We start from the raw sequence: 288,358 nt of genomic DNA on the forward strand, positions 1-288,358 counted from the left end.
AAATGTTTTGCATAACATCACGGCGGCACTGTGATAACGCTTAACAGCACAGATTTTACTACATATTTAAACTGAGCAGTGTGTTTTTTACATATGTTTGACTGATTGTTTTAATCATGATAATGAACAGGCTTCATTGTCAAGGTAGAATGCTTAACTGTGTTTGTGCATGCGGCGCTGGGGCAATCACTTGATTTTTTTCCCCCCTTCTAACAGTGGAAGCAACTACTCCTTTTAGTCTTGAAGATAATCAGAATTGTAAAAGGTTTGCTTTTATTTGTGTACATTCACAATAAAAACAAATCTTTGCACTTTTGTAAAATAAGCCTTAAAACAATAGGATGCCGATTTTGTTGTTTGGTTTCCTTTTGCGCAGCACAAAAATGAACCGAAACTCTTCATAGGCTACTTGTTGCACACTTTTTCTTTCGTTTTCTTAAATTATTATTTAAGTGAAAATATATTTCTCGTATAGGCCTATTTATTTGTTATAATATATAGCTTTATTATGTTTTTCTCTGCTCGCAGAAGCGCTGCAGGTGCATGATGTGATAGCTATGATGTCCATGTGAATCCTCATGTTCTGTTGTTTGCTGCTTTTTGCTCATGTAAAATGAATCCCGGGAAAACAAATGTTAGTATTTTTAACGGGTCATAGAAACTTACTCTTTCTAATTTAATTCAGTTCTAATTTAAAATAATCTCGTCGGTTAACGGTTAAAAATCGGTTAACGAGTGTCGGTTGTCGGTTAGGAAAAATAACCAAAATGAACATCCCTAGTATATGATGGTGTTGTGTGTTCCAGGTTTACGGTCAAGTGTTCATGAGGTGGATTGCCTGAGGGAAGAAACTGTTTCTGCGCCTGGTCGTTCTGGTGCTCAGTGTACCATTGACTAGATGGCAACAGTTCAAAGAGGGAGTGTGCTGGATGTGAGGGGTCCATAGTGATTTTGCCAGCCCTTTTGCTGTTGCTTTTGCTGTTTTCAGTTCTTGGGATGTACCAGTGATTCGCCCAGCAGTCCTGACTATCCTACTATCTTCTAAGGTCAGATTTGGTAGCTGAGCTGAACCAGACAGTTATTGAAGTGCAGAGAACGGATAGAGTAGAACTGTTTAAGCAGCTCCTGTGGCACGTTGAACATCCTCAGCTGGCGAAGGAATTACAACCTCTGCTGGGATTTTTCTCCTTTTTACCAATGGAGTCGATGTGAATATCACACTTCAGGTCCTGAGAAATGGTGGTGTCCAGGAACTTTAATGACTCCACAGCAGTCACAGTGCTGTCACAGTGAGCAGGGGGGTTTATCCTGAAGGTTTCTCTCTTTCATCTCCACTGTTTTGAGCGTGTTGAGGACGAGACAGCCTCCAGACACTTTAAACTCCTGTCTGTAAGCAGACTCGTCACCATCCTGAATGAGGCCGATAGAGCTTGACAGAGGGGTCTTCAGATGTGCAGTCGTTGGTCTAGAGGGAGAAGAGCAGTGGGGAGAAAAAACAACCTTGGTCAATCCAAGTCAGTGCTGATCGTATGGGTCCTGGATGAGAATTTTCCAAGCTTTACTAGTTGCTGTCTGTCTGTCAGGAAGGTGGGGCATGGTAGCTGAGTTAGTCTGAACAGGAGGAGGTTTGGGAAGATAGTGTTAAAAGCCGAGTTGAAGTCCACAAACAGGATCCTCACATAAGTCCCTGGACTGTCTAGATGTTGCAGGACATAATGAAGTCCCATGTTGACTGCATCATCCACAGACCAGTTTGCTCTGTAGGCAAACTGAAGAGGATCCAGCAAGGGTCCAGTAATGTACTTCAGGTGGGCCAACACCAGTTTTTCAAATGCCTTCATGACCACAGACTTTAGAGCCACAGGTCTGTAGTCATTTAGTCCGGTAATTTTGGGTTTATTTGGGATGGGGATGATAGAGAAGTTTTTGAAGCATGAAGGAACTTCGCACAACTCCAGTGATCTGTTGAATATCTGTGAAAAAATGGACGAGCTCACAGAGACTGTACCATCCTATATCAGTTTCTGTGAAGATATGTGCATTCCTACCAGGACTCATTTAACTTACAACAATGACAAACCATGGTTCACTGCAAAACTCAGACAGCTCTGTCAGGCCAAAGACGACGCTTACAGGAATGGGAACAGAATCTTGTTTAAACAGGCTAAATACACACTAGAGAAAGAGATCAAAATCGGGCAAATTAGCTTTTCAGAATAATTCTTCTTTATCACTAAGGATCCAGTTCCCCTTCAGGAACTCGAACTGCATCGCAGAACGCTCCTGTGTTCCCACGCTCTGAAATGTGTGTAATCAGTCCAACGGAATGGTGAAACGTCACAGGTGGGGTGACGTAGAGACCAGAGAGCTTAAAAGTGCATCCGAAACAAGCAAAGTTAGCTTCTGTGTTTTCAGCAAGCACTCTCTGTGAAATGTGTCAGTCTTATTTACTGTTGTTTGTCTATCAGTCACAATCACCTCTATATGGCGAGTTACAGACAGCACTTTAGACCGTGTGTTCTTCTCTGCCCGATCTAAACTTGTGGCTCGATACCATAATTTTGGCTTCGGTACGATACCAGAATGTAATACCTCGGTAGAGATACTAAATCGATACCATAGGTGACAAATAACCAGCCTCAAAAGATTAGTGAATTTAAAACAATTTTAATAATAATAATAATAATAATAAAAACAGAATCATATCTTAATACCTTTGTATCAAACTAACAAAAAACATATATCAGGGAGCATAGGTAGCATTTTGATGTTGGAGAAAAAAGAAATAGGCTAACTGAAGTAATTGTCACAGAATGGCCAGAATGGCTCTTCCATCAATCAACCACCACGATCCACGTCACCTGAATTCTGATCACACGCACCTGCACCCCATCACCACTGTCATCAGGAATAACATAAGAGCACTCACCTCCAGTGTTAATTTCATTGACTAAGACGACGACGAAAAATATTCGTCAACGAACCTTTTTTTCTGTGACTAAGACGAGACGTTGACGAGCTAAAACTAATATCTGATGATAAAAACTATGACGAAATTTATGCGCGTCTTCGTTAACAAGACGAGACGGGACTAAAATGTTATTTGAGGACTACCGGACATTCAAAATACATCCTATAGGCTAAGTTAACTGACTTGTCTTTCAAAATGTGCGTCTCTGTCATTGGATAAGGGGCGTTTGCATATCTAGCCTCAGTATGGCAGCCGCAGTGGACGGATAGGCTACCAAAACGCGAACTATAGCGATCTGAAACAATGGCCTCAGCAACCGAAGGGTTAGGGAGTGGGTGACCAGACGTCCCGTTTTTCGTCCCGTTTTTTGACGTCCCGGGAGTCACAATTCATTCACTCTCTCCTCTCCACCTGTAGCTGGTGTGTGGTGAGCGCACTGGCGCCGTTGTCCTGTGGCTGCCGTCGCATCATCCAAGTGGATGCTGCACACTGGTGGTGGTTGAGGAGAGACCCCCCCACATGATTGTAAAGCGCTTTGGGTGTACAGCAATACACAATAAAGCGCTATATAAATGCATCATTCATTCATTCATTGTCGATTAACTTAAAGTCAGTGAAGGTGCGATAGGCGGAAACGCACTGATAGAAGTGCTCTCTCTCGCGCACGTGCCACTTCTTCAGTTCTCATACAGTGCGCGATCAGTTCTCAGCGCTCAAATACACACACAGCAGTCCAAATGTCTATCGTGTAGAGTATCTCACGGAAATACAGTCCGTTATGGTTTAAGTGAGCTTAAACAGGTGGGTGAAAACTGAATGTATGTCAGTAGGCTATTACATGCATACCTTCCGTCTTAAATGGACAGCATTCCTAATTATCTGTCATAAATGTTAACCACCAAAAGATGTGAAATAAATGTATACTTGTTAAGTAAACCTACTGTATCTGAAAAATGAGTTTAATTTATATTTCTACCAAAAAATGAAAATTTATTCCAGTTTTTCCAAATTCAATCCTTGATTCAAATTTCTCATAACTAAGCTTAATTGATTTGGTCTAAAGAGATGACTGTTTTTGTTTAAATACTACATATAAAATAGCTACCAAAATAAATGTTGGTAACTGCAGTTTGACTAAAAGTTGACAAAAATGCAATGACTTTTCGTCGACTAAAACTAGACTAAAACTATGAAAGACTCAAATGACTAAAACTAGACTAAAACTATGATAGACTCAAATGACTAAAATGTGACTAAGACTATTAAGCATTTTCGTCTCAAGATAAAGACTAAGACTAAATCAAAAATGCCTGCCAAAATTAACACTGCTCACCTCAGATCACCCAGTTGTCCGATCTCGTTCCTGTAACGTGGACTCTCCCTACCGTAGATCTCCAAGACGTTGAGTATTGTCTCTGAAATCCTTACCTCTTATACTTACCTCCTCTTCTCCTCCTCGTTGTTCTCTCCGTCTCCAGATCATCCAACGCTGTGGTGCGTTCTCACTCTCTTTGGTACTCCCCGCCGTTGCTCCGTCACGTTCCTGTGGACGACAAAGACTGTGGTCAAGATCCTGTCTCTCTCCTTCATATATCTCCACGTACCTCTGACCCCTTCACCTTGCTTGTAACCAGTTCCTGCAATAAACGCACTGTGATTCACACTTACCTCTGTGTCTGGCTGGTACTGTAACAGTAATAAGATGAAAATATATTCTTATCTTTTCAGTGCAAACACATACTGCAAACAAAATGTCTCAAAATGTAACAAAAACATAGGTTTCATTTTGACTGAGTTTGAAGGAGAACAATACAACTGAAGTTGAGCAATTAATGCAACAAATGTTGCTTTATTGTAAAGTGTTATTCTAACAGTCAAAGTAATATTCAAAATCACGTTATTATTTCTCTCTCTCTCAGATTGTTTTCAGATTTCAGACTCCGATTTCAGAGCCAAAGAAAAAGCATTAAATATAAATCTCGCTCTATCGGCTGCTTCATATTAGCGGTCAGCAGTGCGTCAGAAACATTTCCTTCATATCATTGATACTAAAATTAATATAGCTAAACTCTTGCACAATTCAAATCCAATTAATATTCGATTGTATGAAATGCAAGTGCATATATTACGTGACCAAAACTTCACTGGTTCTAGCGTGTCACACATGCACATTTGAGCTTAGTGCATCACATCTGTATGTGCGTGGATCAGTTGTAAATAAATGTTCAAATTAAATCTGAATTTATGAATGATGCACTCACCTGTCAATCTCTTAATTCTCTGAAAAGATCAGGATGAGTAAGCGAAAAATGCTTAAAAATATTTGATGTGTCCCTGTGGCAACATGATTTATAGCAACGCTTGCATACAGGTGCAGTAAGGTCAGTTCGTTGAGCTTTGTCATCTGTTTTGTATTCAAAGTAATGCCATATTTCACTTCTACTGTTCTATTTATTTATTAATTTTGGGTGTGTTGATAGAGTTTCATCTCTTCGATCCATCGTGTTGTTCTGTTGTCACAATTACCGTTTGGGCAACAATTTGGTTAGCACTGCCACCTACAGGTGCACTTTGCAACAGCAGCGTATGAATACAGAATTGAGCAAAATTATGATACTGTACAGTTTGAAATATAATATATACCGGTACTTTTCCAGCACTGGTATACCGCGCATCCCTAGTCTGAATACACGCGGCCATTGTGTTTTGTTTGTTTGGGAGCGGAGCACACACAGTCAGCTCTCGAGGGAGCTGATTGTGGATTGTGCTCCCACAAATGTGAACACTCCACTCCCGCCGGGCACACTTCGAGGAGTGTCTCCGTGCTTCCTCAGTCTCTGCTTCCGCTGGCGTTTCTTCTCGAGGGAAGAAAGTTTTATGCAATGTAGAATGGAGTGGCTCGCATGTTGCTGTAGACCAGTTATGGGTCTGCAGCAACATAATGCCGCGTGAGGTTCTTTCTCTCTCTTTCCCCAAACATGTGCAAATGTATAATGCATTTGTAGGCTGTTATTTGCCATTCTTTTATATTGCATCGTGTATTATAATCAGACCGTGTTCACTTGTCTGGTTGTTTGGCTGCATTTAACTATTGTTTTGTGAACAATTATTTTTATTGAGAAAAATACAAAAATAAATAAAAACAAAAATAAAATCCCCCTACACCCACCCACCAGGCAGACCCACACCATACATAAATTCTAAATAAATTATACATCAAAAAGAAGAAACAAAAGATTTAACAATGTCAAATGTGGCACTCCAGTTCTTCAAAGTTTTTGTCTTTGCTCCATGAATACGAGCTGTAGACAGTTCCATAGAAAAAATGCCCAGCAAAGATAAGCCCCATACATGTTTGGTCATTGAATGGGGAGGAACCCAGCGACTGACTAACATTTTCTTTGCAGCAGTGAGAGCAGCTAAAAGGAAGTTTCTCTGTTGTGGAGACCGAGCCAATTCAGAAAAATAATTTAAGAAGAAAAGATCTGGAGTCAAAACCACATCCTTTTCTAATAGGAATGAAATGTTATGAGCAAGCGGAGTCCAGAAAAGAGAAAGTGCAGAGCATTCCCCAACAAATTTTAAATATGTACAGAGTGCCCCCTGCGGACATAAATTGCAATTTGGGGAAGGTGACACATGCATATAGAAGTGTTTTAAAGGGGACAGATGTAGATAGATAGATCTACATACACTCACCTAAAGGATTATTAGGAACACCATACTAATACTGTGTTTGACCCCCTTTCGCCTTCAGAACTGCCTTAATTCTACGTGGCATTGATTCAACAAGGTGCTGAAAGCATTCTTTAGAAATGTTGGCCCATATTGATAGGATAGCATCTTGCAGTTGATGGAGATTTGTGGGATGCACATCCAGGGCACGAAGCTCCCGTTCCACCACATCCCAAAGATGCTCTATTGGGTTGAGATCTGGTGACTGTGGAGCCCATTTTAGTACAGTGAACTCATTGTCATGTTCAAGAAACCAATTTGAAATGATTCGAGCTTTGTGACATGGTGCATTATACTGCTGGAAGTAGCCATCAGAGGATGGGTACATGGTGGTCATAAAGGGATGGACATGGTCAGAAACAATGCTCAGGTAGGCCGTGGCATTTAAACGATGCCCAATTGGCACTAAGGGGCCTAAAGTGTGCCAAGAAAACATCCCCCACACCATTACACCACCACCACCAGCCTGCACAGTGGTAACAAGGCATGATGGATCCATGTTCTCATTCTGTTTACGCCAAATTCTGACTCTACCATCTGAATGTCTCCACAGAAATCGAGACTCATCAGACCAGGCAACATTTTTCCAGTCTTCAACCGTCCAATTTTGGTGAGCTCGTGCAAATTGTAGCCTCTTTTTCCTATTTGTAGTGGAGATGAGTGGTACCCGGTGGGGTCTTCTGCTGTTGTAGCCCATCCGCCTCCAGGTTGTGCGTGTTGTGGCTTCACAAATGCTTTGCTGCATACCTCGGTTGTAACGAGTAGTTATTTCAGTCAAAGTTGCTCTTCTATCAGCTTGAATCAGTCGGCCCATTCTCCTCTGACCTCTAGCATCAACAAGGCATTTTCGCCCACAGGACTGCCGCATACTGGATGTTTTCCCCTTTCACACCATTCTTTGTAAACCCTACAAATGGTTGTGCGTGAAAATCCCAGTAACTGAGCAGATTGTGAAATACTCAGACCGGCCCGTCTGGCACCAACAACCATGCCACGCTCAAAATTGCTTAAATCACCTTTCTTTCCCATTCTGACATTCAGTTTGGAGTTCAGGAGATTGTCTTGACCAGGACCACACCCCTAAATGCATTGAAGCAACTGCCATGTGATTGGTTGATTAGATAATTGCATTAATGAGAAATTGAACAGGTGTTCCTAATAATCCTTTAGGTGAGTGTAGATTACTATGTAGTAATTTCCAATGGATTATCTGATGATTTGGGTTTTTTGAGGTGATTTTCTCTCAAATTTGGTCAGAAAATAAAAACGTAAGTCACCACTGATATCCTTAGACCAGATAGTTGTTATGGATAATGGTTTGTATGATTGTTTGAGGAGAAAAGAGTAAATAACTGAAGCAGAAATAACAGAATTATCAGTGGGGAGAATTACTTTCCGCAGGGAATTTAATTTTGATGAATTAAAGGTGCCATAGAATGCATTGATACAGTATTTTAAATTGTTCTCTGATATCTACACAGAAGGTATGTGGCTTAGGTAAGGGCAAAAAATATCCAGAAACGATTTTACATGTCCATTTACAACCCTAGGATTTCTCCCTAGAATGAAACGGTCTGTTATTGGCTTATTTGGCAGGGTCATGAATAATAATGAGCTCTGCTCTGATTGGCTGTTTCACAGTGCTGCTCAATGTTGAGCCCTGCTCTGATTGGCTGTTTCACAGTAAGGCTCATCAGCAAGAAGGAAGCACAGGGAGGAAACTATATATTTAAATACTTTCTCTCGCAGTTATATCGTCGGGTAATTATACTGTATTATAAAACGCGGGCATCAGGGAGCCGTTATTAATATGCGAGGCATTGAAACTGCTTTTGAACGATCCATCGATCGCGTTATAGTTTCACTTTCAAGAGACGCGATCACACAAACTATGTTTACATTATGGAGCAACAGTACTTACCACACATTTCACAAGATCAGATGCTTGTCAGTGGTGCTCAGGATCTGTAAGTCATTCGCCATCATCCTCATCTCTCCTTACTGAGAGTGAAATCTTATGTACTGTAACAGGCTACCGCTAGCAAGGAGCTAACCATGTCCCTTTAGTGGCTCGCGTTATTTGCTTTCTGTGCCTTTCTGAATACAGACACCAACCCATCCCTGCACTTCACACCCCCTGCACGGCCTGGAACATAAAATTTATTTTGTTATTTCGCTTCTGATGGTTCGGCCGGCTTAGAACAAGGGCGGGTTTATGCAAATGTTGGGGGCGTAGTGATCCCGACTGTTGCGTCACAGTCGGTGTTATGTTCTGATTCGCCTGTTTTTCAGTGGTCTTTTTTAATCACGAGATTTACATATGAAGGAGGAAACTATGGTGTTTGAGGCTCACTGTATGCCATTTCCATGTACAGAACTGTTATTATTTAAATATGCCAGGGTAAAGACAGTTTTTCATTCTATGGCACCTTTAAATGATGTATATTACTCCGGCTTTGAGGAGGTTGATGTGGTCAGCACATTATTATAAGACTTATGAGGAGTTGGTGGAGGTTGTAACTAGAAAAAGCATTCCGGCGCATTCTATCACAACCTCCATGTCAGGACCTCTGGCTTTCCCTGTCTCAACACTGAGGTGTTGAGAGCATGGGTTTAACTATTTTTCATTCCAGCTCTTTTGCTCTTAATTAGGGGCCTGAATGAGGTTATAGGGCGATGTCTAAGGTGGGACAGATGCTTGCGGGCTATCTGTTCCATTGCAGTATCACCCCTACGGCCCCAGCATTTTCTAATTCTGGACACAGGCCTAGGGGCTGCTGGACGGGAGTAGCGCCAACCATGTTCCAGCTCCTCTTTCGGGGAGCATCGCTTCTCGCACTCCCCCAGAATATCTGGAGTCAGAGCGGCACTCCCGGGTTGAAGACTTATAAGCAGAACATGGATCTGTGGACCATCATTCTCGCTAGTTAGTCTTCGACTTAACACTCTGAGCCCGAGAAACGCGAATACACGTTTTGGGGCAGATTTTCCTGATAAGGCAGAAATTAGCTTGAATTACTCTGCCATTTTTGATCGTTCAGATAAGAGCAATACACCATTCGAATCTGTAAGGGGTCTTCTTTTATTTGTATACACTCATAATAACAACTAAACTTTGTGCTTTTGAAGAATAAAGAAAACAAACAGGGTACTCTCTGTCTTCTCTGTCTGCTTCAGGGCTCAACGGTCTCCAGCGAGCACTTCTCTCAGCATCCACCCAGAAACATAGCGGTCAGCTAGATCAGCTGTCCCCTGCCGGTCCTCCACTTCAGGGCTCCTAGCCGCTCTAAGCACACCAGAGGTCAGTCTTGAGAGACTGATTCCCTTAGTAGACTATCTGGCAGTGTGGAAGCTTCTGCCAAATGTGTCACAATGGGTCCTGCGCACTGTAGAAAAAGGCGAAAGACCTCTATTCAACAGGGGTATTTCCCAGCAGGCTCTGGTCATGGAACAAAAAGTAGTGGACACTCTTTTGAGGAAGGAGGCCATCGAGGTGGTCCTTCCTCACGACAGCAAGTCCGGGTTTTACAACAGGTACTTCATCGTTCCAAAGAAGGATGGGGGGGGGGGGGGGGGGGGTGTTGCATCTGATTCTGGATCTGCATCTGTTGAACTGCTCAGTCATACGACTCAAGTTCAAAATGCTCACGCTCAAACAAGTTGTGTTTCAAATCAGGTCCAAGGACTGGTTTGTCACGATAGATCTTCAAGATGCATACTTCCATATATCCATTCTTCCTCAACACGTGAAGTTCCTGAGGTTTGCTTTTGGGGGGGAAGCTTACCAATATCGGGTTCTTCCTTTCGGTCTTGTACTCTCACCCTGCACGTTTACCAAGTTTGTGGATGCTGCTCTGGCTCCTCTGTGATTCCAGGGCATCTGCATACTCAACTACATCAACAATTGGCTAATACTAGCTCATTCAGAGCAGACAGCGGTTCGGCATCAAGATGTCAGTCTCACTCACATGAAACGGTTGGGGTTAAGACTAAACGCAAGTGTGCTTTCTCCAGTACAGAGGACCACGTATCTAGGCATAGTGTGGGATTCGACCACGATGCAGGCACATCTGTCTCCTGCTCTGATTGAGTCGAACCTCATACCAGTCAAGAGAGTGAAAGAAGGCCAGTCACTCACTGTCATACAGTTTCATAGACTGTTGGGTCTGATGGCAGCTGTGTCCAACGTGATACCTTTTGGCCTGCTGTACATGAGAACCTTGCAGTGGTGGCTCAGGACCAAGGGTTTTCCCCCGAGGGGAAACCCGTTCAGCATGATCAAGGGAAGGTTCCCATCTCATGTGGCACATCAACTGCCTGGAGATGCTGGCAGTATTTAAAGCATTGAAACAATTTCTCCCAGACCTGAGAGGCCATTGTGTGCTAGTTCGCACAGACAACACATCAGTGGTCTCTTACATCAACCGCTGCAAAAATGGCGGCACGCACAATCGCAGCGGCTTCTCTCTCTCCCGACAGAACGGTGTTTTCGTGTTTTTTGTCTTGTAAGTCGCAATGTTTTTGCACATCTTCGTCTCGTCTACCTGTCTGTAAGCGCGCATACAGTCGTGAGTTTCTGCTCGATGTTGGCAGAATCACATTTTTTGAGTTAAACTCAGCACACGCCGAAGAGCTGCGGGACCTCGGTCTGTTCCGAAAGCCTACTCCATCACCGACCCCCACTACTGCATCTCGCCCACAGCGGAGGAGCTACAAGCGGCGTGAGAGGAAGCAGAAGAGGGGTAAGCGCGGAGGTATCCGAGCTAGGCTAGCGGCTAACCCACACAAGCCAGCTATCCCCACCATCGCACTGGCGAACGTACGCTCTTTGGACAATAAACTGGACTACATCCGACTACTCCGCTCCACTCAGAGGACTGTAAGAGACTGTTGTGTTTTTGTATTTACGGAAACATGGCTTAACAACAGCGTACCGGACTGCGCCATACAGCTCGACCAGCTAACATGCTTTCGAACTGACAGAGCTCTCGTCGAGGGAGGTAAGGACTTCAGGACTGTTCACTTCAGGACTGTTTTGACACCACTGACTGGAATATGTTTAAACAGGCTGCCACATACAACAACATTACAGACCTCCAAGAGTACTCGGAGACTGTCACTGCCTACATCTCCAAGTGCATTGATGATGTAACAGTCACTGTCCATCAGTCCATGGAATAAGTCCATCACTGTCCGGGCCAACCAGAAGCCATGGATGACAGGGGAAGTCTACAGACTGCTGAAGGCTCGGAACGCTGCCTTTAGAGCTGGAGATGAGGAGGGCCTGAAGACAGCTAGGGCCAACCTATCCCGCGGCATCAGAGAGGCCAAGAGACAGTACTCCAGGAGGATAGCCCATCGTTTCAGCGACAGCAGAGACACGCGGAGCCTGTGGCAGGGGATACAGACTATTACGGATTACAAGCCCCCACCACAGACCTGTGACAGCACCATCCCCCTGCTGAACGAGCTGAATGCCTTCTTTGCTCGCTTTGAGGCACAAAACAGCACCACTGCACAGAAGACTCCACCTCCTCCCGGCGACCAGGTAATGACGCTGACAGCGTGAGGAGGTCCCTCAGCAGGATCAATGCACGCAAAGCTCCGGGTCCTGACAACATTCCTGGGCGTGTACTGAGAGACTGTGCAGTGGAACTCACTGATGTCTTCACAGACATCTTCAACATCTCGCTAAATCAGGCCGTTGTCCCCACATGCTTCAAAGCTACCACCATCATTCCAGTCCCGAAGAAGTCATCTCCATCCTGTTTCAATGACTACCGTCCAATAGCACTCACTCCAATTCTCATTAAGTGCTTTGAACAGCTAGTCATGCACCACATCAAGTCTGTCCTCCCCCCTCACTTGACCCCTTCCAGTTTGCATATAGGTCCAACCGCTCGACCGATGATGCCATCGCCACTGCCCTCCACCCAGCCCTCACACATCTGGACAAAAAAGACTCATATGTCAGGATGCTGTTCATAGACTTCAGTTCAGCATTCAACACAATCATCCCTCAACAGCTCACACACAAACTGGTCCAGCTGGGGCTCAACACCTCTCTGTGCAACTGGCTGTTGGACTTCCTGACCGGGAGACCTCAAGCAGTACGGGTTGGCAATAACATCCAGCACCATCACACTGAACACTGGGGCCCCCCAAGGATGTGTGCTGAGCCCCCTCCTCTTCACTCTGCTGACCCACGACTGCACACCGTCACACAACTCTAACCTGATCATTAAGTTTGCGGATGACACAACTGTGGTGGGTCTCATCAGCAACAGAGATGAGACAAACTACAGGAGCGAGGTGAGCCGCCTGGCCGGGTGGTGCAGTGGCAACAATCTCTCTCTGAATGTGGAGAAGATGAAGGAGATTGTTGTTGACTTCAGGAGAGTACACACTCAGCATGCCCCTCTGACCATCAACGGTGCGACTGTGGAGAGAGTGAGCAGCACCAAGTTCCTGGGTGTGCACATCACAGAGGACCTCTCCTGGACTAACAACACTGTAGCACTGGCCAAGAAAGCACAGCAGCGTCTCTACTTCCTCCGCAAACTCAGAAGAGCCAGAGCCCCGACCCCCATCATGTGCACCTTCTACAGAGGCACCATTGAGAGCATCCTAACCAGCTGCATCACTGTGTGGTATGGCGCTTGCAACGCATCCTGCCGCAAGTCACTTCAGCGAATAGTGAGAGCAGCTGAGAAGATCATTGGTGTCTCTCTCCCCTCCCTCCAGGACATCTACAGCACCCGTCTCACCCGCAAAGCCCTCCGCATTGCAGGTGATCCCACCCACCCGACACACAGCTTCATCAGTCTGCTGCCATCAGGGAGGAGACTGCGGAGTCTCCAGGCGAGGACCAGCAGACTGAAGGACAGCTTCATACATCAGGCTGTCAGGAAGCTGAACTCCCTCCCGTCCCTGCCCCCCCTCCCCTCTTTTTACCCCATACAACACTGAACTCTGACACTATGAGACCCCCCCCCCCCCCCCCAACGGCTCCCCACACCCCCAGGACCAGCCACCCCCACCTACTTACAAACTGTGACCAGCACCTCTCACTTGTGCAGCATTGGACTGATCACTACCTCATCCAGCATTGACTGCAAACTACCTCCTCGGATAGTCTCAGAAAAAGACTGTTCTCCTGTCAATTTAACAGACTGACAAGCTCTTTTTGCACTACACACATATCTGCACAGTTTTTGTTTTATTTAACTGGTTTGCACTCCATCTATTCTGCCATGTGCCTTATTTCACTTTATCTATCTTTTTATTTTTCTACAATGTCCTCAGACTGACAAGCTTTTTTTGCACTACACATATATCTGCAGTTTTGGTTTATTTAACTGGTTTGCACTCCATCTATTCTGCCATGTCACTTTATCTATCTTTATTTATTTTATTTTAATTTTTCTACAATGTTCTCAAATTGATAAGCTCTTTTTGCACTACAAATATATCTGCACAGTTTTGTTTTTATTTAACTGGTTTGCACTATCTGCCATGCGCCTTATGCCACTTTATCTATTTCTTTATTTTTTTTTTCTACAATGTCCTTACTTGTATAGCTATAGAGTTGTATGTACATATGTTTAAACCGTATTATCTGTATTTGAACGTGTTTAATGTTAACTGTTTACACCAAGGGTCTGAGGGTAACGCAATTTCAATTCTCTGTATGTATGTGCTGTACATGTGGAAGAATTGACAATAAAGCAGACTTGACTTGACTTGACCGCCAGGGGGGTCTGCGCTTGCGCCCCCTGTACCGGCTGGTGCGCCAGATCCTTCTGTGGGCCAAGGGAAAACTGCTCTCCTTGAGGTCAGTGTACATCCCTGGGCACCTCAATCAGGGAGCAGACATCCTGTCGAGACAGGAGCTGAGGCCCGGGGAATGGAAGCTCCATGCCGAGGTGATGGAGCAAATTTGGAAGAAGTTTGGTTGAGCCCAGGTAGACTTGTTTGCATCTCGAGAGATCTCACAATTTCCCCTCTGGTTCTCTCTGACTCATCCAGCTCCACTGGGGCGAGGCTTCGTCTGTACGCCTTCCCCTGATTGCTCTGCTCCCAGGAGTTCTGGAGAGAGTTCGTCAGGACATGGTTCGTCTCTTGTTATTAGTCCTTTACTGGCCGGGCCATCCATGGTTTGCAGACTTGGTAGCCCTTCTAGAAGACTCTCCATGGGAGAGTCCTGTCCGGCGAGATCTCCTCTCACAGGTGGGGGGCACCATCTTTCACCCCCTCCCGGAGTTGTGGAAGCTGTGGGTGTGGCCCCTGAGGGGGCACAGCTCATAGCATCCATTCTCTCAACCGAGGTTGTTGAGACCATCCTCCAGTCTAGAGCTCCCTCAATGAGGAAACTCTTCACTCTTCACTTCATGGTGTGGAGTTAACTGCCAGCTCGACCCAGTTAACTGCCTGTTTCATTAAGCTCTGGAGTTCCTGCAGGAACGATTCTGCACATGTTGGACCCCCTCCACCTTTAGGGTGTTCGTGGCGGCCATAGCTGCTTACCACATCCCTTTGTACTTGAGGCCAGGAGAAGTATGGTACCACTACAGACTCTCAGGTGCATCTGTCTTAGCTGTGCTCACCATGATATCACACTAGACAGGCATTTGTCAGCATGGTAGCGTGGGCATTCTCGTTCCCAAAGCGTTCTGCGACGCTGCTCGAGTTCCTGAAGGGGACCTTTGTAACCATGGTTACCTGAGGGAATGAGACGCTGCGTCGCGCTGCCATACTTCCTGCATCCTTGTGAGCGACTTGCTTCAACTTTTCAGAAGCTAACGTTGCTCGTTTCGGATGAGCTTTTTAGTTCTCTGGTCTCTACATCACCCCGCCGTGAAGTTTTGCCATTCCGTTGGACTGATTACACATGTTTCAGAGCGTGGGAACACAGGGACGTTCCCAAAGCATTACATACTTAACCTGGGATGTTCTCTTTCAATGATACGGCTTCAGTGTGGAAAGGTCTGACAGACATCACCAACTACAAGACACCACCCCCCAGCACTGTGGAGAATCAACAACTGACAGACGATCTGAATGAGTTTTATTGCAGGGTTGAAAAAACACCCCACTGAACACCTCTCTACACAACCATTAACACCTCCTGCAACTCCCCTCTCCCACTCTCCTGCAATTCAGATCAGCAAAGATGATGAATGTTCAGCAGTTCATCCCTGTAAAACTGATCATGTTTGAGAAATAAAAAAAACAGGAAAAACTAACAAAAACAGTACAAACACTGGAGAGCCAAACACTGAGTGTGGCGCCATATTGGTTGATCAGGGATCAGTCAGGTCCAACATTCAGAGATGTTGTCTTCCCACCCACATTTCTGCTTACAGAGGTTTGGATGTATTTGCCTGCCAATAAGCATCACTGGCTCCAGAAATCCAAGTTGGTCATAAGTATATGTATACGTAATATAATTCAGCAGAATTCACCACTGAAAAAATGCTTTGTTTAGTGACTGACTCTCCAGTCCATTGCACTTCAAGTGTTCTTTCAATTGGTAAAAGATCTTTGTACCAATCCAGCTGCTTCACCTCCTTCCTCTCCATTTGAGGAATGATGGCCAGAACATACAGTCAGGTATGTATATATTTGGATACAGGCACAATTTTTATTATTTTAGCTGTTGACCAAAACATATTCAATTTACAGCTATATAATGAATATTGGTTTAAAGTGCACATTCTGAGCTTTAATTTGAGGGTATTTCCATCAAAATTGGTGAAAAGTGAAAAGTGTGCCATTTGAATTTGGAAGCTGTTGCTGTGAACCAACATTGTGGTCAAAGGATCTCTTCATACAAGTGAAACACACAAATGTTTGGCTTCAAAAACAAATCAAATCCATTAGAGAGACAGTAGGAACATTAGAAGTGGCCAAATCAACAGTTTGGTACATTCTGAGAAAAAGAATGCACTAGTGAGCTCAGCAACATAAAAAGGCCTGAATGTCTACTGAGGACAACAGTGGTGGATGATCAGAGAATCCTCTCCATGATAAAGAAAAACCCTTTCACAACATCCAGCCAAGAGAAGAACACTCTCCAGGAGGTAGGTGTGTCACTGTCAAAGTCTACACTCGAGAAGACTTCATGAAAGCAAATACAGAGGGTTCATCACAAGGTGCAAACAAGGCCAGATTAGACTTTGCCAAAAACATACTATGGATATACTCTCTGCCAAGATTCAGTCAAATGGAGCATAGTTGTTTGGGCAGTGCTTCGTAATACAAATAGACGATGACACACAACATACTGCAAAAGCAACCCAGGAGATTTTGAAGGTAAAAAAAGTGGAATATTCTGCAATGGCTAAGTCAGTCTCCTGATTTCAACCCGATTGAGCATGCATTTCGCTTACTGAAGACAAAACTAAAGGCCACAAACCCACAAACAAACAAAAACTGAAGTCAGCTGCAGTAAAGGCCTGGCGAAGCATCACAAAGGAGGAAACCCAGTCTTTAGTGATGTCCATGAGTCCCAGACTTAAGGCAGTCACTGCCTGCAAAGGATTCTCAACAAAATATTAAAAATTAACATTTTATTTATTATTACATTTATTTGTCCAATTACATTTATGCACCTGAAAATGGGGGAACTGTATATAAAAATGGTTGTAATTCCTAAGCATTTTGTGTTATATTTTTGTTCAACCCCTTGAATTAAAGCTTAATGTCTGCACTTCAATTTCATCTTGATTCTTTTATTTTTAATTCTGTTCTGGTGGCATACAGAGCCAAAATTATGAAAATTGTGTTAGTGTACACTTAGGGGTGACCTGGCTGTATCTGCAATTGAAGATCCATTTTGACAGTTTGAAACCTCCTTGGTCACAAAGACTTTATAAAGTGAAACTGCTCTTTGTTAATAACTGGATTATTTTCTGGGAACATCCTAGGCTTATTTTGCGCTGATGGCCTGCACCCTAGCAGAGTCGGAGCGGAACTCCTGTCGGACAACATCTCCAGGACTCTACCCTCCATATGACTAGTAAGCCAATTCTCAAACAACTGCTATGATGTCTTTTGCTCTACCCACTTAAATGATAGAAGTACTTGTGCTGTGTAATCTATAAAGACTCTGTCTGTTCCCTGAATAGTGAGGTCAAAACATAACTTTAATGCAGCATTTAATAAAAATCTGATTTTTTTTAAATGAACAAAAACTATTTTTAAAGCTTGGCCTCCTAAATATTAGACCACTAGCACCCAAAGCAGTTATTGTAAATGAAATGATCACAGATAATAGTTTTGATGTACTCTGCTTGACTGAAACCTTGCTCAAACCAAATGACTATATTGGTCTAAATGAGTCTACTCCACCAAACTACTGTTATAAGCATGAGCATGATGTCGGATTGGTCATGGCAGTGGTGTTGCAACAATATATAATGATATTCTCAATGTTACCCAGAAAACAGGATGCAGTATGCAGGTTCAACTCATTTTAAATAATTCTACTTAATGTTACACTGTCAGAAATTAAAATCTCAGAAGTCAGATCTCTTGCTCTGGATACTGTGTACAGACCACCAGGGCCTATTATTTGCGTTAGGACATGCGTTTACAGACTTAACTACTAATTAATTTATGAGTAGCTTGTCGCTGATCAAGCTGCAGTTTCAGAGTAGCTTCCTCAACACTGCTTCTATGCTGGATAGGTCATTTCACACAATGAGGAAACACCCGTTTACCTTCTCGATGGTATACAAATACCAGCATGATGAATCAAAGACATAAATGTCAATTTTGTTTTACCAGTCCATACATTACATTTATGCATATAACAGATGCTTTTATCCAAAGTGACTTACAAAAGAGGAATGAAGCAATTTGTGAAAGAGCCAACAATATCCATAATATACAGGTTGATGTTTTCAGAGTTTATTAGAAAACTGAATTAAACTAGAGAAATGCAAAAGGTGTGTGTTCAGCTGTTTTTTGAAGTATGTGATTGTCTCTGCAGTTTGGGTGGAGGTTGACAGCTCATTCCACTAGAAAAGAACAGAGGATGTGAATGTTTTGTAGAGTGACCTTTTGCATTAGTGTGAGGGAACAAGGTAAAAGGCACTGGGAAAGAGCATAGACTTGTATTTTTAAACTGAAGCAGGGAGAGTCCCAGTCCTGAAAGTCAGTGTCAAAGCCTTAAATTTAAATCTAACCAAAACAGTGGTGTGAAGTCAGGAGGGGTATGGCATGGGTTCTCTTTGGCTGATTAATGACCAGACATGCTGCTGCATTCTGGACCATCTTCAGAGGTTTATTTAAGCTGGTTGGAAGGTCAGCCGGTAGATAATTTTAGTCTAGAAGGATGGTAACCTTGGCTCTAAATGGAGTTGAGAGCAACTTAGGTTCATACTTGTCTTGGCATGAGGAGGACTTTACAGTCTTTAGGTCCAAACTCAAGACATGAAAGCACTGACTGACGACGCTGCCTGCAAGTCACACACTCACTTGACTGATGCTAACAACCAAGTTGTTTCTGCCAATGGAATGGCCAGCTTTGAGGGAATGATTCGCTGTGATAACTGGCACATAAACTTTGAGTGTGCAAGGTGTACGACGATTGTCCAGCAACTCTTGCAAGAAAGTCAGCACGTAGGACACGTCACAAGAAACCGGATCCAGGTTTCGTGCTGAACACCAGTAACAGTTGACTGACCATTAAAGGGCATAAAGATGTCTTGTAGATGTCTTGCTGGGAGCTGCATAGGCTCTTGTCGAGGTTCCAGACATGAAGGCTCCACAGCTCTGGCCGGGCAGAGGCTATAATCATGCCCAGAAAGACAACAAATGACTCTTGGGCGGGTTAATTCTCAAACCGAGGCACTCTAGGTGGCTGAGCAGCAACATCCTGTGAGCGACTAATTACCGTTCTGATCTGGCAAAAACCAGCCAGTCAGCAAGGTAGTTCAGAAAGTGAATTCCTATCTGTTTCAGAGGGGAAACAGCCACGTCTATGCACTTTGTAAAAGTGTTTTGGGCCAGGGACAGTCCGAATGGAAAGACTCTATGTTGATAGGCCACTCCCTCGAATTCGAATCTCAAGAATGTCCTATGATAGGGGCTATGTGGATGTGAAATTATGCCTCTTTCAAATCCACTGTAAATAACCAGTCCTTGGGGCAAATCTGCATGAGGATCTGCTTCAAACTCAACATCTTGAATGGCCACCTGAGCCAAGTGAGCGACTGAGATTAAGAATAGGTCTGAGCTTGCCATCTTTCTTTTGGGAATGATTAAGTAGCGGCTGAAAAAGCCTGACTCGCTGTTTGCTAGAGGTACCGTTTCCAGGACTGAAGAATGTGAGCATCGTTGTCCCGTACCGAAGTCTGAATAACCCCCCTGAGAAATGAGGCAGTCTGCGAGTGAACTGAAGCAAGTAACCTCATTTTATAGTAATTAGACTCCAACTTGAAACACCCAGGATGGCTGCCCAAGCCTTGAGCCAGGTGGCAAGAGGTTGTAATTTTGCAAATGAAAGTTTGTCGCATGGGCGTGCTGATTAGGACGGCTTCTGAGGCTCAGGGTCCAGCACTACTTTGGCGCTTTGGGTACAGATACTGTTTAGCCCTGTGGGGGTGCTGCTGAAGCGCTGGATCACTTAGGCAGGAAATGACACAGTACTTGCGATGTCTTCTGTGCCTCAGTGAAGCCCTCTGCGAATCCATCCATGGCGGGGCCAAATAATCTCTTAGTGAGACGGGTGAGTTGAGGAAGGCCATTTTCTCACTGCATAAGCCCTGTTGGCCAAGACAGATGTAGTCCTGCAGGGCTGGAGATGCAGAGCAGAGCAAGGGACACGAGGAACAAGATTAAGAACCGCTGCTTTAGAACACTGATTTTGAAACTTGTGAATCCATTAGATTCGTTAGAAGACAGAATTGTGATTCATATATGAATTTCGTGTCTAGTTTTGATGGCATAGCAACAGCTCTTAAGCCCCTTTCACACTACACGTTGGTTGCCGGCAAATTGTCAGAGTGCCTTCTGTGTGAATGCAAACACATCCCTGGATTAAATCCGGGATCGATCCCGGGTTGGGGACCTAGTAACATTGCCGGGTTCAGTCCCGGAACAAGCTCTGTGTGAACAAAAGCCAGAACCAAAGCCGTAAAGGCTGATGACACGCGTTATCATGCGACTCTTTTACCGGGTGTTTTGATCAACATTCACACAAAGAAAAATGTGTAAACTGGAATGAAGCAGCAGTCAGGGAGCTCCTCACTATCCGCGCTGAAGCTGAAATCGTTCGCCAGTTTAGTGAAATGGTACGTGGTGCATTATACACGTCAGATGATGTGTCTTTACGGGATCTTTACGGGTTGTGTGTGAGTGCACGCACTGATTCCGGAAAATCACTGGCAGCGTGAATGAACCAAAATCAAACGATCCCTGGATGATTCCCGGAGCACATGACCCATGTTTTTTCTGGAATCTCTCTGTGAAAGAGGCTTTAGTCTTCTCTAAAGCAGCGCAGCATGGCCTCGCTGCCTTTATTGCATGTTCCTGGGGGTGGGGGTTATCAGGGTTTGTGATGTCACAAACCCGGGAAGTAGCTCGTTGTAGTACCTACCAGCCGTTTTTGTAAGCATTAAACTGCCATAATTTTAAAAGACTCCGTTTGCATTGAACTTTCAGCATCATAACTTTGCAGATATTGTTTACGCTCAAACAGCAACATTACACACTAACTAACATTAAAAAAGTGAAATCACAATAAACCACACCTTTAAAGAAATTTATAATGCTTTGCAGTTGGAGGGAACCCATCCAGTAAACAGGAGTGGTATATCGATTTTGAGTGTGAGATAAGGGATATTTCATGATAGTACTGTATGTACAGCTCTATGCATAGTAGCAGTTCTTCAAAAAGAAGGTGATGTAGCTGAGACTCTCTTATCCTTTCATTATCCTTTTTCATCTTATCTAATTCTTTCCTTGTTTTTTCATCTATGAAATAAATCTTACTTTTCTTTCCTCATGTTGTCTATACCAATGTTAATTTCTCTTTGCCTCGACATTTCTGTTCCAGTGCCATGCCTTGTGTCGGTGCCTGACCAGAGTTGCCTTTTGATTTGCTCTTTTTGCTTCAATTTGTCCTCTGATTCTTTCTCCAGTGTTACCTTTTTTCCTTCTCCATATATCAAAGGAAATCTGAGGTCCTCATCCTCAATGGTTTTATAAGCCCTGTTAAGACAAAAAAGAGAAAACAAAGTAGGACTTAAGGTAAAGGTATTAAAACCATACTGGACCTGACCAAAATGTCAGCAAATGAAAATGTATTTATAGAAATCATTTAAAAACAAAAGACAAAGAAAATAAATTCAAAACTCGAAAAAACATCAAACGGGTACAAAAGGATAACTGATGTAGCAAAAATGCATCAATTATCAGACAAAGTCAATTCACCTATAAAGCAGCTTTACAGAAGGCAGTACTGTCGTCATACAGCTCTAGTTAGTCAAGTTTAGTTCATCCAATGGTGTCTAAATATAAATCGGAAAGCATGGTCATAGTGGTAAGTAATATCATGTCATTTTCATTTTATAAGTGTTTGTTTTTGACCAGGTGGCATAAATCTACCACTTAAGCATGGCACACTTTTCTTGTATCATCTACATGAATAAAATTTTTTAAAATACAGATATTCTCTAAAGTGAATTTGACATATAATGTTCCCATCTAAAAATATACAAATTTCTGATCAATCAATCACTCCAAAACTACTTAACTAAAAAGTGAGAAATATGTTAGGGAATAAATGGGGTGGCAACACTAATCTAGAATACCCCTCAGCAATTGTGCAGTTGCGCCCCTGCCCTCCTCACTACTTATCAATGCTTAGTGCTCAGAGTGTGGACAGTCAGGAGATCAGTGATGCCTTGGATGAGAACATCTTCCTAATTGCCCACTCAGCTTCCATTAAATTCTCCATTCCTGAGTCAATGAGTGCTGAGCATTGATAAGTAGTGTTGTGGAACATCAATGAGACAGGCAGGAGGGCAGGTGTGCAACTGCACATTTGCTGATTCATTGCTCCCTACTCCCCTGAGCATGGGAAATCCGTTGGATTTTACTTCACTTTGGAACATTCATTCACTGATTTGCACTATGCTATGGCCTGCAGCATCTTCACACACAGATGAAATTTACTCTGTAAAGTGTAATATAATATACCTCTGTAAATACAATTTAAATTAATATCTTGTACACTTTAATGTCCTTTGAATGGAACATAAACACTCTGTCCAAACTGGACCCAGGTAAAAATAAAATGTACTCGAATGCACTAAAAATACTAAAATACAAGCAAGTGTAACCGGTCCTTTGCTGACCGATGCTACTATCATCTGCGTTGTGTGTGAAAAGGCTCAGGACACTTTCACTTGTGTTCACCAAAAGAGGATTTATTGACAGCCACTCCCAGCATTGACTTCACTCTGTCTGTGGATTAACATGAATAAAGTTCATATCTCTCTCTCTCAGGGGCATTCCATAAAGACAATCCTCTCACCAGCATATACAATGCGAACTCATTTTAACAATTGAGTGTAACAATTGAGGAAGACACCGTTAACACTGAACCCTTATAGTATTAACATGAATATAGAAGAAAATGAACAAGAGTGAAATACCTGTGGATTAACATGAATAAAGTTCATATCTCTCTCTCTCTTCAGGGGCATTCCATAAAGACAATCCTGTATGATATAATATTTATTAGCTAATTAATGACTCAAAACCATGCCAATATCATATCATCCGGCCCACATGATATAATTTAACATTCTTAATCCAATCGCGCATAAAACTTATAACAGAACACCGCATATAGTCTCAGTAGTATTTACAATAGAATATTTAGTCGATTTATTCACTTTGCAACCCTAATTGACTCATAAAATGAAGAGCTCTGACAACCGCTTACCTCTCACCAGCATATACAGTCCAATGCGAACTGACGAGAAGCGCGCACTCACTTAAAAATGGCGTCAATAGGGCGCCAGCAGAACTTTTCAAAATAAAAGTCTCTAAACATTGAACAGCACAATCGACAAATATTGCTCAAAGGAAAACAGAAATAAATCAATAATACAATAACAAATAAACCTGTAAGACAATAAAAAGGATTTTAGTGAAAAACAATGTGTTACATTCAAATTGTATTCACTATAACTCGTTACACAAGTACATTTGTAGTGCATTCCTGTTTTTTGTGGCAAAAAAAATTGTAAAATGCATTATAAATACACTAATTAAAAGTATATTTCTACTTCAGCAGTACTTCAGTGCAATTGCAAAAATATGCTAAATACCATTGATATTTAAATAGATTTTTAGTGCATTGAAATAAAGCAGGCCTAAGTTATCCTAAGTTTAAATTAAATAGATGTTAGTTCATATTAATAATGTAATAATTGTAAGTACATTCCCCCCAAATGTGCTACTAGCAAAGTCCTCTGTACCAGGTGAAAAACAAGTGCACTACCATAATGTACTTAAAGTGCTCTATTTTCACGTACTAATTTTGTACTTCATATACAAAAAATTATCCTTTAGTATAAACTTAAGATCGTCTAATGGTTCTTTTCCACTGCGTGGTACGACTCGGCTCGACACAGTTCAGAATGGCACGACACTGCTCAGTTCGGTTCGGTTTGCATTCCGCCTCTATTATTCATGTGTCATTATAGTTGCGCCGTGACTCCTGAAAAACATTTTAATTCCACGTCGCTTCCTCAACAGACAACAACACAGCCATTTTTTGGTTGTTTAAAAAAGGTGCGCTCATTCAAAACAGTTGCGTTCGATCCTTCTCTGGCTGTATTGATTTAAATCTAGCGGGTCTCGTGCTGAAAGTTCAATGACGCAGGCAGTGACGATTTTCTCCGGCCAATCAGTGATCAGCAGAGTTTACATGTCATGTTTTGGTAATGGTACGGCTCGCTTGGAACCTCGGCCGAAGTGGTACTACAAAAAGTACCAGGTAGCAGGTACTGTTCCTAGTGGGAAATCCCCCTAAAGTAAGTTGTACTGAACCGTACCGTGCTGTACCATGCAGTGGAAAAGCGCCATAAGTGTACTAAACTGTGATATTTTGAGACACCATGAATATGAACTAAATCTAGTTAATTAGTTAATTAGATCTAGTTAATTACAGACCGATCTAAAATCTCCCTTTTCTGTCAAAGATACTAGAAAAGTCTCACTAGTACAATATCAAAAACCAGCAAGCCAGAGGCTAAGAACCACTGCTTTAGAACATTGATTTTGAAACTTGTGAATCCATTAGATTCGTTAGAAAACAGAATTGTGATTCATATATGAATAGATTTTTTCGTATCTAGTTTTGATGGCATAGCAACAGCTCTTAAGCCCCTTTCACACTTTTTCAGTTCGGTTCGGTTTGCGTTTCCACTGCAGTTTAGTACCGCTTTAGAGTGGGTGGGATAGTTCATGTGTCATTATAGTTGCGCCGCCTCTACTGCCGTGACTCCTGAAAAACATTTTAATTCTGCGTCGCTTCTTCAACAGACAACAACACAGCCATTTTTTGGTTGTTTAAAAAAGGTGCGCTCATTCAAAACAGTTGCGTTCGATCCTTCGCTGGCTGTGCTGATTTAAATCTAGCGGGTCTCGTGCTGAAATTTCATTGACGCAGGCAGTGACGATTTTCTCCGGCCAATCAGTGATCAGCAGAGTTTACATGTCATGTTTTGGTAATGGTACGGCTCGCTTGGAACCTTGGCCGAAGTGGTACTACAAAAAGTAGCAGGTACTGTTCCTAGTGGGAAATCCCCCTAAAGTAAGTTGTACTGAACCGTACCGTGCTGTACCATGCAGTGGAAAAGCGCCATAACTGTACTAAACTGTGATATTTTGAGACACCATGAATATGAACTAAATCTAGTTTGTGGTAAAGATGGTCTTAGCTGTGGCTAGACAGGCAGCAAAAAAAATAAAACTCTCCAGTTTCTTAAAGGGGATTTAATTTTCTTGTCAGGGCATGCTCCAAACAGTGTATCATCACCAAAATTCAATACAGGAAAACAAAGTACAAACAAAAATAAAGGAGAAAAAAAACATAACAAAATAATAATTACATGAGAACATCAACCACGTTGGCTACTGGCCCAACAGTCACCCTTTGTTCTCCCTCCCTCCTTTTTGTCCAAACAATTAGACTCTTTATAGTTGAGGCTCCTCCCCTCAAATTCAAACGTACCAATGGAAAGGCTATCTCCAATACAATCGACACATCTCAACATTCAAACATGAATTTTAGCATCTTCTTTATCAAGCTCCATTTTCATCATGGAAATCAACGAGAATCTTAAAAGACATGCAATCAATGTAATAATATTCAACATTATCAATACTTGAACTCCTCCTCCTTTGGGAAGGTATAAGTCAGGCTTCCTGTTCGCGAGCCCCTCCTATTAGGAAGTTCCAGGAAGAAGGTAAGACAAGAATCAAAAATCAAATCAAATCAAATCACTTTTATTGTCACATCACCACAGCACGTGTGCCTTCGTGAGTGAAATTCTTGAGAGCGTGCTCCAGACACTGCAGAAACAATTTACATATAGACAATTTACATATAAACAATTTACATATAGACATTACCATACATACGTACAGACTTATACAGATGACAATGTGTAATATACACATACATACACTCAGTACACATAGTGTACTATTAGACAGACATACAGTTACCGATACACATTATACACAGTATGCAGTACACATTCTACGTTATATACACACAGTAATATGCGAGATGCAGCAGATTATATATAAACCGGATGTGCAAATGTCATGGATGTGCATTGGATGGTATCCAGTGCTGGCAAAAAGATTGTTGTATTTGTGCAGTAGTGTAGTGGTAGTCCAGTTTGAACTGTATGGAATTAAAGTGCAGTGCGTGGTATATTGTAAAGTGGGAGTGTGCTGTAGGGTGTATTAGTTTTTACTGTTCATTAGCCTGATAGCCTGAGGAAAAAAGCTATCCCTCAGTCGGCTAGTGCGGGATCGGATGCTGCGGAGACGTCTTCCTGAGGGCAGCAGAGAGAGCAGTCTGTGGGACGGGTGGCTGGAGTCATTGATGATCCTCCGGGCTTTCTTTATACACCGCCTGGTGTAGATGTTCTGGAGGGAGGGAAGCTCACCTCCAACAATGTGACGGGCAGTTCGCACGACCCTTTGCAGAGCTTTGCGGTTGCCAGCAGTGCTGTTTCCAAACCAGGCGGTGATGCAGCCTGTCAGGATGCTCTCCACAGTGCAGGTGTAGAATGATCTGAGGATGCTGGGGCTCATTCCAAACTTCCTCAGCCGTCTCAGGAAGAAGAGGCGTTGGTGTGTCTTCTTCAGCACTGCATCTGTATGAGCGGACCATGTGAGATCCTCAGTGATGTGAACACCGAGGAATTTGAAGCTATTTACTCGCTCCACAGGTGTCATGTCGATGGTGATGGGTGTGTGTTCTCTGCTCTGTCTCCTGAAATCCACCACCAGCTCCTTGGTCTTGTCGATGTTGAGTGAGAGGTGGTTCTCTTGACACCATTTAGTCAGGGTTCTCACCTCCTCTCTGTAGGCCGTCTCATCGTTGTCAGTGATCAGGCCTATCACCGTTGTGTCGTCAGCAAATTTGACGATGACGTTGGAGCTGTGTGTTGCTGTACAGTCGTGTGTGTACAGGGAGTACAGGAGTGGGCTGAGGACGCAGCCCTGAGGAGCACCAGTGTTGAGGGTCAGCGGGGATGAAGTGTTGTTGCCCATTCTGACCACCTGACATCTGCCTGTCAGGAAGTCCAGGATCCAGCTGCACAGAGATCCGTTTAGTCCCAGAGTCTGGAGCTTCTCAACCAGTGTGGCAGGCACTATGGTATTGAATGCTGAGCTGTAGTCCACAAACAGCATTCTCACATAGGTGTTCTTATTTTCCAGGTGGGAGAGAGCAGTGTGCAGGGTGAAGGCAATAGCGTCGTCTGTGGAACGGTTTCTGCGATATGCGAATTGTAGGGGATCCAGTGAGTCAGGCAGCACAGAGCAGATGTAGTCTCTGATGAGTTTCTCAAAGCACTTGCTGAAGATGGGTGTCAGAGCAATGGGCCTTCAGTCATTCAAGCATGTGATTTTATTTTTCTTTGGTATGGGCACAATGGTGGATTTTTTGAAGCATGCGGGAACCACAGACAGAGAGAGGGAAAGGTTAAAAATGTCTGTGATGGAATGCGCATGCTCGGAGCACACGGCCTGGGATGCCATCGGGACCCACAGCCTTGCGGATGTTCACCCGTCGGAAGGATCGGGTTACATCTGCGACAGAAAAGGAAAGTGCGCTCGCCTCTTCTGCTACAGCCGCGGGAGCGCGCTCTGTGTGGGCGGTGTTGTGAGCCTCGAAACGAGCATAAAAGTGATTAAGTTCGTCCGGTACAGAGGCGGCAATGTTCACAGTAGCTGGTTTATTCCCTCTGAAATCTGTGATGTTATTGATACCCTGCCACATGCTTCTTGCGTTGTTGGTTTTGAATTGTTCTTCAACTTTGTTTTTATATTGTCGTTTGGCAGCTTTGATTGATTTCCTGAGATCGTAACTGGCTTGTTTGTGATCGTCAGAGTTTCCGGATTTAAAGGCAGATGTCTGCGCTGACAAGGCTGCTCGAACATCGCTGTTAATCCACGGTTTTTGGTTGGGGTAGATGCGGATTGTTTTTGTCGGTACTACATCCTCTACACACTTCCTGATGAAACACGTTACAGTATCTGAGTACGCCTCTATGTCGTCATCAGACGCTGCCCGGAACATGTCCCAGTCCACGTGATCAAAACAGTCCTGTAGTATAGCGTCTGATTGGTCCGACCAGCATTGAATTGTCCTGAGGGCGGGTGCTTCTCGTTTCAGTTTCTGCCTATAAGCAGGCAGGAGCAGAACGGAAGAGTGATCCGATTTGCCGAAAGGTGGGCGGGGGAGCGATTTGTAGGCGTCCCGGAATGGAGAGTAGCAGTGGTCAAGTACACGATCACCACGCGTGTTGATGGTGATGTGTTGGAAGTATTTTGGAGCTATTGTTCTGAAGTTGGCTTTGTTGAAGTCCCCCGTAACAATAAACGCTGCGTCTGGGTACGCGGTTTCCTGCTCACTTATATTCCCGTACAGTTCCTTGAGTGCCTGGTCTGTGTTGGCTTGAGGGGGAATGTAAACAGCTGTGATTATGATCGCTGTAAATTCCCTCGGTAGCCAGAATGGTCGACACAGAAGCATATGAAATTCCAGATCAGGGGAGCAGGAGGATTTAATAGAGTGTAGGTTCCGTTCATCACACCACGAGTTGTTGATAAATAAACAGACGCCCCCACCTCTGCTTTTCCCTGTGAGCTCTTTTGTTCTGTCCGAGCGGTGCACGGAGAACCCCGTAAGCTCGATGGCTGAGTCTGGAACCACTGCAGACATCCAGGTTTATGTGAGGCAAATAATGCAGCAGTCCCTTGTTTCCCGTTGGTATGAGATGCGTGCCCGCAGTTCACAGAGTTTGTTGTCCAGTGACTGAACGTTAGCCAGCAAAATAGTTGGGAGAGGAGGTCGGAGGGGACGGCGTCTGAGTCTGACAAGGACGCCGGCTCTCTTCCCCCTTTTCCGGCGGCGTTTCCTCGGTCGCGATCGTGCGGCCCAGACAAAGGGCTCTGATGCGGTGTCTGTAAACAAGGCGCCGGCGTTCAGGAACTCAAAGTCCGGTTTGCGTTGCGCGACGAAGGAACCAATGTTTAAAAGCGTGTGTCTATCGTAGACAGTTATACTGACAACATCTAACACGTGAAACAACAAAATAACAAATAAAACATAAGAAACATAAGAAAAACTGCAGAGTTTTCTTGGAGCTCGCAACACGGCTGCCATGCTCGGCGCCATCTTGTACTGTTAATAGATTCACTATTAACAGTACAAGATGATATTGTATTAACTATTAACAGTACAAGATGAAGAGATTCACTATTAACAAATAAATCATTATTGGCATAATTTACATTCACCTGTTTCTTATTTACAGGCACAAAAGGCTAGGACCGACAAACATGAGTCGCAATGGAATGTGCACCTTCCATTCTACACATGTGAGATAAAACAGTGAATAAAATTATCTTGAACACAAAACCCATTGTTTGGTTCTTTGGATTGAAAGTTACATACCTCACTTCATCACATAGTTAATTAGTTAATTAGTTAATTAGATCTAGTTAATTACAGACCGATCTAAAATCTCCCTTTTCTGTCAAAGATACTAGAAAAGTCTCACTAGTACAATATCAAAAACCAGCCAGCCAGAGGTTAAGAACCACTGCTTTAGAACATTGATTTTGAAACTTGTGAATCCATTAGTGAATCCATTAGATTCGAACCTCGGCCGAAGTGGTACTACAAAAAGTACCAGGTAGCAGGTATTGTTCCTAATGGGAAATCCCCCTAAAGTAAGCTGTACTGAACCGTACCGTGCTGTACCATGCAGTGGAAAAGCGCCATAAGTGTACTAAACTGTGATATTTTGAGACACCGTGAATATGAACTAAATCTAACGTTAGTTAATTAGATCTAGTTAATTACAGACCGATCTAAAATCTCCCTTTTCTGTCAAAGATACTAGAAAAGTCTAACTAGTACAATATCAATCAATAGTACAATATCCTCACAATTATATTCATTCTTGGAGAAAAATGGTATCTGTGAGGAATTCCAGTCAGGATTTAGACTGTACCATAGTAATGAGACTGCTCTCATTAGAGTTACAATTGACCTGCTTTTATCATCTGATCGTGGTTGTATCTCTTTATTAGTTCTACTGGATCTTAGTGCTACGTTCGACACTATCGAACACAACATTCTTTTAAATAGACTAGAATACTTTGTTGGCATTAGTGGAAGTGCCTTAGCATGGTTCAAATCTATGGAAGCAGAAGAATGCCAATAGTTTTTGAAACACAAAGCATGCTGAATTCCACAAATCGAAAAAAAAAGATGCATTGCAATTAACAGTGCTTGCATTTTAATGCCTTGTATTTCCAGGGCTTGCATTTTTAGGTCCTGAAATTGAACATAGTTGTTTATTTAAACTGTGAATATTTCAATTCTAAATATTTCACACACATTTTCATAATTAAAAATTAAATAATTCATATTCACCTTACAGAATTCACTTCCAAAATATTCAGTCTGTTTAAAAATGCGATGTATAATATTCGACAGGCAAATTTCGGTCATTTTATTTCACTTTCCGAATTTGCTGCCACAAATTCTGTGGTTAAAATTCGGCAGAAAATTCAGCGTTGCACATCCGGGACCCGCAGGAATAGCAGTAGAGAACCGATGCATGATCTCCAGCTGATGTCAGCCGCTCACCAGCAGGTGGCGCAATCGGCTGTTGATGAAGGCCATTCATTCACAAAAACTGATTTGCAGAAATGGAGCAAGCTCTAAGTAGAAGTTTTGATTATTTTTAATTCTTTGTTTCGGTTGCTTAGTTTCTGTAACTTTGTATCATGGCTTGTGTGACTGTGCTGTAATACTGGGGTTCCCCGTCACTCTCCAGCATTCCCCGATGACGCGTAAACACCTCAGTGATATAACTAATACAGTGATACAAGACCTCAGATCTCAGAACACTTTACTGATGATTATGCCAACTATATACAGACAAGCAAATGAGGTCAGAAGAACGCAACGCGCTGCATTTTCGTTGCTTTCCTTTACCACTGATCTATAGAGTCGACAGTCCTACACATATATCAATACCACGATTAGTTTTAACAATAAGCAACCACTTTATATCGACATAAAAAAGGAGTTCAAAACCACCCATAGGTGTATTGTTGCAAATGTAAACCGGAAAAAGCATTGACGAGCTTTCGCACGTAAGGGGCCGTCTGACAATTCCACTGACTGGGCTAAAACGTCCAATGTATTTAAATTAAAATGACTTAACATTTAAAATAACACGTTTTCAAACTGTAAAGCTTGTATTGCTCATAGTGATTTACTACAGATGAGATTGTGCCAATACCGCCCTTTTTATATATGTACAGTACACAATTATTTACATATAAAAAAAATCCCTGGAAAGATTTTTTTTTTTCTCATGTTCCAACAGTAGTACGTTGCTAGGTACAAAACTGACTTACTACAGGTTAGATTTTGCCAATATCTCCCTTATGGTATGAACAGTACACAAATATATTTTTTGAAAAAACTACATAAGGGTTTTTCATGTTCCACAGGTTGTAGTGGGTTGACATTTTGCTGTATGTACAATTTACAATTATTTAAAACAAAAACAAAACAAAATCAGTAAGAACCCAAAAAAGGAATTGTTCATGTTCCAAAGGTTGTAGTATAAAATATCGATACTTTTAAGCGAGGTGAGGTATTAGCAAAATTTCACCTATAGTAAGTCAGTCTAGTCACTAGGAATGTACTACAAACTTTGGAGAAAAAAAAAAAAAAGCTTTGTGAATTACAGTAATTTGTTAAGAATAATTATATACTGCATGTACAGTGAGGAAGATATTGGGAAAATTTCAACTGTAGTAAGTCAGTCTGGTTACTAGTAACATACAACATTTGGAGCAGGAAAATTACATTTTGGTGAATTACTCTAATTTTTTCTTAAATATTTGTGTAGTGTACATACTTAGGGAACGTATTGTCTAAGTTGAGATACTTGCAATATTTATTTACTCAGTTTGAGTAAATTATTAATTTACTGTAAACATGTTTGAATAAATAATAATTAGAATAAATTATTGAAATGTAATAATTACATTTAAATTAAATAAATTATTACTTCGTTTTGTACTGTGAGATAAATGTGCAGACGGTCCCTAAAGCAGCCTAGGCGAATATCAAACCTAAAACTACCGCGCTTGGTTTTCTGTGGGAGAAAAAAAGTTTGGTGAAACTTGTTGGTTGTGGGGCTTATATTCTAGGCTCATCTGCTTAAATATACATAATATACAGTAACAAATTTGATTAATTAGATGCTGAATTTAATCATCACTGAGGCAACAAACCACATTAAGTGTTTTCTTTATGGGATATTAACCCGCGGTTTTGCGCGTTCAGTAGCTTGCGTTCATATCCTCATCTGTTTGCATGATCAGTAAGATCTGAGTTTGGTCTTTTAATAGGCTTGTTTGAGATGAGCAAAATCTGCATCACCATTGATCACCGCGAGATGCATGCCAGTTAGAAAAGTGTCCGAGTTTTTTTTACTTTTATTTTTTTTTTATTATTAAACATATAACATTCACAGGGGAAATAGTCAAAGCAATAAAATACATGCACAGCCAGAATACAAAACAGTAAATACCTAAATAATAGTAATAACAAAAAAGAAATATAAAGAGAAAAACAAATAAATAATAGTTACCATAAACACATTTTAAAATAAATAAATAAAAAGTGTCAGAGTTACTCCGCTTTGTTCTGATGTCATGCTGAAGTGTGCCTCAAAACTCTCGGGACGACGATGCGGCTGTCGGATTGCTCTCCACCGACTGTGCTGTAAAGCATGATGGGAAACGACTGACTGACAACACAGCTCATTTGTTCACACAACTGTGATGCTGCGTTCCTGCTAAAATGTTTTATTTATCTTATTTTTTTATCTGATTTCTTGTGATTGTGTATTTTAAATCATTCTTGAATATTCCCAAACACGATGACAGTGCGATCTCTGTGTGAGATGTTATTGTTGTCATATTTCTATAAAAAATTGTATTAAAGTAGAAATGGATGATAAATACGCCTTTGTTTCGAATGGGATTAAATAGCAAGCACTTTGAGTGTCTTGTTCATCATATTTATATACATATAAAAACAACAGAACTGAAATTATATCACGTTTATCAGCAGCACAGCACATGAGTGAGAATAACGCAATATCCGCCTTTGATCTCAAACAAGCCTAATAATAGCTGTCATTGCTACGCGTATTCTTTAACCGATTTCTGAGGGAAACAGCGTGAAACCTTGCGTGTTAGTTCATATTCCACATCTGCTTGCCTGTATATAGTTGGCATAATCATCAGTAAAGTGTTCTGAGATCTGAGGTCTTGTATCACTGTATTAGTTATATCACTGAGGCGGTTACGCGTCATCGGGGAATGCTGGAGTGTGACGGGGAACCCCAGTATTACAGCACAGTCACACAAGCCATGATACAAAGTTACAGAAACTAAGCAACCGAAATAAAGAATTAAAAATAATCAAAACTTCTACTTAGAGCTTGCTCCATTTCTGCAAATCAGTTTTTGTGAATGAATGGCCTTCATCAACAGCCGATTGCGCCACCAGCTGGAGATCATGCATCGGTGCTCTACTGCTATTCTTGCGGGTCCCGGATGTGCAATGCCGAATTTTCTGCCGAATTTTAACCACAGAATTTGTGGCAGCGAATTCGGAAAGTGAAATAAAATGACCGAAATTTGCCTGTCGAATATTATACATCGCATTTTTAAACAGACTGAATATTTTGGAAGTGAATTCTGTAAGGTGAATATGAATTATTTAATTTTTAATTATGAAAATGTTTGTGAAATATTTAGAATTTAAATATTCACAGTTTAAATAAACAACTATGTTAAATATCAGGACCTAAAAATTCAAGCCCTGGAAATACAAGGCATTAAAATGCAAGCACTGTTAATTGCAATGCATCTTTTTTTTCGATTTGTGGAATTCAGCATGCTTTATGTTTCTACTATTGGCATTCTTCTGCTTCGATACAAATCATACTTATCTGACCGCTGTAGCAATTTATATAGCTCAAAAGGGAATTGTATATAAATAATTACAATTAATTATGATTGATTACAACTACAGGTCCTTTTCAAAAAATTAGCATATTATGATAAAGTACATTATTTTCTGTAATGTACTGATAAACATTAGACTTTCATATATTTTAGATTCATTACAACACAACTGAAGTAGTTCAAGCCTTTTATTGTTTTAATATTGATGATTTTGGCATACAGCTCATGAAAACCCAAAATTCCTATCTCAAAAAATTAGCATATCATGAAAAGGTTCTCTAAACGAGCTATTAACCTAATCATCTGAATCAACTAATTAACTCTAAACACCTGCAAAAGATTCCTGAGGCTTTTAAAAACTCCCAGCCTGGTTCATTACTCAAAACCGCAATCATGGGTAAGACTGCCGACCTGACTGCTGTCCAGAAGGCCATCATTGACACCCTCAAGCAAGAGGGTAAGACACAGAAAGAAATTTCTGAACGAATAGGCTGTTCCCAGAGTGCTGTATCAAGGCACCTCAGTGGGAAGTCTGTGGGAAGGAAAAAGTGTGGCAGTAAATGCAGCACAACGAGAAGAGGTGACCGGACCCTGAGGAAGATTGTGGAGAAGGACCGATTCCAGACCTTGGGGGACCTGCGGAAGCAGTGGACTGAGTCTGGAGTAGAAACATCCAGAGCCACCGTTTACAGGCGTGTGCAGGAAATGGGCTACAGGTGCCGCATTCCCCAGGTCAAGCCACTTTTGAACAGAGAAGCAGCACTGGACTGTTGCTCAGTGGTCCAAAGTACTTTTTTCGGATGAAAGCAAATTTTGCATGTCATTCGGAAATCAAGGTGCCAGAGTCTGGAGGAAGACTGGGGAGAGGGAAATGCCAAAATGCCTGAAGTCCAGTGTCAAGTACCCACAGTCAGTGATGTTCTGGGGTGCCATGTCAGCTGCTGGTGTTGGTCCACTGTGTTTTATCAAGGGCAGGGTCAATGCAGCTAGCTATCAGGAGATTTTGGAGCACTTCATGATTCCATCTGCTGAAAAGCTTTATGGAGATGATTTCATTTTTCAGCACGACCTGGCACCTGCTCACAGTGCCAAAACCACTGGTAAATGGTTTACTGACCATGGTATTACTGTGCTCAATTGGCCTGCCAACTCTCCTGACCTGAACCCCATAGAGAATCTGTGGGATATTGTGAAGAGAAAGTTGAGAGACGCAAGACCCAACACTCTGGATGAGCTTAAGGCCGCTATCGAAGCATCCTGGGCCTCCATAACACCTCAGCAGTGCCACAGGCTGATTGCCTCCATGTCACGCCGCATTGAAGCAGTCATTTCTGCAAAAGGATTCCCGACCAAGTATTGAGTGCATAACTGAACATAATTATTTGAAGGTTGACTTTTTTTGTATTAAAAACACTTTTCTTTTATTGGTCGGATGAAATATGCTAATTTTTTGAGATTTTCATGAGCTGTATGCCAAAATCATCAATATTAAAACAATAAAAGGCTTGAACTACTTCAGTTGTGTTGTAATGAATCTAAAATATATGAAAGTCTAATGTTTATCAGTACATTACAGAAAATAATGAACTTTATCACAATATGCAAATGTTTTGAAAAGGACCTGTATTTATATCGGCTGACAGAAATAATAGTAGCAGAATTAAATTGCCATCAACTGATCTGTCCGTCCAGCGAACATTCAGTGCAAATTCATATCAACCAAGAAAGGATATTTTCTTGGCCATAGAAAACACTTTCTTAAGTATTAATACATTAGAGCATGTAGTAAGGGTCAAAATCATAAAGGGACATTAATTTGCAAGGCAGAACCAGAAACTCATGTAATTTGTGCACACAACTTTTATTAACTAAACACTAACGCAAACTAGTCTAACAAACAAACATATATATGTACAATCACTCATGGGGAAAGGGCAAATGAGAGTTGATGGATGAGACCATCAGGAAAACCAGAGAATTCAGTTATGGAAAAAGTAATTTAACCACCTGAGTAAAACCTCAGAGCCGTTTATAACGGGGTCTATAACTTGTACTAATAACCTCTGTTTTGTTTAGTTAAATGTACAATACTTGCAATGCATTTGGTCGTGATGAGTGTCCGGAATGCAGTCTCAGATGAAAGTCTTAATGGTTTCAAGGTTTTGGATTCCCAATCACGTTCTTCCGGGAGTGATGAATGAATCAGTGATTGAAGAGTGATGAATTCCAAAGATGTTCTGAGGTAGAAATGTTCTTTCCAGGTAGAAAGTGGAAAAGAGCTAAGAAAGAGATCTGCTGAGGTCCGAGGATCCTTTGATCCTTTGAATGGAAAGTCAAGGCCGCAAGGCCTGGCACAAAACTTAAAGTGTTCGGAAGAGTTTTAGCTCACATCTTCCTTAGGATCTAACAAAACCGCCAGACTGCAGGGGCGTCACTTACGTGAGAGCTTTATCTGCTACAGAGGTCACACCTCTGGGAGTCAAAGGGCCTATTGTGACTTAAACTTTTGGAGGGAAAGTTTACAACTCTTTGTCTCCATGCATGGTAATTTGCATATGAACCGGATTGGACGTTGATATACAAACTATTAAAGATTCTTAAAACACTTATATGTTGCATATGTATCGACATATAATATACACTCTCAATTAGATCATCTGAAGATGAATTGATAGAGACCAAACATGATATACATGAGGTAATATTAACTAGTGTTCTATCATAATCATGCATAAAACAGGACAGAATACGCAAAAACATATACAAGAACAGTAATAATATACACAATGACCTGAAGATATGTGTGTTCATTCAAAGAAAGGTTTTTCTATGAATTAATTAGAGAAGAGTCCATGTCTCTTTCCTAAGGGGAAAAGAAGTTGCTGCATTCCTTTGAGCAATAAAACAAGTGTTATCAAACGGGTTGCCATGGAACCAGAGACCTGTTCTGCCTTCTTAGGTGTTAGATGCATTTCGGGGGGAAGGGTCCACAGACCCTCATAGTTGGCCTTTTGGTTAGGTGAGGGGCATAAGAGATTATTTGTTAAATATAACAAATAGTTGAATTTATATTATATTAATTTTATTGACTGAGAAATCCATCCGGAGAAGCCTTACACTGCAGACTTCCACTTCCACTCCAAGCTTCATTCGATCTCAAATGGCTTACCACAACAACCACTAACAAATCAAGGAACTAGCTTGATGTAATTTACACATGCAATTTTATCTCGGACAACATTTGGTAAAATCTCTAGACATCTCTGATCATTTCTTTATTACATTTAACCTACATATTACTGCCTGTGTGCCATCGATTCCTCTACCAGTTACTTTTAGGCAAAACCTACTCTCCCGTTCACCCTTCCATCTTTCCTCTGTAATGTCATCCTCTCTTCCCTCACCCACCCATTTCTCATCTTTGGATGTAAATACAACAACTGACACTTTATGATCCACTTTAACTTCTTGTCAAGACAATATCTGTCTAGACAGGCCAGTGCATACTACTCCTTCTAACCTAAAAAGTTGCCCATGTATCATCATCTTTACTGTATTTTTGCTGAGCAGTCTTTTGGATGGCTCACCAACATACTAGATTCAAGGATTCAAGGATTCAAGGAACTTTTATTGTCATACCAACTCACATTTCCATGTTATGGTACGAAATTAGAACTCAGATCCCGGTTTAAAAGCAAGAAGAAATTGTCCAAAGGAGATAATCCATAGTATTTCGCCTATAATAAATATTGCATTTAAGGTGGATAAAGTGTTTGTAATGCAGATCAGTGTGTGTATGTATGTATGTGTGTATGTGTATGTGCGCATGCATGCATACGCATGTTCAAAAGGAGAGATGGAATGCCTACAGAGCATGGCTAGAGTTCAACAGTCTAACAGCTTCAGGAAAGAAGCTATTTCTGAGCCTGGTGGTCCTACTCCGGATGCTCCTCAGCCGTCTGCCTGAGGGGAGGGGTTCGAAGAGTCCATGTGCAGGGTGAGTAGAGTCCTTCATGATGCGGAGGGCCCTCCCCCTACATCGTGCTGTGTAGAGGTCTGTGATGGTGGGAAGCCTGCTCCCCATAGTCCTCTGTGCAGCCCTTACAACCCTCTGCAGAGCCCTCCTCTCAGCAGCAGTACAGCTGCCATGCCACACCGTAATACAGGTGCAGAGGACACTCTCCACCGCACAGTGATAGAAACTCCTCAGGACTGAGCTCCCAAGTCCAGCTCGCCGCAACTTCCTGAGGAAATAGAGACGCTGGTGGGCCTTCCTGACCAGCCGGATGGTATTGGTGCTCCAGGTAAGGTCCTCGGTTATACACACACCCAGGTACCTGAAGCTAGAGACCACTTCCACAGCTACTCCTCCAATGTACAAAGGAGGAGGAGGGCGCCTGTCTCTTCTAAAATCCACCACCATCTCCTTGGTCTTCTTCACGTTGATGCAGAGGTTGTTTCCTCTGCACCACTGCATCAGGTGTTCCACCTCCTCTCTGTATTCCGACTCATCATTGTCAATGATGCGTCCCACTACTGCTGTGTCGTCCGCAAACTTCACTATATGGCAGCTAGGATGTCTTGCCGAGCAGTCATACGTCAGCAGAGTGAACAGGAGGGGGCTCAGCACACAGCCCTGTGGCGAGCCAGTGCTGAGAGTGATGGAGGAGGAGATGGTGTTGTGGATCCTGACAGTCTGAGGTCTATTGGTCAGGAAGTCCAGAACCCAGTTCCCCAGTGTAGGACTCAGACCAAGGGAGGAGAGCTTCTGTACCAGGGTCTGTGGGATGATGGTATTAAAAGCCGAGAAGTCCAGGAAGAGCAGACGAACATAGGAGTTTCTACTCTCCAGGTGGGTGAGGGCTGTATGAACCACTGATGAAATGGCGTCATCTGTGGAGCGGTTTTTCTTATAGGCATACTGGTGGGAGTCCACAGTGACGTCGATGGAATCTTTAATGTGGGCCATAACCAACCTCTCAAAGCACTTCATGACTACCGGGGTTAAGGCTATAGGTCGATTGTCATTCAGGCCTGTCACTGTGGAACACTTTGGGACAGGGACAATAGTGGCAGTTTTTAAGCAGGTGGGGACAGATGCCAGTGACAGTGAAGTGTTAAAGATGTCTGTAAACACCTCAGACAGCTGGTATGCACAGTCCTTCAATACCCGCCCCGGGATGTTATCGGGGCCTGCAGCTTTGCGGGGGTTGATTCCTTTAAGGGTCCTCCTCACATCAGCTATGGACACACAGATGTCTCTAATACAAAAAAATTAAGTAGGCTTGACCAAAATATTTATGGGGAGAAGAATTTACTGAAGATGGTAGTGTAGCAGTTCTTCAATAGCGATGTTAGCATGTATTCCTTCAAACAATCTTAACCCTTGTATGAATCCTAGCTTCTCCCAAAGTTCTGTCTGTGGTATAGAATTTTATACCTGAAGATAATAAGGGCTAGAAACAACAGATACTGTTTGGACCTTCCCAATGGAGATCCTGCAATCTACAAGACGTTCCTGAGGAATGCTGTTCCTTTGTTATTCTAATGGGATGGACCATTTGGTTCACACCTTTATAGACACAGCTACATTATTTCTTTCACAGAATGACCAACTGAATGTTAACCAATCAGGTTTCAGCAGCAGCCATTCAACTGAGACTACTTTGCTGTCGGTCACTGTAGCCCTGCAGTTAGTGAAAGCTGATTCCAAATCATCAGTTCTTATTCTGCTGGATCTGTCTGCCATTTTTGATACTGTGAATCATCAGATTCTCCTGTCTATCATCACAGGATCTGCACTCCACTGGTTTGAATCTCATCTCACAGGTAGTTCTTTCAGGGTTTCCTGGGGAGGAGAGGTATCCAGAGAACAACCGGTCACAGGGTTTCCTCAGGGATCAATTCTTGGACCCATTCTCTTCACTATGTACACTTCATCACTGCACTCTAAATCCGGATTTTGTGTTAATAAAACATTTTAAGTGGTCATTACTTGTGCTTTATTGTTCTTTAAAAAATGGTGTCATTACTAAATCAAATTAGCTGTTTGCACTATTCAGAAGAAAAAATTGAGTGTAATGATCATGTTAAGAAGAAACAACTCAGTAATTTACGTTTTTGTAAGGGAGGGGAGGGGCCTTAATTGCGTCAAGTCTTGACGTGAGCAGAGCGCTGCTTGACGAGTGTCTTCTGCTGGTGCACGTTTACCGCGGATTTTTGAAAGCAACGTGAAACGGTGAGTGTTTAAAGAAGTTTTTATCTGTTGATACATTTCTGACAAAAGTGATTTGTGAACTGTACCCAAAAATCCGGACCGATGTTGAACTCTAAAATGTTCATGTAGTGTTAATGTGTCGGTCAACGCTATTTTTTCCCTGTCGGTTCACAATCATATAAATTAGCTATTTCTGTCGAGTCACCGCTTATAACGTTATCTAATGTTTCTCTGTGTATTCACAGTTTAACTACAACGTGTGTTGTAGCTAAACTATTGGCATAACGTTAAGTTTTATTTCTGTCGCTTCATATCAGCACGAGTCCGTGCACGTGCTTGTGGCTAACGCTCTCTTATATTTATATCTCTTTGGTAATAGTTAAAAAAATCCTACTTAAAGTTTCACATGAGTGATAGTTTTTTTAAATATATAAATTAGTAATTATTTAATTAGTAGAAAATAAATAATATATAATTAATTAGTAGAATTATATCTGCAGCTTTTTCCTAAACGTTTTCTTATGCTCTGTTTTACAGGTTCTTGTGAAGATGCAGTGGAAATGTAAGTTTTGTGAATTTACATGTGACAAACGGGGTTACCTATTAAAACATTATAGGTTAAAACATGGAAGTTACAGTAGAACTGTTCCATTTCCTTGCCTACATCAAGATTGCTTGTGCACATTTAACTCTATTAATGCACTTAAAGTGCACCTGTCTAAGATTCACTCGAAAGCCCACGATACTCAACTGTGTGAAACTGGCCAAGTAACTATTCACTGTGAGTTATGTGATTTTTCTGTACCTTGTACAGAAGGGTATTTGTTCACTCACCTGCGAAATACACATTTAAAAGTTAATCACAGAGTCCAATGTCCATATAAAGAATGTGACTTTAGTACTAATGTGTACACCACATTTAATGCACATAGAAGCAGAAAGCACAGAACAGACAATTGGAGGATGTTCAGGCCAGAATTAGTCTGTGGTGGTGTAATTAATTCTGGTAATGAAATGGCTCAAGTAGAACATATGCCTCAAAATGACCCCCCTGATTCAGAGGACAGTGAGGATTCCACCTGTGAAGAGGTGTATGATTTAGAGATACAGTTGGAGCACAACCTTGCAGCTCTTTTTTTAAAGATGCAAACTGTTCTTCACATTCCGGAGAGTTCCATACAAGAGTTCATACAACAGCTTGTACAGATATGTGAACTGTCCCAGCCACTGCTCCATAATTCAGTCAAGGAAATTCTAAAACAATACACTGATATAGACAATTCAACTGTGAGACAGTTAGTCAAGGCTGCCTCAGACAGCAATGTCGTCATAAGATCTTTTTTCACACCCAATGCAGGTGCATCTAACCACAGTGTAGTTTAGTTTTGAAATAATAATGTTCTGTATTTTCTCTTATTTTGCAGGTGTTCATGGAGTTCAGCAGGATTGTGGGAAAGAACCTCAAGCAGGAATTCTATGAAAGCATTGATCGACACAGTCTTCATCTAATTGAGATCTTTCGATCTAAGAGAGGGAATGTCGGACAGCTTTTGACGCAGCTTTTACAACAAACCAAGGTTGGTCCATATCCATTAAACACATTTTTTTTGTTTGTTTACAGTTCAATTATTGAAAATATCACAACAAGTGATACTATATTGGTTGTCTAATACAATTGTCCAACAAAATGCATTGTTGGTTCTGCTCTCTTCTAGATCATTTCCTGTTGTTCTAGCGATTTACCTTTTTTTTTTTTAACTCCCCAACAGACTCAAGAGCCAACTGACATTAGGTCACTGGTGCTCAGAGGGCTTCCGATTCTCCTTGGTGACAACCCCACAGACTTCTTCAAAACATGCTTTGTAAGTAACTTTCTCAAAGGTTATGTTAAAGGACCATGTAAACATAATTATTTTATTAATAGTCCTTTTATTTGATAAAACGTTTACACATAGCTTAAACCATTTAAAATAGAGTAGAGTAGAGTAGCAAAAGCTCTTTCCAACCTCTCTCTAACATTATCATCATATACTCACCCTCATGTCAGTCAAAACCCATAAGACTTTTGTTTATCTTCAGAACACAATTTAAGGTATTTGTAATTAACCCTGCGACTTTCTGTCCCTATTTTAAAAGTCCAGATAACCTAAATTTAAAGGTTCATTAAATTGGCTTTATGTGACTTTGAATAGAGGGAAAGATACCTTTTTAGGTTTTTTTTTAATTTTTTTTATATCTTAATTTCTTTGTTGAAGATACACAAGTCTTATGATTTTTGAATGATGTGAGGGAAAATTACAAAATGTTAATTTTTGGATGGACTAACCCTTTTGACGAAGTGTTACTAAAGCAGTCATAACCAATTCACACATTCTTTCATGTGTCTGTCATTACAAGGCTATTTGTTTAACATTATGTTGTTGATCCCCTCTGTTGGTAGGACTCTGATGATCAGTCATTCCACCACCTTGACCTTGGAATCCTCCTTGTTGAGCAAGAAGGTGTTGTGTGCCCATCTTCTCTTCACCTCAATCCAGCCTCAGTTAAGATCATCATTGAAGGAGAAGTCGTGATGGAAGGCTTTAAAGACTTACCAAAAGCTGTGTGCATTCTCTTTGGGCTGGCATATGCACTGCATCTCAACTACCCCAAGTCGATGAAGAACACATTCCAATTCATCCAACAAGTTCTCCTCATGTTGGGCCACAATGACTTAAAACCCAAGTTACAATCATTAAAAAATCAACTTACAATTTGATTATGATAAAGGAGTTGCAGGAAACTACCATCAGAAGCCATGGCAGTTTATTGTTCTCAAGATGCACAATGAATCTTTGAAGAGATTTATCTTTTTCAGAATGTCCTGTCACTGCAGTAAGTGATCCAAAGTTTAGCTGTGTTCTATGTTAAAAGTGTGTTTAAATCTGCAAATTGTTGCTCTATTAATATGAGTTAACGTGGTCAACTTAAGTTGCCTCAGGTTTTAATGCTTATCCAGTTTTAATGCATTTCAAGTCATTCACATGGATTATAGCATATTGTTGAATACTGTGTGTTCATGTTCCTCTAAAAAAATATAATTGTTAACAAGCAAAAATGTTTGCTTATGCAAAAAAATGTTACTTGTCTTTTGGTTGAAAAGTTGAGTACAACTTTTTGTCAACAATTAAATAAAAAAAATTTTGAAATGTTATTGTTTACTTCCTCTAAAGTAATTCAAATCAAATCAAATCAAATCACTTTTATTGTCACATCACCACAGCACGTGTGCCTTCGTGAGTGAAATTCTTGAGAGCGTGCTCCAGACACTGCAAAAACAATTTACATATAGACATCACCATACATACGTACAGACTTATACAGATGACAATGTGTAATATACACATACATATACTCAGTACACACAGTGTACTATTAGACAGACATACAGTTACCGATACACATTATACACAGTATGTAGTACAGATTCTACGTTATATACACACAGTAATATGCGAAGATGCAGCAGATTATATATAAACCGGATGTGCAAATGTCATGGATGTGCATTGGATGGTATCCGGTGCTGGCAAAAAGATTGTTGTATTTGTGCAGTAGTGTACTGGTAGTCCAGTTTGAACTGTATGGGATTAAAGTGCAGTGCGTATACTGTAAAGTGGGATTATGCTGTAGGTATATTAGTTTTGACTGTTCATTAGCCTGATAGCCTGAGGAAAAAAGCTATCCCTCAGTCGGCTAGTGCGGGATCGGATGCTGCGGAGACGTCTTCCTGAGGGCAGCAGAGAGAGCAGTCTGTGGGACGGGTGGCTGGAGTCACTGATGATCCTCCGGGCTTTCTTTATACACCGCCTGGTGTAGATGTCCTGGAGGGAGGGAAGCTCACCTCCAACAATGTGACGGGCAGTTCACACGACCCTTTGCAGAGCTTTGCGGTTGCCAGCAGTGCTGTTTCCAAACCAGGCGGTGATGCAGCCTGTCAGGATGCTCTCCACAGTGCAGGTGTAGAATGATCTGAGGATGCTGGGGTTCATTCCAAACTTCCTCAGCCGTCTCAGGAAGAAGAGGCGTTGGTGTGTCTTCTTCAGCACTGCATCTGTGTGAGCGGACCATGTGAGATCCTCAGTGATGTGAACACCGAGAAATTTGAAGCTGTTTACTCGCTCCACAGGTGTCATGTCGATGGTGATGGGTGTGTGTTCTCTGCTCTGTCTCCTGAAGTCCACCACCAGCTCCTTGGTCTTGTCGATGTTGAGTGAGAGGTGGTTCTCTTGACACCATTTAGTCAGGGTTCTCACCTCCTCTCTGTAGGCCGTCTCATCGTTGTCAGTGATCAGGCCTATCACCGTTGTGTCGTCAGCAAATTTGACGATGACGTTGGAGCTGTGTGTTGCTGTACAGTCGTGTGTGTACAGGGAGTACAGGAGTGGGCTGAGGACGCAGCCCTGAGGAGCACCAGTGTTGAGGGTCAGCGGGGATGAAGTGTTGTTGCCCATTCTGACCACCTGACATCTGCCTGTCAGGAAGTCCAGGATCCAGCTGCACAGAGATCCGTTTAGTCCCAGAGTCTGGAGCTTCTCAACCAGTGTGGCAGGCACTATGGTATTGAATGCTGAGCTGTAATCCACAAACAGCATTCTCACATAGGTGTTCTTATTTTCCAGGTGGGAGAGAGCAGTGTGCAGGGTGAAGGCAATAGCATCGTCTGTGGAACGGTTTCTGCGATATGCAAATTGTAGGGGATCCAGTGAGTCAGGCAGCACAGAGCAGATGTAGTCTCTGATGAGTTTCTCAAAGCACTTGCTGAAGATGGGTGTCAGAGCAATGGGCCTCCAGTCATTCAAGCATGTGATTTTATTTTTCTTTGGTATGGGCACAATGGTGGATTTTTTGAAGCATGCGGGAACCACAGACAGAGAGAGGTGGTTAATTAATATTACAATAAGTATCATTTTTAAATTATAAGACATTACTTAAATATAACAATTATCACTACTTAAAACCATTTGTTAATATTAATATGTTTTGTTCAACTTAATAGTTATTTTATAAGACATATCCTCCAAAAAAATCAATAATGTGAACTAATGATTTTTAGTAAAGATTACTAATGCAAACTTGATTTATCTGCCACACCCACTAAAGGTTCTATGTTAATACAACTTAACCTGTTTAGTTTCACCCTGTGTAAAAACTAAAATTGTTTCGTGCAACGGGTTTCCACGCAATTTTCTAGTAAAGTCAACTAATTCGGGTTAAGAGTGTGGGACCCATTATACAAGTGCATGGTTTCTTCTACCATTGCTATGCTGCTGACACACAGCTCTATAATTCCTTTCAACCAGACAATCCAATAGTAGCTGCATGGATCTCAGGCTGTCTGGCAAACATCTCGGCATGGATGAAGGAACATCACCTGCAGCTTAACCTGTCAAAGACTGAGCTTCTTGTTTTCCCTGCCACTCCAACCCTACAGCATGATTTGATCATCCTGCTAGGTTCATCAAAAATTATTATTTGGTGACCAGCTGACCTTCAAGGACCACACTGTGAAGACAGCTCAATCATGCAAGTTTGTATTGCACTACATCAGGAGGATCAGGCCCTTCCAAACATAGCATGCTGCACAACTTAGGTCACAACCTAGGTCAAACCTAAGATGGCGCCGGTGAGATCGGCTGCCGTCACGACTGCTCCGACCAAACTTTGTCTTCTTTTGTTATTTTTTCGTATTGTTAACTATAAACACCGGTTTCTTTTTGTAAGATGGCCATTCTTACATACGACAGGGCCACTCTTATTTCTATTGGTGCACAATGCACTAACCTTTCGCCGATTTTGAACCCGGACCCATCCTGGCCAAGCGAGATCCTGAGGAGGAACAAAGGACGCGACCCGTACCGGCGTCCTCGAGGGAAACGAGCCGGCGTCAGGACCAGGCTGAGGGCACGCGCACACCGCGCTCCCTTACCAAGTGTCCTGCTCGCCAATGTCCAGTCGCTGGATAACAAACTCGATGACCTCAGGGCAAGAGTCAGGTTCCAGAGGGACATTCGGGACTGCAACCTTCTCTGCTTCACCGAGACATGGCTGAACCCAGCGGTACCAGACCACGCCATCCAGCAGGCCGAGTTCTTCTCGGTTTACCGCATGGACAGAACGCTGGACTCGGGGAAGACTAGGGGAGGTGGAGTATGTCTGATGGTGAACAAACACTGGTGCGACAGCGCGAGCATTGTAGCCCTCTCACGCTCCTGCACACCGAATCTTGAACTTCTGACCATCAAATGTCGCCCTTTTTATCTCCCTCGGGAATTTAGCTCGGTCATCGTCAGTGCCGTTTATATTCCACCTCAAGCGGACACGGACACTGCGATATGGGATTTACATGAAACACTACACCTTCACCAGACACAGCACCGGGACGCCGCATTCATTGTTTTGGGAGATTTCAACAGTGCCAACCTCAAGCGTGCACTGCCGAACTTCCATCAGCACATCAGCTGTCCCACCAGGGGCGAAAGGACATTAGATCACTGTTACACCCCATACAAGAACGGCTACAAGGCACAGTCACAACCACCGTTTGGGAAATCGGACCACGCCGCCATCTTCCTCATGCCTGTTTACAAACAGAGGCTGAAACAGGAAGCCCCGGTGCAGAGGGAGGTCCAACGCTGGACGGACCAATCGGTGGCCGCTCTGCAGGACGCACTAGATGACGCAGACTGGGACATGTTCCGGCACAGCTCTGATGACGTCAGCTTGTTTACGGAAGTGGTTGTGGGATTTATAGAGAAACTAATGGATGATACGGTGCAGAAAACCATCATCAGGACGTTTCCCAACCAGAAGCCGCGGGTGGATAAAACCATCCGCGACGCCCTGAGATCCCGCTCCGCTGCCTACAACACAGGGCTCATCACCGGGAATATGGATGATTACAAGGCTGCATCTTACAGCGTGCGCAGATCGGTGAAGGAGGCGAAGCAGCGCTACGGGAGGAAACTAGAGTCGCAATTCCAACATGGCGGCTCTAGGAGTCTGTGGCAGGGACTTAGAACCATCACGGACTATAAAACACCACCCTCCAGATCGGGGAATGCGGACGCTTCTCTGGCTGACGAGCTGAACACTTTTTATGCTCGCTTCGAGGCTGCAGCTAATCACGCTAACGGCGCTAGCAGTGCTAACTGCATGCACGCTGAGGAAGCCGGTGAGGACAACGTATTCACCATCACGGAGCATGACGTGAGGAGGGCATTCAAGAGAGTGAACATCAGGAAGGCAGCAGGACCAGATGGCATCACAGGTCGGGTTCTGAAGGCCTGCGCTGACCAGCTAGCACCGGTGTTCACCGAGATCTTCAACCTCTCCCTGGAACAGTCCATAGTCCCCTCATGCTTTAAGCAGTCCACCATTGTTCCTGTCCCCAAGAAACCGCAGCCCACCTGCCTAAACGACTATCGCCCTGTAGCCCTCACATCAGTGGTGATGAAGTGCTTTGAGAGACTGGTCAGAGACTTCATCATTGCATCACTACCAGACACACTGGATCCACTACAGTTTGCATACAGACATAACCGCTCCACGGAGGATGCCAGCTCACACCTCCTCCACACCACAACAAGTCACCTGGACTGCAGAAAAGGGAATTATGTAAAAATGCTGTTTGTGGACTACAGTTCAGCGTTTAACACCATAATTCCCTCCACACTCACCTCCAAGTTGGAGGTCCTTGGTCTCAGCACATCCTTGTGCCAATGGATCTCCAGCTTCCTGAAGGACAGACAGCAAGCCGTACGGATGGGTAAACACACCTCATCCTCCATCACCCTAAGCACTGGAGCCCCTCAAGGTTGTGTTCTGAGCCCCCTGCTGTACTCACTGTACACTTATGACTGCGTGGCCACTTCCAACTCCACCACCATCATCAAGTTTGCTGATGACACTGTTGTGTTGGGCCTGATCTCAGACAACGACGAGACGGCCTACATACAGGAGATTAAGAACCTGGAGAGTTGGTGCCAGGTGAATAGTCTACACCTGAACATCAGCAAAACTAAGGAGCTGATAGTGGACTTCAGTACGAAGCAGGAGCGGTCATACCAGCCGATCACGATCAGCGGGACTCCAGTGGAGAGAGTGGACAGCTTCAGATACCTGGGTGTTCACATCACGCAGGACTTGACTTGGTCCTGTCATACCAGCACCCTGGTGAAGAAGGCCAGGCAGCGTCTGTACCATCTGAGACGCTTAAAGGACTTTAGACTTCCCTCTCGGGTGCTTAAGACTTTTTACACCTGCACCATCGAGAGCGTCCTGACGGGCAGCATCACTTCGGGAACTGCACTATGCAGGACAGACGAGCCCTCCAGAGGGTGGTGCGTTCAGCGGAACGTACCATCCACACAGAGCTCCCTGACCTGCAGGACATCTACAGCAAGCGGTGCCTGACCAGGGCCAGGAAGATAGTGAAGGACCTCAGCCATCCCAACAATGGACTCTTTTCTCTGCTGCGTTCAGGGAGACGCTTCCGCTCCATGAAGGCGAACACAGAGAGAATGAGGAGGAGCTTCTTCCCGCAGGCCATTCGGAGTCTTAACCACTCTCCACTATAATCACATCACCCCACACTTCCACTTTGCACATTTTTCAAGTACAATCTGCACTAATTTGTAAAAGGTTACGTAAGGATAAATGAGTGGGACTTACATACCATTTGTCTTTGTCTTTAGTATTCCTTTTACTCACTTATACACTTTACTGCACTGCACAGCACACGTACACTTTATCACTGACATACACTTTACTTTTTATAGAATCTATATAGAATCATATTCTATTTTTTATTCCTCATATCTATTTTTATTCTCATATCTATTTGTTATTTTATTTTATTGCTAGTTTATTTCTGTATATATGTTTACTGTACTTTTTCTATTTGTATTTTTGTAAACTTGAGGTTTTTCTTAATTTTGTTGGACAATTTGTTGGACAGTCGTACAATACATTTCACTACATGTCGTACTACGTATGTATATGTATGTGACAAATAAAATTTGAATTTGAATTTGAATTTGAACTTCTTGCCCAGGCCCTTGTCATTTCTAGGCTGGACTATTGCAATGCTCTTCTGGCTGAACTTCCATCAAGCACAAACAAATCTCAACAAATGATTCAGAATGCAGCAGCACGACTGGTCTTCCATGGGCCCAAAAGGGCCCACTTCACTCCTCTCTTTATCTTAAAAGTTTAAGGCAACCAGCTTGAGCAGATTTTTGAGTTTTCTCAACTTCCTCTTTTAAGTTTATACAACAAAAAGTTGAGAAATTTCCTAAAAAATAAGTTGAGAAAACTTATTTTCTCAAATAAGTCGTGGCCTAATGGTTAGAGAATTGGACTCGTAATCGAAAGGTTGCGGGTTCGAGTCCCCGGCCGGCAGGGATTGTAGGTGGGGGGAGTGAATGTCCAGCGCTCTCTCCACCCTCAATACCACGACTGAGGTGCCCTTGAGCAAGGCACCGAACCCACAACTGCTCCCCGGGCGCCGCAGCATAAATGGCTGCCCACTGCTCCGGGTGTCTGTTCACGGTGTGTGTTTGTGTGTGTGTGTGCATTTGTTCACTACTCACTGCTGTGTGTGTGCACTTGGATGGGTTAAACGCAGAGCACCAATTTCGAGTATGGGTCACCATACTTGACAATACATCACTACTAAAAAATCTGCTGAAGCTGGTTTCCTTAAACTTTTAAGTTGGCTCAATTTAAAAAATTTTTTTACAGTGGGTGTGAAAGCACCCTCAGTGTACTCAGCTGTGCTATTTTGGGACACCATGGATATGAAATAAAGTGTATTTTTAACATACTTTCTCTGTAAAAAAAAAAAAAAAAGAAAGTATTTAGTTACCACTTGTAGTGCAATTGAGACCATATTTCATACACTTTTAAATATACTCATCATACATTGAAAATACAATTAATTATTTACATTTACATTTAGTAATTTAGCAGACGCTTTTATCCAAAGTGACTTACAAATGAGAACAATGGAAGCAATCAAAATCAACAAAAGAGCAATAATATGCAAGTGCTATAACAAGTCTGTTAGTTTAATGCAGTACATGTAGCAAGTTTATTTTTAAATTATATAATAAATAAAAAAGGAAACAGATAGAATAGAAAAAGAATAGAGCAAGCTAGTGTTAGAGGCTTTTTTTGCTTTTGTTAATTATGATTAAAAAGAAAACAGAATACAAAAGGATTAGAAAAGCTAGTTAGTTTTTTATACATATGTGTATATAAAGTAAACAAGCAGTAAATTAATAGAGTGCTAAAAGGGACAAGTTTTTTTAGAATATAATTAGAATAGAGAGTGCTAGAGTTAGAGGGTCAAATTATTTAAAATATAAGATTAATATGTGATAGTCCAGGTAATATGTGATACTTAGTTGCCTCACCACACATAGGCTTTTACTCCACAGGAGTACAAGATCTGTGTCAGTCTCTCTTCTCCCTAGCGTGCCAACATGCCGCAGACTGCAGACCCCTTTGCACAAGGGGAAGATGGGAACACTTGGCTGAGAGGCACGACAGACAGCCTCACCCCCAAGACCCTTGAACTGTTATTATTTCTAATAATAATCCTAAACCTGAGAAGATTCCTGACACAAGATTCAAGCCAGAACAACAACCACGAGGAGCTAGTCAAAATCTCCAGCTCTCTAAGCTATGCCTTCACAACCCAGCTGAAACTGAGCGACAAGCACGTCACCCACCTTCAAGAGGAGCTGACACGTGTTCAACGCCGCATAGACAAGCTGGAAGTGAAAGTTCAAGATCAACACAAAGCACCCAACGAAAGGGAGCAGGAATCAACGGAACAAGTTAAGGAGCTCCAAGCAGCCCTGACAGCATCTCAGCTCGACCAACAACATGCAAAGGCTGCCCAGAAAGACCTGGTAAACAGACTCCAGTATGCTGAACAGCTCCTAGAGAAAGCTAAGAATGACATCAGCGATAAGAATGCTGAAATCAGTGCCTTCAAAGACCACCTTGAAAGGTAAAGTTCTGAAATAGACACTCTGACCCAACAACTAGACGATACCAACGATCAGCTCTACATGGTCAGAAAAGAACTTAAACATGCTAATGAGCAGAAACAAGAGCCAAGGCGAGAGAAAACAGCCCTCAGCCTCAGCAGAGCAGAGTCCCACATCCAAGAACTGGTATACAGCGAAAGAAGCGAAGAGCCACAACCCAAAACCTCACCTGCCTTCACCACAGAACTCTTTCCTGTCAACGAAAGAAAACCTCCCATCCAAGCAGACCTCGGAGCTGCACATGGGATGACCATCAAAGACCTCGACAAGCTGTCTAAAAACATTAGCAAGTTCAACCCAAACTCCACAGAGGGCCACACCATCCAGGCCCATCTTCAAGATATCGACTTCTATCTGGAAATGAGACCTCATGCGACTGACAGAGACAGATTATACCTCCTTAGAGCCACGTCCAGTTCCGAGGTACGAAACTTTCTAGATCGACAGCCCAGTCGAACGAAGTCAGACTACCAGCTACTTCGTGAAGTCCTGATTAAAGAGTTTACAGACTCTGAATCTGAACATGGACTGTTAACTGCCTTAGAAACCAAACAAGGTCGACAAGAGGCTCCACAAGCTTACTACAACTCCGACAAGCCTACTTCGGTGCACACAACGAACCTGACCTTGAAGAGGATGTGAACTTCAAAAGCCTCTTCCTAAGAAATCTGCACCCTGGAGTCAGCCACCATCTAGGCGTCATGGCCTGTCCACGCTCCATGACCATCCAACAGTTGCGTGACCTAACACAGAAGGCCTACAACAAGCAGAAGATGGCCTCAAAGAAAGGTAACAAAACCTCCACACTCTTGAACTCTGTCAACAAAGACTCAAGCTTTGCACTGGACGACACCCAGTTGTATCACAACACCAGAGTCCTCCATCAAGAGCACAGAGAACATGACCCCCATGTCCACGACAACTATCACCCCAACCGCTGGAAAAATCCATGGGACCAGCCACGCTTCTCAAGAAACCACAACAACTGGAAACCTAACCAGACATCCAAAGGTAATCGCCTGACTCATCCAAGGGCGACTCGTGTGGGTAAGCGACAACGAAACCCACCTCAGCACCACTCAGACATGCACAGTGCTGAGTATGCACAAGAACAAGACAGCTTACCATCAGAAGACATGGAACAAGTCATGAAACTACTGAACGAGTTCCTTCAAGATAAGCTGAACACGGATGACTACAAAATTGAATCATGCTCGCTGTGACCAGCGATAGAACGGAAGGCCGGTGATCACATGGCTCACCACCATATCAGGGATGACAAGCACCTGTTCAACAACCACCCAGAATGAACAAGTCTCTCACGGCCAACCACTGATGAAAACTGAGGTACCAGAGAACATCACCTCAGTCACCCATCACTCACTAACAAACTGCTAAATGAACTCAAACTTCAAGAACCACATTCATGTCTGTGCAACAGCAACCACCAAAGCACAGAAGGTCAGAAGGTCTGCCACATCCAGAAGGCAGCACAAGAGGAATGCAACATAGGAGACAAAGTTTGCATCCCAGCTTCACACAGCCATGCCAAACTACCTCCGACTGTCTGCTAAAGAACTTCCTGCCTTGCTGGACTGACTCCATTAGATCATGAACACGCCCTCATCCACGCCAAGGATGCAGAGAGCCAGTCTTCACTGATATACCCGAAAAGGGGGGAGACAACACAGACTGAAACAGATCTGACCACACCTACACTACACCATTAACACACATAACATTACCTACACCCAGAGGTAACCACATCTACTGATAACACATTCCACAAACATATTCTTCTCACAAGTAGAATATACAAATTGGAGCATAACATGAAGTTACATACACCACCATGAAGAAACATGCAGCTATCCTCACAATAGGTAGAACACCTGACACTAAGTTAAGGTACATTACTTCCTAGCTGCACATGACATCCTAGCTCAACAGAAGTTGCAAACCACGCTAGGAAAACCCACAGCAGCTTTGTTTTGTTTTGTTCTTCTTTCACCTATCCTTTTCCTTCCCCTCTTTCTTTAGTAGGTGAAACACCTAGACACCCTGCAAGGGTCAAAGGTCTGATATTAGGATTGACTCGTCACACCTAATATCCGCAAGCCACTCTAAACTGAATGGAAGCCAGAGAGCTCCATGCACAATAGGTCAATTCATTTTACCACAAATGATGCCACCAGAAACTAAAGGTGGACATTCTTAAGTCCAGACAACTTAGAAGGAACAATTTTAATCACAAAACTTGATCGAAGAATCAAAGTATTCAACCGAATTAGAACAACAATTTCCAAATTGAACTGTTCAATTTACTATACCATATTGACTAATTGAATATAATCGTCTGTACCTCAAATAACCTGAGGACCTGCACCAATACAGTAACTGTCATGGAGGTGTTGTGTTGTTGTTTGCTGTGTTCTTGTCTGCTTCTTCTGCCTTTGTGTTTCCAGCGCTCGACGACGTCTTCAACTAAACACCTCGCCGATCGAAAGGGGGAGATGTAGGATATCAGAGACTGAATCAGACAATTTTAAGATGCATCAGAACACTGAAACCTGAGGAGCTGGAATGCAAAAAGGCCTCAAAGCTGTAACAGGACAACGCCATAACGCCAGAACAACAGCTTGCAACACTGAGACAAACGAACACTTATTGATAATTCCAATTCAAGAAGGAGACTGTCAAATTTGTTGCAAATAATCAAGACTGATTGTCAAAGAGATGGCCATCACGTGTTCCACGATTGTATTCACTCTCTCTTGGGCGTGTCTCCACACATAGAAGACAGTCCAAACCAACATTCCTTTGTCTAAAGAACATGCCTTCGTTCTCCTTAGAACTATACAAAGACTTTCTTCTCCATATGCACATAAAATCATCCTAAAATGACATTTTTATGTTGTACCCACATATCATGATTTAATCAAATAATATGTATGTCTTTTTAATCATTATTGAATAGCTCGAGCCTTAAAGATAAATATTGCATATTTAGTACGTATGAGCTTGAAAATCCATGCTTTAAATGTTTCTTCCAATCAATTCTTTGTCAAATGCATCATAGTTTTATTATGAAATCATGTTCAAAAAGGTTTACTTTGCAAGAGTCTGTAAAGTTCAGACCTCTGAATGAACAGATCTATTAGGGAGGTGGAGAAACAGAGCAATACCCCAAGCAAGGACAGTATCTAATTGGTCAAGACATCCAGATGGGATGTGTCCAGAAGCGAGTTTAAAACTGTTGTCCCTCCTTCTTTCTTTCTCTTTTGTTCTCTCTTAGCTCTTTACACCCTCTCACCGCGTGCTGCTCTTTGAGCGTGCTCTGGCCCACGTGCCATAATGAGAAGGAAAACAACTTAGTCTCGTTACATCATTTTATTTTTATTCTTTTACTTTAGTTTCTTTTCTTTCCGTGGAGTTTCGTCTGTTAATGTAAGTTTGATACAAAGTCCAGCTTCGACTGCACTCCTTCAAACTTCCAGCAAGCCAACGCCCAAAGACCTCACTACAAAGACTACTGAACTTCCAGCCAATCAGCCACTTCGGGGAACCGCCTTTCTGCAAGGAGACACAAAGGAAACCCCTAACAAGGCAAAGCACGCAAGCTACACCTCCAAATTCTAACTGAATCAGTTAATATAAATTTTAGCCTCATTGAGAAACTCAAAGCGAGGGTTAAATAAGTGATTGATGGTTGTTCAGGTCTATGCAATAGCACATATTGCTGTGAACTTGGGATTTCACATTTCCATTCTCTTAAACTCATCCTTTCCTTACTTTCTCTCTTTCTGCAACGTGTGAATGTGTGAATGCTTGTGTTCATGTGTTAGATTAGTTTATGTCTTAGGTTTATATAAATAAAATCTGATTTATATTGAAAAGAGAAGTATCTTGTGTTTTCTGCTCACAAGTTAATGTCTTAATCTGTCGATTTCGTTACTGTGCTATTTAATAGTGTTTTCATTATATTTGGGTTTTTAATATCCAGTGCAGAGTTTGTCATACGGCTCGTTCAGTGAATCGCCGCAACACTGATTCTGTTCAAATCCCTATAAAATCATAAATGATTCCCTTTGAGCTAAATTAAACTATTTCTTTAAATTACGTATTAATATTATATGTAATACCCTTACATATAGTCCAGGTAATATGTGAAAATAATGTTCACTTTTTCATAAAAGCATGAAACTTGGTACACTTGTATAGTTTGCGGACTTAAAAATTTTCAGATATGGAGCCACCGCAAAAACACCTCGTGGTTGCCATACCGACAATTTTACTTTCCGTCATAACCAAATTATGTATTTTGTGTCATATTTCCTGAACCAAACATGATAACACAGAAAAGGTGATGTCTACCCCTATGTTTTGATCGTCAAGGATTACAATGATACCATACACAAAACTGTTCAGGTGAAGAGTTAATGGTGAAATTAGCAATGTGAGAAGGAAATCACAGCATCTGAGTATTACAGTATCACAGCATTTACAATAGTCCATATTATGGCTATTAAGTTTAAGATAATTAAGTAATATTTTAGTCAATAATAAATTAAAAGATTGTTTTCAAGAATACAATCATATATTTCAGAGATATAAAAAAATAATCTCAGGAAAGTTTATTTTTCCTTACCTCTCAGGCAGAGTCAGGTAGGCGGAGTGCACTGTAAAACCCTTCACATTGCCTGGTCCGAACCCGAGTTCGATTCCTCCCCCCTCCCCCTGCTCCCGCTGGACTGTGATCATATTATTTTAATTGGGTCCGAACCGCGGTTCGTATGCGTCATCAAGCCAGCAGCTGTTTACCCCGTTGCTTAGTAACGATGGCATGGGAGAAGGCAGCAAAATGCATAACGCCGGTTTCACACTGCAAGCGTAAGCAGGGCGCAAGCAGGACGGAAGCAGAGCAGAAGCAGCGCGTATCCATTTTGCATTCACACCGGCAGCGTTTGCAGCGCGCACCTGAACCGCGGATTTTGTACAGATTTCTCAATAATGGGTAATAAGTTAGCTTTGTTTTATTTCTATTTAAAATACATAACAGAGGGAAAACGTGTCAAGAAGCTTATTTTTTTAATAAATTACGAAATATAAGTTTGTTTTCAATTTTCTTTTATGCTTTGTTTGCGTGTAGTGAGAGTTGTTGACAGAAGGAAGGCAATCGCGCTATATATGTTGTTAAGAAGACTACGACAAAGGATGAGACGCAGACTTTGGGTACACATGCAGTTTACACACAATGTAAGATGAAGGAAGAATAGCCTACCTTCCTCCTCAACTTGAAACTTGAAACATTTAATTGTATACGTATATCTCATATTTCTTATATATGTGTGATTATTGTGTGAAAAGTATCAATTTTTAAATAAATGTTTTTATTTCATCAGTGTTGTTTCTTTACTTATTGTAATACTTCAAAAACTGTACTGATTGGATTTGCATGGCTGAGGCCAACACAATGCTTTATCCTGAACATTACATTAGTATTGACAGTGCTTTTGAGGTTGTCATTAACCTTGCACAGTAATTGCTTTTACATATTTTATATATGTGTAGAATAATTTAAATGCTTATATTTTGGTATATGAATTATGGTATAAATTACCTATTTCATTACAAAAAAAAACATTACTAAGAAAATCATTTGTAGTTTTTATCTATCTTATAAACAGAAAATTTACATACATTACCCATCAAAAACATGTCTGTAATAAGTAACCTTAATCTTCTTAATAGACACGTTTTTTAATGATCAATTTAGCTAGAATAAAGTCTAAAATAGACATACAGTAGTCTACAGCGTAGATGTATGTAGCATGTGTGACCTTATTCTGTCTATTGTATTTAGTTAATTAGCTATTAATTTGTTCGTACGTGGGCATGCTAAAAATTGAAAACGAAAAAGTAAGAAAGGTTACTTTCTGCACCGAGTGCTGATGCAACTTCCTCCCATGCTTTTTCCTTCGCCTGCAAGTCTTTATATAGTAAATTATGAGGATCATAAATAACTGTGTTTCTCAGCCTCCACGATTAGACGAGTGTCGTCCATGATTGTCTTCTTTGCATTAGCACTAGTACCGTCATCATGATGTCAACATGACACCTGTTCTTACGGCAACTTACTATATAATTATAACACATATAGGCTAATATAATTAATACAATTAACCAGTGACTTAAGCTGAAATAACAGTATAAATTATTTAAACTAATTTTAGTGATTAGAGCAAAAACTTTATTTTATTTAGTTTTTTTGTAATATAGGCCTATAGTATTATATATATATATTTTTACTGAAGTTTATACTCTGTTTACAACATAGTAGATGTCATTAATTTACATTCTGGGGAACAATTTCACTTTTTCGTGTGTATTTTGTCCATAATCAATGCTTTGTCACTTTAATTGAGCGTAAGCAGCACAGCAAAAATAGACTCGGCGCCGAAACGATCGCGGCACTGCCGCTCCTGCTCTGCTCCTGCTACGCGCTGCCGCGCCGCTCCTGCGTGCTGTGTGAACGCTCTCATCCGTTAACATGGGCGCCGAAAAAAATACGCGCTGCTTACGCCCTGCTTACGCTTGCAGTGTGAAACCGGCGTAAGATTGCACTCTGCACTTTTATATATTTACGTTTTTGAACCGTTCGTTTTGATTACAAAGCGTCGGTACATAACGGCACTTACATCTGCCATAGGAATGTACTGCAAATGCTTTAAAGAATGCTGAATGCGAACAGAAATGAAACCTACAGCTTTCTGCTTGCAGCGTGTCAGTCACGCTAGTCAGGAAAGTGAGTGAAACACACACAGAAACACATTTTTATCAAATAATACAGTCATTAAAAGCGGTTCACTTCCGGGATTTGGCACGATTGCGTTCACATCAGCAGCGAACCGTACCAGAGTTCACTTGAACCGTACCCCAGACCAACCTTTTTAAGCGGACTCGGGTACGGTTCGCGGGTGTGCACCCGAGGTCGGAAGACAGCGTTCACATCATCCAAACGAACCGAACTATGACATCAATCGAACCCGGGTGCAAGGCAAGGCAAGGCAAGGCAAGTTTATTTATATAGCACATTTCATACACAGTGGTAATTCAAAGTGCTTTTACATAAAAGAAAGTGAAATAGACATTAAAATCAATAAAAACATGGAAATAAAAATAATAAAAACAAGGAATTTTAAAATGATATAGAAAATGATTTAAAGTAAATTTAAAGAAAATTATTATACCTAAAATTTATTGCAGTCAGTTCGGACATATAGCACAGTGCTCATTCAACAAATGCACAGTTAAACAGATGAGTTTTGAGTCTTGATTTAAATGTGGCTAATGTTTTAGCACATCTGATCTCTTCTGGAAGCTGGTTCCAACTGTGGGCGGCATAATAGCTAAAAGCAGACTCCCCTTGTTTTGTGTGAACCCTTGGTATTTCTAATTGACTCGATCCTAATGATCTGAGTGGTCTGTTCGGTTTATATTCAGTGAGCATATCAGCAATATATTTAGGTCCTAGGCCATTGAGTGACTTATAAATGAGTAAAAGTACTTTAAAATCAATCCTAAATGTAACTGGAAGCCAGTGTAAGGACCTAAGGACTGGTGTGATATGCACAGATTTTCTGGTTCTAGTCAGAATCCTGGCAGCAGCGTTCTGGATGAGCTGCAGTTGTCTAATGGTCTTCTTGGGAAGGCCGGTGAGGAGACCATTACAGTAATCCACCCTGCTGGTGATAAAGGCATGAACAAGTTTCTCCAAGTCTTGATTGGAAACAAAACATCTAATTCTTGCAATATTTTTGAGATGATAATATGCTGATTTAATTACTGCTTTGACATGACTACTAAAACTAAGGTCTGTCTCTAGAATCACCCCAAGATTTCTGACTTGATTTTTAGTTGTTTGACCCCTAGAGTCAAGGTATGCGTTCACCTTGAGAACTTCATCTTTCTTTCCAAATGCAATGATTTCAGTTTTCTCCTTGTTTAACTGAAGAAAGTTCTGGCACATCCAACTGTTAATTTCATCAATGCATTGGCAGAGGGAGTCAATGGGGCTGTAGTCATTTGGAGATAAGGCTAGGTAAATCTGGGTATCATCAGCATAGCTGTGATAGGCAATTTGGTTCTTCCTCATTATCTGACTTAGTGGGAGCATATACAGGTTAAACAAGAGCGGTGCAAGAATTGAGCCTTGTGGGACTCCACATGTCATGGCCGTCCACTTAGACTTATGCTCTCCTATACTCACATAATAACCTCTCCCTTCTAAGTATGACCTGAACCATTTGAGTGCCATCCCAGAAAGCCCGACCCAGTTTTCCAGTCTCTCTAGAAGTATGTTATGATCGACAGTGTCAAACGCAGCACTAAGATCTAGTAGTACCAGCACTGATATTTTGCCAGAATCAGAATTGACGCGAATATCATTTATTATCTTAATGAGTGCTGTCTCTGTGCTGTGATGTGCTCGGAAACCAGATTGAAAATTGTCCAGGTATCCATTTGAGTTTAAGTAGTTGTTCAGCTGATTAAAAACTGCCTTTTCAATAATCTTACCTATGAAAGGAAGATTTGATATGGGTCTATAGTTGCTCAACATGGTGTTATCAAGATTGCGCTTTTTCAGAAGGGGCTTAACAACTGCAGTTTTAAGGGAGTTTGGAAAAGTCCCAGAAAGAAGTGAGGCGTTCACCACTTCTAAGAGATCAGCTTCTAAACAGTTAAGCACATTTTTGAAAAAGGATGTGGGAAGTGTGTCAAGATAGCAGGTTGAAGATTTAAGGTGCTGTACTATTTCTTCCAAAATTTTGTTGTCAATTTCTTTAAAAACACACATAGTCACTTCTTTTTTAAATTGCGGTCGAATCTGTGTGACCTCTGCATAACTTGAGGATGTGCCAATCTCCTTTCTGATATTATTGATCTTCTCAGAAAAGAAGGAAGCAAACTCATTGCATTTGGGTGCACACCAAAAGTGCTAGTGTGATAGCACCCTTAGATGTTCTTAAGACTCTCTTAAGAAGTACTAAAGAATATTTTTTTGTATATTAAGTATATAAGTAGTGCGCGAGAGCACTTTAAGTACATAATGGAAGTGTACTAAGTGTACTGAATTAAAGTGGAGGTCTGCATTCCCGCAGCTGTTGGGACCCAACTAGACTTCTTGCGAGGCATTATTAAATTTCCGAATAAAATTCGGCAGCGGTTGGTAATTTGCTCTAATCCGCTTTTTAAAATCTGCAGGACACTGGCAGGATTGGACCCCTGGGTTACATTAACTAGTGTTTCGATCATAAGGCATGCATAAAACAAAAAACAATTATGACCCTCTGGTTGCATGATCCAAAATATCAAGTGACATGTCAGGCATGCCTTGAGTGGAGCTGAGGTGTCTGAGGTGTCCCTGTTTCATCCTGCCCCTGGTAACATATTGCCCTGGATTTCATTACTGGTCTTCATCCAGTGGCAATACTGTGGTCCTTGTCCTTGTTCACTTGATTCCCCTTCCCAAATTACTGTCTGCTAGAGACAAGGTCCAGGTGTACCAGATTTCTGACTAGGGGCCCCAGCTCATCTGTCACTTTTGGAGGGAATTCTGCCAGCAAATTGGCACTACTGCCAGTCTGTCATTCAAGTTCCATCCCAGACCAATGGCCAGACTGAGCAGATGAACCAGGATCTCAAAGGTATGCTCTGATGCCTGGTCTCCCAAAACCCCTTCTCCTGGAGCCAGCAGCTTGTGTGGGCTGAGTAATCTAACAACTTGCTGGTTTCCTCGACTGTACTTTCCTCTTTCAAGTTCTGTCAAATAAATCAATATCCTTGTGATGAGTGGGGCAGGGTCAAGAGCCGTGGGAGCAGAGAAAGGCTGGAGCAACACCTGCGGTACTCACCGGTCTTGAGTCCCACGGAGGAGGATAAAAGAAGGAGTGACGACAGTGCAAGGCGAGAGAGGACCAGGCCTGGATTTATGTTGAGCTTTTGTTTATGTAGATCCTTCTTCCTCGACCTACAAACTTTGTTACAACCTTTTTTCCTTCCCAGGGTGACAAAGTTGCCATTAAGGTGCCTGAAGAAGTGGCAGAATGGTGCTATCGCAGACACGATCAGTTACTGTTTGTGAACACAACATTCCAACTTGGCCCCTCTATGAAATTGGAACGCTGCCAAAAGTACATCTTCAGTCTACTTTGCTAATAAACAATAATTATGTGTCATCATAAAATGTGATAAAATGGCTGCTTTTCAGGGACCAGGAAGTGGATCCTTTGCTCATTTTGGTGCACCTCACAGAAAGAGGGATATGTCCAATATTTAACTGCAACAGTAATGAGGTGTAATGTGTCAGTGATCGCTACCACGCCTGTTGTTCTCATGCCTGCTCTACGCAAGACTCATGAGAAATCTGGATGCAGGAAGTGCTAAGTCAAGGTTGTCACTTCAGTAAAACCTGTTGTTTCTTGTTTTCTGAGCACACATGCTTCAGTGTGTGCGCTCAGAAAACCATATATCAGAAGTTTAAACTGATATGGCTTTAAAATATATGATTTCAACATAATAGACATGATAATGAAAACCAAAACCACAGAAAGCAGCTGTCACACAACATGTGAGTACTAAACTAAGTTTTTAAGTCAAAGCACTTAAACTGTCAAATACACGTTTATGTTAAAAACACATGGGTTTGTGTGGCAGCAGCTTAATATGCATTAAATAAATTAAACAATCACTACTCTGTTGTCGTCTCTGAGGCTGGGACACTAAATAATGTTCTGTGCTCATCTTTGCAGTCAATGACAGAACAGATAGCATGCTTTGCTCGAACTTTTGCCATGGCGTTAGAACAGGTACACCATTGCCGCTTTCAAAAACAAAATGGCGGTGCTGTGGGTGGTGTCAAGATAATTGGTTATAATAGTATGTGATTTCCTGATCAATCCCCAACTAATCAAACAAGACGATCAGAAAAAATTGAAATTGATTTTCACGATCTTTTAAACCAGGGGCTCCGACGTTACCAGAGTAAGGAGGACAAGAAGAGACAAAAAGAGGAACGACGCAAGAGGGCCAAAGGCAGAGCTGGAAAATCAAACGATCTATGTTAAACTCAAAGAGATTCTGAAGTTGATGAGAAAACAAAAATCTTTAAACAAAAGAATAATGAGGAAAATGAGAGATGATTAATTTGAGTTGCAAATGTTAACAAAAGATGTGAATGATATGAAGTGTGTGGTTTAGACACCTATATCTACAAATATATATGTGTGATATGGGGTGTTACAATTTTTCTATAGTTTAAAATAACAATAGGCATGCTTGCTATCTAAGAAATGAGGTAGTTGTTATTTTGTATTTGAACTGTTAACCTTGCTATAAGTAGTATCTGGGTGAAGGGTCACGGTCTCTGTCTGCTCCAGGAACTGAAACCAACACAAACAGTGGGGGGAGACAGACGACACATGCAAGAATAACGCAGGTGGATGGAAGACTATAAAGGGCTGAAGACAGAGATGGACGTGGCTGGCAAATTGTGTGGTGAAGACTTCTCGTTTGTTATTTTTGTTATTTGCTTATGAGTTACTGTATTTTGAAATAAAACGAAACCATTGTATTGGTGATTCGTTAAACTTTTAAATCAGTCTCAGAGTAATTAATTCTTAAATAACTAGTTAACTAAATAACTAAATAAATCCTTATTTCGAGTTTCAAGTGGTCTGAACTTGACTGAATTAGCACGGACACCAGGAGCAGAGGGTTGAAGCTTCATCTGACATCCATTCAATGGAGAGGTAATTATAGAATGATCTATTATGAACCTGTTATGAGAATTATGGATGGCTTAATGGGTTTTAATTCCCTGTACTGGTATAAAAACATTACAGTGGAAACGTGCAGATTAAGGACCAGTAATATTATAATAAGATCCCCTTCCTACATTACAGGCAAGGGCATAAATTCCATCTAACAGTAGGGGGACAATAAACAAAAAAATTCTCAAGAGCAATTTTTGAAGGGGGCACAGCCAAAATTGTACTTGTAAAGGCCCTGATATACTTCAAAACAAACTCCCCCTATTTCTGGGGGAGTTTGTTTTGGCTCCTAAACACCTTTGAACTACCATAAATCCATGGCGATTACCCGTTGAGTGTATTAGGAATGGCATCTTCTTTGATGAGCGATTTTTTTTCCTGGTTTGTTTCTCATTCCACGGAGGTCAGGCAGGAGAACATCTCCTGGGGTATCATTTATAAAATGTTGCCCACAAACATCTTAAAATTGATCTTATGATTATCTCTCAAATATGCGTACATAAAATGAACATACGAACAGAAAACGTGCATATGCATCTCTTTCAGATGTAAAATCTATGAATCACAAATGATCTTGAGCTTGCACGCAATTGAATGGTTTCAGCCCTCTGCTTGTAAACGACTCCTAATTAATGTCATTAACATATAAAATATCAGCAAACATCATAATTTAGAACAGTCAGCTGCAAGAACAGCTTACATTTAAATAAAAGCTGCAATACTCCAACAATAAAAAGTGTGTACGCCTGCTCAGACCCTGATGTGACGCTAAGCACTTTTCCACGTCAAAGACAGTTTTTATAAGTATGAGCGCTGGCATGGATTTAAGCGTACGCACACTCTAAGATCAAATCTGAGCGTTCGCACACTTTATAAATGAGGCCCCAAGTCACAAGCAACATAAATACACTGTGTCGAATAGCTGAGCTGCCACAAATATATCCGCACCTGTACAAAAAGTTTCCTCACTGTATTTACAATAGGATGAAATATGATATCAAACACCACTGCCTCTTTTTGTTTCCATTTAAACATATTAATATAGCCACGGAAATGTAGTTCAGGGAATGTACATTACAATGAAACTAAATATTATATCAAACAGCATTTACTCTTTATTTTATCTCGGTTACATAGGTAACCCTCGTTCCCTGAAGGAGGGAACGGAGACGTACGTCGGACTGACCAACGGATAGGAAACTCGCTAGAGAGGCCAATCTGCTTTGAGTGTAACTAAAACAAGCCAATGCACATTGGAATGCAATCATATGCAGCAGCTGCTCACCTCGCAGCGCCGGTATATAATGAGCAGCAGGAGCGTTGCATCTTCAGGTTTTCGCTGAGGAGCCGAACAGGTAAGGCAGCAGCATCAGCGGGGTCCAGCGACTGTGGCGACGGGACGTACGTCTCCGTTCCCTCCTTCAGGGAACGAGGGTTACCTATGTAACAGAGACGTTCCCTTTCAGTCGGTCACGTTCGACTGCTGTCGACTGTCGAGGACTGCTGCGGAAGCCACATCCTTCCCCGAAGGAGTTATGTGGAGAAGTACATATGGACTAACCCCGTAGGGCTGTACTACATATGGAAGTACTGGGGTGACTCCAACCTGATGAGAGGTGGGTTCTCCCAGAGGAAGAGATTCGGGCTTCGTTTAGGAGCAACCTGTGGAATAACACATATGGGATCCCCGTTGGGTCATACATATGGAACCCAGCCTAAATCCAGTTCTCAAGGATACAATGGAGTGAAGGCCTGGCGCCAAACGCTCCGCCACATCTGGCTGCCGAAGGGTGATCGGAGGACTCAACAGGGTCTGCCTTGTAGGGACTCTCTGGAGCAATAAGGGCATGCAACGCAGCAAGCAGACACTAAGCCGGGACCTCTCCGTGCCTCTGACCTGAGGTGAGAACACGGGAGGAAACCGGCTCGGCACGAAGGCTATAGAATCTAACGAACGTGTTAGGTGTCACCCAGCCCGCAAAATATCTGTCAGCAAGGAACCACGAGCCAGCACCCAGGAGGATGCCACGCCTCTCATAGAGTGGGCATGCAACCTGAACGGGCAGGGCACGCCTTGTGCTTGGTAAGCCAAGGTGATGGCGTCCACTATCCAGTGGGCCATCCTCTGCTTGGAGACAGCCTTTTCCTTCTGCTGGCCTCCATAACAGACAAAGAGCTGGTCTGAGGTCCTGAGGCTTTGAGTTCTGTCTATGTACAGTCGCAAAGCACAAACTGGACAGAGCAAAGCCAGGGCTGGGTCTGCCTCCTCCGGGGGCAGCACTTGCAGGCTCACTACCTGGTTCTTGAAGGGAGTGGTAGGAACCTTGGGCACATAGCCAGGCCGGGGTCTCAGTACCATGTGGCCGTCACCCAGCCCGAACTCTAGGCACGATTCGTCAACCGAAAATGTCTGCAGGTCCCCTACCCTCTTGATGGAGGCCAATACAACCAGCAACAAAGTCTTCATAGACAGAATCTTTCTGCTGACTGCAAAGGCTCAAACGGAGCAATCTGGAGTGCTCAGAGCTAGGTCCCAAGAGGGTAAAGAGGGGGGTCGAGGAGGATTTAACCGTCTTGCCCCCCTAAGGAACCTGACAACCAGGTCGTGCTTACCAACAGACTTACCATCTATGTGGTCATGGCATGCGTAAATAGCGGCAGCATGAACTTTGAGGGTGGAGGGAGACAGCCTACGCTCCAACCCTTGCTGCAAAAAAGAAAGCACGACACAGATCGAACATCTTCGGGGGTCTTCTCAGCGAGAAGAACACCACTCGACAAACAGGTTCCACTTCAAGGCGTAAGCACGTCTCGTAGAGTGTTAAGTACCTCAGGTGGTAAGTTACCTAGAACCTCCGCGTCCTGTCCAGGGACCAGACATGGAGTTTCCAGAGGTCTGGACGCGGGTGCCAAAGGGTGCTCCGTCTCTGAGAAAGAAGATCCTTCCTCATAGGAATTCGCCAGGGAGGGGCTGTCGCAAGGAGCGTGAGTTCCGGGAACCAGATCCGGCTGGACCTAGCTCCTAGCAGGACCTGCTCCTCGTCCTCCCTGACTTTGCACAAGGTCTGTGCAAGTAGGCTCACCGGGGGAAATGCATATTTGCGAAGGCCCCGGGGCCAGCTGTGCGCCAGTGCATCTGTACCGAGTGTTCCCCCGTACAGGGAGTAGAACAACTGGCAGTGAGAGGTTTCTGAAAAAGTTTCAGTGGGACCGCTGTCCTGCCCCTGAATGTTTTCAGGTAGTTCAGCACCGACTGAACACGTTCCTCTGTGAGGCGTGCTGACTGTTCGACCGAATCAAACTCCATACAGAGAAAAGAGATCCTCTGCACTGGGGCGAGTTTGCTCTTTTCCCAGTTGACCTGAAGCCCCAACTGGCTGAGGTGATTGAGCACCAAATCCCTGTGTTCGCATAACTGCTCCCGAGACTGAGCAAGAATGAGCCAGTCGTCAAGACAGTTGAGGATGCGAACGCCCTGCTCTCTCATGGGAACAAGGGCTCCCTCCACAACTTTCGTGAAGATGCGGGAAGACAGGGCCAGCCCAAAGGGCAGGACCTTGTACTGATATGCTCGACCCTCAAACTCAAAGCGGAGAAACGGTGTCGAGGAAGAATCGAGACATGAAAGTACTTCAGATCGATCGCTGCGAACCAATCTCGGGGACGGATGCACTCGAAAATGCGTTTCTGCGTGAGAATTCTGAACGGTAGCTTGTGAAGGCTCCGATTCAAAACTCGCAGGTCCAAGATTGGTCGTAACCCACCGCTTTTCTTGGGTACAATGAAGGGCTGTAAAACCCTGACCTCATATCGGCTGGAGGGACCGGCTCTATCGCGTCCTTCGCTAGTAGGACTACGTTCTCCGCACGCAAGACGTGAGCATCGACAGCTTTCACTGAAGTGAAGTGGACACCTCTGAACTTGGGGGGACGCCGGGATAACTGAATCGCATAGCCGAGCCGGATGGTCCGAATGAGCCAGCGAGATGGACTGGGGAGCGCTAACCAGGCTCTAACCACACAAGCGGGACCAAGGGGACCGTAGGAGTACCCACAGTGGGATACAAGCGGGCCCAAGGGAACCGTAGGAGTACCCGCAGTGGGGCATTGAGGTGGAACACAGGGACGCGGCTCGGGGGGCTCTCTTTGGGAGAGACCTGGTTCCACAATCGGACAGGGGGTGCAGGAGAGGCTTGGGTGCCCATCTCGAACTGCGCGCTGCTGTCCGCTGGCGATAGAAGAGGTGGATGAGAGTGGAGTGGTTTTGCTCCTCCCACTACTCTCCGAGCCCTCTTCGGACCCGGAGATGATAGAAACTGCTCTTTTGTTGACAATTTGGGTACCGGAAAGGGAACAAAGGATTTGTTCCCTTTCCGGGGGAAGGAGCTCATCTCCTGAAGAGCAGTCCCAACCATCTCTGGGTCGCCTGTCCTAGGGTCTCTTGCTCTTGGCTTTGCTGCCCTTCTTGGCGGGGGCCTGGACGGGCTGGGGACCCCGCTTACGACGGGCTGGCTCCCCCCGCCAGGTGGAGTTAGGGCACAGCTGCATAGCAACAGCCTGCTCCACAGGGGGATGCGCGTGTAACCCTTCGCTGCACCGCCATCAAGGGTGGTGAGGGACCCACCTGCACGGTTTCGGGCAGTAAAAGGTGCCTTCCATGTATCCGTGAGCTCTTCATGCACCTACGGGAAGAAAGGAACCGGGGTGGGTGGCTGAGAACCAGCTCGTGCCACCCCCAGGAACCAATCATCCAGCCTCGAGGGCTTGGGACATGGTGGAGAATTCCACACAAGCCCGACCCATCATTTCCGGATCCGTATCAGGCACAGCTACCGTACCCGCAACTGCGCCGACGCGTCATCTCCAGAAAAGTCCGACTCACCCTCTGATGCAGCTATCGTCATCCGGTCATCTGGAGGAGCGCCGAAGGACACGGATGGTGCACACCTTTGAGATGGCCCACCGCGCTGCCCCGGCAGCTCTACTGGCTGCGGAGTGCAGGAGGAATGAGGGTTCCTAGGGGGTTGGTTCCCCGAAGGAAGCGTGCTCACTGTAATCCTTAGATCACCAGTGCCACCACTCGCAGCAACCCTCTGAGGAGGATTGGAATGAGGCAGCGGCACTGGGACTTCTTTGCAGGAACTGGAGTCTCGACCGCAACTCAGAGATGGTCATCTTCCCACAGTGGGTACATGACTCATCCACAAACGCTGCCTCAGCGTGCGCTAAGCCCAGACACGCGATGCAGTGCTCGTGAACATCCCCCGGCGCCAGGTAACGACCGCATCTAGAAACACACAAGTAGAATGTCATCTTTAAAAAGATGCAAGCTCTACTTGTGTAAGCTCTTTTGGGGACTTTTCTCTTTTAATCGGTGCTGAAGCACGCAGGGGAATGGCCACGGCATAGTGCCCCCCGCCTGTGAGAGGAGATCTCTCCTGACGGGAATCTCCACGGAGAGCCGTCGAGGAGAGAAATCAGGTCCGAGAATCATACTCGGCCCGGCCAGAACGGTGCTACCGTAGTAGGCTGACCTCGTCCTGGCACACTCTCGCCAGAACTCCCGGGAGCAGAACGATTGGGGAAAACGTACAGACGAAGCCTCGGCCAGGTCTGTACCATAGCGTCCAGTCCAGAGGAGCTGGAGGAACTAGAGGGGCATAGCGCCTGAGTCGCAAAGCCAAAAACTTCCATATCTGCTTCACCACCACGGGTGAAGCATCCATTCCCCGGGCCTCGGCCCCCGCCTCAACAGGATGTCTGCTCCCTGAAATACCCAGGGATAAGCTATGGCTCTCAGCGAGCGAAGTTAGCCTGGGACCACACGAGGATCTGATGCGCCAGCTGTATAAGGGGCGCGAACGCAGACCTCCCTGGTGGTTGATGTCAGAGACCACCACTGTGCTGTCGGTGCGCACCAACACATGGTGATCTCTTAGGTCTGGGAGAAAGTGCTTGAGTATACGAAACACGGCCAGATAGAAGATATGCCAAGAAAGATGGCGGCCACTCCACAGACTGCGGGCAGGATGGCCACTCATGACCGCTCCCCCAACCGGTGAGGGATGCGTCCGTCGCTAGCATACAGCGGCAGCTCCCAGCACTGTGCCCTGAGACAAGAACCAAGGTTGTCTCCACATGTCTAAGGCACGTAGGCATCGCCGTGTGACCTTGAATGCGAAGTGGGTTTCCCCTCAGGGAGAACCCCTTGGTTCTGAGCCACCACTGTAGGGGTCTCATGTACAGCAGGCCAATAGATAACACGTTGGACGCAGCTGCCACGAGCCCCAGCAGTTTCTGAAACTGCTTGACAGTGAGTGACTGGCCCTCTTTCACTCTCTCAACTGACGTGAGGATCGACTCGATCCGAGCAGGAAACATACGTGCCTGCATCATGGTCGAATCCCACACCACGCCTAGATAAGTGGTTCTCTATACTGGAGAAAGCACACTTCTTGGCGTTCAGTCTCAACCCCTACATGTGCGTGAGAACGACATCTCGATGCCGAATCGCCACCTTCTCTGATCGAGCTAGAATCAACCAATCGTTGATGTAAAATTGCGGGGTGAGAGTGCAAGGCCAAGGGGAAGAACCCGATATTGGTAAGCTTTGCCCCAAAAGCCAACCTCAGGGACTTCCCGTGAGAGGGAAGGATGGAGACGTGAAATATGCGTCCTTAGATCTACCGTGACAACCCAGTCCTCGGACTTGGCCTGAGACACGACTGATGAGTGTAAGCACCCTGAACTTCAGTCACAAGACTGAGCAGTTCAATTGACGCAGATCTAAAATGGGACGGAGCCCTCCATCCTTCTTTGGAACAATGAAGTACCGGCTGTAGAACCCGGATTCTCTTTCGTGAGGAGGGACCACCTCGATGGCCTCCTTCCTCAAGAGAGTGTCTACTTCCTGTTCCATGATCAGAACCTGCTCGGGGCACATGCCCTGTGAAAGGCAGCGGCAGAGCACCAAACTGAATACAAAGGCCTTTCTCTACAGTACGCACGACCCAATGAGATCCGTTTGGCAGTAGTTTCCACGCTGCCTAAATGGTCTACTAAGGGAACTAGTCTCTCGAGACTGGCCTCTGATGTACCCAGAGCTGCTGGCTCGGTGCCCTGAAGCGGAGGACCGTCAGGAGCTCTAGAGACCCCCGCAGGGGTGGCGAGCTTCTCAGCTCCGCTACACTTCGGGGCAGAAGAAACTGAGAACATCACTCGCTGGAGCCAGCTGCGCCCTGGAACACAGGCAGTGTTGGCAGACTGATCTCCCGAGGGCACTGGGGGGAGACGGACACCGTATAAAAAGGTGTAACCTGCTCTGCCCCAGAGAGGTCTGCCCTCGTAAGTCCTGGCCATAGCATCAGGACTGCCTCAGCCTCAGCCTGCTATTCAACGACGGTCCTCAGACCCGCGTCATTCCTAGGAAGATCAGGCTGATAGAACCAGACCCTGCAAGGCAGGACCCAAAGAGACACACTGGCAGTAGTTTCCACGCTGCCAGATGGTCTACTAAGGGAACCAGTCTCTCGAGACTGGCCTCTGGTGTACCTAGAGCTGCTAGCTCGGTGCCCTGAAGCGGCGGACCGGCAGGAGACGGCCGACCCAGGAGCTCTAGAGACCCCCACAGGGGTGGTGAGCTTCTCAGCTCCGCTACAATTCGGGGCAGAAGAAACTGAGAACATTGCTCGCTGGAGCCAGCTGCGCCCTGGAACTCTGGCAGGGTTAGCAGACTGGTCTCCCGAGGGCACTGGGGGGAGACGGACACCCGCTCTGCCCCAGAGGGGTCTGCCCTCGTAAGCCCCGGGCCACGCCCGTCAGGGCTTCTTAGCCGAGGACCTCTTAGACTTAAGAGCGGTCCGCAGATCCGGCTTAGCCTTAGAGGTCCCCGACCCAGAGCGTTTGCCACCACGACCTCACCTCGGTGGGGTGCGAGTAGCCACGCTCTGCTTCTGTGCCTCTCTGAAGAGGGGCTGGCACGTGGCGAGGGCTGCTCCCGCCCAGCAGCCCCCTGAGCTAGAGATAGGCGAGGGAGAGACCGCTGAAACGCCGCCGCCTGTATACAGGCCTCTTGGTACCTGTCGACGCCAAGCGGGGCGCAAGCAGGGCGTCCATGAGGAAGACCCTATCTTCTCCTTCATACCAGATAGGGTCAACCACAGACAGCGTTTCTAGGGAGCTCAGAGATCAGCTTATATTTCAATCTAAATTGAGCCCCTATCCCTCATCCAGCTCTTTTTTCTTTACTGCCATGGTGTGCAGACATGTACAGCGGGGAGAAGCACAATCAGACCCCTTTTTTTTCAGATCTGACTGCGCGCCGTTCTCATTCATAATAAGCTTGTGCAAATACTGTTTCATTGACGCGTCCACCTCCTCGGAGGAAGACAGGTCTTAGGGAAGGGAAGAAGATAGGGGCTCGCCCGTCTTCATTCAACGCTAGTGAAAACTCACTCCTCTTTTTTCAAAGAGAGCCTTCAGAGAGCAAGCATAAGCAATGAAAAAAGCTCACAAAACGGGCAGTCAGCTCCCTCGAGAGCTGAATCTGCGTGTGCTGCTCTCAAGCAGACCACACACAGACTGTGTGTATCCCCAGCAGTGATATAACGTGTGCAGGGAGGAACACACAGCCCGTAATGCGATCTGCTATCGCCCCAGTGCTTGCACATATTGCTGGAGCCTAATTCAAGTGATTATGCCTGGACAAACAACACTAAATAAGACTCACAACACAAATCGACAGAGACACAGACAGAGTAGCGGTTGCTGAATGACAAAAAGCAAACGCCGGCTCCACCGCACGTGCTTTTATGCTTCCCGGTCGGTGACGTCACCCGCCCATGACGTCTCGCCCATTCATTGGATAGATTACACTCTGGTTCAGAGCGCGGTCACTCTGAAGGCGTTCCCGTAGCGTCTTCGAAGCAGCTCGAGTTCCTGGAAGGGAACCAATATAGCTTCTTCTGTAGCAGAAATAAACTGCTGCAAAAAAGTTAGGTGCCATGCAAAATGTAATGAGTAATTGCATGACTGATTCCAAATGTAGTGGAGTAAAGAATACATATACAGTTTTGAGGTCAAAAGTTTACATACACCTTGCAGAATCTACAAAATGTTATTTTACCAAAATAAGAGGGATTATACAAAATGCATGTTATTTTTATTTAGTACTGACCTGAATAAGATATTTCACATAAATGACATTTACATATAGTCCACAAGAAAAAATAGTTAAATTTATAAAAAAAAAAAATCTAAATCTTACATTCTTAATACTGTGTTGTTACCTGAATGATCCACAGCTGTGTTTTTTGTTTAGAGATGATTGTTTATTAGTCCCTTGTTTGTCCTGAACAAACTGCCCGCTGTTCTTCAGAAAAATCCTTCAGGTCAGACAAATTCCTTGGTTTTGCATAATTTTTGTGTATTTGAACCCTTTCCATCAATGACTGCATGATTTTGAGATTCATTTCACACTGAGGACAACTGAGGCACTATTACAGAAGGTTCAAACACTCATTGATGCTTCAGAAAGAGAAATTATGCTTTAAGAGCAAGGGGTGTCAAATTTTTTACATAAAAGAAATACACAAAAAGGCTGAAAAACCCCGTGGGACCTGAAGGATTTTTCTGAAGAACAGCAGGCAGTTTAACCATTCAGGACAAACAAGGGACTCTAAACAAAACAAAACATAAAAACAGCTGTGGATCATTCAGGTAACAACTCAGTATTAAGAATTAAGCATATGCAAACTTTATATGGGGTCATTTTTATAAATTCAACAATTATTTTCTCTAATAATTAACGTCTTTTTTGTGAAGTATCTTATTCAGGTCAGTACTAAATAAAAAAATAACATGAATTTTGTATGATCCCTCTTATTTTGGTAAAATAATGAACATTCTGCAGATTCTGCAATGTGTATGCAATCCTATGACCTCAACTGTACCTATTCAAAAATGTAGTGAAGTAAAAGTAAAAGTTGCTAATATCTTTATAAATTAAGTAAAACTACAAGGTAGCAAAAAATATACTCAAGTACAGTACCTAATTACATTTAAAAATACTTTACACCACTGAACCAAAACAACAACAACTAAAAACATTCACTTTTTAAACCCCTGAAAAAAATTCTCCTGGAGGAGACCATAAATTTATTAGAAATAAATATGGTTGGATTTTATTTGGACAACTGAGTTTTGAAAACAGTTTAATAAAACAAAGTTTTGATTTTTATAATAAAGGAAGCAATATTTCCTGGTATACAAACAAACACAATTGTGACGGAATATGACAGCAAATGTAATATCCTCACCAGCCAGTCATGGTGAAGTCCCGGAACAACATTTTCTTGCCCACCTCCTTTCGTTGCACCTTTGTGGGGAACTCCAAGTGTGTGAACTCTCCTCCTAACAGATGGGGTTGCATGAAACCCTAAAAACAAACACAGATATAAATAATAATCTAAAACCCAAACAAAGACATGGCAAACTATACCTACAAAATTATAAAATGATGTGGTCAGAAGCGTGCGGATCCATTTGCAGCTTTATTGAAACAATCTCAGAGTCAAAACAGGCAATAGTCGATCGGCGATACAGGAACAACAGAGATAATCCAGAAGAGTAAACAAAAACCAAGCTTGAGTCGGGCAGGCAGCGATCAGGGCACAGAGAGTATATATTAACGAGGTCACAAAGGCAGGCGGCAGGGAATCACGAGTGGTATAACAGTCCAGGATCATACACAGAGAAATCAAACGACAGGATACAAACGCTCAGAAATGTTAGCCGTGGTAAAACAAGACTTCGTGAATACCTTCTTCTTCTTCTTGTGTGATTTGCGGCAGCTTAGACAAATGTGCTACAAAAAAAGCTACAAATGTGTATTGCTTTTCGCGAATACTAAGTGTCTGGATGCTGTTTAAATAGGCAAGCTAAGGGGAAACACCTGTGCAAGTAATCAGTCCCAGGCATGGGGTGTATGGGAAATTAAGTCCAAGAGAACTAGAATTCCGGAGAGGGTGACCTCTCATCAGGTTTCTCAGTGGGTGCGTCACTGAGTGGGGAGAACCTGTTTGATGTTCTGATCGAACAGACCTGACCTGTTAGACCGTGATCGGAGAGAGCTACAGAGGTCTGATTTGTGGCAGAGCCCCCTCCCTGCGAGCGGCTCCTGAAGCGAGGAGGAACACGACGCCGAGGCCTTCCAAGGGGTCAAGGGGCTGGTTTGTCTGGATGAGCCCCGGAGGCAAAGATCTCTCGAAGAGAGCCAGACCCATTGTCCAGGAGTGTAAATAGGATTTGGCCTTCTGTATCGGTCTGCCTGTTCCTTGACCCTGCGGATAGCTCGTTGGAGATGTACATGAGCGGCGTTCCATGTCTCCTCACTTCTTTGTAATCCTGCTGAGAGGTTTGCTGAGAGGTTTGTGATTGTAGTTCCGTGTAGCTTCGATTTTCTGCTGAAACTCTATCTTACTATCACTCTCTGTTGTTTAAAGTGATAAAATATAACTTAATTCCCTCCATATTTCTGATATTATCTATTAAACTAATCTGACTAATTTGATCGTTCGCTTTTAATCTAAAACGGTGCGCTAGCTGGTTAGCTTGTCATTCGCGTTTCCACTCGTGTTTCTATTCACGCCTATTATTGTTTTCTTTTTTCTCGCTCCGTTTCATCTCTCTCTCACTCCGTTTGAACTCACAAGTTCATCAAACAACAGTGGTAAGAGAATCATTCATCTATCACGGTGAGTAATGGCCTCTCCTTCTCTTGTTATTTGCACTTCATGTCACATGTACAATTTATCACTCTCTGTCGGCGATGAGGGTTTCACATGGGATAAATGCAGGGATATAGGTAGGCTGACAGAGAAGATTTTAGAACTAGAGACACGCATCCAAACTTTAACTGAGGACAGTAAGAATGTGAGGGCTGTAGATACTGCTTTGGATGCGACTAGTTTAGGGAGTCCTGTACATTGTTCGGTTACGGTAGAGCCCGTGCAGCAGGGCAACTGGGTGACTGTGAGGAGGCCTAGTCGTGGGTCAAAACACCACTCTTCCGTTTCGATCAGAACATCAAACAGGTTCTCCCCACTCAGTGACGCACCCACTGAGAAACCTGATGAAAGTGCTCTAGTAATTGGTGATTCTATTGTATGGAATGTGAAAATGGAGACACCAGCCACCATAGTCCAATGTTTAATGGGAGCCAGAGTGTCTGACATCCTGGCAAATTTAAAAGTGCTGGTTAATGCTAAACGTAAATTCAGTAAGATTGTTATTCACGTGATGATGTTCGCCAGTCGGAGATCACTAAATATAATGTTAAAGAGGTGTGTGAACTTGCAAGTACGATGTCAGACACTGTAATATGCTCTGGCCCGCTCCCTGCTTACCGGGGTGACGAGATTCATAGCAGACTGTCCTCACTCAATGGCTGGATGTCTAAGTGGTGCCCGCAGAATAACATAGGTTTCATAGACAATTGGACAAGTTTTTGGGACAGACCTGACCTGTTAAAAAGAGATGGTCTTCATCCCTCCTGGGATGGTGCCGCTCTTCTCTCTAGAAATATGGCACACAGTCGTAGAGTTTGTTCTTGACTAACTGGGGCCCAGGTCAGGAAGTAGACAGACTGGCTAAACCGACCGTGTGCAAGCCACCTCATGTCACAGAAGTCAGTAAATTCTCAGCACACAGAGACTCTTTCACCAAGATATCACACTATAGAGACTGTGTCTGTTCCCCGAACTAGAAAATACAGAAAACGTCCAAACCAAATTAAGAGTAACAATTTAATTGATGTTCAACAAATAATTTTTTTTTACAATACAGAGAAACAATAAATAAAACTGAATATCAGGTCCCTTTCTACAAAAGCACTTTTTGTAACCGATTTGATCAATGATGTAACATAATAAAAACGTAATATTAATATGTAATTTAAATAAATAGTTTAATTTAGCTCAAAGGGAATCATTTATGATTTTGTAGGGAATTTTGAACAAGACTCACTGTTATGGCGATTCACTGAACCAGCCATATAACAAACTCTGTACTGGATATTAAAATCCAAAATATAGTGAAAACACTATTAAATAGCACAGTAACAAGATCGGCAGATTAAGACATTAACTTGTGAGCACAAAACACAAGATACTTCCCTTTTCAATATAAATAAGATTTTATTTATATAAACCTAAGACATAAACTAATCTAACACATGAACACAAGCATTCACACATTCACACGTTGCTGAAAGAGAGAAAGTAAGGAAAGGATGAGTTTAAGAGAATGAAAATGTGAAATCCCAAGTTTACAGCAATATGTTCAATTGCTTAGACCTGAACAACCATCAATCACTTCTTTAACCCTCACTTTGAGTTTCTCAATGAGGCTAAAATTTATATTAAAGACATTTCAGTTAGAACCTGGAGGTGTTACTTGCTTGCATTGCCTGTGTTAAGGGGTTTCCTTTGTGTCGTCGTTGTTGCAGACAGGGGGTTCCCCGAAGTTGCTGATTGGCTGGAAGTTCAATAGTCTTTGAAGTGAGGTCTTGGGCGCTGGCAGAAAATGCGGAGTTGGTCTGGCTGAAGTTTGAAGTGAGTGCAGTCGGAGCTGAACTTTGCAGCAAACTTACATTAGAACACGGAACTCCACGGAAAGAAAAGAAACTAAAGTAAAAGAATACAAATAAAAGGAGGTAATGAGACTAGATGGTTTTCTTCTCATTGTGCTAGCAGCTGGCACGTGGGCCAGAGCACGCTCAAAGAGCAGCATCAAAACGCGGTGGCAAAAGAGAAGAAGAGGAGAAGGGAGAGGACCAAGTGAGAGTTTGATGGTGTCCTGAGTTTTTAAGCTCGGCTTTCAGACCGTCCCATCTGGACGTCTTGACCAATTAGACACTGTCCTTGCTTGGGGTGTTGCTCTGTTCCTCCACCCAACTAATAAATCAACATGCTATCTGTTCAGTCAGAAGTCCGAACTTTACAGGCTCTTGCAAAGTATATTTTTGAACATGATTTCTATAACAAGACTACATTTGACAAAGAATTGATTGGAATTAACATTTAAAGCATGATTTTTCAAACTTATACATACCAAACACGCATATGAATCCTTTGGCTATTCAATAATGATTAAAAAGACATACATAATATTTGATTAAAACATAATAGTCTAATATGTGGGTTACAAACATAATATAGGGTTCTGCATAGACATGTCCTTTTAGGATGATTTTATGTGCATATGAAAAAGAAAGTCTTTGTGTAGTTCTATGGAGAACGAAGGCATGTTCTGTGACGACCAGAGAGAGGTTAAAAGGTCTCCTAAGGAACTCCAGTCTAAGTCTTTGTCTTGTATGTGTGGGAGACCTGCCCAAGAGAGTCTGTAGCTCGTGATTTTCTATTACAGATTTACATGTGACCATCAGTCTTGATTACTTGCCCCAAATTTGACAGTCTCCTTCCTGAATTGGAATTATCAATAAGTGTTCTTTTGTCTCAAGGTTGTAAGCTGTTCAATGAAAGAGGCTTGCTGGTTAGTTTGCTTGCTTCAGACTAGTTTGTGCTAGGATTTGGACAGATTTATGACGTTGTCCTGTTACAGCTTTGAGGCTCTGTGGAATTCCAGCTCCTCATGTTTCAATGTTCTGATCGCATCTTAAATTTGTCTGATTCAGTCGCTGATATTCTACAATGATAATAATCTATATTTGCTCTGTTTGACAGAAACATGGCTAAAACCAGATGAATACAATAATTTAAATGAGTCCACCCTCCAAGATTACTGCTATACAAATTAGCCACGTCCAAAAGGTAAAGGGGCAGGTGTTACTACAATTTATGGCAATATTCTCAGTATTTCTTGGAGGGCAGGCTAAGTATGACTCGTTTGAAGTTATGGTGCTGCGTATAACATTATCTAGAGGAACACGTGTTAGTGATAAATCCCCTGTGATGTTTGTACTGGCTACTGTATACAGGCCACCAGGGCACCACACAGACTTTATTAAAGAATTTGCTGATTTTCTGAGTTAGTACTGGCTGCAGATAAAGTCTTAATTGTTGGCGATTTTAATATCCATGTCGATAATGAAAAAGATGCATTAGGATCAGCATTCATAGACATTCTGAACTCTATTGGGGTTAGACAACACGTTTCCGGACCTACTCATTGTCGAAATCATACTCTAGATTTAATACTGTCACATGGAATTGATGTTAGTGGTGTTGAAATTCTGCAGCAAAGCGATGATATCCCAGATCAATATCTAGTCTTGTGTAAACTCCATATAACTAAAACTGTAAATTCTACTCCTGGTTACAAGTATGGTAGAACCATCACCTCTACCACAAAAGACTGCTTTGTAAGTAATCTTCCTGATTTATCTCAATTCCTCAGCATATCCAACAGCGCAGAAAAACTTGATGATGCAACAGAAACTATGGACTCTCTCTTTTCTAGCACTTTAGATACAGTTGCTCCTTTACGCTTAACCTGTTACCCATCACCCCCCATTTGGGGCCTCACAGGTGAAAATAACCTACCTAAATTAAAATGGTAACAGTTCCTGACAAAGTGTGCTACACAAACAAATTAGGTATCTTTGGAAAGAAGACACTCTATGCTTTACTATCCATCATCTAGAGTTGATAATGCTCAAAAAGATAAAAAGCTATAGACACTGACGTGCTTTGAAAAATGTTTTTCCACACTGAATATTTTTTTTATTTCATATACAAATACATGAAATAAGTCCTGGAGCAATCCAGAAAAGTAATGGGTTGAAAGCCACGTGTCTCATGAGTTTATATTTCAAATTTGAAGACGATACCATGAAAAATTATATTCCTGCAATATTTTTTCTGAAAATATTTATAGTCCCCCCAGCCCCCGTTTGAGGAAGAATAACCGCCAAATGTATTGCAGAATTATACAAACTATTTTAGCTTTCCTATAGCTCAAATGGTAGAGCATGGCGCTAGCAACGCCAAGATCATGGGTTCGATTCCCAGGGAACACAAGAGCTGATAAAATGTAAAACTGTAACTTGAATGCAATGTAAGTCGCTTTGGATAAAAGCGTCTGCTAAATGTAAATGTAGTCATTATACATATTCCTGCATAGTTTTTCAATTATAGAATAATAGAATTATAGAATAATCGTCGCTCTGGCAAAGGTTAACAGGTTAAGGAAGATCAAAGAAAACAGTCCGACTCCGTGGTATAATGAGCACACTCGCACCTTAAAGAGAGCAGCCCGGAAAATGGAGCGCAAATGGAGGAAAACAAAACTAGAGGTATTTTATATAGCCTGGCGGGAAAATACCCTATCCTACAGAAAAGCATTAAAAACTGCTAGATCTGATTACTTTTTGTCTCTTCTAGAAGAAAACAAACATAACCCCTGGTATTTATTCAATACAGTCACTAAATTAGCGAAAAATAAAGCATCAACATGTGTTGGCATTTCCCAAGAGCACAGCAATGACTTTATGAACTACTTTACTTCCAAGATCGATACTATCAGAGATAAAATTGTAATCATGCAGCCGTCAGCTACAGTATCGCATCAGTGCACTATAGATCCCCTGAGGAACAATTCAATTCATTCTCTACTATAGGAGAGGAAGAATTGTATAAACTTGTTAAATGATCTAAACCAACAACATGTATGTTAGACCCTATTCCATCTAAACTACTAAAAGAGCTGCTTCCAGAAGTCATAGATCCTCTTTTGGCTATTATTAATTCATCATTGTCATTAGGATATGTCCCCAAAACCTTCAAATTGGCTGTTATTAAGCCTCTCATTAAAAAAACACAACTTGATGGCAACCCATCTGATAAGACTTGTTTTATTGCTCAAAGGAATGCGGGAACTCACTTCTTTGCCCCTTAGGAAAGAGAAATGGACTCTTCTCTACTTAATTAATAGAAAACCCTTCTTTGAATGAATACGCATATCTTTAGGTCATTGTGAGAGTTGTGCGCTTAGCTGAGCGCATCTCAGGGTCTGCTCTCCCCTCTCTGCAGGACACCTACCTCAAACGTTGCAAAAATAGAGCTGTCAAAATAATCAAGGACTCAAATCACCCTGGTAACCGTCTATTCACTTTGCTTCCATCTGGTAAGCGCTTCCGTAGCCTGATGGCAAAGACTGAGAGACTTAGGAGGAGCTTCTTCCCCCAGGCCATCAGGCTCTAAACTCTAACTCCTTGTCATAACATCACATGACTCCATGTAAATATCACCATATCAATAGCTATTCATAATTTTTCTCTACCTCATATTGCTGCTATTTAAATACCCTGTACAACTTTTGCACATTTCTTTTTTGCACATTCCTCTTATTATTGTAAGTCAACAACATACTGACCTGCACATTTATATTTATATTTTTTATCTTTTATTTTATTTTATTCTCTTATTTTTTCTACTTTTCTTTTTCTTAATATCTGTATACTTTATAATTGCACTGTTCTTGGAGCGGACCTGACCTACATTTCACTGCTGGTTATACCCTGTATAATTGTGTATGTGGCAAATAAAAATCTTGAATCTTGAATTACTGTTCTTGTATATGTTTTTGTGTATTGTACACTGTTTTCTGCATGCTTATGATAGATCACTAGTCAATATCACTTTAGCTGCATCATGTTTAGTTTTTATCAATTCGTCTTCAGATGATCTAATTGAGAGTGAATATTACATGTCGATACCTATGCAACATATTAGTGTCCTAAGAATCTTTAGAAGTTTGTGCATTAACCCAGGCGAATTACCTATGCAAATTACCATGTTCAGAGACAAAGGGTCATAAAACCTTCCCTCCAAAAATCCAGGACTCCATTGGGTATTTGACACCCCAGAGGTGTGACCTCTATAGCAGATAAAGCTCCCACTTCAGAGATGCCCAAGCAATCTGCGGTTTTGTTAGATCCTAAGAGGATGTGAGCTAGAACTTTTTCTGACCCTCTAAGTTTTTGTGCCAGGCCTTTGCGGCCTTGTCTTTCCATTCAACCAAGCTCCTTGGACCTCAGCATGATCTCTTTCCTAGCTTTTTTCCATTCAAAACTTGGAAGAACATTTCTACCTGAGAACATTTTTGGAATTCATCACTCTTCAACCCGGAAGAACATGATCGGGAGTCCAAAACTTTGAAACTATTAAGACTTGCATTGGAGACTGCATTCCGAACACTCGACCCGACCAAAGGCAGTGCAAGAATAACATTTAACTAAACGAAACAGAGGTTTAGTATAAGTTATAGACCCCGTTATAAACGGCGCTGATGGTTTTACTCAGGTGGTTAAATGACTTTCTCCATAACTGCATTCTCTGGTTTTCCTGATGGCTTCATCCATCAACTATCATTTAGCCTTTTCCCATGTATGAGTGATTGTACGTATGTATGTTTGTTTGTTAGACTAGTTTGCGTTAGTGTTTAGTTAATAAAAGTTGTGTGAACAAATTACATGAGTTTCTGGTTCTGCCTTGCAAATTAATGTCCCTTTACGATTTTGACCCTTGCTACAATGCTCTTAATGCATTAATAGGAAAGTATTTTCTGTGGCCGAGGAAATACCTTTTCTTAGAGTTGATACGAACTTACACTGAATGTTTGCTGGACAGACAGATCAGTTGATGGCAATTTAATTCTGCGACAGTTATTACTGTCAGCCGATATAAATAATTGTAAATTAATCATAATTAATGGTAATTATTTATATACAATTCCCTTTTGATCTTATAAATTGTTACAGAAATGGTGGAGAACGGTGGCAATCATTTAAACATTATTTGCAAGCAGACTCAGTATCAAACTTGTGTGTTTGTCTCATAATTTTATTAACGTCTTACACATGCAGTTTCTGATCTAATCAGATAGACTATAGCTTGAATGCACCTTACTACGAGCAGTAGAACGTTTATCAATGCTATAATGCGTGTTTAAATTGTACGATAAGGAACTAACCTGATATTAGCGAAGAAATCCTAATTTCTGTTGTTAGTAGAGTGTAAATCTTCTCTGATGAAGAAATCTCAGATTAGCAGCCCGTATAGATGGTACCAGACTAAATTAATCTGATTTTGGGCGAAGAAATCCCCATTTCATCTTTAAAGGTGTAAATCTTCTCTGATGAACAAATCTCAGATTAGCAGCACAAATTAATCTGTGTGGCGAAGCAATCCCACTTGCAGTGATATTAAAACTGGGCAATGAAGAAATCTTGCTACAGTATATTTAGTTAAATGGTGATTTGAGCGATGTTCCTCATCTTCCCAGAGTTAAGGCCTTTTTGTAACTTTCGCATATCATTGTAGTAATGCAATTGAAGTAATGCAATTGAATAGCGAAGTAATGCAATTGAATAGCGAATTAATGGTCTAATTCTAGCCTAGCTAACTAGTAATTGCCATTGTCTGTGAAGTGAATGTGCTGTTTTGATTTGTGAAAAAGAGTTGTTTGCGATGCGTCATAACTGACTGCACGTGAGTGCCCATGCATGTTTACAGCGGTGCAAGTTCGGCTCCACTTGCACGTGTTGTAAACTCGCATCGGTCTCTTAGCAACGTCCCCGGGAGTTGAGAGCAGCCTCTTCTGATCTGATAACAGCACACACGTCACAGACCCTTGTGTAAACAAGCAACTGAGTGTAGCCAAAGCTAACTCTTTAGCAGATGAGCAGGCATATAAGCTAACTAAGCCCTTTACCTCAACTGTTAGCTGTTAGCATCCGACTAACTGACACTGTGTGAGTGTAAAGTGTAGCGTCGGAACCACTCCTCTCTCTCTCTCTCTCTCTCCCCCTCACTCTTGGTTTCATTTCCTGTTTGTGCTATCACGTTCTGTTGAGATTCTAGTTGGCCCCTCCTCACATATGTTGGTTCTATTTGTGTTATTTTTATTTTGACTGTATTATACCTGTCTTTGATTTTGTTTTATTTATTTACCCTTGTTTAGCTTGAATGTTCCAATTCAGCTAAGTTGTTTTTAATTAAATCTGAGACTTAATTAAATCAATTTATTTTATTTTAATTTTTAAATTCCTTTTAGTTTCCTAAAGCTATTAGGACATTTTAATTTCACCTTTACCTTATTTTAGTAATTTTACCATCACCATCTTCCCTCTTTGAATAGGATTACAGTAGTTCTAGCAACTGTTGCTTCCTTAATCAGTTGTACAGGTTATTAGTAACCTAATCCCTGTTTCCCCTCTGCCCCTCCTCACTCCTCAGTGACAGGCCTAGTACGTTGAAGTGCAGTTACTGTTCAACACAATGTAGGCCCCAGATAGAACTAGAAACACTTCCCATTGTTTCTTTTTCTTTTTGACTATGAGGTATTTGGTGTGTCCCCTGCTAGCTTAGGTAACAATATAACCCTAGGTTTATGAGTCTATTGCAGCATCACCCACAAGTAACACCTGCTCAGCCATATCTCCTAGCAAAACTAAATAGGTAAAATCCTCTTTCTTCCTTTTCCTTTTCGATTTAACTTCCTGATTTTATTTCAGTTTTGTTTATTTGATACCTTCATAGTGACCAAACCTGTGAACCATCAGTGCCTTGAGTAATAGTTTGACCACACGTATAGCCAGGTCATCAGCTGACACCTGCTTACAGCCCCGTAAAAAAAAGTTACTCAAAACCTCTACTTGTGTTCTTAGCACCCTACCTCACTAGCTGCCCCTCACCAGCTATTCACACCTTACATGGCCTACAGAGCTGTTCCCCATACAGATAGCCTAACGCCTCTGTACGTACTTGCCTTCTGCCTCTCACTCTCTGGTGTTCCCCCAAGTGTGCCAGTGTGTCTCAGACATTCCACAGACATCCAGCCCTGCCAGCTCACCAGGACCACCTGAAAACCCGACAGAGCACTGTGATGGACATCCTTCAGCCCAAAGTACCCACTGACCTGCTATGGCAGAGAAAGGAACAGAGACACTGCGACACAAGTGGACACCTGACACCCAGCCTGAACCACCAGGAGCTGAATAGCATCATCATCTTCTTGGCCTGCACCGTCACAGAGTTCTACAGGGAACTGAGACCCACTCAGCTAGAAAAGGCACAGAACGGATGCAAAGAACCTTACAGAATGGCGCAACAGAAGGAAATCATCAGTCTTCAGGAGGCTCTAACAGCTGCTGCACCCCAAGCACAGAGTGAAAAAGCCAACAGAAAAGGACCTGGAAAGAGAATTGTTTCACACAAAGACACTGTTAAACACAGCGTATGTGGAACTTAACGAGAGGGACACCAGAACTAAGGCCTTAGAAGGCCATCTGCATGCAGCCAGAGCTGAAGTCCAAACTTTGACTCAGCAATTCTGCAGCATTAACGAGGAGATTGACATGGTTCAGAGAGAACTGAAACAGTCCTACCAACTGTGCATGGACTCAAGTCAAAGGCATCCCGCTGCACGTCACACAGCCAGCAGTGCAAATCCCCTCACTCCTGTACACAGATACGAAGGGGGGAGCCAAAGCCTTCTGTTTGACATTTCACAAGTCAGCTTCCTGAAAACCTCTCCAGCTGCAGAAAGAAAGAGGTTTATTAGATTAGGTTAGATTCAACTTTATTGTCATTGCACATGTGGGTACAAGGCAACGAAATACAATAGAGAAGAAGAATACAGCATAACATGAGGAAGGAGAGGAGAAAAAAATAATCCCCATACTATGCTCCTTCGGGAGTACAGTATGAGAACAGGAAAAACACCTCAGCAATAATAATTTAACAAGCACAAGGCCTCTACCAAAGGTGTTTGTAAGACCTCACTGATTCTGAACTGCACAACTCAGAATCCAAAACGGGCACCAGAAGGCACCCAGCATTGCCACAATGCAAGTCAGCGGAGGACAGAGCTGTCACCATGGCAACATACCCAGGTTCCAGACCAACCACTGGCAGAGCCCATGGAAAAGGCCATCCTCGTCCTGCGAACACCACGGCATGTCCAACAACAGTCCCCCACATCATCCTCCTCCACACCCTTCACACAGGTGCCAAACGGATGCTGCACAAGGACAGCTGGACACGCCTACTTCTGAGTTTCAAGAGCTGCTGTCTCTAGCAAAAGAGCTCCTTGAACAAAACTCAACTGAGGAATACTGCAAAGGACAAACCTCTGACTCTTTGCCTGATGCAACGCATCATCAGACCCCTCCAAGGGAGGAGCATCCTTTAAAACCAGTCGACACCCCAGAAGCAGCCAGACAACGTTGGATGGAGCAACGGGCTTACATGCTCAACAGCGAAACCTCTACCAACACAACTCAGGCAAGCTCAGTGATGTGAGCATAAGTATTGGGACAGTTGAATCCCTTGCACACAATCACAGCAGTGAGTCTGTGACCAGACTCTTGGTCTCATGCTTTGAAATACTTTTCCCAGCCTTTAATGCAGCCAATTCCAATTGTTGCTTGTTTTGGGGAGCTTCTGCCTTTACTCTCCTCTTCAGCTGGTGAAATTCATGTTAATTTGGATTTAAATCTGGAGGTTGACTTGGGCAATCTAAGACTTTCCATTTCTTTGCCCTTATAAATTCCTTGACTGAACTGGCTGGGTGTTTTGGGTCATTGTCCTGATGCAATATGAAGCACTTCCCAATTAATCTGGTGGCATTTTCTTGAATATTGGTAGGCAATATGGTTTTGTACCCTTCCAAATTCATTCTGCTACTGTCATCATACATTAAGTCATCAGTAAAGTTGAGAGGGCCTGTTCCAGAGGCAGACATGCATGCCCATGCCATGACACCACCTCCACCATGCTTTACAGATGAGGCTGTATGCTTGGGATCAAGCTTTTTGCAAACTCTAATCTTGCCTTTCTATTTTTGGTGCTGGTCAGAGGTTTGCATCTTGCTGTGTAGCATCTGTAATTCTGTGTCAAAGTCTCCTGAGGACAGTAAATTGTCAGAGCATCACCCCAGCTTTCTGGAAGTTGTTGGTGATTTTTAGGGTTCATTTTCACAGCTTTTATGATTTGTCAACTACTGTTGTTTTCTCAGCCGATCAGGTCGTTGTTGGTTGCTGGTGGTTTCCAAACTCTTGATTTCTCCATGGCCTTTGTTTTTGTTATACCTCTAATTGACTTCCTCTTTTCTTTTAGCATCCAAATTGCTTGCATTTCTCTCAAAGTCAGTTCCCTCATCTTCATCCTTGTCATCATCGAATTCAAGATTCAGAATACAGAAGTAATGGATATAACTGATACGGCACATTCCCTGCTTTTAATATCTGAAGAATTAATGCACAGGACACAGCTGATCACTTAGAAAGACCTGTGAGGCAACTGTTCCAATACTTATGCTAACATCATATAGGGGAAAGAAACTCTAAAAGTGCTGAACTTCTTAGCTGGTAAAACATCTATTTGTTGAATTACCCAATAATAAAATGTGACATTCTGTAGTTTTGTCTCATATTCATCTTTTAATCATATTTGTAAATGTCTTGACTCCACAGCCAATAGAGCAATTTTGCCTTTACTGTTTCAATACTTTTGGAGGGCACTATATATATATATATATATATATATATATATACATATATATATATACATACACACATACATACAACAGAAATATATTAAATTCATTAAACTATAAATTAAAATGATAATAAACAAGCAAATATATATTATAAAAATAGACAGAGAAACAATAAATGCATTAAACTATACATTACAATTATAGCAAATGAATAAATCATATAAATGAAAAACTTCAAATAATGAATAAAACTCAAATATAACAAATACATTAAATTATATTAAAATGCCCCATCGGGACAAGACCACGGAAATCAGATAAGCCCTTTACACAATCTGACTTGGCTGGGGTTGGAATTGAACTGCGGGTTTTGTCTGGCCAGAGGAGAACTGGCCCCCCAACTGAGCCTGGTTTCTCCCAAGGTTTTTTTCTCCATTCGGTCACAGAGGGAGTTTTGGTTCCTTGCCGCTGTCGCCTCTGGCTTGCTCAGTTGGGGACACTTAATTTCTAACGATTATCGTCAATTTGATTTCACAGATACTATTTAAACTAAATTGAGCTAGACAATGACATCTCTGAATTCAACAATGAAATGCCTTTAACTGAAAATTGAGTGTTTAATCTTATCATTATACATTACTGACACTATATCCTCCAATTTGATACTGTTAAGTGCTTTGACACAATCTGTATTATTAAAAGCGCTATATAAATAAATAAAGGTGAAGGTAACCAGTCGTTTATGGCAGGGAGTTCTGAGGGTTCTCCGTCCCAGGGGAACGGGGGTGGCAGAAAGCGGTCCAAACTCGAGAAATAAACTGAGGGCCCCGGTCCAAAACAATGTCCTCGGGGAGTCCGTAAAAATGGTAGACCTGTTCCAGAAGTATCTTGGCTGTTTCAAAGGCTGTGGGGAGTTTGGCTAGAGGTATGAGACGGCATGCCTTGGAGAAACGATCGATTACTGTGAGGATCATGGTATAGTTTTCTGAGTTCTCAGTGATGAAATCTATGGCTATGTGTGACCAGGGACGTCGGGGAACGGGAAGCGGCTGAAGAAGTCCTGCTGGGCGCTGGTGGAGGATTTGGAGATGTTGACACACTGGTGAACCAAGATGATGATGATGTCCAGTTGGAGAGTAGGCCACCAGAAGCAATTGGAGATTAGTTGAGTGGTGGCAGTGATTCCTGGATGACCCGAGCTGGGTGAGTTGGACCCACTGCATAACACGTTGACGAAGATTCAGAGGAACATAAGTGCGGTCAGGTGGGCATTCTGGCGGAGGAGGTTCACTGTTCTGGACTTCCACGATCTCTGTCATGATGTCCCATTAAACGGGAGTGAGGATGAGAGTAGAGGGTCCAATAATAGGTTCATTGGATGGAGGAGTCTGGGAAGATTGGAACTGTCTGGAGAGAGCGTCCGCCTTGGAGTTCTTTGAGCCAGGATGATAGGTTACTTTAAACTTGAAGCGAGTGAAAAACAGGGACCACCTTGCTTGCCGAGGGTTAAGTCGTTTTGCCGATCTGAGAAACTCAAGGTTTCGATGATCAGTTAGGACTACAAAGGGAAGTTTAGCCCCCTCCAGCCAGTGACGCCACTCCTCAAAGACTGCTTTCATGGCTAGGAGCTCCCGATTTCCTACATCATAGTTTTGCTCTGCAGAGTTGAGTTTTCGGGAAAAGTAGGCACAGGGGAAGAGCTTGGGGCGATTTGGGGCGACTCTACTTCATCACAGAGGCAGTAGAGTATAGCTCCGATGCCCGTGTTGGAAGCAACTACCTCCACAATGAACTCTAATTCAGGGTCAGGAGAATAGGTGCAGAGATGATTCAAGATTCAAGAGTTTTATTTGTCACATACACAATTATACAGAGTATAACCAGCAGTGAAATGTAGGTCAGGTCCGCTCCAAGGACAATGCAATTATAAAGTATACAAATATTAACCTGTTAACCTTCACTGCCATTTGTGGCCTCGCAGGTGAAAATAACCTACCTAAATTAAAATGGTAACAGTTTGTGACAAAGTGTGCTTACACAAACAAATTCGGTATCTTTGGAAAGAAGAGACTCTGGGCTTTACTATCTATCATCCAGAGTTGATAATGCTCAAAAAGATAAAAAGTTATAGGCACTGACGTGCCTTGAAAAATATTTTTCCACACTGAATGTTTTTTTTTATTTCATATACAAATACATGAAATAAGTCCTGGAGCAATCCAGAAAAGTAATGGATCGAAAGCCACGTGTCTCATGAGTTCATATTTCAAATTTGAAGAAGATACCATGAAAAATGAGATTCCTGCAATATTTTTTTTGAAACTATTTATAGTCCCCCCACCCCCCTGTTTGAGGAAAAATAACCACCAAATGGATTGCAGAATTATACAAGCTATTTTAGTCATTATACATGTTCCTGCATAGTTTTTCAATTATAAAATAATAGACAGATTTATTTGAGCACTAAAAAATACAAAAATAATTATTTGAGTAATAAAAAGGAAAAAAAATAGAAAAAAAATGCTTTGTATATAGTATGTATACTGAAGTATTCTTCGTTATTCGTTATTACAATGATAAATATCACTGCCAGACGTGAAGTGATATTGCCAGACATGGTCATAGAGTCAGTAAACACACGCTGATGTGCTTCCATTCAGATGATGATCATACAGATGGGCCATATAATCAATAATAGCTGATCAATGAATCACAATGATAGCCGTCATAGAGTCGCTAATAAACACGCTGATGTGCGTCCATACATATTATAATCATGCAGACACGGCCACATTCCCCACACAATACACACACACACATATAAAAAATGTAGAAGAAAAAAAAAACAGTTTTTTTATGGATGAAGCAGATCGCTAAGTTACGCCCCACTCAGATGACAGCGTGCGTGTCACAGCGTGCGTCATGGCTGGCTGGAGGGAGCGCCAAATTCAAATAATCTATATTCCGCTTTTCTGAGACTTTTTTTTCCGTAGACGGTCTCATTATGTTTGTAAAACCGTATGCTGTAACATCGTTTTGTTTTTTTACCACCAAGACGCTGTTTTTGAGCGTAATTTATTCCATAACGGACGCGAACAATAACTCTCTGAAGAAATGAAACGTAAACAAAGGAATATTCATCCTTATTACAACGTTATTGTTTCGCTGGACTAAAAGTGCTCGCTGGTATGTTGTTCTGTGGACCCTTACCTCTCTAACTAAACTGGGATTTCAGCAGTGGACGCGTTTGTGGCTCGTTAGTACAATGATAAAGGTACGTACGGCTTTTTTACTCTGCGTGTTTGGATGTGTACTGCTTACACAAATGTAGAAAATTTGTGCCACTAATTCCTTATAAGCTTTCCATCGAAAAACAGCGATCTGTCGTCGATGCTTGAGGCTTAGACCCTCAGAATGATATATAGTTTGACAAGATTAACTTTGTCCCGTTTCATTTATTCTATTAGAAAACAATGACACATGCAAACAAAGAGCGTTCAGTGCGAGGTCGCTCTGGTGAACGCTAACAGGTTAAGAGAAGAAAAGTAGAAAAAAATAAATAAATAAATAAATAAAATAAAAAAATAAATAAATAAAATAAAATAAAATAAAAGAATAAAATAAAAAGATAGATAAAAAATATAAATATAAATGTGCAGGTCAGTATGTTGTTGACTTAAATAGTACTAAGAGGAATGTGCAAAATAATGTGCAAAAAAGTTGTACAGGGTATATAATAGCAGCAATATGAGGTAGAGAAAAATTATGAATAGCTTATTGATATGGTGATATTTACATGGAGTCAAGTGATGTTATGACACAGAGTTAGAGTTTAGGAGCCTGATGGCCTGGGGGAAGAAGCTCCTCCTAAGTCTCTCAGTTTTTGCCATCAGGCTACGGAAGCGCTTGCCAGATGGAAGCAAAGTGAATAGCTGGTTACCAGGGTGATTTGAGTCCTTGATTATTTTGACAGCTCTATTTTTGCAGCGTTTGAGGTAGATGTCCTGCAGAGAGGGGAGAGCAGACCCTGAGATGCGCTCAGCTAAGCGCACAACTCTCTGTGGTGCTTTGCAGTCCTGATTGGAGCTGTTTCCATACCACACTGAGATGCACTGAGTCAATACACTTTCTATGGTCCCTGAATAGAAAGTTCTCAGGATTGCTGGTGAGACCCTGAATTTCCTCAGCTGTCGCAGATGGTACAGTCTTTGCCTGGCTTTCTTTACCTGTGTTTGGATGTGTGTAGTCCAAGTCAGGTTCTCGGAGATGTTTACACCAAGGTACTTGAAGCTGCTCACCCTCTCCACAGGGGTCCCACTGATCATAAGAGGAGTGTAGGGCTGCTGCTGTCTCTTCCTGAAGTCCATGATCAGCTCTTTAGTTTTGCTCACATTCAGAGAGAGACAGTTGTCTTGGCACCATGATGTGAGTCTCTCTACCTCGTCCAAGTATGCGGTCTCATCGTTGTTGGAGATGAAGCCCAGAACCACAGTATCATCAGCGAATTTGACAATAGATGTGGAGCTGTGAGAGGACACGCAGTCATGCGTGTAGAGAGAGTAGAGCAGGGGACTCAGGACACAGCCCTGTGGGGCTCCTATGTTCAGAGTGATGGAGTTTGAGGTGAACTGGCCAACTTTCACCACTTGAGGTCTGCCGGTGAGGAAGTCTTGAATCCAGTCACAGAGTGAGGAGTTTAGGCCGAGGTCTGTGAGTTTAGATGCCAGCTTGATGGGGACTATAGTGTTGAAAGCTGAGCTATAGTCAATGAATAGCAGCCTTACATAATTTCCATTGTTGCTATCCAAGTGTGTGAGGGAAGAGTGGAGAACGTGAGAAATGGCATCGTCCGTGGATCTGTTTGGGCGATAGGCAAACTGAAGAGGGTCCAGAGTATCAGGGATGGAGGAGCAAATGTGGCTCTTTACAAGTCTCTCAAAAACCTTCATGACTATAGATGTGAGGGCAACTGGGCGATAGTCATTCAGGCAAGAGGGTTTATTGTTCTTTGGCACAGGGATAATGATGGACTTTTTGAATGAGGTGGGAACCACGGCGGTAGCAAGGGACTCATTAAAGATAGAAGTGAGCAAACCAGCGAGCTGATCGGCGCAGGACCTCAGAACACGGCCGGTTATCCCATCAGGTCCGGCTGCTTTCCTGACGTTCACTTTATTTAGCGCCCTCCGAACCTCCTCCTCCGACACGGTGATTACAGGATCATCGCTGCTCTGCCTGTTGCTTCCAGACGCGCTGGTCGGCAGAAACGCGCCGCCGCCGTTGCCATCGAAGCGGCCGTAGAAGATGTTTAACTCGTCGGCCAGCAACGGATCTGCTCTCACCTCCGCGGAGGATTTGTTTCCGAAGTCACAGATGGTCCTCAGTCCCTGCCACATCCGTCGAGAGTCGTTGAGCTGGAAATGAGACTCAATTCTCTCTCTGTATCTGTGTTTGGCGGCTCTTACTGCGCGTCGGAGAGCATAGCACGATGCTTTGTACTCGCTCGTATTCCCAGACAGAAGAGCCTCATTGTAAGCGGCGGTGCGTGTGTTAACCGCGGCACGGATTGTTCTGTCCACCCACGGTTTCTGATTGGAGAATGTCCTTATCGATTTGCCAAAAGCCGGTAGTGAGCGGGCTTTGTAGGCATCCTTGAACTGAGTGTAGCAATGATCCAGTGTGTTTGGTCCTCTAGTTGGACAGGATACATGTTGATAAAAGTTCGGCATGACCTGCTTGAGGTTGGCTTTGTTAAAGTCCCCCGCGATGATGAAGGCAGCGTCAGGATGTTTGTTAATGTGGCCGCTGAGCACATCGTGAAGCTTAGACAAAGCCAAGCCAGTGTCCGCCTGTGGTGGAATGTACACAGCAGTAACAATGATTGATGAAAACTCCCGGGGCAGATAAAATGGGCGGCAGATAATGGAAAGATGTTCCAGATGAGGCGAGCAGGAACGCGACAGAATGGAGATATTCCTGGGGTCACACCATTTCTTGTTAATCATGAAACACACTCCTCCACCCCTGGATTTACCGGCCTCTGCTGTTCTGTCCGTCCGAAAGACAGAGAAGTTATCACTCGGCATTACAGCAGTGTCCGGGACCGAGGACGAAAGCCACGTTTCTGACAAACAAAGGATGTTACAGTCCCTAATGTCCCGTTGGAAACTAATCCTGGCTCTAAGATCGTCCATCTTATTCTCCAAGGATTGGACATTAGCGAGGAGAATGCTTGGGAGAGGAGGACTGTGAGCCCTTTTCCTGAGTCTGACTCGAATTCCAGCGCGCTTCCCGCGGTGTTTCTTGATCCGTCGCCTCGGGGGGGTGTTGTTTATCTCTGCGTTCCGAAGAATCTCCAGAGGCCACGCAGGATTCGTGGATAAAGTGTCCTGAAACAGGTTGGTGTAGCGGTTTCCAATGTCCAAAAGTGTTTCTATGTTGTAGGTGATCAGTGCCGACGTGAGATGTGTAAAAAGAGAAAGTAAAACTAAGTAAAAAAGAAGGTAGAAGCAAATTCTCAGTGGAGCGAACCTAACGGCGTCCGAACACAGCGGCGCCATCTTGGTTTTTCAGTTGAAACGCTCCTTTAGATGTTGGAATGCCCTGTAGCGGGTGGTGACCAGATGAGACGTTGCTTACCCCTCCTAAGCATGGAGGTGAGAGGTGCTGCAGTCTCGGATGAAACGTCTATAAAAATTTGCAAAGCCCAAGAAGCACTGCAACTCCTTGACAATGGTCGGTTGAGGCTAGTTAAGCACCGATTGCACCTTCTTGTCATCCATAGCTACCACTTCTGAACTAATGATATAACCCAGGAAAGATATGGATGTCTGATGAAACTCACACTTCTCGATCTTGGCGTACAACTGATTGTCAATGAGCCACTGAAGCACTGCCCACACATGCTGCACATGTGAGTCCAGGTTATCTGGGTAGATCAATATATCATCAATATAAACTATAACCCATCGATTAAGCATGTCCCGAAAGACGTCGTTGATGAAGGACTGTTGACCAATCCGTTGGTTGACCGACCAATTGACTGTTGGCCTCAGATTCAAGTTGAGATAATGGAAAAACTCTGCCTCTAGATGGACTTGATCCAATAAGAAGATCAATGGCACAGTCACTAGGTCGATGAGGAAGAAGTTGTGAGGCTTTAGTCTTATTGAACGCTACAGTGAGGTCATGGTATTCAGAAGGTAAACCCGGAACAGACGAAATCTCTGCTATCTTGATTGGTCGTGGAGGAGAGGACTGTAGATTAGGGAGCAAGCATTTCTGTTGGCAGGAGTCAGACCATTGTAAAATCTGTTTGGTTGTCCAGGAAATTCGGGGGTTGTGTCTCTCTAGCCAAGGCAGTCCAAGGATGACAGGATTTTGGGGAGAGTCTATGGCGAATAGACGAATAGTCTCAGTGTGAAGTGTGCCAGTTTTGAGAAGCAATTCTTTAGTGATGAACTTGACATGTCCTGTGCCCAAAGAACGTCCATCTAAGGCTGCCACTGCCACCCGGGATTCACATGAAACGAGAGGGAGATTATGAGATGTGGCAAACTTGACATGAATGAAATTTCCCGCAGCCCCCGAATCTATCAATGCCATAGTGTCAGCGCTTTTATCATTAAACTTTAAAGTAACGGGAACTTCTAATGTAGTCAGAGAACAAGGATTAGAACTCACCGTTGAAGAGTTTCGGGCAGAGGGGCGAGTGGGACAGGATGCTCTCAGATGGCCAGGTTGACCGCAGTAGAGACAAAAATGACTGTGAATCCTTCTCTCTTTCCTCTGAAGTAAGATGAGTAAAAACGATCTGCTTGGGTTCAGGTTCAGGAAAAGTTGTGACTGCCTGACTGTGCACAGGAAAATGATGAGGAGTACGTTGTGAGCGCATTAAGTTGTCAATGCGAATGGAGAGATCAATGAATTGCTCGAGGGTCTTCCCTTCATCACAACAGGCAAGTTCAGATTGTAATTCAGCAGTAAGCCCCTTGCAATACAGCAGTGAAGCGCATAATCAGCTGCTGTGCTCCGTCCCTGGCGCAGAGCGAGTAGTTGTTCACCAGCCTCCTTACCGCCTGCTGAATGCTCAAATACTTCACGGAAGCATTGTAGAAAGCAGTCACATGTTGGAAATGACAAACGTCCCCCTTCCCACGCAGCGGTAACCCAGTCCAGAGCTCTTTCAGTCAATAATGAACAAACAAATGAAACACGACTCTCATTAGTGGGATATAACTGCGGTTGTTGATTAAAAAACAGAGAGCATAGTAATAGAAAGCCCTTACATTTGTCTGGTGAGCTGTCAAATTTCTCGGGAAATGTCAGGCGTGGGCTGGTAGTGTATTGATTTAGAACGGAACTGGGTTGTGGTGGTTCGGGTGGTGGAACGTTGGACTCAGGAGCGGTAATGCAAAGTGCTTGTAGCATCTTCACTAGCTCTTCCGTGAGCGAGGTAAGTCGTTGAAGCTGTTGTTCGTGAGACGCTAACATGGAGGCCTGAGCAGTAACCTCGGTGGAGAGATGATAAAAAGCTGCTGGGTCTGTTTCTGGCAAAGTCTTCTGTAATGATGGGTTAGAGGCATGCGGATCCATTTTCAGCTTTATTGAAACAATCTCAGAGTCAAACAGGCAATAGTCAATCGGCGGTAACAGGAACAACAGAGATAATCTAGAAGAGTAAACAAAAACCAAGCTTGAGTCGGGACAGGTGGCGATCAGGGCACAGAGAGTATATATCAACAACAAGGTCACAAAGGTAGGCGGCAGGGTATCACGAGTGGTAGTCCAGGATCATACACAGAGAAATCAAACGACAGGATACAAACGCTCAGAAATGTTAGCTGTGGCAAAATTAGCTAAAACAAGACACTTAGCGAATACTAAGTGTCTGGATGCTGTTTAAATAGGCAAGCTAAGGGGAAACACCTGTGCAAGTAATCAGTCCCAGGCACGGGGTGTATGGGAAATGAAGTCCAAGAGAACTAGTATTCCGGAGAGGGTGCCCTCCGGTGGTGATCGGAGAGAGCCACAGAGGCCTGATTTGTGACATAAAGAAAATCACTATATATATTAAATTTTACATTAACTCATTTGGATTTGATACATTATAAGTGACAGTGAATTCAAAACAATATATACCTGTGTAAACAAGTGCTTATCTGAGGGGATTAAGAGAAACCTGCAACATTTTAACAAGTAAAAAAAAAACAAATTAAGAGGGTCTGGGAACGTCTGCCTATTTTATTGTCCTCACGGATAATGCATGTACAACATCGCTTGTGAAAGATGATTGTACTGTACATGTGTCAAACTCAACCATCTGCAGTCATCAGAAAATTATACCCGTGTCGTCCAAGAACCCTCCTGATGAAGAAACTTACGTGATTACAGTATGCGAAGTCCGTCGCGGAATGCGAATGGCCGAAGTACACTATGGGATTTAAAAAAGTAGGTATGCGTTGGGCTTTATAATAACTTTATAATAAATAAAGTTTTCTTGTCTGGATATGCTCGCAAGTTATATTGCCTTAAACTTGCCTTAAAGTTGTCTTTACCTGCCAACCTTGTTGGTACTATGTTAATAAATAGTGTATATATCAATAGGATACAATATTATTCTCTGTAGCCAAAGAAGTATTATCCCTGTCACAGTCACCAGTCGAGCTGCACTGCATTTCCCAACATCCCTCTTGCCAACTCACCTGCATCCGTCATAAATCACTCACACCTGACCTCCATCAAGTCAAGTCAATTCACTATTATTTGTATAGTGCTGGGTGGCTACGGTGACCTCGGAATAAGAAAGAAAGACTAATATTAGCGTAGATGCCATTCTTCTAACGGTGTAACAAGTACATCAGGTGTTTTGGAAAGTGTTCCCTGTTCCCGTTGACCTAATTAATGCAGCCTAACAATCCTTTAATGGATTTGAATTATAGAAACGCGATAGTGTATTATGTGTAAGCCAGGTTAAAGAGATGGGTCTTTAATTTAGATTTAAACTGACAGAGTGTGTCTGCTTCCCAAACAGTGTGAGGTAGATTGTTCCAGAGTTTAGGCACTAAATAGCAAAATTATCTCCCGCCCACAGTTGATTTTGATATTCTAGGTATTATCAAATTGCCAGAGTTTTCAGATCGCAGTGGACGTGAAGCACTATAGTGTGATAAGAGCTCACTCAAATACTCAGGTGTCAAACCATTCAGGGCCTTATAGGTAATTAGCAAGATCTTAAAATGTATACGATGATTAATAGGAAGCCAGTGCAGTGTTGACAGAACCGGACTAATATGATCATACGTCCTGGTTCAAGTAAGAACTCTAGCTACTGCATTTTGAACCAGCTAGAGTTTGTTTATTAAACGTGCAGAGCAACCACCCAATAAAGCATTACAATAATCTATCCTCGAGGTCATGAACACATAAGTTAATATTTCTGCATTTGACATTGAGAGCATAGGTCATAATTTAGATATATTTTTAAGATGGAAAAATGCATTTTTACAAATGCTAGAAACATGTTTTTCGAGGAAAAGATTGCTATCAAAAAGTATGCCTAGGTTCCTAGCTGATGAAGAAGAATTAACAGAGCAGCCATCAAGTATTAGATAGTGATCTAGGTTATTACATGCAAAAGCTTTTGGTCCAATTATTAACACCTCTGTTTTTTCAGAAGAAATTGCTAGTCATTCAGATTTTGATATCAAGAATACATTCCATTAGTTTTGCAAACTGGTAAGTTTCATCGGATCGCGAAGAGATATAGAGCTGAGTATCATCAGCTTAACAGTGAAAGCTAACACCGTGTTTAATAATGATATCTCCCAAGGGTAACATGTAAAGCGTGAAAAGTAAGGGGCCAAGTACTGAGCCTTGAGGTACTCCATACTGCACTTGTGATTGGTATTGTTGTATTACAAATTTATTAAATGTTTTAGCAATTTAGGTTCCAATACAATAGTATATAAACTGAGAAAGTTTAGTAGACTGAATTTAGCATTTGAGGCATAGATGATGACATTCTAAGATCAAGTCAGGCAGCCCAGGTGTCTGAGACATTAATGTTTTGTCTTTAGGCACTTCCTGACCATTTGACAGGGTCCCAAGTTAAAGGTGAATGCTAAAGCTCAGGCACAGCTGTGCCTTTGTCTCTATGCTGATTGGATTAGCACCTATGCATTTGAATCACACTGTTATGCTGATGATGTCAGGGCTGGGGAAATTCTGGTAATGGGCCGATTCCTGTACTGTATTTGCATGCTTTGTTTAGATTGTCTCCACCTCTATGTATCCCTCCCCCTCGAAATGTATATAAACTACAATGTATACTGTTTGAGTCAGACTTGGATGACTACAGCGACTACAGCGAGTTCTCAATAAAGAGTAACTTATCCCAAAGTCTCCTGGTCTCTGCTTTGACGAAGGAAAAGTTTCCAACAGTTTTGGCGCCGTGACCCGGATAGAGCTCCTCAGCTGAATCCAAATTGAAACTTCAAGATCAACAATGATCTGACTGCATTCCAGACTGAATCTTCTGAATCCAGATTGAAACTTCAAGCTCAACAAAGATCTGACTGCATTCCAGACTGAATCTTCTGAATCCAGATTGAAACTTCAAGCTCAACAAAGATCTGACTGCATTCCAGACTGAATCTTCTGAATCCAGATTGAAACTTCAAGCTCAACAAAGATCTGACTGTGTTCTAGACTGAATCTTTCTGTAAAACCAAGGGTTGGTGAGTGCCACTCTATCCAAAAGAACCTTTAAGACCAGTACAAATGTATTATTCTCTGCGCCATCAGAGAAGAGTTAACAGACAGCTGTAGGGTTTGGTTAACTAAGTTATCCTCTAAAGTTTTCTTTTAGAGATGACATTTATCCTCTGTTCAGGCAGGGAAGATTAGCATTATGTGTTAATATTTGTTATCCTCTGTTTCAGCAGGGAAGAATTGGTTATCCTCTGTTCAGGCTGGGAAGATTAGCATTACGTGCTAATATTTGTTACCCTCGGTTTCGGCAGGGAAGAATTGGTTATCCTCTGTTTTGGCAGGGAAGAATTTGTTATCCTCTGTTCAGGCAGGGAAGATTAGCATTACATGCTAATATTTGTTACCCTCTGTTTCGGCAGAGAAGATTAGCGTAAAGTGCTAGTAATTTGCGTTATCCTTTGCTCTGGCAAGGAAGGTTAACAATAGTTGATGTGTTAACAAGCATACCCTCTGTTGAACAGAGAAGTGTTAGTGTTTTGATTGTGTGGTAACAAAGAAACTCACAAAATGTTTAGAAAGAATGCTAGACTGATCCCCACAACTGAACAAGGTGGTCTAGCGACTCCTTTGTGGTCAGATAGCGAATTCAAATCACTGTTAGGAGTGCAAATGAACCTAATAGTCACTGAGAAAGTTAGATAAGAACTAACTCAGAAATATGAGATTCATCCAGACAAGACTTGGTCTGTAGATGAGTGTAAAAAGGTACTAGGAGCATGTATTCGCAAGAACAACGTGAAAGGCATTATATGCTGCCACAGAGAATTTGGTTTAGCGCTAGCTACACAACAGTCACAGCGTAACTCAGAGCTAGAGGAACAGAACAAAGCACTCCGTGCTAGAGTATCCTCTTTGACTAAGACATTGAACCGCAACAAAGCTTCAGAAAAAACTGATGTGGAAGAAGTTAGTCAGCCTGATAACAATTATCCTGACTTACAAGCTTTCTTTGAAACAGATGTAACCATTCAATCAGTAACTGATGTGCCTGTAGATTCAGTGAAGGTATGTGGCGCTAGGAGAAGATCTCAGGGAATTGGGGGAACTGAAAGTGTTCCTCCCAACTCTTCTGTTGTCCAAATACAAACTGTTGCCAAAGTGCTAGGACCTAAAGATATAGAGAGACTATCCCAGAGTTTACCCTCAGCACGCACAAATTCTTCTCAATTTAGAAGAGCATTGATCAGCAAAATGCGTCTCTATGACATGTTGTTGGCAGAAGTCACACAGCTAATGTCACAAATTCTAACTGAATCTGAATTCAACAGTTTTGAGTCTGCTGTTACTTCTGAACTACAACATGCCAGTAAAGGTGATTTGAGAGAAGGTGTTTTAAAAATTCTAAAGAATATCATGGGACCCAAAATAGACTGGTCCAGAATCACTAACTGTGTGCAAAGGAAAGAAGAAACTGTAAGTGAATACACTGAAAGGTTTTGTCAGTCAGCCGTAACTTACAGTGGAATAGTTGATGATTCTGAAAGTGTGTTTGATGACAAAGGACCCCTAGTCCGCATCTGGGCAGATGGCCTTGTCGCTGAATACCGAAGAGCCTTGCCATTTCTAGATCTAACTTGGTCTAACGGAACTCTCAGAAGTAACCTAGACAGGTTAGCTACATGGGAAAGAGATGCTGATGTTAAAGCCAGAGTAAAGATTGCAGCAGCATCCTATAAGGTCAACGCAGAGAACCGACAGAAACATAAATGTCCTAAGAAGGAGGGCAGTTGTCATTACTGTGGAAAACCTGGGCACTGGATGAAAGAGTGTAGGAAAAGTAAAAAGACATTAGGAGAAATTAACAGCTTTACTCAGCTCCTACTCAGTCTACTTGCTTCTCTGAAGCAGCCCCTCCCCACTTCACCGAACTATTGGAGCAGTTTGCGCAGGTGTTAACTGTTAGGGCTGTGAGTGCTTAACTTCACCAGTAATGTCCATTGAGAGAACGCTAGCTAAGTACACTCACAGCCTTCAAAGCTATACTACAGCACACTCCAGTCACTCACCTATCCTCTCTGGGTTATGATGTTTGTTATGACTGATGTTCCATTAGAGGATGGAGATGTCGTACAGTAAAGTTCGTACACTAACTACAGGGACAGACTAGGACACACAGACCAGTGAGAGCCCAGGGAAGAACGGAATGCAACAGGCTTCGGGGGCCAACCCTGCGGTGAAGACTCCCTCATAGGCCTTCCCCATCCACTAGTCCATCCTTACCTCACTGTTCTTTAGGTGTCGCAGGAATTAAGAAATAGGGAAAGAAGGAACAACAATAGCAGACTCAGATCGAACAAAGGACATAACCCTAGTGTTTGCAATCTTTTAGAACAAATACTGCTCTGTCGTCTTTTGTTTTCTTTCTTACTCTGTGCAGATACCACTTGATGGCTGTCCCGAGACCCATACGTACCGGCCTCCTCACCTGCGTATGAAGCCACAACCTGAAGAAAACAAATAGACCCACCGCCAAGCCAACTATCACAAAAGAAAAAGAAAAAAAATACACAACGCAGAGACTCACATACGGGAACTTCAGTCATCCATCAACATTATTAAGATTGTCGTACTACTAACAAAATCCAACAAGACATTCTTGATCTTTCAGAAAAAATACACAAGATGACTGAAGATAATTATTCATGGTTCGGAAACTTGTTAGGTAAACCCTGGCTGTGGATCAAGGAAATAGCAATTCTTCTGTTGTTTCTCCTACTGGCGTCCACAGTATCAAGTGTTCATTCAACAAATGACTCACGCCTCTCACAAGAAAATGACAGTTCCAACCAGAAAAGACTATTACCCGTAAGAACTTCACGGACCCTAATTGCATGTTTGTTTCTGTGTCAGCATGCAATTACAGAAAATCAACACAGAGCATGTGCTATGTGTCTGTAACGATCACATGTTACAAGAATGAACTTTTAAGTGTCTAAATTTGTATTTTGTGAGAGTTATTAGAACTCTCAAAGGGGGAACTGTTGTATTACAAATGTATTAAATGTTTAATTTAGGTTCCAATACAATAGTATATAAACTGAGAAATTTTAGTAGACTGAATTTAGCATTTGAGGCATAGATGATGACATTTTAAGATCAAGTCAGGCAGCCCAGGTGTCTGAGACATTAACCTTTTGTCTTTAGGCACTTCCTGACCATTTGACAGGGTCCCAAGTTAAAGTTGAATGCTAAAGCTCTGGCACAGCTGTGCCTTTGTCTCTATGCTGATTGGATTAGCACCTATGCATTTGAATCACACTGTAGGGGTTATAAATTTTATAATATTAATATGTAATTTTAAAGAAATAGTTTAATTTAGCTCAAAGGGAATCATTTATGATTTTATAGGGATTTGAACAGAATCAGTGTTACGGTGATTCACTGAACGAGCCATATAACAAACTCTGCACTGGATATTATAATCCAAAATATAGTGAAAACACTATTTAATAGCACAGTAACAAAATCGGCAGATTAAGACATTAACTTGTGAGCAGAAAACGACCTAGGTTACGTATGTAACCCAGGTTCCCTGAAGGGAACGAGAGCTGCGTCAAAACGCATATGGGAACGCCATCAGCGTAACCGACGCTCTGAATATCGTCTACAACAAATCCAATAGAAGGGCGAGGCGTCACGGGCGGAGTGACGTCACGGCCAGGAGGTATATAAGCACGTGAGGCAGAGCCCGCGTCAGCTTCATTTCATGAAGCAAGCGCTGTCAGGGATGCCGGAAGTATGGCTTCGAGACGCAGCTCTCGTTCCCTTCAGGGAACCTGGGTTACATACGTAACCTAGGTCGTTCCCTTCCAGGAACGTCGAGCTGCGTCAAAACGCATATGGGAACGCTATACCAACGCCGCCAGACTGACAAGTCCCTGCCTGATGTCAGGCCAAGAGGACAGAAGAGCCTGTAGTGGCTCGGATGTCGAGGTCGTAACCTGGCGAAGTCAGGGGCATGGACTACCCAGCAGCGTCGTAGATGCCCTGATCGGTACATCTGTCCAGAAAGGCCTTGAAGGCTGCCATACCTCTGGTTGAGTGCACTCTGACTCCCACGGATGGGCAAGCCCAGAGGCCTCGTAAGCAAAATTGACAGCATCCACCATCACTTACTAAGAGTGGGCTACCAGCCCTACCCTCTTAGGCGGACCAAGGCCCTCGAGCAGTTGGTCCGACTTCCTCCACAGAGCAGCTCTGTGGATGTACGTGCCCAGTGCTCACACTGGACACATACGGTTGTGCTACTCCTGGCCGAAGGGAGGAGGACAGAGGCCTGGCGTACGACTGGCTGTGATATGACCGCCGGAACCTTCGGTATGTACCCCGCACAGGGGTAGAGAAAGACTTTAGCCGAACCGGGCGCATAGTCACCATCGAAGGGGCCGCAGACAGGGCCTGCAGGCCACACACCCTCCTCAGAGAAGTGATGGCCAACAAGAAGACGGTCTTGATGGTGAGGAGTCCATCTGTTATCTCCTCGATAGGCTCAAGGTGCTCGCACCGAACCTCAGAACCACAGCCAGGTCCCGAGTCGGGACGCATGATCGTACCGGAGGCCTCAGCCTCAGCGCACCGGAGGAAACGTGTAACAAGGGGGTGTCTGCCCACTGACTGGCCACCGCTAAGGGCGTGGTACAAAGAGATAACTGCCACGTAGACCTTAACAGTGGAGTGGGTTAACCCTGCGGAGAAGCGGGCCTGCAGGAACTCCAGGACTGCACGAATCGGGCAGTAGACTGGGTCGAGCTGGCGGTCTCCGCACCAAGAAGTGAAAGCTTCCACTTCCTTGCGTACAGTTTCCTCGTGGAGGGAGCTCTGGATTGGAGGAGGGTCTCGACAACCTCGGTTGACAGACCGGAAACTATGAGTTGTGCCCCCTCAGAGGCCATACCCACAGCTTCCATAGCTCCAGGCGGGGGTGCACAATGGTGCCCCCGGCCTGTGAGAGGAGATCTCTCCTGATCGGCACCGGCCACGGGGTGCCGTCGAGAAGAGAAATCAGGTCCGAGAGCCATACTCGGCCCGGGCAGAACGGTGCTACCAGCAGTAGACTGACCTCGTCCCGGCGCACTCTCTCCAGAACTCCCGGGAGCAGAGCGATCGGGGGGGGAAGGCGTATGGATGGAGCCTCGGTCTCCATGTCTGTACCATAGCGTCCAGTCCCGGAGGAGCTGGAGGGGCTAGAGAGAACCAGAGGGGACATTGCGCTAACTCTAAAGCGGCGAAGAGGTCCACCTGTGCCTGGCCACAGCCTTCCAAATCTGCTTCACCCCTCGGGGTGAAGCATCCATTCCCCGGGCCTCAGCCCCTGTCTCGACAGGACGTCTGCTCCCATATTCGCACCAGCACGTGGTGATCTCTTGGGTCTGGGAGGAAGTGCCTGAGCACACGGAACACGGCTAGGATCTCTAGCTGGTTGATATGCCACGTAGGTGGCGACCACTCCACAGACCGCGGGCAGGGTGGCCACTCATGACCGCACCCCAGCCGGTGAGGGAAGCGTCCGTCGCTAGCGAAACGCAGCAACAAGGAGCTCCCAACACCGGGCCCTGAGACAAGACTCAAGGATTCCTCCACATGTCTAAGGCACAGACAGCGGCGTGACACTTAGACAGCGCGGAGCGAGTCTCCCCTCAGGGAGACCCCTTGGTCTTGAGCCACCACTGTAGGGGCGTCATGTACAGCAGGCCAGAAGGAATCACGCTGGACGCAGCTGCCATGAGCCCAAGCAGTCTCTGAAACTGCTTGACAGTGAATGGCTGGCCTTCTCGCACTCTCTTGACTGCCGTGAGGATCGACTCGATCCGAGCAGGGGTCAAACGAGCCTGCATCGTGGTCGAATCCCTCACTACGCCTGGGTAAGTGGTTCTCTAGCTGGAGAAAGCACACTTTCCTCTGCGCTTAGTCTTAACCCCCAAATCTTTCACGTGGGCGAAAACGACACCTCGATGCCGAATCGCCACCCGCTCTGATTGAGCGAGGATCGACCAATCGTCGATGCAATTGAGTATGCAGATGCTCTGCAGTCGCAATGGGACCAGTGCCGCATCCACACACTTAGTGAAAGTGCGGGGTGAGAGTGTAAGGCCGAGAGGAGGAACCCGATACTGATACGCTTTGCCCCCAAAAGCGAACGTCAGGAACTCCCTGTGAAAGGGAAGGATGGGTACCTGGAGAGGTCTGTCGTGACAAATCAGTCCTCGGACCTGATTTGAGACACGATCTGCCTGCCAGGGAGTATCTTGAACTTCAGCTTTCTGGCTGAGTGGTTCAGAACCCCAAATCCAGTATGGGCCTCAGCCCCTCATCCTTCTCTGGAACAATGAAGTGCCGGCTGAGCCGCCGGCGTGGACTTCGTGAGGAGGAACCACTCGATAGCTTCCTTCCTTACTAAATTCTCGACTTCTTGTCCCAGAACCAGAGCCTGCTCGGGGCGGACCGTAGTCACGCAAACCCCGTTGAACGGCGGAGGTGGCCCATCGAACTGGATGGAATAACCATGCTCTACCGTCCGCAGGACCCAAAGAGACACATCTGGTAGCCGCTGCCTGGCCGCTAGATGATCTACTAAGGGAATCAGTCTCTCGAGACTGACCTCTGGTGTTAGAGATATGGCCAGACCACTGTCTTGCTGCGGAAGTCCGGAGGAAGACGCGGTCTCTGGCGCTTGAGGCGAGGTTCTCAGGCCCGCAGTCACTACCGGCGGGGAATTCTGAGAAAAGCACTCGCTGGGACCTGCTGTGCCCTGGAGCTGCAGGGTTGACAGACAGATCCCCGAAGGACACCGAGGGGAGACGGTCACCGTGTGCCGCGGTGTAAGCCGCTCCACCCCAGTAGGGGTCATCCTCCGCAGTCCTGGGGCTCGCCCGTCAGGACCTCTGAACGAACCAGACCCTGCCAGGCAGGGCCCAAAGAGACGCATTCGGCAGCTCACTGCCCAATGGTCTACTAAGGGAATCAGGCTCTCGAAACTGACCTCTGGTGTCAGAGAAATGGCCAGACCGCTGTCTCGCTGCGGAGCTTCGGAGGGAGACGCGGTCTCTGGCAACTGAGGCGAGTTTCTCAGGCCCGCAGTCACTACCGGCGGGGAATTCTGAGAAAAACACTCGCTGGGACCTGCCGTGCCCTGGAACTGCAGGGTTGACAGACAAATCCCCGGAGAGCACCGAGGGGAGACGGTCACCGTGTGCCGCGGTGCAAGCCGCTCCACCCCAGTAGGGGTCGCTCTCCGCGGTCCTGGGGCTCGCCCGTCAGGACCTGCTGCGCAAGGAGCTGGTATGCGGAGGAGGCTGCGCCCGCCCAGCAGCCGCCTGAATTTCGAGAGCGCGCATACCATCTGCCCTCAAAGATTCCACCCGCGATCTCAACACCTCGGTGGAGATCGGGGGAAACTGAAGGCTCTTGTGGCTCCTCACACTGGGGCGAGAGAGGCGGCGAAACCTCGTCAACGCTCGTCACATCACTTTTTCCTCGGAGGACGCAGCGTCAAGCCCTCGTCTCGGGGGGAAGAGTGCCGCTTCCAAACCGCAAGACGGGGCGCCAGATCTGGTGGATACGGGAGAAGATAGTTTCTTTTCTCTTCTCTTCTATATGCCCGCCAGCCAGATCAGCCTTTTTTTTTTCTACGAGCCCAACGAGCGCAGCCGCCGCTCTGCCTCGGCAGAGTGGGGCTGGCTTTATTTGTGCTTGTGCAACACTAGAGTTTACAACGCTCATCACCGTCTTTCTCATCCACCTCCTCGGTAGGAAGACAAGCGGGCGTCGAGCCCTCTCTCTGGAGAAGAGAACCGCTTCCGAGCACAGAGAGCGGGCGCTGGATTTGTTTTGATCCATTTGCGAGCCGTGCGAGCGCAGCCACCGCTCTATCTTTCTTTTGCACAAAAGCGGAGCCGACAGCGCGTGGAGAGCTCGCTTTCCTTCTATATAAATTGGGGCGACAGAGGCGGCGAAACCTCATCAACGCTCGTCACGTCAACCTCCTCGGAGGAAGACAGACGAAGCGTTGAGCCCTCGTCTCGGGGGGAAGAGACCGCTTCCGAACCGCGAGACGGGGGCGCCAGATCTGACGGATACGGGAGGAGATAGGGACATTCCCGTCTCACTCTCGTTCGTCAAATCAGCCTGTGAGTCCCACGAGCGCAGCCGCCGCTCTGCCTAGGCAAAAGCGGGGCCAGCACCACGCGGGGAGCTCACAAAGACTCCCTTCTCGAAGAGAGCCCTCCGAGTGCAGAGTGTGCGCAGCGAGAGCCGCTCACAATGCGGGCAGTCAGCTCCCTCGAGAGCCGCTGCCTCGCGCTCCGCACTCAGGTAGACCACGCACAGATCATGTGTGTCCCCGCTCATAATGCTTTTTTTTTTTCATAACGCAGGCAGTGGACTAGCACACAATCTGAAACGCGATCTAGGATCGCCCCCTGTTTTGGTCTTGGCTTTAGGGATGTCTAATTTCTTTTCAGGACATACAACACTAAATAAGACTCACAAAACAGATATGGACTGACAACACACAGAGCGCTTGCTGAATGACAAAAAGCTGACACGGGCTCTGCCTCACGTGCTTATATACCTCCTGGCCGTGACGTCACTCCGCCCGTGACGCCTCGCCCTTCTATTGGACTTGTTGTAGACGATATTCAGAGCGTCGGTTACGCTGATGGCGTTCCCATATGCGTTTTGACGCAGCTCGACGTTCCTGGAAGGGAACACAAGATACTTCTCTTTTCAATATAAATCAGATTTTATTTATATAAACCTAAGACATAAACTAATCTAACACATGAACACAAGCATTCACACATTCACACGTTGCAGAAAGAGAGAAAGTAAGGAAAGGATGAGTTTAAGAGAATGGAAATGTGAAATCCCAAGTTTACAGCAATATGTTCAATTGCATAGACCTGAACAACCATCAATCACTTATTTAACCCTCGTTTTGAGTTTCTCAATGAGGCTAAGCTTTATATTAACTGCACCTGATTCAGTTAGAATTTGGAGCTGTAGCTTGCGTGCTTTGCCTTGTTAGGGGGTTTCCTTTGTGTCGTCGTTGCAGACAGGGGGGTTTCCCGAAGTGTCTGATTGGCTGGAAGTTCAGTAGTCTTTGAAGTGACGTCTTGGCTGAACATGCGGAGTTGGGTCTGCTGGAAGTTTAAAGCGAGTGCAGTCGAAGCTGGATTTTGTATCAAACTTACATTAACACACGAAACTCCACGGAAAGAAAAGAAACTAAAGTAAAAGAATAAAATGAAAAGGATGTGACGAGACTAAGTTGTTTTCCTTCTCATTATGGCACGTGGGCCAGAGCACGCTCAAAGAGCAGCACGCGGTGGCAAAAGAGAAGAAGAGAGGAGACCAAGAAAGTGTAAAAGAGAAAGAATTTTACGATGTCCTGAGTTTTTAAACTCAGCTTCCAGACCGTCCCCTCTGGACGTCTTGACCAATTAGATACTGTCCTTGCTTGGGGTGTTGCTCTGTTCCTCCACCAAATCATAAATCAACTTGTTATCCGTTCAGTCAGAGGTCCAAACTTTACAGGCTCGTGCAAATTATACCTTTTCAACATTGATTTTATAACAAGACTATGATACATTTGACAAAGAATTGATTGGAAGAAACACTTAAAGCATGAATTTTCAAGCTCATACATACTAAATATGCAATATTTCCCTTTAAGGCTATTCAATAATGATTAAAAATACATACATATTATTTGATTAAAACTAGTGGTGTCAAAATTAGCGCGTTAACGCATGCTATTAATTATTTTCAGATTAACGCGTTAAAAATATTTAATGCAATTAACGCAGGGGCGGGGCTAGGGTTGGCCACCCCATTCGCAACTGCTGCCTCTGTCTCTTTTTTTCTTGCAAAGGATTGCTTTATTTAGATGCAGAATGTCTTTATGACCACATCAAACGGGAGAAGTTTCAGACACGTGCTCTATACGTCGCCTCCACGCCAGACGCGAGTCAAACAAGCGCGTAAAAGATACTGTGCTGCGCACTCTTCAAATACACGCACAAAGGTGCCGGTGCGCGCTGTAGCCTATATCATTTCATATCATACAGCGAAAGAAACTACGTGCATGCAATGTCGTAGTTATGCTGTCAGTTAAGGCATGAAGTTACCAAAATGGCGATTAAAGCTGCCTTAAACTGTGTGCATGCATGCAATAGCCTATGTTATATATGCGTCACATTTAAGTACATGACTCTGAAATGGTTTTAAAAACTGTCCTGAGGCACCCTAGCACTGTCTCCCTCATCTAAAATACCCAATTCAACTCATCCGCTCATTAGTTGAGACTTTCAGACCTGAAGTGAGTCAGAAAATGTAAAGAGATTTGTGAGAAAATAAGATGCATGTCAGATCACCATCACCTTCAGCAGCAGCAGCTTTTAAAGCAATAGCAGGCAAATAAATGAATAACCAGCTGCTGTGATGTCTATTAATCCAAGAACAAAAGAAAAAAGAGCAAATCAATAACTTTTATAGTTTTAAGGGGCTCATCTATATTTAATTTAGAATTTAGTGTTGGGTAAGTATTCATTTTCTATATATTTCTGCTGAAGGGCACAGCTAGCTAAATATGTCATTTATTATAATGGGTTCATGTGAAGATTGTTTTAAGTTCACTTAAATTAGACGTTAAGTCTAATAAATGTTAAAATTGATAGCTCTCAATTATACTGTAATGCTGAATGGCTACGGTCAAAGGTTAAATATTCATGGGGCAAAAATCTTTTTTTATAGGAGAACGAAGGCATGTTCTATGTGGAGACCGGCCCAAGAGAGAGTCTGTAGCTAGTGATTTCCTATCACAGGTTTACATGTGAACATCAGTCTTGATTACTTGCAACAAATTTGACAGTCTCCTTCTTGAATTGGAATTATCAATAAGTGTTCGTTTGTCTCAGTGTTGCAAGCTGTTTGGTGAAAGAGGCTCGCTGGTTAGGAGGCAGGAATCCGATTTATGGCGTTGTCCTGTTACAGCTTTGAGGCCTCTCTGCATTCCAGCTCCTCAGGTTTCAGTGTTCTGATGCATCTTAAAATTGTCTGATTCAGTCTCTGATATCCTACATCTCCCCCCTTCGATCGCGAGGTGTTTAGTTGAAGACGTCGTCGAGCACTGGAAAAACAAAGGCAGAAGAAGCAGACAAGAACACAGCAAACAACAAGACAACACCTCCATGACAGTTACTATATTGGTGCAGGTCCTCAGGTTATTTGAGGTACAGACGGTTATTATTAGTCAATATAGTTTAGTAATTTGAACAGTTCAATTTGGAAATTGTTGTTCTAATTCGGTTGAATACTTTGATTCTTCGATCAAGTTTTGTGATTAAATTTGTTTGTTCCTTCTAAGTTGTCTTAACTTAAGAATGTTCACCTTTAGTTTCTGGTGGCATCATTTGTGGTAAAATGAATTGACCTATTGTGCATGGAGCTCTCTGGCTTCCATTCAGTTTAGAGTGGCTTGCGGATATTAGGTGTGGCGAATCAATCCTAATATCAGACCTAATATCAGACCGTTTCACCTACTAAAGAAAGAGGGGAAGGAAAAGGATAGGTGAAAGAAGAACAAAACAAAACAAAGCTGCTGTGGGTTTTCCTAGCGTGGTTTGCAACTTCTGTTGAGCTAGGATGTCGTGCAGCTAGGAAGTCATGTACCTTAACTTAATGTCAGGTGCTCTACCTATTGTGAGGATAGCTGCATGTTTCTTCATGGTGGTGTATGGAACTTTGTTATGCTCTATTGTATATTCTACTTGTGAGAAGAATATGTTTGTGGAATGTGTTATCAGTAGATGTGGTTACCTCTGGGTATAGGTAATGTTATGTGTGTTAATGGTGTAGTGTAGGTGTGGTCAGATCTGTTTCAGTCTGTGTTGTCTCCCCCCTTTTCGGGTATATCAGTGAAGACTGGCTCTCTGCATCCTTGGCGTGGATGAGGGCGTGTCCATGATCTCATGGGGGTCAGTCCAGCAAGGCAGGAAGTTCTTAAGCAGACAGTTGGAGGTAGTTTGGCATGGCTGTGTGAAGCTGGGATGCAAACTTCGTCTCCTATGTTGCATTCCTCTTGTGCTGCCTTCTGGATGTGGCAGACGTTCTGACCTTCTGTGCTTTGGTGGTTTCTGTTGCACAGACATGATTGTAAGCAGTTTGTTAGTGAGTCATGGGTGACTGAGGTGACGTTCTCTGGTACCTCAGTTTTCATCAATGGTTGGCCGTGAGAGACTTGTTCATTCTGGGTGGTTGTTGAACTGGTGCTTGTCATCTCTGATATGGTGTTGTACCATGTGATCACCGGCCTTCCGTTCTGTCGCTGGTCACAGCGAGCATGACTCAACTTTGTAGTCATCCGTATTCAGCTTCTCTTGAAGGAACTCGTTCAGTTGTCTCATGACTTGTTCCATGTCTTCTGATGGTAAGCTGTCTTGTTCTTGTGCATACTCAGCACTGTGCATGTCTGAGTGGTGCTGAGGTGGGGTTCGTTGTCGCTTACCCACACGAGTCACCCTTGGATGAGTCAGGCGATTACCTTTGGATGTCTGGTTAGGTTTCCAGTTGTTGTGGTTTCTTGAGAAGCGTGGCTGGTCCCATGGATTTTTCCAGCGGTTGGGGTGATAGTTGTCGTGGACATGGGGGTCACGTTCTCTGTGCTCTTGACGGAGGACTCTGGTGTTGTGATGCAACTGGGTGTCGTCCAGTGCAAGGCTTGAGTCTTTGTTGACAGAGTTCAAGAGTGTGGAGGTTTTGTTACCTTTCTTTGAGGCCATCTTCTGCTTGTTGTAGGCCTTCTGTGTTAGGTCACGCAACTGTTGGATGGTCATGGAGCGTGGACAGGCCATGACGCCTAGATGGTGGCTGACTCCAGGGTGCAGATTTCTTAGGAAGAGGCTTTTGAAGTTCACATCCTCTTCAAGGTCAGGTTCGTTGTGTGCACCGAAGTAGGCTTGTCGGAGTCGTTGAAGTAAGCTTGTGGAGCCTCTTGTCGACCTTGTTTGGTTTCTAAGGCAGTTAACAGTCCATGTTCAGATTCAGAGTCTGTAAACTCTTTAATCAGGACTTCATGAAGTAGCTGGTAGTCTGACTTCGTTCGACTGGGCTGTCGATCTAGAAAGTTTCGTACCTCGGAACTGGATGTGGCTCTAAGGAGGTACAACCTGTCTCTGTCAGTCACATGAGGTCTCATTTCCAGATAGAAGTCGATATCTTGAAGATGGGCCTGGATGGTGTGGCCCTCTGTGGAGTTCGGGTTGAACTTGCTGATGTTTTTAGACAGCTTGTCGAGGTCTTTGATGGTCATCCCATGTGAAGCTCCGAGGTCTGCTTGGATGGGAGGTTTTCTTTCGTTGACAGGAAAGAGTTCTGTGGCGAAGGCCGGTGAGGTTTTGGGTTGTGGCTCTTCGCTTCTTTCGCTGTATACCAGTTCTTGGATGTGGGACTCTGCTCTGCTCAGCAGAGGTGAGGCTGAGAGCTGTTTCTCTCGCCTTGGCTCTTGTTTCTGCTCATCAGCATGTTTAAGTTCTTTTCTGACCATGTAGAGCTGATCGTTGGTATCGTCTATTTGTTGGGTCAGATTGTCTATTTTAGAACTGTACCTTTCAAGGTGGTCTTTCAAGGCACTGATTTCAGCATTCTTGTCGCTGATGTCATGCTTGGCTTTCTCTAGGAGCTGTTCAGCATACTGGAGTCTGTTTACCAGGTCTTTCTGGGCAGCCTTTGCATGTTGTTGGTCGAGCTGAGCTGCTGTCAGGGCTGCTTGGAGCTCCTTAACTTGTTCCGTTGTTTCCTGCTCCCTCTCGTTGGGTGCTTTGAGTTGATCTTGAACTTTCACTTCCAGCTTGTCTATGCGGCGTTGAACACATGTCAGCTCCTCTTGAAGGTGGGTGACGTGTTTGTCGCTCAGTTTCAGCTGGGTTGTGAAGGCATAGCTTAGAGAGCTGGCGATTTTGACTAGCTCCTCGTGGTTGTTGTTCTGGCTTGAATCTTGTGTCAGGAATCTTCTAAGGATTAGGATTATTATTAAAAATAATAACAGTTCAAGGGTCTTGGGGGTGAGGCTGTCTGTCGTGCCTCTCAGCCAAGTGTTCCCATCTTCCCCTTGTGCAAAGGGGTTTGCAGTCTGCGGCATGTTGGCACGCAAGGGAGAAGAGAGACTGACACAGATCTGTGTGGAGTAAAAGCCTATGTTTGGTGAGGCCACTAAGTGTTGTGTCAGTGATTTTGAACCACTAGTGTAGTGTGGTGATGACTGTGTTGGTCTCAGGGTGTCTAGGTGGTAGACTAAAGATGTGAAGACTTTGTCACTCTAATGAGGAAGAGGGAAAAGAGAGAAAAAGGTGAAAAACAAATTCAATTCAAATAAACAATTCCTTTTTTTTTCAAATGAGGAAAATAATTTATTTAAAAAAAAATTATTTCAATTAAATGTTATCGAGAAGGCAAACAATATTATTAAATCTCTGTTCTAGACAGACAAAAATAATAATAATTCTGATATCTCTTTTTTAGTCTGACAGGATTGACAACGTACATCTTACAGTTGGACCGCTCACCAGGGAGGCTGCGAAGGCAACGGTTGCTCAAAACGTCTCTATTAAAATTGATCTCAGCGTTGCATGAGATGTTAAAATTTTGATTGCGTTTTTAATGTAGGGAGGTTAGGAAGAACGATTACAATCAAATTCGGAAAGATGATTAGTCTTTTTGACAAGATTGTGTATCACATTCGCTTAGAATTGATTGATGGTCCTTGCAGGTCCCCACAAATGTGAAAAGTGAAGAGGAAAGAAAGCAGGAGAGAACAGGAGAGAAGAGGAAAAGACAGTAGGATTCAGTAGGACATTGAGTGGATCGGGTCCACTAGCAAGCAGTTATGCCGACTACGAGTAGAGCGTTGTTTTCAGTTGCTACACAACTTAACAAAAATAAATATAGAGATTTGTCTCTTAAATTTATTTGAACTCGTAGTGACGGATAACACTGTCTCCTATTAAGGCTCAGGTGAGACAAAGTGAAATTGAAATTAAATAAAGGAGAAAATCAGTAAATAAAAATAGAAAATAGTGGCTAAGTGTATAACCAAAACAGGAAGAATGAGGGAATAAAACGCAATAAAGTAATGAGTGAGTATAAGTCTGAATAGAATCTATGAATATGGGTAATAAATCAATTAGATAGAATAAGTTTACTTAAACGTTCCAAGTTCAAGACTTATTTGTATCTAAAATGATTAGGCCCAGAAGAGAATACTAGAAGTATTGATCATATGAAATGATCTGAGGGAAATTTGAATGATTCCAAATAAATTTAATGTTTTAATTAAATTTTGAATTTGGCACAATTAATAATTGTGAACTAGTATTTCCCTTTCTAGTAAAATGCAAATAAGTGGTAAGAAGTGAGAATTTAGAGAAATAAGAAAGAGAAAGACCAACAAGTCTATTAGTTGAGAGGTGTTTAAAGGGTTAAATCACTTTAGCTTTCCAAACACACACTGTATTAACCACTGGATATTAATGCTAACTGCTAACCTTTGAGGCTAATGGTTTTAGCATAGACTTGTACCAGGTAAACAACCGTTTCTTTAGCTTAGCAACAGCATGAGTTTGTTTACATTAGCATCGATGTGCTGCGCGTGCGCAGTTCAAAATTGCTCCGGAAGTAGGTTAAGACTTCCGTGTCACGATCGTAACTGTGGAAACCAAAACAAACGTTGCATTGCCAGTACATCTAAGCATGTTACATGAAATGTCAGCGCATTTCAACACTGTACAAATAAACAACACCGCTTTTAGTTGTTCTGCGATGTGGCGCTTAAACTCTCAGTTCGTTCAGAGTTAAACTTATTAAAATAGCAGCTTGGTGCTGCAGGGAAACAGTGCTGTATCAGAAGCCGTGCCAGTTTCTCTGGACACATAAACACAACAGGTTTTCTTCGCTGTTGGTTCAAAGTTAAACTTTACTTGATAAAGCTTTTAAAACTCCCATTAAAATCTCCCGGACACACGCAGTGTTGAGCGAGATTAACTCCACTTAGTGAACAGTTACACAAACAGACAAGCGTTATTGTCTAATGTTTAACTGAGGGAGTCATAGATGATTTAACAATGGAACACGCACTGCTAATCAAACTATGAATAATAATGGCTCTGATGAATAGGCTTGAGGAACACGCTCAAAACTATTCTTTATCCACCGATTTATTTCCCTTTGAATCACTGCAGTTTAGCTTCGTTCTGCTAACAGACTGAGATTCGGGAGACTAGCTACTGACTGACCTGGAACCCGCAGGACATCACTTCAACTATAAAACAAGGCATTACAGAAAGAGAGGAACACGCTCAATTTCGACCTTATTGTACGATCTCAGATGCTAACTTTAAGTTCACTTACAGCAGTTTGAGAAGCTCTTTTGCTCAGTTACAGCGTTCGTTCATTCAAGCGGGGCGCGCGCAGATGACGTCACTCACACGCACGCGCACATACACACACTAGTCTCGTCTCTCATCCGCGGCAATAGGAAAAGATTAAATAACTTGGTTTATGCTCACAATTTAGATTAATCTGCCTGCATTCTCCACCAATAAAAATGTAGGGGTTATACATTTTATAATATTAACCCTCTAAGCGCCAAAGTCGCAAAATTGCGACAAGACGTCATACTTCATGAAATGGGCTGTAGTTCCTAATCTGGTGTAATGGCTCATTTGTATTCCCTTCCACTAGATGGCAGACATGTAGTACTTCGATTCTAGACCAAAATTGTTCGAGGAAATAGCAGAGCAAGTGAGCTATCGTGTCATTAATGCGGAAGCAATTCAGTTCATAGCGTCTGAGTAAATTGTGAGATTTGTGAGAGAAAATCGCCAAACGGCTAATAAAAAGTTGTACTGTGAGGATGTGTTGCAAATGTTATTGGCCGATTCTGACTCTGAAGGGGAATATTTGCCTTTTGGAAATGACGATCGGCCGTCTAATGATCGCGCTTCTCCCGGTACACCTTTTCCGCGCAATTGTTCCGCTGCGCAAGGTGCGATCGTTCACAAAGCACAAACAAGTGATCATTTCAACACTTTGCCCAATGGGGATGGGGGTGGCAGGGGTGGACGTGGTCTTAGTGTCCATAGGAGAGCTGTTTCTCTCTGATGATCGGCCAGATTGCGCTGTTTGTTCTGATCGCGCACGCTCAAGGGCCGCCGGCAGACAGTACAGGTGCGGTGTGTGGGGTCGGTCTGTGCGCTGTGCCATGCAATGAGAGATACCATACTCTCAAGAACTATAAACTGTCACATAGATACCTGATTGGACAGATAGCTGGTCAACTGATCAAAAAATAGGCACATGTATTTTACTATGGCACAGTAATATAGTAATAATTTACTACTTTCTCCTGTTTTACTGTTGATTTCCTCTTTTCCTGATCATTTGGAATGAGGATAAAAAGACAAAAAAACAACAACAACATGCAAATAAGTTCAACCATCCATTCAATATCTATTATTTCCTGAATATTACTGATGAACTGATCAAAAAGTAGGCTACTGTTGACATGCGTTTTACTACTATATAGTATAGTAATATAGTAATAATTTAGTACTTTCTCCTGTTTTACTGTTAGTTTCCTCTTTTCTGATCATTTGGAATGAGGAGAAAAAGACAAAAAAACAAACAAAAAAAATCAAACATCAATTCAATATCTACTATTTCCTAAATATTATGAAATTCAAGAGGGCCGCCCCTGATGACGTCATAATATGCAAATTAGATGAGTATATTTACACCCCACATAAACTTTCGGTCATGCCCAACATTTTTTTAATTTACAGTAGATCTCTATCTTTAAGCCCTTTCAAGCCACAAGCTTTTGAAATCTTGATGTCAAAATCCAGCATTTTTTCCAAAAAACCCTGGCGCCTAAAGGGTTAATATGTAATTTTAAAGAAATAGTTTAATTTAGCTCAAAGGGAATCATTTATGATTTTATAGGGATTTGAACAGAATCAGTGTTACGGCGATTCACTGAACGAGCCGTATAACAAACTCTGCACTGGATATTATAATCCAAAATATAGTGAAAACACTATTTAATAGCACAGTAACAAAATCGGCAGATTAAGACATTAACTTGTGAGCAGAAAACACAAGATACTTCTCTTTTCAATATAAATCAGATTTTATTTATATAAACCTAAGACATAAACTAATCTAACACATGAACACAAGCATTCACACATTCACACGTTGCAGGAAGAGAGAAAGTAAGGAAAGGATGAGTTTAAGAGAATGGAAATGTGAAATCCCAAGTTTACAGCAATATGTTCAATTGCATAGACCTGAACAACCATCAATCACTTATTTAACCCTCGTTTTGAGTTTCTCAATGAGGCTAAGATTTATATTAACTGCACCTGATTCAGTTAGAATTTGGAGGTGTAGCTTGCGTGCTTTGCCTTGTTAGGGGGGTTCCTTTGTGTCGTCGTTGCAGACAGGGGGGTTTCCCGAAGTGTCTGATTGGCTGGAAGTTCAGTAGTCTTTGAAGTGACGTCTTGGCTGAACATGCGGAGTTGGGTCTGCTGGAAGTTTAAAGCGAGTGCAGTCGAAGCTGGACTTTGTATCAAACTTACATTAACACACGAAACTCCACGGAAAGAAAATAAACTAAAGTAAAAGAATAAAATTAAAAGGATGTGACGAGACTAAGTTGTTTTCCTTCTCATTATGGCACGTGGGCCAGAGCACGCTCAAAGAGCAGCACGCGGTGGCAAAAGAGAAGAAGAGAGGAGACCAAGAAAGTGTAAAAGAGAAAGAATTTTACGATGTCCTGAGTTTTTAAACTCAGCTTCCAGACTGTCCCCTCTGGACGTCTTGACCAATTAGATACTGTCCTTGCTTGGGGTGTTGCTCTGTTCCTCCACCAAATCATAAATCAACTTGTTATCCGTTCAGTCAGAGGTCCAAACTTTACAGGCTCGTGCAAAGTATACCTTTTCAACATTGATTTTATAACAAGACTATGATACATTTGACAAAGAATTGATTGGAAGAAACACTTAAAGCATGAATTTTCAAGCTCATACATACTAAATATGCAATATTTCCCTTTAAGGCTATTCAATAATGATTAAAAATACATACATATTATTTGATTAAAACATGATATGTGGGTACAACATAAAAATGTCCTTTTAGGATGATTTTATGTGCATATGGAGAAGAAAGTCTTTGTGCAGTTCTAAGGAGAACGAAGGCATGTTCTTTAGACAAAGGAATGTTGGTTTGGACTGTCTTCTATGTGGAGACCGGCCCAAGAGAGAGTCTGTAGCTAGTGATTTCCTATCACAGGTTTACATGTGAACATCAGTCTTGATTACTTGCAACAAATTTGACAGTCTCCTTCTTGAATTGGAATTATCAATAAGTGTTCGTTTGTCTCAGTGTTGCAAGCTGTTTGGTGAAAGAGGCTCGCTGGTTAGGAGGCAGGAATCCGATTTATGGCGTTGTCCTGTTACAGCTTTGAGGCCTCTCAGCATTCCAGCTCCCCAGGTTTCAGTGTTCTGATGCATCTTAAAATTGTCTGATTCAGTCTCTGATATCCTACAACACTGTTATGCTGATGATGTCAGGGCTGGGGAAATTCTGGTAATGGGCCGATTCCTGTACTGTATTTGCATGCTTTGTTTAGATTGTCTCCACCTCTATGTATTCCTCCCCCTCGAAATGTATATAAACATTACAATGTATACTGTTTGAGTCAGACTTGGATGACTACAGCGACGCACAGCGAGTTCTCAATAAAGAGTAACTTATCCCAAAGTCTCCTGGTCTCTGCTTTGACGAAGGAAAAGTTTCCAACAGTTTGATACCTCTTCATTTACTGCCACGAATTGATGGTGGTCTGACAAGTACGATTTGAACCATGCCAGTGCACTTCCTGTAATACCAACATAATTTTCTAGTCTATTTAAAAGAATGCTGTGGTCAATAGTGTCATATGTGATACTAAGATCTAGTAGCACTAATAGAGAGATACAACCATGATCAGATGATAATTCTGCTCGTGATTTGTCATCAGATAAATCATCAGGGAATCCTCCTCACCTGTTGCTGCCAATCAAGCTCCCTATAATACAACACTCCATCCATACACTCATTGCCTGGCACCGAGGTTACAAGTTCTTCGTCTGTCTTGTCACTTACCTGCTGGATCTCTGTGGCTCCGTGGATGTCTTCCTCCAGTTGATTCTACTAAAATGGAAAGATAAGGACGATTAATTCCTCATCTTATTGAGCTTAATTGATCTCTGAGTTATTGCACTTACCTTTTGACGTTGCCTTCAGTTTGTTTAATAAAGAAGCTCTTACCTTTCTCATCCTCGTGTGCCCCTCCATCCAATGTGTGACAGAAGACCAGAACATTACAACATACAATACAGCAGGATGTACTTCATTTTGTTAGATTCTGTTGAACTACTCAACACAGGTACTCAAGATGGCCGCCCCATCGAGGAATATGTGGAGGAGTTTATCGGATTCACTCATATTGTGCCCTGGAGTGACTCTGAATTGAAGACTCTTTTCTGGCTGGGACTCGACGACAGTCTTGTTGATCAGGTACCCCCAGGAGCAAGCTCTTACTCCCTCGCTCAGTATATTGACTGTGTGATGCTGATACAACCCCTTCTGAGAACCACTGGGCCTCGCCATCTCACCCCATACCGTGTTCCTCCACATGCCTGGCCAGTAGTCCCGACCACACCTGTCTTCCGGTGTTTCCCCGAGTCTGGAAGTAGGTTTCAAACAGCGCCGACCTGGGGGCTAAAGTTGTGGACACCGCTATAACATCTGTCCAGTCAGCACTGAAATCTGCCTGTCACCCTCCGTTTCCAGCTCCCTGAACCAATCCAGTCCTCAGCCCAGATCCCGCGGCTGCCTCACTCTCAAGCCCCAAACCGCCGGCCATCCCCCAGTCAAGCCCGCCGGCTACGGCTCCCTCAAGCCCGCCGGCCACTCCAAGGTCAAGTTCTCTCAAGCCTTCCGTCCTCAGCTCACTCAAGCCCGCCGTCCGTCGATCATGTGCCCCTGTTTGATGTTTCTAGCCAATCTGCCAGTGGTCAGAGCTCCTACAGCCAGAACACATTAAGCTCCCAGAGCAGGGCAGTCACTCAGCTGGCAGGCTCTAGTCCTTGTGTGCCTGTCCAGTCAGTAAGCACCTTTACAGATGGCTCATTTCTCTACCTCCAAGATACCTCTAACCAGTATGTGCCTGCTTCTTTGGATACAAAATTTCCTGGGCACAGTCAAACTGCTCCAAGTGACTCATTGTCTCTGAGCCAGTTGTTTCATTGGCAGCCTTCCTCTCGGTGGTCAACAGGTTCTCAGACCTCTGGCGCAGTGGCATCACAGAGTAACTCTCTATCTCAAGGCTCTACAGCTCCCAATAAGTTCTCCACTCTTACCTCCGCAGCAAGGCCTGGCCAATTTATCTCCACACAAGACAGAAGTGGCAGATATAGTGACATGTCCAGCCTGTCTCAAAGTACCTCAAGTCGGTATAGCTCAGGGTCCCCTCAAGGTGCTTGGACTTCCAAGGTGTCTTCTTTCCTGTCAGCCCCTAACCAGAGTCCAATGCAGGCTCCAGTCCCTGACCAGAGTTCTGTGCAGGCTCCAGCCCCTGACCAGAGTCCAGCGCAGGCTTCAGCCCTTGAGTATGTTCCAGTGCCTGCTCCTCGAAAGCGCTTTGCTGTGCCTGCTCCTCAAGAGTGCCTTCCAGTGCCTGCTCCATGTAAGTGCTTTGCTATGCCTGCTCCTCGAGAGCGCCTTCCAGTGCCTGCTCCGCATAAGCGCAACCCAGATCCCCAGTGAGGGCTACAGTTCCTCAGTTTACCCCCGAGGAGGTTCCAGTTTTTAAGTTTACCCCCAGAGAACTGCAGATCCCAGAGAATCCAGTTCTCTAGTCACAGCCAGGAGTGCCGTTCCCAGTCCCAGAAAATCCAGTCCTCTAGTCACGGCCAGGAGTGCCATTCCCAGTCCCAGAAAATCCAGTCCTCTAGTCATGGCCAGGAGTGCCGTTCCCAGTCCCAGAGAATCCAGTTCTTTAGTCACGGCCAGGAGTGCCGTTCTCAGTTCCAGTGGATCCATTCCCCAGTTTCAGCCAGGAGTGCCGTTCCCAGTCCCAGAGAATCCAGTTCTCTAGTCACAGCCACGAGTGCCGTTCCCAGTTCCAATGGATCCAATGGAGGGCCACAGATCCTAATTCCAATCCTCCTTCATCTTTGCTGGTCTCAGCCAGCTCCGCTCCTCCAGAGCGCCCTCAAGTGCCTGCTCCTCCAGAGTGCCCTCCAGTGCCAGTGGCATCCTGTTCCTAAATTAAGCCCTGATAGGGCTGCTGTTCCCACGACTGGCCCAGGGAGGGCCTCAGATTCCAAAATCTCTGCTCCAGAGCCAGTTCCAGGTCATGAGTTTGTGCTAACGCATGCTTCTGTGTTGGAGGCCATTCAGGAAACCCCGGAATTATTATTTAGTCATTTAGAGGATGAGGGCAACAGAAGCAATCAATTGTAGTATTAAAACAACTAAAAACAGATACTAAAACTAAAAGCTAAAACTTTATAAATACTACCTATACACATTTTACAAATGAAGAAATTAAAAATGACAAATGCATACAACAAAATTTCAAAACTTAACATTTAAATGAAAAACAAAAAATAAAGCTAAAAACAATTAAAAACATTAAAGAACAAAAGGTATAAGAGTATAATAATGATTCTAACATAACACGAAGCCAAACACTAAAAAATAAAAAATCCCGCCATGGCCAGGGAGGTCGTCTGTGAACCCACTGCCTACCCTGTTGCAGTCGTAATGGTCATTAGTAATCTGTCTTTGCCTATGTTTCAGCTTCATCTGCTTCACCCTGGTGGGCTTCAGCTTCATCTGCTCCACCCTGATGAGTTTTGGTTCCACCCTGGTGGGATTCAGCTTAATCTGGTCTGCCCTGGTGGGCTTCAGATTCATTTGCTCTCCCCTGGTGGGCTTCAGCTTCATCTGTTGCGCCCTGGTAGTCTTCAGTTCCACCCTGGTGTGCTTCGGCTTTATCTTTTCCATCCTGGTGAGATTCCAGCTCAGTCTTCCTATTCTGGATCTCCGTTGCATGGACCGGGCACGCCGTCCCCCCTGGTTCCTCCACTGATTTGCCTCTCTCCAGGACTGTGTTATTTTTGTTGGAGCGTCTGGAAGCCACTCCTTCGAGGGGGGGTAACTGTCACAGCCACCAGTCGAGATGCACTGTATTTCCCAGCATCCCTCTTGCCACTCATCTGCACTCCATCATAAACTCCTCACCTGTTGCTGCCAATCAAGCTCCCTATAAGACAACACTCCATCCATTCGCTTATTGTCTGGTCCTGAGGTTACAAGCTCTTCGTCTGTCTTGTCACTTACCTGCTGGATCTCTGTGGCTCTGTGGATGTCTTCCTCCAGTTGATTCTACTAAAAGGGAAAGATAAGGACTATTAATTCCTCAGCTTATTGAGCTTCATTGAACTCTGAGTTATTGCACTTACCTTTTCTAGAGTTCTAGAGTTCTTACTAGAACCAGGAATTATGACCACATTAGCCCGGTTCTGTCAACACTGCACTGGCTCCCTATTAAACATCGTATAGATTTTAAAATCTTGTTAATTACTTTTAAAGCCCTGAATGGTTCAGCTCCTCAGTACTTGTGCAAGCTCTTATCGCATTATAGTCCTCCACGTCTGCTGCATTCTCAAAACTCTGACCATTTGATAATACCTGTAATATCAAAATCAACTGCGGGCGGCAGATTCTTTTCCTATTTGGCGCCAAAACTCTGGAACAATCTACCTAACACTGTTCGGGAGGCAGACACACTCTGTCAGTTTAAATCTAGATTAAAGACCCATCTCTTTAACCTGGCGTACACATAACGCACTAATGCTCTTCTAATATTCAAATCCATTAAAGGATTGTTAGGCTGCATTAACCCTTTAGGCGCCAGGGTTTTTTGGAAAAAATGCTGGATTTTGACATCAAGATTTCAAAAGCTTGTGGCTTGAAAGGGCTTAAAGATAGAGATCTACTGTAAATTAGAAAAATGTTGGGCGTGACCGAAAGTTTATGTGGGGTGTAAATATACTCATCTAATTTGCATATTATGACGTCATTAGGGGCGGCCCTCTTGAATTTCATAATATTTAGGAAATAGTAGATATTGAATTGATGTTTGATTTTTTTGTTTCTTTTTTTTGTCTTTTTCTCCTCATTACAAATAATCAGAAAAGAGGAAACCAACAATAAAACAGGAGAAAGTACTAAATTATTACTATATTACTATATAGTAGTAAAACGCATGTGAACAGTAGCCTACTTTTTGATCAGTTCATCAGTAATATTCAGGAAATAATAGATATTGAATGGATGTTTGAACTTATTTGCATGTTGTTGTTGTTTTTTTGTCTTTTTATCCTCATTCCAAATGATCAGGAATAGAGGAAAATCAACAGTAAAACAGGAGAAAGTAGTAAATTATTACTATATTACTGTGCCATAGTAAAATACATGTGCCTATTTTTTGATCAGTTGACCAGCTATCTGCCCAATCAGGTATCTATGTGACAGTTTATAGTTCTTGAGAGTATGGTACCTCTCATTGCATGGCACAGCGCACAGACCTGCCCCAAACTGACTGCACCTGTCCTGTCTGCCGGCGGCACTTGGAGCGCGCGCGATCAGAACAAACAGCGCAATCTGGCCGATTATCAGAGAGCAACAGCTCTCCTATGGACACTAAGACCACGTCCACCCCTGCCACCCTCATCCCCGTTGGGCAAAGTGTTGAAATGATCACTTGTTTGTGCTTTGTGAACGATCGCGCCTTGCGCAGCGGCAACATTGCGCGGAAAAGATGTACCGGGAGAAGCGCGATCATTAGACGGCCGATCGTCATTTCCAAAAGGCAAATATTCCCCTTCAGAGTCAGAATCGGCGAATAACATTTGCAACACATCCTCACAGTACAACTTTTTATTAGCCGTTTGGCGATTTTCTCTCACAAATCTCACACTTTACTCAGACGCTATGAACTGAATTGCTTCCGCATCAATGACACGATAGCTCACTTACTCTGCTATTTCCTCGAACAATTTTGGTCTAGAATCGAAGTACTACATGTCTGCCATCTAGTGGAAGGGAATACAAATGAGCCATTACACCAGATTAGGAACTACAGCCCATTTCATGAAGTATGTGTAATGGAACGGGTCTGACACAGATGGTAAGTGAAATGACAAGGTGTTTATTTACAGGGTGTAACAGCAAATTGCAATCGTGAGGATTCTTCAGACTGGGTGAGTGTTACTTCGTGAGGTTGAAGGAGAAAAGAATGTCAATCGTGATCAGTCTTTCTGTTTTGACAGATCCTGGGAGTTGGCCGCGGCAGAGCAGCAGAGATATGCGGGGAGCCGATCAAGCCACCGGAACAGACGAGGAGGAGGACTGGAATAAGATGAGACAGAAGGTAAGTAGGGACAGGTAAGTAATCGCAGGTAGTTATACTCAGCTTTGTCAGGAAGCAGAGATGGTCCATGGAGTAATCCGGAGATCGGACAACTGGTGACTTTGGTGACTGAGCTTATATGTGGCTGGTGATAATGAGGTGCAGGTGCAGGTGATTAAAACTCAGGTGAAGTGGATCGGGGTAACTGGCTCTGGGAGCAGCCTGGTCCTTCTGTTACAGTACCCCCCCCTCCACGGCCCACTCCTGGGGGCCGACCTCGGCGTCGTGGTGGTCTGCCTCGGCCTCGAGGTGCAGGACGATCCGGATAGGAGGCGTGGAAATCATCCAGAAGGCTGGGATCGAGAACATCATCTCTGGGGATCCAGGAGCGCTCTTCAGGACCGTACCCCTCCCAGTCCACGAGGTATTCTAGTCTCCCACCACGACGCCGGGAATTTAGGATGTCTCGGACCTTGTAGATGGCTCCATCATCAATGATGAGTGGGAGAGGGGGTTCCTCGGTCGGACCAGGCTCTGGGGAAACAGAAGGGTAATATGGTTTGAGTAAGGAGACGTGAAAAGTAGGGTGAATTTTATATTGTGCAGGGAGCTGAAGCTTGAAAGTGACCGGGTTGACCTGTTCCAGAATGGTGAAGGGGCCAACAAACCTGGGACTCAGCTTACGGCTGGGCAGGCGTAGCCGAATGTCTCGTGTGGAGAGCCATACCTTCTGTCCAGGCAGATAGGTGGGTGTTGCTGAACGACGAGCATCGGCGGCGATCTTCTGCCTGCGTACTGCCCGTTGCAGGTGGTGATGTGCTGAGTCCCAGACTCCCTCGCTTTCTCGGAACCAGTGGTCGACCGCAGGCACATCGGAAGGTTCTCCGGACCAGGGAAACAATGGAGGCTAGAAACCGAGTACGCACTGGAAGGGAGAGAGTCCAGTAGAAGATTGACGGAGTGAGTTCTGGGCGTACTCGGCCCAGCCTAGGAACTGGTTCCAAGAATTCTGGCGGCGATGGCAGAAGGTTCTCAGGAAGCGCCCAATTTCCTGGATTTTGCGTTCAGTCTGCCCATTCGATTGCGGGTGATAACCTGAAGTCAAACTGATGGTCACACCTAGGAGAGCGAAGAAGGCCTTCCATACACGGGAGATGAATTGTGGACTTCTGTCCAAGACTATATCTTCAGGGAGGCCGTAGTAACGGAATACATGATTGAATAAAAGTTCTGCTGTTTGCATGGCAGTGGGGAGTCCAGGTAGAGGAACGAGATGGGTGAATTTGGAAAATCTGTCGATGATGACGAGGATGCAGGTATTATGGTCGGAGGGTGGAAGATCAGTGATGAAATCCACTCCCAGGTGTGACCACGGGCGGTTGGGAATGGGTAAGGGCACCAGCTTGCCTGAAGGGAGATGACGGGAACTTTTGGATATGGCGCAGTCTGGGCAGCCCTGAACGAACCTTCTCACATCCCTGGCCATGTTCGGCCACCAGAAGCGATCGCTTGGCAGCGAGAGAGTAGCGTTGGCCCCTGGGTGACCAGTACCAAGTGAAGTGTGAGAGGAGTGGATGAGGGAAGTGCGTTGTGTCCTGGGAACATACTGACGACCTGGTGGGCAGCCCGGCGGATTGGCAGGAGGAGTGTCGGAGGCCACTGGCGGAGAGGACCAAGCAATGGGACTTACGATGATGTTGGAGGGCAAGATACCTTCGGGCTCTTCGAGAGAATCCTCCTTGGTGTGAAGACGAGATAAAGCGTCCGCCTTGGCGTTACGGGATCCTGGACGATAGGAGATTTGGAAATTGAAACGGGTGAAAAACAATGCCCATCTTGCTTGGCGTGGATTTAATCTTTTGGCGTCTCGTAGATATTCGAGGTTCTTGTGATCGGTAAGCACGAGAAATGGTTGAGCTGCCCCCTCCAACCAGTGTCTCCACTCCTCCAGGGCAAGCTTGATGGCCAGAAGCTCCCTGTTGCCGATGTCGTAGTTTTTCTCCGCCGGGCTGAGCTTCTTGGAGAAGAAGGCACATGGATGGAGCTTGGGAGGCTTCCCCTGCTGCTGAGATAATACCGCACCTACTCCAGTTGTTGATGCGTCCACCTCTACGATGAAGGGCAGTTCTGGATCGGGGTGGACGAGGAGTGGTGCGGTAGTGAAGGCTTCTTTGAGACGGTTGAAGGCATTGGTGGCATTCACATCCCAGGCAAGTGACTTCTTACCTCCTCGTAGGAGGTCAGTGAGGGGGCTTGTGATAGAACTATAGTTGGCAACGAATCTTCTGTAAAAGTTTGAGAAACCCAGGAAGCGCTGCAATTCCTTGATCGTGTTGGGTCGAGGCCAGGATGTAATGGCTTCCACCTTCCCCTTGTCCATGCGGATGCCACCGTGACTGATGATATATCCAAGGAAGTGGACGGATGGTTGGTGAAATAGACATTTTTCTGCCTTGAGGTAGAGCTGGTGTTTCCGCAACTGTTGAAGGACCTCCGCAACATGGTGGCGATGTTCGGCCAGTCTCCGGGAGTAGATCAAAATGTCATCAATGTAGACGATTACAAAACGATGAAGGAACTCCCGGAGCACCTCATGCATGAAACGCTGGAAGACAGATGGGGCGTTGACAAGCCCATAGGGCATGACCCGGTACTCATAGTGCCCCGTAGGGGTTACAAAGGCGGTCTTCCACTCGTCCCCCTCTCTGATGCGGATGAGGTTGTACGCGCTGCGGAGGTCCAGTTTGGTGAATATGGTGGCACCGCGAAGTTGTTCCAACGCTGCAGGGACAAGAGGAAGGGGATAACGATATTTAACCGTGATGAGATTTAGTTTACGATAGTCTATACATGGACGGAGCCCTCCGTCCTTCTTGGCCACGAAGAAGAAACTCGAAGCAGCAGGGGAGATGGAAGGGACGATGTAACCTTGTTTGAGTGCCTCCTCAATATACTCCTCCAACGCCTTCTGCTCGGGAAGTGATAGGGGATAAATCTTTCCCCGTGGTACTGGTTCACCCGGAACGAGGTCGATTGCGCAGTCCCATGGCCGATGAGGTGGTAGCCGAGATGCCCTTTTGGGACAGAACACATCCTTGAAAGCCTCGTAGTCCGGTGGAACCTCCACAGATTGTTTCTCCACAGGGCTCTCTATGGACGTGGCCTGCACAGATAATTTAACAACTGGACGTGGAGAAGGTTTAGGCATATGAGGGAAACATTGCGGGAAACAGTTAGTACCCCACTTCAGAACATCTCCAGAGGTCCAAGATAACACTGGATCGTGCTTAACCAGCCAGGGTCGACCCAAAACAATGTCTACAGTGGATTCCTCTAAAATTAGTAAATGAATACTCTCTTGATGGAGCTGCCCCATTCTCAGCACTAGGGGACCGACACAATATTTCACAAGGCGACGGGTAAGTGGAGTACCTGTTATGGCCTGGATTTGGTAAGTGGTTTCGGTTGCAATGGGTGTGAGATGGAGTTGCCGGCTGAGTTTCCCCGAGATGAAGTTCCCCGCTGATCCGGAGTCCAAGAGGACTGTGACTGGCATTAGGTGATTTACAAGGACAATGTTAGCACAAGTAGTTAAGGGGTTCATCTTGGGGATGTGAGGTTGCATCCCAATCACCCAAAGCCTGGGCGGACGAAGGGTGCAGGATTGGATTCTATGGTCAGAACTTCCACAATACAGGCACAAATCGTTGGTAATTCGTCTCTGTCGTTCGGTTGGCGATAAATGAAAAGTGTCAGTCTGCATCGGTTCAGATATGGGTCTAACCTCTGGCTGGTGGCTCGAAGGAGTGTCAATGGCGGTAACGGTTGTGGTCTCCGATGTACAGGCCCGCATCCGGTTGGAGCAGCGGATGGCAAGTTGAATGAACTTCTCTAGCCCAAAGGTGTCATCGTAGGCTGCCAGGTGAATCTTCAGGCGGGTATTTAAGCCTTGCCGGAAAGCAGTTATCAGTGATGGCTCGTTCCATCCACTCGCGGCCGTGAGGGTGCGAAACTTCAGGGCGTATTGATGAATAGTCATATTACCCTGTCGAAGCTTATATAACTGTTCCCCAACTGAAGAATCACCAGGAGAGCTGCTAAACACCTCTTTAAAATGGGCGAGAAACTGGGCAAAAGAGTGCGTGGCGGGTCCAGCTTGGCTTAGAATAGTCTCCGCCCATCTCAATGCGGGTCCTGTGAGCGACGTGATCACAAATGCTATCTTCGCCTGATCGGTCAGGAACATCTGAGGATGTAAGTCAATAGTTAGTGTACATTGGAGAAGGAAGCCATTGCACTCCTCTGGATCACCTGAATAGGGCGCTGGTCGGGCCATGGGACTGGCGTACATTATTGCCGAAGAAGTGGTGGAGGCGGAAGTGACGGGTGTGGTAACAGAGGCCGGTGGTGATGGTGAAGCTGGACGGGCTAATACCCGTTTCAAGGTGTTGACCAGTTCCTGGAATGGGTCGTTTACACTCATGGTGTAGCCATCAAGGTCCGATCTTCTGTAATGGAACGGGTCTGACACAGATGGTAAGTGAAATGACAAGGTGTTTATTTACAGGGTGTAAATGCAAATTGCAATCGTGAGGATTCTTCAGACTGGGTGAGTGTTACTTCGTGAGGTTGAAGGAGAAAAGAATGTCAATCGTGATCAGTCTTTCTGTTTTGACAGATCCTGGGAGTTGGCCGCGGCAGAGATATACGGGGAGCCGATCAAGCCACCGGAACAGACGAGGAGGAGGACTGGAATAAGATGAGACAGAAGGTAAGTAGGGACAGGTAAGTAATCGCAGGTAGTTATACTCAGCTTTGTCAGGAAGCAGAGATGGTCCATGGAGTAATCCGGAGATCGGACAACTGGTGACTTTGGTGACTGAGCTTATATGTGGCTGGTGATAATGAGGTGCAGGTGCAGGTGATTAAAACTCAGGTGAAGTGGATCGGGGTAACTGGCTCTGGGAGGAGCCTGGTCCTTCTGTTACAGTATGACGTCTTGTCGCAATTTTGCGACTTTGGCGCTTAGAGGGTTAATTAGGTAAACCGGAACTGGGAACACTTCCCATAACACACATTGTACTTGTTACATTGTAAGAAGAATGACATCTACGCTAATATTAGTCTGTTTCTATCTTATTCCGAGATCACCGTATCCACTCGATCAGATAGTCACTGCATCACCCGGATCCAGTCTGTATCCAGATCAGATGGTCACTGCTGTCACTCGGACTGGTGGATCAGCACCTAGCGATAACCTCTATAGCCCTGAACGTCAGCGGAGACCAGGACACCTAGATGTACCCAGAGACAGATCCTAGTGAAGACCTCGTCACCTAGACATCCATTGGGACAAGACCACAGGAACCAGATGAGTCCTCTACAATCTGACTTTGCTGCAGTTGGAATTGAACTGCTGGTTCATCTGGTCAGAGGAGAACTGGCCCCCCAACTGAGCCTGGTTTCTCCCAAGGTTTTTTTCTCCATTCGGTCACCAATGGAGTTTTGGTTCCTTGCCGCTGTCGCCTCTGGCTTGCTTAGTTGGGGACACTTCATTTCCAGTGATATCGTCGATTTGATTGCATGGATACTATTTAAACTGAACTGAGCTGAATTTAGTGAGGTCACTAAATTCAATAATGAAATGCCTTTAACTGAAAATTGAGTGTTTAATCTTGACATTTTACATTATTGACACACAATTTTCCTATTTTGATACTGTGAAGTTGCTTTGACACAATCTGTATTGTTAAAAGCACTATACAAATAAAGGTGACTTGACTTTAATTGGTTCAGTTGCCCCACCTGTTGTCCCTCATTACCCTCCATGTTTATTCTCCTTGTTTTTGCAGTCTTGATCCTGCCTCGCCTTGCCTTGCTGTACCCTGTCCTGGTCTGTCTGCCTGTTTTCCTTCCTTGGGGTAATTTTTGTTTTATTATTAATAAAGAGCATATACTTCCTGTAAGTGAGTCCTTGCCTCATCCATTCAACCAACCATGACATCCATAGTTTAGAGTGGCATTCATTAATAGAGTCAGAGCATCAGCAGTCTGTAAAGGAGTTGAACTTTCTACTCCCCACTTAGTTTTAGTAAACCATTTAAAAGGTCAAGGGCTTTAAAACATATTTTTATAATATCTTTTAAATATTAAAATAAACATGGCTTTATAATATCTTAAAACATTTATGAGAGGCATAAGACAATTTATTGTCAAAAAACAATTAATATAATAACAATATTATCAGATTAATAAGATGTCAAAGAATTTGGTTTCCTTGACATAATAGAGTGATAAATAGTTTTCAAGGAGCAAAAGATATTGCAACTTACAAGGAACTGAAGTCTTTGTCTCTCTGACTCAGGGGTAAACTCTGTGGACATAGGAATTATCTCTCCATTTCTAATTATTATGGCTCTGAGGAATAAAACACACACACACACACACACACGCGTACATATAAGAAAATTATCAAATCTGTATTCCTGTGCATAAATGTATTCATACTAGGGCTGTTTGGAAAGTATCCAGCCATGTAATATGAAAAATACCAACATTTATCAAAAAAGATACAAGAGACATTGTACAAAGTGACGCCTCAGTCCCCTTCAAAGTAGACATCTTGGGACCTCACAGCATTCTCCCAGCATCTCTTCCACTGTTCAAAACACTCTGCAAAATCCTTTGTTGGAATCGGCAACAGCTGCTTTGTTATATTTTTCTGAATCCCATCGAAGATCTGAAATCTCTTCCCTTTCAAAGGTGATTTTAGTTTTGGGAAAAGCCAGAAATTGGACGGCGCCAAATCGTGCTGTAGGGGGGCTGAGTTACCTGGGTTATTTGATGATTCAAAAAACCGTGCACGAGACGTGATGCATGGGTGGGCGCATTGTCGTGATGAAGCTGCCAATCACCAGCTGCTCATAGCTTCAGCTGTTTTTACTGTATTGCATCTCCTATCTAATATTTTTCATATTACATGGGTGGATACTTTCCAGACAGTACTGTATACCTTGTATTGTATATATCTTACCTGCTGTCTCCAGCATTAGCAACATACAGCTTTCCCAGCAGGAAGACCACTACAAGCACAGTGCAGCCACCCGAGATATTGTATATAGCTTTCTCTGTCTCGATTTGGGCATCCTGAAATAAACACAGATGCATAGAGACATGGGGATGAAATAAAACTAATTTCAAAATAGTAAATTTTGAAAAATAGTTTCAAATTGTAAAATATCTAATATATGCACACATGTGGACACGTCAACTGAATTCTTAATAAAATAATGCTTCAAAAATATACATTTTTTATTTAATAAGAAGTGTTATGTTGCAAAACATTTTTAATGCTATTTTTGTGATTACTATTAGCAGGAAATTTAAATATTTACTGAACAATGTTGTCTTTTACCATATTGTTTTTTGCTATAAGCAAGAAAAGACATGAGATCAGGCTTACAGTGATTTTACCATGGTTTAGGTGCATTCAGTTCTCTAGTTAGCAATAGTACACTATGCTGCCAACTATGCCAATTATTCTTTTGTGGATCAGTTTTATGTAAATTACATTGATACCTGTGAGTGAGAGTAGTCTACACAAGAGGTCTACCTTTTCCACTTTGTTTATGGGGTACCACTTAAATTTTGTTGTTAGCTTTTTATTTTTTTACCTTTGGCAAACTATTTATTTATTATTTTACCTTTGATTGCGATATAAGTCATGTTACTGATGACAATAACTTTACTCTTCAGTAAGAGACAAAGGCTTTCAAGAACGTTAAAGTTCAAGTTTGTTTTGGACATGATCAAGTGATGAGACATTAGTTAGTTGTATATTTTGTCCATCCATTTCTATAAATTTGACAAGCATCACAATGACAGGGTTATGAGCCAGTCACAGCTAGGTAATGGCACCGTCTACATCTGGCTGTTTCTCACTCACATTAACTACACACAATTTTTTTTTTCTCATGCAAGTTGTATCGAGGAAGCACTCTTTTTTTCCCCATTTGTTCTTTTAGGAAAACATTATTGTAATATGGTTTAAAATTGAAGCCTTAAAGTAAATACAAATTTCAATACAATATATGCAGTATTTAAAACATTTATTAAATATGTGATAACATATATTTTAAATATTTACATTTTATACAGCTGTTTCATTTTCTCTTTTCTAATATCACTTAAACTGAAAAACTCATTTCTGTTGAAAAGAGTAACTCAAACCAAACTCAACCCACATCCAGTAATTTTGTGGAAACTACACAGAACTGGAACTCACCATTTCCTTGAAGGCATTCTCCAAGGCACCAATCACAAGGCTTTCATGTTGGATCTTCTTCTCCACAAAGAACCGTGTTGGAGGGGTGCAGGGAGAGCCAGGGGCACCAGTGGCACCACGTAGGGAGGCAGCCCGGGTGAGGGCCCTTTGTGTGCCTGGGGATGGATGGTAATTGGGTTCTTCACCCAATACAGTCGGGGGAAGAGACGCCAAATTAGTCAGGACCTCCAGAACACCTTGGAGCTGCTCCACAATGTGTTGGTGTAGCAGTCTTGAAGCCACCACTGCCACTCCTGAGCCAGCATGACCATCAAACAGAGCCCAGTAATGGAAGACCGGCCCTTCTGAGTCTTGTGGACAAATACAATCCTACATAATACAACACAGCAAACAGCAGCTGCTTAGCAATTTCCCTGCAATTTGTGGTTTATAGTTATTTTAGAACAGCTATAGGGACATTGTTAGGCATGACGTGGAAGGGTGGCCTAAAACCCCTTTTGCTATTCTAAAATCACTTTAAACTAGTTTCATGGAGTTTACTTATTTTATAAAATGGTTACATCATACACTTTGCAAAATTTCATAAACACAGCAAATACTACTACTATTATTAATAATAACCATTTATTGATTTAATAGGGTGAAAGATGTGTGTTTATAATGTATTTCACAACAGCTGTAAACAACTGGATCTGTTCATTTTATAAAAGCCTTTTACAATTGCAGGAACTTTCTCTTTTTTGTTTTCCACTGGACATTGCAGTTCTTGCATAATAATTAGGCAAAATGATATTCAGATTATTTGTTTTATGATCAGCACATTTTACACATTCCAAAACATACCAATCTTAATAATGTTTTCATTATACATGCTATTTTCATGATGCACTCTGCACCTTGGAAAACATATTAGAAAATATGAGATTAGTTTCAATTGCTATGTTGAAGATATCCAGCTATATATTTCTTCTAGACTGTAAGGTCTGTTTTGGGTTTTGTTTCATGTTCTTGTTTTCATGTCTTTTATTTTGAAGTTTAGTTAGAGTTCCTGTTTGTGTCATGCTTCCCTTGCCTTCATGTGTCCATGCAATTGGTTCCCTTGTTCAATGTGTCATGTTCTGATTGGTTGTCCAGGTCATGTGTCTTGTTTCCCATTGGTTTGTTCTTGTCATGTGACCCTCCTTGTTTGTTATAAGTAGACATGTCGTTGCCTTGTTCCTTGTTGTGAATTGAATGTATTTAACATGCTGTCTGTGAGTGTTTTAATCAAGTCTGTTCTTGTCAAGTCAAGTCTTCATCTGTTTGTACTTTGGATATCACTCTTGTTTAATAAATCTGCACTTGGATTCACTACACTCTCGCCTCAGTGGACTATCATTACATAGACCATGTAAAAATGTCTAATTTAGGGGGGGGGCGCGCTATGGAGCAGCGTAGAAGGTAGACGTGTTTTACAACTGCTCCACATCCAAGTTGATAAAAGTCTTAATTAATAGTCTTTAAACCTGCTTTGATTGGGCTAAAAGTTACTTCGAAATCTATAGCATTCCACATTCCATCTAAAGGTTCAAATCGCATCGATGCCGTCAAAAAAACCACCGCAAGGTGGTAAATCCTCTCAGCAGTCTGCTAACGTAGCGGACAACATGGCGCGCTGGCTGATCGAGCAGAGGGCCTTGCTTTGGAGGAAGAAGGGATGACACTTTTACAAAAACCCACACAGATAGGAGGCTTTGGGCTTCCAGTATTTAAATTTTACTATTGGGCAGCAAATGCTAGAGCTCTATCCTACTGGCAGAAGGGTGTTTTTAGTGAAATTTCCTCTATAGCTGATCCACTATGGCTTAAGATAGAGACAATATCGCTAACTAAATCTTGTCTTCCAGTTCTACTTTTCTCAAAGGTGTCTCCATCAAAATGTATTGGAAATAATATTATGATAAAAAACTCAATATGAATATTGAACCAGATAAGAAGTTATTGTACTTTGCCTGATGTCTCTGTTCATACTCCAATTGCTAACAATCCTTTGTTTAAGCCATCAGAACTTGATTTGGCGTTTGTTACATGGAGAAACAAAGGTTTAAAGTCCATTGAGGACCTCTATGTAGATGAAATGTTTGCATCCTTTAGTCAATTACAGTCTATATTTAATCTTCCTGGGTCTGATTTCTTTCGGTATTTACAAATAAGGCATTATGTTAAAGAAGTCATTCCACAATTTGTTAGCAAACCAAAGACTAATACATTTGATGAATGTATTATGTCAAATCCAACGTCTAGACATTTGATCTCACAATTTGTTAATGTCTTCCCAGTGTCTGTAAACACAAACCACCTAAAAGAAGCTTGGGCCAAGGATTTTGGTGTAGACTTGTCCGATGAAATATGGAATGATTGCCTTAGTAAGATCCAATATTGTTCAATAAATGCCAGACAAAGGCTGATCCAGTTTAAGGCAGTACATAGATTGTACTACTCTAAAGTTAGACTAAATAAAATATACAATACTATTTCTCCAATATGTGATAGATGTAAAGTGTCAGAGGGCACCCTATTACACCTGTTGTGGTTTTGCCCTAACTTGTTTGATTTTTGGAGTAGCATCTTTGACTTTTTTCAAAGGTTTTTCAAAAGGTTGTGAAGCCTGATCCCATTCTAGCAATTTTGGGGACGTCTGAGGTACTGAACACTTTTTCAAGCTCTCAACAACAATCACTGCTGTTGAGTATGGTACTTGCCAAAAAGATAATACCTTTAAACTGGAAATCTTCAGATGCCCCTTTTTTCAAAACCTGGTTGTCTGAGTTGTTCCATGTTATACGATTGGAAGGTATATGTCTATCGGAGCCCAAATCACAATGTCGATTCCAAGCTGTATGGCAGCCCTTCCTTGATTTCCTCAATCCTGTCTAATCTACTTTTATGTAAAACTGCTGTATTCCAACAATCCATGCTAGCCCATTTTCCTCTATTAAATTCTGATAAAACAGAGATATCATTGGACCAAAATGCTGTACACATAAGTTTTGCATTTAAAAGGATGTATTGTTACTTCTTCCTTTACAGTTACAAAATATCACCTGTTTCAGATGCAGAAAGGCTAGTTCATGCATCCATATTCTCAAGACTTATTGTAATGCACTACTAGGTGGTGTCCTGTGTCCTGGTTTATTGAACTCTTCTAAAAAGCATTTGCTACATTTGTGCTTTAACAGATGACGAGATGAACTAATCATGAAAATTGTTGATTATAACGATATATTTAGATAAACTCCCATTGCATGAAAAGTTGTAGACTACTGCTGATCACAATCATATCTGTTGAGCACACAAATCTTGTCACTCCAGCCTGACTTCTTCATTTTCATGAATGCTTTTATCATAACTAACACAGTGCAAACATGTAAATAGGAGACTCATTGTGCAATGTAGACAAAGTCAACTGGAGTTTTGACAAGAGTTCAGTACTCAGTCACTGATAAACTTGCACAGAGCGATTGACAGCTCAAGTAATTATAAAATTTCTGTATATAATTTAATTATAACTGAAATAACAGATAATTTCCAAGCTACATAGAGGAAGTGTGAGGTTGATATTTATAATCATACATATCAGCCATTAGTATTAAAAGGTTATTCACTGTCACATTTTTCATATGTCTGTGTTCCCTAGGATCCCCATACTTAAGTTTTTTCAACTATTTTGTTTCCTTGGATTTTATTTTGCATTCTGTTCCAAAATTTCCATGTTCTCATATTCTATGTTAAATGCAGAAATAGAAAGCTATTAAGATACATTTTGGCAGCTTGGTCTCAGTAAATATCTGTGGATAATTCAATAAATGTTTTTGGACTAACAAGGAAATTTTAAGTTATGAAACTTACAGTTGGTTTTAATAGTAGAATTACTTTTTATTTGTTCATTTCTAGACCATGTAAAAATGTCTAATTGAAAATAAATCAATAAAATCAATATTTATAACCCCTTTAGTAATAAAATAATACTGCAGTAATACAACTATATATATGATTTATAATATAATACAATATTTAATTTCAAACAAATGAAGAAACAAAAGAAGGTTGAATCCAAGAAGCTCTACAAGAATCTGTTGACTGAAGAAATGCACTTGCAGAATTGATGGCTCTGTTGCTGCAGACCATTTAAAATGGTAAACATACTAAATAAAATATTTAGGTTACAACGGCATCTGTTTCTGAAAAAATTTTTTTTTTATGTTATTATTTTCAACGCTTATTATCACAATTTACACTCAATATAAAAAGAACGTTATTAACTGTTCTTTTATTTTGTTCTAAACAAAAAGTAACCAACCAATCAACCAACCCTAAATAAATAAATAAATCAAATATATAAATTTTTGCTCAGAACAAACCCTAATGAAAAACAGTTAATTTTAATGTGCTTTATAGAATCCCCTACCTTGGCCTTCCAGTGGAGAGACCTGAGGTGACTGAGGTCAACCCTTGAATCCCTCTCTCACATAATACTAAGGTGACATAATATCATTGACATAATATCAAATGAGTGATAGGAATGTGCTGTCCCGACTGCCTTTTTTGCACATGCCTAAATCGGCCACTGTTGTCTGATGTCGTACTGAATTACAACATAATTATCCTAATTTGTGTAAAATCAAGCTAATCCAACAATCCTTATGGAAAATATACAGTCATGGCCAAAAATATCGGCACCCTTGGTAAATAAGCTCAAAGAAGGCGGTGAAAATTATTCTGCATTGTTAATCCTTTTGATCTTTTATTTAAGAAATTCACAAAAATCTAACCTTTCATTGGATAATAAGAATTTAAAATGGGGGGAAATATCATTTTGAAATAAATGTTTTTCTCAAATACACATTGGACACAATTATTTGCACCCCTAGAAACTCTTATGAGTAAAATATCTCTGAAGTATATTCCCATTCATATTCACAATTTTGAACACTCCAGGGTGATTATGAACATGAAATTATCCAGCCATGGCGTCCTGTTTCACAGAAATATAAATAAGAGGGAAAACAAAGCCCAAATTCCCTTAAATATCCATCACAATGAGAAAAACTAAAGAATATATTTCTGATGTGCAGCAAAATATAATTGAGCCTCAAAAATTAGAAAGTGGCTTTAAGAAAAGATCTAGAGCAGTGAAATTTCCCATTTCCATCATCAGGCCAATAATTAAGAAGTTCCAATCAACAGAAAATGTTATGAATCTGCCTGGACGAGGATGTGTCTATATTGTCCTAATGCATGGTGAGGAGGAGAGTTTGAGTGGCCAAAGATTCTTCAAGTAGAATTGCAGAAAAAGGTTGAGATTCGGGGTCACAAAACCTTTAAAAAAAATATCAAACAGCACCTACTTGACCACATGTTGTTAGGAAGAGCTTCAAGAAAAAAAAAAAACAATCAAGAAAAGAAAATGCTTTCACCAAAAACAATCTCCAGCATACGCTGTAAAAAATGACCGTGATTTTAACAGTAACAAAACTGTGAAAATGCTACAGTAAAAAACTGTTAAATGGTTAAAGATAAACTTTACAGGGAAAAACCATAAACTGACGTTCCCAGAATTCCCTGCGCTGCATTTCAAATTTTGTTTGAATTTTATGTTTTTTTTTCTTTTAAATAACCATGTTTCTTATTAGTTTTCTAATCAGTTATGTTTATTAGGGTTGTATGTTACATCTAATGTTGTTAAATTAATGTTTATTGCATATTTCAGTTTAATGAGTCTCACCATGATGGTGTTTAGTGCTTGTGTAAATGACACTGTGTACCTTCTATATATTTTATTATTTAAAAGCTGCTTGTGATGGGCTTTGGTTCATCATGTGACTTTGTGCATTTGATGGTAATCAGTGTATTTCAAAGGTACAAAACAGATTTCAGTATTTCAATAGGTTGTATATTAACATTATATCAGTTAAAACCGTAAAACCTAAATTGTTTTTACCGTATTTTTTTTACAGTAGAATTCTGGCAACAGTTTTGACAGTTTTTTTACCATAAATTTTACAGATTTATTTTTTTTTTTTACAGTGTATTCAGTTGTCAGACACGACTGGAACTTCAAATGGGACTGGCTTCTATGGTCAGATGTAACTAAAAATGTAGCTTTTTAGCAGCAAACACTCTTTTTAGCAGCAAAAGATGGGTTTGGTGAACACGGGGATAAAAAGTACTCCATGTGTACAATGAAATATACTTTGTATACTAAAATATACTGCTGTATTTTTAATGTTGTGGGCCTTTATTTCTGCTGGAGGTCCTGGACATCTTGTTTAGACACACGGCATCACTGATTCTATCAAATACCAACAGATACAAAAATCAATAAGTGACTGACTTTTTTAGAAATCTTATAATGGGTAATGTTTTGCACTTCCAACCGGACAATAATCCAAAATCAAACCTTAAAAACAACACAAAAATGGGCCACTGGGCACAAAACCAAGCTTCTGCTATGGCCATTTCAGTTCCCTGACCTGCACCCTATAAAAAATGAGTGGCGTGAACTGAAGAGGAGAAGCACTGTCATGGAGCTGGGAATCTGAAGAATCTAGAGTGATTCTGGATGAAGGAATGGTCTCTGATCTCTTGTCAGGTGTTCTCTAACCTCATCAAGCAAATATTGAACCTCATATCTACGTCCAACAGACATCGTAGTTGGATGTCCAGATACCATACTGGATTTGCACGTCGTGTAGACGTCCAGATATGGTTCTGGACCGACCGACGCAATTTAGTCTTAATCTGCACGTTAGGCGTACCTCTCATGTTTGTTGGGTTGTACACATATTGGGCCTCATTTATCAATCTAATGTAGAAACTAGGAAGCACTTTGGAAGCACTTCCACCAACCATGACACAAGGGATCATCACCCTGATACCCAAACCCAATAAAGATAAAGAATGTCTAGAAAACTGGAGGCCAATCACCCTCTTAAATAACGATTATAAAAGTTTTAGCTTCAGTTTTAACGAGAAGAATGAAAGATGTCCTTAACATTATTATTGATGAATCACAATCGGGTTTTGTGGAGAAACGTCACATTACAAATAATTTTAGATTAGTTTTAGATCTCCAAAATTACGAAGATCTCGTCACTAATGCTTTCCTGCTTTTCTTAGACTTCTACAAAGCCTTTGATTCGCTCAAGCACAAGTTTATATTTCAAGCTGAAGGATTGTCTCGATTGAGTTATGCAGCTCTTTCCTTGGAGGTTGATAAAGGAACATTATTATTATTATTAAACCTTCATTTAACCAGGAATTAAAAATTCTTGAGATTTAAAATCATTTACAAGAGGGTCCTGGCCAAGATAGACAGCACATTTAGTTACACATAAAACAAAATACATTAGTTTACTACACAATTTATTCAAAACATTTATAATCAGGTGACTCTACAACTAGATCCTTTAAAATACATCTAAAATAATTTAGTGATACCAACTCTTTTAAGCATAACTTATCTTGTAATTGATTCCAGTCAAATGGAGCAGCATAACTGAATGCCCGTTTACCCATATTAGAACGAACTTTAGGGATGCTTAAGAGCAGTGGTGTAGTGGAGGGTATGCGCAGGTATACGGCGTATACCCACTTCTTTATCAGTCGGCATTCCGTATACCCACTTCTAAATCCCGTCTGATGCGCATCTTTCAGTAGTGTCCTGCATTAGCGAAAAAAAATGAAAGATCAGCACATGAGTAGCTAACCCAATCAAATTGGGAATAAATGCAAATATTCCCTAAAAACAAACCCGAGGAGCCGGCTTCCATTGAAATATGATAGCAACCGCCCCACCCCACGATAATCTGCCAATCTCCAACGCCATTGGATCAGAGCACTGTCAATCATTACCTGATTCGCTGCCTGTCATTTTAGCAATATTCAACACCATTTCAATTAATAAGAAAGATGAAGAGAACTATTCAAACAAAAATTTGTTTTCAGAATTACAAACGACCTTGCAATGCTACATCGGTGCTGTTAGCCAGCAGCTCAGCTAATGATAGCGATGCTACAACTGTGCTGTTAGACAGTCCCGCGGCTAACGTGAGTCAAGCGACCGCACCCGAGCCGGCGCCCGCGCCCCCTTCGTCCACCCTGAGAGAGGGTGCCGACAACAGAGATGCTGCCTCTTCAGCTGAAGACGTTAACCAAGGTGAGCACTTTTTAATAACATGATGACCTTGTAAATTGTTAACATATGTTAGGGCTCAGCCTCGAAATTACCATATGGCCGTCATTGTATATCATGGGAGAAAAAGTCAGTCACGCTTAGAAAAATCAATTTTAATGAATAATTCAATGACTCATTCATAAAGACCAGTTGTTTTATTACTGGATGATTAAGTGTTTTTGAACAAATCTCTTGAATGAATGATTCAATGACAAATAAATTTAGATTTCCCATTGTTTGTTGATTTTGGTCCGCATTGAATTACATCCCTGCTGAATGTAGGCTAAAAGCATGCTATTCCCAGTGGGCAATTGATATCAAACTGACGTCAAATTGACATCAAACATTGACGTCAAAAAACATGTCAAAAACGTAAATCAAATTGACGTCAAAAACTTGACGCCAAATTGACATCAAAACTTAATGTCAAATTGACATCAAAAAACAGGTCAAATCAAATTGACGTCAAAAACTTCACATCAAAAATTAAGGTCAATGACTTCCACACATTTATGTCCTATTCTAGACAACCAAAATAATGACACAACTAATAAATGTAAGAACTATTTTATTTATCATGATACAATTCCAAAATACAAATGTGAACTGGATTTTATCTCGTCAAGGGACTACAGTATGTAAATTTAACAATGTAAATCAAAAGCATAAAAAAGGCCAATTAACAACATACTGTAGATAGACGATGTAGATACACTACCAGTCAAATGGTTTTGAATAGTAAGATTTTTAATGTTTTTTTTTAAATAATTCTCTTCTGCTCACTAAGCCTGCATTTATTTGATCCAAGTACAGCAAACAAAATAAAATTTTGAAATATTTGTACTATTTAAAATAGCTGTTTTCTCTTTGAATATATTTTAAAATGTAATTTATTTCTGTGATTTCAAAGCTGAATTTTTAGCATCATTACTCCAGTCTTAAGTGTCACATTATCCTTCAGAAATCATTCTAATTTTATTATTTGCTGCTCAAAAACATATTATTATTATTGTTATATTATGCTGAAAACAGCAAAGTAGATTTTTTTTCAGGTTTCTTTGATGAATAGAAAGTTCAGAAGAAAAGCATTTATCTGAAATAGAAATAATCTTTTGTAACATTATGTCTTTGTCATCACTTTGGATCAATTTTATGCATCCTTGCTAAATAAAAGTATTATTTTCTATAATATAATATATATATATATATATATATATATATATATATATATATATATATATTTATATATGACTCCAAGCTTTTGAATGGTGTCTAATGTTACAAAAGCTTTTTATTTTACATAAATTATATTTCAGATCTTTGGATCTTTCTATTCAACAGAAAATCCAGAAAAAAGTACTCAACGGTTTTTAATATTGATAATAATAATAATAAATGTTTCTTGAACAGAAAATCAGTATTTTCAGAATGATTTCTGAAAGATCATGCGACACTGAAGACTGGAGTAATAATGCTAAAAATTCAGCTTTAATCACAGGAATAAATTACATTTTTAAAATAGTAAAATTCCTAAATAGTAGAAATTCTTAAAAAGAACATTAAAAATCTTCCGGTTCATAAACTTTTGACTGGTAGTGTAAATGCTAGCTTGTATCTATTCAGAATCAGAACACAGATCAATCACTGTCTGGCCCATTCGGCGTCCCATACCCCAAAACTGTCGGGAGCAGACCGGAGATAATTCCGCATGAATTTTTTAATGTCAGCCTCTGACGCTGATGGTTTTGACTGCTGTACAGCACCTGAATGAAGATAGAGACACTTGTATCACTCATTTTAAAATGCAGTATACATTTTCAACTAACCATCACTCGTACTAATCCACAAAGTAATTTAAACTCTTTAAATAAGCATGGATAACCAACTAGTGGCTCAGTGATCCTCACTATTATTTCCAAGTAAGCTGCACCAGCAGGACAAAGTCAACATAGTCCAATTTTTCAGATGCAAAATTGAACTGACAAGTGTTACATGGACCCGATTCGACTAAAATTGGCGCTACACAAAATAGAATTCACATATTTTACAAGGTGTGTGTTTTATATTCTCTGATAATTCCAGTATGAACACTTGCTTAAGTACATCTCATCCATACTCAAAAGCCTTGATTACATGCGTGTAGTATACAGAATATCCAAATTCTCATATACTGTTACATTTACTAGGAGAAGAAAAAGAATGAAAAAGTGATATGATGTGATACTGAGGGAGACAGTACAGTTTGTCACTGCTTATTGACATGGAAAGCGTTAGGATCCCTGAGCCATTTTGCACTCAAGACATTACAATCTACAAAACAAATTCTAACCAATGCTAGGCTACTATAGGCTTCATGAGTACACAACAGCTTTTGGAATGAATAGTGTAGCAGGGTTGAGTAGGCTATTTTTATATACATTATTGTCATCTGTGGTGGCTAAAAACAGGGTTTGTACAGATACTGCAAAATAAAATTCCAAGGCTTTCACATATGGGGGTAGAATCGTTGCAAAATTCCAAAAAAGTAGACTATGAGTACTTGAACTTGAACTTGATGAGCCACAAATAAATGTAAAGACATTAACAAAAATTTAACGTATTGAATGAGATCCACAAATAAATGTTATAGTTTCACAATCAAGAATTAAATTCACACACAAAAAATTAAATAAGATTTGCAAATAAAAAAACATTCACAAATATATTTTTATGTTACAAACACAACTTTGCCTGGTATTCTTTTGTGAATCGCATCCTGTGCATTTGTAGATCGGTCACTGTGCATTTGTGGATTTAGAAACATTTCTAGCCTCAAGAAGCTGATGATCCACAAATGTGTACACTCCACCCACCATTTACTCAAGCCAATCAGATAACTGTATACATAACTATGCCTGTTTTAAAGTGTTTTCCAGGACCTACATTTTTAAAAAGTCAACTTCAAGCACTTTAAGCATCTTGTACGAACCCTCTACAATGAGTAACACTGACCTAGCTGGACACTACATCCTCTAATCATACTAGAAAAGTGATCCAGTACCTATCATAACTTGGCAGAGCTGTGTTTTGCCAAAGGCTTTCTTTGGTCCTGTGCCGTCCATGTTCATCATGGCCATCAATCGATTTGTAAGAACTCTGCCAACAGAAAAAAGACAACCAAGTGAAATCAGTAACCAATATTTGTTTAGCTGAATGAACAATGTAAGTGACCAGAACAGCTGAGCCTTCAAGCAGAGAAGGAATGCCTTAGAGTTTTTCTCCATCGCTTTGGTCGAGCATTATTTCTTATTATTTCTTACTTTTTCCAAAACTTACCCAAGCCTGGAAATTGCTGTTTGAAAATACCATGACATTTCCAGGTTTTTAATGACCGTACAAACCCTGTTTTTAGTGTGTGTACTTCAGGTGTACATGAAAAAGCCTGTGTCAGAACAGCACGTGAATAAAACTTTTAAGTGGCAAAGCTTTAAAACACATGCAAATATTGCACTTTTGTGATTGTGAATAAGTGCAGTCTTGCTGAGTTAACACTGATGTGAATGTATGTGGCATTGTACAGTATATTAAGACAGAGGTGTCAGAACTACAACTGATAGAATGTATGCTGTAGAACGCACACTACGTTATTTCTTCGAAAGCAGATAGTGGAGACATTTTTTATTGTCAACAATCAAAAATCGTTAAATAATCGTTATACCCCTAATGGGAACCTATTTTTCCTGCTAGACTGCATTTTCTGTTTGTTTCAAGAAATGAGAAATTGCTTTTATGATGTGAAGAAGTGACTAGGTGATGTGAAAGTTGATCTAGAAGTTAAGAATTTCAATTCTGATCTGAGAAATGCACCAAAGCAACAGAGAAAAACTGTATTATGGAGTTTCATTTACCTTTTCATCACATTTCTCACACAGTCCTCAAGGTTTGCACCCCCAATCTTGGCTAACCGAGACATCTGAAAACATTTTAAAAAATTTGACATTTTCCAACTCAGGAACACAGAGAGAACAGTTTTACTATTGGCATGACAAAGTTATACTGACCATCTGATTCTTCTGTCCTTCATCAGTTAGTTGCCCTTCTAGATTCTTGAGCTCATGCCTGCTGTTTATCTTATCCAGGTGGAACTGAGATTCTGGGGGCACAAAGTTTTGACCCACTTGGGACAGCTTTGCTCTTATATCAGACAGTAGATAGAGGACTCGTCTTTGGAACTCTGAAAGTCAAAAAAGTATATACACATTTGTCCCATTTGCAAAAACACCACTGTCAGTTAGAAAATAAGGAGGTATACTTACTTCCATTATCTAAAGGGAATAGATCACTGCCCTCTCTGTGCTGGTTCACCCTACATGGACTGTGGGACCAATGATGAGAAGAGTGGGAGCGCTGGTGTGGAGTGCTGTGATGCAGAGAGTGGGACTGCTGGCGTGGAGTAGGGGACCGCTGGCGTGGAGTATGGGACCGCTGCCGTGGGGTATGGGACCGCTGGCGTGGGGTATGGGACCGCTGGCGTGGGGTATGGGACCGCTGGCGTGGGGTATGGGACCGCTGGCGCTGCCGTGGGGTATGGGACCGCTGGCGTGGGGTATGGGACCGCTGGCGCTGCCGTGGGGTATGGGACCGCTGGCGTGGGGTATGGGACCGCTGGCGCTGCCGTGGGGTATGGGACCGCTGGCGTGGGGTATGGGACCGCTGGCGTGGGGTATGGGACCGCTGGCGTGGGGTATGGGACCGCTGGCGTGGAGTATGGGACCGCTGGCGTGGGGTATGGGACCGCTGGCGTGGGGTATGGGACCGCTGGCGTGGGGTATGGGACCGCTGGCTTGGACAGACATGGAGTGGACTGCAGGACCTAGATCTAGGAGTCATTTCTCCTGATCCTGAAGCCTGGCTGGACATTTGTCGAACACTTGGTGGTTTTGGAAAGGACAGACCTGATGGATGAAAGACAACCAAGTTAGATGATGGATTGGCTGAAATATATAATAAAAGTTATGATGCTTACCAGTTTGCTTACTGTGTTGTGATTGTGCTTCCACACATGGCTTTCGTACATTGCATCCTTTTCCAGAACCATCTTGGGTGCATTCATCCACATCTGTGTAAGAAGGAAAACAACAATATAACCACAATGCATACTATCACAAGATATAATATCCTTCAGCACCAGAAACCAGGGACCTGCCACAGTGGCCAATTATTCTATACCTAACATAAATCCTGGGTATTTTTTCTTCTTCGATACCCTCTTGACAGGACTGCATTCTTCCTCACTGAGCTCTGCAGTTGTTGTTTGGTCGAATGCCTCACACACCTCCCGCTTCTCTAAAGTAAGTGGACAACAAAACAAACTTTTAATAACTGTTTTTTATTTGTCTGTTGGAGTCAAGAAAAATTAAAAAGAAAAAAAATGGAAAAAATAAAATTTATTTTATAGGGTCATACATTACATCTTGGTCAATTAAGGAAATCTGAATAATTGTAAAATCTGAAGGGGAGCCTGTTTTTGTTCACCAGACATGAAATGTCAAAGTGAAAAATTTCACTGTGAAAAATTAGGCCTAATGTAAATTTTAGAATAATTAATAATTGTTACTGTAGATGCTGGTTTTACAATTATATCGTAATAACAGCAAATGGCAATTCCATGCAAAAGTCAACCATGAAAAAATAAAGTTTTTACCAAAGTTTTTTCTATACTGACAGCACAGATGTCAACATTTGGTGGTTCAAATACCCATGACCCAGGTCTCTCTTAAGGTTTTTAAAGCAATTTTTTTTTTTTTTTTTTTTTTTTTTTTTAAGTGCATGATTTTCCATAGTCTGGTAAGTGCTATTTTCAGGCTTGTCACATCCATAACAGTACATATTTATCAAAATTAAAATAACATTATTCTTTGAAGAGCCATCACTTCTCTATTTGTTGGGTATTATTGCATTTGGTTTGTGCATTTTAATTTGAAGAAATCCAGTATAGACCTATTCTCTCAAAAACAGTGTCCTTTTTTGTCACATCCATAACACATGATTATTTCTCTTTTTTAACATAGAAAACTATATAGACTGATATTTTTTCTGATGTTTAGACTCTATCAACGAGGGTTTATTAAAATATAAGCAGATGATTTAGTATATTGGTAACACATACATTTTCAAGAATTTATGTCACATCCTTAACACAAAATGTCACATCCATAATGCTGTATTTGCCAGTATACAGTATTATGATAGCACTATAAATAAAAATAAATAAATAAGTATTTTTGGTAAATTTAATAATCACTCGACTGTTTACCTTCAATTTCAGCATGAATAAAAAAATAATAATAATAATAACAATAAATTTCGAGTAGAAGTTACAAGTCCACATACAGCAGTTTGTGTTCCATGCACAAATCCAACACATCATGGTTCAAAAGATGACAAGGATGTGTTTCAAAACCTCATTTAAGAAAAAAATGCTATTTAAACTTAATCAAGCTAATGACAAATTCATAGTACACCATAACTTTACATAAATCCTGATTAAACATACTAATCATTGATGTCAATACGACGTTGATATGACATCAATTAAATGTTTAAAACTTTGATTTGGTCAAACGTTGATTTGACGTACATTGAACGTCAAATATATTGACCTACATATATATTAAACCAATTTCAGTGCAGGATAACCTCCTATTTTTCCATAATTAACCATCAGAAGAAATTGGCATCCAAGCTGAAATTAAAATTATGCTATAAAGCATCTTGGTCAAATCTTGACTAATATTTGACGTCAAATTGACATCAAGGTGCCCGCTGGGTTGTCAGTTTGTGACAGTTAAACCATCCAGTGACCACTGATGCATGGAAGGGGAGAGAAAGATGAAGTTAAACACTTTATTATTATTATTATTATTATTTATTTATTTGTTTTTTTATTTCTTCTTTTTTAGTCAATGAACTAAATTCAGTAATGTTCAGGTTATGGTAATTGTTTCTGTTGTTACATTTTGTAACAGTACTGTTTGTTTAGTTTCCTTTTTGACCTTATTTGGTAGTTCCTGTTCTGATTTAGTTAATTAGTAATCATCATTTAGTCTTGTCACCTGTGTTTGATTAATTATCTAGTTTGCTCCTTTGTTTCCTGTTTCTTTATAAGCATTCAGTTTTGTCCCAATCCTTGTCGGATCTTAAGTTTACAATGGTTAAATGTGTGTTGAGGCAAATAAATATCTCTTTGTTATTCTCTGTCGTGCGCTCCCGTTTCTACAACCACCGACCGTTACAGAAGATCCGACCGCATACTGAAGACGAGATCAACGCTCAGGATGCTTGAGCTTGTGCCCGTCGTTTGCGGGGGTTCACGCCGCCGTTCGCGGCTCACCCCTGCCCGTTCTGCGTGGGATGTTGGGCTGCCGGTCGCGGCTTACCCAGGCCACCCGTTTTGGGGAGAACGGGTCGCCATTCGCCGCTCGCCCATACCCACCGCCCAAAAGAAATTAGTTCCGCCTGAGACGGCGATGAATGTTCTGCCGTCTCAGGCGGTAGGGAAATCCGGTAGGGATTTTGATTGAGTTTGAGGGCATGTCAGTCCCTCCAGTGCCTGCTCCTCGCCAGTGCCATCCAGTGCCTGCTCCTCGCCAGTGCCATCTAGTGCCTGCTCCTCGCCAGTGCCATCCAGTGCCTGCTCCTCGCCAGTGCCATCCAGTGCCTGCTCCTCGTCTGTGCCCTCCTATCCCTGCACCTCGCAAGAGGGTCCCGTCCAGCCCACCTGAGTTCCCGCTGGTCCCGTCCAGCCCACCTGAGTTCCCGCTGGTCCCGTCCAGCCCACCTGAGTTCCCGCTGGTCCCGTCCAGCCCACCTGAGTTCCCGCTGGTCCCGTCCAGCCCCGCGCCTCCCGTGCGCCCTCTAATGTCCGCGCTACAAGAGCGTCCCTTTGAATCCGCGCTGCCAGAGCGCCCCCAAGTGTCCTCGCTGCAAGAGCGCCCTCCTGTGTCTCCGCTGGTCCCGTCCAGCTCTCCTTCGTCTCCGCTGGTTCTATCCAGCTTCGCGCCTCCCGTGCGCCCTCAAGTGTCCGCGCTGCAAGAGCGCCCTCAAGTGTCCGCGCCGCAAGAGCGCCCTCAAGTGTCCGCGCCGCAAGAGCGCCCTCACGAGTCCGCGCCGCAAGAGCGCCCTCCTGCCAAGTTTACAATGGTTAAATGTGTGTTGAGGCAAATAAATATCTCTTTGTTATTCTCTGTCGTGCGCTCCCGTTTCTACAACCACCGACCGTTACACATTTATAGCCCATAATTCAATCCTTATGTTTTTTTTGTAGACACCAATAATGACTGGCCAGACCTGTGGACAGCCAAACAAAAAGAAGAATTCAAAGAAGTCCAAAAACCCCTGATTAGGATACAAAAACAAAAAATTGGGTACGCTTAGGTAGATTGTTAGTTTTGTCAGCTTCTAAAACAGTGGACGGAGAAATATACTGTGTGTGTGTTTGTGTGCTTGTATGTGGAAGAAATGGACACTACACACATACAAATGTGTAAAAACGTCAGGAGTAGCAACCAGGTTGACCTTGAGATTCCCAAAGCTTTTTGTACGGCACTGTATGAACCATAGACTTGAACTAGCTGTGTCAGATGCAGTTGATGAGGTAAACTCTGTCAATCACTTTAAAGCATTTATGCACAAGCTATATTCTCTGTACAGTATGTCAAACAAAAATGAGCGTCAACTGAAAGATGCAGCAGCTGAAGTAGGCTCACAACTTCTTCACATTGGCAGAGTCTTGGATGTACGCTGGGTGGCCAGTAGCTTTCGGACTGTTCATACTGTTTGGACATCACTGGGAGCTCTTGTGCAGCACTTTAAGAATGCTTGTTCTGATGAGAGGAGGTCCAACAAAGAGAAGCAAATGTACAGAGGTTTATTGGACCGTGTTCAAAGTCCTGAATTTCTTTGTGACCTTGGGCTTATGTATGACGCGCTCCATGAACTAAGTGTCCTGTCACAGGAGCTTCAGGCTCGTTCTGTAACTCTCCTCAGAGCAGAGCATCTGCTGAAACGCACAATAAGAGTTATACATTCATTTAGAGAGAGTCCAGGTGAGAAATATAGTGAGGCTTTAGAAGCAAAAGAGAGTGGGGTGTATCGATCTATAGCTTTGAAAAGCAATGCAAAGCTCAAGCCTATCAATCCAGGCCAGTTCTTACAAAGCCTTGTGAACAATCTTGAGCAACGCTTGTCTTTCGAAGAGGAGACTATCAAGGACCTCAGCATCCTTGATCAGAGTAAATGGCCATCAAACCCCAGCATCCACCATGGTGAAGAACAAGTTAAGCGGCTGTGCAAGCGATTTAACTTGTGCACGGACCAAGCACTGAATGGAATGCGGGACCTATTGGAAGAGCCTAATAGTGAGCCCAATGGCTTAAAACCATTCATTAACTGTATGAAAGCAATCCCTGTAAGCACAGCAGAGTGTGAGAGAAACTTTAGCCTTACGAACAACATAAACACAGACAAAAGGGCTGTCCTACTGGTATCAAACATTTCAAACTTAATGATGATAAACATCAACGGGCCCCCTACTTCCAAGTTTGATCCTAGAAAGTATACAAGGACCTGGTTGAAGAGCCACCGTGCTGCCTCTTCTGTGTGTTCTAGACAACGCATTGTGAAAACTCCAGCAGAGAGCAAGTCTGTCTGGAATATATTGTAGTACAGTGAGTAGACTGGCTGTTTATAGGCTTAAAGACCTACACTGACAATAAATTGTGTGTTCAAAATCAGTTATTTCATTGTATTTCAAGTATGTCACTACTAGCTACCTGAAGTTAAGTTCCTTGGACCAAAAATGTTAACTCTTATTTAGAAACCCTGCATTGGATAAAAGAGTATATATACCTGTGGTTTTCATGCATTTATTGTAAAATGTATATATTTTTGTTCATTATATTTAACTAAATATTGTTATTTTTAGAATATTGTTTTACATATATTGTTGAATTCTTTGAATGATGATGATATTTTAAACCAAATATTGTTTTTTTTAACATATATTGTTTTAAAAAATATTGTTGAATTCTTTGAATGATGATGATATTTTAATGTATGTTAAAAATAAACTAATCTCTGGCTGAAACACCATGTTTGCCTTATCTTGAATATATCTTATATTCATGCATTAGACCTGTGTAGGACCAGTAATATTTGCAAAATGCCCCTTACAAGTAGCTTACTGGCAAGAGCTGATTAAATGTAAAAACTGTAACTTGAATGCAATGTAAGTCGCTTTGGATAAAAGCATCTGCTAAATGCATAAATGTAAATGTACTGGTGCAGATGCTACTTGCAAGGTGAGCAAACAGTTGTCCAATTTTCATGTGTGGTGTGGATGGACTAAGGAATAGTTCATTCAAAATTCATCATTACTGTATGTACTGTAGTTGTCTCTTCCTGTAGTCTGTGGGCCAGTATTGATTGCAAAATCTACACGTCTTCTGTGGCTAATATTAATTTCATATTAATTTCATAATGATCCTCATTCTGTGAAGTCAGGCAGCAGAAGTTAAGTGAAAATGTACTACTCATTTTGGGGTTAACTAAATATGCACGATTAGTCTTACATGTCACTGTTTATAACCATGGTGTTCATCCTTTGCTGACCGCTTTAAAAATTTGGGGGTATAAATTAAGAGTATACCCACTTCTCCAGGGACCACTACAACACTGCTTAAGAGGTAATAGTCCCGTGAGCGAAGCCCATAATTCTTTACACCTTTTTGAAACATATTCTGCTGTATGAGGAAATATGAGGAAAGTAAACCTAAAATTACTTTATATATAAATAAGTACCAATGCTTAAGTCTACGGGATGACAACGTCGGCCATCCAACCTGAGAGTACAATAAACAATGAGTAAGGGCTTTTGAATTTGTGATGAACCTTAATGCTCCATGATAAACTGAATCCAACGCCTGTAAACAATGCTTAGGTGCCTGCATATATATGATATCACAGTAATCTGTGGGACCGTGAGATTTCGAATTCGCTCGGGCCGTGCGCTCCTCTGTCCGTTGTGTGTTTTGTTCGGCACACGGTTCGGGTTCGGCCGCATGCTTTTCCATTGTTTTGTTGCACGCAGCTCGTTCTTTGGCTGCATGCTTACTCTTGACTTGTTCTGTGTTGCAAGCAGCTTGTTTTTTTTCACTGGCTGCGCGCTTTCATGTTTGTCATGTTTTGTGAACACACGGCTTATGAGTCTCCTCATTAGCGGCGTGTTCGTGTCCTGTTTTGCACATGGCTAGTGATTTTGTTTTGCTGGCCATGTCCTTGTGTTTTTATTTTGTGTGAGCACATGGCTTGTCTTGTTTGGTTCTATGTGCCATGTGCTCTCATGTCAATTGTCTTGACCCCACCCACCTTGTTTCTTGATTTTTGGTTAATTTGCCCTACCTGTGTTATCTCGTTACTCTCCTCATTTGCTCCCTTCATAATCTCCTTGTGTTTGCAGTCCTGTGCCAGTTCGTCATCAAATATTGTGTGTGCCTGGTGTCCTGCCCTGCCCTGCCCTGCCCTGCCCTGCCCTTCCTTACCTTGCCTTGCCTTGTCCTGCCTTGCCAGTCTGTTTTCCGCTACGGGGTAGTCTTTGTTTGTTGTTTTTATTTTATTATTAATAAAGCCCTATTTCCTCCTGCAAGTGAGTCCTCTCTCTCATCCCTTCACCCACACCTGACAAAATCAGATTGAAGATGACTCACAGCCTGATCCAATGTCGATGCAGAAGAGTAAATCACCATATTATCAGCGTATAAGTGAAAACTTGAATATGCAAGGTTATTCCCAATATTATTAAAATATAAAATAAAAAATAATGGCTCAAGGACCAATCCCTGTGCTATGCCGATCTTTACATTCTGAGTACTAGAAGTGAGTCCCTCTATATTTATACATCGAAATCTATCCGATAAGTAATTAACAAACAATCCAACAGTATTTACTGATAAACCTACACTAAGTAGCCTTCATGATCTACAAAAGATTTAATGATCTACGAAATCAAAAGCCTTAGATAAATCGATAAAAAGAACAGCACTATGGTTTTTATTATCCAGTGAAACCATTAAATCAATTAATACTTTTATAATTGCTGTGGATGTACTGTGTTTTTTCCTAAAACCGGGTTGGAACTCTGATAAGGTATTTTTAAAAGATAGAAACTCTTTTAATTGATCATTCACAAGCGATTCCAAAACCTTTGATAAAATAGACAATTTCAAAATAGGCCTATAATACAGATGCCATGGAATATTTATGAGGGACATTAGTTATAATTAAATCAATTAATTATGAATTTTCAGGACATTTTAAATTTGATCTAGTTGGACTATTTACTATCTGAAAAAGATTAATCGAATTACAGTTTGCTTTTAAATCATCAGATACTGGTTGCAATTAAAAAAATTTTTGATATGCATGCGCATCTCATCAATAAAGCCGGTTCCTTGATTAGCGCTAAATCTCCATCACCTGTTTTCAAATGGAGCGGCATTTAATACACGGAGCCGTAATACACTGACAAGCTACGCAATATCGCTTTCATTATCGCTGATATATCGCCTTCGATAATGAACGCGATATTGCTTAGCTTGTCAGTGTATTATGGCTCCGTGTATTAAATGCCGCTCCATTTGAAAACAGGTGATGGAGATTTAGCGCTTAACATATAGGCTAATTTATTCCTGTGATCAAAACTGAATTTTCAGCATCAATACAATACAATTCAGTGTCACATGATCCTTCATAATTCATTCTAATATGCTGATTTGCTGCTCAGTAACCATTTCTGTTTATTATCAATGTTGTAAACATTTGTGCTGCTTAATATTTTTGAGGAAACATTTTTTTCACGGTTCTCTTATGAATATTTGAAATTATCCTTTGTGTCAGAGCGCTGGAATTTGTCAGAAATAGAAAGGGACATCAGTTTACTGTCATGGATTTGTCATAGCGTCACACCGCATCCACAGCAAAGAACATCTGTAGCAACTCATAATGTAATAACTGCACATAATGTAAAAATGGCACATAATGTAATAAGTAATAAGTACATTAATAATAAGTGCAATAAGTACATTATTATTACACTAAAATGTTCATAATGTAATAATTTTCTCAAAACGTAATAAAATCTTGAGCTCATAATGTAATAACAATTATTACATTGAGAAATTTATTACATTATAAACTCACCAAAAATATTGTCAAATTTCATAATTGTAATAGGCTTTTTAAAAATTAAAAACATCAGTGCTTCCAAAATTACATTGTACTGTACGTTTCTGTCACGGTGCACACAGCAGGGAGGAACGAGGAACACGCAGACGAGGATGTAACTTCAAAATAACTGTCTTTAATGAAGACATCACGGCAGGGCAAAACAAGGCAGGGCAAGACAAGGCAAGGCAGACACAGACAGGAACAACGAGTAGACCAGACTAAATCGAACTTAATAGACAGGACTATAAATACACAGGATAATCATAGATAATTAGACGTACACGGCTGGACAAGAATTAACTAATGATCACACTAGACGAGGACAGGAAACAAACCAAATAAGGAAACAATAGGCGGGAACACATGACACACACGACAGAGGACTGACAGTTTCATCATCCATTGCTCGATTTCCATGCCCTTTTACATTGCTAAACCAAAGGGTAGAGCACAGTACCAACTACAATAGGGATGCTCTCATGGCTTCCATTGTTTTTATTCAAGTATCAAAATATTCTGCGTTCCAGAATTCGGATGTTGTTAGAACACATCAGAGAAAAGAGAAAAACACCTAAAAATATGAATTATAAATTATTATAATCAGTGTAGGTATAATAAGAAGACTTGTTAAATATAATTATAATAAACAGCTACAGTAATAGTATTATAGTGAAGAATAAGCCAAAGACAAGTTTCTTTTTGTGCTAAGTGAAGAAAGGGCGCTGGTTTGATTTTGACATTGGTGGGAAATAAAGTATAAGTAGCCCAGTACTTCCAAACTTCTAAAATATATATTTCCATTTAGAAATAATTTGTGTGTATGTGTATACACAAACAAATTCATTCTAAAAGGACATATTTTTCTTTTTAGAATTAATATATACATGAAAAGACTAAGCAAATATGTTCACATCTGAGATTCATTTTAACATTTATATAGAATAACTTAACTGGTGGTAACAGAGAGACATCTGTGGGTGAACCTGGCAGATATTGGGAAGAAAGAGAAGGGCTTTCTTCTCGATGCTCCAGTCTCGCCTTACGAGCATTTCGGTACTTCCATCGAGACGGTGGTCAAGAAGTTTAGGGAGGTGAAGCTGTGCTCAGCAGCCTTCAAAACCTTCATTCCAAGAAGGTCCAGTTCTGAGCCCCAAACAACGCAGGGGTCCTGGCCCATCTCAGTCTGAGGATCAGAGATGGGCTCAGAAGGCTAGTGTCGCGACTCAGGCCCCTCCCCCGCCTCCGGGTAAGGCTAGAGGTAGGCACGGGTCAAAGAGAGGTAGGCAAGACCTGAGGGAGGTGATCCAGATGAGGCGTTCTCAACGCTCTCGTCCAGACCAGAGTAAGACTTGAACATCTACTTCCTTCCCTCGGGGGGCCTGTCATCTGCCCTCATCTTCCCCTCTCTAATTCCCCTGCAACCACCGTCAACTCCACCTGACCGAGGTTAGGTGGGAACCTCTTGTGCTCACATTGCAGTCTCTCCTGCTGGACCTATGATGTTTTGGTCAGGTTCTATGTTTCATAGAAACTACCTAACTGATGGTCCGGACCAGACCATGAGAACTAATCTCATGCGCGGGAACCATGGTGGGTGAATACGATCCATTTCTTCTGTTCGCTGGTGGTTGTGTTTCCTCTGTTAGCCATTCTTTGCAGTATTTCTGGGACCTGTCTTTTGTGTGATTTTTTAATCTTGTTAGGGTAGGTCCTCGGATGGCCACCTTTTGCTATCGACTCGTGCGGTGTGGTGATGACCTCGCTCGTCGATACTAGATCCAGGCTAGGATGATAGCCCTGCTCCCGGCCTCATACCTTCTGGATCATGTGGCCAAGTCGTAGGTTTCTGTGGGAGCCTCCTTGGTCATCAGGTCCCCAGGTCAGCACTGCAATTCCAGGACCTGTGAGTCTTTTTACTATCGTTTTTTTACGACTGCTGTGTCCTGCCACTGTGTCCCGCCCCGAGGGTCTCCTGTTGTTAGGTTACCCACTCAATCATAACACGTTCTCTGAGTGAAGCTCCTCTCACTCTTTAGGCGCTGAGCGGCTTTACTCTTTAAACGCCGCCCTGCAGTTTGTATCACACTACCCTTATGGTGAACCAGTGTATCACACCTCTATGGAGAGGGCTTGAGTACACTCTTTCCCTGAGGCATGAGTGAGAGGTATTTTTGCAACATTTCTGTGTGTGATCTGGGCCCCATTGTTTCTAAGGCTCTGTGGGTCTGGTTAACGAGATAGAGAGCATAGGGCTGGATTGGTTGTAGCTGATGGTCCCCCATAGGGCGGCACTGTTTTTTTATCTAGCACCTCCCTCTGGTGGAGCTAGGTATTGCTCTCCTCTTCCGGTGACCTACCTCAGCCTAGAGTGTGCTATCTCCCCTGCTAGGGTGTAAATAGATAGCCCACACTGGTGGCAACCTCATGGGAAGACATTTCCAAGGCCCCTCTCGGTCAGTCCATCCTCAGGGTGTGGTAGTGCTCCCCTCGCTGTGGGAGGGTTTGTTATGAGCTAGCCACGCCTGGCAGATCAGGTCTTCCTCCTTTCTACTAAGGAACGGGAGTTAGGGACCTGCCCCTGGGCCATTGACCATTCACTAACTGTATTAAGTGTACTGAGTTCCATGACAGCATCATTAGACAGCCGGCTGCTTGCTGTCTCCCTGATGAGTCATCCGAGTGGGCTGAGCCTGGAAATGCCTTCAACCGGGCGTCTGAGGTGTCCCCCCAACACTGGGTCCTCCACGCCTTGGAGCTCTATTCAGAGGCAACCTCAGCCTGTTAGGTCTCTTCTGCCTCACTTTTGTGATGCTCTTTTTTGTATAGGCTTAGTAGTGCTCCCCTCAACCAGAGGGTCACCTATGAGCACTACTTGCCTAAGCTGAGCGATCGAGTTGGAGAGATGGGCCTCCGCTCGCCGACTCTGGTCAACAGACATACCGCATTGCTAGGCCTTCTCATGCCCTCCTAATGAGCTGTCTTTGGTAAGCTAGCATCACTCCCCTCACTGTAGAGGGTCATCTATGATCATGCTGCTCCCTTCTGAGTAGGGGTGGGCGATATGGGAAAAATATCATATCACGATTTTTTTTTAGAAATATCACGATTCACGATTTTATCACGATTTTTTGTCATGTTGGTTTTACTATTTTGGTTTTACAAGTTGTCTGAGCATTACAGCCAAACTAGAAAGACAAAGCCTTTCAAGGTAACAAAAAACTAAAAAAAGACATGGCGGATATTTAGGCCAAAGTGGGCGAAGATAAAAATCTTTGTCATAATTTTATCTTTCTTATTAAAAAATAAGAACAAAAGATACACATTACAAATACACATAATATACAAATAAAACAAACAGTGCTTTATTTTCAGGTACAATAGGTGTATTTAGCAGGAGCATTCAATGAAATTGAATGAACAAATATAAAAATAAAACACTAGATAGACTGATTCCTAAAGCAACTGTATTAAAGTTTTTCAGTCAAGAATAGTGAGTGATTTTTCTCTTTGCGTTTTGTTGTTTTGTTAACGTTAAATGAATAGTTCCCCCCAGAACTAAATAGTCATCTGTCTGTCAATTCTGTCATAATGTTTTACTTTTATACCATCATTCACTCAAAAGTTGTTTTAAACCTGAATGAGTTTCTTTCTTCTGCTGAACATAAATGCTATTTTGAAGAAGGTGGAAAACCAAACAGTTGCTGATCCACAGTGACTTCCATAGGATTTTTCTTTCCTGCTATCAAAGTCAATGTAGACCAGCAACTGTTTGGTTACCCTCATTCTTCAAAATATCTTCTTTTGGGTTCAGCACAAGAAATTAATAGAGGTTTGGGACAACAAGTGAGTGAGTAAACAATGACAGAAATTAAATTTTAGGGTGAACTATCCCTTTAATGACAGTCGACAGCACGTTTAGTGTCCTGTCCCTTTAAGAGCTGCACACATCTAATATACAGGCACGCATCCGCTTCTCTCTTAACGATTTACTTTTATTTTAGAGATAACCAACTGAGTCTGTACGTAAACCTTGTGTGTTTTGACAGTATTAGCACAAAAGATAAGTTAGTTGAGTAATCAGGCGCTGTTAGACAGGCTTTTTAGTGCGCGTGCTTCAGGTGTATCTGCTCAGAAAAAGCGAATGAAACATTTATTCGCTTTATTTACATTATATGCCACAGCCATATCACCTTGCAGCCCAAGACCGGTTGCCCACTGAAGCTAAGCAGGGTTGAGCCTGGTCAGTACCTGGATGGGAGACCGCTGGTGAAAACTAGGTTGCTGTTGGAAGAGGTGTTAGTGAGGCCAGTAGGGGGTGCTCACCCTGTGGTCTGTGTGGGTCCTAACGCCCCGGTATAGTGACGGGGACACTATACTGTCAAAAAGCACCGTCTTTCGGATGAGACATTAAACCGAGGTCCTGACTCTCTGTGGTCATTAAAAATCCCATGGCACTTCTCGTAAAAGAGTAGGGGTGTAACCCCCGGTGTCCTGGCCAAATTCCCTCTACTGGCCCTTGTCTATCATGGCCTCCTAATAATCCCCATCCACTTGATTGGCTCTTTGACTCTCTCTCCTCTCCACCTGTAGCTGGTGTGTGGTGAGCGCACTGGCGCCGTTGTACTGTGGCTGCCATCTCATCATCCAAGTGGATGCTGCACACTGGTGGTGGTTGAGGAGAGACCCCCCACATGATTGTAAAGTGCTTTGGGTGTACAGCAATACACAATAAAGTGCTATATAAATGCATCATTCATTCATTCATTCATTTAACCAGCAAGGCTTGTGTGCAAATAATGTACTTTTGCGATCGCGAATAAGTGCAGTGTCCTGTCAGAGTAACTCTACTGCTGTATGTCGTGTTGTACAGTATATAGAGACGGAGGCGCCAGAACTGTATTTGACAATGTGCGCTGTAGCACGATACTATGATATTTCTTAAAAAGCAGATTGTGGAGACATTTTTATCGTCCACGATCAAAAATCGTCATATCGTACACCCCTACTTCTGAGCATCTGAATTTCCTCCCCTCTGGTGGAATTGAATTTCCCGCTCCATGGTCAAATACACAGAGGAGCCCGGAGGGGTCGGGCCCTTCGTAGAACCACCCCTCCCTAAAAGTCGGACCTTTTAGGGAGGGATAGTTTCAAACGCAGTTTGAAACTACTTGAGACCCGGGGATCCCTTTAACATTATGTTTTCAAATTTCAAATGTCACTTGAAAAATATTAATAAAAATAAAAAACAAACAAAAAAAATAAAATAAACAACTGCTACAACTGATAACAGAGCGCTCAAGCGGGTACTACGAGTCATGTTGAGGTCATTAAAATATGTCAAATTAATATTTTGCGTTCAATTATTTACTTATCAGGCAAGTGGCCGCATGATAGACGGAAAAATTACGCAGTGTAGTCTTTATTACCCTGCAGAGGTTTCTTTTGCAAAATAATCTGCTGACTGTACACTATCCCTCAGCCTTGCTGCGCCCCCCAGTTTAGGAACCACTGTTGTAGACCAACAAAAAAAATAATTACAAAATTAGAGCTCTCTTCCAGAAAGAGCTAACAACAATTCCTTATGTAATTCCATATTGGAATAATATTGTGGAGAATATACCTTGGGAGAAAGTATGGACTTTGCCTCATAATATGTTTACTAGGGATGTGACGAGATCTTGTGAGATCAGATGTGTCTCGCGAGATCCGACTGGTCTCGCGAGACACATCTGATCTCACGACATCTCGTTACATCCCTAGTAAACATATTATGAGGCAAAGTGAAAATATCCTCGCAAAACATTTTGCAGTGTTTACATTAGAGCTGCGCCATTAATCATTAAAAAATTGTGATCTTGCTTCAAACACCCATGCGATCTTAGTCCTGAATGACCACGATTCAGCTATGTCTATTACGACTGTTTAACATCGAGAGTGTCAGTGGATTGTGAGAAGCACATTTTGTCGCTGTTATTCACTGATATGCGTGGTGACAAAACACGCGCTGCTCATACCAACAACTCCACTAATACCTGTTTCACATCGTAAGCGTCTTAAAGACATTCAAATCTGCATTCATGCTGCTGCTGATCCAGAAGGAGCAACACAAACAGTCTTTTCAACCACACATCATTATTTCAGCGTTACAGACATTTAAATAACAGAAGTAGGCCTACTGGGATAAAAGTTTATAGTTTGGGTATAAACACTTATTGTCTACAGTAGCGGTCAAAACGAAAGCATCTTAAAGGGATAGTTCACCCAAAAATGAAAATTCTGTCATCATTTATTCAACCTCAAGTAGTTCCAAACCTGTATGAATGTCTTTGTTCTGCTGAACACAAAGGAAGATATTCTGAAGAATGTGGGAAACAGAGCAGTTCTGGGTCACCATTGACTTCCATAGTATTTTTGTTTTCCTACTATGGAAGTCGATGGTGCCCCAAAACAGCCTGGTTACAAATATTTCTTCAAAATATCTTCCCTTGTGTTCTGCAGAGCAAAGAAATTCATACAGGTCTGGAACTACTTGAGGGTGAGTAAATGACAGAATTTTCATTTTTGGGTGAACTATCCCTTTAACACTTGTATTGTAACACTTATCATCTTCCACCAGAAGATGGCGACAACCCGTTTAAAAAATGTATTTGACATTGAATCATACATTCAGGAGATTCCAATAGTGAAACAAGTCTTTATGAACTGAGACACTGACTCCTTCATTGAATTTTTTTTATTTTTATTGTGGTTCAAATTAATGTATATTTTTAAAAGACTTAAGCAATGAACATTTTGTCAGAACCACTAGTAAATTACGTTATTTTGTTTAGTTTTCAAAAAAAATTTTCAGAATCGTGATCTGCAATTTATTTAAAAAAAAATTATGATTCTCAATTTATCCATAATCGTGCAGCTCTAGTTTACATGTTGTTTATTACTGCATATAACTCATTAAAATATAAGTTTAATCTCATAAAGTACAAGGTGATTTCAAAATGCACCTACATTTTTTTGCATTTTGTGTTTTTCAGTTGAATAAAAGACAATTTTTTCCTACATATTTCATTGAGGATTTAAAAAAAAAAAATCTAAAAATCTCGTCTCGTCTCGTGGGATAAGTGTCTCGTCACACCCCTAGCAAATATGCAAATAATAACAGTGATGTGTACTGTGACACCAGATTATGAATAACCAGGATTAATTGTTAACTCCAGGTAAAGTAAGAGCTATGCGAAATATAAAGTACTTTCAAACTTTGAAACATTTAAGGCTTCTCACACTTGGAATAATTAAGATGCTATAAGGAATGTTTGTTAAAACCCAAAATCTAAAAGGGCAGTAAAGATTTATCTTATTATCTTTAATACTTCTCGAGTTACAGGCATGAAAACTTCAGAGAAAACAAAAAAAACTTGAAAAGTCCTTTTTTTCCCAATTTTAAATGGTCACCATTGGCATATAATGCAAACAGATTTTACTCATAGACCAATCTCTGTGTAAAAATAACAAAATGGTGCTGTCAAACAGCAAATATTAATCACAGATATTAACATGCTTTTTTCAACCCTGGTACTGTGAACAAGCACTTACATTATTTTCCAACATGCCCATGCCATCACTATTGGGAAGAGACGACCTCTTTCTACTTGTAGGCAGCTTTCTGGGTGTCAAGGATCCTATAGGTTTCTTCTTAACCAGTACAACCTCACAGCATGCCTGGTCTTCATTCAGAGCACTCTTACCTGCATTTATCACCCTGAAACACAAACACCAAAGCATACACCATGACACTAAAGCATTTTTATTTTAAAGGAACCCTCCACTTTTTTTGGAAATAGGCTCATTTTATAACTCCCCAAGAGTTAAACAGTTGAGGTTTACTGTTTTTTAATCCATTCAGCCGATCTCCGGGTCTGGCAATAGCACTTTTATCTTAGCTTAGCATAGATCATTGAATCGGGTTAGACCATTAGCATTTGGACATCAAAAATGACCAAAGAGTTTCGATAATTTTCCTATTTAAAACTTGACACTTCTGTGGTTACATCGTGTACTCCGACGGAAAATTAAAAGTTGCGATTTTCTAGGCTGATATGGCTAGAAACTATACTCTCATTCCGGCTTAATAATCAAGGAACTTTGCTGCCGTACCATGGGTGCAGCAGGCGCAATGATATTATGCAGCGCCTGAAAGTAGTCCCCAGCTCAGTAGCCTATGATATAGCTGGGGACTACTTTCAGGCGCTGCGTAATATCACTGCTGCACCCATGGTACGGAAGCAAAGTTCCTTATTAGAAAATCGAAACTTTTCATTTTCCGTCAGTCTTAGGCAAGGCAAGGCAAGGCACGTTTATTTATATAGCACATTTCATACACAGTGGTAATTCAAAGTGCTTTACATAAAAGAAAGTGAAATAGACATTAAAATCAATAAAAACATGGAAATAAAAATAATAAAACAAGGAATTTTAAAATGATATAGAAAAGGATTTAAAATAAATTTAAAGAAAATGATTATACATAAAATGTATTGCAGTCAGTTCGGGCATATAGCACAGTGCTCATTCAACAAATGCACAGTTAAACAGATGAGTTTTGAGTCTTGATTTAAATGTGGCTAATGTTTTAGCACATCTGCTCTCTTCTGGAAGCTGGTTCCAACTGCGGGCCGCATAATAGCTAAAAGCAGACTCCCCTTGTTTTGTGTGAACCCTTGGTATTTCTAACTGACTCGATCCTAATGATCTGAGTGGTCTGTTCGGTTTATATTCAGTGAGCATATCAGCAATATATTTAGGTCCTAGGCCATTGAGTGACTTATAAACGAGTAAAAGTACTTTAAAATCAATCCTAAATGTAACTGGAAGCCAGTGTAAGGACCTGAGGACTGGTGTGATATGCTCAGATTTTCTGGTTCTAGTCAGAATCCTGGCAGCAGCATTCTGGATGAGCTGCAGTTGTCTAATGGTCTTCTTGGGAAGGCCGGTGAGGAGACCATTACAGTAATCCACCCTGCTGGTGATAAAGGCATGAACAAGTTTCTCCAAGTCTTGATTGGAAACAAAACATCTAATTCTTGCAATATTTTTGAGATGATAGTATGCTGATTTAGTTATTGCTTTGACATGACTACTGAAACTAAGGTCTGTCTCCAGAATCACCCCAAGATTTCTGACTTGATTTTTAGTTGTTTGACCCCTAGAGTCAAGGTATGCATTTACCTTGAGAACTTCATCTTTGTTTCCAAATGCAATGATTTCAGTTTTTTCCTTGTTTAACTGAAGAAAGTTCGGGCACATCCAACTGTTAATTTCATCAATGCATTGGCAGAGGGAGTCAATGGGGCTGTAGTCATTTGGAGATAAGGCTAGGTAAATCTGGGTATCATCAGCATACTTTTGGTTCTTCCTCATTATCTGACTTAGTGGGAGCATATACAGGTTAAACAAGAGCGGTGCAAGAATTGAGCCTTGTGGGACTCCACATGTCATGGCCGTCCACTTAGACTTATGCTCTCCTATACTCACATAATAACCTCTCCCTTCTAAGTATGACCTGAACCATTTGAGTGCCATCCCAGAAAGCCCGACCCAGTTTTCCAATCTCTCTAAAAGTATGTTATGATCGACAGTGTCAAACGCAGCACTAAGATCTAGTAGTACCAGCACTGATATTTTGCCAGAATCAGAATTGACGTGAATATCATTTATTATCTTAATGAGTGCTGTCTCTGTGCTGTGATGTGCTCGGAAACCAGATTGAAAATTGTCCAGGTATCCATTTGACTTTAAGTAGTTGTTCAGCTGATTAGAAACTACCTTTTCAATAATCTTACCTATGAAAGGAAGATTTGATATGGGTCTATAGTTGCTCAATATGGTGTTATCAAGATTGCGCTTTTTCAGAAGGGGCTTAACAACTGCAGTTTTAAGGGAGTTTGGAAAAGTCCCAGAAAGAAGTGAGGCGTTCACCACTTCTAAGAGATCAGCTTCTAAACAGTTAAGCACATTTTTGAAAAAGGATGTGGGAAGTGTGTCAAGATAGCAGGTTGAAGATTTAAGGTGCTGTACTATTTCTTCCAAAATTTTGTTATCAATTTCTTTAAAAACACACATAGTCACTTCTTTTTGAAATTGCGGTCGAATCTGTGTGACCTCTGCATAACTTGAGGATGTGCCAATCTCCTTTCTGATATTATTGATCTTCTCAGAAAAGAAGGAAGCAAACTCATTGCATTTGCTGTCGGAGAGCATTTCACTGGGAATCTGACTTGGGGGGTTTGTCAGTCTCTCAACAGTCGCAAAAAGAGTGCGGGTGTTGTTTAAGTTACTGTTTATAAGGTTTGAAAAGAAAGTCTGTCTAGCTGTGGCTACTTCCAGATTGAAAGCATGAAGGCTGTCTTTATAGATGCTATAGTGAATTTCGAGTTTCGTCTTCCGCCACATCCGCTCAGCTTTTCTGTATTGTCTTTTCATGCTCTGAACTGCTGTTGATTTTCTCCAAATTGATTTCTGTTTCCCCGTCTTCTTGCTGACCTTTATCGGGGCAATATCATCAATAACATTCTTAATTTTTGAGTTAAATGACTCCAGGAGAAGATCAACAGAGTCTGCAGAAATGCTTGGTGTTAATGATATTGCCTCCATAAATAGCGCACTAGTGTTCTCGTTAATGCATCTCTTTCTGATAGAGACAGATCTAGATTCAGTGGTGACCGAGATCAATATATCAAAGAAAATACAGAAGTGATCAGATAGTGCTACATCCTTAATTACAATGGATGAGATGTTTAGACCTCTACTGATGAGTAAATCTAGAGTGTGTCCACGATTGTGTGTGGGTCCGTGCACATGCTGACTCAGGTCAAAAGTGTTTAAAACAGTTATAATTTCTTTTGTAGTTTTGATTTCTGCATTATCTATGTGAATATTAAAATCCCCTGCAATAGCAAAACAGTCAAACTCTGAGGAAATCATTGATAACAGTTCAGTGAAATCATCAACAAAGGCTGGAGAATATTTTGGAGGCCTGTAAATAATGATAAACAGGGTGCGTGGAGCACCTTTCAGCACAATACCTAGGTATTCAAAAGATGAATACTGACCAAATGACATTTGCTTGCACTGATAAACATCTTTAAACAGAGCAGCTACACCTCCACCTCTCCTAACAGTCCTGCAGACACTTATACAATTAAAGTTAGGAGGGGCTGTTTCAGTGAGGACTGTTGAACTGCAGCTGTCTTCTAACCATGTTTCATTTAAAAACATAAAATCCAGGTTATTTGTGGTTATTAAATCGTTGATCAGAAATGATTTATTTTTAAGTGAGCGAATGTTTAAAAATGCTATCTTGATGGAATTTCATTTTGTCTCTACAGCAATCTTAGATTGATGCATTATAGGCCGCAGGTTAGATGGGTCAGCCGTACGGCTTGAGAAGGCCTTAGACTTTCTATTGCTTAATAAAACAGAAATAGAGGAGGCTACAGGCACACTGGGTTCCCGCTTGTTCTGTAAACATTTGTGAATGTTGCTGCTAATATAGCGGGGACCCGACACATATCACTGAGAGCTGTTATCAGTTGTTTTTGGTTCACCTACACCAGATGGAGAGGGGTTTGGGCCCTGACGTTGTGGCAGCGGCCGGAGAGCTCTCGCAGGAGGAGGAGGGTGAACTGGGCCTGCAGTCTTTGGTGGTTGTGGGGCCCGCCGTTTTTTAGTTGATATCTGGGGGCTTGAAGCGAAAGAGTGGGAGAGTTTGGTCCCAGCATACACCAGTTCCTCCATTTTCTGTGAGAAGCTTAGAAGTGGAGATTCTGGAGAGAGTGATAGTGTATCTGGTGAGCAGGGCTCTGGCTCTGGTGTTTCCGCTGGCTGTGAGATGTCGTTCTGGCTTCCCTGGCTGTTTTCCAGAAAGTCGTCCTTGGGTGCTGAGTCTTGGAGCTGTTGTAGTACGTCACAGTCTGCATGTGATGAGCTCTGTGGGCAGGGCTCAGCTGGGATGTCCATGAGCAGTGCTTGTTGTGGCTGCGTGGTGTTATCATGTTGACTCAGAAGCTGACATGAAGTCCTGTGGTCACTCATATACTGTCCAGGTGTGTGTGTGCCATTCAGGCCGAGTAGATTGGCACACACCGCTGAAGGATGACGGAGGGAGAAATAGATATTGTCCTTAATCACTCTTGCACTGAGTCTGTTTGGGTGGAGGCCATCTAGTTTAAACAGTTGTCTGTGGCCCCAGAAAAGATTGAAGTTGTCGATGAAGTTGACTCCTTTTATACTGCAGGTTCTTTGTAGCCATGTATTCATCCCAAGCAACCGTGAGAACATGTTAGTTCCCCTTGCTGGGAGTGGTCCACTGATGAACGACTGAACTTCAAGACTTTGAAGCGTTTCAAAGAGTTCACTGAAATCCTTCTTAAGGAGTTCTGACTGCTCCTTTCGAATATCATTCTTCCCCACATGGATGATGACTCGATTTGCAGTCTTGTGCTTCATCAGAATGTTCCGAAGTTCTTTGTTCACATCAGAGACATTTGCTTGAGGAAGGCAGTATGTAGTTGTAGTCCTGCTACTGATGTTTCTGATAATAGCTTCACCCACTATCAGAGTCCTGGGCTCGGCTGCGCTCTGAGCTGAAAGCCGCTGTCTGCTCGACCTTGAGCGCCTGTTAGTAGCGATGTTAGCTGCTGGCTGATTCGATCCGTGTTTAGTCACATTTGCGGATTTCTCACCCACATTCATTAATGCTTCAAATCTGTTCTCAAGATGTAAAGGGGGTGGTAAGATACCAGTGTTTACAAGTCTTGTCATAGCCGTATCTGGGGTAGAGGATGCTACGGCAGCAATACGAGATACTCGTGATAATCTGATGTCTCGATTGCCTTTGGGTCTCGCTCCCTGTTTGTGCCATCGATTTGTCTGTCGATCTGTTTCGGCTTTTTCCTCTACACTTTGTATAAACTTTTGAGATTCAGAGGACTCACCAGCTGTATGCTGAGGGGGTCCGTGATGACCGTCTGCTGTGTGTTCCGCCTGTTTTGGAAGTCCAGCAAGTAACTTTGTTTCAAGAACCGCAATCCTTTGTAGAAGTTTGTGGCAGTTCATGCAGCAAGTAGATTCCACGAGAGGCATTTTCTCTCGTCTGTTTGAATGTAGACAGCTGTGTTTTTCCGTCTCTGGAATGTAAACTGCTGGGAGAAAGTCTTAAGTTTCCCCCCAAAAAATGTGTTGTCTGAGTACTGTGCTGATCTGCTGAAGTTAAAATCTTGGAGAGATATGAGAAAAATGCAAAAATAGGGAGCAAAGCGGAGAGCAATAAGCAAGAGCGTCCGAACAGTAGCAAAGCCGGAAGTGAGGTGCACGATGTAACTGCAGAAGAGTCAATCTTTAAATAGGAAAATTATCAAAACTCTTTGAAATGCTAATGGACTAATCCGATTTAATGATCTATGCTAAACTAAACTAAAAATGCTACCGCCAGACCCGGAGATCGGCTGAATGGATTCAAAAACGGTAAAACTCAACTGTTTAACTCTTGCGGAGTTATAAAATGAGCCTATTTCCAAAAAAAGTGGAGTGTTCCTTTAATGTTTTAAGGGTAATAAAAAATTTACAATAAAATTACAAGACATCAATAAATGTAAAACAAACAAATTAATTACTTTGTACAGGTTAACAAGCAACATTTTGCAATGGTCATTTTAAAACTATGAACAGGAAGTATCTGTTAAAGAAATAGAGTGATTTCAATATTTGAGAGAGGGCTCCCACTGGTGGTTGGATGTGTGACTCTCTGGCTGTGGTCTTGTAGTCTTTGACATCACTATTTTCATTCCTTTTGTGAAATGCCTGAACTTGCCTCTACACAAGTGATTAGATTCAGTTTTGGACTCTTGAGAAGCACCCAATGAGCAACATAAGCAGTTGCATAGTATGGCATTACATTTACATTTATTCATTTATCCAAAGCGACTTACAATTGCTATATATGTCAGAGGTCTCTGGAGAAACTAGGGGATAAGTGTCTTGCTCAGGGACACATCTCACAGTGGATTCGAACCCGGGTCTCTCACACCAAAGGCATGTGTCTTATCCACTGCGCCACCACCACCCCAATTCATCCGCCACCACCAATGGCAATTCATTTTAACATTTAATCTTTTTAATTTAATACTAGTATGTATTTTCATGCTACTAGTACTTATTTTTTAGTATTTATATATTTTTATTTAAAATTTAAATAATTTATTTTTATATTTAAATAGTTCTAGTATTTATAGGGTATATGTCGAACATCACCTGACCAAACCCGGAAAACATACTCGGTTACTAACGTAACCTCGGTTCCCTTAGATACGGGAAAGAGTACTGCGTCGCTAGACGCTATGGGGAAAACTCCTTTTTCTCCGAGGACTGAAGACTTTTTCAATCACGCAGTGTGACTGCACGGCCATTGGTTCGTGCAGTAATAAAAAACGAACCAATGGCTCGTCAGCGGCGCTGCACGAGCCTATGGCAGCAAAGCCCGCCAGAGCCCGCCAAGAGGGGCGGGGTCATCTGGCTATATAAGCGGGCGCTTCGCCATAGGAAAACAGGCCAATTCGACTGAAGCGATGACCTGAGTCGTGCAGCTGCACGGCATGGCATAGTACGCAGTACTCGTTCCCGTATCTAAGGGAACCGAGGTTACGTTAGTAACCGAGTACGTTCCCTGTCAATACTTCACTCGTACTGCGTCGCTAGACGCAATGGGGAACAAATACAATCCCGCCATGCCATGAAGAGAAACGACAAACATAAACTGGCCTTGAGCAATAAGGCTCAGAGGGACCAATTATGTTTAACTCTTTTTATTGGCAATTTTCAGTCAGAGTTATTACAAGTGAAGAAAAGAAAAAACCATACAACACTGGTTTCACAACATTGAACAACAAATCTAGATGGTATTAAACACATTCTCGCTCTCCGACCCAAATTCGAGAGGAAGGAAAAAAAGAAAAAAAAAAAAGAAAGAAATACATAAATTTAACAAGTGGCACCTGAGTAAGCCATCACTGCTAGATGTAAGGTATCAGACAATTTCTTTCCTAGTACGCTCTTTAATAGGTTTTAATTATTCAAGAACAAGGAAAAAGGGGGTAGGAACAGCCAGAGCTAAATGTAAAGGAAGGGCTAGATATAAGAATGTTATTTTTTAAAATACAACAGAAAAGGTTGCCAAATTGCATAGAAATCTTCTGAATTACCGTGAGTTGTATATCTAATTTTCTCTATTTGAATAAACTGTAACAGGTCATACATCCAGTGAAAGAAATTGGGTGGAGAAGGGTTTTTCCAATTCAATAGTATAATTCTTTTAGCAATTATTAAGCAAAAGGCTAAAGCATTTGACTGTAAAGATGATAGAGACACCTTTGTAGGATTAAGTCCAAACAGTGCCACTAAAGGACACGGTTCAACCTTTAAAAGAAAAACATCAGAGATTGATTTGAAAATTGATGTCCAAAAAGAAATGAACTCTGGACAGAGCCAAAAGGTATGGTAGAGAGTAGCTGGAGCTTGTCGACATCTGTCACAAATAGGATCAATTTCTGGGTTTATTTTAGATAGCTTAACTTTTGTCCAATAAATTCTGTGTAGCAGTTTGAACTGTATCAGTGAATGACGAGCGCAAATAGAAGAAGTATGTATACGACGAAGAGCTTTTGACCATTCCTCATCTGAGAAAACATGGTTAAGGTCTGATTCCCAGTCTAACTTTATTTTAGACAAGGATGAAGAATCTGACATTACAGTAAATGAAAAAATAGTTTTATATATGTTGGAGACAGCACCTTTGGAAATCTTTATTTTCAAGATTTGGTCAATCTCTTGTTCAAGTATTGCATGAGGGAAGTGAGATGATGTATTTCTTATAAATTCTCGAGTCTGTAAATATCTAAAGAAGTGAGTTTTTGGAAGATTGAATTTTTCTGATATGAGAAAGTTACAAAAGTGTTCTCATGAAAAAGAGCTTTAATATTTACAATGCCCCTTCTAAACCATAGTGCAAATGCTCCATCTGATATGGAAGGCAAAAAAGAAGGATTTTTATATATAGGAGACAGACACGACATTGCCTGGAAACCGAAGTGTTTCCTAAATTGTTTCCAAATTTTTTGACTATTTAAAACTAAAGGGTTCGAAGAAAAGCAAGAAGATTTAATGGACAATAAAGAGCATAACAAGGCATGTAAAGAAACTCTGCTGCAAGAATCGCATTCCATTTCAACCCATGCTGGAACCCATTGACAAAAACCGTAATGCAACTGGCTCCAATATAAGATGCTATGAATATTCGCTGTCCAGTAATAAAATAAAAAATGGGGAAAAGCAAATCCGCCTAATCTTTTAGGTTGTTGGAGAAATAATTTCTGAATCCTTGCTGGGCCTCCATTCCAGATAAAATCTGAAAATATTCGATCTAAAGTCTTAAAAAAAGATTTTGGTATAAAGACCGGGATGTTTTGAAATAAGAAAAGAAATTTAGGTAAAATATTCATTTTTATGGTATTAATTGTGCCTACAAGCGATTGTGGAAGAGTTGTCCACCTAGCAAGATTTTGTTTCGTTTGATACAAAATTGGAATAAAGTTATGCTTGAAAAGATCTAATGTACTTCCTCGTTACTATAACTCCCAGGTAACGAAAATGATCTGAGGCTAGCTTAAATGGGAATGTTGATACTGAAAGAGCTCTTGCAGCCGAATTAATTGGGAAGAACTCGCTCTTATTTCTATTCCTCTTATAAGGAAAACAGGCTTCTGGATTTGAGACGTACAAGACTACATCGTCAGCATAGAGATAAATTTTTTGTTCTTTACCTGCTCTAAAAATACCATATATATTATGATTAGAACGAAAAGCTATTGCAAGAGGCTCAATAGCTATAGCGAACAAAAGCGGGGACAGGGGGCAACCCTGTCTCGTTCCACGGTAAAGTGAGAAATATTCAGAACTTATACCATTTGTTTTTACAGATGCCAAGGGGGAAGAATATAAAAGTTTTACCCAGGACACAAATTTATCACCAAACCCAAACTTTTTCAATGTATAAAAAAGATAGTCCCACTCAATGCGGTCAAAAGCCTTTTCCGCATTGAGAGAGACTAGGACCTCCGGTATTGAGAAGTCTGACGGGGTATATATTATGTTCATCAGCCTTCTCAGATTAAAGAACCCCTGTCTGTTTTTTATAAAACCCGTTTGGTCAGGGTAAATAATGTCTTGCACAATGGTTTCCAACCTTAAAGAAAGAACCTTAGCCGATTGGACGATAAGACCCACAATCGAGTGGGTTTTTATTGGGTTTCAAGATCAGTGAAATGAATGCTTGACGCATGGAAAAGGGTAAACTACCAATATTTAGGGATTCTTCAAAAACCGAAAGAAGCAATGGAGAAAGCTGAAGAGAAAACTTCTTAAAAAACTCAGTTGGAAATCCATCCGGGCCTGGGGATTTTCCACCTTGCATCTGTGAAATGGCCTGTAGAATTTCATCTAAGCGAATAGGATCATCTAATTTGGCTTTTGACTCATTGCTAATTTGAGGGATATCGAGATTTTCAAAAAAATTATTTATAAGATTAGAATCCTTAGGTGGATTAGACTGGTATAAAAAAGAATAAAATAATTTAAACTGATTATTAATTTCTTGAGGGTCTGATACAATATTTCCAACTGGGTTTTGAATTTGAGCAATAAAACTCTTTGCAGTTTGAAGTCTAAGTTGCAGTGGAAAGAGCTTTGCCAGGTTTATCACAAATTCATAGAAACGGTGTCGTGACTTGAGTAAAAGTTGCTCCGCTTGGTTAGTGGAGAGAAGATTATATTCAGACTGTAAGAAGGCCCTTTCATTACACAGAGATGGAGTTGGACGCTGTGCGTATTTCTGATCTATTTTGCCAATCTGTCCAGAAAGATCACAGAGCTTTTTATTGCGCAATATGTTTTTATATAAGCGGAGCAAGAAATTATTTCTCCACGTAAATAAACTTTGAGTTAAGTCACTAAGAAGAACACTAAGAAGTCTGACTGACAAAAAAAAAAGCAGTCAGGTACAGAAAAAACAAGTTAACTGGTTCTAGCAACTTTAGCTGCCCTTTCGGCAGTACTCCGTGAACAGGAATACAATATACATTATCTCAGCAATATACGATGCATAACATCAAATTTGAACTTGGCTATTATGAAGCGTGGACAAGTTCAAGATCCTTGGTCAAACATCCACAATGTCCAATATAACTTGGTCAAACAAAAATGGTCAACATCAAGTATGGGTTGCCTACTTTTCCATAGCCTAGATCTAGTTCATGGAACTCTTATTCAGTTTTACAAAACAAAGAGATGGCAGCCCCTTTCAACATTTAGATCATATCTGTCAAACTTAACTTGTTGCAGTCTTAATGACAGAACTGACGAAATCCGCCACAGCCTTTGGAGTATGGAACATATGTCGCTGTCCCTGGAAATCGACGCGGAGTCTAGCCGGGTGCAGCATTCCGTAGGTAATGCTGGCATTGCGAAGTGTAGCATTTACATCCTTGAACTCGGCCCGGTGTCTCACTACTTTTGCGGACATGTCCGGAAAAATACGAACAACCGCACCATTGAACTCCAAATGTCCTCGCTCGCAGCTCAATTTCAAAATGAGTTACTTTGTTTGATATCGGTGGAGTCGAACTAGCATATGCCTCGGGAATGCGTTGCGTTGGGATTTTTGCCCGACACGGTGGGCTCGATCGATTTCGGGGGGTCTCTCAAAAGCGCCTTCTCCGAAGAGCTCAATAAACATCGAGGACATAAAAGTCACTGGATTCTGGCCCTCCGAGCCTTCTGGTATCCCGATGACCCTTACGTTTTGTCTCCGCGAACGGTTCTCCAGGTCGTCCAGCTTAAGTTTAAGGTCAGTGTTCTCTGCTTGTAATGTATTGCACAGCTTCTTTTGGGCTTGTGAAGATAGCGTCGTTTGTAGCGTGGACACTGCAGAACGAAGTTCAGATAACAACTCGGATCGTAGTGAAGAGATTTCAGAGCGAATGGTGGATGAAATTAAGTCCTTTAAGGAAGCTGGTGTTATATCCTCCTCAGCATGGACTGGAACGTTAGCTTTAGCATTAGCTGCCTGTTCGTTCCCCTTGTCAGTCAGCATTTCTACAATGTTTCGCCCTGACTTTCCCGGTTTTGGCATTCTTCTTTAAAATTGTACAATCAAGTTGATTGCTAGATATATATATATAACGAAAATAAATAAAACTACTGAGAGCAATCAAATGAATGTTCACGGAGCTACTTCCAACCACGTCTACTCGCCACAAGGCATACTCCGGAAGTCCAGAGGGACCAATTATAAGCAGGAAGAATCCTGCATGAGGACCAAACTCTTAGAGGTCAGTCCAGCCTAGAAATCGTTTCAATGGTCATAAGTACAGCCTCAGCACCAGAAATGGGGCCAAGAGCATTCCTGGAGAATCAGGCAATGCCTGAGGGGACCGCTTAAGACAGGCGTGTGCCCTCTAAACAGAGAGAACCCGAGCCTGTAAGGCTGGGACATCCAAGCTATAGAATCTGGAAAATGTGGACGGCGAGGCCCAGCCGGCCGCAGCACAAATGTCTGCCATGGACACACCACTAGACCATGCCCAAGAAGAGGCCACGCCTCTAGTGGAATGGGCTCTCACTCCAATGGGGCTCTGGAGGCCCAGGGAGGAGTATGCTAGTGCGATAGCGTCAACTAACCATCAAGATATTCTGTGCTTTGTGACCGGAGACCCCTTGGTGCGGCCGCCAAAGCAAACAAAGAGTTGTTCCGTCTGCCTAAAGGGAGCGGAACGCTCGATGTACATTCTCAGTGCCCTGACTGGGCAGAGAAGGTTGAACTCTCGGTCCTCCTCAGAAGAGGTGGAGCACAGAGAGTAATAACCTGGGCTCTAAACGGAGTGTAGAGCGCCTTAGGGACATAGCCGTGTTTTGGTTTTAGGACGACCTTAGAGTTGTTAGGCCCAAACTCAAGACAGGCAGGGTTTACAGAGAGAGCCTGCAAGTTACCTACTCGCTTCACCGATGCTAGCGCTAGTAGCAGAGCGGTCTTGAGCGACAGTGTTTTTAAGCTTGCAGATTGCAGTGGCTCAAAAGGAGGGCCCTTGAGGGCTCTCAGGACCGTGGGCAGGTCCCATGCAGGGACTGTGAGGGGTCGGGGCGGATGGAGCCTCCTAGATCCCCTCAGGAAATGGACAACCAGGTTGTTCCGGCCCACCGACAGTCCGGCTATAGGCCCTTGTCCAACAGCTCTTGTAGATATGACAATATCACTGATATGTCACATGTTGTTGGGTCCTCACCGCGGGCTTGACACCGAGCGGAGAAAACCGACCACTTAGAGGCGTAGAGGCGTCTCGTGGACTGGGCTCTAGCTTGTTCAATGGTATTCAGGACATTCTCGGGGAGATCTATTGAGTCCCATCGAGTGCCCATAGATGCAGGTCCCACAGCTCGGGCTGGGGGTGCCAGATCGTTCTGTTCGCCTGAGAGAGGAGGTCTCGCCTCAGGGGAATGGGCCACGGAGCCGCTATATGTGGGAAGTCGTGGCCTAATGGTTAGAAAGTCGGATTTGTAATCCAAAGGTTGCAGGTTCGAGTCTCCGGCTGGCGGGGATTGTAGGTGGGGGGAGTGAATGTCCAGCACTCTCTCCACCCTCAATACCACGACTGAGGTGCCCTTGAGCAAGGCACCGAACCCCCAACTGCTCCCCGGGCGCCGCAGCATAAATGGCTGCCCACTGCTCCGGGTGTGTGTTCACGGCGTGTGTGTGTTCACTGCTGTGTGTGTGCACGTTGGATGGGTTAAATGCAGAGCACAAATTCCGAGTATGGGTCACCATACTTGGCAGTATGTCACTTCACTTCACTTATTAGCAGCTGAGATAACTCCGGGATCCAAAGCTGGTTCTTCCAGAGTGGGGCCACTAGAAGCACGTTGTGCTTGCATTTTCTGATTCGCCTGATTACTTGAGGAATCAGAGCAATCGGGGCAAAAGCGTATAGAAGGAGGTTGGACCATTCGTGGGCCAACGCGTCCTCACTCTTCGAAAAATAAATCTGGCAGTGAGAGTTGTCTTTGGAGGCGAAGAGGTGCCAAAGATTCGCCAGATTTCCTGAACCGTCTGTGGGTGGAGCATCCACTCCTCTGAGGGGACGTTGTTCCGAGAGAGCATGTCTGCTCCTTGGTTCAGAACGCCGGGCACATGAGCTGCTCTCAGTGAACGCAGGTTGAGATGTGCCCATACTAAGAGGCACTCTGCCATCTCGAAAAGGCGTTTCGAGGTGAGCCCGCCCTGGCGATTTATGTATGACACCACCGTCATGTTGTCCGAGCGGACTAGCTCGTGGTGTCCCTTCAGGACTGGCAGGAAGAACTGAAGAGCTCATTTCGAGGCAGTTGATGTGCATCTGTCCTTCTGCGTTCGTCCAGGAGCCGAAGGTCGGATTGCCATTGCACAGAGCTCCCCAACCTGTGTTGGAGGCATCTGTTGTAACAACCTTCCTTCTGTAAACCAAACCCATTGTCACGCCTTGTTCGAACCATCGCAGGTTCTTCCAGGGGGCCAGGGCTGACACGGTTCACCCTGACGCGAATGCGTCCATGACACCACGCATGAGGCGGAATTAGAGGTTTCAGCCAGTACTGAAGGGGTCTCATCTTGAGAAGGCCCAACCGAAGAACTGGCGATGCATAGGCCATGAGGCCCAGCATCCTTTGAAACGATTTGAGTGGGTAGGAGGCTCCAATCTTGAAGGAAGCCGCGAGCTGCCATATGGCCAGAACTGGTGTGACTTTCGCCGTCATGCGGGCGGAGTCGAAAACTGTCCCCAGGAACGAAGTTCGTTGGCTGGGGGACAGGGAGCTCTTGGCTAAATTGATCCTGAGTCCCAAGTTCTCCAAGTGCCTGAGGAGGAGGACTGTGCCAGAATGAGCCAGTCGTCAAGGTAATTCAGGACACGGATTCCCATCTGTCTCAGAGGGGAGAGAGCCATGTCTATGCACTTCGTAAAAGTGCAGGGAGCTAGAGCCAGCCCGAAGGGCAGGACCGTGTATTGATAAGCCACACCCTCGAAGGCGAATCTCAAGAATCGTCTGTGATGGGGGGCTATCTGGATGTGAAAATAAGCATCTTTCAGATCCAGCGAAAAGAACCAGTCCTCTGGGCGAATTTGCGAGAGGATCTGCTTCAATGTAGTCATTCTGAACGGCTGTCTCATGAGGGCGCGGTTCAGACGTCTGAGATCGAGGATGGGCCGGAGGCCGCCATCCTTTTTGGGGACGAGGAAATAACGGCTGTAGAAGCCTGACTCGCTCTGAGCTGGGGAAACTATTTCTATAGCTCCTTTCGCCAGCAATTTCTCCACCTCGGCTCGCAGAACGTGAGCGTTGCTGCTCAGCACTAAGGTGGGGATCCTGCCGCTGTACTGCGGGGGTCTTCGAGCGAATTGAAGTGTGTAACCTCTTTCTATAATCCCCAGAACCCACTGTGGCCTTGGCCCGTGTGGAAAGGGGTTGGATTAGTTCGGGTGGTGAGTCGCCTTGTGGGAACTCGACACACTCGGTAATTGGAAGAGGAAATTTGCTCTCTTTTTGAAAATGTTTGTTTTTTAGTTTTCTCGCTATAACAGCGGCTGTATGTGGAGGCACTTTTGGAAAGGGCCTGTGAATCACAACAGGTTTTGTAACAAACAGTTTTGCCTTGGCACCCAGAACTGAACGGGGTGCTTGAAGGCATAACAGAGGGTGTTTTGGGGTTGGTCCAGCCTCTGCGAGACCTTGTCCCCTCCTCTTTCTTCCTATCGGATCAGGACGATGCCGGAGACGCGGGGTCCAAGGTCAGCTTGGGCCGGGGTCCCTGACGCTTTGGATAGGGGTAGCGTTTGGCCGAGGCTCAGGCTTCTTTGTAGGCTGAGCTGGCGACGGCGCAGGTTTAGCTGGCTGTTGCGCTGGAGCAGGCTTGGGGCGACTGGCAGCCATTGCGGAGCTGGACCGTTTATGCAGGAAGTGTCGCATAGCCTGGGACGACTTCTGAGCCGTGGTGAATCGCTCTGCAAAGCCCTCGACGGCAGGTCCAAAGAGCCCCGCAGGGGAGACCGGTGCGTCGAGGAAGGGGACCTTGTCAGCCTCCTTAATCTCAGTGAGGTTTAGCCATAAGTGGCGTTCCAACACCACTAAGTTGGCCATTGACCTCCCAATGGACTGCGCTGTAGCTTTGATAGCTCTTAAAGCCTGGTCGGTGGCGCTGCGCAGTTCTTTGAGAACTGCGGGATCAGGCCCGAACTCGTCCATGGTCCGGAGGAGTTTGGCTTGAAAGACCTGGAGCACAGCCATGGAGTGAAGCACTGAGGCGGCCTGCCCGGCGGAGGAGTATGCTCGTCCGGCGAGGGCGGAAGTAATCCTGCAAGGGTTGGGGGGATGAGCAGCCTATGCTTTCCATCCGATGGCGGAGGGTGGGCAAAGGTGCGCAGCCACAGCTTCGTCAAGAGGGGGCAACCTCTCGTAGCCCTTCTCTTCGGCGCCATCCACTGAGGAGAGAGCAAAAGAAGAGTTAGAGCGGAGTCGGGCCGAATACGGAGCACGCCACGACTTCGTAAGTTCGTCATGGACCTCCTGAAAAAACGGAGAAGCTCGCTGATGAGGGGCCGTGCGGTGCCCCGGCAGGAACCATTCGTCCAGCCGACCGAGTGGGCTCCTCCGGGACCACTCCAAACCCAGCTCGTCAACAGCCTTAGAGATGATGCGGAAGAGCTCGGCATCCATCCCTGGCTTTGCTTCTTCGCTGAGTTCGGCAAACGAGGAGGGGGCGGGGTCAATGGTAGAGCCCGAGATATCCCCCGCGTCTGACGCTTTTAGAGACATGCTGTCATTTAATAGCTCGTCCTCAGGTCTGTCAGAAGTGTGATTGATTATTACAGCACACGTGATCCAAGTTAGCTGTTAAGCATTCTCCAATAGTAAGTAATACAGACCTTCTTTTCTCCCTATAGACAGTTTCATCTGGTGCACGCGCCTGTCCCCACAGTTAACGTCCAGTCTGTGTTTGTTTATCGGTCTGGTTAGTGGTGCCGGCTACAAACGCAGTTAAAGTTAAAGTGATGAGTAATGAAGTTGGGCTCAGGTTGTGCTGTGGGATGTGTCCCATACATTTATTTATTTGTGGTGACCCACCACGATATCAAAACAAGACTTTCCAAAAGGCTTCGTTGAATAAACATGAGCATGTAATGCACATTTAAAAATCAAAACGAGGTGCAGGTGTTTTTATATCACTGTATTTCTGAAGGAAGACTGTCTTTAGAAAATGTTCGATGTCATTTTCATTTCATCTTTCATGTTAAAAGCAGCATTTATAAGCTCAGCACTGCTTTGTGTACAGCCGTTACCGGGGAAACCTCTATTTCTCCCACTTTAAAGAGCCTCCTGCTGGCAGAGAATGAATTTGCACTTTTTAATAAGTCTTATTTTCATATTTTGCTTGTTATAAAAAAATCATCTCTAGAGGGACTGTTGTTATTGATTCTATTTGGATGTCTACTGTTAAGGCCACAAAAGCATGCATGCGCAGTAACGTTTGTTTATGTTGTTGCCGTTGAAACCATATATATATATATATATATATATATATATATATATATATATATATATATATATATATATATATTAGTGCTGTCAATCGATTAAAAAATGTAATCGCGTTAATCACAGTCCTGGACTGTGATTAATCACGATTTACCGCAAATTTTAAATACTAGGATTTACCTGTAAATGTGTTGAAATAAAGGAATGCATGACAAACTAGTTTAAGGAAACAGAACCTTTCACATCTCCGCAAGGTATGAGACATAATTCTTATTATTCTTTTGTTTTAATTCAGCCATTATCAGCCTTTATACTGGCAATAAAACGTTTACCAAGCCACATCGCTTCAATCCCAGTACACATTTACCCAACTATTATCAAAAGTATTTCTAAATAAATACAACAAAACATTTTATTGTGAGTATTATGATAAAATGTATTATGAAAAAATGCATTATGAAGAAGAATCGGACCTGTTCTGCAGGTGCATTAGAGCTAACATTAGCATCATGCTACATAAAACAATTTATGAGATTAATAGTGCACTTTAACTCAGAACTCACTTTAAACCAGCATTGAGTGTTTGTAATAACTTCCTTTTGTGATCACATGTGTACACATACATATACACGTTGGGTGGCCACGGTACATTATAAAAGTAGCCCAAAAAAAACGCAACCCACGGGTCTGTAATTTTTCCCGCAACTGTATTTTCAAAATAGCCCAATTGTGCGGGAAAACCGCAACCCTGGCAACACTGGTTCGCTGTACTCTTATCACATATGAGTATTACATATCTCTCACGCACTGTCGCTCTCTCTCTCTCTCTCTCTCTCGGACACACTCGGTCTCTCTCGCGCACTCTCTCTCTCTCTCTCTCTCGGACACACTCACTCTCTCGCTCCGCGTTCGCTTCACTTTTGTCTAGCCCGGCGCCTCATAATCACACAATCCCTGCATCCCAATGTGCATACTATCTGCCCTAAATAGTATTGAAAATGACTAAAATCACATGGAATTTAGGATGGATAGTGTGCATATTGGGATGCAGGCAATGATTACCTTCCACGCTGCGATGACGGCAAGAAGTTGGGGTCAAACCTTATCAATCGATTAATTTGGGTTAAAAAAAATATTAATGCGTTAAAATGTTTAGATTAATCGCATGCGTTAACTTTGGCAGCCCTAATATATCTATCTATCTATCTATCTATCTATATATATATATATATACGTAGATGCCTCATTAGCAACTGTTTCTATGGACCGCTATATGTAAGCCGTCCGCCATATTGTTGCGGTAAACTTGATGTCATTCACCATAGTAATCACTGAATATTCGAAAGATGCCACAATCATGCACAGAACGGCTCAACGGCTCTGTGCGAACTATGGTGAATGGTGTCAAAAATACGTTTCAAAGATGGCGCCCGCATCTACGTGCCTGGTACAGTTGAATAGGGCATCTATATATGTCTATGGTTGAAACCGTCTATAGTAAAATAATCTCTGACCCTTGAGATTCGGGTCTTTATACAGCTGATACTTACTGTATTTAACGAGAAATACATTAATAAAATTAATGTTGAAACTTGTTTCCCTCTATCAAAACAACTGCATAAAATACATGTCTGAGTGCTAAAAATACACTAAAATGGTCAAGTTGAGGCACATTAACATGGTCTAGGTAGCCTATTGACAAGATTCTATATTTGAAATCTTATCAGTGTCAGGAATATTTGGGGGGAAAAAAGGATTTTGTTCATTTTAACAGCTAACAAGAGTTCAAATATGCAGTATTGAAACTACATGTTTGAAACAAATCCCACGCCTCATAGGGAAGTGTGGTTGCTCTCCTCACACATTATATTCACATCAATAAACCAAGATTCACCTCACCAGGATTAAGTATTAGATTTTCATTTTCTTTTTTTATTATTGTTATAACATGTAAAGTATAGTTATAGATCAAGTAGTAACCAATTCTAAGGGGCATATTTGGCAGAATCACTGATATATTCCTAAAACCTGGGTTACTGTTATTATTTGCACACTTGCAGTGGCAACAATCATCAATAGATAAACACAAATTCACATTGGTTCACATTGAAAATGGGTAGGATTCAACCATTTGGATATGGAGCCACATTGAGATCCTGATATCTTTGAACAATATAGGGCCTTCAAAATTAAGATTTCAAAAGAAAAGTTTGCTAAGAACCGCAGTTTAAAAGGATATCAAGATATCTTTAACACCTCTTCAGTTACAGACGTGCAAACTTTGGAAAAAGGACATTTTTTGGCACTCCAAGAGACATATTCTATGCAACTGCCTTGATAGAGGGAAACACAATACTTTCAATATTATTTGTTCTTCAGACATTGTTCTTTAAATACAATAAGTATCAGCTGTACGCAAACTAGTGACCACATTTGATTTTCATCCATTAAAAACAGGTACAATTCAACAAATTGGAAACTGAGTTGCATTGGGCACCCCATATATCTGGGACTGAACCATATAGGAACGTTTATTTTTAAATTTAAAATTATATTGATATATCTTTATTATTTACTGAGTTACAGGCAAAAATTTTCCATTCTTTGGAAAAATAATATTTATGACAATAAATATCAAAATCTTTAAAAGAAAAAAAAAGTATCAGCTGAATGCAAAGTGACCCATATTTGACTTTGGAACACTGAAAATGTTTCATATAATGCAACAAAGATTTCTAAAGTCAACAGATTTTGACATACCAATCTCTGTGTGAAAATCATATAATGATGCTCTAAATGACTTCTAAAGTAGTAATTTGGCTACAAATCTCGGGTAACATCTCTCCATGACATTTCATATTTTGGCCTTCATTGCAATAACTTTGTTCAGAAAAAAAAAAAAAATTAACAAGCTATAAAAAATGATTTGTGGGGATGATTTTTTTTTCCATATATATATGTGTGTGTGTGTGTGTGTGTGTATGTGTATATATATATATATATATATATATATATATATAAATACACACATATACAATAATATACACACACACAATCAAAAAGTGGCATGGAATGCCCCTACAAGTTTAGAACAACTTGATGGTCAGTAAATGATGACAGGACTTTCAATTCTGGGTGAAATATCTCTAGTGTACCATAAAAAATGCATAGGCGAGCAAACGTGAATGAATATGCCTGATGTAGCACGTGCATTACTTTGATGATGATGATGATGGTCATCATCATCATCATTATCATATTGCATACATCATCGCACGTTAATCATGTCACACAGGTGCATTCGAGTTGTTGTTGTTGTTTTCTTTTTTAACAGTGTTATTTTGCAAGGCATGAACGAGCTGCTCTTACTCGGCGTATCCCGTCGCCCACGGCAACCTGCGAGTCTCTTTTAGGATCAGGATAGGTCTCGCGATGTGATCCGCCGAGCACTCAATCTCATCTGCCGACAGTCCCAGAAACTTGGGTCTCATGTAGGGGTATTTAAGTGGCAGGTCCGAGCCACCCGAACGTTCATTATTATTATTAGACGATCCGGCCATGAGTCCACCCATGAAGCTGGCCACAGCGGATTTGACGCGAGTGAGCATGTCTGCGGAACGCCGCGTGTCCGTGCGTCTCCTTCTGCCCGATGTACCCCCCCAGCTCGATCCACGGCGTTGCGACACGTTAAAAAATGAATCGTACTCGCCTCACAGCTCCTCCATTGAGTGTCTGAACCAACGCGGAAATAGTCCAACGATTAAAGCTCATGTGATCTCATGGATCTGTTTTCTGAGCGGCTTGCGCGGGTCTTGCGCAGGAATTGATGATGAATACAATTATCCCTCGCATCAGGTTTAGCAATTTACAAAAGCGTGTTCTCATGAACTGGTTTATTGTTAACTCTCTACAAATATATTCATCCAGTAAAGTTAAGATGAATTGTTTGGTTGCACCAGTTCTCTCAGTCACACGTGCATGATCAGCCCTCTATGACGTCACACACACACACACACACACAATGCCTCCAAGCATGTTTTGGTTGGTTTGTTTTTACTTTTTTAGGATAATATGATATACATGGTTGCACAAAATATAACAAAACATGCGTTACTCCATATAATAAATTATAGAATTAATGAATAAATTAATGCAGGTGTGGACTGGCCAGAATGTTTGCAAACTTTGGAATATGGTATAGGAAGAACTGAGGCCTAGCGTGACTTAAATTACATGAAATATTAAATATGTGTATGAGTACATTAACTGTCAGGCTAGTTTATGGTAACAGGATGCTGGTAATTATAGGATGAGTTTGCCTGTTTGTTTGCTCATGTTCCACACACACACACACACACACATGTATGAACATAAATATCATCACAAGAAAATCTGTTACAAGAGCTCTTTTTAGTCCACTGTGTCCTTTTCCTCCAAATTATTCTTTTTTTTTTCCCCTTCAATTTTTAACTATGAAAAATACAATAGGCTGTTCTCCTAATTTAATAAACAATATCCCAGTTTTTCCATAGTTGGCATGAAATTAAAATTTACCCTATTTATTTTCTGCATAGGATTATTCTGCATTTTATTAAGAAGAATTAAACTGTTCATGTTTCATTTGTATTTTAATTGATTGATTGATCTCATAATGTTCAAACTGGAAACAGACTTCAGTGACGTATGCAGGACTTCAAGCCTAATTTGCATCCACTTTCTAGTAAAATTCCTACATCTCAAAATCCAATCAACAACTGAAGCATAGGTCCACATCCTTTTTTTTTGACAATCTATTACACTCGAATGTACATCACAATACATAAGCAAAGATCTGCATTACTGCATTTTATTGTGACTTTAAACTATTTTATTAGCAGTTGCTGATTATCACAGTTTAACGTGGAAGGTCCTCCCATAATTTATGCCATAAAATGAGGAAAGAGGAAAAGGTGTGTAGGAAAGAGGATAGACCATGTCAAAGAAACCGCTTTGTCACATATTTGTAGACACTCTTTCAGCTACTCCCATTAGGTCGCTACAACAGAATTATACACACAGCCATTTGGCATATGCCCTTCCTGAAGCAACCCAGCACTGAGAGTACACTAATTTGCTTATTGTATATTAATACAATAAATATATACTTAGTTTGTCATGCTTAATAACAAAGTCTCTTTAAGGGTATTCTATAGTCTTTTTTAATAATAAATACACTGAAAATTGTACATCAATTGCACATTGTATGTATTTATCTTTAGCATCTTGTTTTGTACTTGTATAATTTGACATAGATGCATAGTACCCTCAGACAACTGTTATAATTAAATTCATACAATTTTAATTTTAAAATAAATCTATAAAATATCTAGGTATGCTGGTAATGATAACAACCCTGACTCAGAATACAGTGGGACTGTGTAAAAGGAGACGTGGGGAATTAGGAGTACGGTAGCGCTGACTATAACAGGGACCCTTATTATGAAAGTACGGCGCGTTCAAGGGATGGGAAGTGAAGTAAAAGGGGAAACACCCGGATATTGCAACAGCTGCAGCAGATATCAGTTCGTCAGTGACACGAACACTGAGGAAGACAAATAGCATCGATTCCCAGCCACGGATCGAGTGGATATTGTGCTTTGTGCGTCTCATAAGAGCAAACCACACACACGCCCCAAATCCCAGCACAATTCATCTATCACTCTCATCTGGTCAAGATACAGCACAGCTAATCTAAAGTCAGGACATTACTCAAACAAGCTTAAACTGACTGTTCACTTTCCTGGACTAATTTGATCCCTCTGAATTCAACCTCTGGAGGCTCGATTGACTCACTGTGGCTGCCCTCATTGTAGCTGGAAGTTCTGGCGTATCCAAGTGGACATTGTAAATGTGCAAGTTGATGATTGGCTTCCCCCTCTGATGTATATTTACCTATTTGTCAAATTAAACCAGTTCAAGCTTATCACTTCCCTCTCTGTCGTGTTCTGACCGACACACCTGGTACACTGCTCCTCCATTTCAAATCAGCCCTATTATCCTCCAAGAAAGTAGCCTTCGCTACATTTGTGGTCCTTCGAGCCGGATAGCAGTGGTGCTGGGAGTATGCAACAGAGCGGCGAAGCATTAGGGGCCCCATCCGTTCGGCCCAAACGTCAGGTGAGACCGCCATCCTATCTGAGAGATTACGCGATCAATGTGGTGCGTCCCAAGAAATACGGCTCAGCACATGTCCAGCACAACCCGTGCCTAGAAGGGAAGAATGGAGCTTGCAGCCTCACGTGACGTGGAGTAGAACCCCTCAGACACAGTGTGATTATTTACCAAGCTCAGAGGAGAGCTTTATCGACACAAGTTTAGGACGGCTACCTACCTATACAACCCACACAGAAGAGGGAGCTGAGTCGAGTGGGCACAGAGAAAGTTTCACCTCACCTTATGGTACTCAGCAGGAATCACGTGAGTTGACAGCCTCAATTACAATGGGAGGAACAGTTCAGCGGGATCAGACCTCAGAGCAATGGCCAGTGCCACCGATTCCATTACCAGAAGACTCGTTAGCCCTAGATGAAGAGGAGTATGATGAGGAACTGCCTCCTCCGCCGTGGCCTTTAATTGATAATCCTCCCAGGTCTGCAGTTGGTGAGGAGCAGCGAGTGTTCATTGTCATAGACCGAATGATGAGCCAGCTACAGCTCATGAAGGATAGTGTATCATCTAGGATCGCAGCTCCCACTCATCCACATTCTACCCCTCGGAGTTTGAATCCCCCTCAGCTTAGGCAAGATCCAGAAGAGTACGACATCCGGTCCAGCACCCAGAGGCCAAAGCTTTACTCACCCATTGCACGGCCGCAGCCCAATATATATTGGCCAGAGGAAACAGTCCCCACTCAGTATCCAGCTAGGCCTTATACCCAGCCGCCACCCCCTGCTTCAGGCCGACAGTTCTCACCCATGTCAGATTCCCCAGGGCTAGTAGAGTACAGGGGGCCGGCGCCGAAAATTCCACTCTTCGTTAATAATGACCCGATGGAGTTCTCTCGGCTGAAATTAGCTTTAACGAACTTGATACCCACTGACGTTCCGGAGCTTTTAAAGTATCAGATTCTGGTAGATCACGTGAAACTTGAAGAAGCCTGTCTTATCGCCGACTCCTTGATCAACTCGCCTCAGCCGTACACAGACACTATGGCAGCCTTTACTGAGAAGTATGGCCAGCCGCACCATATCGCCTTGAAGAGGATCGCTGCGGTGATAGATTCTCTTGAGATTAGACGTGCAGTCACTTGTGGGCATGCTACAGACACTGGGGCCAGACGGAGAAGTCGAGCTGAGATGCGGCTCACATGTAGCCCGACTCCTCGCCAAGCTTCCGATGGAGATGAGAGCTAACTTCCGATGTCAGATGTTCCACCGTCCTGGACATACTCATACGTTGCTTGACCTGGCAGAATGGCTTCGATATGAGTCGTGGTGTCAAGGCTATGACAACCTCACCGACACTCGTGCCCAAGGGCTACCAGGCTACCGAGTTGAGAAACGTCGCAGTAGACCCCCGGCTACGGTACTCCATGGAGCAGAATGCTGTACGCCGAACCCCGTATCCCGGCGAGAGGGTCAGAGCTCATTTGCACAGAGGTGGAAAAGTAAAGCAAAACCCAACTGTCCATATTGTGAGGACACGCAGCACTTCCTGAACAAGTGCCCACATTTCCAGAAACTCAATAAAGAGGAGATCATAGAGTGGATCAGGGTTAACAGGAGATGCTGGAGATGCGGGAGAGCACATCAAGCGGCACAATGCGACTTCAAGAGGCCCTGCAATGTGTGTCAGGGAAAGCATCTGAGGGTTCTTCATGACGTTAACTCACGCCCCAAGGCGGAGCAGCCAAAGTCTGAAAGTTGCCTGGTGAACACCAGTGCAGAAGTCCTCTATCTCGACAAACCATCGGACCACCCTCGTGTTCTGCTGAAAGTCGTCCGAGTTTTACTGCGTTACAAGGACCGGACATTAAACACATATGCAATCCTGGACGATGGTTCCGAGCGCACAATGCTCCTCCCTGAGGCTGCTGACAAGCTGGGCCTACATGAGAACCCAGAGGACCTCGCTCTGCGGACCATACAACAGGAGGTTCAAGCCCTGAAGGGAGCCGCTGTCTCGTTCAATATCTCATCCCCAACTAATCCCAAGAGAACCTTTCGGATAGTGGATGCATTCACCTCACCACGCTTGGACTTAGCAGACCATACTTACCCAATCGCCAGTTTGAAGAGGAAGTACCGTCACCTGGTAGATCTTCCTCTTGAGCCATCTGTACATGTTAAACCACTAGTGCTGATTGGAGTGGACTACCCTCATCTACTCACTCCGATCGAACCGGTGAGACTGGGCCCTCCTGGTGGACCGGCAGCCATCCGCACAAGACTGGGATGGACACTTCAAGGACCTGCACACCTTACCCAGTGGGCCCCGAGTGCCCAGCAGTGTCTCTTTACTAGTATCTCACCCCAGATGACAGAGCTGATGCAGAACGTTGAGAGGCTCTGGAAGATGGACATACTGCCATCCCAGACCAGCAAGTCGGTTATGAGATCAAAGCAGGATAAGGAAGCGCTGGAGCTTCTGTAGGCCAAGACGAGGCGTGTACAGATTGCAGGCATCCTCAGATACGCCACCCCTCTGCTAAGGAAGCGAGATGTTCCCCCGCTCAGAGCTCCCAAGGAAGCTGTCCTACCCAGCCTCAGACGTCTGGAGAGACGCTTGGCCCGGGACCCCCTACGAGCTGATGAGTACTGTGCAGCGATTCGCAAGTTAGTGGAGACTGGAGCGGTCAAGAAGATTGACCCCAGAGAAGCCTTGACCTCAGATGAATCGTGGTATATACCACACCACTTGGTAAACCATAATGGGAAGAGTCGTTTGGTCTTCAACTGCTCCTTTCAATTCCAAGGTCGAAGCCTCAATGACACCCTTCTTCCTGGACCAATATTGGGAGCCTCTCTGCTGGGAGTTTTGCTGCGCTTCAGGGAAAATGCGGTGGCAGTCTGTGGCGACATCCGAGGAATGTTCCACCAAGTCCAGCTCTTGCCTGAAGACCGGCCTCTTCTCAGGTTCATCTGGAGAGACATAAAACGGGCGGACTCCCCTGAAGTCTTTGAGTGGCAGGTCCTGCCATTTGGCACAGCGTGTTCACCATGTTGTGCCACATTCTCTCTCCAAATGCATGCCAGAGATCACGGAGGTCCTGAAGGGGGAGTCAGACATTCAGTGGAGCGCTGTTTTTACGTGGATAATTGTCTACAGGGTGTGCCTACCCCAGACGAAGCCAAGGAATTGGTGGATCGGCTGAGGAAAGTGTTGGCAGCTGGAGGGTTCGAGATTCGCCAGTGGGCTAGTAACATACCTGACATACTCAGACACCTACCTGCAGAAGCAAGATCTGATAGTCTGGAACGATGGCTTACACATGAAGAACCAGGCCTGTTAGAACTGGCCCTGGGCCTTAGCTGGCACTGGCAGACGGATGCCTTGTGCTACAAGAGCCGACCTTTGGAGTATGGTGCGCTCACGATGAGGAATGTTTACAAGGTGCTAGCCCGACAATATGATCCCCTGGGATTTATCGCACCCTACACGACTCGCGCCAAACTGATTGTCCAGAGCATGTGGGACAAGCCACGTGACTGGGATGACCCACTCCTCCCTCACGATCTGCAAAGGGCATGGGAGGAGTGGGAATCGGAGTTACCTCTGCTGCCACGTATTTCGTTACCCCGGCCTTATGCTCCACCCCATACCGACCAGATGGTGATCTCCAGACAGGTCCACGTGTTTAGTGATGCCTCTGAAAAGGCCTATGGATCTGTCTCTTACCTGAGGACAGAAGATGACCAGGGTCAAGTATACCTTGCATTCATGGCAGCTAGATCCAGAGTGGCTCCCCGTCGACAGCACTCCATTCCCCGCCTTGAGCTCTGTGGTGCCCTGATGGCCGCCCTATTAGCAAAGACAAAAGAGAGAGAATTGACGGTGAAGATAAATCAGACAATCCTTTGGAGCGACTCTACAACAGTGCTGACCTGGTTGCAGTCAGAGTCATGCCGTTTTAAAGTCTTTGTGGGTACTCGTGTAGGCGAGATCCAAGAGCTTACAGAGGGAAGTACTTGGTGCTACGTCGACTCCGTGCAGAACCCGGCAGATGATGTAACCAGAGGGAAGACATTGGCAGAGTTGGCCAAGCCGAACCGTTGGAGCCAAGGGCCCTCCTTCCTCCTCAAAGGACCTGCTGAATGGCCATCATTACCTGGGGAGGTGACAAAACAGGATGTCATAGAGTACAAGAAGTCGATTTCGTGCGGAGTAGTATCGAGAGCAGACCCACTAGAGACATCTTCGAGCCAGTCATACCTTAGCTGGGGAGACATGGTTGAGGCTGTAGCACAGGAAGAGCATGGAGCCGCAGACCAAGAGAAGGTCCTGACAGCAGCAGACTATCAGCAGGCAGAGATGACGATATTCCAGAGAGTCCAGGCGGAATGCTTCCAAGAGGAGATACGGCACCTCAGAGCAGGGAAAGCCGTACTCCGAAGTAGTCGTCTCCTCACTCTTTCCCCCGAACTTGACCCTGTCGAGGGAATTATACGGGTTGGGGGAAGACTTCGGCACGCGGAAGGGTTAGACCCCACGTTCAAACACCCTATTGTTTTAGACCCTTTGCATCCAGCGACGAAACTCCTCATCCAGGACTATGATGCTTGTCTCTGTCACCCAGGCCCTGAGCGAGTTTTTGCAGAGATGCGTCGGGCCTTCTGAATCCTTAGGGGGAGAGAAGCCATTCGGAGAATGCAACACCAGTGTGAAGAGTGCCGAAGATGGAAATCTAAGCCGGCGATCCCGAAGATGGCGGACTTACCTGTGGCCCGTCTACGCTTATACAAGCCACCGTTCCACTCAACGGGTGTCGACTGCTTTGGACCGTTTCAGGTCAAGATAGGACGACGCTCAGAGAAGAGATGGGGCATCATTTATAAGTGCCTTACCACCCGGGCAGTACATTTAGACCTCATGCACAATATGGATGCGGACTCCTTCTTGATGAGTCTCAGGCGGTTCATCGCTCGCAGAGGGAACCCTGCTGAGCTCTACTCAGACCAGGGTACGAACTTCAAAGCAGGGGAGAAAGAGCTCCGTGAGTCTTTTAACAACATGTCCTCCGATTTCCAACGCCTTCTGGCCAAGCAGAAGATTGCATTTAGCTTCAACCCCCCTGCAGCTCCCCACTTCGGGGGCACCTGGGAGAGGGAGATCAGGTCTGTCAAGACAGCGCTGTATACCGTCATAGGAGTTCCACTGGTCTCCGAGGAGGTCTTATCCACAGTCTTACTAGAGGTCGAGGCTATACTGAATGCTAATCCTCTGGGTTACACCTCGTCCAGTGTTGCAGACTTGGATGCAGTGACCCCAAATGTCCTGTTGATGGGGCGGCTGGATGGAGCACTCCCTCCAGTTGTTTACCCTAAGTGTGAGGGTCTAAGCAAGCGGAGATGGCGACACGGCCAGGTCATAGCAGATCACTTCTGGGCAAGATTTATCAGGTGTTACCTTCCAACTCTATAATGCCGGCAGAAGTGGCATGGTACTCCAGCTGATCTGGCAATGAATTCAGTAGTGCTGGTGATAGACCCGCAATTTCCCCGTGCACTCTGGCCAGTTGGTAGGGTGATCAAAGTGCATCAGAGTGCAGATGGTCATGTGAGAGCTGCAGACATTCAAGTCAAAGACAAAGTCTGCACCCGGCCGGTTGCCCGACTTATCACTCTCCCAATGATTCCAGACGCAGATGAGAATGGGAAAGGCCCTCCAGTGTCTGAGGTGTGAGCCTTTTGCAGGAACAAATTGCACGCAATTTGGGGGCGGCTGTGCAAAAGGAGACGTGGGGAATTAGGAGTACGGTAGCGCTGACTATAACAGGGACCCTTATTATGAAAGTACGGCGCTTTCAAGGGATGGGAAGTGAAGTAAAAGGGGAAACGCCCGGATATTGCAACAGCTGCCGCAGATATCAGTTCGTCAGTGACACGAACGCTGAGGAAGACAAATAGCATCGATTCCCAGCCACGGATCGAGTGGATATTGTGCTTTGTGCGTCTCATAAGAGCAAACCACACACACCCCCCAAATCCCAGCACAATTCATCTATCACTCTCATCTGGTCAAGATACAGCACAGATAATCTAAAGTCAGGACATTACTCAAACGAGCTTAAACTGACTGTTCACTTTCCTGGACTAATTTGATCCCTCTGAATTCAACCTCTGGAGGCTCGATTGACTCACTGTGGCTGCCTTCATTGTAGCTGGAAGTTCTGGCGTATCCAAGTGGACATTGTAAATGTGCAAGTTGATGATTGGCTTCCCCCTCTGATGTATATTTACCTATTTGTCAAATTAAACCAGTTCAAGCTTATCACTTCCCTCTCTGTCGTGTTCTGTCCGACACACCTGGTACACTGCTCCTCCATTTCAAATCAGCCCTATTATCCTCCAAGAAAGTAGCCTTCGCTACAGGGACACTGATGAACTTCTGCAGAGTTCTGTAGGATTATTGGGAGTATAAATATAATGTAGGCCGTAGTTTTGGGTAGTGGGCCAAACATTTATGAATTAAAAACATGTTTTGTCCAGTGATACCTTAAGTGGTAACCCACTTTGGAAAACCACAGATCCAGTGGTTAACATGAGCTAAAAAAAAAAAAAAAAGGAATACGAAAAAGGTAAGTAGTGATACATTTTGGTTGGGTACTTCCACATGTTGGGGTGTTAGGGAATGAGGTCGATGACAGCCAAAAATAACTTGATAAATGAGAAGCAGATGTTAATTGCCAATGGGGAAAATGAAGGAAAAGCTACACTGTAAAAAAAATTCAACTAATTATTAGGTTTCAACCAATTATTATTTAGTAACTAGTTCCACAGAAATTTTAAGTTCAGTAAGTTTCTGACTTCAAAGTGTTATCTTTTAGTTGGCTCAACCTTTACTGAACTTTTATAGTCCATTCAACTAAAATGTTTTAATTGCCGAAACATTTAGAAGACTACAGCAAGTTGTCAATTAAAATTTAACCATTTACTCTACGTGTTTTATATGTTACCTCAACTAAGATTTATAATTTGGGATCATAAGCAATTGCTGGGGAACTACATAAACATATATTTTTATAGTTTAACAAAATTATTAAAAATGATTAACTGGTGTTTATAAAACACACACTTTACAACACATAATAGTCTTTATTTAATAACAATCTCCATTTATACATTTTTTCATACAGACTAAACATACTGGAATGAAGAATGGATGGCCTAAGGGTCAGTAAATTAACAGCAAATTTTTATTTGTGGGTTAACTATCCCTTTAAAGCTCCAGTTGACAAACATTACATCTGTAATACAACTCCAAAATTCATTTTAAACTTTGTTTAATGAACTAAGAAAAAACGAAACAAGCTAAGCAAAATATTGGCAAACAAAAATGTACACATAGTATTACTGTTCACAATTACATCTTTAAAATTAAGCAGAAGTAAAAAAAATAACCATTATACAGTACTGATTGTGTCTAAGCAGCTTTACAGAGTCAAAAATGAAAATAGATTGTCAGTAATGCAAGAGGACATTAACAAGTAATTTATCCAGTTAAAGTATAAGACTAGGCTGGACGTCGTGCGTAGAATTTATACCCGTTGCACCATCTCGGCGTAGTGCTGACACTAAATCTTACGCCTAGTCAGAGGTAGGTGTAAAGTGAAAACTCATGATTTGCTCGTACATTATTAGTTTTTAGGATTCATGTCTGTTAGTTACGCGAACTGTAATGTTTATGGTCTTTTCGGGCAGGATAAGCGATATAAATCGCGGAGCTCGGTGTTGACTATAACACTCTGTTGACAGTGATTGAAATTATGTACAGTTTGTAATTATGCAGTAAAATATTACATATAATCTGGGATTATTAAAAGAAATGTTTCATTCGACATCTTGTTTGGAAGGACAGTATGCTTGGAAATATTTCACGTCTTTAATTCAATTCATTACCTTTGTAGTGTGCCTACCATTCAATAATCGAAATAAGTTTTGTGCTTGTTGCTTTTAATCAGAAATAAAAGTATCAGCTTTCAAATTCTGTCAGTTTTATCACAAAATACAAACTATAAATGTGGTTTTCCAGCCACAGAAAGACATCAGTAAAACACACAATGTCACGTAAAGTCACATTTGGCTACCTCAGGAAAGACATTCATTGTACATATAACCTCGATAGTCAGCTAGAAAAAAATAACTAGAAGGAAGCATTGTATTGCATTCATTATATTTTAATTTATTTATATTTTGATGTATATTTAAACTGCCGCCTTCAATTTTTTATGTTTTTTTTTTTTTTTTAAGAAATCTGTCATAGGAACGTGCAGGGAGACTATATAAAAATGCGGACTTGTTAGAAAATGTTTACTCATGAAACCATGGCTTCACTTATGATGTCTGGAGCAATTCAGTTCTATATTAGTAGTTGTAGCCATTGCAGCGTGAACGTCGTCTCCGCTATATATCTTTAACTGCGGGAGAATGTGTCAGCGTGGACGCGCATAGTCTACGCCGGGTGTAGTTGCGCCTGATCGTAGTTTTAGTTGGTGCAACAGGTGTAAATATTTATCGTAAAGCTGGATGTTGCGAAGCCCAGCGTAGGGCTTACATCCAACTTTTTTACGTCTAAGTGGTGCACCCGGCCCCTAGTCTTGAAAGTACACACACTATAGCCCGATTCGGACGGTAATTGTTTCTCATATGGACGTCCCGTAAAAATACATTTACATATCACCTCAGTGATAAAACTCATGGATTCGGATGGTGATTTATTCACAGTGGAGAAGAGAGTTCTCTGATCCTTCGAACCCTGGAATGCGCTGCTCACGTGGCCAGTCACATGATTGTCTGCTGTAAATAAAATGAATTTTATTTACAAATTTATTCTTATTATTGTGTAAAATGGAATTTTAAAATACTTATTATGTAAAATGTATTCTTATTATTCCAAGCATATTTTATATTTATCAGGCTATTTGATTATTTAAATCTCCTGTTTAAAAACAGACATGCTGTAGTTGTAAATAATTATACGCAATATATTTCTGTTTATAATACACATTTTCAATTTGTATTGCATACCTGCTGCTGCCATAATAAAGACCCATTTCGAATGTTTACGTGCTTTTCTTACACCAAATTACACCGAAGTACAACGTTACCTGACGGTGTTCGGGAGTGCTCAAAAAGGGTTTAAACACTGAATTTTGAATTGATTTCTTCTCGTAAACTCAGAGATGTGGATTTGGATGGCAATTAAATTACCACACAATCTTGGTGTTTGTCAGAAAACAGTAGGTAATTCGGCCGGGGATTTTTATGGGGGTGGTGAGAGAAAAACACCAACATCTTGGATTTGGACGGCATTTAAATCACCAACTACCCCCTGTATATGGTGAAAATCACTTATGTCCCCCTGAGAAACAATTACCGTCCGAATAGGGCTTATGTAGTTGCAGTGGAGTGGTCTGGTCACGAGCCAGTGTTTGGTGCCTTGGAAGAACTGACTGGGTTGCATCTGAAATCTTGCAATGATGACAGTGTATCAATGAAACCTTTGGCAACACCCCGATGGAGAAAGAAAAGTACATTTTAAGTTAAAAAAATGAATGATTCCTTTTAAATCATTTGCAATGCATCAATATCAGTTAATTAACTTTGTTATGAAACAGAAGTTGCAACCTTTATTTTTAATTTTTTTTTGTCACAAATCCATTCCACAACCTATTGCACAACAGGGAGCATTGATGCTGACTAGATTTGTAATAGAACATGCACATTTCATATTATAGGGCTAAGTTACCTCAGGGAGGTAACAACGGCCCTGCCTGTTGTTGACAAATACCAATGGTGACATTTTACAAATTGATTGATCAGTTGTCCCAGTGTTTACTGAGCCGCGGTCTTTCCCTGTGCAGGAACTAGTTCTAGGATCTAGTGATTCAATCTGGAATAACAAGAATCTACTGTATAAACACAAATCTCTCTTTTTTTAAAAAATGATATTATTTTTGTATCTCAACTTTTCAATCAAAATGGTTCAATCTGTAATTAGTTATTATATTAATTAGAGTTTTAGCCAAGTATGGAATTCCTGTTAGTCTGAAAGAGTTTGTAATTGTTGCTGATGCAGTGCCACATGGAGTTCTCATGCTTTTTAGAGGTCTTTCTTTTCCAATCTCATGTCACTCATTGGATCTTTGTCATCCAAGTCAAAAAACAATAAGAAAATTAGTTTTGTTTCAGATGGAGGCTATTTCTGTGCCTTATGTAATCTCTTATTGGAATGGTTTAGTAAGTGATATTCCCAGGAAGAAAGTTTGGTCATTACCTCACAAATATTTAATTACTAACAAAATGAGAGAAATTGCATTTAAGTTGATTCATAGAGTTTACCCGGATAAGTGCTCTCTTAAAAGACTTAAGAATGATATTAATACCAACTGTTCTTTCTGTTTCGAAAACAATGAAACATCTGTACATTTATTCTGGAATTGCTCTTACACAACATCATTTTGGTGTGACATTCTTGACTTTATCAAATGTTATGTGAATCCTAATTTTGAGTTTACTTATAGCAATGTCATTTTTGGCTTTCATGAATGTGAAAAAAAGTGATGCTTATTTTATGAACCTTATTTTCAAGTTAGCTAAATATCATATTCATAAATGTAAGTTTTCTAAATGCAAACCTCTTTTTTTAAGATTTAAACATGAAATGAAAGTGTATTTTGATTCTATTGAGTTCTCTACGAACACAAGAACAATGAACAGTGACTTTGTTGAAGGACTTGGCACTTCCTTTGGACTGAAAGACTGAGTGTCCCTGAACAGTTATTGTATTGTTGTTTTGACGATGACAGTTGTTATTTTTGTGCTGTTTTTCAAGCATTCAATAAAAAATAAAATAAAAAAAGGATCTAGTGATTCACTGCCTAGGGAACTGACTAAGACGCTTTGAACGGCCTTGTGAAACGATTCAGTTGCTAATTTTAGTTCGGAACGACGAACTTCTCTTCCGAAGCATCTTCACGAGACCAGAATAAACGCCGTGTAACGTTAACGTCATAAAACACTTTCTAAATGTCCACTCAAAAAAAATCGAATACGTTGCTTCATTTTTAGTTAAATTTTGTCTATAAAAATAACATTTATTATTGCACCTTACAAGTGAGCTTGACAAGATAGCAGCGCTGTTTCTCCCGCGAAGTCACTCGCGTGCAGAATGATCTCAGTTCAGTGTTGGCTCAATTTGTTTTTATTAGTTTAGTCAACATTTAGCATTCTGAATGTTGACTGGATTTGAAAATAACCATTCATTTAATGTTTTTCATATATATTTGTGCAGAGAATATAATATGTCTTCTCAACTAAGCCCAAACTATAAAATTAGTTCAACTTAAATATTTTTGCCCTTGCACCATTTTGTTAATTGGATTTTTTACAGTGTATACATTCCAAATTAATTAAATAATGAACGGTGGAAAAGATGGTACAGTGGTGAAATTGGCAGGGTTTATAAGAAAAGTCTCAAGTACTTAATTATAAAGAATGCTAGATAGATATGGTAAAATCCAATAAAAAAAAAGAAACAATTGATAATTTTTTCAATTTTGATTTTATTTCACTTTCAAGACAAACAAACAAAAATGGAGGGGGGGCATATAAGTAAAAAAAAAAGACCTGTATCTTAAGTATAACCTTGCTCACTGAGAAAGTGGTGCTGACCGTGTCTACTGCAAAAAACATGTTCCATAAAATTAAAAAGTGCTGTTTCTCAAGTATTTACTGTAAGTGCTTTTCACCCTTGATTACTCCAGAAGAAGAACAAACAGTATTTAGACACTGCAGACACTAGTGGTCCCTAGGCAAATATTGTGTCCTGGAGGCTGTTTTCTGCATTCAAGCCATATGACTTCAGAGGTCCTCATGTTTTTCGGGTGAGTCACCAGTTTGGGAACCTTCAGAATCAGAGGCAGGCACTTCCTTATTCTCTTCTGATGACACACACACACACAAAGACAAAATTACAAAAGTATGAATTTGTGTAAAACAATGGTGAGTTAAGAATTTATTTATAGGGTGGAAATCTGTCCTCTTACTATAACTTCTATAATTTGTTGATATAACTAGTATAAAATGTTAATTGTCCTCTGAAAACCTCAATGGTGGTACAACCCAACTAGACTAGCTTTAGCTTTGATCAGTGTGAATTTGTCTTGGCATTGTACCAGTAACCTTATGCAACATCACAGCATTTTTTTCCATTAAGAGTTGCATTCATTTTAGGGTTCATCAATTATCAAGGTGCATTTAGGGTGCATCAATTAGCATTCAAAGAATTGTTGCCAACATATAGCATGCCAGTAACATTAATCACTGCAATAATGAAACTGCTTCCCCTTATAACATACACTGTAGCATCAGTTCTTTTCTCACAGTGTCTAAAACGATTCGTTTAAAGAGTCTCTTTTCCGAGTGCCTTCTCTGCTCTGATTGGTCAGATGGCTGGGTCTGTTGTGATTGATCTACCACTGGAAAACAAAACTATACTGTATCTGAATTTCAGCTCCTGAACCTTCCTAAGTAACTTCATACGAACAGTAATAACAGCTGTAGTAGTAAATGCTTACCAAAAGAATAACAGTACATATGTTAACCAAGCACTATCATTAATTTTCTTGCATTAAAGTTTGCAAAACAAATCTTGCTCCACACAGAGGGCTACAGCTGTGCACTGGGTGTTACCGTATACAACAAAACTATGCATTTTGAACATTCGAGTATATGTATATATATTGCATAAATAATTAATTATACTTAGAAGTTGTGAAGCATAAGACCAAGATGGTCCAAATAAAGTGGGTACTGCCCCATCTTTAATAAATAATCACTGATCTTTGAAACTTTATAGACCTTTTACATTCACAAACAGATTTATCACACACTACATGAAAGGTAATAATGGGGTGTAATGGGACACTTTAAATTATCACAATTTGTGTTCTGCAAAACCAGATGGATTTGGAACAACATAAGGCTAAGTAAATGATTACAGAATTTTCTGTAACAATTCAGATTATGGAACACATTTTCACTATTAGATTTGATTAAAAAGAACAGTGAGACCCTACCCAGGCCCTGACCCATGTGGCTGCAGAAACTAGCTTTTCGTACATGGAATGTGACCTGGGAAATGAGCTGAAATTAGTGTGGGAGGTTGGGCATTACCAGCTAGATTAAATTGGCCTCACTTCTATGCACAGCTCTGGAATCAAACTCCTGGATAGGGGTTGGACTCTCTACTTCTCTGGTGTTGCTCAAGGTGAGCAATTGGGGGTGGGAATATTGACCAATCCCCGACTGAATGCCAATGTCTTGGAAATTAATCAGTTGATTAATCAGTTATCGGCCAGTGTGGTCCAACTTAATTATACGTATTGGTAAAAATCCACTATTGGCCGAACTCTAGCTCCAATTATAGAGGGATCCCACTTCTCAGTCTTGCCAGGGAAAGCCTATTTCAGAGTGCTGAAAAAAGTGATTCTGGCTTATTGTTAAACTTCAGCTAGAGGAATAACAAGGTGGATTTTTGTGGATGATGTCATCCTGATGGCTTCATTGAGCTGTGACCTTCAGCATTTACTTGGGCAGTTTGCAGTTGAGTGTGAACTAGTGGAAATGAGCACCTCTAAATCTGAGGCCATGGTTCTGTGCAGGAAAAGGGTGTATTGCACACTTCGGATAGGGAGTGAGTTGCTTCCCCAAGTAAATGAGTTGAAATATACTGGGGTTTTGTTCACGAGTGAAGATAGGTTGGAGCATGACATTGACAGGAGGATTGATGCAGTGGCAGCAGTAATGCGGCTGCTGTACTGCGCTGTTCCTGTTGAGATCGCTTCCTGTTCCTGCCTGCCGTACTGCTGTTTGTAGCTTTGTTTATCTGAAGAAACCTCTATCTTTTGCTAAAGTATCATTTAATTTTCACCATATTTCTGATTTAAGACTAATTTGACATTATTCGCCTTTAATCTCTTAATCTAAAGCTATTAAATAAATAAATAAAATAAAGCTCATTCTGATTCTTAAAAGGTACTAACGCTACTAACTACTAGCCTACTAGCTACTAGCACGTTAGTGCTGCTTGTCAATCGCATTTCCATTCACGTTTTCTACCGCTTCTCCTCTCTCTCTCTCTCTCTCTCTCGCTGTTTCTTTTCTCTGTACTTTTTACATCGTTAGAAGAATGGCATCTACGCTAATATTAGTCTGTTTCTTCTTATTTCGAGGTCACCGTAGCCACCCAGTTCCACCCAGCTTTATATTAAGCTGATGTAAAGCTGCTTTGGCACAATTTGCATTGTTAAAAGCACTACACAAATAATAGTGACTTGACTTGACTGTTATGGTGAAGAGAGAGCTAAGCCTGAAGGTAAAGCTCTCAATTTACCAGTCGATCAACGTTCCAAACCTCACTTATGATCATGAGCTCTAGGTAATGACAGAAAGAACAAGATTATAGGTACCAGCAGCTGAAATGAGTTTGGTTACACTTTATTTCGATAGTCCACTTTAGACATTCTACTAACTATAAGTAACTTTATAACTACGTCAACTAATTCTCATTAATTTGCAACTACATGTCTACTAACTCTCAGTAGGGTAGGTTTAGGGTTAGTAGAATAAGTTGACATATACTTGCAAAGTTTCTAATAGTCAGTATGTTGTATGTTGTGGACCCATCAAAATAAAGTGTTAGAAGATATTAAGCAGACAGTCTACTAATACTCTAGTTGACATGTAGTTGCAAAGTTACTTGCTGTTAGTAGAATGTCTAAAGTGGACTACCAAAATAAAGTGTTACCATGAGTTTTCTCCATAGGGTGTTTAGGATGCCCCCAAGAAAAAGGGTGTAAAGCTTGGACATCTGGGAGAGACTCGGAGTAGAGCTGCTGCTTCTCCAAGTTGAAAGGAGCTAATCGAGATGGTTCAGGCATCTGGTCAGGATGCCTCCTGGATGCTTTCCAGTTGAGGTGTTCTGGACATGTACAACTGGGAAGAGACCCCAGGAAAACCCACGACATGATGGAGGGATTATAATGCCTTGGGATCAACCAGGATGAGCTGGAGAAAGTGCCAATGGAAAATGCATCCTTACTCAGCCTGCTGCCACAGCGACCCGGTTCCGGATAAGTGGCATGGACGGATGGATGGATTTTTACTAGTGTCCCCTCAATAAACTCCTAATTTGCTGCTTATTGATAGTAAACAGAGGTGGACAGAACTAAAGTATTTTTACTTCACACAAGTAAATTTAAAAAGTATCTGTGTGAGAGTTATCAGAGTGGTTTTCTTTGGAAAACTTTCACTTCACTATATTCCAAAAGCGTAATATCGTACTTTTTACTGCACTACATTTCATAAATAAAAGTTGTTGTTTTTTTACCTTTAATACTTAAGAACATCCGTCCGTTCTTGTACTCAAGTAAAACATTGAATTACTTTTACTTGAGTAAAAGAAAGAAAGTACTAGATTTCTAATGTAATTAAGTATTAGGCTAAATTATATTTAATATGAAACATAGTGCAGTAAAAAGTACAATATTATGCTTTGAAATGTTGTGAAGTAAAAGTTTTCTAAAGAAAAATATTTATAACTTACAGACACTTGAAAAGTACTTTTACAGCAGAGTAAAAAAATACTTCACTACTGTCCGCCTCTGATAGTAAATAAGGTATTAGTTTGTGCTAGTTATGTTAAGGTAGGTAGGGTTAAGGTATCTAGAATATTGTCATGCAGAATAAGGCAGAATAATATGTGCTTTATAAGCAGGGGAGCTCCCCTGTTTATAAGTACTAATAAACAGCCAGTATGCTAATAACTAGTTGCTGAAAAGCAAGTAGTTACAAGTGAATAGTCTTCCCTATTCTAAAGTGTTACTGAATTTTCATTTCTGGATGAGCTGTGTAAAAACGGTGTATTTTCATTTACTATGAATGTGCTCCAAAACCAGTAGTACACCAACACATACAAATTCCTTCAGTCTTAACACACTCTTGGTGTTCCTAGTGTATACACTGCCTCCAGTTTCTCACATATCCATAAGCACACGAAAGACCAAAAACTCCAGTCATTGCCATTCAAGCTATTCCCTGATGAAAATTGATACCTGTGCAGGTGCTTTCTTCATCCTTATATCCATCAGCACAAGTGAGGCAGTTACTTGCACCAGGTCCTTTGCAACCAGAGCAACTGATATCACATTCTGGGATATAAAAGAAAAGTAACATTTTATTTATGCATAATTGACAGTTACTAACCCTAACCCTACAGTAAGCAAATGTTGGAAATTAATATTACTCAGTACTTATTTGTGTATGACGAATATACAGTGATGACGGTATAAAGTATCCATTGTTAGAGATTTTGCTGTCTCAGACAGCATGCAATTGCCAATTCGAGATGTGCAAGATGTTTAATAAAGTTTTTAAATGCAATAGGGAGTGAAAAAGAACTCAATGTGGTACTCATGCACCATCATACACCCGAAAGTGCCTCTTTCAGACAGCATGTGTCTAAGCAAAACACTGCATAGGCTTCACTGAATGGATCAAATATGAACTGATTCTTTCTAAAGATTCAAAACTGATTAAGTCAAGAGCAGTAAGAGATATTTTTAATAACAAAAATAGCTATATCAAAATGCATTGTTGTTGTGAAATACAATTTCTCATATTATGATATAAGATTTTGGTCATATCATATGGGTTGCCAAAATAAAATGAATCTTTGTTAACACTGTATTAAAACAAACCTTTACAGGAGAAAGATCCATCCGTGTTCAGGCAGTATTGGTTATCTTTGCATGGAGCTGGATCTTTGGTGCATTCATTGATGTCTGTAATGGAAAAACACAGGACCAATACAGGTAAAGACAAATGTATGGGCATATAGAAATACATATCAAAATGTATGAATGTATGAATCTAATAAGTTAATGTATAAAGTACTTGAATTGTCACTAAAGCTCACAACACAATTCATATATATCGTAAAAAACATACACACACATAAACGCACGTCCTGTTGCAAAATAAAAAAACCTTTAAATGCAGGTCCACTTTGTGTGAGTTAAGAATAAAATAAGTAAAAAAACAGTAAAATAATCATTGCTACACTGTATAATAGTGCTTTGTATATGCAGTGCCCTCAAAAAGTATTGGAACAGTAAAGACAAAATTGCTCTGCTGGCTGTGGAGTCAAGACATTTACAAATATGATTAAAAGATGAATATGAGACAAAACTACAGAATGTCACATTTTATTATTGGGTGATTCAACACATGTTTTACCAGCTAAGAAGTTCAGCACTTTTAGAGTTTCATCCCCCTATCTGATGTGAGCATAAGTATTGGAACAGTTGCCTCACAGGTCTTTCTAAGTGATCAGCTGTGTCCTGTTGCATTAATTCTTCAGATATTAAAAACAGGGAATGTGTCGCATCAGTTATATCCATTAATTCTGTATTCTGAATCTTGCATTCGATGATGACACACACAAACCAGGATGAAGATGAGGGAGCTGACTTTGAGAGAAAAGCAAGCAATTTGGATGCTAAAAGAAAGAGGAAGTCAATTAGAGCTATTGTCAGAACAAAGGGCATGGATAAATCAAGAGTTTGGAAACCACCAGCGACAACAGCAACAACCTGATCGGCTAAGAAAACAACAGTAGCTGATGATAGACAAATCATAAAGGCTGTGAAAATGAACCCTAAAAGACGTGTCTGTAAAATCACCAACAACTTCCAGAAAGCTGGGGTGATGCTCTGACAATCTACTGTCCTCAGGAGACTTTGACACAGAATTACAGATGCTACACAACAAGATGCAAACCCCTGACCAGCACCAAAAATAGAAAGGCAAGATTAGAGTTTGCAAAAAAGGTGAGCCAGATGAGTTTTGGAACTGTGTTTATGGACCGATGACACAAAGATGAACCTTTATCTAAAGCCCTATTCGGATGGGATTAGTTTTACATGGAGAGGTGGGGTAAAGTAATTACCAGAGCTTTTCAGTTATTTTAGTCCCGTCCAAATGCGCCATCTCAGTAATCATTACAGACAATGTCAGTAAAGATTACGGCGACTTTTACCTTCTGTAAAAAGGTCAGGAGAAATTACCTCAGGTAATACTAATCCCGTGCGAATAGACCAGCTGTAAAAATATACGTAAATATTCCGTCATTTCCTGTCATTTTCTGCGGTTTTTCAAATATGGAGGCACTTGAAGAAGCTTTCAGTAGCATTCTAGGCAGAGGGACAAGTTAGTGGCAAACCTCAATTCTTTTCAACATAAAATGATGCAGGATTAGTAAAACAATACCAGCTACACTATGCTTCCTCTCTCTCTGACAGTGAGTTCATATCACACACAGTAGTTCTACATAGTCACGCCTCCTGTCAATCACTCAGCGCATCACTCGTCTTGTCTAAACCACCTCGAGCATTTTTACTGTTACAGAACGATGAAGAGCACTTACATTCAGGAAGTAACATAAAACGCACGTGACGACAGGCAGGTGATGGTGGTGGGTAAATTGAGTTATCCCCCCCGCTTCTGATAGTTTTACTGAGATTTCTAATCCCATGCGAATCGGCCATTAATATTGCAGATGTCCTGTGGTAAAATTACATTACCCCATCTACCCCTGTAAAACTAATCCCATCCGAATAGGGCTTAAGTGATGGGAAAGCAAAAATGTGGAGAAGAAAAAAGGCAACTGCAAATGATCCCAAGCATACAGCCTCATCTGTAAAGCATAGTGGAGGTGTTGTCATGGCATGGGCATGTATGGCTGCCTCTGGAACAGGCCCTCTCAACTTTACTGATGACTTAATGTATGATGACAGTAGCAGAATGAATTTGGAAGAGTACAAAACCATCTTGCCTACCAATATTCAAGAAAATGCCACCAAATTCATTGGGAAGTGCTTCATATTGCATCAGGACAATGACCCAAAACACCCTGCCAGTTCAGTCAAGGAATTTATAAGGGAAAAGTAAGAAAGAAAATGGAAAGCCTTAGATTGCCCAAGTCAATCTCCAGATTTAAATCCAATTGAACATGAATTTCACCATCTGAAGAGGAGAGTAAAGGCAGAAACTTTGTTTTAATTTTGGTGATTAGACCTTACAGCTCATGAAAGTCAAAAATCCAGTACTTTACATTTGAGTTTCACTAAATGACCATCCCTACAGTATAAATTCCGGGTATCTCTTGCTCTTTGAAACCACAATAATGGGGAAAGACTGCTGACTTGGCAATGGTCCAGAAGACAATCATTGACACCCTCCACAAAGAGTAAGTCACAGAGGGTCATTACTGAAAGGTGTGGCTGTTCACAGAGTGCAGTATCAAAGCATATTAAATGCAAAGTTTAATATGAAGAAGAAATTGGGTAGTAAAAGGTGCACAAGCAACAGGGATGACCACACGCTTGAGAACACTGTCAAGCAAAGCCGATTCAAACACTTGAGAGAGCTTCACAAGGAGTGGAAAGAAGCTGGAGTCAGTGCATCAAGAGTCACAATGCTCAGACGTCTTCAGGAAAAGAGCTACCAAGCCACTTCTAAAACAGAAACAACATCAGAAGCATCTTACCTGGGCTAAAGAGAAATAGAACTGGACTGTTGCTCAGTGGTCCAAAGTCCTCTTTTCAGATACAAGTAAATTTTGCATTTCATTTGGAAATCAAGGTCTGGAGTCTGGAGGAAGACTGGAGAGGCACAAAATACAAGCTGCTTGAAGTCCAGTGTGAAGTTTCCACAGTCTGTGTTGATTTGGGGAGGCGTGATGTCTGCTGGTGTTGGTCCATTGAGTTTTATCAAATTCAAAGTCAATGCAGCCGTCTACCAGGAGATTTGGGAATACTTTATGCTTCCATCTGCTGGCAAGCTTTATGGAGATGCTGATTTCCTTTACCAGCAGGACTTTAGCATCTGCACACAGTGCCAAAACCACTTTCAAGTGGTTTGCTGACCATGATATTACTGTGCTTGACTGGCCAGCCAACATGCCTGAACTGAACCCCATATGGAATCTATGGGATATTTTCAAGAGAAAGATGAAAAACAGTGGATCCAACAATACAGACGAGCTGAAGGCTCAATAGTGCCTCAGCAGTGCCACTGGCTGATTGCTTCCATGCCACACCTCACTGATGCTGGAGTTTGTGCTAGGAGCAAGTAATTTGCCAAGTATTGAGTGCATAAATTAACATACTTTAAAGAACTTTAACTTTTCTGTTTTGCAAATCCTTTTTTTGATTGATCTTAGGAAATATTCTAATATTTTCAGATACTGGATTTTTGACTTTCATAAAAAAAACTTTACAATAAACTTTTATTGTACTAAATTTGAATTTGTAGTACAATGAATCTTACTTTTTAATTCATAATTAGCATAAAAAACAACAATTATTTTTCATATTAATAAAAACAGATTAAAAGATATTTGCACAAAAAATGTAGTGTATTTCTTATTAGAGTCTGTATTCTATAATGACTTATTGATTTGTCATCTCTGATGACAACAGAGGTATCGCTTGGTTTAAAAGGTCTTCACCATGAACATACTCTGGGCTGACTAAACTTACTTGCAGTTGCAGTTTTGGAACTGGCATACCTTGAGCAAGCATGTTTTGGTTTAATCAGCTGAGAGTTTTAGATATACATGCTTTCTGGAATACACTCTTGAATAAAAATTTTGTCATCTTTTTGGAATATTCAAAGTATGGTGTTACTAATTTACAATGCATCATTGCCTGATGTGGTTGCAAAAGATGTCAGGTTAATGCAGGTGCAAGGCCAACAAAGGCCAAAGCTTTGAAATTGAAGCACCAACTAATTTTTAGAAGAACCCAAGCAGGAACCGCATGTCTTGGACTACAAATAGCCCCTAAATGGTGGTCAGCAGCCCTTAGGAGACAGAGGAATGCAATGGTGGTGATAGAAATAGGACAGAAGAAGGAAATCTGATTACAGCAGTAAGCCAACAACAGCAAGGATGTTGGATCCATCTGTGACAGCCTACTAAGTTCAAGTAATCAGAGTAACCATGAATTTTGGTGGTACGGCACAGAGGATAACTGTCCCCCTGCGAGGCTCCAAGGTCAAATTCATAGCATATGTTGGCTGGCTGCAAGACCACCTTGGCGCATGAATAGTATGTTTCTGGCATCGATAAGAAAAGGTGATAAAACAGTGGCATCAAACTCCAGAGCTCCTGGAGGGCCAATGTCCTGCTGAGTTTCGCTCCAGCAGTTTAACATTGGCCATTGGCCCTCCAGGAGCTGAGTTTGACACGTAAGGGTAGAAAGTGGTTAAGTCATTGTACTGCATCAGACTTGTAAAGAAGGAATGTCTGGATGTGAATGTAAGATAGGAGATGGTCCCTGACCACTGGCCCACCACAAGATGATGTTCTGAGATTAAAGGGGAAAAAAAAAAAATCTGTGAAAGGTGGTTCCTGGCTGAAACCTGCAGCTGGAACAAAGAACTAATTGATTTATTTTTCTTTTCTTATTCCTTCACCCAGAGAGTTCAGAGGTGCTTTTCTACGGAGCCCGGTATGTCACCTGTAGGAGAAAAAACAAAAAAAAACAATCCATGGCGACGGTTTTGCAATCCGTCCTCTCAGTTTATAAACCGTACTCACGAATTCTTAAACTGTTCCCTCGGTTTAACAAATCGTGCCCATTGATTAATAAACCGTACCCTCTGTTTTTGAATCTGTACCCACAAATTCATAATCCGTGCGCACGCTTTCGCAATTCGTTCCCGCGATTTTGTAAACTCACGGATTTGTGGCCCCACCCCCACCGCCAGATTCAACCAGGCCACCTGTTCAGGTGCGGGATGCACTGTATTGTGTTTATTAAACATTATTTTTCATAGTAGCCTATGAGACCATGATCTGCACTCACAAAAAAAAAAAAAACCTTCTTTTTAGCGTTTATTTTACATGAATCACCAATAGGATAAAACACCGCCACCTGTGTTTTATCCTATAACCTAAAATAAACGCTAAAAAGAAGAATAGAAAATATCCTTAATTTTCTTAAAAAAAAACAAAAACAACAAACAAAAACGATAGAGTTAAAAAGCACTACAAGACAAATAATGTACCGGTTATGTTGTCATTCCTTTGCTCTCTAAATGAATGCAATGTTATAGTAATAGGCCTTGTTAATAATTAATAATAACATTAACAGTGAAACATGCATCTAACTCTGGGGGGAAAAGTTTAGTATAATAAAATCAACAAAATAATTATTTGTGTTAATTAATTTATTTATTTAGTCATTTAGCAGACGCTTTTATCCAAAGCGACTTACAAATGAGGACATAAGAAGCAATCAAAACCAACAAAAGAGCAACAACGTGCAAGTGCTATTACAAGTCTTGGTTAGCCTAACGCAGTACAGATCATTATTATTATTATTGTTATTTTTAATAAAAAGACATAAAATACAATTAGAATAGATAGTGCTAGAGTTAGAGGGTCAAGTAAAGATGAAAAAGATGAGTTGTTAGCCGTTTCTTGAAGATGGGTAAGGATTCGGCTGCTCTGATCGAGTTGGGCAGGTCATTCCACCAGATGGGAACAGTTAATGAAAAAGTCCTTGAAAGTGTTTTTCTGTGTCTTTGGGATGGTACAATAATTCGTTGTTCACTTGAAGAACGCAAGCTTCTAGTTAAGAATGAATAGTAGCCTACACAAACACATTTCCAAAACTGTAAAAGGTTATTTAAAAAGAAAGCATTCTTGAATTATTAAGTCTTAAGTGCACTAATTTTTTAAGCCTATAAATAATAATAACAACTAGGGTGAAGTCAGCTAAAATGGGCCATGTTTTGGTAAATGACTTATAATACCATCAAATAAGCTATGCAGCAGATCTCATGATATTCTTATAAATTAGCATGGGTCTCTTAAATATATTTATATTTTTTAAATGTGAAAAAGTATAAAAGATTTAAAATGATGAGAGTTAGAGTATCAGCAGGTACCTTCTTGAGCCACGGCACAACATTCAGGTAAAATGGGACAATATAAAAAGAGAACAACACAGGTAATTTAAGCTTAAATCATTTTATTTTTAACAGTAAATTGACACCATTGTCTTTAGTGTGCCATAGCAACACCATAAATGTATTTCATTAAACAGAAAGTTGAATGAATATTTAATTAAACAATGCAATTAAAAATGAACTGATCATGTTGTATAGATGTGTGTTTCTTTGCATTGGTGTCTTTTGTGCGCATGTATGCGTGTATGCTTGTATTTTTATTATTATTATTATGTTAAGATTTTGTATGGATACATATCTACAGTAGGCCTATAAACCTATTTTCACCCTCAATTTCTGTGTAAAAGTGTGTGTGTATGCAGCCCATTTTACTGATATCTTCCTTTATTTCCCTTTCTCTTCTCGTCGCTCCGTTTCCTTTCTTTGCTTGTGCTTCTGCCATACTGTCTGCAATGCAATTTTTTTTTAAAGACTGTTAAGATTTTGTATGGCTACATATCTAGGCCTATAGCTAAACCTATGATCACCCTCAATTTCTGTCTAAAAGTGTGTGTGTGTGTGTGTTTTTGTTTTTAATATACCGGTGGGGACTTAAACCTGAATACACACAGACTCATGGGGACTTGTGTCTCGGTGGGGACCTAAATTGAGGTCCCCACGGGTAAACAAGCTTATAAAATCACACAGAATGAAGTTTTTTGAAAATCTAAAAAATGCAAAAAGTCTCCTGTGAGGGCTAAGTTTAGGTGTAGGGCAATAGATATGTGTCAATAAAATGTCAATAAAATGACACTATATACGGTCTGTACAGTAGAAAAACCATTACGCCTATGGAAGTCCCCACAAGGATAGCGAAACAAGTGTGTGTGTGTGTGTGTGTGTGTGTGTTTGTGTATGCAGTCCCTTTTAGCTGAACATTGTGGCCCATGTTAGCTTAACCAGCCAATTCTAACTAAAATGAATTTTTTCACAAAAATCAAAGTTTTTTATAAATTAAACTTTTTTTCTTTTTTTTTCTTTGAAAGAGCATGTCAAAACATTGTTCATAAACCTTTGCTTTGTTGGTAAGCTTTCTTATAATTGCTTTAGTACCCTTATTACTGATGAATGAAATTTTCTATGTCAGGCTCAATTACCTTACAATTTCTCTGACAAGCTTCATATAACACTCTGCCCTGCCCGCCTTAAAAAACTCAGACCAATCAAAATGATTGTTACATGGCAACAAGTGTTGAAGCAACAATGCAGCATCAGTTATTGTGATTTTCTGTAAAAATTTAAAGCGATACGATGCTACATCCTTATTTGGCCCATTTTACCTGATAACCCATTTTAGCTGATTTCACCCCATTATTTTATTAATAACTTTATTATTATTATTATTATACATTTAGGTTACTTATGCATTTAGAAGAAGCTTTTATCCAAAACAACTTACAAAAGAGGAACAAATTACAAAATCAGTCACAATGCCAGGTTTATTATATAATCAAGTGCTAAGATTATTACAAATTAAACAACATTTTGATACACATCTTTCTTATTAAATCGCTGTATTCCACATCGTACTCAACTGATAGAGAATCACTTAAGACAACTTGCTGAAGTAGGCCTATTCCAAATAATAATATGCAATAAAACAATAATAGGCTACAATATGATTCGTTAACATGTAGGTTACCTAGGAGCTTGCTGTTCTTCTAAAATGAATCTGTGAGTACAGTTTACAAAACCGCGGGAACGAATTGCGAAAGCGTGCGCACGGATTATGAATTTGTGGGTAAGGATTCAAAAACCGAGGGTATGGTTTAAAAAATCTGAGCGCACTGATTGGAAATTCGTGGGTACGGTTTATTAATCCATGGACACGATTTGTTAAACCAAGGGAACAGTTAAACTGAGAGGACGGATTGCAAAACCGTCGCCACGGGTTGCTTTTTTTTCCTCCTACAGGTGACGTACCGGGCTCCGTACTTTTCAATTGGTATGTCAGAAAACAATACTTTGAATTAACAGATTGTGTTCTAATATAATTGTGTATGAATTGTTGTAAAAAAATGTCTCCAACAAGAAAAACAATACCTATTAGATAAATAGTACAAGAGTATCAAACAAACAAACTGGTCAGAATAATGAAAGATTGACTGCAAAATATCCCTTACATATACATCTATATCTAGACCATGAAATATTTTAGAACAGAACTATTAAAATGCATTCACTATGTAAAAAACTTCACTATGTTAAAGGACTCCATGAATTTTCAACTTCTATTATTTTCCATGTGTTTTCCAGGCATTGAAATTATTTTTTTCTTACCAATACATGCTCCTTCTTGGTCTTTCTCCCATCCATTCCTACATTCCTTACAATCCCGATTGGTTCCTCCAGTGCAGCCAACACAAGACTCATGACACTCTCCAAAAAAAAAAAAAAAGGAAATAAGATGTTAAAAATGATATACAATCTCAAAATCTTACATTTCAAATATATATATATATATAATATATTATAATATATTATTAATTATTATTATTTATTTATTTTGAGGGGGGATTTTTTTAAATTCTTCCCGATTTGAAATTTATATTTTCAAGATGGTCTAAGACTTTTAGACCCCACTCTATATGGATAATCTCGGTTTTACAAATATTATAACTAGGGGGTGTGCTCAAACCTGAATACCTCACTTGGAAAGGCACGGACAATAGCTTAAAAATGAATAATAAATTCTACCAAATAATAATAAAACTAAATAAATAAATAAATATTATATATATATATATATATATATATATATATATCATATACAGTCACGACTTGTGCTTGCTGGATAACAGGTGAGCCAGGGGGATGTTTCATAAAACTAGCTTACCAAATAAGCCAGGCTTATTTCAGTTATTCTGACTTATTGCCACTTGATTTGGTTTCTGAAAGCAAAATTACCATAGCTCAAGCTCAGTCACTGTGGCAACTTATGCTGAGAAACTAACCTGGTCAGGAGCAGGCTAACTGTCAGGCTAAGCTGAGCTCCTCTAACACTGACCAATAGGAACTTATCGATAATACCACTGACTCTCTCACACACAATTAGTTGACTTTATTATTAGTCCAAAAATAAATAAATAAATAAAAATATAGGCGACAACCAACTGTATTTCTAGCCATGCAGCCTTTCTCTCTGATTTTATGATAGCTGTACCTTTTATGGTTATTAATAGAGCATTAAGGGCTGCATAAGAATAAGCATGCACACCAAATTATCATTGATAATTGAGTCATTGAACCTGGATCGAATTAGTGACATTGCATGAACTTAAATTGTTGTTTATGAAACCGCTTTAGTCCCAATTGATTTGTTAGGTTATTTCAAGTCAGGTTTTGGACTTTAATCCCCACTTTTTTAGCATCTTTTTATGAAACAGCCCCAGGGATGCTACAATATTACACATAAACTTCTAAAATCACTACAGAATGAGTGTGTAAAGTGAATGAGTGTAAACTCTTTGAATAAAATGAACTCAGCACAATTGCAAATCAAACAACAGTGTTTCTGTCTTTCAGAAATCAGAGCTTAAGTAATATGAACTAAGATAACAAATCATGTAAAACTGATGTGATATACATAGTCTCAATTTCTCTTAGATCTTTTTCTTTAATTAACAAAAAACATTTTAATAGAAGGCATGTCTTTCAAATGAAAGCTATAAAAGAGACAAAATTACATTTAAAACATTCTAATGTAATTGAACGAACTTCCAGTTAAGTCCCACCTATTTCTGGATTTATCAGACTACAGATACACAATTTTTGTAGACTGCTGCAAATGCAGATATTAGCTCTACTGCACACCCCTAGTTATAACTATGAAACATATGATGCTCATCAAGTTTATGTGATGTGTACCTTTGCACAAGGAGAATGTATCATTCCTCAGTGCACTAAAATAACCATCACTGCAGTCAAGACACAACTCCCCTTCATATCCCTTATCACAACTGCATTTCCCATTTCCAGCCCTTGTTCCATCTCCATCACATTTGCCGTTACCATGGCATGGTTTGTCAGCTCCTCCAATGCACGCTTAAGATAATGCAAAACAAGAGACAATTTTACAAATTTTAATAATCTCACAACAGGGTCTTAAAGTCTGCAACAATGTGCGTACATGAAAGGAAATGCTTCTAGCAATACAAACTTAATTCCATGTGTTCTAAAATCATAGCACAGTGCCTTGTTCAAAGCATATACTGTAGGCATTGGATAGCGTTGCCGTAAAGGGGTGCAACAGAAGACATTATAAGGATGGTGTTCCATCAACCAATTTTTTTAAGTCAAGTCACCTTTATTTATATAGCGCTTTTAACAATACAGATTGTGTCAAAGCACTTAACAGTATCAAATTGGAGGATAGAGTGTCAGTAATGTCTAATCAATTTTCAGTTAAAGGCATTTCATTACTGAATTCAGTGATGTCATTGTCTAGCTCAGTTTAGTTTAAATAGTATCTGTGAAATCAAATTGACAATAATCGCTAGTCTTAAACTGATTTTCAGTGGTAAGCTTCATTTACATATTGGTTTGCAAACCCTGTGGTAGTCAGTGTGAAATTAGTCAACATATTAGAAGGGGACATGGTGATGTAACAAGAGGAAAAAATATTTCAAAATATTTTTCAATCCATTTGAATTTCCTCAAACTTTTTTTTTTTTTTTTAAGTTTTGTTTTTGCTAGTAAAAGTATTGCATTACCCCAATCAATTTTGCATGAAAAAGCACTGCAATATAGTTTCCTCCATCTCAATGATTTCCATCAGCATGTCACCTTAAGGGCTCCATAGCTTATAGCTAGCTACGTGAATCAAGTTTAATTGAACAGATATTTGTAAGTAATTGTGTTGTCTCTCTTCAATACTGTAATACTGTAGTTTGTTACTGTCACAGTAATGCAAAAACACATGTTAAATAGCTACAAAGGTATATGGACTTGCAATGCTTTGGCTAAGCATTTGTATATTTATTAAAAATGTGTTAATTCAACACTTAGTTCACTTACTGTTGCAGTCAGGACCAAATAAGCCTTTTGGGCAGCACACTTTTATGGTCTCTATACAAAACCACTTGAACAGATCAGGGTGTTTTGTTTTCCTGCAACAAAAATGCAAAAAAGTTAGATTTCTTTTTATTAATCTGATTAAATAGATACTTTCAACAATGCGACTGAAGCCCAAAGTATACATACATTGTCTGCGTGCCGTGTTGTATTTGCAGTGTTGTATCAAGGCGTAAATTGTGTCCTTATGCACAATTTTGGGATTGTCGCATAAAATACAGGACAGCTGGTGACCCTGCCCTAGTATATGGATGCTGCTTCTTTGTCTTTCAGAGCGGTATACTTATACTGTCCACAACAGATGCAGTAAAAACAGCTCATGCACGGTCAAATTAAGTATGCTGAGAAAGGCTTGCCTATTCAACAGTGCACAAGACATGACGGCACGCAGAGAAATTAAGTATACCTCAGCCTTGAGAATGAAGTCTTCAGGTATTATGGTACAAAAATAGTCAATTTCCTGACCTCTTGAACCACCACGTCTCAAAGTGTTCCTCATTTTCTTCCAACATGTGGTTGCACTCAAAACTGCTGCTGTCACATAAGCCCTCTAGTATCTCCGTCAACCTAATCTCACTAAAACACACACACACACACACACACACACACACACACACACACACACACACACACACACACACACACACACACTTGTGAATTGTAACCATTCTATCCTGATAGTCTAGGTCAAGATAATGAACTACAAGAGTGCATTTCATTATCGCATGCAAGTAATATTGTTTTAAGATGTTTTGTGTCAAATTATCAAGTTTTCTTACTTCTCACCTCAACTTATATTTGGAGAGTTTTCGCTCTTCCCATTCTGTGTTTCCACCACCAAAATTTTGCTTCGCTGTTTTTTCCAGACCCTGGCAAATATGAATATTAAGGTCAATTTAGATATGTTGAGTGTTAACATAAGTATTCAGACATTTACAGAACATCATATTTAAACATGTCTAAATGTCATTATTTTGCAATATGATATCAACGTAACATTTGTAAACAAGTGATGCTAGAGACTTTCTAAGAACTAACACTTTTCTGAACCATTTGTGCAGAAATAACTGGTTTGAATATGATATGTAGTTTATGTATGAAATCAGTTTATCTCTAGTTTACATGTCACATATTGACATGTTGTACTAAGGTATGACAACGTTCAGACACTTTTTGCACAGTTTTGAACGGAAAATGTATCGTTTTACCATTTTATAACCAACAAACTATTTAATAAAATTAATTGCTTTAAAGATGCTATTTTCTTCAAGATAGATCGATAGATAAATATAATGATAAATAGAAACATACAGACATACCTTGTCAAAATTGTCGACTAATTGTCTGCATGTTGAGCATAATGCGTTAAAGTCCTTTGTATACACAGATCCAAGTGATAGAAACAAAATAATACAACTCAAGCGAAAAATACTATTTGAGCGTAACATGTTTTCTTGTCTAGCTCAAAGGTTGTCCGATTAGAAAACACTGTTTTTCTAAGTTGTCTCCACCCAGTTAAGATGCCCTGAATCAACATCTAGTGTCTGAAATTATGACACGTTTATTATAAAGATATGCAGATAGTCATTTTCAGAAATTTCCATGCCGACTTCTCACCAGCTAGACATTCGGATTTCCGCGTCAGCCCTTCGGTAATATTGTGTCTTCATGTAATTGGAGAGTTCGCCTGGCCATCCACGTGTGAGCCAATGAAATGCCGCCACGCGCGGGACAATCAAAAAAGGATATTTGTAAGCTACGTCACAATTCGCATGCTGTCCGAACTATTCGTATGTGTCCAAAATAGGCTGAATTATTAATAGGCTATATGCCATTAAGTTGCAGATGATCTGTCTTTCCATAAGCACCAGAAAATTCAAACCTGAGTGATTACTAATAAACGTTAAGAACTGCGTGCTTTTTACGCTGTAAATTATTTTAATTATTTTCTTTAATTTATATGATACAAACAGAAATAATAGTCATGAATACAAATATAGTGAAGGTCAGATGAGAAATGTTGTGTTGATCTGGAAGTATGATGAGCACAACTGATGCTGCCATACCAGAAAACAATAAATTAATACTGTGCACTATTTATTTATTTAGTTAGTTAGTGTCCCAGTTTGATTCTGATTTTTGACAGGTTTTCACTTTTTAACTGCTAGGGAATCATCAAATCAATTTTAACTTTAATGACATGAGCAAAGCTGACACTTTTCAACACTGAACTGATTTCAACTGAATAATGACTATAGTTCACTAATAATTAATTAATAATTAAGAATTGGTTTAATATATATATATTTTTAGTTTAATCCCCCATTCCCTCTCCTATCCCTAATTCATAGATTGTGAATTTACTTACTGATCCACACTCTGGAACAGAAGGGGGCGGTAATGCACCAATAAGATGGATGCCAACCGCCGTTAAAAGAAGAAGAAGAAGAAGAAGAAGAAGAAGAAGAAGAAGAAATCACAGGCTGGCTGTGTTCGAAATGGCATACTTGCTTACTGCATACTGCTTACTGCCCAGTACACAGTGTATACTGCCTACTATTTTTTAAAGAATAGTGTGTGAAACAGTATACAATAAGCAACAAATATTTCAGAGTAGTATGCTTAATTGTCACATGACAAACACAAACATTAATTCAGCACAGCTGTGAAGGTTGTTACCTTACAAACAAATGTGCTAGCTATTCTTTTTTTCAAAGGCTTGTTATTAAGGCTTCATACTAGTAAACAATATTGAACTCATTTCATAATTGAATAACTTTACATAGGCTATGGACTGAACTGAATGAGCTGTCTTTTACTGAACAATATTTTTGGCAGTTACACTAAGTGGAAAAAGTGATATAATCTAATTACACTAAGTGCAAATAATGATAAATTATGTTTACAATAAAATAGCAGCATTTTCTTTATCAACAGGTGTGTAAATAGTAGTTAGGTGGCAGATATTTATACTGTAGTACATTATAAAACAGTATGCAATAACATATTAGACAACAACATTTTAGTGTAAATTATCATACATTTTATTTGATGAACGCCACTTTATTGGGACAAAAACCTACTAACAGCTAAGCACACTGTATTATTAATGAGGTGTTTAATCTCCACTTTTCAAATATTTACTTTTTTATTTTTTATTGAAAATAAATGCCTTTCTGATCTGGTATGTGATGGGAAAAGGAGTTGCATGAGTTTGACAAAAGCCGAAATCGAACTCGGATCACTCGCATCAACAGCAGCTCGTATCTTTTACTCTCTCCGCCACTGATTCTACAGAAATACACGTGTCTTCTGCAGAGCTGTTTATCACAGGCAGGCATTGGTGGGCGGAGTTAATGTAAATAGCCTCTGACAACAAATTGGTCTTTAGAGTAAATACACTCCAATTCTTTTTAGAGCTGTTTGCATCTGAATTTAATTCTGTTTGCTTAATTGAAATATTAATTCTAGTTATATATATAATTTATTTATATATTATATTACTGCAATATTAATATTATTATGTAATATCTTTGAAACAATGTATAAAGCGCTATAGAGATAAAGGTGACGTCATTTGACTTGATCGGAAAAGTGCTGTAGAGATTAAAGTACAATTTATGTCCTACAAATGATATTGTTTTTAAATGCACAGCGATAGTTTGTAGATTACATGTATATGTATAAACGTGCATATACAAGTGTAACATTTATAATTATTATTCCCCGCCTCCAGTTCACTCACGCGTTTGAAGATGAAAGGTCATATGGAGTGCGTTGCATTCTGGGAAACAGTACCCCACGCAGCGTCTTCAGATGCATACATCAAATTTCAGCAAATGTACCAGGTAATCCGGGCATTCCATGCATACAGAAAAGTCACATACTATTCACAGTATTCACACAGCATACTGCAGTATAGTAGGAGTTGTATGATAGTATGCCATTCAGAACACAGCTTCTGTACTGATTTCAGTATACTTGAGTTATATTTAGCAGATTCTGGCAAATATAGTAGGTCATCCGGGTATTTCATGCATACAGCAAATGTGCATACTATGAGCAGCATACATACTGGATGCTGCAGAAATAGTAAGAGTAGTATGATAGTATGGCATTTCGAACACAGCCGCTGTGTGCAAAATGGCATACTTGACTTGTGCTTACTGCTTACTACCGAGTACACAGTGCATACTGCCTACTATTCTTTTTAAAGAATAGTGTGTGAAACAGTATACAATAACCAACAAATGTTTCAGAGTAGTATGCTTAGTTGTCACATGACAAACACTGAATATTAATTCAGCACAGCTGTCAAGGTTGTTACTTTACAAACAAATGTGCTAACCATTCTTTTTATAAAGGCTTGTTAAAAAGGCTTCATTTTAGTAAACAATGCTATATTGCCAAATTTACCTCATTTCATAATTGATAAACTTTACATATTGGACAGAACTGAATCAACACTGAGATGTCTTTAACTGAACAATTATATTTTTGGCAGTTACACTAAGTTGAAAAAGCGATTAATACAAATAATGATAAATTATATTTACACTAAAATAACATTTTCTTTAGCAACAGTCATGTAAATAGTAGTTAGGTAGTTAAAGTATTTTTACTTCAGTACTGTAGTACATTATAAAACTGTATGCAATAACATATTGAGTGTAAATTGTCATATATATATATATATATATATATATATATATATATATAATTTTATTAGATGAATACCACTTTATTGGGACAAAAACCTACCTACAGCTAAGCATACATAAAACTGTATTATTAATTAGGCGCTTTATTTCCACTTTTTAAATATTTACAAAATTTTTTTTGAAAATAAATGCCTTTCTGATTTACTTCTATTATGGCAAAATGAATGGAAGAATTAATGCCTAAACTGATACATAATGATCAGACAGGTTTTATAAAACAATGTTGAACACAAGATAATATACGAAGGACACTACACATTATGAATCACATACAAAAAAAAAAAAAACATTGAAGCAATTGTGATAAGCATAGATGCAGAAAAAGCATTCGATTCGGTTAACTGGTTATTTCTCTATAGAGTTTTACACAGATTTGGTTTAAACAATACAATTATAAAAACTATACAGTCCCTATATAATAATCCCACAGCAAGGATCAAAATCAATGGATATCAAATCGCTTTACCCTAGAAAGGGGTTCTAGACAGGGTTGTGCATGGTCACCATTACTTTTTGCATTATATTTGGAACCATTAGCTCAATATATCAGACAGAATGAAGATACTAGGGGAGTTAATTTTAAAGGAACAATACACAAATTGGCTTGCTATGCAGATGATATTCTCATATACCTGGGGCAACCAACATACTCCTTACCGAAATTGATGCAGTCACTTGAGACCTTTGGCCAGATGTCAGGATATAAGGTTAATATAGGTAAAACTCAGTTACTTTCATATAATTACAAAATACCAAGAGAAATTAAAACCAGATACCCCTTTGCATGGAAAACAGAGTCTTTCAAATACCTTGGCATTAACCTGCCAAAAGATCTTACAAAATTATTTGAATGTAACTATTTACCTATCAATAAAAGAATTAACGAAGATATAGGAAGATGGAATTTAATTCCTTTCTTTAGTCTTAGTTCACGTATTGAATCTATCAAAATGAATATTCTGCCTAGACTACTATACTTATTTCAGACTCTACCCATAATGATTAATCAAAATCAGTTTTATGAATGGGACAAGATGTTATCAAGATATATATGGCAGGGTAAAAAACCTAGAATTCGCTTTAAAACATTACAGCTATCTAAAGAAAAGGGGGGGGGGGGGTGGGGACTACCTTCCCTTAGAGATTATTATTTTGCAGCACAGATGGGAGTCATAATATGCCGGTGTAATCCATTTTATGAGGCTCAATGGAAAAACATGGAGCAGAAAATATCTGTGATCCCCATACAGGCAACCTTGGCCGATAGTAATATACAAGAATATCTTAAGACTATTGATAACCCATGGGTAAATTGCACTTTAACTGTATGGAAATCTATTATAACAGAATATAAACTAAAAAGAAGCAATTGTGCCTCTTAAATGGTGTGCATACGACTAAGAGTTTACACCAAACAGATTAGATACTTGATTTAAAAATTGGATGGATAAAGGGATAATAGTTTTATGTAATTTAATAGAAGATAATATACTAGCCAGATTTGAGGTACTGAAAGAGATACATTCATTGGAAACACAAGACTTCTATAGATACTTGCAGATGCGACACTTTGTTAATATAAAGATGAAGAATATAGATGAGACAAAGACAGTTTTCATAGAATTATTTAGAAAAGAATATAAATCAGAGTTTCATAGTAGAATTGTTTCATGTATATACAAATGTTTGTTAAACCTTAAAACACACTCAACTTCATATATCAAAACAAAATGGGAGAAGGAAGGAGGGAAACTATAACGGAGGAGGAATGGATTATAATGTGGAGGTAACAATGGAAATGTTCTAAGGCACAAAAATGGAAGGAATTTGGTTGGAAAAGCTTGATAAGATATTTTATTACGCCTGCTCAGAAATCAAATTATGGTAACAATGTTTCGGTGTGTTGGAGAAAATGTGGAAACCAAAACGCAAACCATTTTCATATTTTCTGGGACTGCTCTATTATTAAGGGTTACTGGAGAGAAATACATTCTGCCTTACAAGATATCTTTAAATGTGTGATACCCTTTAACAGTAAACATTTATTTTTGGGATACATACCCCAAGAATGGCTGAAAAGAGATAAACATCTAATTAATATTTTGTTGATGGCTGTTAAAAAGAGTTTTACGAACAAATGGTTGTCACAGGAGAGCCCTACCCTAAATGCATGGATGGAAATCACAATGGACATTTATAAAATGGAGCAAATAACGCATTTGTAAATCATAAAATGGAACAATTTGCATTGAACTGGGAAAAATTGATTGAATATGCAACATCTCATAGACCTGACTTTATTTTTTTTAATCAAAATTCTGATGTAAAACGAAAGATCACTCCCTATGTGTACATAGTTATTTTTCTTACCCCCCCCCCCCTTTTTATTTATTTATTTATTTTATTAATTTTTTAATAAATTAACCCCCCCCCCAATATGTTCTCCTCAATATGTACACAACATATGTAAAAGGTTCATATATGGGCACGCTTAGATATATAAAAGCATGTGAATGTGAGTATAGATATATGGGTGCCCATATATGAGTGTACTCGGATGTATAATGTGTGATATGCATCTGATGGAAGTTTAATATTATTTGAGGAAAGTAAATAAATAATAAAAAAAAAGAAAGAAAATAAACGCCTTTCTGATCTGGTATGTGAAGGGAAAAGGAGAAGCACGAGTTTGACAATATGTAGGATCGTCATAAACTCACATGTTTTACTCACTGCACCACTAATATCATTCCATACATACACTAACACTACAGAAATACGCGTGTCTTTTGCAGTGCTGTTTATCGCAGCCGGGCATTGGTGGGCGGAGTTTATGTAAATAGCTTCTGCCAACAAATTTGTCCTTAGAGTAAATAGACTGTCCTTAGATCTAAATATTTTAGAGCTGTTTGACAGGGGAATTGAATTCTGTTTGCATAATTCGCAGAGATTAAAGTACAATTGATGTCCTACTAATGATATTGTTTTTAGATGCACAGTGATAGTTTGTAGTTTACATGTATATGTATATTGTATATTGTATATATATATATATATATATATGTATACATATACAAGTCTTACATTTATAATTACAATTCCCCGCCTCCACGCGCGTTTGAAGATGAAACACATGGAGCGCGTTGCGTTCTGGGAAACAGTATCCCACGCAGTGTCTTCAGATGCATACATCAAATTTCAGCAAATGTAGCAGGTAATCCGGGCATTCCATGCATACAGAAAATTCACATACTATTCACAGTATACACACAGCATACAGCAGTATAGTAGGAGTTGTATGATAGTATGCCATTCATTCGGACCACAGCTTCTGTACTGATTTCAGTGTACTTGAGTTATATTTAGCAGATTCTGGCAAATGTAGCAGGTCATCCAGGTATTCCATGCATACAGAACATTTGCATACTATGTGCAGCATACATACTGGATACTGCAGAAATAGTAAGACTAGTATGTTCTTAGGTGTGTTCGACTTGAAGTGACGCTGCGCAGAATGATCAGTGTATGACATCACAGTACCGCGAGAGCCATTAGAGAGCAGACGGATCCTTATGCTTTTGAATAGCTCTCGCGGCACTTTGATGTCATACACTGATCATTCTGCGCAGCGTCACTTCAAGTCGAACACACCTATTATGGCATTTCGAAAAGCCACAGGGAACTTTCGTGGCGCCAAGCACCGCCCATGTTATGGTTTTCGCTTCTGTCAATTTCCATTCTACTCATTCATTTCTTTAGCTTGGACTTTTGCGCACGCGCTGTGGCAGTACCACTAGTACAGCGCGCTATGATGGCTCGAAAGGAAGCTGTAAATGAGCGTCCTCTCTTAGTTTTTATCATCTGTATCGTATTTATACATTTGTTTATCTGTCCTTACACCAAAGTTGAGGAAAGTTTTAACTTGCAAGCAATTCATGATGTTCTGTATTACAGATTTGATTTTGAAAAGGTAAGCGCTCATATCTCAAAAACGCTTATTATTATTTTTTTTTATTTAAATCGTGTTTAAACTTCACTTCGCATTTAACTATTTCAATTATATCGTGCTCTCTTTGTTAATCCTGTGTTTTAGTGCGTTAAGCCTAAACTTGTGATCTTTGATTAAATTAGCTAAGAGTGCTGCAGCTATGACGTCAAAACCCGGAAAGGAGAGCCATGTTGAATTAAAAACTGCTACAGCACTCTGTTGTAGTGTTATGGTGATTTAGTGTTGTATAGCATTTAAATAACTAACTCCTTGTTATTACTGTTTCTTCAGTATGACCATCATGAGTTTCCTGGTGTGGTTCCACGTACATTTCTTGGACCCTTGTTCATATCAGCACTCAGTGCACCAATGACTTGTATGCTCGCCCTCTTTCAAACACCAAAGTTTTACACTCAGATCCTTGGTATGTCTGCGATCACAACCTGTAGCTTTAGGCCTACATTAAACTCATTTTATTTGTTTCTGTTTCATCTGCTTTATGTTCTTCTTTGTTCCACAGTGAGAGGAGTTCTTGGACTATGTGTGATTCTGTCACTATGGCAGATGCAAAGAGAGGTCCGGAGGCAGTTTGGGTCAATGGTGGCCAGTCTGTTTTGCGTTATCTGCATCACACAGTTCCATCTGATGTTTTACAGTACCAGAACCCTCCCAAATGTGTTTGCTTTGCCTTTAGGTACAGACTATATAAAGTACAAAGTATACACTGACATTTCTTAGGTAGAGTTTGAGCAGTATTTTGGAGCAATATTTACAGTTTGTATTAGCCGTTTTGTTATTTTGGCTTAGAAAACAAAGCTAAAACAACGTGACTTACTTTATGAAATATATATTCATAAAAATGTCAGTGTGTAATGGCATCTTGTAATACTAGTAATACGTTATTTTGTCTAACTTAAATTTTAGCATTAAACAGTTTTTCCAAATTGTGTTTTATTGAATAGTTTTGCTGGCATTCACATCTTGGTTGGGCCAGAGACACGGTGCCTTCATTTGGTTCTCTGCTTTGGCCATTATTGTGTTTCGCTCTGAATTGTGTCTCTTCTTTGGCCTGATGTTGTTGATGTCACTCCTGAGCAGGAAACTTCATTTTCTACAGTTGCTTCACCATGCCATACCTGCAGGTGTTTTATCTTTGGGTCAGTGATGCACAAGTGCTTGCTTTCTGTATTTTATCTTAGTATTTTGTTAGCATATTCCATAATTGTCTAAAGCTAAATTTAGACTTTTCATGTTTTGCTTCTCATCATGCACAGACAAAGACCTTCACAGACTGAAGTTTGTTTGCTGTCTTTTGTAGGTCTCACAGTCATGGTTGACACCATTTTCTGGAATAAGCTGCTCTGGCCTGAGGGTCAGGTACTATGGTACAACACTGTCTTGAATAAAAGCTCCAACTGGGGAATATCCTTTTGAAAAAATGCTTATTCTCTTTTAAAATGCTTATGAATGAATGAATGATGCATTTATATAGCGCTTTATTGTGTATAGCTGTACACCCAAAGCGCTTTACAATCATGTGGGGGAGGTCTCTCCTCTACCACCACCAGTGTGCAGCATCCACTTGGATGATGTGACGGCAGCCACAGTACAACGGCGCCAGTGCGCTCCCCACACACCAGCTACAGGTGGACAGGAGAGAGAGTCATAGAGCCAATCAAGTGGATATCTTATAGGATATCTTATAGTTTAAAGGAATAGTTTAATCAAAATAAAATATTCTGTCAATGTCTCTCATGACAATCCAAGTCCTTATGATGTCTGTGGAGCACAAAAGGAGGAACTGGTTGCTCTTTTCCAATTACAATGGATGAGCACAGGAGATTTCAAGATTTAAAAATGACACACAAATATTGTAAAAGTAGTCAAAAGTACTACTAGTCCATAGGACTAACAGGTTTGTGAGGAGAGTGCATTTGTGTGGGATAACATAAGTAATGGAAAGAAAGCTGCTTATTGCATGCACATGCTAGTTAATAAAACTGTTAACAGTGCATATAAACACAAATGCCATTTTCTTGTCTTGTGCATTGTAAACTATTACTCAGTGTTTCGGGCTCAGTGGCTCTCAAGGTAATAGTTCAAGCTTATTTGCATAGCGCTTTTTACGATACAAATCGTTGCAAAGCAGCTCTACAGGAAATTAAGTTTCTTGAAAAACTTGTATTCTGCTTCTGCATTCTTTTTTTATGCTTAAAACAATGATCACATGAGTAAAAGTGACCAGTAAACTTTTGTGGCTCAAAGAAGAAAGAGAACTACAGATTTTAAACAGCATGAGATTGAGAAAATGATGACAGTTTTATTTTTTTATCTTTATCTTTGGGCCAAGTAAACCTTTAAAACCAATGGTAATGCATTAATATTATCATAAAAAATGCATTCTTGCATGATTCTGTCTCCTGTCAAAAAAAGTGTATTTTTCCTTGACTTCTTTCGTTCCTCAGACTTCCCCTTTTCTGTGGTACTTCTACTCTGCTCTCCCTCGAGCTCTTGGCAGCACAATACTATTTATTCCACTCGGCCTGTTGGATAGACGAACAAGAAAACCGCTCATCGTAACTGTAGGCTTCATACTGCTGTACTCCTTTCTGCCCCACAAGGAGCTCCGTTTCATCATCTACACCTTCCCTGTGCTCAACATGATTGCTGCCTGCGGCTGTTCCTTTATGTAAGTTGAACATATTTTGATAGTAATTATTTGATAGTTATACTGAATTTTCTTGCATGAAACCCATTTTAACACTACTTCCAAAATGTGGTGTATTTCATAGTGAAACAAAATAGTGAATGAGAAAAAATGTATGATAAGATTTTATTTTATCCATTTGAGAATTTTGATTGTAAAATAAAATATGGGTGTAACTGAATAGGTCCAGACTGAATGAGAGTTTGCTAAAGTTAAACTTAAGTAACTAGTTGTTAGCATTTTATAGCCTACTTGGCCTAAGTGACATGAGAGCAAAAGGAAAGGTACATCTACAACAGTATTATGTCCCTTAGTAGCAAGCCATACACAATATGAATAAGGACAAAATGCATATGATTTTTAAGTAGATGAGGGAGAAACAGCAACACATTATCAAACATACTTGACACAAGATGTCCTGTCAGCTGAAAATGTAAGAACACTGGACATTTAGTTTATTTTTTGATTAACAAAAAAAATAAAAATAATAAATTACAGGGGTCATGAACTGCATTGTTTTAAAAAAATTATAAACGCAACACTTTTGTTTTTGCCCCCATTTTTCATGAGCTGAACTCAAAGATCTAAGACTTTTCCTATGTACACAAAAGGCCTATTTCTCTCAAATATTGTTCACAAATCTGTCTAAATCTGTGTTAGTGAGCACTTCTCCTTTGCCGAGATAGTCCATCCACCTCACAGGTGTGGCATATCAAGATGCTGATTAGACAGCATGATTATTGCACAGGTGTGCCTCAGGCTGGCCACAATAAAAAAAAAAAAACTCTAAAATGTGCAGTTTTACTGTATTGGGGGTGGGGGTCCGAAAACCAGTCAGTATCTGGTGTGACCACCATTTGCCTCACGCAGTGCAACACATCTCCTTCGCTTAGAGTTGATCAGGTTGTTGATTGTGGCCTGTGGAATGTTGGTCCACTCCTCTTCAATGGCTGTGCGAAGTTGTTGGATATTAGCAGGAACTGGAACACACTGTCGTATAGGCCGATCCAGAGCATCCCAAACATGCTCAATGGGTGACATGTCCGGTGAGTATGCTGGCCATGGAAGAACTGGGATGTTTTCAGCTTCCAGGAATTGTGTACAGATCCTTGCAACATGGGGCCGTGCATTATCATGCTGCAACATGAGGTGATGGTCGTTGGATGACACAACAATGGGCCTCAGGATCTCGTCACAGTATCTCTGCATTCAAAATGCCATCAATTAAATGCACCTGTGTTCATTGTCCATAACATATGCCTGCCCATACCATAACCCCACCGCCACCATGGGCCATTCGATCCACAACGTTGACATCAGCAAACTGCTCACCCACGCGACGCCATACACACTGTCTGCCATCTGCCCTGTACAGTGAAAACCAGGATTCATCCGTGAAGAGAACACCTCTCCAAAGTGCCAGACGCCATCGAATGTGAGCATTTGCCCACTCAAGTCGGTTACAACGACGAACTGCAGTCAGGTCGAGACCTCGATGAGGACGACGAGCATGCAGATTAGCTTCCCTGAGACTGTGTCTGACAGTTTGTGCAGAAATTCTTTGGTTATGCAAACCGATTGTTGCAGCAGCTGTCCAGGTGGCTGGTGTGGTTACACGTGGTCTGCAGTTGTGAGGCCGGTTGGATGTACTCCCAAATTCTCTGAAACTCCTTTGGAGACGGCTTATGGTAGAGAAATGAACATTCAGTTCACGGGCAACAGCTCTGGTGGACATTCCTGCAGTCAGCATGCAATTGCACGCTCCCTCAAAACTTGCAACATCTGTGGCATTGTGCTGTGATAAAACTGCACATTTTAGAGTGGCCTTTTATTGTGGCCAGCCTAAGGCACACCTGTGCAATAATCATGCTGTCTAATCAGCATCTTGATATGCCACACCTGTTTGAGAGAAATAGGCCTTTTGTGTACATAGAAAAAGTCTTAGATCTTTGAGTTCAGCTCATGAAAGATGGGGGCAAAAACAAAAGTGTTGCGTTTATAATTTTGGTCAGTGTAGTTAACAGATGATTTTCATGCAGCTTACAGGAACTGTGTGTATTTGAAACTTTTGTCGCTGGCTGGATTCACTAATGCATAAAAGCAGTAAACCACCCTGAGTACATCTCTGGAAATATTATTTAAAAAAAAAAACAACAACAAAAAACTAAAAAATAATGTAGTTCATGACCCCTGTAATCTTATATTGTGATTATTTTATATATAGAAAGCAATCAAAGTTCATTCTCTTTATAATCACAGGACCAACGCAAGTCTATCAGTAATATGATTTCTGCATTTTCACCAAAACTCTCATTATTAATGAAAGAGTGTACACCACTTAACAAATGTCTAATTGCATTGTGTTTTCACTGTTAGTTATACCATAGCAACAAATGGGACAGACAAATCTGATGTGAAAATAGATCTTGGAGTGTAAATGCAGACTGATAGACTTGACTTGCTACTTGTTCTGTATAATGAGTTTCTTTGTTCTTCATTTTATTACATTTAACATTTAACTTGACCTTTTAACTTATAAGAAACATATTTTAAGGCTACATGCTGTTTTAATGTATTATTTACTTAATTATTCTTAACTATTATTCTGTCTTAATGTTGTAATAGTTTTTAGATAGAACATTAACTAGAATTAAACATCATTAAACTTGTTTAAACTTGTTTGGAGAATTCCTGCATACGTTATTATATATATTTTTAAACATTGCATGGTTTTTAACATTTTTAAAGTAAAAGAATCTGAAATACATGAACCTTGTTTTGTATGGACATAAAGTATTGGTCGGTGTTTCTGAATTTCAGTAAATGATGGGCAGTTTCACAACTCCTAGTTATGCTGGTAAACTTTTACTTTATATTATAGATAAGGTGATTCATTTTGCTCTTATTGGTCCTGCAATCCTTATTTAGATTATTGTCATACACTTTAGTATCAGTTTGGTCTGTCAGAATAATACAATGTCTCGCAAAATGCAACACTTGTTCATATATAGTTGTTCATATATGATGTTTTTCCTTAAGGGCTTTATATATTTTTAGACTAGTTGACTACAAAATTTAGTTTGAAGAGGACATAGAATGGCAATTTTCCACAAGCTGGTATGATACTTTAGGGTCTTCATGAAATGTCTGTAACATACTTTGGTTAAAATTACTCGATCATTTTGTAAAACAACACCCTTTTTACTTGATCAAGACCAGTTCTCTTCACAGCGACGCATTTCAGTGCATGTCTCTTTAAATGATAATGAGCTACTGCTCACCCTACCCCTCTGTTCCATGGAGGGTGTTAACACAAGACACATGAATATATCTGTATATGGCTCTGAGTTGGCCTCATTCGAATAGGTAGCTATCTAAAAAAAATATATATCTTAAATCATTAAAAAAATATATATTAAATCTTGTTTTGTGTTCTGCAGAAGAAAGTCATGCAGTTTTGGAATAATGAGGATGAATACAAGTTGTACTTTCATGGTTGCTTCATTAAATTATGTTGTTGTGTTATGTGTAGAATTGCCAAATGACCTGATAAACATTAATGCTATAAAACAATGCATTTCTCATATATTTCCACCATAATAATACAATGAAATTTTTCAAAGAAATGCAAAATATGTAGGATAGAACAGCTAAAATGTGATTTATTGTATTGCAGAACATAGCACTTAAATGTTTAAAAGATTTATGGAGAAAAAAAAATACAGAAAGTAATTTTAAAAGAGAAGAGAGAGGACTCAAGTCTGGTCCATGGCCTTAAAATGGTTGCTCGGGAAGGCAGAACTGTGTTATTGGAAGAGGATATATCCAAGAGCAGAGAATACCGAAAAGAGACCAAAGCTTCAGTTGCAGTCTTATTGTTTCCTTCCTTGACCATGTGGCTAAAACCTAATCGAATAAATTTAAACAGACCAATCAGCAAATTAAAGCTGTACTAAATGTGTTAAAATCTACATACTGTACCCTCTGTTTTGGTATGTGACAGGTGGTTTTAACAGGAAAACAATGTCTTTGTCAATTTTTCATCCCTACACTATTTCATGTTAACAGATATTGTTGGTTTGTTTTACTTTTCTCTTCTGTTTTGTTACAGTTTGAAGAATTACCACAAGTCATGGATGTATAAAATTGGCTCCATAGCTATGGTAGGACATTTGATGCTAAATGGAATATACACAAGTATTTCTCTTTATGTTTCCCATCACAACTACCCAGGAGGCAAAGCAATGCAGGAGCTACATAGAATAATTCCAGTAACAGCAGGTATATTGATTTTGATCACTTGTTTAGTATTGAATTATAATTGAAAAATGAAATCCATCTGATTAAGTTGCATACTTCTCACACAGATGTGTCATTACACATTGACGTACTTGCTGCACAGACGGGAGTCTCACGTTTTCTGGAGCTAAATAGTAACTGGAGGTCTGTGACCAATCAATTATCAAAGACAATGCTATACATGTGCGATATTGGTGATTTGTCTAAATGTTTTTCTTTAATTTACTAGATATGACAAGGAGGAGAATTTGACCCCTGAAGATGCAGTTATGAAAACATATTCACACCTTTTAATGGAAGCAAATGCAACTAAGATATCGCTGCTCAAAGACTCTCACAAACCTTTGGTCTTCTTCTCAGGATACCAAAACCTTGTGTACGAGATGTTGCAATTTCCACCTATCAAAATCAAGCTAAACAACAAGCTTGTGCTGCTACAAAAACACTGAAATAATGAACCTAAATAGTGAAAGCCTGAACTGAAATTGTTACAATAATAATTGAATAAAATATTCCATATGCAAAGACGGAGACAAACAAATGTTTACAGAAGTGGTTCTCTGAATTCTTTTGATGGTCTGTTTTACTGAGAGGGGAGACGTCCTGAGTTAAGGTGTTTGAATAGCACGGTCATTTCCTCACTGCTTCCTTTTGTAAACAATATAAACATGCTATTACTATGCCTCCCAGGATCCGTGGTTTCAGACTTTCAAGTCATCATTTATATCGTTCCAGACCTGTATGACTTTCTTTTGCAGAATAATATTTTTAAGCTGGTAACCAAACTCTTTTGTTGAGTGTTGACTTCCATTGAATGGACAAAAATTATGTTGTTCCACTGAAAAATGAAAGTCACAATTGTGGAATGACATAAGGTTGAGATTATACTATCCCTTTGATTGTATATAAAAAAAACTCAGTCCAACCATTTTTCCAAACAGCTTGTTATGCAAGGGTCATCTAAACATCTTTGGCTGAAGGCAGAGGAACACCATGGACAGATGGCCTATCCATTACATCCTAGGGCCTAATGGATAGAGAGTTGGACTTGTAACCCGAAGGTCGTGGGTTCGAGTCTCAGGTCCACCTACAATCCCTGCCAGAGTGAATAACCAACACGCTCTCCACCCTCAATACCATGACTGAGGTGAGACCCTTGAGCAAGGCACCAAACCCCCAACTGCTCCCCGGGCGCCGCAGCATTGGCTGCCCACTATTGACTGCTCCGGGTGTATGTTCACTACTGTGTGTACACTTGGATGGGTTAAATGCAGAGCACAAATTCCGAGTATGGGTCACCATACTTGGCCACACACCACTTCCCTTTCCCTTTCAGAATTGCAATCAGTATACTTAAGTTCAGAAAAGCATCAAATACCACTAGTCCTACGGCAAATAGTCCTTGTATAGCTATGTCCTCTGTATACAACTAGCCTTATTAAAACCTAAACCTCTTTCCCCACATTTTCTCAGTTTGGATTAGAATTAGATTTATCAAAATAATCCAGGACATATATAATGCATAAGGTGACAAAAATTAAAGACATTCACAAAACGAAGACCCGAAACATTAAATTTAAAAGCAACATGGTTTCAAAGTGTAAAGTTTTATTTACAAATTAGCACATAAAAAGAAAAAAAAACTAATTGTTCCAGTCTCAATTATTCCTGTCAAATTCTATTTTCGAAAATTATAAAATGTACAGTACATTTCTTTAACATCCCATAATTTAACCCTTTAGGAAAGAAAAAAAAAACAGATTTGTGCTTGACAAATTTTCAAAAAAAGATTTTAACCTGAAAGTACAGCATTATGTACATTAACAGATACAAACAAAACAATCATCATCAGCAAAAATAAAAATAACCCTAATTCTAACAGTACCATGAACCACAAAAATCACAGAATTAAATAAAATACATTTAAAACATCTCTGTCACAGCATTTATTTTGGGCCATGTATTTATATAAAAACAGTATTCAGCATGTAGTTTCAATTTTATAAAATCATTTAAATCAGAAGACTATGACTTGCTTTGCACATCAGTTAATATTTACAGCATGTTGACCTGAAGTAGTTTGTATAAGGCACAAGGAGAGAGAAGATAAAATAAATGTTATAAAAGGAATCAAAAGTACAGCAACAAATAATAACTACCCCTATAACTAGCTAACCCTCCCTCCCTGAAAACACTTTTCACCAGGAATAAGACTCCAGTTATAAAGTGTACTTAACAGTAGTACTCAAGCAATCTTTTATTCAATTAAATATCATCAAAATGCTCTGCGTATTGAAGAAAATGAACCTCAGTAAAATTGTTTAGTTAGGCCTTCTCAGAAAAGTTACTTGAGTGGTCCTAGGTTGAGGTTCATCAGAATCTAAGAAACAGCCTTGCAAATATAAATACGTGATCATCAGTACTGAAAATATATCAAAGGAAGGTTGACCTTTAAAAAAAGAAGTCCTTCAAGATTTTCTAGCAATGGCCGGGACTGATTCAGGGCACAGTTGACACTTGATGTGCTAAAAAGTGTGTCTGCTGGTACAATGCTGGGTGGACAACCCACATAGCGTACAGCTACTTTGGCAAGTTCAGGCCACAGTAACTTCTTTAGGTTCCAATAATCCAGAGGATCACAACTCTGGTCAAGAATGTCTTCCTCCAAATACTCCAGCACTGCAAGCTCCAATGATTTTGGTCTCTCCTCCTGCTTGATTTTCTGTCTAATGTCATCCATAAGAGCCCAGAGGTTTTCTTTGTTTGAGGCCAAGCTGTTTGATGAAGCTGGTATTTCACTGCATCCGTTTGACAGTGGTGGTTTAGTCTCCACAGTGTTAGATGCAGACACCTCAAGCTCTTGTATGAGGTCATGTTTACACTGCTCTGCTTCTTCCTCAGTAAAAAGGGAGGTCTTATACCTCGGGTCCAACATGGTTGCCCATATGTACCTGGGGTCATGAAGTGTAGGGGACATTTTAGTCACCATTGCTTCCTTTAAAGACTTGAGCATATTATCAATACCCATGGTTTCATCAAAAAGCATATCTATTTTTCGGTTGAGTATGTGAATGAGTGGAATGACCTGACCTAGTGTTGCTGTGCGATTGCTCATCTCCCTGCAGGCTACCTCGAAAGGTTTAAGAGCATTGCAGACTGACTGCATGACTTCCCACTGGTCACAGCTTATCAGTTCCCTGAAATTACACTCGATTGACATCTCATCAATGGCTTTCTTTTGCTCTACTAATCGCTCAAGCATAAAATATGATGTTTTCCACTTAGAGGGAACATCCTGAACCAGCTGGTTTTCAGGTAACTGATAAGTTTTTTGCAGCTCTGCTAACTTCTCCTTTGCTTTAGCAGAACGATGCACTCTCTCACAGATTTTCCGAGCAATACTAAGCAAGTTCTGAACCATCCTCTGGCTTTTTATGGCTTCATTAACAATGAGGTCTATGCTATGAACAAAACACTGCATGGTGGTGTGATCACTGCTCTCTAGTATGCTTCCAATAGTTTGATTATCTGTTACAGTAAGTCCAATTTTAAGGCCTGAGGAACCAATCCAGATGTCCCAAAGATATTCAAGCTGCTTCTGTATGTTCAGCACATTGTAGTCACAGTCAATTGCAGAAACACCAAGGAGGGCTGAGCAGTGGAAATCTTGCCCCTGAGGCAGAACTTGAGACTCAAATGTTACCCAGTGGGCTGTAAGAATCAAGTACTCTTGAGTTTGGCTGCTCACCCAAACACTTGTCGTGAAATGAATGATTCCACCTTCGGCCTCCTTGAGGTGGGTCAGAACTACTTCTTTCACGCTTCCATACATTTCTGGGATTGCAGTGCTGGTAAAGTAGGATGAGGAAGGTAGAGAATACCGTGGCTGGAGGTATTCCAGTAGTCGGTTCAGGCCAACATTTTCCACTACAGTTGATGGCTGAAGATCCAGTGCAAGCATTTCAGCAATGAGTTTGGTGATTTTTTTGGCAGCTGGGTGGCATTCACTGAACCTCTCTGCATTCTCCTCATAAGTAGAAATGTCCATGAGCTCTTGCTTAACTTGAATTTCAGCAGATGACACATCGCCTGAGATATTACTATTATTTTCAAGCACATGCCCATGAAATCTCTGCATGTGCCTAAATAAGCAACTAGTGCCTAAATTGGTTGTCTTTTTTCCTCTGCTAATTGTGCGGCTACAGTGCAAACAGACCACCTTTGTTGGGTCGGCAGAGCAAATAGAAAAGTGATTCCATAGCTTTGAAGTCTTTTTGCTGAAAACAGGCAGGGTGTGTTGCTTGTTCTCAGCAGCAGGGCTGTCCGTTGCATTTGTTGTCATGTCGCCCTCTGCAGCAGGAGTACACTGGGGAGACTGAGGTGAGGAAACTGTGTCATTTGTGCTTTTTTGGGTTTTGAGAACATCAGGATGCCGTCGCATCAAATGTCTCATTAAACAGCTTGTGCCAAAGTCCCCTCGTTTACCACGGCTTATAACACAGGGACAATACCGACACAAAGCTTTCAGTTGGTCTACAGGAGAGACAATGAAATGATGCCATACTTCTGATTTCACCCGTTTCATTATTTTTTTGTTTTGTTGAAAAACTGAGCTCTGATCTTGGGATATACTGTGCCCCTCACTATGTTCCTCTGGCGAGGATGACAGAGGTATATTTTCCCCTTTCAGTCTAAAAGATGCGTCAATTGAGGACTCTTGTCCACACTGATATGTAGCATCATTTGCCTCATCCTCAAGAGTCATGTGCTCACTTTCATCATTGGGCACTTCGTCTGATATGGCATCAGAGCGATGTGAGGTACAGAGGAATTCCTTTTTGACCTCTGTGGAGTCTTGTGTGCGTGAGAGCAATGTTGGTGGAGTGGTGTAAGGTGGAGGAATGCTTGAGCCCTGTCCATTTTCTTCGATGACTATGTCTCGATGGGCCCGCCACATGTGGCGAATAAGGCAGCTCGTCCCCAAATCTTTCCCATTTTTGCCACGACTGAATTCATTCATGCAGTGAATACACACTGCTTTCGAGCTGTCAGCAGGGGATAAATAAAAGTGTTTCCACACTGCCGAGCGCCGCCGGGAACTTGAGCTTTTAGGGGCTGATCCAGGGCATTCACTTCCCAAGTCTGTGGCATCATCATTATGGTTGTTTAAGGAATGTGGGGATGGAACCACACTAGAGTCACTCTTGACACTCTTTTCTGCTTTTGGTTTGACCTTCTGTAAAGAGTCTTTGGACACTATGTCTGTGGCCTCAGATAAAATGGAGGACAGTGGTGTATGGTTGTCTGTAGGGGGTTTGATGCTTACAGACAAGTCTCCATTATTTGGTGATATACTGAGAGGTATTAAAGATGAATTATTGGACAAATTATTTAATGAGTCACTGTCTTGTAGAAGAACATTGGGGTGAGCCCTGCGCACATGCCTCATTAAACAACTAGTACTGAGATCTCTCTCATTTTTACCCCGGCTGAACTCTTTCATACAGTACATACAGATTGCTTTGGTACTATCACGTGGTGATATGCAAAAATGGTTCCAAGCAGGAGATTTTTTTCTAGGGTTAAGGGGACTTCTTATGGATGATAGAAGGCTTTGTGTGACAGCATCCATTGCAACATCATACAGAGTGCTCGAGTACCCACTGAGCAAGCTACCATAATCATCATCATAACCTCTGGTGGCAAAGGGGCCAAAGGTCCCATCAAATGATAACTTTTCATCATCCTGAGCAATTTCACCCGTTTCATTTGGTTCTGCTTTGATACATACACTCGTTTCAATTTCTGAATTATTTATTTCAATGTTCTGGCTCTTATTTGAAATAGCTGGGGATGTTTGAGAGTCATGCTTTTCACAACTTTCTGCTGTTGAATCCTCTGTTGAAAGCCCATCGACCTCAGAAGTTCCATCTTCCTCTGTGCCCTCAAATGACAAAGACACCAAAGAGGAATCTTTTGCCAGTGTCTCAGAGGGACAAGTGTGGGGTTCTGCTTCAAATACCTCTTGAGGAGTAATTCTGTAGGATTTAAACACATAACCATCTTTCCCTTCTATTTTTAAACAGGTTCCTTTGGCCTCTATTCTCTTGTTATCTTTGGAGCCATTATGCTTGTGGCTTATATCCTCAGTCTTCTGTAAGAGGCCGTCCTCTCCGTCCATTATCGCAGAAAGAATTTCTGCAGGGAAAGAAAACCTTCTCTATTCAAAGCAGCTTTTTAAGTGTTCAGGTGTCATGGGTGTGGTTCTTTCTTCCATCCAGATGTTTACTTCAACATGTTATATCTGAGCCCACATGCAACAGATGTGTTGAGCTCCATTTAGGATAGTGTAAATCGTTTGTGTTCATTTGTAGAACCTGAAAAATTAGATGGGAGATAGAAGAACATTAAGATAATTAAAAAAACAATTAACAGTTTAAAGGACTCAAAGTTCATTGCAACTGGATGTGTGATTAAAAATATAATATACACATTGACAAAATGTGTATTAAACATAACTCAGAGCCACTTTTTATAAGTAGTGTTTTATAAGACATTATTTTAAACGCATTATTGTTAATTATTAGTAATACAATTATTACTGTATTTTATCTGTTTGAATCAGTCTGACGATTTAAATGAATGAAATCACTGACTGACCTGAACTGCAAGTTATCTTTACATTCAGAGATATCTGTCTTGAGTAGTTTTGTGTATTTAAGGTTTGTGAAACTCGCTGACTGGTTGTGTGGAACTCACTCTCTGCTAAGCCTTGCTGTCACACATTTATACCAATCACTGTCAAACAGTCATCAAAAAGGTGTTCAGGCTACCATGGAGGACTATCCAAAATGTAAACCAGAAAAACTTTTTTTGTTAGCAACAAATTGCTGATATGTCACTGGTTAGATATTGGAAAATTATATTATTATTATGTTAGGAATAACACTGGTTCTGTTCTCTCTTTTCAGCTTTGTAAGTATCTCCAATGAAAATAACCATATAGGCCTAACAGTCAGTTAATTAGTTTAGTGAGTTATCAGCATAACATAAAAGATAATTATCTTTATAGATAAATATCTTATACATATTGGTGCATATATATTTGGGATCAGTAGCTATGAGCAATCATACATGGACATTATATGATAATACAACCCATTCATTCATGTGAACACGATAATGATACTTTAAAATGAATGGGAAACCTGTCCAACATTGAAATAATTATATAACCTGCATAAGGCTGCTATGGATGCCTACAGGTCAGTAATGATTTTGTGCACTTTGAAGCCTTCCGAATGCGCTATGCCTGCAAAAGTGCTGTGTATGTATAAATATTCTGAGTGACAGCTTTTATCTGGACCTGTAACTACGCAGAGCTATGAGAAAGCTATACTGTGATATCCACATATACTTAATTTCTTGAACTGCAACAGTGTTATTGACCCAATAGGTATATTTTCCTCTATATAAACTATTACTATTTGAATCCTTGGTGTGCTTTTTTCCCGAAATACCTCCATATTTAACTAACTCATACAGCCCTTTCCTGTTTTCACCTGTTCATAATGGAACATAGCAATAAAGATAACAAATCGTCAGTTGTTGTCATCAAGGACAATCTGGCCTATTACAGCAATTAATAGAAAAAACAAAATATACATTATACGTGTCAAACTATGCTAAAATATTTCAAAGTGGAATTTGTTTTATTTGGTGTAAAGAGTAACGTTATAACGCTTACATTTTCTGTCAGTTGTCACGACATATTAAAGCATAAATTAGAAAGAAAAATAAAAAATATACACTGAGCAACCTACTATGATAATTATGACCCTATGCTCCATGTAGTTCGAATAAAATTATTTACAATTTATCTGAGGTGCTTCTAGTCAGGAAGTTGGGGTGCTGCTTGAGGTACTTGTCTCAACACACGCTCTCGCGACCTCACGAGATGTAGGCGCTAGCTAGCGACACATGCTAGCGGCTAGTGCATTAGCTCGCAGACAAAACAACAGGAAAACACTTCACGCTTCTCCCTGCCATATGGACATACCACTCGAGTTACTTGTGTGTGTTTTCTTATTATTTAATTTGTAAATACGACTGCTTGGGGATTTAAAATGCCTATGTGGAATCATTTAATCACGTAGAAAGAGCGTATTTGACTTAGTGACAACTCGATTGTGTGGTTACGTTAGGCCACACAGGACATAACCTGATGAGGCAGAACCGGATCCTGGTCGCACAAAACAGAGAAGCTCGTCGATCTAGCCGGGACACTGGATCTAAATCAAAATCATGCATGCGTCTTCCCAAGACAATGTAAACACTCGAGTAAAGACATAAGTATAGCTTACCCTTGTTTCCTGAGGTTTACTTAAGTGAGTTTCGGCTGTGAAATGGTTAAATAAAGCGCACGGTTGATCCAGTGTTGTAATTGAGTTGGTTGCTTTGTCTCCTGTGCCCGTAAACAGTGCGCTGTAGTAGCGCCACACGGCGTCAGACGGAAGAAACATGGCTCTATGGCGTCACAGAGGCTTTCGATATAGTGGGTGGGGTTAATAAAACAGAACTACATTAATTTCTATTCCATAGCCGATAAGAGGCCATAATCATGTAAAAAAAAAAAAAAAAAAAAATACGACGCAACTAATTCTACACTTTGCATACTTATGCATAGACGCTCAAACCACAGATAACAAATAACGAGGGTTTACTAAAGCAAACACACGGGGTTTCTTGACCTCAGGGTCTCTCTCAGGGGCAGTCAGGCACCAGCAGGGGTGGGGCAAAACACACAGGCCCTTTGATATTTAAATGTGTTAGGTCAATTTAAAAATGTGGCATTTTTGCTGTTTATGAGATACTATAGCCTATTGTCATCAACCAGCTTTCTATTTATTTGTATTTACTGTTTGCAAATTAAATGATAAATATGTTTGTGTTCGTAGAGGTTCATACAACAATGTAATTGTACATGTAATTGAGATTTTGAATTGAGGATGGAAATGTTTTTTTATTATTATTTTTTTAATTGTTTTACAATAACACTAGAATAATTACGCTGAAACAATTCAAATGCATAACAAAATTATGACAGGATTATAAATAAATAGTATAAATTGTACAAATACAGAACATGATATAATATAAAATTAAATCACGCATGTTTTGTCCAATTGATTCTTTGGAAATAAATTTTCATAGGAAGAAAAATGTATGTACATATACATACATACATACATACATATATATATATATATATATATATATATATATATATATATATATATATATATATATATATATATATATATACATACATATATATATTAGTAAAGTAAAAGTACATTAAAACATATTCCTTTAGGAAATATTGCGGTCACAATTAAATAAAATAGTCTAGCCTGTGTGACCGTATGAGCGAGCTGGGTACGTCATGACGCCATGCGTTGCGGATGGGACGTCTGTTCGTAGTGAACCATCCGCATTGTTGTTGGTTGCAGGCGAAGAATAGTATCGCCGCTCGTTGCCGGAAAGGAAACGACGCTGTCTTTGAATGGCAATCGAAGCAAGCGATTTCGTAGTGATTATTATTTCATAATTATAGTCCTGGCGGACGCCGTGGTTAAGCGTTTGCAGAATTCCAGATTTATCCATGCAGATTTAAATTGGTGGTCCTTGGATGAGAACATTGTGTACGGAATAACTGCAGGCCACCTCGTCAGAAAGCTGCTCCTTTCTTTATTCAGCAGATCAGAGGTAAAAGGATCGATCATAAGAACCGTCATTGTTTTGCGATTTGCAGGGGCGATTTGCACCTGTTTTATAATGTATGGGATACGATTTGAATGTGCATCTTCATAGTGTCTCAAAACATAGCGAACTGCCTACATGGACAGTATTTTAGGGTATAGGCGACCCCCAAAACGCTGCCGTGATGTTGAAAAAATCGATCGTTTCGAATGTTTGGGATGCGCATATAATGGCCAAAATGTTTTGAATTGTACGTCCGAATGATGTCTTTGATCTCGCTTGTGATGCCCGAAAATGCGTCCTAATTGCGCCTTCGCTGCTATAGTAATCAATGCTATTTTGTAGTAACCTAATAATAAGTTGGTAAAACTGTAGTTGAAGTAGAAATACCCTGGGCTTTTGTGCCGTTGTATACATCAGTAGCAAAGTAACATACATGACTGTACCATGGTAACAGTACTTTTGAATAAATTCCTCCACTGTGACATGGATTATTTAGATTCAGTCATGTAAATCAGCATGGCTTAATTTTTGTGGGATGCATCTAGATCTAATTTGGATGCACTGTTGTATCTGGTTCTGTTCTCTTTTCAGCTTTCTAAGCATCCTCAATGAAAAGAAACTCTCCACCTCACAAAGTATTCTCCCCTCAGCGGCTACCGTCCCCTATCAAACTTTCCTCAAACCGTGAGACGCTGACTTACGCCCAGGCCCAGAATATGGTCGAACTAGAAGTTAATGGCCGGTTGCACCGGATCAGCATCTTTGACAAGCTCTACATCATCACGGACGAGGATCCCATTGCACAGGAAATTATGGAGTGTACCAGCAATAAGGAGAATGCTGAAAATCACCAGCAGGTCTTGGTACGTTCCGCACGCCTCAGAAACAACCAGCAGAAAAAGAGCGCTACTGTCACTGCACAAAATGCTTTAGTGCAAAGCAGCACTCTTCCCGAGCCCAAATTCCACACAGTGGATTACAATCTCCCAGCAATCCCACGCAGATCTTCTACATACTACAAGTATGAGGAAAAAACTTCAGAAGAGCTGAATGAGGAGGTGGAATATGATATGGATGAAGAGGACTATGCCTGGCTTGAGCTGGTCAATGAAAAAAGAAAGAATGAAGGTCTTAACCAGGTTTCCCCTAATGCCTTTGAGTTCCTTCTTGACCGCTTTGAAAAAGAATCATTTTTAGAGAGTCAGGGCCAACAGAGTCTACGGTCTTTAATTGATGAAGATGCTGTTTGCTGCATATGCATGGATGGAGATTGCATGGACAGCAATGCCATCCTGTTCTGCGATATGTGCAATCTAGCCGTTCATCAGGATTGTTATGGTGTTCCATATATTCCAGAGGGTCAGTGGCTTTGCCGACATTGTCTGCAGTCCCCAACACAACCCGCTAACTGCATTCTCTGCCCTAACAAGGGAGGAGCAGTCAAAAAGACAGAAGATGACCAGTGGGGTCATGTTGTTTGTGCTTTATGGGTTCCCGAGGTTGGGTTTTCCAACACGGTCTTCATTGAGCCTATTGATGGTGTTTCAAATATTCCGCCAGCTCGATGGAAGCTTACCTGCTACCTCTGTAAAGAAAAGGGTGTTGGGTGTTGTATCCAGTGCCACAAAGCCAACTGCTACACTGCTTTTCATGTCAGCTGTGCACAGAAGGCAGGTCTCTTTATGAAGATGGAGCCTATTAAAGAGTTGACTGACTCAGGTGTACCCACTTTCTCGGTGAAAAAGACAGCCTACTGTGGGGCCCACACCCCAAATGGCTCCATTAAAAGGCCACTTACAATTTATAATGAAACTAAAACAAATGACAGACTTTGTCAGTCAGTGGACAAAAAGAGCAGCAGGACAAGATTAAAAAAACAGAAGAGACTTAAAAACAATGAGGTGGAATTTGTAGGCCCAGTTCCAAATGCATCTGTACCCAGTTTTTCATCTGAAAGGTTTGCTCGAATCTTTGATTTTACAAAATCTGGTGAGATGTTGAACTCTTTTAAGCCATTTCAGTGCAAATATCAAGACTTCATTTCATTGTACGCTGTCATATTCTCCTACAGGTTAAACACAATCCTCAATCAAGTTTCTTTACAGAAGAAGAAGGCATTTGGCGAAGTTGTCTTGAATTATTGGATGCTTAAAAGACTTTCAAGGAACGGAGTGCCACTCAACAGACGCCTCCAAACTAGCCTACATTCCCAGAAAAACACACAGCCGGTAAGTAAACCAAAATTTATTCGGACACCTTCAACATTTCTTACATTATCACAGTTTATTTGATGTGGATTAGAAAATGGTAATAAAATATGACACAAACTCCGAGTTAAACTGTGTCAAAACATCTTGATAATGTCAGATAACTTGATAAACAAATTCATCTTGATAATGTCAGATTGTAATCCATTACATAGAAAGGTATGCAATGGATTACAATCAACCAAAAAATTATTTAGCTGTTAAATTAAGGTACACAATTAGATAATACCAATTTAGGTCAACCAATTACCAAGCAATGCTTAATTTTGTTCAGTCTGTGGTGTATAAAGTTAGCATTAGCAATTAAAGAAAAAACACTTAAGCAACATGGTCAGGTCAATGTGTCTGAATAAGTTTTGGTCCCAAATTTTTATCAATTTTACTGGTAGTCCACTGTATGACGAATGTTTGGGTATATGTCAGAGTTCACTTTATTTTGCTATCCTCACTTACATAAATGAATTATAGTGCCCTGTACCCACTAGTAAATAAAATTATATATTGTGTCTGAATAATTTTTGGTTTGACTGTATATCTTTATGCAACGTTGTAGGAATAATTCACACAAAAATTTAAATTTGCTAAAAACGTACTCACCCTCAGGCCAAGTAGACAGATGAGTTTGCTTCTTCATCTAAACAAATTTGGAAAAGGTTAGTGTTAGATCACTTGGGCTCTCATTCTGATGGCACCCATGTACTACAGAGGATCAACTGGTGAGCAAGTGGTGTAATGCTCAATCTCTCAAAATCTGTTCCAATAAAGAAACCACGTCATCTACTGTATATCTTGGATGGTCTGAGGGGGAGTATATTTTCAGCAAATATTCATTTTTAGGTGAAATATTTCTTCAAGCAGCACTTACACATGGCCATGAATGGTTATACATTTTAATAACATAGTTTTCTTGAATTTTAAAACATTGTAATGACAGAAACAGACAGAAGAGGAAACTGAAGCATTGAAGGAGCAGCTGAAGGACTGGCAATGGTTGAGACATGACCTTGAGCGAGCAAGACTCCTGCTAGAGCTGATAAGGAAGAGAGAGAAACTCAAGAAAGAAGATGTATGAGAACAATATGCTGCTTTATATCAAGACAAGTTTTTGTAACAGTAACATTTGCTGATGTTAATTGTTTGCATATTTGTGACCCCGGACCACAAAACCAGTCTTAAGTCGCTGGGGTATATTTGTAGCTATAGCCAAAAATACATTTTATGGGTCAAAATTATCAATTTTAAAGATCATGTTCCATGAAGATATTTTGTAAATTTCCTACCGTAAATATATTAAAACTTAATTTTTTTATTAGTAATATGCATAGCTAAGAACTTCGTTTGGACAAATTTAAAGGCGATTTTCTCAGTATTTTGATTTTTTTTTTGCACCCTCAGATTCCAGATTTTCAAATGGTTGTATTTCAACCAAATCTTGTCCTAGCATAACAATCAATGGAAAGCTTATTTATTCAGCTTTCAGATGATGTATAAATCTCAATTTCGAAAAATTGAACCTTATGACCAGTTTTGTGGTCCTGGGTCACATTTTGTGTTCTTGATGACTCTTGTGGTTTTGTTGCAGATTATGCTTCAGCAGACATTAATGGAGGTCCAACTCACTCCTTTCACAGTCCTTCTGAGGACTGTGCTGGATCAGTTACAGGAGAAAGACCAAGCACACATTTTTGCAGAGCCTGTTAGCATTAAAGAGGTTTGTCTGCATTTTCCTGAACTTTGACTTTAAAAAAAAAGTCATAAGGTATTTCACTATGCACAGTGTCTTTAAGCATAAAGTATGTGATTTTAAACATCCAGTTTCAGAACAAGAACATAGAACATAGGACAGCACACTTTTCAAGGAAAAGTTTTGCTTATAGAATTTTTAAAGCAGAATCAGGGTACACGATATACACTACCATTAAAAAGTTTAATCGGTAAGATCTTTTTAAAAATAACTTTTTCTCTTTTTCTTTTGAACTTTACTCTTATTCATTAAAGAATCCTGAAAAAAGTATCATGTTCAAAAAAATAAATAAATTAATTAAACGGCACAACTGTTTCCAACACTTATAATAAATCAAGCATATTAGAACGATTTCTGGAATTTGGAAGCACATAAAAAATCTTACTATGTTTGTCACGAAGATGTCATTATTGATAAAGGACTTTAAAGGTTTTTCAAAATACAACATGTTTTTAATATTTATAATTTTTTTTGTGAAGATAATTCACAAAATTAGAGTCTGTGTTACTTATCAGAATCATCACCGATTCATCTTTTTTTGTGTGTTCCTCACAGGTGCCTGACTATATGGACCACATCTTGCACCCTATGGATTTTTCCACCATGAGGAAAAGCATTGAAGCACAAGGCTACAAAAATCTGGACGAATTTGAAGCTGACTTCAATCTCATTATTGAAAACTGCATGAAGTACAATGGCAAGGATACATTCTTCTACAGGGCAGCTGTTAGATTAAGAGACCAGGGTGGAGCTGTGCTAAGGAAAACTCGCCGAGATGTTCAGAGAATCGGCTTTGATTTCGAAACTGGCACGCATCTGCTTGAACCACCTAAGATCGAGCCATCTGCACCTTTCTCCTGGGAAGACGGTAAATACACAAAATCTGTAGTCTCAATGGTCTTTTGCTTGGTATGATTTGTAAAAGGTAATTCCTCGTGGACATGAAGCAATTGGATATGTGTACATGTAAAACAAAATGAAAATCACACATGTACACCCACCCACTGTTTTTCTTTCACGTGTTCTTCAAAATATAGTTATTCAAGCATGTCTTTGCCTAACCAATGACGTTTCTTGTCAAATGGCACCATGCAACGTACTTCTCAGTTTAGTGCTTCCTTGAAATTAAGAATCACTAATAGTATCAGTAAATCTGAAGAGTTATGTAAGATCAGAATAATCAAATTTTTTGCTTTTCCCATCCCTACATTTTAACCAATCAATCAAAAATTGTTGCCTTTTTACTCTTTCAGTGGACCGCTTATTGGTTCCAGCCAATCGAGAGCACATGTCATTGGAAGAGCAGCTGAGGGAGCTACTGGAAAAGTTGGATCTGACTACAGCAATGAAATCCAGCCCATCACGGAGCAGACGACTAAAGCTGCTTAAGAAAATCATTAGTGATGTGAGGATGGAGCTGAGTTTAAAGAAGGCTCTTCCTGCTGTTGAACTGGAGAATGCTGCAGAAGAAGAAGCCGGCCATATCCTTCAAAAAGGTTTGTTTGAAAAATGTTGGTGTAAATGTTTTTCAAATAACAACCAGCTCAACATCTGTCAAATCCTTGTGGGTATCAATTTGACGTAACAAGCGACTCAAGTTTTTTAACTCAAGACTTTTTAGTTTTAGTTACTTTTTCTTATTTGTAAGTCGCTTTGGACAAAAGCGTCTGCTAAATGACAAAAGTAAGTAAGTAAAGTAAGTTCAAGTCCCATTTCACGGTCATACTGATCCTATCCCTCTCCTGTTGTTTCCTGCCTCTGCTTAGCTGTCCTGACCAATAAACACTTAAATGCCCCAAAATACACTTAATATAAACAAGCAAACTACTGCAGTTTGTGTCTTTGGTACTGGCTAAGGTAAGCATCACTATTAATTTAGGTAAGTGATTTGCATTGAGACATATAATGAAAAAGCTAAGTACAGCAAGCTTTTTAATAATTTGAGCCTAGTGGAAAAGGAGAGAAAGAGGGGTGCTCAGGGTGTATGAGGATAGCTGTTTATTTAAATGGTATTCTATCCCTTGGCTTCATTGTTTCTAGTCCAGGTTTTTAGGTTCATTGTTTTATTGCATGGTGTTTCTGAGAAAGATCAGTCAAGGAAATCAAGCTATAACCTGAAGTGATCTAAAGAGGTGAGAAATAAAATATTGACATACAATAGACTTGTAAAGCCTTAAGCAACTACCTAATAATACTTTAAAAACACTCTTTGGAATAGGTCTGCATGATTTATTGGGGGAAAAATGCTATGGCATATGGTTTGTGTAAATAATCAAAATGCAAATGCTACGATTTAATCAAATGAATAAATGCACCTCAGGTTTCAGATTGAAGCTTGGTGTTGTGTGTGAATGAACAGACTTTTTTCACTCTGGGAGAAAAATATATTTTTTAACTTAAAAAAAAAGTTAACATTTAAATAGTTAACATAGTTAATAAACTAATAGTTTAGTTTAGATTTGTTCTATGAAATGAAATTCTTTTTTATTAAATATTTTATTATTACAAGGTAGTTATTTTTAATATTTTTCTTTAATAATAATCACAATAATATAATAGTATTTATTTTATAGTGACACTAAATAGGTCAAAAACATTTTTTTCCTCCAACTCATTCAGCCTTATAAAGATGGTTTGCACTATTTTTGTTTAAAAATGTATTTGTTTTTTTCATTTTTCAGCTCTTTTAAATGTTCTTGTTTTGTTTTCTTACACAAATGCACTCCCTACAATATCACACAAATCATTCTAGAATTATTCATTATTTCCAAATATTCAGGTCATTCAAGCTATTAATGTCATCTGCTGAAATACTGTTTTTCCAATATTGTGCAGCCATATGGAACACTCTTCGGAACATCTTTGGAACCTTGCTGTATTGATGTAGCAACCACATAGTAAAACACTAATAACCACCAAGAGCACTCTACTAGCACATGGTTCTTCAATTCTCTTCCTGGTGTGCCACTGTCCTTTTTCAACCCTAATCAAAGTAGAGCCCTGCATTTCGGCCCGGGCCCGGCGGGCCCTGACTTTTTTACGCCTCTAGGGCCGGGCTTCGGGCCAATTTCCACGTCATAGTTCAGAGGCGGGCCGGGCATCGGGCCTGCTTTGGGTTTCTCCTTATTTTATGTTGTAGACGTCTGTTGATTAGTGATGAAAAAAATCGATTTTTGATTTTTCAAAATTTCATGATTTTTGCTCTTTGTTCAATTTCGTTAAATAAAATGAGCTCATACAACATAACTCTTGGTAAAAATGGTCCCAACTTAATTGTATTAAATATATACAATGTAATTTTTAAAAAATTTGATTTACAATTTTTTTTTAAATTGAGTCAACAAGAATATTTTTCATTCGTCTTAACCGGATGACACTCAAAAAAATTATTTTCCAACACTGTTCAGTTTATTTAAAAAAATAATTTTCATTTAACACAATTATGTTAGGTTTCCCATTTATACAATTGCATTGTGCTAAACTGACTTGAAACGGTTGCATTTTGACTCAACTCAATATTTTCAATTTGAAGGAACATAAATTATTTTACTTTTGTAACTAGGAAGTGGATTTCCCCTTCCCATCATGCTTTGCACGGCTGGATAAGGAGAGTAAATCTTGAAATAAAATGTTATTTCAGGCATTTTTATTAAGATGATAACATTGTGAGACTTGTTAATGTTTAATGCTCTTTTATGTTTGTATTTAAAAGAGTTTCTGGTATGTTAGTGTTTTTGGGGGTTACCATTGTGGTAAAGTGTAGAGCATGTGCTTGGGTTGAGGACCTGCTAACATGAAGTAAAGTTGTTTTTATTTTTAGAAATTAACTACGGGCATGCCACAGATGTAACAATACCATGTTATGCTATGCCTAGCAAGTTGGATAATGCCTAAAATTAAATAAAGTCAGCAATAATGTATTCGTGTAGAAGGATCTCTGCCTGATTATAGTTAAACTTCATCAATGTATCACTTTCATTTAAACTATATTTGATCATATTGAGTTGGCCCAACTCAATTACATTTCATCGCATGAATTAGTTTTTTATGAGTTGGGGCTACACATATTTATTGGATGGAAATCCTGCCCTTAATTAAATTGAGTTCATTCAATGAATTATTTTTTAGTAGGAATGACTAAATTTTTTTTTTTGTAGTCTTCACTGAAGGAATTTCAGTTTATACAACGAGATTACAACAAATCATTTCAAACAAATTAGATTTTGTTGGAAAAATGTAATTAAATTTAGTGGAAAAGTTTACTCTAATTTTTTTAAGTTCATTCAACAACAATTTTTTTTTGAGTGCTGGTGGAAACAACACAAGACCGTGCCGTGATTGAGAGCAGCTCGATGGTGTTTAGTGTCCCGCAGCTGACCGCTTGGTCGTTACTTTAAAAAACAAAAACTTATAGGCTATTTAACAAACAAAAATGCTCCAAACGTTTTTCTAAATTAATTTAATAAAAAAACTAAACTAATTATAATCATTTTGCCATTACACACTAAACTGAACTATTTTAATAGCCGAAACAGTAGTATAAACTCTTTTAGGAGAAGGGGGGAAAAAAAAGACGGGCTCGGGTCGGTAATTCTGATAAGCTGTCGGACGTGGGCCGGGCCAGGTCCTGAGCGTCTCGGGCCAGGTCCAGGCTAGGGCCTAAATTTGAGGCCCGTGCAGGGCTCTAAATCAAACACACCTGAACAAGCTAACATGGTCTTCAGGATTACTAGTAAATTACAGGCAGATGAGTGTGATCAGGGTTGAAACTAAACTGCATGACAGTGGCCCTCCTGGAGCAGCATTGAAAACCCCTTCCTTTGCAACTGCATGACATTGCACTGTGAACACAAATTAGCAACTTGATAGCATTATCTTGGCAACCACCTACAATACTGATCACATTTTCTGAGAAAATCAAAAAAATTTAGTTTGTTCTAAAAAAATCTAGTTTGTTGTCTGAATTTAATCTGTCACACACTGTTTTTCGTACAATATTTGACAGTATTTCCTTGTTTCATGGCAGGTGATAAATCTGTCCCACCTAAGCTTGAGCCATCTGCTTCTGTGCCGCCCTTCATTAATGCGGGATGTCACTCTGAGCCACCCAAACTGAAACCCATTGAACCCAGTCCTGATCAAATCTGGCACTACCAGGATGACATTTCCCAGTCACTTAATGGACACTCCCATCTGCAGTTAGAGGACAGCGATGTCAGTGTATTAGCTACATCAACTCTGGCTGAGCCATCAAGCCCAGTAAACCGACGGACGTCTGTGCTTTTCCGCAAATCAAAAAGCACAAGCCCACATAAGCCCATGAGAGGTGGTGAAACTCCAAAGGGCAGTTCTCGGCTAGGCACAAAAACATTCTTGTCAGTCGTCATACCACGCCTAGAGACATTGCTTCATTCTAGGAAGAGACCACGGAGTACCAGTAGAGACGGTGTTGAGGACGAATCGCCCATCAAACGCATGGGCACAGGTAGAAACTGCAGGAAAACAAACAAAAAGGGCAAGACCAATACAGTATGATTGATATAAATGCACATTAATAATAAATGCACTTTTTTAACAGGCCAAAGTGTATTTAAGGCTTTTTTGAATCAGGTCACTAGAACTGCATCATGGGAAAGTATAATATTGGGTGATTTCCTGGGTCAACAAGTGGTCTTGCGTGTCAGTAATAGACATGTGCTGTGTGATTTGTCATGTAAACAACCTGTCTGCTATTAAAGTCTCACAAAGCTAAGTAGTTCAAGTAAGCACAGTTGTAACCACTACTGTGCTTACTTGAACTACTTAGCTTTGTGAGTTTCTTAATTAGTTTCAACACTAGTTTTAATAGATTAAATGGGAATGATTTCTCTCTCTTTCTCCCTTCCTTGTGTCTTTCAGGGCTGTCAAATGGTTTTGATCCCGAGCCGGAGAAAGAATTGGATTCTAGCAGGCAGTTGGAGCCTCGGCGCAGGTGCACATCTGAATCCAGCATGTCCTCCAGCAGGTGGGTAGTTGAAAAGTACTTTTTAAAGGATGAAATGTGCTGTGGTGTGACATGCTATATTCCATCGAAAATGATTTTCAACAGCATTTTGCTTATTTCGTGTCTCGCAGGGAATATTAAAATGATGTGAAGACAAATTAAATGATGTCTAGTAGAGCTGCATCATGTGGGGGAAAATCTAATTGCGTTTTCTGAGTTTTGAATTGCTATTGTGATTACCAAAAATTAATAAATACAGGTTTGCTGTGTTTGTTTTTAGGGCTATACAGTTTAGTCAAAATTTAGTGATGTATCAATATGCTTATGAAACCCTTATTTAACACCCTTTACATCCTCACTAAAAAGCTGTAGGGGATTTTTTTATGTGGTGGATTATAGATAGATAGATATTGTTGGGGCAATAATAAAAAGCCAATGTAATTTTTTCAATAACGTTTATAAGATTATTCTTTTAGTTATCATATTTTAATTGAAGGTTAGACTTTTTGTAAATAAATGTTATTAAAGAAAGACTATGAGCAGAAACCAATTTTTCTATGGCCTGTGAAGCTTATAATAACCAAGGGTGTCAAAATTTGTGTAGGGCGGTGTATTGAAATTGTATTCTGACCAAATAATTTTTTTTCCCAAAACAAAAGAGTTTAATTTTAATTGTTGCATTTTTTTTTAATGTATCACTTTATTCATCCCTTGAGAAACCCATGGCTTAGGCATTGCTAGCACCATGCTCAGTAGTTTGAGCTGCAGGAACACACATTGCATCCACAAGTACTCCAGCACTCTGCTGATTTATGATTTATCGGTCAAGTGCTTGAGTAGTCAAAATGCACATCCCTGTAACCCTGTACCTATTTTCATGTGCATCCCACACCACACTAGAGCCCTGCATTTCGGCCCGGGCCCGACGGGCCCCGACTTTTTTACGCCTCTAGGGCCAGGCTTCGGGCCAATTTCCACATCATAGTTCAGAGGCGGGCCAGGCATCGGGCCTGTTTTGGGTTTCTCCTTATTTTATGTTGTAGATGTCTATTGATTAGTGATGAAAAAAAACTGCCGCGCTGGTGGAAACAACACAAGACCGTGCCGTGACTGAGAGCAGCTCGATGGTGTTTAGTGTCCCGCAGCCGCAGCGAGTGCAAGTGACTTCAGCGCAGCGGAATAGTTCTGTGTTCAAATGCACGCAATAGGCTAAAGCTTGCTGCAAAACCCCAGCAAACATAACCATGAATGTGTCTGCAGGAAATAGTAAGGAGATATTTGAATTATTTACTAATAAACTAATGTTTTCTGAGTCCGTGTCGCAAGGATGAAGTTGCTGATCCTGACTCGCTGTCTCCTCAGACGCGCCTTTAGAGAGAAATGCATCTTTATTGATTATGATTAAGATTATAATAAAAGAGTTTTTGTTTTCGATTTTTTTATTTCGTTAAGTAATAATTTAAAGCTTTCTATAGATATATTTATCATGTCTGTGAGGCATGTATTCGCTCTGCTTCGGTTCATTTTTGTGAAGCGCCCCTGTTCAAGACGGCAGAAAGCACATCATGTTTGTTTTCTTTGTTTTATAAAAGAACTACCTTTTGTTGGTATTGCGAGTGCACACAAATACAGGTCCAAATTATGTATTACTCTTACCTTTATCAAAAAAATAAATGACGGCGTAGGCTATTTTAATTTGTTTCCACTGAAAAAAATCCAAAGCAGGTGCTTCCATGTCCTGCAGAGCGCACTTTAGCTTCCACTCTCCGCACAAACTGAGATATATATATATAGGCTAGCGCACATTATTATTATAGCGCAGGTTTAACGTTTAAACATTGTTATATACTTGAACTGTTTTAGTATAGCTATAGATTTTATTTTAGGCAAGTCGTGATGATATGAGAAGGCTAAATTTATCAAACATAGGCTATGATCAGCTCATGCAGCTGACCGCTTGGTCGTTACTTTAAAAAACAAAAACTTATAGGCTATTTAACGAACAAAAATGCTCCAAATGTTTTTCTAAATTAACTTAATAAAAAACCAAAACGAAATATAATCATTTTGCCATTAAACACTAAACTGAACTATTTTAATAGCCGAAACAGTAGTATAAACTCTTTCAGGAGAAGGGGGGAAAAAAAGATGGGCTCGGGTCGGACTCGTGCCGGTAATTCTGATAAGCTGTCGGACGTGGGCCGGGCTAGGGCCTGAGCGTCTCGGGCCAGGGCCGGGCTAGGGCCTAAATTTGAGGCCCATGGCTCTACACCATACCATCATGTTTTCTTGTCTGTCTTTAGTAGTATTGCAGTTAATCTACCAAAGTGTGGAAAGGGGAAGCCAGCCCTCATCCGGAGGAACACAGTGGAGGACAAGAATGAGATTATTGCTTGCATCGAGAGTAGAAACTTCGCCAAGGCTGCTAGAATAGCTGCTGGTAGGTATCCACATCTGTACACTTTTAACTGAACTGTAGTTTGATATCAGTTTGACCGGGAGTCAAATCACAGTGGATGGGATATTATTTAAGAAAATCTTGCTGCTCTGCATTTCAGCATAAATAAATTGAGGCTATGCTATAATTTTTTTTTTTTTTTGAAAGTAGATTTGGCTCACTGCCTTAAAATGTTTTTTTTAATAGACTGAAGTAAATGATAGTATGTCTGAACTTTTTAAAATTGCATTATTTTATAATATATAAATGAATAAACCATTGTGCAGCTTTAGTTGTAGTGCTAATATTACTATTGGGCACTATTGGGATGCCAGATTAGAGGACCAGAACAGGTCCACATCCATAAAAACACGCCATGATAGTTTTAAACATTTTATTTATTTATTTTTGCATTTAAACATTATGAATCCAATTGTCGACAAGGGGTATAACGGTACACATATTCGTACAGAAAAAGTTCGGTACATGCCTTTTGGTTAGGTATGCATATGTACCAAACATAGTTGTTTTAACCACTGCACGTAGTGAACTTAATTTGAAACTTCTAGTTTTATATATCTTAATTTTAACAAAGTAATTCTTAAATTTCAAGATTGATCTTTTATTTAGTCTATGCTATGTAGAAACATAATTTTATAATTAGATTTATAAAACAATGTAAAACTTGCCTTTTACATGATTGCATACACTTTTTCATTTGAGTGTTGATTATGAAATCTAAAAATAAATAGCAGTTGAATAGTTTGGGCTCTGTTTTTAATTGTAGTCTTTAATAATATAGTAATGTGCAAGTGATCGGGCTTCCAGTGTATAGTTTACAGCTTTCGCTGAGATATTTTTTTTTTAAGCTTAACAAAGTTAAATTTAAAGACATAACCACAGTTTGTTTAGTGAGCCACTGAACCACAGATACCAGCTGTATTGAAAACGTACTGAACTGTGACTTAAAGACAGAGTTAAGTATAGTCTTTTGTATCATTTCACCCCTATTTTCCACTGTATAAAAAATAGCTACCTGAATTGTGTAAAATTATTGAAATGTTATTATTATTTGCTATATCACTGTAGACACACATTATATGTCTGGACCATCATAACATGGTTGTTGATATTCCTGCTTTTATAGAAGTTGGCAACAGCAGTATTTGGATGCCTGCTAGTGCTGCTACAGTTCTGGAACCTCTCAAACTAGTTTGGGCTAAATGTAGTGGATACCCCTCCTACCCTGCCCTGGTGAGTACGAGTATGCATGTGTAGAAACCAACTATTTCTACCTCTTTCTTTCCTTTATTTCTATCCTCAAGGAATAGAATAGAATTCTTCTATTTCTAAAGGAGTGAATTAGAAAATGCAGTTTTCATTATGTTCTTTAGGCTGGGGTCTGTCCAGTCCTGCTCATTGTGTTCTATTTTCCTGCATAATTAACATAATTTAAACTGTTGAGCTGATGCTGATTTGGCCGAACCACTTGGTGCTTATGGCTTCAGTCTTGTGCATGAGCTATGCTTCAGTTATCACACTTTTAGGAGTCTGCCAAAATAAAGTATGATGATCAGTTTACTTGTAGAAAATACGTCATCAGAATACATTGAATGATTGTCAGTCATGAAACCCAAAAAAATACCAATTTCTTAAAGAAATAATTGGTCAGTCTAAACATAATAGATGTATTTAAGAAGTTCTTCAGTCTTATCCTGTTATTATATATTATCTTAAAGTCTGCAGTGTCTCTATAATAATATAATAATCTATATTCTCTATGTAGCTAGCATAGTCTTTCTGGATTCTTTCTCATATTATTCCTATCAGTGATGCAAGTTTGCAGCTTGTTTTTATTATTCTATTTTCTATCAGTAGATAGATCAATAGATACTCATCAGACCCATCTACAGAAAACTGATTTTAAAAATCAACATAAATTGTATCAGATTGTTTGATTCATTCTTTTCAATACTTACAAATAGTCAGTTTTAATGTGACTGACAATAGCAAAGACATGTTTCTCTTCTTTCATGTATTGCATTAATTTAGCTCTAAAAAAGCCTTTGCACTAGTGAGAGTATACACTATTTTTACTGAAGCTCTAATATATAAGAGTGCATCATTTAAGTCTCCATCCCTATTGCTGTGTTGTTCCATAAGCTTCGAGTATTTGTGATGTTACACTCATTTGAATTTCTCAATAATATGTCTAATATTTCTCAATAATGAGTCTCTGTCCACACACGTGCCTCAGCTGTAAGCACAACCTAATTTACATCAATATAGCATCTATTACAAGTCACTGTTTACATATAACATTCATTATTTCACACTTTTTCTCTATGTAATTTGCTTTTCTTTTCAGATTTTTTTTTTTTTTTTTGCTGAAATTGACATTCCAAAAGCAAATAACTGACCTATCAGTAAGCCCCTCCCCTCAAATGCAGACTAGCCAATGGCAGTTGAGTATCAGTTGCACGGGGAGCGGAACTAGGACATCTTTAGGTTTCAGTGCCATAGAGAAACATGGGAAGATCCGAAGCTGGCATTGATTTTATGGGGTTTATGGTTCAAAAATGCAAAAACGATGTGCCTGTGGTACTTGTAACACTGATTCCAGGTATCCAGAGAGGGTGGGCAATATAATCTATTACATTTCCCGAATCCAAACAAAAGAGAGCAAAATGTCCCCAAGTATTCAACCCCAAAAAAAATTTTCTGGTTGTCATACACTCATTAAGTTACAATTTTAATCTGCTCAAGCAGAACGTTAATGCTATCTTGTGCTTTAGCAAGGTATCTCTGGCTAAAACTAGCTAACGTTAAAGTTAGTGAGTCCATGCTAACGTACAAACCTAAATAGCGGACTGTTCTCGCGTCTTGTACAGTGTGGGCAAAAACACATAAACGAAGGTCTACATTTCACCGTCTCTTCATATTAAACTGGTTAATTTAATACATTAAACGTACCCTGCGTTACATGAACAGTGTTGATCCTGCATGTTGTCATCCGCGATCGTAATGACCAACCGTAATATGAGACTTCTCCCGCTTACATTGTGATCTGTAAACCCTCGCTTCGTATTTATTGTTAAATATTTTATAAATCACTCCATGGAATATTTAATTGCCATTTGGTGGCCTTCTGTGTCCAAAATTGTGCAAAAACATTGTGGGACAAGGTTTTCACACTGCAGCTGTCATTGTAAGACAGTGAGCAACTCCGTTTGTTTATCCGAGGGAGCAACAGTAACTAAGGGGGGCTGGGCTTACCGATAGGTCAATTGATCCCTTTCTATCTTTTAAAAAATAAAAAGAAACAACCAGACTTCATTGCAAGCCTGTTAGGGGTGTTTCTCCTAGTTAGGCAACTGTTATAGCATCCAGGTTTAGAAAAACATTCCCTTTTGGCTGAATTCTGTGAATGCAGCAGTGTATTTTACTCACTCACTCACTCACTCACTCACTCATAAATAAATAAATATAAATATATACAGTGCCGTGAAAAGGTTTTTGTCCCCTTCCTGTTTTATTTTTTGCATATTTGTCACACTTAAAAGATTCAGATTATTAAACAAATTTTAATATTACACAAAGATAACCCAAGTAAATACAAAATGCAGTTTTGCAATAATAATTTCATTTATTAAGGGAAAAAAGCTGTCCAAACTTGCCTGGCCCTATGTGAAAAAGTAATTGCCCCCTAAATATAATTACTGGTTGTGCCACCCTTGGCAGTAACAACTGCAATCAAGTGTTTGTGATAACTGGCAATGAGTTTTTCACATCACTGTGGAGGAATTTTGGCCCACTCTTCTTTGCAGAATTGTTTTAATTCAGCCACATTGGAGGATTTTCGAGCATTAATGGACTGTTTAAGGTCATGCCAAAACATCTCAATTGGATTTAAGCCCGGACTTTGACTTGGCCACTCCAAAACCTTAATTTTGTTTTTCTCGAGCCATTCAGAGGTGGACTTGCTGGTGTGTTTGGGATCATTGTCCTGTGCATAACCCAAGTGCGCTTGAGCTTGAGGTCACAAACTGACGGCCGGACATTCTCCTTAGGGATTTTCTTATAGAGTGCAGAATTCATGGGGCCATCAATTATGGCAAGGTCCTGAAGCTGCAAAGTAGCCCCAGACCATTACACTACCACCACCATGTTTGACTGTTGGTATGATGTTCTTTTTATGAAATGCTGTGTTGGTTTTACGCCAGATGTAACAGGACGCACACCTTCCATAAAGTTCAACTTTTGTCTCATCAGTCCACACAATATTTGCCCAAAAGTCTTGGGCATAATCAAGATATTTTTTGGCAAATATGAGACGAGCCTTTAAGGCTTAAAGTTCACCACTATTCCAAGTTTTCTCCATTTGTGGATAATGGCTCTGACTCCCAAAGCCTTAGAAATGGCTATATAACCCTTTCCAGAGTGATACATGTCAGCTATTTTGTTTCTCATCTGTTCTTGAATTTCTTTAGATTGATGATGTGTTGCTCTGTAAGCATGCTTCACTTTGTCAGACAGGTTCTATTTAAGTGATTTCTTGATTCAACTGTTCTTGCAGTAATCAGGCTTGGCTGTGGGGCTAGTGAAATTTAACTCCACTTTCTAAAATAATGTGGTTAATCACAGTTCTTTCATGATTTAACAGGAGGGGGCAATTCATTTTTCACGTAGGGCCAGGTAGGTTTGGACAGCTTTTTTCCCTTAAATGAAATCATAATTTAAAAACTGCATTTTTTATTTATTTGCATTATCTTTGTGTGATTATTAAAATTTGTGTGATCTGAATCTTTTAAGTGTGACAAATATGCAAGAAATAAAAAAAAACAGGAAGAGGGGTAGGGATGGGCGATATCTTATCGTTTGCGATATACCGGTAAAAATTCTCCCCATGATAAGAATTAGTCTTCCCGTGATAATAACGATAAAGTCTAGTTGTTGACATATTTCTGTGTGCAACATTGCAGAGTGGTGGGCGTACATGAAATTGAGGAGTTTGTCGCTAAATGAGGAGCTCCTTTTACAGTCTGTAACTGATTTGGTTAGGGCTGTACAGTGCACAAAAAATCGGTCTGAATAAATGTAGTACGGTAGCACGTGTGCAATACAGTTCTGCATGTGTATGAGCCTGTTTACAAACCTGTTGTCCAACAAAGATATAATTTATTAACATGCTTTTTCTCCAAATTAACTTAATAACATAGTCGAGTGTTTGAAATACTACTTTTTGTGACCAGACGTGTTTTCATATTACAGAATGATAGTATTATAACAGTGATAAAGGCCATGACGATTAGCATTGCATTATAAATATACTTTCCTTTTATAAAAATTCCCAAGATTGAAGAACACAGATAAACCATATATTTTTTGCAATCGTATGTTTATTGTCTTCATGTATCATCAGTTAAAATTCCTCTATCTTCGTTGTGCGTCTATTCATCGATAACTGGATACCTTCATGAAGCGTCATCAGTAGTATTACTTCTGCTATGGATATGTGAAGTTTCTTCGCTAGGGTGCCCTCCAAGTTCCAGTATGAATTAAACAGTCATTGCATTACATGTGTACTCAGTAATGCTCACAACACCCTATTTGGGATAAAAATAGGAAAGATAATACTTTTCTCTAAAGAAACAGAAACTTAATTATTGTCATTGATATCATTATAAATACCAGAAATATTGTGATACATTTTTAAGCCCATATAGCCCATCCCTACAGGGGGCAAAAACCTTTTCACGGCACTGTGTGTATATAAAGTAATATTTATAAACAATGACAGTCATTTTACTTTTTTCCAGATTGTCCTCATTTTCTGTAACATGTTTTTGTTTTTATTAAAGATCATAGACCCTCACATGCCCCGTGTGGGGTGCCAGCACAATGGAGTCTCTATCCCAATGCCTCCGCTGGACGTTCTACGGATTGGGGAACAGATGCAGTACAAGTCCGAAGAGAAACTTTACCTCGTTCTCTTCTTCGACAACAAGCGTAGCTGGTGAGATTTTAGAGGTTAATTATTGGTGTCAAACATTACTATTATCATTGCTCGTACTTAGGGATTTGAGGAAAGTAAGTTTTGAACATCTGCAGTTAACTTGTAACTTTTCTGTTTTTGTACTACAGACCATGATAACCATTTAACCTTGTAATAAGCTTCTAATAAGGTTTTGACACATTTACATACCAGTTAAAATTCATAATTCCAGTTTTGATAGCAGCAAAAATGAATAGTCTTATTAATGTAAAATTCAAACATTGTTAAAGGGGTCATATGATGCGATTTTCAAGTTTTCCTTTCTATTTGGAGTGTTACAAGCTGTTTGTGCATAGATACGATCCCTGAAATTGCAAAGACTAAAGTCTCAAAACCAAAGAGATATTCTTTATAAAAGTTAAAGACTGCCACGCCCACCTAAAATGGCACATTCAAATACGCCCCCACATGTTTACGTCACGGTGTGGGAAGATTTGCATAATACCGCCCAAATGTATATGCAATGAAAGAAGGCAGAAATATTATTCTCGCTGTCGTATTATTGTTGCTGCTGTCGGCACCATGTCGTGGAGATGCTGTGTTTCGTTGTGAAAGTGAAAGTACGTTGTTTGGGCTTCCAAAAGAGGACACAACTAGAAATCAGTGGTTAAGTTGTATTTACAACACTGTTCCAGAACAGTTCAACCCAAATATTAGAGTGTGTACAGCACATTTTACGTATGACTATTTCTTGAACCTGGAAGAGTAGCCTACAATGCTGGATTGCACAAAGGCTGTTTCTACACTGCCCCCCAAAAGTTTGGAAACACCCCTGGCAAAGTCTGGTTTTGGACGATATCAGCATAAATCCTTAACATTTTTGGTGCAAATACATTAAAGTAACAACATTAAAGACATTATCATTGAAGACCAGCAATAAAACATAATAATGGCAATATATACATGTCAAAGTCAGACATGCCCCTTTGCCAGCTGTGATGCCTGGTTACTGGTTTAAACTTGGCCCAGGTTTTTAAAAGATTTTTGGGTCAGCACACCTTAATACTGTAGCGTCAACAATTGATTGCCAATTCAAAGTCAATGTTTGAATAAACTGACAACTGGAAGCCCAGGTTATGCAGAGCTGTAATAGCTGCTAATGGTAGATATTTTGATGAATCGAAAATTCAATTTTTTTCTATGTAAAAACTGTTTATGTAATAAAATATTTTTTCGTAGTTCGTGTTGTCCCTTATCAGTGCAAAATTATCACAAATTAAAAAGGATTCATGCCAATATTGTCCAAAACCCCACTTTTCTAGGGAGTTTCCAAACTTTTGGAGGGCAGTGTATAAAGTGTAAAAAATTCCAACTTTGCAAGGACAGTCTGGCGCTATTGACTCACAGCCTGTAAATACGTTTTCTTATTTAAAGAATTTGCCACTGACTATTCAAACACGAGTTTTGAGCAGTGTAGAGTACTGCTTGTTGTTTGTCGTTTCTCCGATCACAAATTCAGACATGGTAATGTTTATGCAGTGCGATGCAGCGCGACACGTAAAAAGACAGTATAAGTCATTATAATCAGTAATTATGTCCCCACTGGATGCAACAAATGCCTCGTTTATTGTTTTGTTTTTGTGTCGTCACACCGGGACACGGCATCACAATAGAGTGGGGGAACTATGACATCACTTTATATGCAGATCAGTTGTTAGCATCACACTGGTTCCCTCGACAAAAAGCCAATAGGATTTTTCCATAAACTTTTGGATTATCGTAAAAAATAAGCTGTGTTCAATCATAGTTCATGAAACACGTTTTGTCCATCAAGATAATCTTCACAAAAATATATGTTTTAAGAATTTTGAAGCCTAAAAGCGTCAGAACTTAAAAGCTAAACTTAGGCTATAAACGAACTACACCACCATGGTCGCTCGCCTTCATCGTCACCACCACTGCTCTCCCGACAGCTTTTTCAAACTTATTTTTAACGTGTTCAGTGAAAAGGATTTACTATGTATATGAATTTAAATCCACACTACATGAACCTTTTCATATAAACTGGAATAAATGCAAAACTAGAGCCAAACTGAAATGAGACATTAGTAATAAATAGTATAGTGAATAAATGAAATAATCATAACTGGACATATGAAAGCACGTATTTCTGTGCATTTCGAAATAAGGTGCATTAAAAGTCCTTGATATGAATATTTGAATTAAAACGTGTCTCCACGTACTATTCAATAAAATTCTAGTGCATTTAATCTATTAAATAACAGCAGAGTGAACAAGTTTTTGGATATGTTAAGATTACATTTATTTTAGTGAATAAAGTACCAAGTTTCAGCTATCGTTTTGTTAGGATTGGTACACAAAATATTATTTTATCCTTACTTCTAGAAAATCCTAAATGCTTTCTAACAGCTTCTTGTGGCCGTAAACATTTAATTTTAATGCGGTTTTAAGCAGTATGCATCGTTAAAGTTTCACTTTCACTGTGACCTAAGCCTGTAAATGTGGTGTTTACGTGCAATAATCATATGAGTTTACCTTATGGTACGAGAGTCTCCGTATCAGTAAGCAATAAAACGAGCATCTTCCATCCAAAGACTTGTGTTGCATTTCATGGGGCAAAGCAAAAAAACATTGTCGAACAACAATATAAAATGCAGTAAACTATTAATTGGTTATTCTAGAATAAATTGTACTATAAATTATACTACAATTGAAAAATTCTGTAAATTGATAAACTGTTTGGCGTGGTGAAGTTGAATGTCTCCGACAGCGCCTGTAGTCCCATTTAGCAACTTGTTAGCAACCGTCTTTTTTAAGAAACATAACAGTTTAAAAAAATCATGAGTGGGGTGTAACTGGTGTGTTTTATATCGTAGAATAAAACGTGAAAGTATCTTGAGCTTGTGTGAACCACGGACCTTATTTTAGGAATTTAACCAAACTCCCATTCAAAAAAAAAAACCCATTGACTCTGGGACGATGGAACCGGAAGTGCTAAAATGCTAACTCGCTTCCAGGTTTTTGCCTACAAAGTGACATCATAGTTCCACCACTCTATATGGTAAGGGGCGTAACATTTTCGTCTCACGCTTGAGGTATTTGACCAATCACAACGCACTGGATAGCTGGCCAATCAGAGCATGCCTCGCTTCTCAGAATGATGAGCTTTGTAAAAATCGGCGCGTTTCAGAAAGGCGGAGCATAGAGGAGCAACAATAATGTACAGTATGTGGAAATTGTGTTTTTTGAACCTCAAACCGCATAAACACATTGCATTACACCAAATACACAAAATAATGTTCTTTTTAGTAATGTCATATAACCACTTTAAGGACAATTAAACAGTCAGTGATAAACTAAGAGCAAATAAACTAATTGCAAGCAACCGCACAAATGCAATAGAATAAAGATGTAAATAAAACTAACAGACTTTCAGGTAAGGTTACCAGAAGTAGGTATTGCAGTTGGGCAGCGTTGCCAACCTGATACTGCATGTCAGCAGCATATATTTTATAGTATGCATCTATATATGTGCAAGTTCAAGTCTGCATCCATGCAACAAAGAACTCAACATACAAGGCGTGCTGTTGGTCTAAGTCAAAGAGTCAAAAAGATGAATAGCTTAAATATAAGTAGTTATAGCCATCTAAATGCAAGCAGAAAAATTACTGAGTGCAGATTCAAGTCAATTGATTAAATCACGAGTGTAGTGACTAATGCATTTAATATTGTGAAAGAAAAGCAAAGAACATGTAATAGATTAACAATTTTGTGATTTTATAATATTTTTTCCAGTGTAGCCCAATTGCAACTTCTAATGTAGCTGAAAGCAGATGAAGGAAACTCATTTGAATTTATTAAATGTTTAATTATTTAATCGTCAGATCAACAGTAATGAGTAATTTGATCATTCATTCACATACATATATATATATATATATATATATATATATATATATATATATATATATATATATATATATATATATAATATACTGTATATATAATTTTTTTTTTTTTTTGTAGAGAATTAGGCAAATAAAAACGAGACACTACTGGTAAAAATAGTTTTTCATACATCTGTCAGTTTTGAGATTTTGGGCTTCCATTAAGTATTTTTTCAGATTAATAATTAAAGGCTGTTTTCTCAAAATGAGATTTTTCTTCAGGAGCAGTTAAATACACTTTACAGTTTTATTCCAATCTGTATTCTGAAGAGTTTGTTCATATATAACTTGCCTGATTTTATACAATATTTTGTTAAAAAAAAGTGTTTTTTTTCTGGATTTTGAAAGTTTTTTTTATTTTTATTTATGGGGTGATAAAAAGAGATATTCAAATTTTGATCTTTTAATAACCTTTGATTCTAATATGTCAACAAAATGTAACAATTATTTTGAACCTGGCTTCATCCAGTGTTCAGGTTTTTGTTCTAGAAATCTATGCAAGTTAGTGCATATTTAATTAATGACATAATTTACACCCAACATTTCAGGAAATTTGTACACAAAATGTTTGGAGTTCTTAATGTAATCAATCAACTAGGGATGTATAGTGATATCTATTATTATCATTTTTTTCTATTCATTTATTTGATTGTGTGTGTTTTTTACCTTGTCCAGGCAGTGGCTTTCTAAATCCAAGATGGTTCCTCTCGGTAATGACAAAACCATCGACAAGATTAAAATGATGGAGGGCCGCACCTCAGCCATCCGCAAGGCTGTTCAGACTGCCTTTAACCGCGCCATGAACCATCTGAATCGAGTCCAAGATGAACCTATTAGTGACCTCAGTGATGTTGACTTAAGATTGGCAAATGCAGACACATTGCAAAGCCTTCTTTCCTGACGGACACCTGCTGTGTGACTCCTGTAAAAATGACTTCTCATTTGCACAGAAGTCTCTAATCAGTTCTGTAAATAATGTAAATCGCTTATCATTAACTTATTCTTCAGATTTACTGTCATTTTTTGTAGTATTTATACATTTTTGTGAATTATTCCCAGCATAATAACTCATTTATGCTGGGAAAAATGGACAAAATAAATTGTGTGAAACTAAAGTAAAAAAATACTGTAATCAGGGCTGAAACATGATGTGAGAGTACTTGCTTTTTTATGTTTAAATTATTGAAGTTTGTACACACAGGCTTTTAATTGGCATTGGTTTTGTAACCTAAGAATGTTTTTTACAGCAATTCTAACCTATTTTGATGTATTTATATAACTAAATGTATAACTTTATTTGTCTTTTCATATTAGTCATGTTATGAAAACCACAAGTGCGATATTCTGATGAAACCAAAAAAGAAGGAAAGAAAATGCTGCCCAGACTTTGTTTGTGTTGAGTGAATGGTTTTTAAACTTTTTTTTTTTTTTTTTAATGTTTGTATTTGTATGTGGGAACTCCATAATGGCTGTAGGATACTGTACTTGTACTGGTGTTAATTTATTGTGTTGGGTGGTACGTTTATTCACTGGGGAAAGCATAAAAAAAGTATCACTGGACTTAGGAGTTATTCTTGTTTTTGTTTTTTTTTGTGTGTGTTTTTTTTACATTTGTTACATCTGCTTACATTGATTTCTTTAATTTAGTTTTACTCTGGGTTGTAGTAGGTAGATTTTGGAATACCGTATGTCAGTTGTTTTAGTTGGTATTACAACTGTTGATTGAATTATCCTTTTTTATTTTTTTAATAAATTCATAAATAAGCTAGTTATGTCTTGAGTTTATTACAACAGTTACTCTATATTAATATGCAATGTATAGTGCATAATAGTATTTGCATGGCACTTTAATACAACTGTATGTACATTTTTTTTGTTTCCAAATCTGTGTCTGTTAAAAATCAGCTTCTGTTTCTTTTCCACTCTACTAATTACGACAGGTGTGTTTACAACACTGAAATCATCTTAACTGTAGGGGCCTCCAAAATCAAACATAGTGATTGTGGTACTGATGTTATATGGTGTTTCTATGCTACGCTTAATATCATGCTTGTTATGGACAGAGCTGGGTAGTAACTGATTACGTGATCTGGATTACCTGATCAGATTCCACAAATTGTAATTAGATTAAATTACTCGTAATCAGACTTCAGTTACGTTTTTATGGATTACATGATTACATATTATTTCCACAATAGCCAGAATAAATTATTCATAATTTATGGATTATCCCTAATTCCTCTGTTTCATCTTTTATTTTTTTTTATATAGCCTACTTGTATACAGAAAGTCTTGTGGACATTAACAAAAAGATCAGTTATTAGTCAGGTGACGAGTAAAATTTGATTTACAAAAATCTTTTAAGGTTTAAAGAAGTGTTTCAACATTGCATCAACTACTGATAAATACATTCATTTTTATTTTAATTCCCTGTAGGTTATTTAACCGTGTATTTCTATGACTTTAGAAGGCTTCCGACTTTCAAACACATCAAAATGCAAAAATTCACAAACTTTTTGTCATCTTTCTCCTAATATATTGACTTAAAGTACCCCTGAGATTTTAAAATAAATATTTTAATAAATATAATTTCATGTTCTCTGGTGTTGGTTATGGTCACATGATATGCAGGTAAACAATTATTATTTTTAATAAGTGTTTTATTTTGATTGACTTCAAAATGATATATTTTAATTTTAAACATTTTATGATTTAATTAATTATTTGCTTTTCTTTAAACTCATAACCTCCCCGAAGTTCCTTCACAAACACCAGTTTGGGAAACCTTGATGTAAAATAATGTTCAATGCACTTCATGTTGTTAATAGGAAATTGAATATATTTTCTTACTCTTTGTATTTTTATTTCAGTATGGTACGAGATTATCCTATTTAAATCAATGTGATAAATGAGTTAGGTCTAAAGTAATCTAAAAGTAGTCTGATTATATTACCTAACGTGTAATGTAAAGGATTACATTGCTAACTACAATTTGTGTCATGTAATTTGGAATCAGCAACAGATTACAATGTGTAAGTAATCTATCCAGGTCTGGTTATGGACATTTATCATGATACATGATATTCTTGGAACTCTCATCTAAATAACACGGTACATAATTACCAAAGGACATTTTCAAATCACCACAGTATTAACATATGATACCAGCACTGTATCATGTCACTGCCATTGTCCTTGTTTTTCTGAGAGCACTCTAAGGTAATCCCTACAAGCACTACAGTGGCTGTTGCTTTTTTTATTTTTACTACCATTGTGTTACTATTTGATACAATGACACTGCCACAGTACTTTATTAGGATTGAATTATCAATTACTTATTACTAACATTATTTGATGCCTACAGACAGTCATCTCATGGTAGGTATATGGTCTTGCCAATGTTTCAAAGCCTATTCTGTCACTAGAGGTCACTGTGAGTCTATGAAAGAAAAACAGAAAAGCAAGTAAGTCTGCATTTTCACTGAGGCAATGTCATCAGGACAGTTCTTCAAAAAGAGTGAAATTAAGCAGCTCCTGATTTATGTAATTTTTCTCAGGGTATTAATGCATCACTTATCTTTATATCAACCTGATTACGTTGTCTGAGTTTTACATCTCAAAGAGTGCTTAAAATGCCAAATAAGCATTGCATAGAGGAAACTGGTGAATTCAAACTCCTTTATTGGTGTTGCGCTGAAATTGACCTTGTCAAAAGTGTTTAGAAAGCTTTTGATTGTGCGGAAAGACTGACAGTGGTGTATTGTATCTTCAATTCAAATATGTTGCTGTCTCTGTTTGGTGTCTAATTGCTTTGGGAAGTAAACATCACGCTTGAGTGGATGGCAAGTGAGGTGAAGCGTGAATATCAATCTCTCACATCAGTGTCATCAAATGACTTCTACAGAGTTGAAGTGCCCTAATTAGCTGTTGCCCCAGTGGCCCCACTCTGATGGCGCAGGTCCCTGAGATGTACTGATGGATATCAGCAGGTGCACCTAGGTCTAAATAATGCATTATTCTGCACATACAGGTTGGCATTTGATTCAGCATGGAGATTATGTTTTATGTAGATCTTCTATGTCAGCTTTTACTGTTATGCTGATGATACTCAGCTCTATATTCCTTTGCTGCCCGACGAAACATACCAATTTGCAAAACTAACAGAATGCTTAGTTAATACAAAACTGATATAAAATGGATATAAAAACAGTGATTTCTTACTGTTAAACTCTGAAAAAACAGAGGTGTTAATTATAGAACCAAAAATCTCAGTATGTAATAACCTAGAACACTGTCTAATACTTGATGGCTGCTCTGTCAATTCCTCGTCATTAGTTAGGAACCTAGGTGTGGTATTTGACTGCGATCTTTCCTTTGAAAGCCACATTTCCAGCATTTACCACATTTCCAGTAAAACCGCATTTTTCCTTCTCAAAAATATATCTAAAATTACGACCTATATGACAAATGCAGAAACATTAATTCATGCATTCATGACCCATAACACAAAGGAACACTTAATGATTATTTCAACTCAGGAAGGAGAGTTTTTGGGGCAAATTTGGGGCAAGTAACCAAGATTGATGGTCAAAGAGACGCACAGCATGACCATCACATGTAAATAGAAATCATGAGCTAAAGTCTTCCTCGGATTGACTTCCCCCACCTAGCAGACAAGAATCAGACTGAGATTCCTTCTAGACCCTTTTGACATTTGTTCTTCACAGATCACATCCTCACATTCACAGAACAGCACAGAGACTGTCTTTACATGTATAAATGCACCTAAATGATGCTAAAATGATTTATGAGCAACTAATCATGTATAAATCATGTATGTACTGCATATCATTTACTCTATATTATGAACTCTATATCGTCATGTATTCCATATCATGCATGTAACCCACACATTTGACTATCATGTCCTAATCAGTCATTGTGTATGTCATTTTGAATCACTGTTGAATAGTTCATAGGTTTATAGTCGTGTTTGGTAAGCATGTAATTGAAATAAAAAAAATATATATTTTCTATCAATCAATTCCTTGTAAAATGTATTATATTCGTGTTATAGACATCGTGTTCAAATTATACTCTGCAAGAGCTGGAAAATTCGGACCATGTGACTAATAAGATAACATGTTGATTTATGCATTGGGAGGAGAAACATAGTAACACCCCGAGCTAAGACAATGTCTAATTGGTCAAGACACCATTTAGGATGTGTCAAACAGCCGAGTTTAAAAACTCAGGACACCGATGCTCTGGCTTACATGCCAGCTGCTCCTCTATACACGATGAGGAGAAATGCCATCTCTTGCCACCTTCTCTCTTTATTTGACTTTTATTTCCTTTTGTTTTTTGTTGAGAGTTTCACATTCTGAGTTCAGTTTTGTGGCAAAGCCATGTCTCCAAGTCCAACTCCGACTGCGCTCGCCTCAAAATTTCAACCAGCCCACTGACTCCACACCATTCATCAGCCAATGCCTAAGACGTCACTTCGAACAGCTACTGAACCTTTCTACACAGGCAACACAAATACCTCCAGATTCTAGCTGAACTAGTGCATTTAATATAAAGTTTAACAGCCTCATTGAGAAACTCAATGCGAGGGTTAATTAAATGATTGATGGTTGTTCAGGTCTAAACAATTGCACATATTGCTATAAACTTGCAATTTCACATTTTCATTCCCCTAAAACACATTCTTTACTCACTTTCTCTCTTTCTGCAACTTGTGTACATGTATGAGAGTGTGTGTTTGTTAGTACTTTACCTGAAACAGTCATGTGACAGGGTCAGTACTCTTCCCCTCAAACATGAAAAACTGTTCCCTTTAAAACCAAAACTCAGTTGGAACCAATCTCATACTGAAAAATTCAAAGAAAACATGAGCAGCTCTGTTATACTAAAAATGCTGGACGACTTTATGTACACAGATCTCACTCCAGATACCAATGGAATAAACTCAGCAACATCCAATCTTAATTATATATTTCAAACTTTGGCCACTATATCTAACATTAAACAACCAAACAAACATAAAATAAACAAACAAAAAATAAAAAAGAATATGTGGTTTGATAATGAATGCAACTGTCTCAGAAAAGACCTTCGATGACTTTCTAACAAAAAGCATAAAGAACCGGCCAATCAGACGCTACAGCTCGCCTACTCCAACTGTTTGAAAAATTATAAAAAGCACATTTGCAACAAAAGAGATCAATATTATGAAGCTAAAATTGATGAATCAATAGATCAAAACAATTTCTGGAATCTCTTTTAAAAATTTGAAAGCCCCAAATCAAACACATTACTTACTTTAAAACTCTTTACCAAAAACATGAACCAGACCTCAACCAGCCCCAAACAAAAACAAAGGGAAAACTAGAAGACTTACAGAAAACAATAAAAAATTACCAAAACCCATTGGACATGATTATAACAACATCAGAAATAACAGAGCACATTAAAAACCTCAAATTAAAGAAGGCATGTGGACAAGACAACATCAGTAATGAAATGCTCAAACTCAGCAGCCCTTACATAATTCAAGCTCTGGCAAAATTATTCAATCTGATCTTATCCTCTGGTGACTTCCCAGAGACCTGGTCTGAAGGACTGATCACTCCTATATACAAAAAAGGAGAGATTCGATCCCAGTAATTACCGTGGTATTTGTGTGGGCAGTAACCTAGCAAAGCTTTTCTGCAATATAACAAACAACCGCATAGTGACATTCCTTACAAGACACAACATCCTAAATAAATCACAAATTGGCTTTTTACCAAAACAACGAACATCCGACCACATTTATTCTCTCCACACTCTAAATAACAAAAATATAAAGGGCAAACAAATAAAAATATTTATATGTTTGTTGATTTAAAAAAAGCTTTCAACTTGCTTTCCAAATTAGGGCCATGCGTGTCTGGGTGGACACTCACTCCAAAGTACCCTGGAGAAGCATTGAGTCTGACCATGTTCTTCCCCATAGACTTCAAGACCTACCTTTTACTGGTGTAGGCTCAAGAAGATTACATCAGAAGTTTGGAAATATTATTTCAACTACTTTAAAAGCTTGGTTTAATGCAGAAAAGATTAACAGTCACGTTAAAGAATCTCGCATCAGTCTCCTCTCTGGAATAATACCCGCCTATTATCTGGTAATCAGCCTTTCGTTTACTCCCCTTGGTCCTCAAAAGGTGTGCTCACATTTGGTGATATATTCAATGGTAGTGGACTGCGCACATTTCAGGATATTCAAGCAGATTATTCCTTCCCAGGTACCTCCTTACTTGAAGTTAAGGTCTGCAATGAAAGCATATGAGGTACCTTGTAATTCTATTCTAGATGATCAGCCATTGTTAAAGTGGTTCAAAAATACTGGAAAGATTCAGGGCACAGTCTCCTTGATCTATAAGCAACTACTTGAATGTTCATATAAGACCCTGAAGATATTAGCTGTGTGGGAGAGAGAACTCTCATGGTTGGACTATAGTCCTGATTGGAATACAGTTTGGTCAAATCTCTGTCTTACCTCCAAAAACCCCTCGCACATTCTTATTCATTTCAAAACAGTACACAAAATGTATTGTACCCCATATAAGTGATACGTGATGAAACTCTCATCAAATCCTAATTGCAGTCTGTGTAATAATAACTCCAAAGGTACTTTTTTGCATATGTTTTGGGACTGTTCAGTCATATCCAATTTTTGGAAACATGTAGTTCAAGTACTAAAACACATCACAAAGTAGCAGTTTGACCTTGATCCTTCTCTTATGTTGTTAAATGATGATTCTTCCTATAACTTTACATTAGTTGAGAGAAGATTGTTAATGTCCGGTTTCACTACTGCTAAAAAAACAATTACACAGCAGTGGTTCACACCTGACATGGACCCTAGAAGATTCTGGTTGCTGTCTTTTCATTATATTGTTTGTTTAGAATGCAGCACTGCTAGGATCAATGGGGCTAGAATACAAACTGTCACTTGTTGGAGTAGTATAGCCCAAGCTCTAAAGGAATTGTTTTAAATTAATGATGCATTATCCGGTGTGGTAATTTGCTGCCGGTGTTTATTTGTATGTTCCTTTTCAGTTACTCTGAAGTATTAATCACTTACTGTACTTGTGTGTTTTGTTCCCTGTAATTTTTATTCTTATTTTTTTTTTCTTTAATTTCTCTTCTTTCTTGGTACTTATGCTGTCATCCAACATTTGTAATGTTATTATTTCAAATAAAAATACAATCACAAAAAAAGCTTTCGACGCTATTTGGCATGATGGTTTACTATACAAATTATTACAAATTGGCATTGGTGGAAAAACATTGGATGTTATACAATCCATGTATAAAAACAGTAAATGTGCGGTCAAAATTGGGAATCTCAGAAGTGCGTTCTTCCAGCAGGGTCGTGGAGTGAGGCAGGGATGCAGTCTGAACCCAACCCTGTTTAACATCTACATCAACGAGCTGGCAGAAGCTCTGGACTGCTCCGGCAGCATCCCGGGCCTCACTCTGCACGACTCTGAAGTCAAATACCTGCTGTATGCAGACAACCTGGTTTTGCTGTCCCCCACAGCTGAGGGTCTCCAGCACAGCCTGGCCCTGCTGAAACAGTACTGTGAGGAATGGGCTCTGACGGTCAACCTGGACAAAACCAGAGTCATGGGCTCTATCCGAAATCGCCCCCTATACCCTCAAATAGTGCACTATTTGAGGGGACAGCCATTTTAAGTGGTGTTCGAAACCATAGTGGATGTTCTCGAGTGCACTCATTCAATCCCACAAAGCACAGCAAAAACGAGTGTACAACCGATGTACACTCAACGGCTAGAGAATCCCCAGAATGCACTGTGAGAGTCGGCGCTGAATGAATTCCCGTGTCCCACCAGAAGATGGCGCCCACAGCTGAATCATTCATTCATTCATTTTTAAAAGCGGTCGTCCACGGCGTAATACAACAAAGGTACAAAATTTGTTGTAAATTGACTATTAGGGTTTATACATAATTTCCGTGACAGAGTTCAAGATATATCCTTCAATCTTACTACTGGAGCTGCCCGTTTCAAATGATTATTTAACAGCAAGTAAACTATGCAAAAGCGGCAGTCCTTCCGGTGCACTGAGTGTCTGAATTCACTCACTCGTTTTCATTCACTCCTTCAAGTGAACTGTATGAGTGGACTAATGTAGGGAATAGTGAATGAGGGTATAGGGGGCGATTTCGGATACAGCCATGGTGTTCCAGAAGAAGGCCAGGTCTCAGGGAAGCAGATACCAGTTCAGTTACGGAGGAGAACTCCTGGAGCACAGCACCAGCTACACTTACCTGGGCATCCAGATCTCTGCATCAGGGGGCTTCAGTCTGGCTGTGAAGGCCTTGAATGAGAAGGCCCGGAGGGCATTTTATGCCATCAAATCACGGTTTCGCCAATTAAAATGACCAAATAAAACATGGATTAAATTATATCAAGCAATCATTAAACAAATTCTACTGTATGGGAGTGAAATTTGGGGATCAATAATACATTTTAAAAATGGGCATAAAACTTCAATAGAAAAACTACAACTAGAAATGATCAAAAACATTTTATGGGTCTATAGAGGTACGTCCAATGATGCCTGCAGAGCTGAATTAGTCTTACACCCACTGAAGATTGAGATGCAGAAGAGATGTGTTCAGTTCTGGCATCACCTCCATCAATCTGATCCTGATTCAATCCGATATAAAGCCTTCCTCGCCAATGAAACCTCAGCAGAATCTCATCCTCTAAACACACTCACTCTTCAGGTAGTCCATAAAACCCAGCTCCTCACTGACTGCAGCTTCAACCCCAAAGCCATTATTAAAGAAATCTAAAAAGACAAAAATCTAAAAGACACTCATGATGAATCTCTAAAAATACAATTTGACCTACAAAATAAACTCCAATGCTACTCAACCCTAAACAGAACCACTAAATTTGACAATTATTTATTGATTAAACCATTTAAAGAAAGACAAGTCCTCTCCAAATACAGATTAAGTAACCATGATTTAGAAATAGAGAGAGGAAGACATAGACAAACATGGACAGAGCAAGAGCAGAGGATCTGTAGACACTGTGATCTACAGCAAATAGAGGACGAGAAACACTTTCTGCTGATTTGTCCTGAATATCACAAGGGAGGGAAACATTTCTCCCCAGATTTGAAGCCTGATCCCATCATTTACTTAACTTAGTAATACTGAGAAAATGCCCTTCTTACTTGGAGAAGATGATAAAACAGCTGCAAAATATGTATTAACCATTCACAATGTTAGATGGTAAACAAGATTAACTTGAAACTGACTTTATCTTTAGATGGATTTTATTTATTATTATTTATGTTGTTGTTGTTATATATATGTTAATGCTTTGGCAACATTGTGTTACACAGTCATGCTAATAAAGCTGAATTGAATTGAACTGAATTGAATTGTGTGTTTGTGTTAGATTAGTTTGTCTTAGATGTCTTAGATTTATCTAATAAAGTCTTATTTATATTGAAATGAGAAGTATCTTGTGTTTTGTGCTTACAAGTTAATGTCTTAAACTGCCGATCTTGTTGCTGTGCTAATAAACAGTGTATTATATTATTTTCACTATATTTTGGATATTAATATCCATTTCAGAGTTCGCTCGTTCAATGAATCAGTGGCCAACTCAGTGATCAGCCATAAAACAGTGATTCTGTCTAAATTCCCTATAAAACATAATTTACTTTGAGCTAAATTGACCTGTTTCCCATACAACCATATTAGCCCGGTTCTGTCAACACTGCACTGACTTCCTATTAAACATCATAGACATTTTAAAATCTTGCTAATTACCTATAAAGCCCCGAATGCACCTCAGTATTTGAGTGAGCTCTTATTGCATTGTAGTTCTTCACATCCACTACGTTCTCAACACTCTGGCCATTTGATAATACCTAGAATATCAAAATCAACTGTTGGTGGCAGTTCCTTTTCCTATTTAGCTCCCAAACTCTGACACATTGTCAGTTTAAATCTAGATTAAAAATCCATCTCTTACTAATGTGTATACACAGTAAATATGTAGTACTTACGGACAAGTGGGTACAAACAGGCAGGTCCTTACAGTATCCATATATGATAACTAATAAGACTGTACATACTAATTACTGTACTATAATTAATTACTATAATTACTGTACATACTAATGATGTGTACATAGTAAATATGTAGCACCTACGGAAAAATGTGTTATTATGTGGTAGCAAACAAGACACATACTGTACTTGGTATATACAGTACACTTGGTAAGTCCTAACCTTACCTAATAAAAAGAGAACTGTTTTTCAATTGCTTGTGTCAGACTGTTAATGCTAAATTGCTCTCAACAACAGTGCTTACAAAGTTTGAAGAACTGGTAATTCCTGTGTAATTTTTATGTAAAATGGTTTACTTTATTTTACATTCCTATTTCCATATACTTAATATGGAAGTACTGGTGTATGTACCTATTAGTTAATGTACAGAATAAGTTATGCGGTACTCAAGTTGGATGTATAAATATGGACCAAGGTACTTACTGAGTAATTGATGGTAGATGGTACATAGTAAGTATATGGCAATAGGACTGTAAAATAAAGTGCACCATTTTACATAAACATTACACAGGAATGAACAATTCTTCAAACTTTGAAAGCACTGTTGTGGAGAGTACGGTGCCCGGGAGGGGTCATCTTCGGTTCACTTAGTTTTGTCGTGGCCACGAGATATTAATTCGTGGGAACGTCATATTAACTCGTGGGAACGTGATATTATGTCGTGGCCACGAGATTGTTTTGTCGAGGTAACAACATCCTTATGTCGTGGCCTCGAGATGTTATTGTCATAAATCCTGGCCATGAACTTCCATTTGTTCACCACCAGAGGTCACCCGCTCACCACATGGACTTTCACACTACACAGCACATTGGACTCCATTTCCCATCATCCATTGCACTGACGACACACACACACAGCTCATTACACTAATCACACTCACAGCTGAGAACTATCCCCCAATCACACACACTTTATAAGCCTTGGACTTCCTCTCTGTCACTGCCGAGTATTGTTTAGCATTTATCACAGTCCCTGTCGATAGCTACTTTACCAAGCCATTCCTAGTTCCTATCCTAGTCTTGCCTAGCCTGTTTACCTGTGCTTTGATTCTTGCCCGCGTTTCCTGGATTAACCCTTTTGCCTTGCCGTTTGGACTCTGTTCGCACCTCGATTGGATTATTTCTCCCGCTACTGGATTACCCCTCTGTCTAGCCCTTTGGATACTGTACGCCGATGGTCGACCCACGCTTGCCCTAGGTATACCCTTGTGTCTTGCCTGTGCCAACCCTGTCTGCTGTTGTTGACCTAGCCTGTGAACTGACTATGTTTGTCAATAAAAGCTTACAAATGGATCCCCATGACTCATGCCTCGTAACAGAATACTCGGCTGCACAATTATCCAGCGGCTTTTCAAGTGGACAACGGCCAGGTATGGATGCAGTGATCTTGTTACTAGCCCTCAAACAGGGTACACGATATCTAAAGCGTTACGTAGCTGAATATTTGGCTTTGGCTAATGGCTCAGATTTACCAGACTGCATGCTGATAGTTTTTTTTGCGATGGCCTTAATCAGCCATTAAAATCAAAGGTGATTCATCGGGGCCCTCGTTTGTCCCTAAGTTATTTTGTGGATTATGTTCTTTGGACTGCTGGTTCAGCATTCACTGTGGGTGTCACGGAGGAACGTGATACTGCATTCACCAGTATGATAGCAGCCGCGCTGGAGCACACTCACAAAATGGACGCTACAACAACACCCCTTCATGTTATCACTGCCAGTCATGATTCCGTTCAAGTCACAGCTGCTGTTAAAGAGCCAAGTCAAGTCACGGCTGATGTTAAAGAGCCAAGTCAAGTCACGGCTGATGTTAAGGAGCCAAGTCAAGGCTGATGTTAAGGAGTCAAGTCACGGCTGATATTAAGGAGTCAAGTCAAGTCACGGCTGATGTTAAGGAGCCAAGTCAAGTCACGGCTGATGTTAAGGAGCCAAGTCAAGTCACGGCTGATTTTAAGGAGCCAGGTCAAGTCACGGCTGATGTTAAGGAGCCAGGTCAAGTCACGGCTGATGTTAAGGAGCCAGGTCAAGTCACGGCTGATGTTAAGGAGCCAAGTCAAGTCACGGCTGATGTTAAGGAGTCAAGTCACGGCTGATGTTAAGGAGCCAAGTCACGGCTGATGTTAAGGAGCCAAGTCAAGTCACGGCTGATGTTAAGGAGCCAAGTCAAGTCACGGCTGATGTTAAGGAGTCAAGTCAAGTCACGGCTGTTGTTAATGTCTTAATCAGCCATTAAAATCAAAGGTGATTCATCGGGGCCCTCGTTTGTCCCTAAGTTATTTTGTGGATTATGTTCTTTGAACTGCTGGTTCAGCATTCACTGTGGGTGTCACGGAGGAACATGATACTGCATTCACCAGTATGATAGCAGCCGCGCTGGAGCACACTCACAAAATGGACGCTACAACAACACCCCTTCATGTTATCGCTGCCAGTCATGATTCCGTTCAAGTCACAGCTGCTGTTAAAGAGCCAAGTCAAGTCACGGCTGATGTTAAAGAGCCAAGTCAAGTCACGGCTGATGTTAAGGAGCCAAGTCAAGGCTGATGTTAAGGAGTCAAGTCACGGCTGATGTTAAGGAGTCAAGTCAAGTCACGGCTGATGTTAAGGAGCCAGGTCAAGTCACGGCTGATGTTAAGGAGCCAGGTCAAGTCACGGCTGATGTTAAGGAGCCAAGTCAAGTCACGGCTGATGTTAAGGAGTCAAGTCACGGCTGATGTTAAAGAGCCAAGTCAAGTCACGGCTGATGTCAAGGAGCCATGTCAAGTCACGGCTGATGTTAAGGAGCCAGGTCAAGTCACGGCTGATGTTAAGGAGCCATGTCAAGTCACGGCTGATGTTAAGGAGCCTGGTCAAGTCACGGCTGATGTTAAGGAGCCAGGTCAAGTCACGGCTGAAGTTAAGGAGCCAGGTCAAGTCACGGCTGATGTTAAGGAGCCAGGTCAAGTCACAGCTGATGTTAAGGAGCCAGGTCAAGTCACGGCTGATGTTAAGGAGCCAGGTCAAGTCACGGCTGATGTTAAGGAGTCAAGTCACGGCTGATCTTAAGGAGCCAAGTCACGGCTGATGTTAAGGAGCCAAGTCAAGTCACGGCTGATGTTAAGGAGCCAAGTCAAGTCACAGTTAATCGACGTGAGTCAAGCCAAGCCACAGTTGATCTTCGTGAGTCAAGCCAGGCCGCAGTTGATCTTCGTGAGTCAAGCCAAGTCACCGTTGATAATCACAAGCCAAGTCACGTCTCAGCCGGTCATCCAGAGTCACCCCACGTCTCAGCCAGTCATCCAGAGTCACCCCACATTTCAGCCGATCATCCAGAGTCACCCCACGTCAGGGATCAAAGGATGTCACATCATCCAATGTGACATCCTTTGATCCCTGTTGTGACCATCAAAAAGCAAACAGCTAATCAGATTTAAAACACTGACTTGTCCGGTCAACTTAAATCTGTAATGGCCTTTCAGGAAACAGCCTGTGCTGTCTCTTAGCCTCTTGTGATTCAAAGGATAGAAGAGAAAATGACTGCCACCTTCAGAATTAAATTAAGTGAAAGCAATATGTAGGTAACCTTGCTTTGGATGCCACAAAACCCAGGAGCAAAATCCATACAGAGTGGGCTCACCGATAAGAGCTGTAAATCACCAATCCTCTTAAGGGATATCAAGGCCAACCACAAAACCTGACTCAAATGGTTAAAATGGAAGCCCCTTAAATCTTATAGGACCATAGATAAGTTCCAAGAAGGAACACAAGCAGGACAGAATTTCCTTGTTTGGCTAAACTTACATGGTAATAAAGCTCTTTCTGATCCTAATTAAATAGAGCGAGAGAGAGAGAGAGAGAGAGAGAGAGAGAGAGAGATCCTGGATTGTCTGATGCAAGTAATGGTCAAGAACTGTAGCTCCTGAAGAACAAGAGCAACAATTATTTTTTACATAGAAAACTACAAGACAGAACTAAGACAGTTGACCAAAAGACTGTATATGGCATAAAAGAGATTGAAGGAACAGGGCTGTTTTCAATTATGATTCCTTAAAAAGTACAAATGTTTGCAGTCGCATTTCTCCAGTGCAGTGCTATTTAACAACTGCAAGGTGGAATCAGTGAATGTCATCAGAAAATCAGAAAATCGTGTTTTCTGTTCATACGTTCATTCTATGAATCAAACGTATGCATATTCGAGAGATGATCGTAAGATCAAATTTAGGATGGTTTCTGCGCAACATTTTATAAATGAGACCCCTGGTCACCACCTATATGACTTAAATTGGGTGCCAAAAGTGAGGACAGGCTCTCCAAGATGGTCACTGTGGTTTCAGTCCCAATGGTAATACATAGCAATACCTTTCACAGCCAGGTTCCTGTGGGTACCCTGCAGACCATAGGCATCAATTTCCCTATCCTTATCCCTGGATCTGTGCCATCCCTTTAACACATCTTTCATGTGTGGGAGAGGTGATGATATATTGTGATTTTTTCTAATGAACTGAAGAAATTGATGGTCATATAGCATAAAGCTATAGTTTCCTCACACTTGCACATCTCCCTCCAAAATGGTTGAAGTTATTTTGAAGCACTGAACTGATTTTCATTTTCACTAAAACCGACAAAATAATGTCTAATAATATCGCTAACACCTGCCACAGTGTTTGAAATATATGCTGGCCAAAGGTGGGTAGAATACCCAAAAACTGTATGTATTGTGGTGGGAGGAGCATACGACAGACACAGTGGGTGTGGCGTCAGGCCTCGGAGAAGTTTTTATTAAACAATAATCAAAATAAAGTGTCCAAAGGGGGTAAAAATTGTCCAAAATAAAACAGGGAATCTGGGGTCCTCATCGTGCTACGGGCTTTTGAAGGAGGGCAGTGTTCGGGAAGGAAGGGTCCAGGTAAGGGGCGGAGTCTTCGTAATCGGCGGCTTCTTCTGAGCGGCATAATCCATCCTTTGCCTGCGGCGCTTCTGGGGGATAGAACGGCCCGGCATCCTAGCCCGTCAGCCGTCAAACGGGTGCGGAATTCCATGCATACTCTATGGGTCCGGCAGCTCACGTCTCCAGTGGTGCGGGAAACCCTCAACGCTCCCTTCCTGGACCCACGAGGACACCAGCGTGCATGCACGGGGAAGAGACCGGTCTCTCGAGGAGAGGCGCGCTCGTCATTTAAACAGCGGCGGTGATGAGGCTCTATTCCCATCAGGTGCGCCTCATCACACGCCGCCAGCCCTGGCTGTTCAGCGCCCCTCCTCTCTCACACACCCACTCCCGTCAGGAGCCTGGTGAAGGGCGGCGAATACGGGACGGGGTGGTGATGATAATAAGGGGGGAGGCAGCCGACTCGTCACAGTATGTATATATATATATATATATGTGGTGAATGCCAGTTCGCGGGAAAGTTACAACTCGGGAGGTTAATTGAGTGATACTGCTGTGTATATAAAGGGCATCCCCGTGAATTGAGGTATGCCACGTTATCGTGTCACTGTTTGCTTACGGAATCCCGCCGTAAGTCTGAGGTATGTGTGCCCTTGTTGTTTAGTTCATGGTCGGTATGTGTATCGTGGCTCTAACCAGGTTTTGAGCAGCCGGTGTTGGTTCGTGGAGGTTATATGACCGCCTAAGAGGGTTGGTTTCCCCAGCGATCCTGTTATATTGCCTGTTTGGAAAGAAAAGAACTGCAGATATATGTTGAGTGACCTGAGTGACGACTGCTCCTCTACTTGGTGGGTAATGTAATTGTATTAGTGTGGGTACTTAATATGAATGAGTTTGTGGCGCTTTTGTATGACGTGCTCTTTTTCCGTTCAGTGATCAGTATAAGGGATTGGTTTGCTGGATATTTGATGAAGTCCAGTTGAGGGTATGTAAAATGATTTATATCCCTATGGGCATTCAAAAAGGTATACATTTTTTATTTGTCTTTTGGTGTATTTTAGCCTTGCAAAGGTGACATGCTCTGTGACATGGCCTAGCTGTTTTGCTTTGGTTTTCTTATTGTTTACTTTCACTGTTTTCTTGTGGAAATATTCCATTGGTGTTTTTGTCTGTGTTTGATGTTTCAGTGTTTCTGATTGGAGTTTAATCTATTTTGAATTGTTTCTTGTGGTGTGTGTGTGTGTGAGAAATTACTTTTTTGTAATAACAATTGCTATTATTAGTGGTAGTTTCTGTTAATTTAGAGATTTATTTTGTATTCTTCTTGTCTTGATTTTGTGTTAATTTGTTGTTGTTATTGATGTGGTGAAAGTCCATCTAATTCAGTGTTTGGTAGTAATATCGACTCTGGCTGTAATTATTTTTTTCTCTTTTCCTTTAGGAGCGGGGTGAGCCAGAGTGGGCGGGCTAGTCGGTGCGGGCGTAGAAGCTCTCCCTTTGTGTCCAAAGTGTGGGGTGTAGGTTTTTGCTTGCAGTGTAATTCCACTAGAGTGTGCGGGTGTTTGTGAGATTTAATTCACCAAGGGCTGGTTCATCGGGGGCTATTGTAATGCCCAGTGCTTCGCCTGCCCACTCTTTGGGATACCCCAGCTCAGTTAGTAGACCCTTCTGATTTAATTTAATTAAATGATTGTGATTTGTCTTTCTTTATTGTTGTGATTCTGGGCCACTTGTCATCATTTTATTGTGTCCTTCGCCCTGGTTTCAATTTTATTTATGATTTAATAAAATTTCATTGATCTGTATCCACCTCCTTGTATTTGGTCATTTGTGGGAGTGAACAAGCTTGCGTGCTTTTCTTTGCTTCGTATTTCCCCAGGTGTTTCGCCAGGAGTGGCGTAGTCGCTATTAGTGATAACTCCGTAATCTGAGTTCCTACACCTTTATGCCACACACACACACACACACACACACACATATATATAACCTCTGACGCAGAGAAGAGTGAAAACTCCTCACATGACCGTTGATGGCAGACATTTGTCAGACAACTCATGAGAGGAGGTGGGAGAGGAAGGCTGGGTGGGAAATCATGACTGGTTGCGGGTTCTGGGATGGTGTGTATGGGCAGAAACAAAGTGATTTTTGAATTTTTTTTTTTACCAACATAATGGTGGGCTGAGGGTGAGCTGAGGGACTCGCAGGCTATAATATAATAACGTGATTTTTGAAAATTTTGTATAAATTGTGTACTCTCAATATATTTAAAATCGAAGTTTACATTAATTTGTGTTAAACCTACATGAATCTCTTTTGCTAACATAACTAACTGGTCAGTGGCTCTGTAGTTCCCTTCATGCTTTGTGAGGGACTGCATTAGAACACATTTAGGGAAATTTAAGTGTTTTTTTTATTGTTTTTCAGGGAAACGCATGTTCGTGTTTAATGTTCAGTTATGTTGGACATTTAAAGGAGTTTCTGTAATGTTTTTGAATTTTGCGTTTATAGCTAAAAATTCTTATCTGCTGCCTGGCGAGTTGGGCTTGGAGCTCAGGATGACTCCTTTAGTTCCCTTTCTCTTCCTTTCAAGTTAGTACACTGGTCTGCCAGAAATTTAAATGGTTTACGGTGTCTTGAAATTAATCAAGGTAAAGCTATCAAAAATGAATCTGTGTCCATACTGGTGAATACGTCCAAGAACACGATCACACAATGGATTATTAAGATACATAGAACAAAATGATGTAGCCCAGAGTTTTAAAGAAGAATGAACAGAAATGCAAATATGCTTTTATTGTCCCTATGTTGAACCAATATACTATGTCATTTGATCAGCGACTGTAGGCCCTATGCTGGAAAATGTGAGAGAAATGGCCCTCCACACTGCACTCTGTAATTCTCTGCTTCACTGGATTGTTACTGCACTAGTTCTCTTTAAAGAAAAATAATCAATTTTAGCAACACATCTGAGAATAGAATATAACCACTGACATAGGGACTACACACACTTGTCTCAGTTCCATCATTTGAAATTTCTCCAGGAGAAAGTTAATTTAATGAGCATTATCACGGCTAATGGGAATTAGAATTAGTCAGATAAAGAAGATTATCTTGGCATAATTAGCACTATCTGTCAACCTCAATTAAAATAATGGGAATTAGGAGAAGGCTTAATATGGCTACTCACAGACTGTTATTGGAAAATCTAAGTTTTTATGTGACTCTGACTAATCTCTTTCTCTCTTAAAACACACACACAGAATAGACATACATGCTGTATTACATCACACAAACACAATAGGATTGTGCTTTTTAATATTTAACAAAAATATTCCTACTAGTAAAAGTGGATTATTAATTTTACTTAAACTTTGTTCACCAAGTCTAACAGCCTATTTCACATACTGTACATATTTTACACAATGTCTACAAGAAACAATGACAAGTATAAGTCACTGTCAGATAAACAATTGCATACACAATCAAAACATTGTTTTGTAAAAAGATATAAACATTGTGTTTTGAAAAACAGCCTACTCAAAGAGAAAAACATACACTTTTGGAGTTTCTGATCAGTTTTCTTAATGCTTTCTTGAACATTGTGTTGTTGTGGTGTAACTTGGTGTGTGCATAAAGAATAAAACCAAACCAAATTATATATATTTATATATAAAAACACAGATACATTACTTGCACTTTTTGGAAGTGTAAGGATCATAGCAAATATCATCTTTTAAATTAAACGATTCAGCGAAAATAGGGGGTTAACCACAGACTTATGAATTCGACCAACACGGAGTAATTGAACAGAGAAAAAAAATAATTAAACATTTCATCTTCACTTTTTCAGCACAATGTTTTGGTTAATCTGGAATTGGTATGGAAAGTGAATTAAATTTACATTTTAAAATTAAATATTAATATTTAAGCCCAAAGCCATTACTGTTACAGAAGTGTACCAGGAAACAGAGATGACGGTTAGAAGGTTTACTTGCACACACAGCAGAATGAGCAGGAGGAATCAGGTGAGTAACCAGGACAATGATACTTTAGGTTTCTTGATGTGGTAAGTGATGATATGGCTTGTCTTACAGGAGATGAGAGCACACCAGTGCCGAGATCCGGGACGAGGATGACTAGGAGACGACGGAGAACGAAGACTAGGAGAACTCTCTGGAGAAAACACAGGAGATAAGTACAGGAATAAACACTTTCAGGAGATCGCTTGGATCACTTGCGTCAGGTAGGAGTCCAATATGTATAAACGAGAACGGACACTGGAGTGAGGTGCTGAGAGTGCTTAAAAGAACAATACTTCATAACTGCTCCACCACAGCGAGTGAGAGCAGAAAGAGAAGAAAAGCACGTAAACATTCGAAATGGGTCTTTATTATGGCAGCAGCAGGTATGCAATACAATTTTATTATATGTGTATAATAATGTGTATTATAAACGGATTTATCCTCCTGAGACCCAGCTATGGAGTTTTTGCCTCTGTAGTGGACATTCTATTTCAGTGAATTTCTCTGAGATCTCACATGTCACAGTTGTAAGTCTGGATGTCCTGTACAGAGCACATTCAGGGCTTTATACTAAATGATTGGAAGTTTCACCATGACCACACCCTCTCCTAGGTCTTTAAAGATGGCTAAATTTAATTTAGTGAAAACGTTTACATCCTTATGGAAATATGATTATATTTTGTAATTGTCATTTAAATCTGAATTTTCTAATTGTTTGTCATAAAGCAACATCTCAGAAAAATGTTATGGGTTTTCAAATTCAAATATGACTTCCTGTTATGAAACAGGACATCATTTCATACATGTCCACTGTAAAGGACACTAGGACTAAAATGATGTTTATTATGCATTTTGGCAGACATAACAATTTAATAGGAAAATAAATTATATATCTATGTTGTTATGAAATATTAGATATTATTATGAAAATCTGGCCAATTATTACTCCCATTATGACAATTCTTTTTTCAACATGCTGTCCCAACATAATATGCAAATTAGATACAGTATAGATACACTGTGTTTAATGGGAAAACCAGTTTATGGGAATTTTTACACACATATTGCATAAAACAAAATGGTATATCAAATCATTTTGTTATATATTTTATAACATAGTTGAGAATCATCCTTAAACAAAGTTTAGAAGAAAAAAATCCTGAAACCTAAAAATGTATTGGTGATTTAAAAACAAATCCCATTGTTTTAGCCTTTTTGATGTCTATTCATGCCATTTTATTTTTAGAAAAACTTAGTCCTAGTGTCCTCTACAGAGGACATAGAAAAAATTATTAATATAATATAATTCTGGGGGAAGTCGTGGTCTAATGGTTAGAGAGTCGGACTCTCCAGCGCTCTCTCCACCCTCAATACCACGACTGAGGTGCCCTTGAGCAAGGCACCGAACCCCCAACTGCTCCCCGGGCGCGGCAGCATGGCTGCCCACTGCTCCGGGTGTGTGTTCACGGTGTGTGTGTGTGTGTGTGTGTGTGTGTGTGTGTGCATTTGTTCACTACTCACTGCTGTGTGTGTGCACTTGGATGGGTTAAACGCAGAGCACCAATTTCGAGTATGGGTCACCATACTTGACAATACGTCACGACTTTTTTTACTTTACTAATTTTTAAAAAATGTTAATTTTCCATTTTTTTTCTAATGCTCTAAACAATGTAATGACATGAAAAAATACTAAATTCACAAAGCTGTTTTTTTGGGGGGGGGGGGGGTCTCAGGAGGATATATCGCGTATAATCATATACAACTAGCGCATATTTTCCTATTTTTAAACAGTAGATTTAAATAATCAAATAAGAAATAGGATTATACATTATAAAATATGCTTGGAATAAAAATACATTTTCCACAATAATAAGAATAAGTTTGTAAATAAAATAAATTTTATTTGGCACACAATCATGTGACTGGCCACGTGAGCAGCGCGTTCTCTGGTTCGCAGGATCACAGAACTGGCTCCTCCACTGTGAATAAATCACCATCCGAATCCATGAGTTTTATCACTGAGGTGATATGTAAAATAATTTTTACAGACGTCCATATGAGAAACAATTACGGTCCGAATCAGGCTATAGACATAAACAGAGAGAAGTAGCTCGGCTACAAAGTTCTGCAAGACGTATGCAGTTATGTTTATTAACCACTAGAGTGGCAAAAATCACGGACTGCAGCTTTAAATTAGAAGAGGTGAGCCATTACTGCAACAATTTGAACCAATCTCTATGAGATTTTTGTTCCTGCATATGGTTTGTGTTTAAAGTCTATCAAGTGTGTCAGTTTTCAATATATGCAAGTTGGGGAGGGTCTCCAAACCACCAGAGGCCCCCATGCTCTGAAAGTAGCGAATCACTATATCATGTAAGCCTGACGGTATTGTTTTTTTTTATAACATGCAAAAATAAATGAAAATTCAATTTTAGAAGAGTCATGTTTAATACTGATTTATATAACAGCTATTTTGGATTTCATGCAGTGCGGGCCACTGTGCTCGATCTATCCGGAGCAGAAAAAAGCAAAGAAAAGCGCCAAGAACGTGAAGCAAATAAGTAAGAAGAAGGTATGATTTGTAATAATTTACATTTCTATGTATAGTTTTGGTTGTATCAACTGTGTTTTGTTAGAAATGCCCTATGATGAAATGTAATTTTCATTTTATGCCAGTACATATCAATAATCAAGACCAAAAAAAGTTAATGTTATAAGAAATAAATACATTTATTCAGTCACACAAGCTGTTGCATAATTCCTTTCAGAGCTTTAAAAACATTAAATTTAGCTTATTTAGAAAAGTATTAATGTATTTTCATATGTTTGCTTAAGTTTTTCTTTAAACTATATTTATCAAACTTTTGTTTTGTCAGTAAATCAACCATTTGGAAAATAATTTCAGCTGTGTGTTATAGTTTTTCTGACAGCTAGATGGTGATAGAGCATTACATTTAGAAAGCATTTATTCAAATGTGAACAATTTTACTTAATTGTTCTTACTACTGTTTAATGTGTTTTGTCTTTTAATTTTCATATAATTGGGGTGGTGATGGCACAGTGGATAAGACACATGCCTTTGGTGTGTGTGAGAGACCCGGGTTCGAATCCACTGTGAGACACCAATGTGTCCCTGAGCAAGACACTTAACCCCTAGTTGCTCCAGAGGCGTGCGACCTCTGACATATATAGCAATTGTAAGTCGCTTTGGATAAAAGCGTCAGCTAAATGAATAAATGTAAATTTATTTAGAATTGTTTATTGACTTACATTTTATTTTAAATATTATATTTCATATATGCATTGATAGCGGACCTCCTCACAAATTTTAGCTTAGGCCTTCAAAAGTCTAGCACCAGCATTGTCTAATCTCTTATAGCAGTAATGACAATTACAGTGGTAGCATGCCTCCTTCACATCTGTATCCATTTTGTGTTATATGTTACACATCACAATTTAATACTAAGGGTTTTGGTTTGTTCAAATTCTAAGGATAGGCACATATAGGTGCATAGGATAGGAGAGGAAGTTTTATCATTAAGTGACATGACATCTGACGCACAGATGGCATTGGCACATGCCAATATGCTCAGTGACACTTCCGGTGGCACTTCCGGTTTTCAGTGGCATGTGTCACTAAAACCTGTGACACATGTCAATGGACTGCGTCTTGTGTCACTGACATTGTTGCGGTGCGTGTCGCACCTTCGGTAGTGACTGACACCTGCCGCTGGGTGCCATTGCATATTGTAGATTGCGTGACACACGCACTTAATGGCAGAACAATATTGATTTAATTAACAGTATGTTGCGGTCAAGTATACGATTCATTGCATCATTTGTACAACAGATATTCCTCTATTAAGATTCAAATGTGTCTAATGCCCCTTAATGTGTATTTTTCATTGTAAGTTTATTTCCAGAAACCTGCTTTGTACAATACATTCAAATAGCCTACGTAAATACGCTTTTTTTTGTTGTTGTTGCATAGATTTGACAGTTCAGTTTATCAGTTGTAATTATAAAATAATAGAGACTATGCAGAGGCCATAGCAAAAAAAAACAAAAAAAGAAAAATTAAGCGTTTTAATCAAAAGTGCCACCACTAATTGACACTTGCCTATCCGAAATTACATGAAAATATAAACTGTCATGAGAAAATTCCACAAACCATTATAAAGTGATGTCTACTATTCTAACGTGCTTTATGAAACTTGCACCAACCATTCAGAAGTGTGCTTGACCTTGACACAGGCTTTTCGCAATGCAATGTAGCCTAAGTCTGCAAGGTATAATGTTAGTCTGCTATTTAAACAAAATTTCTACTATATATATATATATATATATATATATGTGTGTGTGTTTCTTGTTACAGTTACAATTATAAACAATTAAATTTAGTTTATATATGATTATTATATTACTATATAGAATATTAAATATTGTATTTTGCCAATAAAGCAATTTTGAATTTAATTGAATATTAAAGCCAGATGACAATCTGGCGCTGGCCAATGTAAAATTTAAAATTTATACGAATGCGGAATTCGTAGTGATCCGTGATAATCCTCCCCCTCTCCTCCCCTGTATCCTAGAATGGGTAGGCTGCGCGATCTCCCACATATAGCACTGTAGGCTATTGCACAACATTCAGTGTAATCTGCCACTCAAAAACAGATGTGCCGTAAACTCACTCAGTATAACCGACTTGCAAATACGTTTAATTTACTTTTTTTTATCACTAAATTAGTCCAAATGACACAGCCTGGTTTTCATTGGCATGTGTCAGTGGAGTGTGAAGTGTCGTAACTATATCTATAGAAGATGCAATTGTGATGCGATATCCTAAACAAATAGCCTAATTTAGCGCATCTGTGCGTCAGACGTCATGTCACTTAATGTTAAAAGTGCTGCTGTAGGATAAGCGCATACAGTGGCATGCGAAAGTTTGGGAACCCCTTGCAGAATCTGTGAAAATGTGGATAATTTTACCAAAATAAGAGAGATCATACAAAATGCATGTTATTTTTTATTTAGTACTGTCCTGAGTAAGATATTTTCCATAAAATATGTTTACATATAGTCCACAAGACAAAAAAATAGCTGAAATTATTAAAATAACCACATTCAAAAGTTTGGGAACCCTTGGTTCTTAATACTGTGTGTGGTTACCTGGATGATCTACGACTGTTTTTTTGTTTTGTGATGGTTGTTCAGTCCCTTGTTTGTTCTGAACAGTTCAACTGAGCACTGTTCTTCAGAAAAATCCTCCAGGTCCTGCAGAATCTTCAGTTTTCCAGCATCTTTTGCATATTTGAACCCTTTCCAGCAGTAACTGTATGATTTTGAGATCCACCTTTTCACGCTGAGGATGATTGAGGGACTCAAACACAACATTTAAAAAAGGTTCAAACATTCACGGATGCTCCTGAAGGAAACACGATGCATTAAGAGCCGGGGGGTGAAAACTTTTGAACAGGATGAAGATGTCCAAATTTTTCTTATTTTGTTGAAATATCATATTTTTCCATTTAGTACTGCCCTTCTGACGCGACAGAAGATACTTGCATGTTTCCTGGAAGACAAATGAAGTACAATTTACCTTGATCTTCAAATTCAAAAAGTTTTCACTCCCGGCTCTTAATGCATCGTGTTTCCTTCCTTCAAACATCAGTGAATGTTTGAACCTTTTTTTAATTGTTGTGTTTGAGTCCCTCAATCATCCTCAGCGTGAAAAGGTGGATCTCAAAATCATACAGTTACTGCTGGAAAGGGTTCAAATAAGCAAAAGATGCTGGAAAACTGAAGATTCTGCAGGACCTGGAGGATTTTTCTGAAGAACAGTGCTCAGTTGAACTGTTCAGAACAAACAAGGGACTCATGAACAAACATGCATTTTGTATGATCTCTCTTATTTTGGTAAAATTATCCACATTTTCACAGATTCTGCAAGGGGTTCCCAAACTTTCGATCCCCACTGTATAATGTTAATGGTTGTTTTGGGACTTTATTACAAATACCTCTGTAATGAAGGTAAACTATACAGATGTAAAATGCTTTACAATAGATTTTAATGAATTCTAATGTCAAATATTACATTTTCACATGCTTACAATGTAAAAATCATGAATATGTTGTCATCGCAGTCTTTAGTAAGATCCAGAACTCTTGGCTGTTATAATAAAATGCTCTTTGACAGGAATAAAATGGATAGTTTATCCCTGGATTGCTCATAAATCTTGAACATCTGAGACTTCTACTCAATTTTAGGACTGAAGAAAATGATTCAAAACTAAGCCTTAGTAATTCTCCTTGGGAAATGCAGTAATAGCTAATTTATGCACCCTCATGGATGCAATTATTTCTTTCTGCTGAATTTGAGACTGTGGCACTAAACCAGTCACAAGATGAAATCCATGACATGCAAATATCCTGTTTATCAGCAGATTAATTATCACCAATTATTTGGGATTAGTGACACTGGCTGTAGGGATCCTGGTTTCTTTCTCATTCCATAATCCCCTCACCTTACGATTGTTGAAGATTGTGGTCTTTGCAGATTTTATCATCTTTTAGATCCCTTGGTAAAGCTTAAGAGAGGCACCATCTTACCTGTCACTTCTGGGTTACCTTGTTCAATGAATATAGAAAGTCCTGAAACTGACTGATTTAGAGGATTGAGGCAGGACTTAGAGATAGTGTCTGAAAATGATTGTGATGCAATTGGAAAAGCTACAGAAGAGTGCCATGAGATGATAAGAGCTTGTTTAGGTTTGTAGATCACTGATGGAAATTACTGGGGTCACTGATGGAAAATATGCTAAGCTTAAAGTCAATATAAAATGAAAGTTCCACTATTTTCTTTTTGTTACACACATTCCCAGTAAACATTGTTCTAAAGAAAAGAATGTCTTCATAATCTTTAATCAAAATCTAATAACTTGCTCCACCACTGAAATTACTTTTTTTTTTTTTTTTTTGCACTGTGATTTTATATTTATCTACTAATCAATATTTCTACTTCATACTGAATTTTAAAAACAGCCCTGATTTAACAACACAGAACAAAATTAGGTTGTTTATTTTAAATCTTTTGTGGACATGACAACATGGCATGCGGATGTGAGCCACTTAAGACTTAA

The 288,358-nt window shown here is 40.8% G+C and overlaps 6 protein-coding genes across 7 annotated transcripts; 3 read left to right on the forward strand and 3 right to left on the reverse strand.

The window, feature by feature from the left end:
- Positions 1-21,702: 21,702 nt before the first annotated feature.
- LOC306858989 (protein phosphatase 1H-like) lies at positions 21,703-182,545 on the reverse strand (the record flags this gene model as incomplete). Its single annotated transcript, XM_079399807.1, has 7 exons — positions 21,703-21,925; positions 74,012-74,130; positions 130,845-130,929; positions 131,546-131,658; positions 132,797-133,165; positions 161,865-162,030; positions 182,307-182,545. 7 exons carry the CDS (start codon positions 182,543-182,545, stop codon positions 21,703-21,705), a joined length of 1,314 nt encoding a protein of 437 aa, XP_079255933.1.
- Positions 40,718-46,026, forward strand: LOC306858950 (uncharacterized protein). The gene is made up of 6 exons (XM_079399764.1): positions 40,718-40,787; positions 41,304-41,328; positions 42,191-42,343; positions 42,536-42,628; positions 43,207-43,977; positions 45,686-46,026. Exons 3-5 carry the CDS (start codon positions 42,197-42,199, stop codon positions 43,522-43,524), a joined length of 558 nt encoding a protein of 185 aa, XP_079255890.1. The 5' UTR covers positions 40,718-40,787; positions 41,304-41,328; positions 42,191-42,196; the 3' UTR covers positions 43,525-43,977; positions 45,686-46,026.
- Positions 182,546-196,678: 14,133 nt separating the features above from the next.
- On the reverse strand, positions 196,679-214,954 carry creld2 (cysteine-rich with EGF-like domains 2). Its single transcript, XM_079399167.1, has 9 exons — positions 214,606-214,954; positions 214,073-214,155; positions 213,752-213,862; positions 213,230-213,321; positions 212,081-212,257; positions 210,494-210,592; positions 201,895-201,978; positions 201,250-201,345; positions 196,679-197,076 (listed from the first exon to the last, which is right to left on the reverse strand). The coding sequence occupies exons 1-9, from the start codon at positions 214,732-214,734 to the stop codon at positions 196,997-196,999; spliced, it is 951 nt and encodes a 316-aa protein (XP_079255293.1). The 5' UTR covers positions 214,735-214,954; the 3' UTR covers positions 196,679-196,996.
- A 6,854-nt stretch (positions 214,955-221,808) lies between these two features.
- On the forward strand, positions 221,809-229,596 carry LOC306858572 (dol-P-Man:Man(7)GlcNAc(2)-PP-Dol alpha-1,6-mannosyltransferase-like). The gene is made up of 9 exons (XM_079399159.1): positions 221,809-221,977; positions 222,287-222,419; positions 222,516-222,689; positions 222,958-223,152; positions 223,314-223,417; positions 224,461-224,684; positions 228,814-228,983; positions 229,070-229,145; positions 229,231-229,596. Exons 1-9 carry the CDS (start codon positions 221,816-221,818, stop codon positions 229,448-229,450), a joined length of 1,458 nt encoding a protein of 485 aa, XP_079255285.1. The 5' UTR covers positions 221,809-221,815; the 3' UTR covers positions 229,451-229,596.
- A 983-nt stretch (positions 229,597-230,579) lies between these two features.
- zbed4 (zinc finger, BED-type containing 4) lies at positions 230,580-237,529 on the reverse strand. Its single transcript, XM_079399160.1, has 2 exons — positions 237,365-237,529; positions 230,580-235,378 (listed from the first exon to the last, which is right to left on the reverse strand). The coding sequence occupies exon 2, from the start codon at positions 235,180-235,182 to the stop codon at positions 231,418-231,420; it is 3,765 nt and encodes a 1,254-aa protein (XP_079255286.1). The 5' UTR covers positions 235,183-235,378; positions 237,365-237,529; the 3' UTR covers positions 230,580-231,417.
- Positions 237,530-238,467: 938 nt separating this feature from the next.
- Positions 238,468-262,927, forward strand: LOC306858385 (bromodomain-containing protein 1-like). Of its 2 annotated transcripts, none has more exons than XM_079398898.1 (13): positions 238,468-238,769; positions 239,358-240,723; positions 240,838-240,994; positions 241,968-242,099; positions 242,616-242,744; positions 243,333-243,645; positions 244,031-244,273; positions 247,804-248,262; positions 248,676-248,781; positions 251,064-251,200; positions 252,345-252,451; positions 257,059-257,213; positions 261,836-262,927. In XM_079398898.1, the coding sequence occupies exons 2-13, from the start codon at positions 239,375-239,377 to the stop codon at positions 262,059-262,061; spliced, it is 3,513 nt and encodes a 1,170-aa protein (XP_079255024.1). In that variant the 5' UTR covers positions 238,468-238,769; positions 239,358-239,374; the 3' UTR covers positions 262,062-262,927. The 2 variants fall into 2 exon arrangements, with proteins under 2 accessions (XP_079255024.1, XP_079255025.1); XM_079398899.1 differs by having other exon boundaries at positions 251,067-251,200.
- Positions 262,928-288,358: the final 25,431 nt, after the last annotated feature.

Source organism: Barbus barbus, assembly GCF_936440315.1.
Source record: "Barbus barbus genome assembly, chromosome: 39".
NCBI classification, from domain to species: domain Eukaryota; kingdom Metazoa; phylum Chordata; class Actinopteri; order Cypriniformes; family Cyprinidae; genus Barbus; species Barbus barbus.

What these genes read in the sequence shown, in the direction of transcription:
- LOC306858950 (XM_079399764.1), top strand. Translation starts at nt 42,197, where the DNA reads ATGGAGTTCAGCAGGATTGTGGGAAAGAACCTCAAGCAGGAATTCTAT. An exon ending in AGCTTTTACAACAAACCAAG is followed by an intron (nt 42,344 to 42,535) that starts GTTGGTCCATAT and finishes ACTCCCCAACAG; the next exon opens with ACTCAAGAGCCAACTGACAT. An exon ending in ACTTCTTCAAAACATGCTTT is followed by an intron (nt 42,629 to 43,206) that starts GTAAGTAACTTT and finishes CTCTGTTGGTAG; the next exon opens with GACTCTGATGATCAGTCATT.
- creld2 (XM_079399167.1), bottom strand. Translation starts at nt 214,734, where the DNA reads ATGTTACGCTCAAATAGTATTTTTCGCTTGAGTTGTATTATTTTGTTT. An exon ending in TAGTCGACAATTTTGACAAG is followed by an intron (nt 214,156 to 214,605) that starts GTATGTCTGTAT and finishes CATATTTGCCAG; the next exon opens with GGTCTGGAAAAAACAGCGAA. An exon ending in CCAAGAAGGAGCATGTATTG is followed by an intron (nt 201,979 to 210,493) that starts GTAAGAAAAAAA and finishes TTTCCATTACAG; the next exon opens with ACATCAATGAATGCACCAAA.
- zbed4 (XM_079399160.1), bottom strand. Translation starts at nt 235,182, where the DNA reads ATGGACGGAGAGGACGGCCTCTTACAGAAGACTGAGGATATAAGCCAC.
- LOC306858572 (XM_079399159.1), top strand. Translation starts at nt 221,816, where the DNA reads ATGATGGCTCGAAAGGAAGCTGTAAATGAGCGTCCTCTCTTAGTTTTT. An exon ending in GTTTTACACTCAGATCCTTG is followed by an intron (nt 222,420 to 222,515) that starts GTATGTCTGCGA and finishes TTTGTTCCACAG; the next exon opens with TGAGAGGAGTTCTTGGACTA. An exon ending in GAGCTAAATAGTAACTGGAG is followed by an intron (nt 229,146 to 229,230) that starts GTCTGTGACCAA and finishes TTAATTTACTAG; the next exon opens with ATATGACAAGGAGGAGAATT.
- LOC306858385 (XM_079398898.1), top strand. Translation starts at nt 239,375, where the DNA reads ATGAAAAGAAACTCTCCACCTCACAAAGTATTCTCCCCTCAGCGGCTA. An exon ending in AGAAACTCAAGAAAGAAGAT is followed by an intron (nt 242,100 to 242,615) that starts GTATGAGAACAA and finishes GTTTTGTTGCAG; the next exon opens with ATTATGCTTCAGCAGACATT. An exon ending in TCCAGCATGTCCTCCAGCAG is followed by an intron (nt 248,782 to 251,063) that starts GTGGGTAGTTGA and finishes GTCTGTCTTTAG; the next exon opens with TAGTATTGCAGTTAATCTAC.